Source organism: Zalophus californianus, chromosome 12, assembly GCF_009762305.2.
Source record: "Zalophus californianus isolate mZalCal1 chromosome 12, mZalCal1.pri.v2, whole genome shotgun sequence".
Classification (NCBI taxonomy): domain Eukaryota; kingdom Metazoa; phylum Chordata; class Mammalia; order Carnivora; family Otariidae; genus Zalophus; species Zalophus californianus.
In genome coordinates, this window is record NC_045606.1 from 31,087,922 (window position 1) to 31,351,410 (window position 263,489).

Sequence of the window (263,489 nt, forward strand, 5' to 3'; positions counted from 1 at the left end):
ACCTCAGAAAAAACTGTATCATGCTACATAAGTGTTAATTATGGTGATAATTAATAATAATTGTACTACTGTCTTATCCTCGAGTTTCTAACATTTGGAATTGCAGAAAAATGGAATTAGCAGCCTGAGAAGGTCGAGTTCTTCACGTCTGGTTTTCAGAAACAGGTTTGAGACAGGCAGAGATCAGAGAAAGGACAAAACATCCTGGACACTTAGGCTAAATCCAAGACATCCTTCCAGTGTCTGCGTTGACCTTCTTGAGGTTCCTTCCCGACTCGCCTGGCTGAGTTAATGATCCTCCTCTAAGCATTACCAGGGTACTTTCACACTGTAATGTAAAAAGTTTTTCCTCTACTCCGAGAGCGCGTGCCTCTTACACTCGTGTCGTTCACGGTTGTGTCCCCCTGCTTAGCCACCGGGCACACAGTAGGTCCTCAGTCAGTATTTGATGCATGATTAACTTACCACGTACTCTTGAGGGTGTGATTCCCTGACAATAATTTAAGTAACTACTGAATCTGTGGAAAACATTATTACGGTTCTCTGAGGACGTACAGAGTGAAGGAATACTGGCTGTCGCCGCGCCACAGTTGGGCTATTTCGGTGCCCAGGAGGCCTACCAGCGATGACCTCTCTTCTGCCCTTTTCCCCCTTCCTGTCTTCCGTCGTCACGAGGTCGCGGCAGTCCGCACCTTCGTGGAGACGAGCGGGATGCGGAGCGAGAACTACATTTCCCAGCTGACTCTCCGGCGCGCGCGCCTCTCCGCGCGCGGGGGGCGAGTGCACCAGGCGCTCGCTCCCTGCCGAGCGCTCGTCGCCCGCCGGAGCCTTTGCCATGGGATGAGGTGGGAGGCGCTAGAAACCACTTAGCTACAGCCAACCGCCCAATGCAGCACTCACTCGCTCGCTCCCCCCGCCAGCGGAAGCGCCCGCGGAGCACAATGCAGCACTGAGGCAGCGCCGCGGTGGAGGCTGCAGCGCCACGGCCGCCGCAGCACCGGCCGGGGCTGGGAGGGGGCGGACGAGACGAGCCCGGGGGCGCGGGCCGAAGGAAGCGGACCCGGCGGCCCGGGCATGAGGAGCTGAGCGTCTCGAACGAGGCGGGCTGACGGCAGCACCATGCAGGCGGCGGCGGCTGCGTCGGTGCCCTTCTTGCTGCTCTGCGCCCTGGGGACCTGCCCCCCGGCGCGCTGCGGCCGGGCAGGTAAGTTCGCCACCCTCTGTGGCTTCGGGACGTACCATTTTCCGGGAGTCTTTGCAGCCTCAAGCGCACTGGAAACGGGCATCCCCGTTTCCCGAGTGCGCGGGGAGATTTTTTATTTAGAAGGGTGGTGAGAAGTGAAGCAAAAATACATGTGTGGGGGCGCGCGGATGCATTAGAAGCCTTCGGTCAAATGCCTGTTTTTCCTCTTCTGAAGAGGAGGAATGCGGAGGATCGGAAAGGGGTGCTGTGCTTCTGGGCCCCGATCCTGGATGATCTCAGAGGAGCTGGTCCAGGGCTCTCCGGCTGGTGTCTCTGCGTCCTTCTCAGATAGGGGCCGGGAGGGAGGGAGGGGGCGGCAGGATTTTCACAGAGGAGACGTCGGACCGCAGAAGGCACGAGTATGGGTCAGGGTCATTATTTTCTCCTTTTCTCCCCACTCCCTCCTTACCCTTTTCCTGCCTGGAGGAGACGCCTCGTTGACGGAGCTGGAGAGGAGGAACGAAAACCGCTTCCTGGAGCGCCAGAGCATCGTGCCACTCCGGCTCCTCTACAGCTCGGGCGGCGAAGACGAAACTGGACACGACGCGCTCGACACGCGGGTGCGGGGCCACCCGGGCGGCCGGCAGGTGAGAGGCGGGGCCCGGGGGGTGGGCCTGGGCGCGGCCTGGCCCACCCTACCCCGCGTTTGCTCTCCGTCGCCCTGGAGATGCAGTGTCTTTGGTGAAATGAGCGCAGTCCTAATGCGAGTCATGCATGGCGCTCTCTGTGCAAAAAAGAAGGGAGCGGGGCGGTGGGTGGAGGGACACAACCCACCCCCCCCAAAGAAGCACAGGCTGGAGCTTTGCTAGAGAGGAGTTTGTGCGGGATGTCTTCGGCAGTGCGGCATCCTGAGCGAAGGGCCGGAGCCCTTCTCACCTCTGTCAGGTGCCTTGCATAGAAAGAAGGGATTTAATATTGGCAGGATTTGCATCAAAATCGTTGTGGTGCTTGTTTTAATCCTCCAAAAGACTTTATACGTGATTTAAACCAAGATTGGTACTTTAGAAAAAATGAAAAGACGAGCCTAGACATCCCTAACTAAACTCAGACTGTAAAAAGAAGCTCAACTGCAGTGTTCTCAGCTCACTCAATTTGTGGACACCAAAGATATATCCATTCACCTCCACCTTTCAGAAAAGGCGTCTCCTCCCCCATTTCTTCGTTGGTAGCAGTCCTTTAGTGTAATTTGAGCCGTATTGCTTATTGGGCATTTATAAACTATGTTTAACAAAAAAACCTAAGTTTGCCTTTTACCCATATTTAGATCAATAACACACATCCACAGCTAATGACTGAAAAGTATTTTGAACTTATTAATTTAGGTAATTATTTTGGGGCTCTGTAAACAGTTTTTGTCTTTATATACATCAGCCTGGTAAAACAGTTCATTCATCTGTAAGTACATATTAAGGTAGAACTTGTTCATGTGGTTGAAATTGTTGTAAAGTTCACTGACCTAAAGGCAGGCTGAACATTTTCACATGTGCAAATATATTTATTAATACTTTAAGATGTACGTTGATGCTGTGAAAGTCATAGTATTTGATCTATATGTGTAAAATATGTAAAAATAGAAAAATGCCATTTAAATCTGTGTTTGTAGCCAAAGGCTTAGCTCTGTTGAAGTTTTTGTGTAAGAAATTAATTTAAAGGGCTACAGTAATATCCATCAACGTTTGATTATTGTAGTAGAAAATCTGATATGCCAAGCTTTAATATGAAGGATCCCATTATTTGAATTAACTTTTGATAAATACCTATTTTCCTCTTTCATTCTGACTTGTTTTCATAGTAAAACTGAAGAAGTAGAAGTAGGGGACACTCTTCTTTTTTAGTATATGAAAGTTATTTCTGTGGAGGAATATTCTCACACACATTTACAACTTATGGTTATGAAAAATTTCAAACACACACAAAATAGAATATTATAATGAACCTCCAGCTTCAACAATTAGCAACTCAGAGCCAATTTTGTTTCATCTATCTCCTACCTATTTTCTTCCCTCCTCATATTATTTTGAAGCAAGTATATGATTTCATTCATAAAAAATTCACTCTGCACTTCTAAAAGGAGTCTTTTAAAAATGTAACCATGATATTATACCTAACATATAAATATAAATTAAGTATATAAATATGTTAAATATATGTAAGTATATTTGATAAATATATATAAATGTAATACATATATATTTAAATCTGTTTGATCCAGGATCCAAATAGTGTCTATAGACTGCAAATACTTTATTTTTTTGAGTCTCTCTTTTTTTTTTTTTAAGATTTTATTTATTTATTTGAGAGAGAGAGAGAGAATGAGAGATAGAAAGCACAAGAGGGAAGAGGGTCAGAGGGAGAAGCAGACTCCCTGCTCAGCAGGAAGCCTGATGTGGGACTCGATCCTGGGACTCCAGGATCATGACCTGAGCCCCTTAACCAGCTGAGCCACCCAGGCGCCCATTTTTTGAGTCTCTTTAATGCATAGTTTCCTCCTCTCCATTTCCTTAATTTTTTCTTTGCAATTCATTCATCAAAGACAGGGGGTCTTTCATCCTATAGTTTACAGTCTGAATTTTTGCTGATAGAGCCAGTGCTTTAAAACAAATCACGAAGACTTTCTCAGAGAGGAAGGGCAACAGAAGGAAATAGAAATGCGGAAAAAGAAAACTGCAGAATTGAACCTGGAAGCTCCAAGTCTCTGCCTTATGCTGGTTGTGTCTTCAGGTACCCCCTGCCCGTCACTGTGTTGGTGAAAGACCACCACCTTTGGAAAACAGGCCAGTCTTCCTTCTTTTCTCTCCATTTATGGAGCAGGACTTCGGCAGTTTTTGGATCATAGGACTTTCCACTTGGGGCAGAAGATACCTTGGACCTCTGCATTCCTACTTCTCACAATAATAAACCTCACAGTTGAGAAGAATGACTGGCTTTTGGTGGGGTATGGATGAACTGGTAGGATTTAGGTTGAACAGCATGAATAGATTATTTATTCACATCAGGATTGAAAGTGAAATGCTGTCTTACCATCAAAGTAATTATTTTTAAATATCTTTTTTTTTTTTTTTTTTTTTTTTTAGAGAGAGCGCACTTGCATGCTGCAAGTGGTGGGGAGGTGCACAGGGAGAGGGAGACAGACTCTTTTTTTAAATTTGTTTTTATTTTTTATTGTTATGTTAATCACAGGAGACAGACTCTTAAGCAGGCTCCATGCCCCAGTGCAGAGCCCTATCTATGCAGGCTCCATCTCACAACTCTGAGATCATGACCTGAACTGAAATCCAGACTTGGTTGCTTGTTTGAACGGTTTTCAGAGTAAACAAATGGATCTAGTTGATTCAGGAAAGCTCTTCTTCACTAAGGAGTGGCAGCTGATAAACGTAGGAGAAATGATAACATTAGAAAAATCATCATTTTGTGATTTCTAACAAATGTTAATTCAGGCAAGCACTGTCAAATGGAACTGGCCATGCAGTGAATGGCTGAGGGGAAACTGCACATCTGCGTGGTATTAAAGGAACTCCATACCCAATACTTTCTGGTCACAGGGGGATCACATCACTGTCTTGCAGCCAGTTCGGGCAACCATTACAAGACCCAGAGGACAGTCCGAGTTTCAGTGATGGTAAAACCACATGGCATGTGCCTGCTGAAGAAAAGCCATGTGAAACATACAGTGGCACCCAAAATGTATTCTGGACAAAGTTTATCAATATAAATTGATCAAGCTCTTAGATGTACCTTCTGATTTATAGGAAATACAGGGGACAGAGGAGCAGGCTAAGTGACAGCATGAGGAAGTGATCAGACAAACATCGAGCAGGAAAATTAACAGATGAAGAAAAGGACTGTTTTAGATTGAAAACACCTAAGGGATATACACAAGCTGGATAAAATGCAGCCTCCAGACCTAAAACGTGATTTGGATAAACTAGCTTTGGGAAAATCGTTGTGGGACATTTAGGGTAATTTCAGTATGATTGAGGTATTAGAGGCTATGGAAATTTATTGACGGGGAAAGAGAAAGATTATGAAAAGAAAGCAAACTATTTACAACATTATGATCTTGTTTTAGTGAAAAGATACGTATATGTATATGAAAATATGGAAATACATGTAATAAGACACTAACACAGAACAGTCGAAAAAAAAAATAGACGGATGCTTAACCGACTGAGCCACTCAGGCACTCCTCATCAAAATAATTATTATGAGCAGTTATCTCAGTGCCTGGCACGTAGTGAGGTACACCACAGTACATCTGGTTGGATGTCTGGATCACCTGGGAGGCTGCTGAAGTTTACCGTGCTCTTTAAACTACATGCTCTTTAAACTAGAAATTGCTGACTACTAGGTCTTGAATCTGCCAATTACAGTTGTAAAGACTTAGTTGCCATATGCCAAATTTTCCTGCAATTAGGAAACTAAGGAGTTTTGCTGCATTTTTGCATTTTTGGTTTCATTGAGAGTTGGCATTGGACCTAAAAACTCACGTTGATTATATATGGCCCTTATCATTTCTTTGGTAATTAAATAGATAAAATTATGGCATCTTAGCTACTCATAGATACTTTTAGCAATTTCCTTTCTTCTTCAGAAATAAAATTGGGATGCCTTTCTATATTCATTTGTTCATTTGTGTATTTAAAAGGCATTTATTTACTTGGGCTCACCAATTTTTGTACAAGGCTCTGGGGATTTAGAGATAAAAGACACAGTTCAAGCCTTTAAGGAATTTACAGACAAGTGGGAAAATGTATGAATGGATAAGCAGTTATACTCTGCCCTTCTGTGTGGTTTTTAGGAGGTGATCACAGAAAGCTGTTGAAGCAGAGAAAACAGAGTATTTAAGCCAGGTGAGCAGTCAGGGGGCCTCTCATGGGGAGGTGCTGTCTTAGCTGTGTTTTGAGGGTGAGTGGGAATTGGCCAGATTAAAGGAAGGTGATGGGCATATCAAACCGAAGGGGCAGCAATTACATGGGCAGGTGGGAATCAGGACATATTTTTGTTAAGTGCAAATAGTTAGGATTTAAGGTACATATGAGCCAAAACAGGAAAGCAGTGTAGATGCCGCAGTACCTTCATGATTGGTGGAGGAATTTGGACTTTGTCCTGAAGGCAATTGAAGGACTTTAGTAAGGAGAGTTAACTGACTAGATTCATAATATTGCAGGATCATCCTAATTGTTAGAAATGAATTAATTTTAATTTCAAAGGGTAAGTGAAAGTGGTTGTTCACTTTAATTTATTGGTGAATGCTAATTCACGTACTCATTAAGCTTCATAAGAATTTAGTTACGAAGTATACTGAAAATACTGTATAAATGAGTTTATAAAGCACTTAGAACAATGCCGGGGATATTGTAAGCACTATATGAGTTTTTGTTAAATAACATTTACTCCTGGGTGCCTGGGTGGCTCAGTCGTTAAGCGTCTGCCTTCAGCTCAGGTCATGATCCCAGGGTCCTGGGATGGAGTCTCACATCGGGCTCCCTGCTAGCAGGAAGCCTGCTTCTCCCTCTCCCACTCCCCCTGCTTGTGTTCCTTTTCTCGCGTGTCTCTCTCTGTCAAATAAATAAATAAAATCTTAAAAAAAAACCCCAAACATTTACTCCCTCAGGCTGCTTGAGTACTATTTAGAAATTTTATGACATCACTTTAATGCAGTATGTTGCTCTAATTACCTGAATTTAACACATTCCCAGAAGTAAGTTACAAATTGCTAAAATTTACACAACTAAGTGGAAGCTAACAGTCCTAGAGATGGAAGAGACCTTGTAGGTCATCTAATGTAATTCAGGAATTACTTCTCACCTGGTAAGATAAAGCCATTGGCCCAGAGTAAGGAAACCAGCAGTGTATTACTTAATGTTTCAGAAAGCTCACAAGAACTGTGACGATATAAAACACCTTAATTTTACTCTTAATGTGTCCTTGTTTCAGTTTTCAATCACTAAATGGGAAAGAATACTCATACTTTTGGAAGAAATTTTTCTTATGATTCTGGGGAAATACATTTGGGGTGAAATAATAATTCTGTTGATAATAGTCCATATTATAAAAGATTTCTTTACTACGTGGCCAGTTACTTGAATGCATACTTTATTTTTATCCTAAGTGGGATGATCAGCCCCTAATGAAAAGTTATTTTGCCATAAAGTTCTAGAAATGGTAGTCAAAGAAATCATATTTGATTGTGGGTAACCTTGCTATCCTCAAGGTTGTCTACCTATTCTGAAGTAATTTCAGTCTTGTAAAATAGCACTCAGAACTAGAGTATTTAAATTATCCAGAGTCTTTCTTTCTTCTGACTTGAAGTTATTTGTGCTGAAGGAATTGTGTGTTTGCAGATCAATGGATAAAACATTTTTAACTGGGCATCCATATGAGCAATATAGTACCTACTGAGCCTTATTGATAGTTTGATACTGATAGTCACTTAATTGCTATTTTTAAGAAAAAGCACCTTAATGGCTACTTTTTTTTTTTTTTTTTTTTTGCTAACCAAGCATGACAGATTTACTGTAGCATCAGAGATAGGTTATTTGGTGGTTTATTTTGTTGTGTGTTCACTTCATAGATTTTCGATTACTTGTTTTTCACCCATTGATTATATTTCTCTGCAAATAGCAGAATCTCTTTTTGTCAGAAGTCTTTGCTGTCAGTGAATAGATGGGCTACTTATTTCTCTGTCTCTTTCCCTGGATGGTGTTGTAGCTTCTCAAGTGGTCAGGTACCAAAAACAGATCTATAATTTATCATAATTTTGATAATCAGTAATACAAGCTGGTAGCAAGATGGCAAGTGGTAATGTGCTCCATTTTTGTGACTATATTTATACATATGCCTAAGCCTGGATGAGCTGTACTTAAAATTGTGCTGTTTCACTTGGGAGCACTGAGTCAGCTTCATGGTAAATTGTCTGCAGTACTGCTTTGCTTCTCTGGTGAAAGAGGGCTCCTAGGAATTATAGCTTTAGAAGTATTTTGCAAGGATAGCACAATTTTTTTTCTTAATGTGCATTTGTTAAACCTAAGTAACTCAATATTGATAAAGTTTTGCCACCCATCAAAACTTTGTTCTGCTATAAATAGGAAGGAGACATTTTCCAGCATATTTTTATTCTCCTATCAACATGCTTCTCTTACAATTAAATAGCTAAAAGAAGATGATATTCAGGATTGTGGAAATTTTCTTTAGGTCTTGGTTTTACTCTGTGAGATCCCAATTTGTATATATATATATATTTTTGGGCATCTTTGGAGTTCTGCTTAATGATCTCACTGTGTATGAAAAGAACCCATCTTTTATCACTTCTTCACAGCTATTCCTGGAAAACTATGAATGACTCTAAGAGCTTATGGGTTGATAAAAATCATTCTTACTTTTATTTGCTTTCTCAAATTTCAAAGAATGCCAGTGTTCTATCATTTTTAATGACAGGACCCTTCCTAAAAGTACATGGAGGGAAGCCTGCTTTCTTGTCATGGCTCTTTTTTTTTTTTTTGAGAAGCATTTTTGTTTTATTGTTCTTAGTTATTTAATATCTGTCTACCACAGTTTCCAAGTTCATTGAATTGAATTATTTTAGAGTACAGAAAGTGTATAAATTTGGAAATAGAAAATCTATTTTAGCTTCTTGTAAATAACTGCCCTTGGTGATGACACACTTCATTTATGTGCTATGATAACTCAGAAGAAAAGACTTCAAAAAGTTGTCTTGTCATGGCTCATTGAGAGCAGGAATCTGTAAGGTCACTAGTAAGTACTCAGTCGCTCCAGTGGGGCTCAGATCAGGCCACATTTATCATTAAGTTTCATGAATAAGCTTCAAAGGGAAAAAGAATGCTAATTAAAGGAAGGGGGGAGAGCAGAAGAAGAAGGGACATAAGAAGTGTGTGACGAGAAGGAGGAAGGAAACAGAAAACAGGAAAGAGAGAAGTGCTTATAGTAGTGTTACCATATATGTGATAGTATACACTAAAATACTTAATGTACAGTAACTTCTGTGGTTACTTTTTATGTGCCCTACAGTTTTCTTGGTACTTGGTACACATTAACTCACTGCAGTCCCACAAGAATTATATGACAGGAAATACCAGCTGTAAAACCACAAAGCTGGTAGGTAGTTGAGAAAGGATTGGAATCCTGGCACTTTAACTCCACGGCACTGCCTGGGCTTAAACTCTGTGCTCAACTGGCCTTATGGTAGGAGGCCAGGAACATTTCTCTAGATGTCATTCAATGGCAGTGAGGTCAAAGATTTCTTCCATTTGTCCCACTGGAACTATATATTTCTTGCAGCTTGCAGAACACAGGAGGAATGCATCATATCTACTAACTTGAGAATGAGAATGGACTACATAAAGATATTTAACATTTAAAATGTGAAAAACACGTATTGAAGGGCCTGGGTTCTGTTTTTGGGAACTGGATGTGTATACTTATTGTTATAATCTTTCTTTGTAAATTGAAGATTTTAATATTCAACAGCCAATACCAAAATTATATATACTCAAAGTTTCATAAACCAGAAACATTAAATGCTAAATGGGGATCCATACATCTTTCTTCAAAAGAAAACGATACAGAATATCTTTTGTGGCTTCCTAGAGCAAGTAGCTCTGGAGTCCCAAATGTCAAAGCCCTAGGATGAAAGAGATACATAATCAGTAATCACCAAAATGATAGCTTCTGTGAACATCTAGTTGGATGTGTTTACTTTTGGTAATAAAACCCTAGAAAGCAAATATTGAGAGAAAGAATTGAAAAATAAGAATTAGTATTTGTTGAATAGTTACCATGTACCTGGTGCTGTCCTGAGTGATTTACATGTATAATCTCTCATTTTGAGGTAGCTGCTATATCCATTTTATAATTGAGGCTACTGAGGCGTAAGGAAGCTAATTAACCTGCCCAAGGTCATACAACCGATAAGCAGTAGAGTTGGGAAAAGAATTCTCAAAGAGAATGTTAGAGATCCACATAAAATAATCCTTTTGTAATAAATGCTACTTATTTAACATTTAACCCATTCATCTCTGTTGGAATCAACCTAACATTTCTTTGAGAAACTCTTGGTCCTGCTCAGGTTGCAAACTTCATTCAGGAGTGAATTGATAATCATGTTTAGCACTTGTTTTATGTTTTCATTTCTAGAGATGGTTATCATTTCTATTTCTACCTCAGTTATTCTTTTAACTACATAGAAATATTTGAATCTACATCTAAATGGCAGCAGAGAGTATCTGTACTCTGAGTGCTTGTTGGAGTTTTATCTGCCAGAAACTCACAAGAAACTATTTGTGGGGGAAAAAAGAGAAACAATTTATGGGGAATTATCATCTATTCCTCCATAGAGTGCCTGCCTTACCTACTGAGATTCTGGGGTGGGGGTATTTTTTAAAAATCTCCCCAGTGGATTTCCAATTTGTATGTAGGGTTGGGGAGCTCTGTGTAGCCTTATGATTTAAGAGATTTTTTATTTTAATGTCTTACATCTTTCTGGATTTAAGTTAGTCACAGAGTTTTATATCTGAATTGATACCAGTTTTCTCATTTGCATCCCTGACCTCTTCAATAATTCACCAGACTTTTTCTAAAGAATATTGTGAAGGACATTGTAAGAAATATTCCTGAGAAACCAGTTACAGTATTAATTGAAGTCTTGGAGAACATTATGGGTGGTGCCTTATCAGGACCAAGAGGAGAGATTTGTCATGTAATTTTTTTCCTTCCTTGAGTTGGATGCCAGAAGTTTAGAGGCAAATTGTGCCCACCTCCAAAGCGAAAGTCACAACATGAGTTTTCCTAGCAGCTTCATCCTAGCTCATCAGCGTATTCCTCATCATCCCCATTTCAGCTCAAGGGTCATCTGAAATATCTCTTGACTTGTGTTAATTTATCAGTATGAAAAGTCATACCTGTACACATTTTCATTATGCATGCTATCCTTGGATTAAAATAAATACTCAGGCATGGGAGAAGTAATCTCAGGTTTCTTCCATCTACTTTTCTGAAGTATTCCCACCCCCCACCCCCATCACAGCATATTATGCTGTTCTTCCTAGCACTTGCCATCCTTTTTTTTTTTTAAGATTTTATTTATTTATTTGAGAGAGGTGGGGGGTACAAGTGAGTGTGAGCAGGAAGGGGCAAAAGGGGAGGGAGAAAGAATCTGAAGCAGACTCAGCACTGAGCGAGGAGCCCCGCACTGGCCGATCCCATGACCATGAGATCATGATCTGAGCTGAAATCTAGAGTCGGACAGTCACTTAACTGACTGAACCCCCTTGATGACATTCTCTTTAACGTTTGACTTATTGTCTTTCTTCCAATGTGTCATCACTAGAATATAAAACTACCAGACTAGTATATGAGAAAAGTGATCTCTACCCTGGCACAGAGTATGTACTTAATAAATATTTCTTGAAGTGATAAATTTTCCTTTCTCCCCAGTTTCCTTATCTGCTTAAAATTTATATTTTATCTTGTAAGTGTCCATATAAACATCCCAAAGTCCTCTTTGGAACTGGGTTAAAAGGATGAATACATGCATAAATTTTAGTCTTCAAATATTGAGTTTATAGTGCCTTTTGATAATTATAATTATTTTACACATAAAATAGAGTTCAGTGTGCTGTATTTTTATTTTTTACTTATTTTTTAATATGCTGTATTTTAAAAAATATAAATACTTCATATATGAAACAATGATTTTAGACTTCTAGTGGTCCTCTATTTCTGATTTCATCATTTGATTTGCTTTTAAGATCAAAATCTGTTTTGTTTTTCCTAGAACAGACTATTATATGTAATTTGATTTAGAAAATAAAAAAGTGCCATACCACGACCCAGAAATGTCAGCAGTTATCACTGGGAAGGGAAGAAATAAACAACTTAATCCACCCCCTGACCCCCACCCTCGGCAGTCTGTCTGTTTATATTGAAGAAATTTTTCAGAATCACATGCGTGTATCAACAGGGGTAAATCAACATTTTTCTCCTTTTTAAAAATCAATTTTGTACCAGGGGATTTTAGCACTAAGCAGTAGTTGCCCTTTTGCTGCCCTTTTTTTTTTTTTTTTTTTTGGTCCCAACTCAAGAACATTAGATAACTGTTTGAAGATGAGAAATCAATGAGGCTTTCCTGAAGATGGGCCTCAAGAGCTACCATTTTGCAAGTGGCTTTAAAATTTTCTACCTGAGGCAGGAGAACTCCTGGTTGACAATCTTCTTAGACCACTTACTCTACTTGGCTCTGACTCACGTCTGTAGCCTTTACCTCTAGTTGGTCAATTGCTGTTCTTATTTTTATTTTTTTCAGGTTGCCTTTTAAATAGATTGGGTTGGGAGAAGTTGCCTTCATTTCCCACTAGTGAGGTCAGGAGGCTGGAGTCAGGCTGGTCCACGCGGTTTGGTACTCCTGGTCGCAGCTTAAGCTTTTCTTTAAGTGGTTTCTCTTTCTTTGAACTAGATGGCAAGATGCCGCACATGCAGCTGGCACTTCACAAAACCAGGTTCTGTAGGTTTTTGTGAATTCACTAGTGGATTTTTAATGCCTTTAGAACATAGAGAGAGAGAATGAGAGGAGAGCACGAGAGGGGGGAGGGTCAGAGGGAGAAGCAGACTCCCTGCTCAGCAGGGAGCCCGATGCGGGACTCGATCCCGGGACTCCAGGATCATGACCTGAGCCGAAGGCAGTCGCTCAACCAACTGAGCCACCCAGGCGCCCCATCCTCCCATGAGTTTTAAGTGTTTGTTTCAGAGGGAAGAACCGTATCTCTTCTTCTTCTCCCCCCTACTCCTCCTCTTCTTCCTATTCTTATTCTTCTTTATTCCTTATTTTTCCTTCCTTCTTCTTCCTCCGTCTTCCTCTTTCTTGGTCATTTTTAAATGTCTGCAGGCTGGTGGTAGAGGACTTCACAGGGCCCACTCTTTGCCCCATTATGTAGTTCGGACTGTAGACTCTGCCTTTCCTGGGTCAGAAGACGAGATTGGTTGCTTTTCATGCTCTGAAAAATCACACTTTGTACAAAATGAGCAGCAGGCTCACTTTGAATGCCATGTTGTGTTCATTAAATAAAGGTATGTTAATGGTTGAAGAGTCCTTTTAAGTAGGAATTTGGAAAATTTGTTTTATTTAGATGGGTAATTTTGGTATTGTAGTTGAACTAACATGAGTTCACCCCTTGGTGAGTTATAGATAGGAGCCATACCGGGTAGAGTTGTTACACAAAGGAAAGTTGACTTGCAGAAATAAGGAGGTCACAGGGAATAACTCTCAAAGCCATGACCCCCGAGCAAGGGTGAATGGGTTCCTTTTGTTTAGGGTTAGGATAAATACCAGAAAGGGGAGTTTTGTCCTCATTTGTAGAGGCAGGCATACGGTCGCACATGCACCTTAAGGAAACATGCCTATACATATGTTGTGTGTTACGTTAGTGAGGTTTGTGCTCCTTTTTGGACAGAGGTTTTAGCAGTGTAATGAGATAGAGGTAACTATCACTCACTCCATGGTCTGTGTGCACAGGTGTGAGCCAGTGGTTGAGCTCAAACTGATCTGGATGGTCTGGGCCAGCTGGAGGTCTTCGGGCAGTTGCTGCTGCTTGAGAGAATAGTTTCAGTTGCCTGTTGGGTCTTTTGCCTAAGTTAAAAGATAAACTGGAAAAAACTTAAGGAAAATGTGGGACAAAGGTTGGTGGGTCCATGCAGTAGAGGTCAGGTCTTGAGGTCAATCATGTAGGGTCTTGCTGGTGACAGTATCAGTCTTTGTTTCCCATAAATAGCGGGTTATTTTCATGGTGAGTTTAGGATTATATGTAGTTAGTAGTACTTTCAAGTGCTTCCCGAGAAAACTTTAGGTAAATATTTAATAAGAAGTATGGGAATTTGTTTTTTACAGATGCATTTATAAGTTTACCTTAATATTAAATAATTGAGTCATCATTTCTTAGGAAGATTTTTATTGACTTTGATAGAAACTTCAACATCCTGAAGGTGATGGAATTTATTCAGGACCCCAAAACTGTTCTCCCACTTTATGACTTAGCATGATGTTCTTATAGTTCTTAATGATCTTGCCTAGACAAGGGTCTCATGATTAATGAAGGGAGAGTGAATGCTATTAATTTGTAGCTTAACCATTTCATGTGAAATCTACTTGAGGTTATTGATCAATGAGTTGTTTAGGACATTTCCTGAATGTTCTGGCTATGAAATCATGAAGTTTGCAGTTTTCCTAGGATGATGGGGTAAAAATTAATTTATTTTACTTGTATGGAAAAACAAGGAGTGAAGGCATGCATCCTCATCTTCATTTTCATTTCTTCCCAGCATTGACCCAGAGCTTTGTACATAGCAAGTGCTCAACAAGTAAATGTTAACTCGGTGAAGTCATTGATGCCCTGACTTTTACAGAGCCCTTTTCTATTCTCATGTCCCCAGACCCCTGTTGCAAGGTCAGGTTTTCCCTGGTCAATTCTTTTCTCTTCATCTCTCAGTACAGGTTCTATCCCTTTCCTGTTACCTCTTTCCATTTGTTGTTTTCCCATGAGCATCGTCTTGCTCTGTTCACTTTCCCTATGACCCTTGGTTTATTTTGTCATATTTTTCCCCCACTCTATTTCTGTCAAGTTCCTCTTTTTCTCTCAGCAGCTAAAGAATAAAACAAGTCTCTGAAAGGTTATTTTATGTTCAGTGTTGGAAACCATCCTCTGTGCACATTGCTGGACTTAATTATTTTGCCATTTGGAAAATGTGTTCGAGTTCAACAAGCTTTCCCATTTTACTACTTACCTTTAAACCTGTTTCTTTTTTTGTTCTTGTTGTTTTGTTTTTTTGGTGTGGTTTTTCTTTTTTCTGTTTGTTTCTTTTGTTTCCCTTCAGTTGTCCCTCATTCCTTCTCTTTTTTGGATGTGGAGTGAGGCATCCCTTCCATTCTTTACTGCTAGACTAATTGCCTTCCTAAAATCATTCTTTTTGTTCTCATTGCTTGTCATTCCCTGGATTTAAACTTTGAGTTATGTGCTCAGTCCACCCTCTGCACTTGCTGAGCATCTCCCTTCTCACACTCTTCTTGAGTGATCCAGAACTATATTGCCAGAATTCAGACCCAGTCTTAAGAAATGATGGGGCACTTTTACAGGTATAATAAGAGTAAAACTTGCCTCAGAGGCTTGCCATAAAATTATTCCTGGGTACATGTGTGTTGGAGCGGGAGGGATTAGAGCAACTGACAATTGGGTGTGTTAATAGAAGGTATCCCCATGAGAGAGACTCTGTAACCTTGGGCTGCGACTTTGTTGTTCAAATTCATTGTTGTTTGTTCACTGCTTAGTGCTGTGCCTGATGCATACTTGATGCTCAGCAAATATTTATGGTCTGCCTTTGTTTTAATTTTCTGTCTCAAAGATGAAAAAAAGTTCTGTGGGTTACTGATTTTATGTACTTGAAAAAATTTTTTTAATTTTAATTTTTATCTTTTTTTAAAGATTTATTATTTTTAAAATACATTTTTATTTATTTACTTGACAGAGCGAGAGAGCACAAGCCGGGGGAGCAGCAGAGGGAGAGGGAGAAGCAGGCTCTCCGTTGAGCAGGGAGCCTGATGCGGGGCTCGATCCCAGGACCCCAGAACCATGACCTGAGCCAAAGGCAGACACTTAACTGACTGAGCCACCTAGGCACCCCTGTACTTTTTTTTTTTTTTTAAGATTTTATTTATTTATCTATTTCAGAAAGAGAGCAGGGTGGAGGGGAGGAGCAGAGGGAGAGGGACAAGCAAACTCTGTGCTGAGTGCAGAGCCCAACACGGGGCTCAGTCCCACCAACCCAAGATCATGACCTGAGCCAAAATCAAGAGTCAGACTCTCAACTGACTGAGCCACCCAGGTGCTCCTAATTTTATGTACTTTCGATGTATTTCCAACAATTACAGTATTTCTTTCTTTCAGATTATTAAAATGTTTTGTTGGGACAGCATGGACTTCCCTCCACATCTTTGCCTTCTCTGTGACGTCTTCTTCCCCCATTTCTTCTTGTTAACCCATCAGAGACACCTGTATATAGTATGCCCACCTTCTGTGAGGATCCCATCACTGTGAGCATCTGAACTAAAATAGCTGTCCCTCTTGCTTTAGGTTTGAGGCAGGGTTTATTAGGAAAGGCAGGGCCATGATGGTGAGGAGGCAGAACACCAGAGATAGCAGTGGGAACTCGGACGCTGGTTGGCATACAGACATTCCACCACCTAAGGCCGCCTTGCAGTCCCTCTGCCATTTTAATCACTGTGACAAAATCACTCATGTCAGTTTATAGCCTCATCTCTCGCAATAAAAATAAATCCAAGCTATTTAACCCTTGTGTGTGACTTTATTCACCAGAGTTTGCCATTTGGTGCCTGGAGCTGCATTTTCTTTAAGACAATGATGCTTGTCTTCTGGGAGAGTGACATGTAGTAGTTTTGATGGATATGAACTCAGATGACAAATTCAAACAAGGGGTTCCCTTGATATTTGTTCTTGGAATTTTGATTTTTTTTTTTAAACTGGGGTTTTAAACTAAGTACAATATTTTTCTTTTTGCTTAAGTCCCAGATACTTTCTTGTCTATTTTTTCATTTTTTCTCCAGTTTTTGCCACCATTTTATGGCCTAACAAGTCAATATAAAATATTTACTTTATTTCTTAGGAAGTAGATATTACCTACATAGGACTCTTACTCCATGAAATCTCCATGGTGCTAAAAGACCCCCACATCTGATTTAAATCAGCAAAAACACCGCTAGCGAATAGTTTCTTTAGTATAAGTAGAGACCCCAGGGAGGGATGGCACTCTGAGCTGTTTTGAAGCACATACATGTTAGTGTGAATGAAGGATCTGAAAGGGTTAAGACCAGAAAGGAAAGTGAAGGCATAGGATGGTGAAGAAGGGGCGCCTGGGTGGCTCAGTTGGTTAAGCGACTGCCTTCGGCTCAGGTCATGATCCTGGAGTCCCTGGATCGAGTCCCGCATCGGGCTCCCCGCTCAGCGGGGAGTCTGCTTCTCCCTCTGACCCTCCCCCCTCTCATGTGCTCTCTCTCTCTCATTCTCTCTGTCCCAAATAAATAAATAAAATCTTTAAAAAAAAAAAAAAGGATGGTGAAGAAGTCCCACATCAAAATCTTAGGATCAAGTAGCTGGCCTGTAGAAATGAACTCTAGCAGTTCTCATGACTTCAGCTGACCCATTGTAATCTCAGGAACAAAATTGTGTATATTTTAATTGTATATATATTTTTAATAAGAGCTTTATTGGGTTATAATTTGCATACCACAGAATTCACCCATTTAGCAATGGTTTACAAATCACAATATTATTAGTATATTCACACAGTCATGCAGCCACCCGCACTGTCAATGTTAAAACATTTTCTTTTTTTATTTTATTTTATTTATTTATTTGACAGAGAGAGACACAGCAAGACAGGGAACACAAGCAGAGGGAGTGGGAGAGGGAGAAGCCGGCTTTCCACGGAGCAGGGAGCCTGATGCGGAGCTCGATCCCAGGACCCTGGGATCATGACCTGAGCTGAAGGCAGACGCTTAACGACTGAGCCACCCAGGCGCCCCAGTGTTAAAACATTTTTATCATCTCGGGGCACCTGAGTGGTGTAGTCGGTTAAGCGTCCCAGCTCTTGGTTTCAGCTCATGTCGTGATCTCAGGGTCATGAGATTGAGCCTGCTTTGGGCTCTGTGCTCAGCTGAGTCTGCTTAAGAATCTCCCTCTCTCTTTGCCCCTCCTCTCTGGACTCTTCATTTGGACAGCTCTGGTTTAAAAGGTTTTAAATAATTTATTATTTATTTTAGAGAGAGATTAAGAGAAAGTGTGTGAGGAGCATGGGGCGAGGGGCAAAGGGAGTGGGAGAGAGAATCTCAAGCAGACTCTGTGCTGAGCATGGAGCCCCATCTCACAACACTGAGATCATGAATGAGCCAAAATCAAGAATCCAGCGCTAACCCACTGAGCCACCCAGAAACCCCTTTACAAGGTTTTAGAAAGTTGAGTCAATATGAACCTCCCTGCAGCTTTCAGCCATTAATTTTTATTTCTTGTAGTTTTTCTGGCCACAGTAGTAGAGACATTTCCACATGTGTGTTATTCATCCCTTAGCTGTTAATGTGGCGTCTACAAAATTGATCATGTGAAGGTGCTTGTGAAAATTTCTTTAGGACATGGGCGCATGGGTGGCTCAGTCGTTGGGCATCTGCCTTCGGCCCAGGTCACAATCCTAGAGTCCTGGAATCGAGTCCCACGTTGGGCTCCCTGCTCGGCGGGAAGCCTGCTCCTCCCTCTTCCACTCCCCCTGCTTGTGTTCCCTCTCTTGCTGTGTCTCTTTCTGTCAAACAAATAAATAAATAAAATCTTTAAAAAAAATTTCTTTAGGACAACTTTTGTTATTTTTTTAATTTAAAAAAGCTCCTGTTGGGTGCCTGGGTGGCTCAGTTGGTTAAGCGACTGCCTTTGGCTCAGGTCATGATCCTGGAGTCCCGGGATCGAGTCCCACATCGGGCTCCCTGCTCAATGGGGAGTCTGCTTCTCCCTCTGACCCTCCCCCCTCTCATGTGCTCTCTCTCTCTCAAATAAAGTCTTAAAAAAAAAAAAGCTCCTGTTTTGAAATAGTTCAAACATACAAAAAATGTAGATAGAATAATGTGATAGACACTCTTGTACTCACTGTACAGAATCAACACAAATTTAATAGTTTTTTTTTAAAGAAATAAACATTATAGATTCAGTTGATACTCTCCTGCCTTCAATTTCCTCATTCTTCTCAGGGGAAATCATTATCTTGCAATTAGTGTGCATCTTTCCTGGCTTTTTTATACTTTAACTACATAAATATTTATCCATAAACAATATATATTACTATTTTGTGTATTTTGTACATGCACATATTTGGTATCATATATATTCTTTTGCTACTTCTCAACATTGGTTTTTCAATTTCTTGTGCTGGTACAGGTAAAATAATTGAATTTTTCCTTTTTATTCTTGTCTGCCTTTCTGTGTTATAAACTTACCATCATTTATTTCTTTTTATGTTAATAGTATTTACTGATTGTTTTCAAGTTTTTGCTCTTATAAGCAGTGTTTGCCATTGATAGAGTTTCTGTGGGTCATATATTTTGACGTGAAATTGTTGATTCTTAGGGTTTGTGCATTCTCAACATTATGTAGAGACATAATGCCAGATTATATAGTGATACACCAGTTTATACTCCACCAGCAGTGCATGAGAATTTCTCCATCTTCGTAATCATTTGGAACCCTAAGACTTAAAAACTTATAAACATGGATGTGAATGGTGTCTAATTATTTTACTTTCCATTTCCCTGATGACTAATGAGATTGAGTGCCTTTGGTGATCATATTTCTTCCTCTAAATAGTCTATTTATATACTTCCCCCATTTTTCTCTTGGGGTATTTGTCTTTTTCTTACTAATGTATGGCATTTTAAATATATTCTGGGTTCTTTTCTATCATTGGTTATTGCAAATACTTTTAAAAATTATTATGGCTTAGCCATTCTCATGGTATCTTGTTGCAAAATTAAGAATTTTTTTGTTATGCATATCAGTTCATTATGGTTCTTTGTGTATTACTTTACTACTGTAAAATTCACGATTTTCTAAGAACATGTCTTAATTTTTAGTGAAATAAGCCCCTATATAGTTTTATTTAATTTAATTTATTTATTTGTCAGAGATTGAGAGAGAGAGAGAGAGAGCACAAGCAGGGGGAGCAGCAGAAGGAGAAGCAGGCCCCCTACTCAGCAAGGAGCCCAATGCCGGACCTGATCCCAGGACCCTGGGATCATGACCTGAGCCGAAGGCAGACGCTTAACCGACTAAGCCATCCAGGTGTCCCGTTCCCTATATAGTTTTTAAAATATTATAGGATAGTGATTAAGAGTTGGAGGGCCTGAATTAGGCTGCATGCTTTCAAAACCTGCCTTTGCCACCAGCTCACTGTGTGAACTTGGCACACATTTAACTTTTTACACCAATTAAGAATAGTACTTAGCTCATATGTTGTTGTGAGGATTAAAGGAGATAATACACATAAAGCTTGTGGCTGAACATTTGGCATATAGGAAGAGCTCAGTAAAGGTTAGCTCCTTTTTTTTTTTTTTTTTTTAGCTTCCATAATGATTATTTCTTGGTATGAAATCAGTGCCCACTTTCTTGTGTACAGAAATCACTGGGTTTCTTGGATTGTTTCACGAGAGCTGTGGTTCCTTTCAACTGTTCCAGGAGGGTAGGACAGTTTGGACCCTGGTGGTAATGCTGGGTTCCAGTTTTGGCGTCATTGAATTCTTCCAGGGAATTTAACAGAACAAGTTAATCTTGTTTTTTTTTTTTAAACTGAATTAAAGTTGACATAATGTTACCTTAGTTTTAGGTGTTCAACATAGTGATTTCACAAGTCTATACACTATGCTGTGCTTACCCCAAGGGTAGCTAACATCTTGCAAGGGTAACTAACATCTGTCACCATACAAGGCTATTACAATATCATTGACTATATTCTCTGTGCTGTGTGATTTTGTTTCCATAATATTAGTTCAGACATCAGGTGGGATTTGTTTTCTTAAAATTGAATGAGTAACAGTGCAGCCTCCTTACTTTGGGATGGGAGGCCTGAAGGGAAAGCAGGACACGAAGAGGCTAACAGGCAGTGGGATTAAAGGTCGGACTCTGGGTTCCTAAACCAGGCTGAGTGTTGGAATCTGTATATAGAACTGGATGAGAGGATAAGATGCTCTATTTTAATAGCTTGTTTTATTTTCTTTTTTAAAAAACATGTTTTACGCTGTGAATTGTGCAAGACTGTTGAATCACAGATCTGTACCTCTGAAACAAATAATGCAACATATGTTAAGAAAAAAGAAAAAGAAGAAGATAGCAGGAGGGGAAGAATGAAGGGGGAGTAAGTCGGAGGGGGAGACGAACCATGAGAGACGATGGACTCTGAGAAACAAACAGGGTTCTAGAGGGGAGGGGGACGGGGGGATGGGTTAGCCTGGTGATGGGTAATAAAGAGGGCACGTTCTCCGTGGAGCACTGGGTGTTATGCACAAACAACGAATCATGGAACACTACATCAAAAACTAACGATGTAATTTATGGTGACTAACATAACAATAAAAAAATTAAAAAAAAAAACAAAAAAAAACCCAAGAAGAGCCTGAGAAGGCAAAAATCTAAAGGAACAGACCATTGAGGAAGAAATGGCTCCCAAAATTTTATACAAAATAGCAGTTTTTATAACAAAGTCCATTTTTCTTCTGTGAAAACTTTGCATTTGCAATGCGTTTATGACAAGAATCCTAATTTTTAATATAGTTTTTATACTTTATTTTTAAAAATGTTTTGAAGATTTTATTTGAGAGCGAGAGACAGAATGCAAGCAGGGGGAGGAGCAGAGGGGGAAGGATGAGCAGGCTCCATGCCGAGCACCGAGCCTGACGTGGGGCTCGATCTCACGACCCTGGATCATGAACTGAGCTGAAACCAAGAGTCGGACGCTGAACCAACAAAGCCACCCAGGCTATAAAATTCATGTACCTTTTAGCAGTGGCTTTTAATGCAACTTTTAGTCATTCTCAGTTCTCTTTTTTTCTTATATTCTGGCTCTTACCTTTTTATCATTCTGTTGTTTTGGGTCCCATTGTACATAAGCTGTGATCATAAGCCCCTTTGCTGAGCTTCTTGTTGAAATGATTCTGCCCAGCCTTGGACATAACCTTCAGCGCAATGGAAGAACTTCCATTTTCTTGCAGTGGATTTCCACATTTAATAAATATTTTAACACTTAATCAGTCAACCATGTGTTTCTCAATTTCCAACAGTTTTCAACAAACAGTCTTTCCAGAATCTGTTATTTCAAAGATGATTGTGTTATTTCTCTTTCTCAGGAAATAATTAGGTTAGAAGAAGTCCGTATGCTTCTATTTTAGCATCATATGCTCAGTGCAGAAAGTGTTCAGGGGGAGAAGAACTCCAAGTGCAGATATTGTTGCCGGGGGTAGTAGCACGGTGTGTGTGTGTGTGTGTGTGTGTCTGTCTGTCTGTCTGTCTGTCTGTGTCTGTGTGGAGAGTCTTTGCAGACCATCCCGTCTCCATGGGGCCGGTGGGTCAGTTTTCATTCTCACATTCTACTTGATGAGAGAAACAGCTACGCTTGTCTCTGCACCTTCTAGCCCTGGTGCACTTGGGTATTTTAGTTATGTTTGAGCTATTAATCATGACTTTTTATAGCTCCTGTTCTCTGCAGCGTGTTTTCACTAGAACTAGAGATTCTTGATTTCTCCTTTTGTCATCCTATCTTTGAATAATGAGGGAACAGAGAAGATTGTAAATATTTAATAGTCTTTGATTCTTGTTCCTTTTCTTATGAAGTTTAAACTTGCCAGCTTTGCAATTAAAATTTTTCCATTGTTGTTGTTTTTTTCAGATTAAGGCTTAATAACGGGTTTGTGTGTGTGTTTAGACGAGAGAGAGAGAAAGAGAGAGAGAGAGGAAAAGAGAGATGGAATTATTTCGTGTGATTATATTTGTGAACTGACATTTTAAAAATTCACTCCAAAAATATTGAGGGCCTACTACATGGCAAGCACTGTTCTGGGCCCTTGGGATACATCAGTTAATTAAAAAAAAAAAAAACCCAAAAAACCTGATTTGCTTTTTCATGGGACTTATATTCTAGCAGGTAAACATATAATAAATGATAAATTATATGGTGTAGTACAAGGTGGTGAGTACTATGGAAAAGGAGGAAAATACAGCATGGTAATGGGGATTGGGAGTACAGGGGTGTGTGGGTATCATAGGTTATAATTTTTAATAGGGTAGTCCACTATGTCTCACAGAGAAGTGACATTGGGAAAAAACTGGAAGGAAGTGGAGAGTAAGCCAGGGATCTATATCAGGAAGAGCATTCCAGGATGAAAGAACAGCCAGTACAATGACCCCAAGACTAGTGTGTCTGTAAATTATGAGTAACAGGGCTGTTACTCCAAAGATTTGTGTTGGAAGGTCTCATTGAAAACTGTACTGGGGTAAATATTTGGAATTATCCATGTGTCTGGCAGTATTTTCAGTTGTATCCTGTGTTCTCAAAGGATTGCATTTTCTCAACAGAGAAGAACATAACGATTACAGATATACCCCCTCCGCCTCCCCACAATATTACGCATTTGGATTCTTCTTTGCAAGACAATATTACTTCCGTGCAGTTAAATGTACTTCTCTCTTATGTTTAAGTACATGCATGGCTATGGTTTTCTTTCTTTGCAGGATGTTTTATTCTGTGTGGTTGGTAGATATTTTTGGTGCTAGCCTGCCGTAACACTTACAAAGTAGTACATAATTTCTGCTGTGCCTAAGAGATGAGAGGCATACTTCCAACCGATCTTTGAACATATCCTGTTTCACAAATGGAGGCAATAGGCCTAAATTGCATTAAGAGAGTTTTGTTAGCTATGTAAGAGGGAAAATAAGATGAGTCAGCATTGGAACAGACCACAAATAGGGCTGAGTCACTGTCTCAAGAACTTATAGAATAGGGCGCCTGGGTGGCTCAGTTGGTTCAGCGACTGCCTTCGGCTCAGGTCATAGTCCTGGAGTCCCGGGATCGAGTCCCACATCGGGCTCCCTGCTGAGCGGGGAGTCTGCTTCTCCCTCTGACCCTCTTCCCTCTCGTGCTTTCTCGCTCTCTCTTAAATAAATAAATAAAATCTTTTTAAAAAAAAGAACTTATAGAATAGGCTCAACAATCATTTTTTCAAAATAGTTTTTTTTTCCTTTAAAGATTTATTTATTTACTTACTTATTTGAGAGAGAGAGAGAGAGAGAGAGAGAGCATGACCAGGAGAAGCAGAGGGAGAGGGAAAGAATCTCAAGCAGACTCTGTGCTGCGTGCAGAGCCCAAGCCCAATGAGGGGCTCAGTCTCACAACTCTGAGATCACGACTGAGCTGAAACCAAGAGTTGGTTGCTTAACAGACTACGCCACCCAGGGGCACCTCAAAATAGTTTTGAATAGATAGTTTTTTCCTAACAGGTGGGAAACGAATCAGTTAAGTCACTGAGTTTCCCTAAAACTCTTAAGTCCCATCTTTCTCCCTCTGTCCTGTAGGTAATGTGTATTTCAAGTCATGTAGACAAATGACTACCACACTCACTAACAAATATCGGTTGAATAAATTGGGCATGGAATACGGGTCAGAAATTTTCAAGGACCATCAGTGGAATGCACGTGCTAAGAATGGTTATACCCTCTTTAACAACGATAGTGTTTGTAACCACTAGAGAACTAAAAGAAGCCAATAAAATAGTTTAAACTAAATGAAAGCAACCTTTATTATGGTTATATTCCTGAGAGCTCCTTCCTGTTTTCAGCTAATTCCAACTTGCAAAATAACTTTTATTTATATTATTGTCAGAGAACAGTTATCGTGTTTATTTTAAACTCGTAAGTGAGCACATACTTTGTGCCAAGCAAAGTGCTAAGTGTTGGGAATACATGGGCAGTTGGTACAGAGAGTGAAGGGTGATGTAGCCGTAAGGCATGGACCTCAGAGAGGGATGGAGGAATTGTCATCTGGAAGTGACAACGGGAAGCTCGAGAACAATTCTGAGTCCTGGATGTAAAACAAAATTCGATTTACATGTGCTCAGACTTGTGCTACCCATGTGATAACAATGATAGACAGCACTGATGGAGCGAGACTGTTCTGTGCACCTTACACATACTCAGTCTTCCCAGCAGTCCTGAGGTTGGGACTGTTGTTCCCATTTACGCAATGGAAGAACTGAGGCACAGGGAGTTTAAATAACTTGTGCAAGATCATTAACTTGGGGAAGGGGTGGAGGTAGAATTTGAGACAGGAAATTTGGCTGTAGAATCTAGGGTCTTAGCTAGTACCCTCTGCAGCTTTTCATAAGAAACTACGCACAGTTTTAAAACAGAGGGAAACTCTTGGGGCACCTGGGTGACTCAGTCATTAAACGTCTGCCTTCGGCTCAGGCCATGATCCTGGTGTCCTGGGATTGAGCCCCGCATCGGGCTCCTTGCTCGGCTGGAAGCCTGCTTCTCCCTCTCCCACTCCCCCTGCTTGTGTTCCTGTTCTATCTCTCTCTCTCTCTCTGTCAAATAAAAAAATAAAATCTTAAAAAAAAACACAACAAAACAGAGGGAAACTCTTTAGGATAAAACACGTTAGTGCTGGATTATTCCCTTATATAATAGTAAAGTATCCTTGCAGACAATTAAAATCTGTGGACAGAGACTGTATTTCCTCTGAGTCTTCTGTGGTTCTCCTGGAGTCCCCTGCCCATGGAAGGGGTTTGGGAGGTGGTGGCGGTATGGAGATGGTAGACCCTTGCAGGGAAGGCCAGAGACGGAGAAAGGGGATGGCTCCGTGGCAGTTCTCTGAGGATGCTGACAATGGGGAACATTTGCTTCATTTGTTTCCGAGCAACAACCATTAAAAAACCTATCATAAAATGGACAGAAAGGCTGTGCCCAGGTTGTTTCCTTTGTAAAAGAGAATCAAGATGTCTTGCAGGAATCCTTTCTTTAACCCAGCATGTCAAATGTACGAAGCCCTCATTAAGCTCTAATTTGTGCTCCGTAGAGGCAACGGCTAGAGAGTTTGTTCAGCTTCGTATCAAAACACATCCGCAGCACAGAGACCCAGGGCATTTATGGAACATCAAAAACCATCCAGGGCCCCTGCATGTGTGCTCCTTTGTTAAGGCCAAGAGTTTAAACAGAGGGAAGAAAAAATGGCTCTGCTCTAGCTGGTGGCTCCCCAGCTCCACCAGCCCACCCTAAGGAGGCCATGGCTGCTTGTAACTCTGCTTCCTTAATCCTTTCTGTTCTTACAGAGAGAGAGTCACATTCTACCATGCCTTTTTTTTTTTAAGATTTTATTTATTTATTTGACAGATTGAGAGCACAAGCAGGTGGAATAGCAGGCAGAGGGAGAGGGAGAAGCAGGCTCCCTGCCGAGCAGGGAGCCTGATGCGGGGCTCGATCCCAGGACTCTGGCATCATGACCCGAGCCGAAGGCAGTTGCTTAACCAACTGAGCCACTCATGCCTTTGATATGAAGTTGTTTCTAGCAAGGGCCGAATGTATGCCAGTGAAGAAAAGAGTGGTGGGACTAAGAATTTTATTTCTTTTTATATTTAGACACAAAGTCATAAAAATAATATCTCCAATATTATGTTGTGTTTTTTTTTTTCTTGCATGAATTTATGTTTCAGGGCCAAAGAATACTCTGTGCTTGATTCTGACTTTATATCATCAGACACCGTGTGCTTGTCCTAGTCTCAAAGACCCTTTAGTGATGATCTGTGTCTTATCTCCCTCTTGTAGGGCAGCAGGTATTCCTTTTATTCAGGCTTTTTGGAGTCAGACTCACCAACTTATAGACTTTGCTTGTATCTAGTAGTAATTACTTTCTAGGTTACAGTTGGCTACAAACTTTCCTTGCCATGACGTGTATACACACATGCACAGAAATGCACATGCAAACCTTATTGGATGTACAGCAGATAATAGGACTTGCTTTGTTGAGCTTTTCTGTCTCTCCTAATAACAGTATCTTTTAGAATTTCTTGCTTTCAGAGATTATTTACAGTCAACATATTTATAGAAGGCATTTCACTTTTCTAGGGAAAGTGTTTAGTGCTAAAGATTAGGTGACAAGAATGATCTATTTATTGCTAGGGCTAATAGTGACTGGCTCCAATAAATGAAAAAAGTGCAAGTAAAATTTCTGGAGTTTCTTTCATTACCCTTCTTCAACAGAATAATTTCATTATTTTGTTACCTCTTTGATTTTTCCTAGTAACATGTTTGAAAAATTGTACTTACTTAATCTCTTTAGATTTTGATGCTTTTGACTATAGACTAGATACATGTAAGTCAGCACACATAACAAAAATTTTCTTATGGGGTGTTTGTGTTTTCTCTCAAACATGCATCATGGATGGATTCTGAAAGTTTTCCTGTAATGTAAGGGCAAGGAGTTATTCTTCAAAGCACCTTGGAGATGTCAGCTGGTAGTATATGGAAAGCCCTTCGGTTTAAGAACCTGGGGGCAGACTCATGTCATACTGAATCTTTGAAACAGCTTCTTGCTGTGTTCTGACCTATGAGTGCCTGGGAAAATTCCATGGTTTTGAGACATGGTTTCCTCCGAGATGGCTGGTAATGTTTTCTTTTTCTCTCTTTCATACAAATTTGCATTTCTTCCTTTCATTCCTAGTTGTCTTCAGATAGCTAGTGTGTTCTTCATATCAATCTTCATTCTAGCTACTTGAGAAACAAACAAACAAAAAAGAAATGTTTTTGCAGGGGTTCTTGTCTCTCAAATTTTCTCATTTGGTGTCCTAATGAAGAAAGCCCTTAGTGGGTGACTGTCAAGTTATAGATGAAAAACATCTTCTGAATATCTTTGCCATTAGAAACTTACTGCCTTTTTTTTTTCTTCTTTTAAGTGGGAGCTTTGTTCTTGCAATATTTTACTGGATTATTTCTTCACTATGTTCTTGGACATAGTGAATTTGTGGACAGTTGAGATATGTTAGGAAGTTAGGAATCTGGTCCTCTTGAAGTTTAGTGTATGTATGTATAAGTTTATGTTTATGTGTAAGCAGAAAGCCCTCCAGAGTTACGTAGTTTTAGTCTTTAGTTCTAGGAGAGAAAAATCCTTTTTATCCCATGTGAATTTGCTTCCCAAGGAAAATGCTATGGAATTCCTATGTGCCAGCTATTCATCATGGGATTTTGTTCAGTGTTATTTCTGATTTTTCTTTCCTTGAATGCTTGGAGCTGGCCCTTTAGTGGAAATGAGTCATAGCTCTCGACGTCTCTAATATCTTTGTAAAAGAGATGAAATTAAGCAAGCAAGCAAACAAAAGTCCATTGACATGCCAGCACTGAGTGAAGTGAATCTTGATGTGAAGAACTCACCATTCTTAATTTTATTCTTTGGACTTGGCCTGTTTCCGATGTTGCCTCCAGGAGAGACTGTGACCCAGCTGGCAAGAGACAACCCTTATTTCGAGGCCTGCTTTTAAAATGATCTGACTTAGAGCCGAACTGACTAGTTACTCTTTTGATAATGTAATAGCTTAACAGTTTACTGATTTTCCCTCCTCTGCTCTTTTTTACTTTTTACTTAGCTTTCAGTAGTTACATTATTCTTTGTAACAAGCTTTTATAGACTTTCACCATAAACAACAATTTTAAAGTGTTTTTCTCATAGCATTCTATAATTAATACTCTTTTCAGTTCACATGTGGGGGAAAGCAAGATAAAGTATAGGAAGGTTTCATAACTCACTCTTAAATATCGAGTCGCTAGTGGGGCCAGGAAGACCTGTCATCTTTCTCCCCAACTTTTTTGCAGTAAGGAAGAGCATCCTTTGTCCAGGGCTGATTCATCTTTCGTCTGCTGATTTTGTCGCAACCAAACGTTGGGGTTCCGTGCACTCAGATTTAATTACAGCTCAATAGCACTACATATTATATTGTTCTCAGGCTACTAAAGATCTTAAAGGCCTGCTACGAGTAAGCATTTCTTGTTCAGGCTTTAAATGAAGGCCTAGTAATGGGCAGTTAATGGCCAAGATGATGGAGAGACAGATTTTTCAGAAGATAGCTGGAGCATAAATAGGTAATGAGGCTGCCTGACTTCCTGAATGAAGATGAGACCATCAGAGCTGGTGCCTGTGTCAGCACAGTCTCTCTGCCTCTAGCTGTGGGAGCAGGGGCCACTGGAGATAAGGACCCTTGGCCACCAGGGAATCACAGCCTTTAGGGCTTCCAGTGCCACCAGAACTGGAAGCGTCAGCCAGGCGAATTCAGAGAGTGCTTGTCAAGAACTCATTAAAGTAAGTCTTTTTTCTTTTTTTTTTTCTTTTTGTGATGTATATGGCTTCACCTAGAGGTTCCTAGGTGCAGAGATTTATATGGCATAATATCTCCCCTTGGGTCATCCATCCCAAAACAAGGGTGTGTCCCATCAGTTGAACATATTTTCCTCAATTGTAAAATTTTTCACATCAAATAAAGTCAGTGCAAGAACTGGCATTTGAGTTGGAGAGCAAATTCAACTAGAGGGGAAAACCATGGGAACTGGTTACGCATTAGGCTCACACATGTTAGCTCTGCACAGAATTCCACTTCATGGAATTATTTTCCTATCTTAACCCCTTAGCCAGGGAAACACTATCCTGCTGATGTGGCCCCAACAAATTGTAGAATGAGGAATCTTAGTGTTAATAGATGTGTCTCTTTGAGCTCCTTTGTCAGAAGTTCACATAAGGCCGTGGAGTAATTACAGTGAAATTATGGTGATTTTTCAATTGGTCTTTTCTGTTGTAGAAAAAAAAGGGATAATATATGCAAGTGATCATTGGTATTTTGTTTTTTACTGAGCTCAGATGTACACTTGTATTTTTTTTTTTTTAACTAACTTGAAGCAATCAAAGAGCAAAGAAGTATTTAGGATGCGGAAAAGCTAAAGATTCTGTTACATGCATTAAAGACTTCTTTCTAGGACACCTGGGTGGGTCAGTTGGTTAAGCGACTGCCTTCGGCTCAGGTCATGATCCTGGAGTCCTGGGATCGAGTTCCACATCTGGCTTCCTGCTCAGCAGGGAGTCTGCTTCTCCCTCTGACCCTCTTCCCTCTAGTGCTTTCTATCTCTCATTTTCTCTCTCTCTCTCAAATAAATAAATAAAATCTTAAAAAAAAAAGACTTCTTTCTAATAATGTTAATTACTTTCACAGTTACTGGGTTACACAATGCTATTTGACTGGTAATACTCCCACCCATTGGTATTCATTGATTCATTATTCAAGCTGGGCTTAACTAAAAACCCAAACTTCCTTGTCTTTCTCTCTGTGTCAAAGTTCTGATTCTCCCATGAAAGTTTTAGTGTCAACTTAGCTTTAAAAAAATGGTTGTGAATAATGCAGTCTTGAAAAGTTCATTGTACTTATTTGATCTTTGGGATATGTAGGTTGGCCCTGGTTCATGGGCCCTAGGAGATGCAAGGAGAAAAAGGCTGCCAGGAGGCAAAATGCACAGGAGCATGGAGTTATGTGAGCTTCACATTTAAATTTCAGCTGTTACCATGAATAATAAATAGGCCTCAATCTGGGAATTTATAGCAGGTTCTTCTGGTCCTAAAATTCTGTGACTCATTTTTGAAATTTGAAATTAAAATTATCCTTACATAATTTTATTCATTTATTAAGTTTTCTTGCCATCTGGATAGTTATTTTATATCTTCCCATGTTTTTCCCTCAATCTTTTGTTTCACAGCTCCTTTCGATGTCAGCCTCAGTCCTTAAAACACACGTATACACTCACACACTTTACCATGTCTGTGTAACTTTTTTTCATTAAAAGATGGATTTCCATGTCTACTTTTAAACTAATTCTTAATTTCGTAGGTTTTAATCAAATTGGCCTCAGAACATATGCTCTGTGTCAGATGTGGTAACGCTATTGACTTTTCTGGTGAAAACAGAGTTCTAAACATTGTTTTTCATCATTTAATTTCATTTCATATGCTTTAAAAATGCTCTTTAGAGCATTTTAATGACTCTAAAAATGTTCCTATTATAATATTACTCCTAAGAACTCAGTAAAACCTGCAAGCACCTCCAAGTTGCAGAATGAAAGCTGGGATGAAGCGCGCTGTGAACAGCCTCTTCTACCAAGAAGTGTGACTTTGCAAATGACATTTGCCCACAATGGCCTCTTTCCTTATTTGTAAGATAAAGATGTTGTATTATATGAGCTTTAAGAGTTTTCTCCATATTATTGTATGATACTGAAGCGTTTGATTAATAGTTTTCAAAATTGCAAGTCTTTTTTTTTTTTTTTAAGATTTTATCTATTTGAGAGAAAGAGAGTGAGAGAGAGAGAACACGAGCTGGGTAAGGGGCAGAGGGAGAAGCAGACTCCTTGCTGAGCAGGGATCCCAATGCGGGGCTCGATTCCCAGACTGCAGGATCATGACCTGAGCTGAAGGCAGATGCTTAACCGACTGAGCCACCCAGATGCCCCCAAAATCGCAAATCATTCTTATGTAGTAATTTGAAAGAATGCATTTCTGCAAAATTATGCTTTTTACATATCTCTGAGAGCCATTACTACCTTTTAACATTCAAATGAAAGTTAATAAGTATTAGAATTTTTGTTTGGCAATATATGTTAGCATACCTCCTCCCCCAAAAGAGGAAAATCCTGATATATATTAGTTCTCTCTTCTCAAACATTTCCTTTTCCTTTGAACTAAAAAGGCAGGATCTAGGATTAACTTTCTGAGAACCATCCTGGCTCCCATTGATGGTGTTGGCTAAGAAGCTAGATTGTTAATATAGCATGAAGTCAGTTAAATTCTACTTAATTGTTCCTCCAGGATAACCTAAAGACATAAACATGTTTGTTCTCTTTGGCCTGCTTTTTAAGTCAAACATGGGGAAGGCAGATTCTGGAAAGAGAGAAGGCCACACAGAATGCAAGGATGCCATGCTAACATTTATTTTAGCAGTCACCACTGCAAGTTTGGTTTGGCTGGGCAGCCTTGTGTTTGGAGTTTGATCCTTGTGCCTTCGTGGATGTCTGAGCTACAGCTGTGAGCGCCTTGGTTTTAACCAATCCATGTAGGAGAATGACATTGAACCACTGGTGAAATCAGCTCTTTATGGGAACTGCTTTTCTAAATGTTGAGGAACATTGCCAGTGATGCTGTATTGGTTTCCCATTGCTGCTGTAATAATTACCACAAACTTAAATTATAAAACAACAAAAATTAATTTTCTTACAGTTCTGGAGATTAGAAGCCTGGAATGGGTTTTACAAAGCTAAGATGCAGGTGTTGGCAATACTGTGTTCCTCTAGGGGAGAGTTGTTCCTTGCCTTTTCCAGTATCTAGAGGCTCCCAGTATTCATTGACATATGGCTTTTGCCTCACCTTATTCTAATTTCTATTTCCATTATCACATCTCCTTCTCTGACCCTTCTAAGACTCTGGTCTTATAAATTGGGCCCCCCTTGATAACCCAGGATAATCTCTCCATTTCAAGATCCTTAAATTCATCACATATGCAAATTCCCTTTTGCTATGTAAGGTAACATGTTCATAGGTCCTGGGGATTACAGTGTGGGCATCCGTAGGGTCATTATTCTGTCTACTACAGATTCCTTTTAGTCATTCATGTGTCACCTAGATGCCAGTTCCTTCCAAAGCCTTCCAGGACCACCTAGAATCCCATCCACCCTGGTCTCCTGTTTACCTTGTTTTTTTAAATCTGGGAATACTGTATTTATTTTCTCAGTTTATTTTTTATTGTTCATCTTCTGTCATTTTGTTTGTCACTTTCTGTCTCTTGCCCCTAGAAAATGAGCTCCACTAACAGAGAAACATGGTCTATTTTCTTCACCAAATCAGAATAGTTCCCAGCACTTGCTAGACTCTCAGAAGATATTTGTTGAGTGAATCACTCTGTATACAGACTAAGGAAGCTTGCTTTAGATTAAAACAATATTAATATACTGTTGTTCCTATTACTATCAATAATGCGAACTTTTTTTACTAAACAGCAGTTAAACATTGCTGTCAGTAGATTTGAATTTAAGTAATGCGTTTCTCTTTGGGACACATGCGAGATCAATAAAACAAGATATTAGATGTTTTAAAACTGAAGCTGCAGGAAAAACAAAATGTAAGAATTAGATGAAATTAATATAAACAGTAAGTATCTTGCTGAAAAAGAATGGTAATGTTATCTTGATCCCTACACTGAATCAGGATACCATGATGAGTAACATGGGGCCTCTGCCCGGTTCAACCCCATTAAGTACCAAGAAAGAATGGAGAGAAGAGAGGTTTTCATGGAGACATCAGTGGTGGGAAGCAGCGCTTTCCTCAGGCTGTTCCAAAACATGGTTGTTAGCACTTCTGGAAACTCAGAAAGCTTTTAGACAAAAGTAAAGACATTATCCACTGACGTGGCGTTAAGAACAACCTTGACGGAAGGAGTGCATTTCTGTAAGCAGGTAATTTATAGCTGTTCCATTGTTGTTTGTTTATGTATCCAGGTGACTGATAAAATAAACCCTCAAATGAGTCAATCAGGAAATACTTACTGAGTACCTGATGCTGGTCAGTCCTGAGGCCCTCATATCATAGTGAACAGTATTGAGGAGGAGGAGAGAAGGAGATTGGAAAATACTGGGAAGACTTCAAGGAAAAGGAGTGTTTAGACTGAACTGTGTCTCCTCCAAAATTCCTGTGTTGAAGCGTTAACCCCTGCTGTGACTCTGGAGATAAGGCCTTTACAGCCATAACTGAGGTTAAATGAGGTCATTAGGGTGGGCCAGGTGTAGGGAAGAGGCCACGTGAGGACAGTGAAAAGCCAAGGAGAGAGGTCCCAGGAGAGTCCAAATCTGCCTACCCCTTGATCTTGTAGTTCCAGCCTCTAGCCTTACTATGAGAAAGTAAATTTCAGTTGTTGAGGCCTCCTAGTCTGTGGTACTTTGTTAGGACAGCCCTAAGAGGTTGATACAAAGAGGAGCTTGAGCTACATCTTGAAGGATGGATAGGGGCCATTTCTGGGAAGTGGCCTTAGTGAAGATCATTATCCAAGGATCTGGTTCAGAAAGGCACTCCACAGAAGTGATGAATGAAAGCCACAAAAAAAGTTGGAATGCACCCAGCTTGATGAATTAAAGAGAAGGGAGAACTGACCATGGATAGGGTACGGGTGGGTCCTTGGGGACTTGTGTGCCATTCTGTCTGGGGTGGGGAGAGGTGTCTGTGGAGGATCTTGATATCCAGGGAGAGAAAGTTTGTATTTGGTACAGTAGAAAATCTGGGGCTTACATTTGGGTTTTGGTAAAGAGTCAATTTTAGATCAGGAAGAATATGATCTGTGGCAGATATGGGAATAAAGAGTAAGATGTGGCTTCAAAAATTATAAAAAGGAAAAAAAGCCAGAGTTTGGTGATAGCCTGGGTGTTACCTGGGAAGAACCAAGAGTTAAAGTTGAATGGTTAATGAAATAATGAGGCTGAGAGGTATCCAAAATAGTTCTTCATTCTTGGGATTCAGTTGGAATGTATTAGCAACTGAGGTATGACATTCTCTTACCCCTACTTCTTTCAAATACTTTAAAGATAAGAATTGTTTTTTCTTTCCAGAAAGCTTTATTATTATTAATTAAGCTCTCTCTCTCTCTCCTTTCACCTAATACCATAAACTTACTATGTGTGAAAATCCCAGGGATGATTGAGGTGCCCTTAATGGCCCTCAGAATCCTAGGATGTTTCTTTTTTTAAGATGTGCTGGTTCTCTGGGAACAGTAACACCATCTACCTCACATACTACTTAAATACGGTTGCTCAGATGGTTTTTATCTATAAAATAGATAATAGATAAATAGATTCTTTTATTCTCATGTTGGAAGTGTACATGTTTATTTTAGAAATTTTGGATACTAGAGAAACATAAACAAAAAACTTAATTCATAATCCTACTGCTTAGCTGTAGCTACAGTTAATATTTGGAGAATCAAGCAGAATAAATGGTTTTGTTCCCTTCTCTTCAGTTAATGCACATGATTATTCAATATGTTAATATTAGTGTTATTGGTAACATTACTTTTTTTTTTAGAGTCCCTTGTGATTTTTCTCTGGGAGTTCCTAGACTAGCATAAGAAATAGTGATTTTTTTTCCAAACAAATTTTCATAGGCGATATTTTTAGTAGATAGCAGAGATTCAGTTTTGCTCTAGGAAGATGTGGAAACCTCTATAAAATTATGTTTGGCAAATTAGAACTGAAATATTAAAGTATGTATTTCAGGTAGGATGAAAAATTTTTTTTGGAGATTTAGATATCTTCCTTGTTATTATTTTACTCTTGAATTGAACATATTTTTCCCTCCTTTTTAATGTACAAAGTTTAAATTTAAAGGGAGCCAGTCATTTAATATAGAGTAAAATGAATGTAGTCTTCTTGGAAATGAACTGTTTAGCCATTTGAGATAAACCAGAAAGGTAGGGTACTTAACCTCTGGGATGAGGTGGTGCTTTACTTCAGATTGGTGAATGCTTGGCATATAAGAAGGTGTGGATTTTACTTTTTCTTCATTTAATCACCATGTTGAATCGGTTTTCTAATTTATAATATTATAAACCTTTCTGAATCATCATAAGAAATGCTTATTGTCTGATTGCTATGGCTGAATAATAAGTACCTTTTATCTTTTTGATATTGCAGTTGACTCATGTTGACCAGGCAAGCTTCCAGGTTGATGCCTTTGGAACATCCTTTATTCTTGATGTCGTGCTAAACCAGTAAGTCTTGGTTCAGCTGTACTTCATTTTGTCAGATACACATTCAATCCACTTTTATAACCTTTTGTAAGGTTTTGTTTTCTTACTATATGTTACGTCATCTTCCCCTATCCGTTAAATGACTACATTTAAAACTTTTGTATCTATTGATTGTAAGTTATAAAGTCTGGCAAATAACAGGAAATGGATATCCATTTGAAATTGAACAGCTGTAACAGATTTAAGAAGCTAATGTGGAGGGCAAGACTTACTCTAATGTTTTGCATAAGAATATATCTGACCTAAGTTCCTATGAATGCAGTAAATTGGGAATATAATATTTTGGGTATTAAAATGTCTTTCTTAAGAACGGCAGAAAAGAGTTACCCTTTTTGCTCAATGATTCAGAGGATTGGCTGCATGATGTGCGACCCCTAAAAATGGCATTAGATGCATTGATTTGGGAGTCATTTTTTTTGAGATTTAGGGTACTGTGATTATTCTGTAAATATGATGTAATTTTGGAAATTATGTTTTTCAGTTTCGTTAGCCACCCTTTAAGTGTTCATTAGCCATGTGTGGCTAGTGGTTACCTTATGGGACAAGGCAGAACATTTCCATCACTGCAAAAGGTTCTGTTGAGCAGTATTGGTTTATATTTCTTTTGGGGAATGGGCACATATGAATAGATTATTGAGCTGGGTCAGTCAGTATTTGGAAGGAGAATTCACATCTTCCTTTTAGATTCCAGGTCATGTCCAATGGATTAATTTAATAATTAGTCTTACTAGTATCCTAGTTTTTATGGAATTTATTTACAAAGTGTTATAATTCCATTTGTGTTATGTTAATGTTTAAGCCATGTATTAGTTCATTTTTTCTTTATTTTTTACATTTTATGTATTTATTTGAGAGAGAGTGGGGGAGGGGCAGACAGAGAGGGAGAGGCAGAGAATCTCAAGCAGGAGATGCTCTGAGCATAGAGCGCAAAGCCCACACGGGATTCGATCTCACAGCCCAGATATCATGACCTGAGCCAAAACCAAGAGTCAGTCGCTTAACTGACTGAGCCAACCCAGGCACTCCTAGTTTATTTTTTAATTAAGCTGTCTCATAGATACCTTTTGTATTTCTCCCCTCTCCTCACATTTTTGTAGTTCACCATTTAAATGCTGAAATGCATTGTTTTAGGTGGAAACTATTTGGGTGATCCATTAATAGGAGTTGTTTGTTCTTTGTGTGTATTTTAAAAATGTAACATAAATTTTAAAAAATGTAACATAGGGGCACCTGGATGGCTAAATTCTTTGGGTGGCCTACTCTTGATTTCGGCTCTGGTCATGATCTCGGAGTCATGGGATTGAGTCCCGCATCGGCCTCCATGCTTGGTGGGGAGTAAGCTTGGAGTTCTTTCTCCCCTTCTCCCTCTGCCCCTCCCCCGGCTCATGCATGCATGCACATACTCTCTGCCTCTCTCTAAAATAGATAAATCTTTAAAAAAAGAAAAAGTAAACTGTATTTCTACTATGCTCATTAAAATACAATTTGTTGCTTGTTTTTAAAATTAATGGCTTAAAAACATATATAATTAGATGCTTTGTACCACACAGTATTTAATGTAATTTCATAGATCGTAAGACTGTGTTAATATGATTTGTATCTTATATTCCTACTTGATGTAAGTGCCCTAAAATTTACATGTTTAAGTGACTCATTGCGGTTTTTCAGCAAGCTTGATATTATAAAGTTTTAAAAAGCTCATTATAAAGGAATGCATGCTCCTTAGAAAAATAATGATAAAGTAGCAAAAACAGTCTCACATAATTGTGCCCCATAGGAATGGATTGCCCTATTTTATTTTTTTATTTTTATGTTTTTTAGAGAGAAAGAGTGGGAACTCATGAGCAGGAGGGCAGAGAGGGGCAGAGGGAGGGGGGAGAGAGAATCTTAAACAGGTTCCATGCCGAGTGCAGAGCAGCTGTGGGGCTTGATCTCTGGACCCTGAGATCATGACCTGAGCTGAAATCAGGAGTCAGACTCTTAACCTACTGAGCCACCGAGGGACCCTGGATTGCTCTATTTTAAATTGTAACCCTCTCTGCCCTCATCCTTCATCAACCCTACTACTTATTCTCCCCTACTTCATTTTTAAAATAATATTCATCGCCATTTAATATAGAGGTTGACTCATATGAAATCGCCATTTTTGCAGGTCAAAAAGTTCAAATATACCAGTGTTGTCATATGGTCAATTAATATTCTATATTTTAATTACTTATTTTGTTTATTATCTTTTTCCTCCCACTAGAATATAAGCACCTTGAGGGCAGAGATTTTCTTTCCTTCCTTGCTGTGCAGAATAGATACTAAATTCCAGCCTGGGAAGCCATATAAACTTAGAAACCAGAGGCCGGAATCCACCAGGACACAGAGAAGACCAGATAAAGATGGAGGCTGTCAATTGGGGAGAAGGCAAACAGCAAAAAAGAAACAGGATAAGTGTTTGGGACTAGCTTCCAAAAGCTGAGCATCTGTATATAGGTGTGATTTGGAAAGTTCAGATTCCTAAGTTTCTAGTTCATTGACTCTTTCCTATCCCTCCTTTATTTTTTAAATTTTATTTAATTTTTTTAACAGGAGAAAATCAAATTTAATAGCATAAATAGGGGAAGTCCGCACTTGGAAATTCCCTCCCATCCCTCCTTTAAATCACTATTCCTGTGGATAGCCCAGCCTTGCTTTCTGGTTCCTGACATTTGTAAAGCCTTGATTTTCAGTTCTCAAACAAAGAAAGGATATTTATTCATGTCCATTCTACTCTAAACCACCTCATTCCTTTGGAGAAATCTCAGCCCCAAAACATTCTGTTCCTAAGGAGAAACACATATGGGCTTACTTATCAGAGCATGGATACTCTGGAATACTAAGGGTAGAGCAGAATTTCTTTTGAAATACTGGCAAAAACCTCCATTGGGCATTTTTCCTCTTATTGCAGTGAAAATTTGAAATTGCAAGAAGTACAGAACATATATATATATAAAAAGAAGCAGAGTATAAAATAATAACATAAATGGAGGTTGTTGGGCTGAGGAATATACAAAGTACTTTTTTTTTTTTTTTTTGCCTGGGATCTTTGTTACACATAGGTGGCAGGTAGCTGGTTTCTTTAAGCTTTAAGAGCCAGGATGATTTGATACAAAGATTTTTTTTTTTTTTAATTTTTGTGAAGAATGTTTTTATTTCATGGTTTCAGTTTATAGTCTTGGGGTTGTGTTAGTTAAGGAGCAGGAAGGTGAAAAATTGAATGTACTCTTTATTTTTTTATTTTTTATTTTTTTTAAGATTTTATTTATTTAATTAGAGAGAGAGAGCGAGAAAGAGAGAGCACAAGCAGAGGGAGCGGCAGGCAGAGCGAGAAGGAGAAGCAGGCTCCCTGCTGAGTAGGGAGCCCCAAGTGGTGCTTAATCCCAGGACCCTGAGACCATGACCTGAGCTGAAGGCAGACGTTTAAACGACTGAGCCACCCAGGCGCCCCTGAATATATTCTTTAAAAGCTATTTTTCTTATGAAGCAATTCTAGGGCTCTGGAACTGGTAGAGTTTTTTTATTGTTTTAAACCAGAGGCAAATTAAGTAAGTCTATGTGTAGCTGGATTCCAGTTGCAGAATGGACTCAGTAATATATATTTTTAGATTGAAATGGAAGGAAAAGTATCATTACATAATATTCCTTCTGAGTGTTCAGTACACAAAATTATCTATAACCAAATTATATAAGTTCAACCTTTGGGTTGTAATTTCTACAGAAGGTAGATAAAGAATATGGAATGTTTACACATGAAAAGCACAGCCAATTCCTGTTTTGTCAAGCGATTTTTAGTTCTTTCATGGGGTCACAGAGTTGTGGAATTTCACTCTTTAGGAGAGAGATATTTAAAAAATCCAAACATATGGCCTGGCCTTGTCAAACTAGTCCCAAGGCCACGTTGGACCTTTTCAGAGATCAGTGACTGGTATTATACTTTATTGTGAAACATTCCTGAGAAAGAGAAAGACTCAATGAAGATGTTTTTATTGTGTGTATATATATATATATATATATATGTGTGTGTGTGTGTGTGTGTGTGTGTGTAATTATACACATACTACATATATAATAATATATATATTATGTATATATTATTGGAGCAGTTCTTTTCCTGTAAATCTCTCTCCCATTCTTCAACAAGTGGATAATTAAACTGCCCAGAGTGATGCACAGATATTGAAAAAGTTTCCTTTCAATATCTCCTTGATCCTTTTACAACATGTGACCTGACAAACCACACAACATGTGGGCATACCCATACCCCCACATACCCATCCCCACACACCCCACAAAGAAGCAGATACTCCACATGGATGTGGTTAGTTATTTTAGGATGTGAAACATATAATCAGCAAGAAAGAGCCCATCTTTCATAGCCTGTTTTTGGTAAGGGAGCCTGTGGTACAGTCAAGAGATCTTAGATGATCCTCCTAAATTTTGATTATATTTTACACATTCTCTCCCTCTTCTTATTCCAATAAGAACAAAAATAGTTTCTCTAACTTAGGATCCTTATGTCAGTGTCTTTTTTCCCTATTTCACAGGGAGGGATGGGGAAGGCAGCTAGGGATCAAACACGACAGCTGTCAGCAGATGGGGTTGCCCGTGCCGAATGGGAGGTGGTGTAGAGGTAGGGTTGGGGTGGGGGGAGAGGCCGAAGCAGGAACAAGATCAGACGAGAAGCATCCAAATTCTGTTCAACTGGGTGAGTCCAGTTTTGTCTTCTCTCATTTAGCAGAATCATTTGCCAGTTAGTCACCTCTTGATTGCTTTGTACTATCACTCTTGAATTTGCAGGAAAAGTAGAAATCACAGTGGGCAAAAGATAGGGGGTGACTCCAATTGGAATTGGAATTTAGGTCTGGAAGTCTCATTTCCTTAACTCTGCTCTGTTTATAGTGTGGATAAAAATAAGTGATGGGGATTAGATTATAATTAAATGATGATGTTATGTGATGATACTAAATAACATAATATGTCTTTCACTATTATTAATAAATCTGTAATTTAATATCTTACTCTTTCAACTAAACTCATTATGGCAAATATTTGTTTATATGTACATTTAAAGCAAAATTATTCTGTAGAAGATAAATCTGTATTGAATGGTCCCTGCCAATAAGGGTCCTTATCTTCATCTTATAAACGTACCATATATGTATTTAAACATGTGTGCGCACACGTTATATGTATGTACACAATGTAGACACACACATACCTGTATACACGCATCCATATGTACGCACATATATGTAAATTTCTAAGCCTCTAGTAAGTGCTAAGAGTTTTTCTAGACTGTGAGGACTTGGTTGGTAGAAACAAGGAAGGAATCACCCTACTCTTAGGGAGCTTGTATTCTAGTCAGAAAGACAGTGTTAACAAACAAATTTTACAGGGTGACCACACCATTAATAGTAAGTGCCTGGTTTAGAGGTGAGGGTGCTATTTGAGCAGTGGTTGTCAGAGACAGGCTATCTCTGAAGGGATGACGTTTGAACTGAAGGGGCCCCCAGGCAGAGAGAATAGCAAGTGTCAAGGCTGTGAGGCAGGAATGAGCTTAGTATGTTTAAAAGATAGGAAGGTGGCATAAGAGGTTGGAACACGGTAAGTCAAGGTAGTTATTAAATGAGGTTGGAAAGGTAGCAGGACCCAGATCATGTAGGACCTCATAGGCCACAGAAAAGACTTTGGATGATAGTCCAAGCAGAGGCTGCTGGTTTCCCTTACACCGTATTTTGTAGTGTTTACTCCTTTCCCCACTGACCTGTCATCCTGCATTCATCATATTTAGTTACTATATATTTTAGTGTCTTCCCAAAGCAATCTCTTCTGAAGATCTATTCATTAATTATTTGGCCTGGTACCACCATACTATTTATTGTAGCTTTATAAGTGTTTCAATATCTAGCATGGAAAACTCTTTCTTTATTAGTTTTCGTTTGTAAAATTTCTTATATATTTTTGCCTTTTCTAATATGGAAATTTAGAATAAGTTCGTCATTCTCCTTTTGGAGTTTTAACTGGACTCTCACTAAACCTATATTTTAATTTGGGAAAAGTACATGTTTTTATAGGTACTGAGTCTTTCCATCCAATACCATCGTGTATTTTTTTCTTTTAAATTTTAGCATCTATGGGATGCCTGGGTGGCTTAGTCAGATAAACATCTGCTTTTGGCTTGGGTCGTGATCCCAGGGTCCTGGGATCGAGTCCCACATTGGGATCCTTACTCAGCGGGAAGCCTGCTTCTCCCTCTGCCTGCCGCTCCCCATGCTTGCGCTCTTTCTCTCTCTGACAAATAGATAAATAAAATCTTTAAAAAAAATAAATTTTAGCATCGATTTTGTCTTTCAGTAAAATTAAGTAGTACTTTGGTTTTTATATGAACATTTCATGTGGAACCTTTTCATGGGAATTGTAATTTTTGTTGCTACTGTGGATATTTTTCTATATTTTATAATTTAGTTACTGATGACATAAGGAAAGTCAATGATTTGTGTTGAACTTTATTAATTTCCTTAATAATGCTAGTGGTTTTTCTTTATTTCTGTTGAGTTTTCTAGTTTGACAGTAACATGACTAGAAAATCATGAAAGCTTTCTTTTTTTCTTTCCAAAATGATACTTCGTATTACTGTTGTCCACCTTGATGCTTTTTCTAGAAGTTCCTGAACTCTATTACTTGGTGATAATAGCACTTTTGTCTTGGTTCTTTTGGTAATAGGTGTATCTCTAGTAGTCACTGTTAAGTAGAATGTTGATTATTAATTTTTAAGAGCTAGTGTTTATCATGATAAAGCAATCCCAAATCTTGTTTAATAATTTTTTTAAGGGAATGAGTATTAGATTTTATTGAATCCCTTTCTAGCCATTTTGAGTGAACATATTGATTTTCTTATTTGATAACTGTGTCATGTTGCATAATTCATTGTTGTAGCCCATATGTTGCTGGCCTTTCTAGTTGTGACTACAGAATGGAATCACACCTCCTGTTTTTATCTGAACTATTACAGCACAAGCCTTTGCTGGCTTTTTTGCTCTAAGTTACCTCCATCTCCAAGTGTGTCTCTCAGCTATTTATGAGATTTGTTGTCTGTTACCTTGCCACTTTATTTCTACCTCTGATAGATCCCCTGCAGTGAGCCTCATGAGGGCTGCTTTGCTGGGCACACGAGCGATGGCTGCTCACATTGGCCAGAAGCGGTCACTCCAAGAACCCACAACCCCAACCCCATCCACAGGCCCTTCTTGTGGAGGGTTGGTGCCACCAGTGGGAGGGCACAGACATAGCCTCTGCTCAGGCACAGGCAGAGAAAAGGGCACATTATTTCTTTCTCTGGTCCAAGGCACTTGACGTTCTATTTCAGCATGAAAAGCAGGCCGGGACGTCCATTCTCAGAAAGTGAAATTGGACCCCCTACTCTCAGAGTTATGATCTGACCTGACTGCCATGGCTTGATAGTGTCTTTGCCAAAGTATGGCTTATTCAACTTTAAACAGTATTCTGTGCGTGATGACTATAGCCCAGAACACCAAGTACATTTCCTTGTCACAGTCTTCCCTCCTGCACAAGGTGAAGAATAAATTAGTATTGTACAGCCCTCCTGCATTAGCTCTGGTTCCTAATTTTCCCTGATCCAGTGCTTAGACAAGGATAGACAGTTTTCAGGAATGGGGCCGGCTGAAAAATAGCAAACATGTTGTGGCACAGCTCTGCAATTAACACCTTGAGGAGAGTGTAGTTGCTTTTCTCTGTTGGTTCAAACCTTCCGAAGAGTTCACAGAATGGCAAGGATTTACTGGGGGGGCTCTGCTCCCCCAAAAAGGGAGGATTGCCCAATTACAAATTCTGGTTTTTATTTTAGAATGTGACAGCTGATTTTAAGACAGTTTCTAGTTTCAAATTTTAAGATCCAGTCTCTTTAGATACCCCATTACTAGCTACTAAAATAGATATGCCGTTATGTTATTAGAATTTTTATATCGGCAATAATGAATGAGATTGTATCAGAGTTAAAAAGAGCTGTATAAAATGAATTTTTTTTTTTTTTTTACTTACAGCAAAATTCCTTGAAACATTATATTCTGGACTGTACGACTCACATCTATATTTTTTAGTGTTTAAAAGTCCTTATTTTGATGAGTCCAGCAAACTTTTAAAAGATAGGTCTTTGATAAACAATAATTTCTGATGGATATTGATGTATTCATTTACTTGTTTTTAAGCCAACTTTGGAAGATTATATTTTACCAAAGAATTGTGCACATCATGGAGTGTTTTGAGTTTAATGGGTGTATATTTGTGTGTGCCTTTTAGAAAATAACTTTTAAAATTTCTATTGTACCTATTATATCCTCTTTCACAGTGCTACTTTTATTTGTGCTTATCAGGTATAACCTCAAGTATACAAACTTTTTGGAACATATTTACCACATAAATTAAACAACATTTTTTTTTTAAAGATTTTATTTATTTATCTGACAGAGAGAGACACAGCGAGGGAGGGAACACAAGCAGGGGGAGTGGGAGAGGGAGAAGCAAGCTTCCCGCCGAGCAGGGAGCCCGATGCGGGGCTCGATCCCAGGACCCTGGGATCATGACCTGAGCCAAAGGCAGACGCTTTACGACTGAGCCACCCAGGCGCCCCAAACAACATGATTTTTTAAAAAAAAGATTTATCCATTTATTTTAGAGAGGAGAGAGAGAGAGAGAGCAGGTGCCCGTGAGTGGGGGGAGGGGCAGAGGGGAAAGGGTGAGAATCCAAGCAGACTCCCCACTAAGCGTGGAGCCCAATGCAGGGATCTGTCTCACTCTGAGATATGACCTGAGCCAAAACCAAGAGTTGGACCCTCAACTGACTGAGCCACCCAGGCGCCCCTAAATGACATGATTTTTAAAAACAATTTTATTGAGGCATTTTTACATGTAATAAAATTCACTCCTTTCAAGTGTACAATTTAAGGATCTTTTTTTTTTTTTTTAGTAACTTTACTGAGTGGTGCAACCATCACCATAAATCAGTTTTTTAAAACACTTTTCAATTCTCCATCAAGATCCCTCATTCTGATGTGAACTTAATCCCCATTCCTGTCTCCAGTGATTGGCGAGGCACAAAAAATTACTTTTTTGTAATTATAAATCTGCCTTTTCTGGACATTTCATATAAAGGGAATCACACAATATGCATTCTTCATTCTGGCTTCTTTTACTTGATATGTTTTCAAGTACATCTGTGATGTCGCGTGTGTCCACAGTTCATTCCTTTTTAGTGCTGAGTATTATTTAATTTATAGATATATCACATTGTGTCTATCCATTCACGTGATGATGGGCACGCAGGTTGTTTTTGGCAATTATGAATAATGTTGCTATGAACATTCACATAGAAGTCGTGGAAGTCGTTTGTGGATTTAAATTTTCATTTAGTTTTATGTTTAATTGTTTTGAGAAATGCTGAACTGTTTTTCAAAGTGGACTTTTGGTTTTTTAATGGTACAGTAGCAGCTGTTTTTCTATAAGTTCTATTTTGCAAGAGGGGTGGTGTCAGTATAAATAGTTGCTAAGCTTTCTGGTTTTCAGTTCCATATCCATTGCAAGTCTGGAAAGAGATACACTTCTTATGGTTATGATCTTATGCTCTTTGATTCATAATAGAACGCTACCTTTGAAATACATATTGAACTTTTGACACTTTTTAAGGGATAAGATTCTACCATTAGTACTTTATATAGGAACTTTATATAGACCACATATTTATTATACCACAGCTGAATCGTATTTCATTTCTGCTCTTTTGTTCTAAGTTGAAAAATGGTAGTTTTAAACTGTGACTTCTAACACTAGACTTTATAACTTTCTTTCATAGGTGGAAAGTCTCCTGGGCTTAGCCCAGAATCGTTTTGATTGTTAGTTGGACAGACCTTGGCTGCAGAGCCCACAGCAAAGGAGAATGGTTGGGTGGGTGGAGTAAAGGGGGCATTAGATATGCCTGGCCAAGAGCTAGAAAGTGATCCAGTACTAAAGCTGAGACCTCGGAAATTGTTTTGGAGGGAGCATCTGGAAGGAATTCTAGAGACCACAGGAGACAGGACCCCAAGGGCTGGAGCCTTTTAAAGGGTTCAGAAGGCCAAACTCATGGGTGGGGAGAAGGCTGTGCAAGGCTCAAGTTAGTCCTTTTACAAGAATGGATCAGAGCTGAGCAGATGGGGGTCAGATCCCTATACACCTACATATTACTGGTCTATTTAAGCTTTCCGTGTTCTGGTTTGTTTTTAAAAGTACAGCCTTAGTGCAGACTTGTTGTCTTTCATCTGATTGTTTAATATGACCTTGAGATGTTTTTAGCATTACCTGCTCTTTTTAATAGGGGGATCTTGAGATTTCAACACATTTATGAGTATATTATTTAAATTGTAGATAGAATAATCACAGAATTATTCAATATAACCAAGACTATGGCCCTTAGTTTTTCAAGGGAAATAACCATATAAGTACTATTTTTATAGTTAAAATGGTTACTGTATATTTCTCTGTTATAGATTTATGTAATTTGTTTGATATAGTAAATACTTTTAAAGTGCAGTAGTGAAACTTGTAATAGATATTTTTGCATAATTGCGTAAAAACTCTTTGGAGTTTTTACAGTGATTTGGAGAGACGTTGAAGATTAAATTTAATCACAGCTCACTGCTATTTTTCTCCCAGTTGCCAAATTATTGAACTCTGCTAAATTATCTAGCAGTGATAGTGGTATATAGTCCAACAACAGAGAACTTTGCAGGCACAACAAATTGGGTTCCCTAGGCATATTTAATATAAATTTAAATTTATGATACAGGTATTAACATGTTGGGTGGACAAAATCTTTGCAAGGTGAAAGACTCAATTTGAGTAAGCAGACACTTGCTCTGTAAGAGCAATATTTATTTTATGTAAAGCCTGTATTTTAGGTTGAGGTATAAGGTACGCTTACCCCAGGTGATGCCATCTGCTTAGAACTGGCTTATTGCTCTTGGTCTCTGAAATAGCTTTCTCACAGGTGCAAAAAGTATATATCAATCTGTTATCACTCACTGTGAATATGCATGTATTTTCTCATGCTTCAGCTGTTGGCCTGAGTTTTCAGCCAATGAGATCTGATGTGGAAGGTTGTACTGTACACTTGTGTCCTATGAGATTGACTATAACCATTCTCAGGGAGTGTGGCCATGTAATTCTTTGGCGATTCCTTTATTTAGTCTAAAACTGAATAGTTTTGACCTCCAATAGTGTAGAAGTGATAGTGGTAGGCATGCTATCCTAAGAAACAAAGAAATGTTAATAGCCTGGCTACTGAAAGTTTTACAGAGGCTAAGGCTTTCCTTAGAAACTGGTCGAAGATAAAGATCAGCTTGAACTTACTTCCAGGAAATGGCCCAGAATCGTAGGATAAGTATGCACAGGGAGCAAGGGATGGCCTCATGGTGTGATGATAGGAAGGGGTCATGAATACTTTTGTAGTGTGGTGGCTGGTTGCGGTCATATGATCAGTAGCTGGAAGGAACTATGGGTGCCTGTTATAAAGCTAGGGGATTTGGAGAGAAAGGCCTTGGTGTTAGAAGGTGGAGGAGGGTCCGTACTGTATCCTCCAAAGTGAGAAGGCACTTTGAGACTGAAAAATGAAGGAAGCCACTCCATACCATTTACATAGTTTTATTCAGGGTAACTTACTGATGGGGGAAATCGGGTGGATGGATGATCCAGGCAGTATACAGCTATTCTCCACCCCTGTTCTCCTCCACGTCCAGACCTTAATCCTGCAGAGGCATGAACAAGACGGAGGGCCAAAGATGGAGTCAGTGTTGTCAGCGCTCCCGCAACTGGAGTGCACCTCTGTATGTCCCATGCTGGAATAACCCTGTGCAGGACCTTTGGCTGGGCCGTGTCCCTTGCTCTCAGGGAAGAAGATTAGAAACATGTAGTAGGATACGTATTAGGTTAGTGTGTATGGCAAAGTGTTTACATAGGCATTCCATATTTAAATTCAGGTAATCTTTACATCTTTTGTTTTAAGAAAACCTTATGATGACATACGGTGATCATTAGCTCACATTAACTTCAATTTTATCCAATTCAGGCATATTGGAGAGGTGAGACCAATAGAAGCACAGGACATAGGCAGTCTCTCTGGAGGTTATTCTCGGTGCTGCCTTGCTCTTCTCCTCTGCTTCTCAGAGTGTCAACAGTTCTTTTTAGCCATGGTTGAAACAGCAGATGGGCCTCTTCAATTCACAAATATACATATCGCTCTCCAGGAGACTTAATAAAATAGGTGTTACAGATAACTTCTTTTTAGTCCTAGCCTAGAGAATTTAGCTTCCCTGATTCTTTTAAAAGAGAAACTGTGGTGCAAAAACAAAAATGGAAGATTCCCCTAAAATAAATCCATTTATTGTATTCTCTCTGCTTATGTTCCGAGGGAAGAAGAATTAGCAAATGAATGATTTTTTTTAAAGATTTTATTTATTTATTTGACAGAGAGAGAGAGAGCACAAGTAGGCAGAGAGGCAGGCAGAGGGAGAGGGAGAAGCAGACTCCCCGCTGAGCAGGGAGCCTGACGCGGGGCTCGATCCCAGGACCCTGGGATCATGACCTGAGCCGAAGGCAGCCGCTTAACCAACTGAGCCACCCAGGTGCCCCAGCAAATGAATGATTAATCCTGCTCTTTGCTTATGCTTTATTACCAGAGTCAAAAGTTAAAAACAGTCAAGCTGTTACACCTTAATCAGATGCATTTCCACATGAGATTTTAAGTTTGGTTCTTTAAGGAGAAGTGTATGATGTAGGATATTTCAGTGAACTTTTATACAATCAGGCTATCACTTATGAGTGGGCTCTTTATTTTTTTTTATTTTTTTTAAAGATTTTATTTATTTATTTGAGAGAGAGAGAATGAGAGATAGAGAGCATGAGAGGGAAGAAGGTCAGAGGGAGAAGCAGACTCCCTGCAGAGCAGGGAGCCGGATGCGGGACTCGATCCCGGGACTCCAGGATCATGACCTGAGCTGAAGGCAGTCGCTTAACCAACTGAGCCACCCAGGCGCCCCTATGAGTGGGCTCTTTAATCAAAACATCTTTTGGATAAAAAACAACAGTTATGGGAAGTTTGCATGTCTTATTAAACAGAAACAGATGGAAAGCTTAAGTAACTCATTTTTTTCAGTGCATATATAAGAACACCTAAAGTTGTGGGCACCTGGGTTGTTCAGTCCGTTAAGTGTCTGCCTTTGTCTCAGGTCATGATCCCAGGGTCCTGGGATCGAGTCCTGCATTGGGCTCCCTGCTCAGTGGGGAGTCTCCTTCTCCCTCTGCCACTGCCCCTGCTTGTGCGTGCCCTCTCTCTGACAAATGAATAAATAAAATCTTAAAAAAAAAACAAAAAATAGGGGCACCTGGGTGGCTCAGTCATTAAGCGTCTGCCTTTGTCTCAGGTCATGATCCCAGGGCTCTGGGATCGAGCCCCGCATCAGGCTCCCTGCTCCGCGGGAAGCCTGCTTCTCCCTTTCCCACTCCCCCCTGCTTGTGTTCCCTCTCTTGCTGCGTATCTCTCTGTCAAATAAATAAATACAATCTTAAAATGAACTTTATTTAAATCATCATTGTGTTTCATAATCACTCACACATACATGTCATCTTTTCCATATTTGATTTACCCATGTGTGAAGTAGGTATTTCCACAAGATCTAGAGCTGAGATTATTCCTATCATGTGTAAAACAATTATTCCATTCAATTTTGTGTTTTATGAGCCATTTATTTTATGAAACATGAACAAGGAATCAATATGGTATGCCTCATAATTTATTATTTATTTATTTATATTTTAAAAATTTTTTAAAAATAGGTTCTGTGCTCAACATGGGGCTTGAACTTATGACCCTGAGATCAAGAGTCACATGCTCTACTGACTGAGACCAGCTCCCCCTCACAATTTTAATTAATTAACTAATTAATTAATTTTGGTTAAAACTTATTTTTTAGGATTTAAAAAAATTTTTTTAAGTAATCTCTACACCCAACGTAGGTCTTGAACTCATAACCCCGAGATCAAGAATTGCATGCTCTAGTGACTCAGCCAGTCAGGCGCCCCTAAGTTTTTATTTAAATTCCAGTTAGTTAACATACAGTGTAATATTAGTTTTAGCTGTACAATATAGTGATTCAACACTTCCATACATCACTCGGTGTTCTTAACTAATTTTTAATCCTGGCTCGTTTCTGCCAAATGATTAGTTAAAAAAGAAAAAAGAGGAAAGGAAAGAAAGGACAGTTGACATAAAGAATTTAAATTTAACTAAAGTAACATCTATTCTATATCTAGAGGGCCAGTATGGATTGGGCACAATCTTTTAATTAATTTATTTTTTTTAAGATTTATTTATTTATTTTAGAGAGAGAGAGAGAGAGCATGCGTGGGATCGAGGGAGGGGCAGAGGGAGCAAGAATCTCAAGCAGACTCTGCACTGAGCTCAGAGCCTGATGCGGGGCTCCATCTCACCGTCCTGAGATCATGACCTGAGCTGAAACCATGAGTCGGACACTTAACCGACTGAGCCACCTAGGCGCCCCTGGGCACAATCTTTTAAACAGTTTATATTTATAACATTGTGTGGTGATAATTTTTAATCGTATGTTTGGCCTGGAGCACTCTAAGATCCTGAAATCTCTTCAGAAACAGAACCCAAGTGGCACCTGGGTGCCTCAGTCAGTTAAGCTTTTGGCTTGGACTCAGGTCAAGATGCCAGAGACCCAGCGTCAAGCCCTGAAGTGGGCTCCCTGTTGCTCAGCAGGGAGTCTGCTTCTCACTCTACCCTTCATCCAGCTCATGCTCTCTCTCTCTCAAATAAATAAATAAAATCTTGAAAAAAAAAAGAAACAGAACCCAAAAAATCAGACTGTTCTATGTTTAAGTATCAGTGTATTTAAATATAGTATTACTCCTCTTTACATGCTATTCCCTGGTTAATAGAAAACTAATTACATTTATTTTTCTTTGCTGCTATTAATATCATTATCAGAGATAATACATCATTTAAAAAAATGAACTTTCTATTCCAGTGTATCAGTGTTGATTGTTACTTGTATGTGTGACTTGAAGCTTGAAAGTATCAGAAGAGAATTTGTTTTATACTGTTTGCTCATTTATTCACTTACTTATTCATTCACTCATGTGTCCATCCAGCATTTCACTCACTGCGTGCTGGACACTTAGATTTTAGGGATAGAGAAATGAGAAGGTTAAGGACCCTGGCCTCAAGAACCTGATAGACGAGGCTGGGTGCAGATGCAGACAGTGATGGACGGTGTATGAAAGGGCATGACACAGGTATGGACAGTGACAATGGTAGTGTGACAGAACTTTATTGAACAGAAGGATATTGTTTGCTGGAGATATTTATTGGTAATTTTTCTACAGACACCAACCCTTGTTGGCTAGTTTCATGTTTTTACATTGTGACTGATTAAAACTTTTACTTACTTTAAGTGCTTTTAAAATATTGAAATGTAACACACATACTAGAATAGTCCAAATAACATATATCAAGCAATTTAAAAATATTATAAAGAGAATAGCAGTTTAACCACTACCCAGTTATGGAATGTTACCAGTGCTCCCCAAACCTATAGCATACTTTCTCCTTCCCCACCAGTGGAAACAACCACCTTGACTTTTCTGATAATCATTTCAGTGATTTTCTTTATAGTTTTATCACCACTTTATGCATCCCTAAACACAAAGGTACATCTCTCTTTTTAAAAAAATTTGAAAGTAGGATGGACTTGTGGATTTTTATTTATGCAATGTTTACATTCAGTTATAGTTACTGTTCTTTGTGATGCTCAAATTGTCCCAAAGTTGGCTAGTGGGAGCCCTTTCATTTTGGCTCCAATATCCTTTTGATATGACCATAATTTTTAAGGACTCCTTTGCCCCCTGGGACAAGAAGAAAGCTTTCTTGCCTATGGTACAACCAGGTTCATTTTAACTTTAGAACAGATTTCTGTTTGTTTTTTTTTTTTTATGGTGACTGGTTTATGGACTGACACTTACCTTCATTTTGCTATTTTGATTGTATGTTATCATCATCTTATTACACAGAAAAGCCAAAGAGTGACAGCTATCACTTATTCTTATTTTTAATCAAATATTGAACCAACACCTGAATCAATGACAAAAGCATTTCAATGGCATGTCTTTGGGGAGGACTGCCTTACACCTAATAATTAAATTAAGCAACAGAAAGGATCTCAGATATAACTTTTATTTCATAATGTCATGGTAGTTAATCATATGGGGGGGTTGAAGTGATAGGATTTTGAAGAAACATTGCAGTTCTAAGGGACTAAGTTCTTAGTATCCCCAAGGTTGAAATAGTCAATTAAAAAGGAACTACATTCGTTTCCCGACCCAGAGTGAAATTCTTAATGTCTTTTTCTCTTCCAACCAAAAGAGATTTAATTAGAAATCTGTACACCCTAATCAGTTTTAACTCAGATCAGAGAAATGATTTTATTGTTCAGGGTACCTTTGACCATGTGGAGGAAGCAGAGACCTATCCAGTGATGGACAGTGCAAGATGATCAAAGCCGTTTCTAGTGCTGTCAACCCAGGGAGAGAATGGACAATCTTGCCCAGAAAGGGTTTCTGCGAAAACTTCACAGAAAAAAAGGAAATTTTTTTCATGAGTTTTAAGCTGTGCAATATTTTGGGAGGACAGGGATTATGTAAAGGAGAGAAAAGGTGGACAATGATATGTGGATGTCAGAGTCCTCTGGGCAGAGTTGCATCCAGCTCAGGGAACTGAGGAGGGCTAGGAGGCCAAACTGCTTTGTTAGATGGGGCTTCACTAAGTGAGATCAGAATTGCTACCCTAGGGACTTGATCTGATTGGTAATGGAGGACTGTCAGGTTTTTACATGATCGAGTCTGAAAGTCAGTACTATGAAAGAAAACATTGATGGTAGTATGGAAATTTCATTAATCATAAAAACAAAAACCCAGTATGTTTTGAGCTAACTCAGTAAGTTTTCTTGTAGTAGTGGTTTTGATTTTTAGAATAATTCCTGACTCCCATAGGTCATATTAGTTTTTAGGTACACCATAGGTGGTGATTTTACTTATTGTGCTATGAAACTGTTTTCCTTTGGCACATTTTGATAATGGATTAGTTAGGATGCTTTGGGCTAAAAGTGAAAGAAAAAAACAGTCAAAGATTTGCATAGTAGAAGATTATCTCACATAACCATAAACCCAAAGGCTGGGCAGCCCCACCCTTGTGGTTCGAGCTTCGCTGCTTTGGAAAAGACAAAAAGACTACCTCACCCTCTTTTTCACTGTAGGGAACCAGGAAACCTTTTACTGAAACTTCCAAAGTCTTCTTGGCCAGAATTGCGTCAAACCTTTTGCTAACTGGTCTTTGGCAAAGGTAAAGGTATCTCTGTGATTAGTTGATACTAATCAGGATCCCCCTGGAGATAGGGTGAGTTCATCTTCCCCCTGCCATGTGGGAGAAGGTAGGATATCTGACCCATTCTGGGTTCTGTTAGCTAGTGGCATACGGGGTAGGTTTTGGAGAGATAGCCAACAGGGTCTGCCGAAGAATTCTTTGTTGAAGGTGACCTTCAAATAATAGATTGCAGTGCTATTGTAATACTTCTGCTGAGTTCATTCCACAGGCTTGCTGAAATGAGAACCCTCCAATCTAAATGCACACCCTTTTATACTTGATCCAAGAGGAGCTCCCTAAAAAAAAAAAAAAAACAAATAAATATCTTATCAAATGGAAAAAAAAAGTAATACGTCACATGACAGTAAAACCTAGGAATCCTTACTGAATTTTATTCATTGGTTTTGGTAATCCCATGTATATCTTATTATTCAGACCTGAGACCTTGTAATAAATTGCTTTAATTTTTTTCTCATTTTAGTAATTTTTGCCTAAGTAGCTGAATAATCAGATTAGAGGTATTGAATGTCAAGTTGCCCAAGAATAGTTCTAGGCATGCTGTGAAATTTAGCCCTCTGGCTTCCAGGCTGGGCACCCTGCCTGAGCCAGTAGCTTCCCTCTATAGGAAAGTTACGATGCCTTGGGCCTTTACAGCCTTGCTTTACAGCCCCTTCCACTACCTTACTGGTCACATGCAATATGTCCTGCCCCTGTTGGGTGGTCATCCAGCTACCTTGGTCCTGTTAATCACCTGTTCGCCAACAAATTAGTCCATGATTGTGCGTTGGCTGGTTCTAGTTCCATTCTTGGTCCATGCATGTGACTTTTTAGAGGTGTTCCTGCCTCTGTGGGGTTACTCAAAGGATTGACTCTAAATGTTGGTGTTTCAGGCCAGCTAGGAAGACAGGGAACAATTTTGAGCACTGTGATATCTCTTAAATTTTACTGCACAAAAAGCATGATATGCACAGAAATAGCCCAATTCAAAGGATGGTTAGAGCCCATGAACCCTGATTTACACCACACCTCACTGAGAGATTCCGAACACTCACACGATAATCATTTAGAGGAAGAACAGAAAACCATTTTAATAATGGAAGTTTCTAAGTTTTCTGATATACAATAACATATTAAGAAAACTCTTTTTACAAAAATTATTTGAGTAGTTTTTTATTAACTAAAGTGAATTTCACAGTGAAAATGGTTGTCATTCTTTAGCCAGACTTTGTGGAGATCAAGTATCTCTTGTCACTTGGGTAATCTTTTGGCCCCATTTCTTTCTGCCTCTCGGTATGTGGATCTAACTCATAGCTCTTAAAAAAATATCTTTTTTCTGACTCTGATCCTATTCTGGTTCCTCTTCTAAAGCTTGTGGCTCAGATTGTAGCAGAAAACAAAGCTCAGTAGACGTCACAGAAAATGCCAGTTCTCACTTTGCTATGTACCCTGCGTTTAAAGTGCATAATCACACAAACTTGCTAATTAAAAATTACCATGTGCATAGATAAGTCTTCAGAGCCTAAGTGGGGACATGGTTCTGAAGCAGAAGCAGCCCTTTGGCAGTAGGTTTTTAAAGGCCTTTTAGTTAACTAGTAACACATGGCTATGGAGATGAATACCAGAGGATTTTAGAGAAATAACAGATGTGCATTTATTCCTTCCTCTGCGGAAATGATCTTGGGAATCACAGGGCCTGGATGGAGAGGCTTAGGGTTTTCCCTCACGTACACTGTTGATTGCTACTGGGCAGTATCCAGAAGAGCTCTCCTTTTGATGTCCGAAAGGGCACTTCTCACACAGGTCATAAACTAGCCTGCAAACCCCCCTCCCAAGGACATCTTACCTCCAAGGTTATCCCAGCTACTCGAAATCAGTTTCTGAATTACTGTCTTCCTCATTAACAGTTTTCCGAAGCTCAGTGATCTCAGCTCTCGCTGCATATGACAATTACCTGGGGAGTTTGAAAGGCTACCAGTACCTGGGTTCAGTATTCAGTGGCTTCTCAGTGTGGTCCCTGGACCAACAGCATCCACATCATCTAGGAAGTTGTTAGAAAGGAACATTCAGGGTCCTTACCCAGACCTACCGAATCAGAACTTCTGGTGGGTGGGATCCAGGAAACTGTTATTTTAACAAGCCCTCTGGGTGATTTGGATGTACATTCAAGTTTGAGAACCACTGATCCAGTGTTTTTTCCCTCTGACATTCACCTCATGCCATTAATTTTTTCTCATGATCTTGATATAGTCCAGACCCCAGTCCAACCCTGTATTTATGTGCTTCTTACCCCCTTACATATATCCCAAGAGGAACTTTTTTGGTGAAGTTTCTCAGTAATTAAAAACTGTTTCCACTCATATTTTAAAAAAAGGTAATGTCTTCTGGATAAATTCTATTGAAAACTATGACCAGTTTTGTTGTTGCTCTTACTTTTTTTTTTTTTTTTTAACAAGCTTGGCTATTACAAATTAGTTTGAAGAAGACTCCCTACTGGGCTCTGTGTAGCTTGTTCTGACTGAGGGAATATATTGAGCTGGAAAATGGTGATTTGACCACTCAGTCAGTCAATAAACACAATAAACAATGTGTTTATTTTGCAGTAATAGGGACATGACCATGAGACTAAGTTTTTGGGATTTTAGATCTAGGAGTAGACAGGACATTCCAGAAGTCCATGATGTAATAGGAGAGAAAAGGTAGCACAGTGGGAAACCCTGGGTAGCAGATGGGGCTGGTTGGCTGGCTAATAATGTGCTGTGTTTCCTGAAGGACTTGAGGGATCAGTGCACAAGTTTGTATAGAAAACGATTTAACCTATAAATTCTGGAGTAGCAGGTACTCTATATTTATTGTGCCTATTGTGGGTGTTTGATTAAATGGTATGTGTACCAACAAAGAAGCAATATGGTCAAGTGGTTAGCAGCATAGACTTTGTAGCTAGACTGCCTGGGTTTAAAGTCTATGCCATTTACTAGCTGTGTGGTGTTGGCAAGTCAGTTAACTGCTCAGTGCCTGGGTTTCTCCATCTGTAAAACAGGGATGATAATAGTATTTTCTCTTGGGTGATTGGCAGATTACATGGGTTAATGCATACCAAGATCCCAGAACAATGACTGGCACATAGAGGTGCTCTGTCAATGTTTAACTATTCTTAGCTAACAGGCACTTTTCTTTTAAAGACTTGCTATGAAGTCAGCTGTCTTGAAAGGACTGGCTAACTTTTATTTAAACTTCAGGATAAAAGGGAGTTAGGAGCTGAGGTTACTGTTGAAGGTTTGTTTGTTTGTTTGTTGTTGTTTTAAAGATTAAATAACAATGGGGTGGCTGAATGGTGCAGTCCATTAAGCATCTGCCTCTTGGTTTCAGCTCAGGGTCCTGAGACTGAGTCGCGTGTCGGCCTCAGTGCTCAGCGCGGAATTTGCTTGAGACTTTTTCTCCCTCTCCCTCTGCCCTTCCCGCCACTGTCTAACTAATTAATGAACCAGATTTTAATGAAAGTTCCAAAGCCTTATTAGTATTCATTGACTTGGTTAGCTCACTGAACATATTTAAATAACAGAAAGAGTTCTGAATCCTCATGTACTGTTCTGAAACTCCACAACTCTGAACACAGAAAGGTTTTGTAAATTTGCAGTAACTCATTTGGCATTTAAAACCTCAGTTGAACATACACATATTAGTTTTGTATTGCTGCCTTAACAAATTACCCTAAATGCAGTGGCTTAAAACAGTACAACTTGATTATCTCACAGTTTCCGTGAGTCAGATGTGCAGGTACTGCTCAGCCCACCTGGATCCCCCTGCTCAGCCCCACAGGCCTCAGTCAGCATGACATCTGGGCTGTGGTCCTTCCTCAGTGCTCTGGGGAAGCATGTACTTCCAAGTACTTCAGGTTGTTGGCGAAATTCAGTGTTTTGAGATTGTAGAACTAACGTCCCACTTCCTTGCTGGCCAGGAGCCATGGATTGTTCTTCTGGAGGCTGCCCATGTTCCTTGGCTAGTGGCCCCTTCCTCCAGCCGCAGAAGCAGCAATACCAGCCAGGTGCCTCTCAGCCTTTGAATCACGCAGACCTCCTCTTTCTGCCTTAACTTTTCTCTGCCATTGTCTTCTATCACATATCTCTGACCAACTCTTCTGCCTTCCTCTTCTGCCCCTAAGAGCTCCCTCCTGTGATTACACTGTGGCAACCCAGATAATATAGGATAATCTCTCTGTTTTAAAGTCAGCTGATTAGAAACCTTAGTTCCATCTGCAAAGTCTCTTCATGACCTAGATTAGCATTTGATTGTCCAACCGGAGAATGGGAATCTTGGGGGGACATCATGAGAACGGTGCCTGCCCAATGCATTAAATTATTGAATAGTCTTTATTTATCCTTCTTATAGGGTGACTATCATTTGGTGCAGAAATATCAATATGTTTGACTATAGCTTGCTGTCCTTGATCCTGTTGGGAGAATTAGGCAATATATGCACATTGTTACCTTTCTAAAATTAAAAAAATTTCTCAACTGTAAAACACAGCTGGCCTCAGGGTTGTTGAAGAGATTATGGAGTTATAATAAAAAGTTACTAGTGAAAGATATTTTGAAAAGCGTTTATATTTATATTTTAAAATGTGATGGGATGGTACATATGTAACACTTGGTACTTGAGAACAGGGAAATGAATGTGTTTTTAAGATTCATACTTAAAGGGATTTTCAAGATAAAATCATTATTTTAAAGTTTCAGAAGGAGGCATGAATATTATAGATAAGAAGGAAAAGGGTGGGAGATAATAATGTTTATCATACATTATACTATTAACTTTACATAGCCACACAACATACACACATACATACATACACACACACGTAATTTAATTTGCTCAGGGTCACATGGCTAGTCAAGTGTGGAACTGGAATTTGAACTTGGTTCTGACTTCAAATCTGCTTTCTCCATTCATCAAAGAAGCATCTATTTGGAAGGAGATCTGGGATTTGAACACTAGCCTTCTGTCCTACCCTGTTAAAATAGTTGTTTTTAATTCATAATTATAGATTTACAAGTGCTTTTTAGAAATGTTTAAAAAAATTTGAAACTTCAGGGCAATTTAGAATGTTTGTCTTATTACCAAAATTAATTTGTATTTAGGGTACCAGTTATATAGGATTACAAATTTCCAGTATTTTAGGATCATTTTATTATTTGTTAAACCTTAAGAGTAGAGTCTCTTGAGTATTTTATTCTTAGATGAATTCTTTATTAAAAATTATTTGCCATAAATTGCCATCTCTCAAAATGATGCTGTTTATCAATTTAACAGTCATTATTGAGTGCTAGAAATAATAATATACTTTTCCAATACTGGAACATTTCATAACATTTGATGTTGTTAAGTTTAGATATCCAGCTTGTTGTACTTTTTCTATAAAATATTCTCTTTTGAAAAGTAAACAGCTCCCCTACTGATTCTCTTTAAACTTCTCCTCGCTGTTTTGGTCTCTGTTTTCTCTATGTAGTAAAGTGTTGACAGAAAGCAACTGTACAGAGAGATAAAAATATGCATCAATTAGAACAGCAAATCACAGGGTAGTTTTCAAGTGAAGTATTTTAGCTAAGACACAAGAAACACAGCTGTAATAAGTGTCTGAGTAGGAATTTGTTTCAAATTGTTACTAAAATAATCTTATTTTCCATTTTATGATTGTCCCAGGGGATTAAAAAAACTGGAATAGGCATGCATATTCACGATTGTGCATTACTTTGAAAAATAAGTATCAAACAGACTAAAGATTTTCGTAATGTTTTCATTCTGTTCCTGTTATTTTGTTTTTATATCCACAAAGAAAATATTTTAGTAGCATGATTTATTATGATAAAATTTTTAAAATCTTGGCTAAGGACCAACTTTATGATTCAACAAAATAAATTTTATGTTACATAACATGGATTATTTAACAAAAATATTACCTTACAAATGAAGCTTTGAGATAGATGCCTATACCGAGTATGATTATTTGAATATCCATTTAGACTAAAGCTTAGGAAATATTTCTTTCATATTTCAGTAGGGATAAATACAGTTTTAATTGTGATATTTTGGGAAGTTAAGAAGTGGAATGAGAAGAGAACTAGGTTTTTTTTTTAACCTTGGTCTTGAGGAAGGTTACTCACCATCTCTTTTGTTTGCCATTTGTTATTTGTCTTTGTTTTATAGACAAAATTCCAGGTCAGGTGGTACAATTGTATTATCTTGGAATTGCTTCTGTCATTTTTGGGCTCAGAAAAATTGATGGTTAGATTTTATGTGGTATAATCCAAAGAAGATACTTTATTTTTATTTTTTTAAATTTTATTTTATTTAAATTCAGTTAGTTAACACATAGTGTATTATTAGTTTCAGGTAGAGTTCAGTGATTCATCAGATGCTAAAGAAGACACTTTATATTCTGGGTCCTATCTTTCAGCCAGAAGGTATAGAAACGTATGCATGAAAGACATTGAAAACTCAAAGGCTAAGATGTTTGGGAATAAATAATTCTCTCTTGTTTAGAGATCCAGTATTTCCCTGTGCCTTTAGACAGGGGACCAAGGCCCTCTGATTTCCTGATTTTATAGGCTTGTGTTTATACCTGGGGAGTCTGCTGCTCAGTCCAAAGCCAGGGGCGGGGGTTGAGGAGGTAGCATTTTGAGTTTTAATGGTAGAATTGACATGTGGTACACTATGTGCTGCCGCTTAGTAACCTTGTGTTTTCAAGGCCAGGCTTTTGGTATAGAAGACAGTGATCAATTCCCCATTGGTTCCCCTGTGTGGCCTAACAATGTCTGTGTTTCTCTTAATTACCAACAGGTGAGTCTTCTAGGCTCTAACACTTAGGTGAAGATCTAGCAAGGTAAAACAAGCAGCAGCAAATGCATTGGAAGTGTCTGTAGTTATATTTGTAGAAAAGTAAAAATTACGGCAGAGCAGGGACTCAGAAGATCCAGGTTTGAGCTGTAGCTCTGTAATGTACTAGTTAGGTCACTTCGGCTATGCTGTATAATCTCTCTGGAGGTCAGTTTCCTTAAAGTGATGAGTGTTCTTGTTCTGCTTGATCTGGGAGCGTTTTTGTGAAGAGCTTATGCTACAAACTTTGCCACCTTATCAAATATGATGTGTATCAGTTGGGAATCTTTCATTTGCAAATGACAAAAATTTAAGTCAACTCTGCAAAGGAAAAAGGGATTTACTGAAGACCAAGGGCAGGCCTGGATTTGTCTCAGGGCTCGCTTGCTGGACATCTCAGCCCTGCTCCTCTCCATGTTGAGTTTCTAACCCAGCGTTATTTCTCTGGCCATGGTAGATGATGTGCCTTCAAGTTCAGTCCAGTAGGGAGGACTGCCTGCCTCTATCCCAGTGAGTCTCACTGTCTTTCACCAGCTTTAATTGAGTCACATGCCCATCTCTGAACGAGGGCACCATAACCAGGAAATAGGACGTATCCAGTAGCTGAGGCCAGTCTGGACCTACCCCTGGAACGGGGAGTGGAATTGATCTCTCTCAAAGCACATGGCCCCAATGTAGGGAGGGTGGAGGATTCCAGGGCACGCTTACCATATTCAGGGTATACTGTGTCAGGAGAACAACTTGCCACTGAACAAGATACTGTTATTTTCTTCTCTATGAGAAGAATATTTAATGGCTTGAAAATTAAGAAAGAATTGATGAGTGTTCATAAAAGTCAAGAACAAACCAGATTTCAAAGGGAACTTTTCTGTAATGAACCAGAGAGGAAAAAAGACCAGAAATGTATTGAGGACAGAGAAGTACAATGATATGGGTGAGGGAGAACCCCCTCCTTTAATGCAACTTGGATGAGAAGCATCATAACCTAGTGAGAATGGCCCTCCATCCTATTGGATGGCCATTTTATGAGACTGTTTTTACTTCCTTCTTGATCCTAACCCAAGAAACAATTCAGTTTTAAAGAGGTTGGGCTCAGCCCAAAGGAATAGGGTTAGGAGAAGCTCATCCTTGGCTGAAATAAGAGGAGGATGTAATTTGTCAAGTGTTGGAACCTTTAGTTAGAACAACCAATCCTTTGTCAGAAGTGTACACGTTATTGCCAGAAAAGTAGCTGCACAAATTGTAAAATTGATGCTGATTTTCAGTGACTCAGCGGGGTCAAAATGAAAAGAGGTGAAACAGGAAAAATTATGAAAACTCAAACAAAATTTTGTTGGGGAAAGGCAGAGAGCTGCAGGAGGCATGTTGTGGAGAACGGGGAGTCTTCAACAATCTGGAATAAACAAATTCAAGGAGACTTCAAGAGACAGAAAGTTCAACAACTATTAACTCAGGAAGGAAATCGACCATTTAAAATGGCCTTCTTTTTTCCAGAAACTTTATATTCATTATCTCATTTAAACCTCATGATAATTCTTTTTTACATATGGAGAAACTCAAGCTCAGAAAAGTTAAATAACTTGCCCAAGGATCTACAGTTGCTTAGTATTAGAGGTGGGGCAATTAGATAGATGGGTGGTGGTCCTGCTGAGACTCAAGTATTATGTATAGCTTGTTAGGAGTTAGAACGGACTGTATTCATTTGCGTTCCCTCAGATTAGATATATCCTGAGAGTCACTTTAAAAATCTTTCCAAAAAGACAGAGTGGCATGCCCAGTTAACTAAGGTATTATAAAATATTTGGCTATTTCAAATTTGGGAAGTGAATAGAGGACAGAATATAGTCTCCGCACGTAGAGAAATCTTGTTCTTTAAGAAAAGGGAACTCTGGGGCGCCTGGGTGGCTCAATTGGTTAAGTGACTGCCTTCGGCTCAGGTCATGATCCTGGAGTCCCGGGATCGAATCCCGCATCGGCTCCCTGCTCAGCGGGGAGTCTGCTTCTCCCTCTGATCCTCTCCCCTCTCATGCTCTCTATCTCATTCTCTCTCTCAAATAAATAAATAAAAAATCTTAAAAAAAAAAAAAAGAAAAGGGAACTCTGAGCCAAAAGATAACTATTGTTTCTGGAGATGATTTTCAGCGTTCCTAAGAAAAGTTACTATGATCAGAGAAGTTTGGGAAATGCTCTGCCTTATGTCCACCTGTTGAATTCATATGTAGATTAAGCGTGTAGCACCTGGGAAGTCACTCTTGCTCTGGGGAGTCTCAAGGGAGCACTGAGGAACAAAATGGACTTGTTACTGGTTGCTTGCTCCTAGCACACAGGCAGACACAAGGTCTGAGTTAGAACAGTTAAGAGTCTAGAAAGAAATTTATTAAAAAAAGACTTGAAAACCTGAATGAATCTTTATTTAAGGGGGAATTCCAGCAGCTGGGGCTTTTTAGCGGATTTGAAGGCCTGGGAGGCGGACTTCTCTTCCTGAGAATGCTGCTGTGTAGCCTGCCCTGAGAAGCCTCTTTACACGTGGAGACCCGGAGTCTTTTTCCTATACTTTTCTGATTGTCTGTCAGCTCGGTGACAAATAGCCACATGGTACAGGCTCTGAGAAGCCCGGAGGTAAAGAAACTTGCTTAACTCAGCTTTTCTCAAACTTCCTTGATCATGTATGTGTGTGTGTGTGTGTGTGTGTGTGTGTGTGAAAACACCTATTAATATTTTCTTGATCACAGTTAAGGGACTAAAGACCCAAGGTATGACTAGGGTCAAATTATGAGCTTTGTTGCCTGAAGCACTGAAGGATAGTGGCCTTGTGAAATGTAATTTAAAATAAAAACACTGAGGGGTGCTTAGGGTGGCTCAGTGGGTTAAGCATCCAACTCTTGATTGCAGCTCAGGTCTCAATCTCTGGATTGTGAGTTTAAGCCCCATGTTGGGCTCCACGGTGGGTGTGGAGCCTACTTAAAATTAAAAAAGAAAAAAAGAAAAAAAGACAAACTCAAAATAAAAACACCAAGCTATAAAATAAGTTAAGGAAATCCCACACAATTCTAGTTTTCTAAATGATGAAAGCATTTACCACTTACTGCATGCCAAGTGAGCACTTCACATACATAAATGTGTTCAAAACTCACCACAGTCCTCTGAGGCACAGAGAGATTAAGTAAATTGCATAATGCCACCTATGGAGTTTGTGATAGAACTGAGATTCAAAATGAGGCAGTTTGGTGCCAGCATTTGTGCTCTTAAACAATGAAATTCTGCCTCTTGGATTAATGACTTGGATGCTTTTTAGTTAAAAAATCTTTTTTTATCATTTTTTTTTGTTGGGGAAGGTCTTGATTTTTTAGAGCCCTAAGCACCAGTGTAGTTTGACTTTTGGATACCCCAACACTGAATGTGAGAATTTTATGCTATATTACTATAAAACAATAATTGTATCCTCTGTTCACCTACTCACTTCCTATTAAATTTATATATTATAAGGATAGGAGACTGCCTGAGCCAGTGGCCAGGTTGGTGAAGTAAGGGAAGGGAATCAGCATGTTCTAAGGAAATGTCAGTGCAGAAAATCACTCTGGTGAGAAAGCCAAATCTATATTTGGGTAGGTCATTCCCATCTTCAATGAAAGTCCTTAACCAGGAGGGTACAGTTCAAGGCTTTGGGGATTGTGATAGTGGGCTCAGATTGAATGAGAATTTGATGTTAGCCAGGAAGTTGTTGATGACCATGTGTCAAGGAGACTGGGCATGGAGGAAGGAGATGGGAAGAGAGCAGCTCTTTAACCTACAGGAATACGCTGTGCCCATCTTCTTGATATCAGAGCCTGGGGAGGTGGGGGGCATTTGGGGCCTTGCAGGGGTGGTAGAAGTCTGCAGGTGTCTGAATAAGCAGACAGTTCCTGTTGAGAAGGCAGATTTGGAGGCTGCGGGCCCAGTGCTGTTACCATCACTATGGGATCAAGTGCTTTCAAACAAGTGCAGCTTTAAGACACTAGAATAGAACTCTTTTCAGACCCAGCCTGTTCTTATGGAGGTTTGTATCAGTATACTGGTTGACAGGCTCAGATCTTGGTTCTAGGACTAGATGGACATGACCTCATAGTTGCCAGTGAATTCCTATTATATGCAGATGTGTGTGGGTGTGTGGGTGAAGGGATCAGGCAGAGAGGGATGCTAAAGCTGCCATGTTAGCCATATATTTTTAAGGATTTTTATTTATTTGAGAGAGAGAGCGCATGAGCAGTGGGGAGGGGCGGAGGGAGAGGAAGAAGCAGACTCCTTGCTGAGCAGGGAGCCCGACGTGGGTTCTGTCCCAGGACCCTGAGATCCTGACCTGAGCTGAAGGCAGACACTTAACAAACCGAGACACTGAGGTGCCCCATGTTAACTATATTTGACTAATGTTGACTTCATGTGGAAGTCTTTTTATTAATATGACATAGGGCCAAGTCATCCATGGTTGGTTCTGCAAGTCATCCATGGTTGGTTCTGCAAGTCCTGGGAAGGTAGGTATAATTTTGTGGGCCCTTTTAAAGAAAAAAATACAAAATCATAAATACAGAATTAGGTATGGATATGAATATTTATATAGGATGAGAAAAGAAAAATATACATTTTTAAAAAGCTAACAAATTTCATAAAATCCAGGAAAATAACATTTAAAAAATGAATTCTCCAGCAGGCCACTTTAATACTGTATTTTAGTCACCATATTTTGGCTGTGTACTTTCTAATTACCTCTCTTAATATGATAATCATTTTGAAATATAATTTTCTGTAGAGAGAAATGGAGATAATTCAGTCTTTCCTGTAGTATAGTTGATTGGAATTTAGTTTCAATTATGGATTGTTTAGAAAAATTACTTACAGCATTTCATTTTGTTGTTAATAATGCCTTGTGAATTTGGGGGATTTTTGGCAAAATTTGGGAAAATCTCTATTATAATGTGCTGTAAGATTTTATGGCATTTCAAGCTTTGGAGGGACGGTGACTCATCTTAAATACTCTGCATTAATAACTCTTGTTAAATGTGTTGCCATCGGTGTCCTCATTCAGTGGCACACTGTGAGCTTTGCGTTACCTTTACTGATACCACTATTTCATGTCAAATTAGTAAGAAATTTAAATCTTCTTCTAGTATGATCATATGATTAAGTCCTCTTTGTAATTAGATTTTTAAGCAGCCCAAGAGCCTATTCATTATTTTTATTTCTTTTTGATGGATTGCTGCTTTTGGTACAATCTGAAAAAAATGGTAACATTTGTTTCTCAATGTCAAAACAATTCAAATTGGTTACATGACTGTTCTTTGTCTCTTTTGCTGCAGATTCATAAATTTTTTTTAATCTGAGTTTCCTTTTAGTTGTTTAACGAATTTAAAAATGACAAAAGAAGGTATTCTTTATATATATCCAAATCAGGCATCATAACTTTTCACTTGTTTTATTGAAATGTCTTTTTAAATTGCAGTTTGTGAACATACTACAAGGGTCTCCTGTAGTACTTGAAAGGGAATTGTGCTTGGAAGGGATTCTTAGGTTCAGGGTAAACCTGCCTCTGTCTGCGCTTCACTTGGGACAGATCACGTAGGGGAGCAGTGAGGAGACACATCATGGGACCCTGGCTAGAGGATGCCAGAAACTGGCCTAATTTCAAATGTGTTTCAAGTGAAATTACAGGAGATTTCTAGTCTGAATTGTACATTTTTGAATTTGGTTCAAGACTCTTTTGGTTGCAGGTGACAGACACCCCAATTTTAATTGGTCATGCTTTAGTAGAAAAAATTTGTTGGCTCAGGTAACAAACTATTGAAGGTGAGCAGGTTGGAACTAGCCTGAGGGTCACCTGGATTAGGGATTTGAACAGCTTCATATCTGTTCCTTGATTTCTTTCTTTTTCCGTCTCTATTTCTCTATGTCAGTTTCATTCTCTGTTCCTGAACATAGCCTCTTTCTGAAAAATGATTGCAGGCAGTATAAGGTTCTGGGGCCCAGGAGGCCAAGGACTTCTTGAACCAGTGACTTTTTTATGCCTCTCCATGGACTAGCAAGGTGTGGGGCATTGTGATTGCCATGTGATTGTGGGAGGGAGGAGCAGGTTCCCCCGGAGAAGCAGAGTGTCATTTTGGAAAGACAAAATGATCATTGTCCACTGCAGTGGGTGAGGCTAAGGCATGGTGTAGACTTTAGGCGAAATGCTTCCCAGTCCAAGTCCTACCCGCAGGGATTCCACGTCAGCACATCTGGTGTGGAAGACCTGGGAGTCTAGACTTGTAGAGTTCCCCAGGTGATTCTGATATAGAGCTATGACTATGTATGTTCTGGTTTGTGCAGTGATCATTGGAACGGGGTAGAGATTTCGTCCAGTAGTTCAACATACACTGTGACACTCTTTTCCTCTCCTTTTAAATAAAGTAAGTACCAAGGATTTAATTAAAAAGAAAAAGAAATGGATTGTGGGTACTGAATATACCATTCTTCTGAAGGTCAAAAGAACTTTAAAAACTATCTCAGAAGGAGTTAGGGGTTAAAGTTGTTTGAGTTGATTTGCACCCTAATAAATGTTTTCTGGGTATGATGATATAGACTGAATGCTTGTGTCTCCCCAAATTCATTTGTTGAAGCCTTAACCTTCAATGTGATAGTAATAGGACGTTGGGCCTTTGGAGGGTAATAAGGTTTAGATGAGGTCATGAGGGTGGGGCCCCCATGATGGCATTGGTGCCCTCATAACAGGAGGAAAAAACCAGAGCTTGCTCTCTCTGCCACATGAGGATACGGCAAGAAAGTGGCCATCTGCCAGCCAGGAAAAATTGTTTTCAACTTTCATCCTTGATCTTGAACTTCTCAGTCTCCCAGACTGAAAAATAGATGTCTTTGTTGAAGCCACCCAGTCTGTGGTATTTTGTTGAGCAGACTAAGGAAGCTTGAGCAGACTAAGGAAGACATTGGGAAGTACTTCAACATTGATTAACTATGAAGTAGGTTAAGTCTTGTTCTGTTTTTAAAGAGGTAGAAAGAGAGTAATAAAATGCCTAAATAATTTCCATATTATGTGATATCAAGCAGAGTAAAGCAACTGTAGATTCTGGCTCTGTCCGTGTAATTAGGCTGTCTCCACCATCCCTGACACCCTTCATTGTACATGTGGAATTGGTCATCACAGGCATGCATAACTGCAAGCATTTGGTTTCAGAAAAGAGGTTCAGAGAAGCTAAGTGGTAAAAGGAATATAGTTGGATCAAATAAAACAGCTGCATGATGAAACTGGAGGAGGAAATGGAACCAGACCTCCAACCATCACATTTCATCTCAGTACATTAAATGTCTTCCTACCAAAGCCAAGCAAAGCCCAGGAAATATTAAAGGCTTGACTTCTGAAGCCAGGCAGGTTGGATTTTTCTGCAAGCACCATGTCTCAGGAAATGCTAAAGTTTAGTATTCTCATGTATTATTTTTTTCATTAATAATCTAAAAATCGGTGCTTCATTTTGCACTAGTGAAATTTGTGTGGTTGGAGCAGAGGTATTTGATTTTCCCTTTGAGTTTTAATTTTTTAAAATAATTTTTATTTTTTAAAGATTTATTTATTTGATAGAGATAGCAAGAGATAACTTGAGTGGGAGGTGGAGAGAGGGAAAGGTAGAAACAGACACCCTTTTGAGCAGGGAGCCTAACCTGGGGCTTGATTCCAGGATCCCAGGATCATGACCTGAGCTGAAGGCAGACGCTTAACTGACTAAGCCACCCAGGTACCCTTGAGTTTTTATTTTTGATCAAAGTTATGTAAAATATATATATATTTAAATGAATTTGGTAGTTGTACACTTTCCTTTCCCATGAGGTAACTACTTGTTTTTTAAAGATTTTATTTATTTATTTATTTGAGAGAGAGAGAGTGAGAGAGCATGTGGATGGAGGGGCAGAGGGGGAGGGAGAGGGAGAAGCAGACTCTGCACTGAGTAGGGAACCTGACTTGGGCTTGATCTCATGACACTGAGATCATGACCTGAGCCGAAATCAAGAGCTGGATGCTTAACCAATTGAGTCACCCAGGTTTCCCAAGGCAACCCCTGTCAACTCTTTCTTACTTTTCCACATATGTAATAACTATAGAAGGAATGGTATAACTGGAGAATGTCTATTATGCTTTTCCCTAAAGCTGTGTTTTTCCAAATGTGTTCTCTGATCACTGTCATCAGAATTGGCTGGCATGATTGATAAAAATGAGGAGTGGTGGGTCCCATTCCAGGCCTAATAAGTCTGCTTTACTGGGGTGTGTAGCCTAGGCATCTGTATTTTAAACTGCCTTTTAAGTGATCCTGATGCAAATTAGAGTTTGAAAGTCGCTTTCCTAAAACTTCTTGATTTTTGCCAGGGAATATAACATTTTCTTTCTTTTCTTTCTTTCTCTTTCTTTTAAAGATTTTATTTATTTCACAGGGAGGGAGAGCGAGTGTGAGCACTAGCAGGGAGGAGAAGCAGAGGGAGAGGGAGAAGCAGGCTTCCCATTGAGCAGGGAGCCGGGTGCGGGACTCGATCCCAGGACCCCGGGATCATGACTTCAGCAGAAGGCAGATGCTTAACCAACTGAGCCACCCAGTGCCCTGGGACTATAACATTTTCTGATTATATTTCTGTCTTCCTACTTGTTGTCAGGTGGTTAGCATCCTGCCTAACAAAGATTATAACTTAAATGATATTAATACAAACAGGACAAAATAGCAAGTTCACTCCTACAACAGTGGGGAATGGCTCTCAAGACTGAAATCTGTGTCCTAGAAGTGTTATTGCTATTGGGGTCTTGCTTCAAGGCCCTTTTAGTGGGCAGACTTAAAAATTGTGAGTTATTTTTAAATTAGAAATAGCAATAGGTTTACTACCGTGTGTTATATATATGTATTTTTTTCTTAAGCTAAAATTCATAGTTCCTAAAAATAGTAACACAGTTACTTCCTGCTAGTCATAAAACTGCTTAATGATGTTTAAGGTATCTTTATATATCTTCTTTATATCTTTATATCTTCTTTGGGTCCTAGAATATTTTTATGAAGGAAGTACAAAGTACTATACTCTGAATTCGCTTTTCTTATTTTCTCTGTTTAGTTATGTTACCAGTTTGGTATATCTGTAGGTTAGTTGTTTCAGTTTGTTTTTAAATAAGGCCAGCATATTTTCTTTTTTATTTAATTTTTGAAACATGTAAGGCATATATGTGTTCAAAGCTATATAAAATATATAAAGTGTATACTCAGAGCTAAGTTGCAGTTACATCTCTGTTCCTTCTGCCAGTTTCCAACTCCTCTCCTCATATACCGTAATCATTTTTATTAATTTTTGGCTTTTTTTCCTTTTCTTTTTCCTCTCATTGTTTGTTTTTATAAAATCAAGTGTAGAGTGTATATATTCTTGTTTCTTCTGATTTTTTTTCACAAAAAAATAAAAAATACATTTGCTCTGCATCTCTTTCCCACACTTTCCCCCTCCCTGTATACTGAATATCATGGAGAAGCCTCGTATACTTCTACTTTCTCCCATCTACCCAAAGACTCTGAGCTGGTTCCATGGAGCTTATAGCTTATTTTGTTCTCTTGTTTCAGGTATCTAGACTGGACTCTTTAATAAAGAATTGTTGTCCAGGGCTGGTATTTGCTACTCTGTGTTATAGGAAAGTACTTAAGAAATAACACCATGTATTATGTTTGTTTGATAACTCATACGTAGATTATCCAAACGGTATTGATGCCAGGTGCCCAAAAAAGAATTTTGCCTTCCTCTTGTCTTCTGAAAGTATAGGACCTAGATTACCACCCACACACCACCATTTTACCTGTTTTTTCAGATTGTTCTAAATGCCACAGGCTTTTTGTATCATTTTTTCCCCCTTAAAACATGGTCGAAAATCATTACAGAGCAGTGTCATTAATAAACTCCTCTATAAGGGACCTTCTATTTTATAAGTAAATTCTATTAGGTATTTTAGATTTTTTCCCATGAGACTATTCTATCGAATTAGCATAATTACACTAACAGAAAAACACTGGTATGTGTGTATATAAAAAAGAAACCAAATCTATTAGAATAAAGTGATGTTAATGGGATTTGGGTAGAAATACAAAGCATTGCTTTTTTTCCTTATTCGCAAACGTGCATTGACAATAAGCCTCGTTGTAAAGAAAGAAAAAAAATCCGAAAAGATTTTCCAACTGAACTCACTTTTTAAGACTCCCAGTGGTGTGTTCACTTCCTGTTTTCCTGTTACAGGCACACAAACTTGGAACATGAAAACCCCTGGAGGTCAAATGTTATTTAAATGGTTCCTTAGCAGTGAATAATGCCTTCTTAGCAATAACTATCTCTGATTCTTAACATAGTAATCTTAGAAAGCGAACTGCATAATTACTTTGCAAGGAATGATAGAATATAATAGTGCTTACATAAAGCTTTGGACAAAGGTAGTATCAGTGCACATGCCTTTTGGTAGCTAGGATATGAGCCCTGTTGCCTTTTTTGATGTAAAAAAGATTGAGCTTAGTTATAATATCAAAATATGTATCATGGTGTACTATAGAACATGATATGTCATACCTAATGGATTTTTGTTCTGAACTCTATTAAAAATGTGTAAACTACTAAACTAGAAATGATTAACTTCAATAGCATTCCATTTTTATATGATGGGAAAAAATGTAGCTCTTCAGGCAATATAGTACTGAGCTAGGGACAAGACACATTAGTTCTACTATCTATTCATATTGAAGTTCACTTGACGTACAACATTATATTAGTTTCAGGTGTACAACATAGTAATGCAACAGAACGTTAGCAAATGTTTACCATGTTAAGTGTATTTACCATTTGTTCTCATACAAAGTTTTTAAAATATTATGTATTGAGTTTATTATCTGTGCTATACTTTTCATCCCCATGACTTATTTATTTTATAACTGGAAGTTTGTACTTCTTAATCCATTTCATCTATTTCACCCATCTCCCTATCTTCCTCCACTTTGGCAACTATGGGTTCTCTATATTTATGAGTTTGATTCTGTTTTTTTTTTTTTCTCATTCGCTTTGTTTTTTTAATTTCCACATATAAGTGAAATAATACGGTATTTGTCTTTTTCTGTGACTTACTTAGCATAATAGTTTCTAGGCCCATCTGTGTAGTAAATGGCAAGATTTCATGCTTTTTTAAGGCTGAGTAATACTCCATTACACACACACACACACACACACACACACACACACACACACACACACGCACACACCATCCCATATTTTCTTTATCCATTCATCTATTGGTGGACACTTAGATTGCATCCATGCTGTAGTAAACATAGGGGTGCATATATCTTTTCAAATTAGTGTTTTTGGTTTTGGGTTTTTTTTTTTAGGTAAATGCTCAAGTGGAATTACTGGGTCAAATGCTATTTCTATTTTTAATTTTTTTAAAAGATTTTATTTATTTATTTGTCAGAGAGAGAAAGGGGGAGGGAGGGAAGAGAGCACAAGCAGGGGGAGCAGCAGGCAGAGGGAGAAGCGGGCTCCCCGCTGAGCAGGGAGCCCGATGCAGGGCTCCATCCCAGGACTCTGGGATCATGACCTGAGCCAAAGGCAGATGCTTAACTGATTGAGCCACCTAGGCATCCCATCTATTTTTAGTTTTTTGAGGAGCCTCCATACAGTTTTCCATAGTGACACTAAACCTTTTTAAAGTTTAACTTACTGATTTTGAAATTTTTAAGGGAGCAAACTCACTTTTAAATATATTTTGTTCTTTGAACGATTAAACCATGAAAAACTAGTGGTATCATCTTCCATAATACTGATGAAAATGAAATAAATGTTAAGTTCCTGGAACTGTATAAGAGTTCACAAAGAATAATGAAAGCTGTCTCTTTATATGGATAGTAAATTTTTTTTCTGGGGAACACTAATGATAATCAGAAAAGGCTCTGCTCTTATACCTGTGACTTACCGCGTTCTCTTGAGTACTGGTGTGGTGTTAATGAGCAGACATTAAGTATTACCCAAGGTGTTCTAACTGCCAGTGTGAAAGAACTTGACAATGAAGGTGACAGACTTCTTAGTATCTTTTCTCCTGGGGCCTCTTTTATGTCAGAGTAGTCTCCTTCAGTTGAAAGTTGGTAATGGCTGCCTAACCCTGATACGGTGGGTTTTAAATGGCTCTACCCATGGTGTGCCAAAAAGGGAGAGGCTAGTGCCATAACCACATGTAGCAACACTCCTCCTGGGGCGCTGTCCCTCACCATGCATCCGCCCTTTATTAAAGGAGTACTCCTGCCTGCCAAGTGCATGAGTTAGTGATTCCTACTTCCTGTCATTGGGCTGCCCTTAGGAGAGTAGAGGTAACACCGTTGTCCTGGTTTGTTTCCTCCATTTTGTGTCGATGTTGGTCTCACTTCCTCCATCACTAACCCAGCCTACCGTAGCAGTATTGCTGAAATTTACTGCTTTCTGAAAGCAGGTGAATTCTCTTTAAATCTTTGACTCCTTCCATAGCCTCCCAATGCAGTAGGCTCAGGTAGCCACCAAGTCCTGCAGATAGATATTTACTACGAGGTAACATATATTTTTAAAAATTTAAAATTTATTTATTTTGTATTCATATAGTATGTAATTCAGAATATGAAAGAGAGTGAATCAGTCAGGGGCTTGGAAGGGAACAGATGGCATTAAAAATAGGATTATTCCAGGAGGGTTTATTTACAGTGACACCATTTACAAAAGCATGGGGGTAGGGGAGACTCCAAGGGCTAATGCAGGAACCTGGCTGTTAGTACCAGCCCAGTTAGGGTTGAGGGGAGGGAGTGGGTACTAGAAGTAAGGGGGCAAGTCCTACTGTAGAGTTGCCCTTGAGAGAAGCCATAACCTCCTGCAGAGAGACAGCCAGCTCCAAGGGACCTTGGATTGAGATAAATACTCTGTCCTCATTCTTCCCCCTCCCACTGATCTTCTGTTCTGCTTTTCATTGTCCAACTCAGCCAGAGGGCAGGAGACCCTTGATGCCAAGCACATAGGTCAGCCTCCCCGCAGCACGGGCAGGGTGACACATGCAAGAGACTCTCTCTTGCCCCAGCACTCAGTTCCCCAGTTGCAAAAGCAACCATTTACCGGGGCTCCTCTTCCAGAGATCTTAAGTCTTGTTATTCTGTAAGTAATCTGAGGGTACGGATTATTTTCACAGATTTCAAAATTTGCCTAAAGCAAATCTTGTTACTGGGAAGGCTCCCCAGATGTGTACCAAAGGTTTGCTGAGGGTCATGTACAATAATATGACACATATCCTGTTCCTGGGTTCTGGGTGCTTCGTATGGTCCATTTTGGCTTAGGTTAAGTTTTTGTATTGTTGCCTTGTGTTTCTTATTAGTGATCTGGCTAGAAATAAAACATGTAAAAGTATATTGGCTCCTTTCAGACAAGTGATTATAGCATTTTGCCTTAAATAGCCTCTTTCAGTGGATCCAAAACACAGTTTCCTAACCTGCTGTTCATGGATGGATCCTAAATTTTAGGAACCCCTGAAATTACATATAGCATGAATTTTTTAGGAGAGCAGAGCCATGGTTTTCATCAAATTTTCATAGATGACTAAAAACATTGGTCTAAAAGGACATTTGATTCATTTGGAATTCCTTCTTCCTCCCATTACATATTTTTAATGTGACCTTTGCATTTTTAGGGTTCAGTAGCCTGGACAAAATGAATGATACCGGATGTTCATGACACTGAGATTCAAATGCTCTCACTAGGGGCGCCTGGGTGGCTCAGTCGTTAAGCATCTGCCTTTGGCTCAGGTCATGATCCTGGGGTCCTGGGATCGAGCCCTGTATCGGGCTCCCTGCTCAGCAGGAAGCCTGCTTCTCCCTCTCCCACTCCCCCTGCTTGTGTTCCCTCTTTCGCTGTCTCTCTCTCTGTCAAATAAATAAATAAAATCTTTTAAAAAAAATGCTCTCAGTAACTTTCAAGTGAAAATTCTCCAGTGTGACGGATTAATATGTGCTAATGATCCTGGAAATACAAAACAGTGTGATCCTGGTCAAGAAATCCCTTTATGGCCAGCTAATAAGATGATTTATGTTCAATGAGAATATTTCATTGGGATTTAAGCAGGAGAAAAAATGTTTTGGTTAAGTAATAGGAGAGAAGATTTGGATCAATGAAAAAGTTGTATACTGTTTTTCTTTCTACATAAAATTGTCCAGTAATTTTATGGTATGTTCTGTGTGTGAAAATTGTCATTGATTTTTATCATACCCATAATTAGACTTGAGAAATTAAGCTAAGTGCACTCATTATTAAGATTTTTATCATTAAATTATTGTTCTTTTATGTGAATGATTTCAAAGGTTTACCAAATTTTGCATTCCTGGTTCATGTACTCTGTCCTCTAGCCAAATATTTTTCTAAGAAAAAAATTTTAATTTAATATTAAAAATCACTGAGTGAGTTCAAGATAACATTTTCTGACAGCGTTTAAAGGAATTTTTTTCTCTCGTAAGGCATACACAAAGTCCTGAACCAGTTATTGGAGCAAAATAATTCCTGTTGCGTTGTGTTAAAGCATTGTTAGGCTAGATTCGATGAGTCAATCCTTTACTTATACTCATTTCACTTTTCTTTTCCTTATGACCCTGGTTACAAATGTGTGAAGCCCAGCTAATGTAAACAAAACAGGGAATTTATTTATTTTTATTTATATGAATTATATATATAACAGTGGAGGTGGACTGGCCTGAGGCATGGCTTGATCCAGGATCTCAGTTACATCAGGTGTCTTCATTTTTATTTCTTGGCTCTTCTCTCTGTGTCGGCTTCATTCTCTTTTAATTCAGTTTTTATTCATGCTGAGAAGACACTATGGTTATAGGAAGATCCAGATTTATAACATTCCCGCCAGCAAACAAGTGGGAAGAAAACATCTTTTTCCTCACTTAAAAATGTATAAAAATCCAGGGGAAATCAACTTGATTGGGTTTGCTTAGGTCATATGTCCAATTGTTGGCTCATGGGGTAACATCAGCTGCCTATCCCGTGATTACCGGTGGATTCATTAAGTGGTGGGGCCATTTCCCAAAGGAAGGGGAAGCATATTCTTACCTGAGTAAGAGGGCAAGGTTGCTGGGCTGGCGTATCCAGCACAATCAATTAGTGTATACATGTGTCAGAAAATCCTGGGGCTGAATTAGTAACTAGAATACCATCCTCTGTACTCTATAAGCTAAGAATTAAACTGCTTGTTCTGTTTTAACTATAAAGGCACAGACAAAGCCTGGAAAAATATGGATGTGTTTGATCTCCACATGGTCTTGGTCTTTCCAGAGAAGAATGTCAAGTAGATAATACTTAAATATAATCACCATATAATCTTTATTGTTGCAGAAGGCTTTTAAGATGCTCACTGGCTGGTAAAATTAAATATGAATACAGATGAAAAATAAGTAGCACATTATGTTTTATGCTTCTGACACGTTTGGAAATAATTTTTGCATGGGTATTTTGAATACAAAAGGCACTGCTCATTTCTCCATATAATCCCTTTTTTTTTTCTTTTGGAAATTGCTAAAAAAAAATCACTGAAGAATGAAGACTCAAGAGTTATAATTGTTGCAAGGTTTGGTGCCCCTGCCAAAATTCAGAAATCCTCTAGGGTGAATGTCTTCATTCTTAAACTCTTTTGGTGGGAAAAAATAATAATACCTTCTCTGCAGCATTCTAATTAGGGCTGGGTACAGATGCTAGAAGGAATAAAGATCCATAGTATTTTTTACAATCCCAGTTTTAATATAGCAATTTATTTTATTACCACATTATTGTAATTTATTATACTTGTGGCACATTAACAACAACAGGGGGAGGTGGGTGGGTGAATGGGGTAATTGGGTGATGGGCATTAAGGAGGGCACGTGATGTGATGAGCACTGGTAAATTATTGAACACTCTCTGAGACTAATGATGTACTATATGTTGGTTAATTGAATTTAAATTTAAAAAAAGGGGGGGGACACCTGGGTGGCTCAGTTAGTTAAGCATCTGCCTTAGGCTGAGGTTATGATCTTAGGGTCCTGGAATCGAGCCCCACATCTGGCTCCCAGCTCATCGGAAAGTCTGCTTCTCCCTCTCCTGGCTTGTGCTCCCTTTCTCTCTCAAATAAATAAAATCTTTAAAAATATATATATAAAAAACCAAACAAAAACTAAAAAACCCCAAAAAACCCCACAATACATTAACAGTACAATCAGCCATATTCACAACCAACGCAGGCTTAAGGTATGAGAAAGTGTCCTTACCATGACTTTAGCAGTTCATTAGAATAGCTGTTTCCTCTCCTTTGATGTAAAAATCTTCGGATAAATTGAACACATCCTTAGTTTCTTTTGATTTTAGTAACCATTCTTCCTCATCTCTCCTCTCCCCCTAAAGGATGAGAAGTAAATTAGGATAAAATGAAAAATCCTCTTGATTTAGTCACCTATATTTTGAAGGATTATTTTATAAAAAGTATCCACAATTTATGGCAACAATAACAGAAATAAAAAAAAAAATCCTTCTACATAGTCTTACCATCCAAAGAAAACAACTGATTTTTCCCTTTTCGTTTCTTTCTTGTGCTTTCCTATTGGGGATGTACGTATTTTATGTCATTGTCATCATACTTAGTTAGCATTTGTATTCTACCCATTTCATTTAACATTTGTCATAAACATCTCCATGTATTGCACATCTCGTTTGGCTACATAAAATCTAATTTATGTAACTTATTTGACGACGTTCCATAACTTGCAAAAGAATTAACATTTTATTGGACATTTATGTTAATTTTGGTCTTGAACTTGGATGTTGCTATTAAGCCCATATATATTTATTAGAATTTTTCTTTCTTGACATTATTGAAAAAAACCTAAGTAATGGGGTTAGTGGATCAAAGAGTGGAATAATTTTTTATAATCTTACAGTGAATTTGAGATATTTTCAAAATTTGGAAATATGTAGTTACAATGTTATAGTAGTATATTTTAAAATCGAAGTTTATATGAATGTAGTTTTCATTATTCATTGGCTCCATCCCATATGTTCTACCAAATTTCCTTTTTTTACTCTTGTTATGTGGGGAAAAAAATGAAAACCTAAAGCATAGATTCATATTTGAAAGAAAGAAAGGAGAGAGAAAGGTGAGGGGACTTGTACTGATGTTCTTTTCAACCTGCTTTCTAATTTCCATTGCCTACCTGCTGCCTAATTTCCATTAGGTCTACTTTGATTTCTTTTATAAGCTTTTTTTTTTTTTTTTTACCTATTGATAAGAGCTTATTTCATGACTGTAGGTGTTAACCTTTAAACTCAGTCATGGTTAGTGAAGAATGATGGTTTGATATTTCCCTACCATCTTTCCCTTTACAAGAAGCTTTTGGATGATTACCCGACTCCCACGCCTTCCACATACACACTCTGTTCTGGAATTTTTTGTAAAACTAGATCTCTTTAATTTTCTATGATGGGTATAATCGTACATACCATCTCTTTAACACTTTCAGTGGTAAGCTTTGTGTCAGTATTCAGAGAAGTCCTAAAGGCCTGTTGGACAACTTGGAAAACCAAAAGTAATGGCTTAATTCTGAACATTGTACTGCATTAGTAGTTTTTTTCACCCTGTGGCCATTGGACATTGTGATATATGTCAGCTGTCATGGAATTTTTCAGGAGTTGTGAGCCACTTGATTTTCAGTTTTGGGAAATCAGGTAACCTTTTATATTTTTGTGTGTTCGTGTGTGTCCTGGAGACCTAGCTCAGTCGCTGGCAAGTGTGACTTAGCATTCTCCACATCTCATGGAGAGATGAGTAAATTCCATTGCATTCTATGGGACAGAATATAGACCATAAGGGGACAAGGTCCGTGAACAATTGGCTTATTTTCACTTAGGATAAAATATTACCAAAAAAATTAGTTCATTCTGCCAAAAATTTTAACATACAGTATAAATTTCAGAAAATACTGGCTTATGATTGCCAGACATAGTCATTGACCGTGAACTATAAAATCGCTGCATGAAAACCTAGACTAGAACTTCCATTCTTAAGCTAGCTCCAAAAACGTCACTTAAACGGAAAGATGCATCTTTGTTTTTCTACCCAGTAATTGTGTTAACACATTTCCTAATCCAGCTGGACAGTTCCAAATTTTTTCCCAGGACTGTGGATTTGCAAAGGATGGTAGCCACAGGTCAAGTTTATGAGAAGGAATTCTAAATTAGAAGACAAATGATTTCCCACAGGGTAGCTATAATCTGAACCTGATTTTGTTTCCAAATGAAGAATTTAAGAATGTGAATAGATAACGGATTATACTTGAAAGGTTTTTTTTTCTCTTTGTGTGTCTGTGTATTTTCTGTTTTTAGAATGGTCACTGGTGATTATCATCCAGTATTTATTACCTGTCTAAAAAAAAGACAAGAGAATGAACTATTTTTTTACTTTCTTACTATCTGGTTTTTGCCAGTGTTATTTTACTGAATCTGCTTTTACCCACATTACCAGTTACTTACTTACCTTCAACTTTAATGACCTTTTTAGTCCTTGGTTGCTCTGCCAGTACTCAAAAAAGTTGATTATCTCATCCTCAAAACTCTTGTCTTAATACTGATTCATCCTTCGGTTTGTTTACTATATACCTCTTTCTCAGGGCGCCTGCATGTCTGAGTCAGCTGAGTGTCTGATTCTTGATGTCAGTTTAGGTCATGATCTCAGGGTTGTGAGATTGAGCCCTGACTTGGGCTCCGTGCTCAGCGGGGAGTCTGCTGGAGAGTCCCTCTCTCCCTCTCCCTGTGTCACCCCTACTCTGTCCTCTTTCTCTCTTTAAAAAATGAATAAATGGATCTTTAAAAAAATTATGTAACTTCTTTCTCTGAATGTGGGCATATCCAAGCCTGAGTCCATGCCCTTTTTATTCTCCCATGTACCATCAGAGCTCAACTCTGTTTCTGTGGATATTTCCTAAACCTGACCTCTTTCATGAGTCTTCTCCCCACACCTCCAGTTTCTCTTGCATCCCTCTCAACGGACACGTGTTCTGCAGTCACTTCAAGATCAACACATCTGTTGCTAAACTCATCAGCTTTTCCCCTGCACAGGTCTTTTCAAGATTTTCACGTATCTCTACATGGCTCTACTGCTTACACAGACATCCTGGCTTATTATGTATCTGTTGCAGATGATGTGGTGAAGAGAAAGTTAGAATTTTGATTAGGGTTAGTTTTGTATTGATGTCTAACAAATTACCTTAAATGTAGTGGCTTAAAACAACACAGATTTATTATCTCATTGTTTCTGTAGGTCAGGGGACCATTTTCAGATTAGCAGCGTCCTCTCCTAGGGTGCTGGGTGGGAAGTCGATTGCATCCGAGGTTCAGGATTCTCTTCCAAGCTCATTCAGGTTGTTGGCAGAATTCAGAATTCCTTGTGATGATATGACTGAGGTCCCTGTTTTCTTGCTAGCTGTTATTTTCTCTCCTCTTGACTCCTAGAGGTCACTCCCAAGTACTGGCTACCTAATCCCTCCCACGGGCAGTTCTTAACATGTTTTTTCTAGGCCTGCAGGAGAGCTTCTGCTGATGCTTTCTGACCTGAATAAAGGCTCATCTGAGTATGTCAGACCCACTTGCTCGATAGAATCTTCCTTTTCCTAGCTGATGAGGGATCTTAATTACATCTGCAAAATTCTTTTTTTCCATACAAGGTAGCATAATCATGAGAGTGATATCCCATTATATTTACAGTCCCACCCACACCCAGGGTGAAGGAACTGTGTGGGGTGTATACACCATGGGGTGGGAATCCTGGGGACTTAGCTTACTACAAGATAGGTGGAAGCAAGGAACATAAGAGTGCCATCTTTATTTAAGTGATGACATTAAGGGAGTTATGCTAACATAGGTAGTACTAATAGAATACCAGTTTAAAATTTCATTAGCATATGTATGGGGTGCCCAGGTGGCTCAGTCAGTTAAGCAGCTGCCTTGGGCTCAGGTCATGATCTCTGGGTCCTGGGATGGAGCCCTCTTGACAGGCTCCCTCCTCAGTGGGGAGTCTCCCTCTCCCTCTGCCCGCTCCCCCCCACTTGCACTCTCTCTCTTTCAAATAAATAAATGAAATAAAATAAATTTCATTAGTATATGTGTATGTGTGCTTATGAAAAATTATAGTGATCATATACCTATACTGGTAGATATTTTAAAGAACATACCTAGAAACTGTTTTAGTAGTTACTCATCTACATTACACTAATTGTATCTTAAATCTGTCTTTGATGCTTTTTAGTAAATATATCCCACAACTCAACCATATTTGAATGTGAAATTTAAGATTATTTTTGGAACTATGTTTTTATTGAGATATATGTGAGTACTTTTTGCCCTTATTCTTTGTTATAAAATTCTGCGCAATTATACATGCTTTTTCCCCCTAGCTAGCCCAGGTAAGGTGTAATATGAGGTGACTGTATTTATCAATCCTCCTATATAAGGATAATTGCTCCTGGTGAATAATCAAATTATGGCTTTCATCCTTTTTGCCCTCTGACCTTTGGAGGAACAGCATTCCTCTTATTTTTAGTTGCTTTTGTGTGTGTGTGAGAGCCAAACTGCATCTGGAATGTTGCTTTTCTTAGGAACAAATCTGTTAAAAGAAATAAAAATGTAGATTTCTTATTTGAATAAAGAGAATAGTGTTTCTGTTCTGGTTTCCTAAAATATATTTATAAATAGCATCTGTTGCTACATAAATATAGAGATTTGTTGTTAATTATTTTCTGCTTGTGTTGCTAAAATTGATAGAGCTTTTCTTTGAGTCATATCTATTTTGTATTATATGCTCTAATGCCTAAGCCATTTCCCTAGTCTAAAAAGAAAGTGTCTATTTAGGGGAGCCACTGTTTTTCATTCATTTTGCATAAATTGGAGCCTATTCCCAATTTTTGCTTATTTATTCAGTCGGCTGTAGGAAGGAGAAATAATCAATCTTCTATTTACAGAGGCTGGGATTCAAAACTTTTCATGATTTCTTACAAATATGGTATATTAGCTAGAGGATTTTATAGGAAACAAAAGGAAGAAGTAAACTTTGGTTTGTTTTCAAATCGGTGGGTTATGTTGCTATGGTATTTAGTTGATATAACATTAAATACTGACACTTGAAGACTTAACTGTTTTTTGTTTAATTTGGAGCTGCTTATAGCTATCAAGACCATTGTGTGGAATAGTCTTTTACATATATATTCATAGATGATCTGTTGTAGACCCCTAGCACTGTGCTTGATCTGAAGGAGTTTAACATGAAATTGGAAATTTAATATGCTTATCTCTGCCTACCTATGCATTCAGTCCTCATTTCTCTTATTGACTTAGTGTATCTCTTGTCTTAGGGGAAAAAAAAAAAAGATTCATGGCTCAGTCAGTATTTGTATTCATCTTTCAAGTCAAATCTTTCTTGAAACTTGTTCTGGTCAGGTTGACCTTTTGCCTCAATTAAGGGAGCCTTGATAGATGAATTCACAAGATAATGTCTTGTTCTTGAGTATCGTTAAAATGTGCTTCTAACCTAATCTTAAGGTGTTTGATGTGTCTTAGACCATAGTTACCTTGTTCATCCATCAATGTTTCTTCTTACTTGCTGGGTATACCAGATCTAATTTTGACAATATTCATAGCCTTCTAAGGAAAGGAATATATATACCACAGTTGTAGAAGTATAAATTTGTTGCTGTCAGTAGCAGAAAGGTGAATAAAACACCTTTCTCTGCACAGTGGTCACTTTTCAAGTAGCTTACCTTTTTTTTTTTCTTTTCATGAATGTTTTGATGCTAGTTGCATACTTCCAATCTTTAGTTTCAAATGGTATTGCCTTTTCTTATCTGAAACATAGATATCAGGGAAGTAATCACTGGAAAAGTAATGAGTGATTCAGGTCATTATTTTATTAAATATGTACATTAGCACAGAAATTTGAACATATGGATAAGGAATGTTCTACTCTTCCTGGTAAAGTTTATAGCATTCTGTATTATTAAAAAAGTACACTTAGATATTTACATTCATTTCCTATTTGAATAAATAAAAACACTGAATAAAGGTATAGGCAAAATACCAAAAAGTAGAACATTTACATGATGACAAGTACATCCATGCCCATCTACACATGTTGATATGGTGGGTGAAAATTGTGGAGAGATTTTCATCAGTATGCATACTATTTAAAAGTACAAGAGATTTCAGGAAAAATAATTTCATTCTTAGCATCAAAGGTATTTCTTTTCATCTACTTAATGTATGTGCATTATATAAATCAAATACACCATTCTTTTCATCACTACAATATGGCTTATATTAAATCCAAAGAGAAGTACTTCTTTTTGAAATTAAAATAGGGAAGCAAAGCAATATGCAATCTATTAAAAAGTAGATATTTTAAATGTTTGTCAAAACTGTAGTTCTATTATTTGCCCTTTACAACTCTCAGATATTACACTGGAACTTTGTTATTAAGCAATTAGTGAGTTATTTGAAGAAAGTGATTTAAAATTAACTTAGAAGTTATTCTTCCCTTTTGTATTATGGATATTTCATTTACATATCATCTGTGATTATGAGGATGATGGCTTTTTTAGAATGCTCATAACTGTCATGTTACCTACTCTGTTAGATGTTCTCATATTAGTATACAGATGAATGTATTTGTAGAATTGTCCACTAATCTACTCTGAATTGGAGAAATTCATTCTACATTCATGTAATGGAGACATTTTTATCATGAATCTTCTTGCTAATCCTTTCTACCTACTGTAGTTTGGTTATTTTTAGTAGGGCTTTCGTCTTGAATTGTCCTTCTGTGTTATATTGGCCATATTGTTGTTATAGATTACAATCCTCAGCAGTCTGTTTTTACCCTTTTCTAGTAATCGAGGGATGTGGTTGTTGTTCAGCGCAGGGACTCAGGATCTACCTGGGAATGAATCCGGTGCTGTCATTGACCAGCTGGGGAACTTGGAACTTGCCACTCTCTTTGACCAGTTGGGTAACTTCAGGCTTGTCAGTTGACCTCTCTAGGCTTCTCTTGTCTGCCTAATGGGATCATGTTGATGCCTACTTAGTGGTGGGTTGTGTATTTCAGTAAGCTACTAATGCATTTAAAGTACCTAACACAGTGCCTGGCACACAGTGAACCCTCCACAAATGCTGGCTGTTGGTATTATTCCCTCACATTGAACCCTCAGCCCTAGGCACGTTTATCTTCTCATTACCTCTGCAGTCACTTATAATTTTTTCCCTGCTACAGCTATGTTTTTGTTATTCTTATCATTTGAAGAATGCCTTCTCTGCCTCTCTCCAACCTGGGGATGTTCTATCTGTCTTCTAAGAGTGAGGTCTTACACCTTCATGAACCTGACTTGATTATTCTCATTCACAGAGTCTTTTCTTTTTGTGGATTCTGTGTGCGTACTGTCATTTCCTTTCATTGTGGTTCTCAGTCATACACTGTGTTGAGCTCTGTCCTTTCTATCTTCTTGTTTCCAAAACAAGACTCAGAGTTCCATCAGATCACGTGCCCTTTAAGTTCTCACATCTTCCTAAGAATTGAACATGAAAGCGTGAGTTGAACTTTTTTCTTTATTAATGATTTTGTGTTATTTATCATTAACTGCATGTATTTGCAAATGAAAACTATTCTACTAAATATTTTAGTTGTTAACACTTTTATTAGAATATATGTTTGTAATATATTTAGATAGAAATGTTTTCTTGTCATTTCTTTTGACAGAGTCTTTTGCAAAGATTTCTTTAAATGTAAAATTTTAGGGGCGCCTGGGTGGCTCAGTTGGTTAAGCATCTGCCTTCAGCTCAGGTCATGATCCTGGGTCCTGGGATTGAGCCCCACATAGGACTCCCTGCTCAGCGGGCAGTCTACTTCTTCTTTCTCTGCCTCTCCCACTCCCCCTGGTTGTGTTCTCTCTCTCTCTCTCTCAAATAAATAAATAAAATCTTTAAAAAAGTAAAATATTTTATTATCCATATTTAGGGCACTGTGTATTTATAAGTAAATAAATAAATAGGTCAAATATGTAAATGTATCAACTGTATGCACTTAAAATTATTTATGTGTACATATGCATAAGAAAAAATTAAATGCATTTTTAAAAGGATGAAAAGATAAAAATGGGAAGAAAAGAACTTGTTTTTTTTTTTTTTTTTTTTTTATTACACATTGAAGTGAGACCATGCAGTCTTTGTCTTTGTCTGTCTGACTTCTCTTAGCATAATGCCCTCATGGACTTTCTATGTGGTTGCAAATGGCAGGATTTCATTTTTATTTTATGGACAAATAATATTTCATTGTGTGTATATACCACATGTTCATTCATCCATCAATGGACCTTTAGGTTATTTACATGTCTTGACTATTGTACATAATGCCGCAGTGAACATGGGAGTACAGATATTTTTCATATTTATTTTAACAGAAGTAAAAATGGAAGTCCCTTGAACATCTCTGTCTCCTGGAATTTTTCTCTGGCCATGTTTCCTCCTCATGCCCTGCCCTGTTTCTGGTCTGCTACCAACTATAGAAAACATAATTGTGTTCCCTTTTACACATAAAAAACGAGATAGTATTTGTTCTGATCTGCGGCCTGTTTTTTTTTTTTCACTAATTTTATAAATATTTTCATGTTAATAAGTATATCCATATTATCATTTTTAATGTATGTAGTATGTCAGTATATAGTTGCTCTATAATTTATTTAATTGCCTCTTAGTGAATATTTAGATTTTTTCTAATATGACTACCCTTGTTTATATATATTAGTGTTCTTGGGCACTTATTTTTTTTGTACCTCTTCTTAGGAGGGGCACTTGGACGATTGATAATACAACCTTGGTTTATGATGCATTTTGTCAGACTGCCTTCTGTAACGTTTATACCAGCTTACTCTTTCAAGATTAGTCTGTTTTTATACCTTCATTAATCTTTTAAAATCCTTGCCTATGAAGGGCACCTGGGTGGCTTATTCAGTTAAGTGGCTGCCTTCAGCTCAGGTCATGATCCTGGGGTCCTGGGATTGAGTCCCATTTTGCGCTCCCTGCTCAGTGGGGAGGCGTCTGTTTCTCCCTCACCCTCTGCTGCTCCCCATGCTTGTGCTCTCTCGCTTTCTCTGTCAAATAAACAAATAAAATCTTTAAAAATCCTTGCCTATGATAAATTAAAAGTTTTTAATTTTAATATTCTTTATTCTTTGATTCTGGAAAGGTTGAATATATCTTTTGAAATGTTTATTGGCCATTTGTGGGCATTTTTTATGAATTCTTCACGTACTCTAACCGTTTTCTATTGAGATGTTTGCCTTTTTCATGCCATTTAGCTATCTGATATACAGGTCATTATCAAGTCTGGAAACAGAGGAGAATATATAATAAATGACTTATAGGTATTATAATTAATGATCAAATTATATTATCTATGTTTCCATATTTATGGCCACCCTATCTATTCTGCAAGTAATTCTCCCTTCACTCTTTAACCCTTGTGTGTCACTTATTGTTAACTAAGTTTAATGTTATTTGTCAAAGGGACAATTGGAAATTTTTATGTCAACAAATCTGTTAAATGTTTTGTTTTCACTTTTGGTTTTGGTTTTATAAAGGTCCTATTATTGAGGAAGCAGTGATCCAAATATTCTACTACTACTTTTATTTTATTTCTAATAATTGATGATTTAACCCACTTAGAATTTACATAAGTATTAGTGTGAAGTAAGGTTCCAGTTTAATTCTTCCAAAAAGCCTGTCAGTTGTTCTGGGTATAGGACTCTACCTAAAGTTTTAGTGGCTACTAGCGGGATACATTTCCCTTAGCTTCTCTGAGTCTCAGTTTTCTTATTTATGAAATAGGGAGTTAAATTATTTCTCATCTCAAATTGAAGTTATTCAACCCATGGAGATTAAATAACTTGTCCAGGGTTTGACATCTTATTAGATCTGTAATAGAACTTCTCTGTGTATAGTCTTCCATGTGCCATTGGGATACTTCTTTGGGGTGAATGTGATTTGTTTATTGTAACATTGATCATAAATTGTGAAATCTAAGGTTAGAGTTGGTGAGTGCTATATAACTTTTATTTTTGGCCAGCAGATGTTATTTTAAACTGATGAAATATGGTATTTTACATAAAATGGTTTTTATAATAGAAACTTTGAAATATGAAGTGCTATCTGAAGAGGACATAGTAATGTGTACTTTACAAAAAAAATACAAGGAAAGATCATCTCAGAAATAAAATAGATCAAGTACAGATATAGAACAGTTTTAATTTTGAGTTTCTATTTAAAAATCTCTTGTTTCCAGGGCGCCTGGGTGGCTCATATGGTTAAGTGTCTGCCTTCGGCTCAGGTCATGATCCCAGGGTCCTGGGATCCAGTCCCGCATCGGGCTCCCTGCTTGGCGGGGAGCCTGCTTCCCCTCTCCCTGCTCGTGCTTTCTCTCTCTGTCAAATAAATACTTAAAATCTTTTAAAAAAATTAAAAATCTCTTGTTTTCAAATGATTTTTATTTATTAAATATAATTTAAATATTTGAGAAAATTATAAAGCATTAAACAGAAGAGAAAATGACCAGAGTCTGTCCTAGAGATCATAATAAAATGACAGCAAAAAGGAATTGGGCAAAGAAGATGATTAAATGGTTTGATATGGTCATTGAAGTCAGAGCTGGAGAAAACCTTACCTGATTTTTATATAAAAAGAATGTGGCTAGATCTCCAATAGTTTGTTTTCTTTTTTTTATTTGTTAACAAGATTGACTCAATCTTGGCTTTGAATTTCCTGTTGACTAATGACAGGAACTGACCAGACATATTGTGCCTAGTGGGTGGGAGTCATGGGGTAAGGTTCTTTTTATTTTGATATAGATGCTCAGTTTTTAGATTTTTACCATTGCCTTTCAAAAAGAGATTGGCAAATATCCACCGAAACTCAGAATATTAGTTTGGGCTAGGTTTAACCTGCTAGCTGTGAAACTGCTTGAGGCTCTCTCTTAATTGAGCTTATTCCAAATATATCATTTATTGCAACTTTGATGTGTTTCATTTCACTCATCATTCATTTGGGCCGTTTACTGCCCATCGTTTGAAGTGTCCTCATTGCTCACTTCACTCTGTGAACATTGGAAGGTAGCTGAGTATCCATGAAGAAAACAAAGATCCTGGGTCTTTGCTACTAAAAAAACAAAACAAAAAAGAAACAACAACAAAAAAGCAACCCCTAAATGCTGCCATTTGACCAGATTATCCAATATTGCACAATTTCAGAATCTTTAGCACTATACCTAAAATTTCAGTACGAGTTTCATGCTATGAAGATGTTGCGTGTTTTTTCTAAACCGATTGAGGCCCTCTGTGATAGTTTCTTTGTCTACTCTCTCTTTCATGCACTCATGTGTAATTTCTTTTCCTTGTGGTTAACTGAGGAAAAAAGTTAACTTTCGCATTTCCTTCCTCCATCTTAAACTCTGCTTTTAAACTCTGTTGCTCTTTGCTTGGGTTGGCTCTTTTAGATCTCTCCTCACTGAACACTTTTTTTCTCCTCAGACTCCTCCTCAGCTGCCATCATTCATGGAAAAGCTCCTTTTTTATTGAGAGCTTCTTTTTTATTTATTAGGTTGTTTCGTTTTTTTAAATTTTTAAATTTATATTTATTTATTTGTCTGTTTGAGAGAGCACAAGCAGGGGGCAGAGGTAGAGAAGCAGGCTCCCCGCTGAGCAAGGAGCCTGATGCCGGGCTCAATCCCAGGACCCTGGGATCATGACCCCAGCTGAAGGCAAACGCTTAACTGACTGAGTCACCCATGTGCCCTCTCCAGTTTTTTATTGATAGAAATGGTTTTGTGATAAATCACGTACACATGTTCTTTTGAATATGTGGGATTATTTAAAAAATTTTTTTAAATCATACTTGGATTTTAATTTTATAGTTTATTGTTAAATTATTTTATGAATTAAAATATATTTATTTTTAAATAGATGATACAGACATACGGTGCAGAATTTAAAAGAAAGTCCCTGTTCTCCAGCTGGCTGGTTAACCATCTCTGCAGCATTCATTATTACATTTATTGTGTGTCCTTCCCAAGGTAGCCTATTCATACCTGCATATACTAACACACATCCACACATACAGGTCTCTACCTAGACCTCAGAAATATTGCGGGTTTGGTTCCAGACCACTGCAATAAAGTCAGGATCTCAATAAAGTGAATCAGATGAATTTTTTGGATTCCCAGTATATATAAAATTATATTTACAGCATATCGTGGTCTCACAAGTGTGCAATAGTATTATGTCTTTTAAAAAAAGGTATATAACTTAACTAAAAATTACTTTAGGGGCACCTGGATGACTCAGTCGGTTAAGCGTCAGACTCTTGATTTCAGCTCAGGTCATGATCTCAGGGTTGTGGGATTGAGCTCTGGGTCCCACACCCCGCTCAGTGGAGAATCTGCTTGAGATTCTCTCTCTCCATCTTCCTGTGCCCCTCCCCTACGGTCTCCCTCTCTCAAATAAATAAATAAAATCTATAAAAAAATACTTTATTGCTAGAATATGCTAACCATCATCTGAGCTTTTCAGTGAGACATAATCATTGATCACAGATCACCATAACAAATAATAATGATGATAAAAGTTAGAAATATTGTAAGGATTACCAAAATGTGACACAGACACACAAAGTTAGAAAATGGTGTTGGAAAATGTAGCGGGTAGACTAGCTCAATGCAGAGTAGCCACAAACTTTAAATTTGTAAAAAATGCAGTATCTCTAAAGCATATGAAAAGGAGATATGCCTACATATATAATTGCATATTTTCTACATAGTTGTTGGCATATTAAATGTATCCTGACTTTTCCTTCCTCACTTAGCAATATGTTTGGAGATGCTTCCGGATGAATATATATATATATAGACAGAGCTACCTCATTCTTTTGAAGGGCTGTATAGTTTGCCATTTGATGGATTTACTGTAATTTTTTTAAATGATTTATTTATTTTAGAGAGAGTGTATGTGTGTGAGCAGAGGGAGGGGCAGAGAGGGAGAGAATCTCAAGAACACTCCCCACTGAGTGCAGAGCCCGACAGGGGGCTCAGTCTCATGACCCTGAGATCATACATGACCTGAGCTGAAATCAAGAGTCAGATGCTTAGCTGACTAAACCACCCAGGTGCCCCTACTGTAATTTCTTAAATAGTTCTCTGTTGAGGGCCATTTAGGTTGTTTCCAGTTTTTTATTATTACAGATGTTACTGTGATAAGTCATGTAAACATATTCTTTTGAACGTGTGGGATTATTTCAATAGGATAAATTCTGGGTGTAAAATTTCTGAGTCAAAGGGAATATACAATATTCTCACCAGAAACATGTGAGAGTCCCTGTTTCCTCACACCAGTATCCATCACATGCAGCTTTACTCAAGCTGTTTTTGAGTTTCCTGGAGGACCCTGAGAGGGTCATGTCCTCTCATGCTTTTCTTTTCAGTTTGCCCTTTCTTAAGCCATTGGGAAGCTACCCCTGCCCCACCATAGCCTCCTCCCTTCCTATAGTCTGTCTTTCCCTTTCAGACTCAGCTCTACCATAAATTTCTCTTGGAAACATCCTTGCTTCATTACCACTGTTCTGCTCTCTTCCCCTAGAACTTTCTGGACCCATTTTGGTGCCCTTTTCTTTGTGTGTGTAAGATTGCTTTGTAAACATAACACACTTCTGTTACAGTGCTCGTCACCCAGAATTGTCCTTAGTGGTTCTTTGCTCGTACTTCCATTTAGCTGATCTCTACTCTGCCATTTTCATCTCTTTGTCCAAACCACCTTGCTATGCCAACATGTAGTTGAAGCTCAGTAAATGTGTTTTTGGACGAATTAAAATAAATCAATGTCAGAAGTTTAGGTTGGATGAGACTTTAGTGATCATTTCATCCAACATTTTCACTTTATTAGTGAGAAATACCGTTCTTAATTTTAATGTTCTAAATTAGAAATTAGGCAATTCATGGGGTGCCCGGGTGGCTTAGTCTGTTAAGTATCTGACTCTTGTTCTCAGCTCAGGTCTTGATCCTAGGGTCATGAGTTTGAGCCCCGCATTGGGCTCCATGCCCCATTAAAAAAAAATAGGCAATTCATTGTTTTTTAAGGAAAATTAAAAAAAAATTAAAACCAGTTGTTTTTTCACTTACAGCTCCTTCTCTGGGCTCAAATCAGTCCTCCAGTCCTCCAGTCCATGATTTGTAGGGTTTCCCGTGACCTGCCGAAGTATGGAAACACTGAGAGATAGACAGAAATTTGGAGAGCAAAGGATTACTGTTTTACTGATAAGACAGTTGAAAAACATCATGCCTTTGTGAGAAGGCCAAATGATCCTATTTGTGCTTCCTGTCTCCATTTCCCCCTGTAAAGTCTAGACTTTGGTATTTAGGGAACACTGGGTGTGTAGCGCAGATACAGTTTCTCGTAATCTCTATATTCACATTCGTCTGGAGCAGGGAGGAAAAGAGAGACAGTCCTCAGTGTTTACAAACTTTTAAAAGATTAACTGTACCCCTTTCAGGAACGTGGGCCAGTTATTGCTCCTGACCAGGTCAGCTCATTCCTTCAGACAGGGAGAAGGGTAAGAATCCAAGAAAGAATCCAGTGCCAATCCTCCAACATGAAAACAAGGTGTATTATATGGAAAGAGGCTCCCTCTTGCATTTTTCATAAGCTTTCCCATGTTCCGTTGTATGCTCTGTCTCTTGCACATACCTTTTTTAGGTGTTCTGTGTTCTTCCCCACATCCTTTGGTTCTGTCTTCTTGAACTGTAATAACCCAGGCTTCTTAGTCTCCAACCTCCTGCCATGACCATGACAAGTGTTTCACTTGCTGATTGGATTGCCAATCATTTTAGGCTTTCCCAGCCCTGGTTTCAATCATCACAGCCCAGAAATCTGCACATTAGAACAACCATCTATGACTGACAGCATTTGGGGAAATATTACTTTAGTCCTGTACAATCCCTAGTCCCCACTTCAATTTCATTTCATTTCATTGAGGTTTTTTAATATTTATGGAGTCCCTGTTAACTCTCATGGTTTTATCCTTCTTGGTACATCTACATAGAATATTCATAGATTCTTTCTTCTCCATCCTCCTTATTTAGTAGGCAAGAGAAATGCTTAGATTTTATTAAAACATTTCCCCTGAATGCCTAATTCATTTGATACCAAAACCTAAAGTTAGAGCAAAACCCAGAGAGAGCCATGGAAATGTAGGGGAGGAAATCATTTCCTTTCTTCCCTTCTAGGTTCTTTGGCCGCTCTAATAATTAAAGTGACACAAGACAGATTAACAGAAAAAAAAAGTTTTAATTTTGTACATACAGGAGCTCATAGAAATATGAGACTCAAACAAGTGACCAAAGCAGGCAGTTTTTATACCTTTTAGACAAAGAAACAATAAATTTGTGAGGAATTGACAAGACAAAGAAGTTTGGGCTTGGAGTAGTAAATTAACCCAGAAGTAACCGGGTTTGTTTATAGAGCCTTTTCATTCCTAAATTCCCTGCATCTGGTGATGAGGATGTCTCTTTACCTTCTGGTACAGCAGAGGTACCTTTCACATGGAAGATTTATTTCCTACTTTTAGGGAGACAGAGGAGGGTCAGAGTGACCTTCTTGCACTGGCTGTTTCTTAAGTAGCTTTAATTCAAAATAATCAGTATGCAGCCTGACATATTTTTGGGTAGCATCAGGAGGAATATCAAGTCATGTAGATATATCTTGAGTCCCTAGATATTTGTAATAATAGAGATTATTTTGTTTCAGGATCTCTGCTGATTTCCCAGTAGCTAAACATGAAGCCTTACATTATGCATTCTTTCTCTTTTTGTAAAAACATAATTTGTAATTTATGACTGAAAAGCAGCAGTGAAAACACTGCTTTCCCTTTTCCTGGGTTGGTGGCTGAATTTAGATTGAGAGGAATACAATGGTTCATCAGATAATTATAGAAAGAGGTGCCACACACAGAGGCCTTAGATAATCAATCCTCTGTGTCTGGAGTGTAGATACCACTAATATATAGGATGCTTTCTTTTTTTTTCCTTTTGGCTGCTTTTGCAGATTTTTCAGATGCAAAAATGTCAGTAATTTTCCACAAGAAAGGTTTTCCTAGAGCTAATTTTGTAAAATCTAAGAGGCTATGAGAGCAAAGCCTATTTAACTTTTATGTTTGCAGTTTTATGTTTTGATTATTAGCTTTTAGAATGTAGAAACTAACTCGGGGTCAGGTCAGAGTGTCAGGATCTTAATTAGTTTTCTTTCTTTTTATTACTCATTTAAGCTAGTTTGAGTAGCAGTGATGAGGTAATGAAACTCGCTTTAAACAAACTTTTTATTTTTTTATTTTTTTAAAGATTTTATTTATTTATTTGACAGAGAGATAGTGAGAGCAGGAACACAAGCAGGGGGAGTGGGAGAGGGAGAAGCAGGCTTCCCGCCGAGCAGGGAGCCCGATGTGGGACTCGATCCCAGGACCCTGGGATCATGACCTGAGCTGAAGGCAGACGCTTAACGACTGAGCCACCCAGCCACCCTAAACAAACTTTTTAAAACTTGTACAACCGAGTGAGTTGTACCCTTCAAAGTTGTCACTGTAGGAGGGCGTTGCATTTTTACAGTAACAGCTCTATTGCTCAAGGTAATCTTAGATCTTTTCAGGAGGATTTCTATCAAAGTCTATAGCACATTTTTGGAACCTTTTTAATACTGGCATAACATCAGTATGTATTTGAGTTTTGGACGTGGCCAACAGCCATTCACCATCATCTTTTTACTAGTATGGGTAATGAGCCTACTTATTATTTAGAAGATATGGTTAAGAAATAATGAGATTGGTTTTCTTATGTATCACATAAATTGTCTCTGAAGGAAATTCCAAAGGAAACATTTTAACAGAGTTTTGAGCAATTGCAGTATCACTGTCATAGGCGAAAATGACCTCAATATGATGGTTTTGAAAGTGACAAAATTCAGCCGGCTATTTAGTTCTGTTATAATTTTTAAAAACCACTCGTTATTGTAGCATTCTGGCATTGTGACGAAACAAAGACATTTTAGTGCGAACAAGATAGTTTGACTTGGTGCAATTACCATTTTCTCCTAACAAAATCATTGTAAGTGGCTGACACTAGCTGGAAATGGCCCTTGGAATTGAACGATAGATGGAGGTGACAGCTAATGGGGTAGAAGGGAAGGTGTGAGAGCAGAAAGGGCACCCATTATGGCAGTATTGCTAGTTTTGAAACAAATGGTGAGATGTAATTATCTACTCTCCAGTGTCTATTTCATGCCCATATTCCTTAGATTTCCTTGACTCAGGTTTAATCTAATAACTTTCCATCATAAAAATTACATGATCATGATTGGAAAATAAACATTTTAAATGACCTCCATATTTCCGGTTAGATATGGTAGATTGAATCCTCACATGCATCTTTCCTCCATTAAAATGACAGTGAGGGCATAATAAACTCACAAGAACAAAGTAGATGAGTGACATCAATAAAAATTTGGAAGCTGTCACAAAAATGGACAAAGCGCAACTGACATAACTGCGTGAAGAAACCTGCCTTCTAATTGCAGTAAGAAGCAGAACCTGGGAAGGGCTCTGGAAAAGGAAGCACCAGATATGTTGGGAAACTGGACTATGGTGTGGTGCCTAGAGAAAAGGTAGATTTTATTAACTTAAGAATATATTAAACTCTAAAACTGTTTTATAATGGGAAATCAGACAGTCACAGTTTTACTTTGTTTTACATCTCTAACGTGGGAGAAAGTACAAGTGCAAACAACAAAATACTCTTTTGGCTTAACAATTATTTATGCTTTACAAAAAAACAGTCTGTTTAAATATTATTAATAGAATAACATTTATTAAGTAAGGAAACCAAATAGAATTGCAGACTTCTGAGAGGTTGCAATTATTTTCATAGGACATACAACACTTCTTCATGTCTGGATTCTGGATAAGAATCTATTATTGGAAATAATGTTTCCAAGAACTGTTCTATAACATAGATTAGTATTTGCTTTCCTGCTACTATAGAAGAGGGAATGTTTCTTTTTATCTTGACAGAATTTTTTTCACCAATACTGTTGGCCTTTGAATAACATGGGAATTAGGGTTGTTAACCCCCCACGCAGTCAAAAATCTGCTTATAACTTTTGACTTCCGCAAAACTTAACTGCTAATAGCCCACTGTTGACTGGAAGCCTTACTGAGAAAATAAACAATCGATTAACACAGATTTTGTATGTTGCATGTATTATATACTGGATTCTTATAATAAAATTGGCTAGAGAAAAGAAAGTGTTAAGAAAATCATAACAAAAAGAAAATACATTTACAGTATTGCCCTGCATGTATTGAAAAAAAAAATCCACAAATTTAGTGGACCCATGCAGTTCAAACCTGTGTTGTTGAAGGGTCAGCTGTTGTTGGATGGGCCCATGTTGTCAAAACTAGGTATTGGAATTCCAATAGTTAGGGAAAAAAGCAGGTTTGGAAAAGCATGAAGCTTATAATATGGATTACCAGATATTTGAGGAGAACTACTAACAGAAAAAGAAAGATCAGAACAAACAAATGTAAAGAATTCAGCTGAAACAAAAATTTGTAGGGAATAGAAGAAAATCTTTTTAAATTTATTAATTTTATTAATCTTTAAAATTTAAAGTTAATCTTTAAAATTAAAATTTATTAAGTTTATTAATCTTTAAAATCTATTAAGAGAGATAAATACTGCATCTAGGAAACAAGAAAATGCTATTAAAAATCCAGAGAAAAGTAGCTAGAAAAAATATGAGAAACAATAAAAAAATGATAGAAGGGTTGACTGATAAAATTGGGGGGAAAATGTCTGCGAGAAAACAGGACAAAAGATAAATGGAAGGTAGGGAAGAAAAGATAAAAACTGTAAGAGGGTCAATCCGGGAGATTAAACAGCTGAGTAACAGGAATTCCATAAAGGGGTAGAGAGAAAACAGAGAACGGAAATTAGCAAGGATTATTCTTCATAGCTGAGGGGCATGATTGAAAGGGAGAGAATATGGAGTGCCCAGGTCAGTGAATGAAAGAAGACCCACATAAAGACATACAATTTTGAAGTTTTAGAATAGAATCAGAAGGTCCAAAAAGCTTCTCAAGGGAAGAACCAGGTCACATTGGAAGGATCAGAATCAGAATAACATCAGATTTTTCATTAGCAATGCTAGGCCCTAGAGACTATATAAATTCTGAAGGATTTCTGTACTTGCAAATCCAAACCATCAATCAAAGGCGAGTTCTCAAAAAATGTACAGGCAAGGTCTAAAATAAATGAACATCATATGACGCATTCTTTGTTTGGAAGGTACAGGAGACTGAATCCTACCACAATAAATGAGAGAACATCAAGAAAGATGAAGATGTGAGAAATAGGAAACAGGTTTACAATAAGGAGAGAATCAAAGGGAATTCTCAGGATTGTGGTGAAGAGAAAGTCCAGGATTACATCTGGGCCACAGGCCTGGAGTGCAGTTAGTCCAGGTAGGAGCAGGGGACAGAAGGCCACAGGAAGGATATAGCAAAGAAAAAAGTGAAATTGATAGAGTACCTGATGTGTTTGACCATATTGAAGGCTCTGTAGTTCTGTGGGGGACATTTGGGGCTAATTCAGTGACATGTATAGAAAACTAATTAAGAAGAGAAGAAAATGATGGGAGAAGGGACAGTACACGTTGGGTTGGGTTTCGTTGGTCAAGGGCCTGAGCGCTGAAGTCAGGCTGAGTTTGAATCTTGGCTCTATCGCTTATTACTACGTTTGTACCCTTGACTAAGTTACTTTCCTGTGTGTGCTTCAGTTTCCTCACCTGTGTGGAGATAATAATAATACCTACTTAACAAAATTGTTATAAAGATTATATTAATGCGTGTGCAGACCCAAAATTATTAACTGCTATTTTTATTATTACTATTAATACTAAGAGCAATAGAGAAATATAAGTTTGAGCATACTCCTATTTTTTATTTTTAAAGATTTATATACTTATTTGAGAGAGAGCGAGAACGCACACAGGAGTAGGGGGAGGAGCAGAGGGAGAGAGAGATCTCAAGCAGAATCCATGCTGAGTGGGCAGCCTGAAGCTGGGCTCGGTCTCATGACTCTGAGATCATGACCTGAGCCTAAATCAAGAGGCAGAGGCTCAATCGACTGAACCACCCAGGTGCCCCTGGAGCTTTTCTTAAGTAGGTATGTTATGAACATCTTTTTTTTTTTTTTTAATTTTATTTATTTGACAGAGAGAGACAGCGAGAGAGGGAACACAAGCAGGGGGAGAGGGAGGGGCAGAAGCAGGCTTCCCACTGAGCAGGGAGCCCGATGTGGGGCTCGATCCCAGGACCCTGGGATCACGACCTGAGCCGAAGGCAGACGCTTAACCAACTAAGCCACCCAGGTGCCCCTGAAAATCTTTTAATATGAACGCTATGAACATTTTTTATCATCTTCAGTAACATGTTAGTGTTAGCAGTGTTCGGTGGTAAGTTTTTGTACCCTATGGTATTTAATTACTTCTCTTGTTATTTCTGTTTCTCTATGATGATACTGTATTGGCATTCTTTATGGCTAAACATCTGTGCACAGTAACAAATTATTTCCTTAGGTTAAATTTTTAGAGACAAAATTGCAGGTTCAAAAAGATACACATTCAGTATGTACTGTCTGACTGCCTTCCTTGAAAGTTTTTTAAAAAAACTGCATTCACGGTGTTTGTGTTAGTGGTTCCCTAATAGCCTTGTGAACACTAAGTTTTTAGGTAATAACTATTTTTTAAATGGCACAAAATACCTTTTATATTTATAGTTATTTTCCTTCATTAGATTCTTGTGTGCCAAGAGTATCAGAATTTTAAGACTTTTATTAAATTTTGGAAGATTGCTTTCTCAGAAGAGGGCAGTGATTAAAGATATGGAAGCAAACTAAGTATCCATCAATAGATGAATGGATAAAGAAGAAATAGCGCAGGGGCGCCTGGGTGGCTCAGTCGGTGAGCGTCTGCCTTTGGCTCAGGTCATGATCCTGGGGTCCTGGGATTGAGCCCCACATCGGGCTCCCTGCTCGGCGGGGAGCCTGCTTCTCCCTCTCCCACTCCCCCTGCTTGTGTTCCCTCTCTCACTGTGTCTCTATCTGTCAAATAAATAAATAAAATCTTAAAAAAAAAAAAAAAAGGAAGTAGCAGCACATACATACAGTGGAATACTACTCAGCCATAAAAAGAAGTGAAATCTTGCCATTCATGACAACATGGATGGACCCTAGAGGGTATTATGTTAAGGGAAATAAATCAGAGAACGAAAGACAAAGAATATATAATTTCACTCATATGTGGAATATAAAAAACAAAACAAACAAGTAAAATCCCAAACTCTTAAAAACCGAACAAACTGGTGGTTGCCAGAGGAGAGATGCGTGGGAGGATGGGTGAAATAGGTAAAGGGGATTAAGAGGTACAAAACCGCAATTATAAAATAAGTCATGGAACTGATACGTATAGCAGAGGGAAAATAGTGAATAATATTATAACACTGTTATATAATGACAGGTGGTGACTACACTTATCGTGGTGAATACTGAGTAACACATCAAGTTATCAAATCAATATGTTGTATACTTGAAACTAATATGCCACTGTATGTTAATTATACTTCAATTAAAAAGGAGGGCAGTAATTGACCATCCTTACCAGGGGATATTAAAGCCTATTAATCTGTGTTCTCTCTAAAGAAGGGACTGTGATATTCTTCACACAAATGATTAGGAAAATATTGACAGGTTGACAGGTAGATCTTAAGTATTACAGTAATCTAGGCAAGATATCATGGTGATTCAGACCAGGGTGGTGGCAATGGAAGTGGTCATATTCTGGATATATTTTGAAAACAGAGTTGACGTAATCACTTGGATACGGGATACAAGAGAAATTGAGGAGTCAGTGATCACACTCGGTTTTTGGCCAGGGTAACTGGAAAGATGAAGTAGCTATTATGAAAATGGGAAGACTATAGGAAAATCACATTTGTCAAGCATGATCAGGAACTGAAATCTGGATATAGTTAAGTGTGATATGCTTATTTGTTAAGGAAGAGATGTTGACCGTGTGGTTAGAAATATGATTCTGAAGTTCAGAGGAGAATTCTAAACTGGAGACATAAATCTGAGGGTCATCAACATATACTTGTTATTTAACAGAGGTCATTAGATAAGCTCACCAAGGGAGTGAGTATAAAAAGAAAAATGGACCAAGGACTGAGCCCTGGAGCCACTACATTATTTAAAGATTGTGGAAATGGGAAGAAACTAGCAAAGAAGATTGAGAAGAAGCAGCAAGAGAAGTAGGAGAAAAACCAGGCAAGTGTGGTGCCTGGTAGGAAATCTAAGGAAGTATTTCCAAGAGGAAGGGTGATCAGCTGTGTCAAATGCTACTTACAGGTCAAGTAAGATGAAGACTGAATCAACCATTAGATTTAACAAGACGGGGGTAGGTAATGAGTGACTTTGATAAGAGCAGTTTTGGTGAAGTGGGGGGGGTAAAAATCTGATTAGATGGGTTCATGAGGTAAGGGGGGGAGAAAGGAAGATATTAACTATGGGTAATTCTCTTGAGTGGTTTGGCTTAATTGACAGAAATGTAGCAGCAGTTGGACAGGGAAATGATGTTAAGAATTCTTTCATTTGTTTGTTTTTGTAAATGGGAGAACTAACAAAGTTTATATGGTGATGGAAAAGATCTAATAGAGAGGGAGAATTTGATGATGTAGGAGGGAATAATATCTGGTGCCGTGTCCCTGGGTAGGCAAGAAGGGATGGATTGTGGTGCGTGAATAGGGGGATTGACTTTGGATAATTACCTGGCCAGCTAATCCTTAGAACAGGAGGGAAGGCTGAGCATGAGTACGGATGGTAGTAGGTGCAGAGATGTGGTGGGAATCTTTGGAACTTATCTTTTGATAGGCAGCAAAGTCATCTTCTCAAAATAGACTTTGAAGGTTTGAAAGAGAAAGAGAGAAGGTATGAAAAGGTATTGTGGCACAGTTGGGAGAGAAAATGTCCTAGGAAAATAAAATATGATTGCCAGAGTGTTTTAGGGGACCCATTGAGGTTAGTGTTCATCACTGTAACGTGAACACAATCTACATGATGAAAGACTGTTCTTCAGCTTCATTCAGTTGCACTGAGTAGGCCTGGTGCCTCTAGAGCTTGTTTAAACCGGCACTGGTTTAGCCCAGAAAGAATCACGTGTTAGGAGATGGGTGGGGAAATTTACAAAGCAGTAAATATTAAGATTGAATTGAAGCTGAGCAAGGAAAGGTATGAGACATGAGGGAGGTGAGGGACAGTGAAATGGTAGCAAGTTCAGTGGATTGGGTCTCGTTGGGGTCAAAGAACTGAAATGGGGTATTGAAGGAGAAAGCTAGAATGGATAGAAGTTGGTCAGAGAGTGAGAGGCTTGGAATTGAGAATATGGTAGGCAAAAGAACGGAGAAGCTCATTAGTGGAGATGAGGTCAAGGAGCTGAGAATTATAAGGGTCACCTAGGTAAATATCAAAATCACCAATAATTGCAACAGGAGTAGTGTTTGAGTATGTGATCATAAACTAGATGCTTAAATCTTCAGGGAGTGAGGGAAAGTGACCAGGAATCAATAAATTGCTGTAAGGATCGGTGACAGAGATGGTAAAAATGCTGATTAGGCAGATAGCAATAGAGAATTTGAGGCAAGCTCTACCTTGTTGAGTATGATTTTCAAGTAATATTATAAAAATGGAAATCTTTAATTAATATACTTTATTTGAACAACATCTAAGAACTACAACTTTTTAAAAATACAAAAACCTTTTGTTTCTAGGATGCTCGTAGGAAATCTAAGTAAATTTTGGACTAATTCTGTCAATTTTCTTTTTAAAAAATTAGTTCTTGATTTGGCTTTCATGGAGAGGAACATGTCTCCCTCTGTTGATAATGTGCCATAAGATTCACCAGAGATTGCTTTTTATTGCTTTGCTGCAATGTGTTCCCTAGTATCTTTGACTTCCAGTGTGGTAATGAGTCACAATGATCAGAATATACCAACATACTGTTATATTAATAGAATTTTACTAGACTATTTGTAGACTTAATTTGATTATACTTCTATGCCCTGGTAACATTTTTTGTATGTCAGGAGATACCTAGGAGACTTTGACTTGGTAGGTGGGTTGGGGGTGGTTCCCAGGCAATTTAAAACAAAAATTCTGTGATTCTGGGGCAAAGCCAGGCTTTGCCTGGAAACCTTTGCCTTAGTAGGAATAAGGAGTCTATAAAAAGAGGAATATTAATAATAGTGCCCAACTCAACTGTCACCTAATCACATTTAGTCTAAATGCCTTTTTCCTGATATACACAGAAAGCTGCTTGAAAATTTTCATCAGATTATGACTTCCTCAGTAGAGCCTAACTAAAATAGCCTCACTGTTAGGTACAGGGTAGAAAGAAAATCCCTTGTATGTTCATAAGCAAGAAGGAATTGTCATATTTATAATTTGGAAAGGAGCAAAATGAATCTTTCATCCAAAAGGCAGATCTTAAGTAAGCTTTTATTTTTGTTGTTTCCCTTTAGTTTAGTTTAAACAAAATAAGAATTTTAAATACTAATTATTACATATTGAGGATATAGACAACAGTTCTGGCACAAACTGGGGCTGAAGAATGGATGATTAATTCTCACTGATAATGAAGAGCCAGGACATTTATCCATTTTCTGTAGTGAGGATTCTCAGCAAAGACATTAGTTTTCAAAGAGGATCTGGAGGCTAATTTTTGGCTACATGAGTAAGAAAACAAAAGAGAAGATGAAATGGGAGGAGGAATGCATAAAGTGAAGAGAATTGGAAGAGCATTTTTTTTCTAAGCTTGTAATTTCTTATACCTCTTATATAAGATAATGGAATTTGAATTCTTTTTTTAAAGATTTTATTTATTTATTTGACAGAGAGAGACACAGCAAGAGAGGGAACACAAGCAGGGGGAGTGGGAGAGGGAGAAGCAGGCTTCCCGCTGAGCAGGAGCCCGATGTGGGGCTCGATCCCAGGACCCTGGGATCATGACCTGAACTGAAGGTAGACGCTTAACTGACTGAGCCACCTAGGCGCCCCTGAAATTTGAATTCTTAAATCTTCCATTTTCCCAATTCTGTTCTTCTGAAAAGTTTTGAAATGAAACAAAATCTCTAATTTTCCATCGTGACTCGATGGAGCTTTTCCCTATTTTACTGGATGGATTATACTCATATTTGAAACTTTTATGATACTTTTGTATTTATATTATCCAAAGTAAGTTACCGTGGGCTCATTTGGAGCCTGTTCCAAGGAAAACATGATGTTAGTTTTGTACACCATTAACAATTACTGAATGGTTAGAATAAGCAGACATGACCAGCCTATGGCCTTAGTGTATCATTTTGTATAATTCTTTCGGTTGACTGGGAAGCTCTGCTTCCTGTAGTAATAGCTGGGGCCGCTGTTAAATCTGGAGAATCCAGAACGGCCTCAATCCCATGGTTGGAAATTGGTGCCAGTGTTGGCTGGGAATTCAGCTGGGGCAGGGACTCTGGTTCTTCTCTACAAGCATATCATTATGTGCTTGCTTAGGCTTCTTCAGAGCGTGACGGCTGGATTCAGAGATTCAAAAATGGAGAATTGTACATGCATGGAAGTAGAAGCTGGGAATCTCACATGTTACACAGTATCACTTCTGCCTCATTATATTTGCTACAGGGCCGGCTCAGATTCAAGGGGAGGAGAAACGGTCTCCCCTTGGCTATAAGAGGAGTGACAAAGAATTTGTCACCATCTTTAAATAACCACAGTCCATCCTTGGACCACAAATTATTTATAATTCTCACAAATGCAAATGCGGTAAATTCCTCCAAACACTCCTGAAAAATCTCATTCCATTATAGTATCAGGCTCAAACTCGGGACTCAGGTTCTCATCCTCTGAATCAGGTCCTGGGGTTCAGGCCACTTCTTAGATGACGTGAGTCAGGTACAGACTCTTGCACTAGGAAGACAAGTTACGTCCTACACACACTCGAGTTACAAAGAGATAAGGACAGGAGGACCGCAGTTGTTTCAAAGGGGAGGAAGTAGGAGGAACCTAGCTTTCACCGGTCCATTGAAATTCTGATATTCAGCCAGGTGTATGTCACCAGCTTCCCCTGTTTTGGGGAAAGGGAGTATGTGGTTAAGGCTCTGTTCTGCTTCCTGGGAGTGGTTGCCTGTGGTTCTTGGCTGTAGTCTTTGAGTCACCGTTGCTTTTCCCTAAGACATGGGGCTAGGCCTTAATGTAAGTATCTTTCTAGGTCTGCTTCCTGACTGTAAAAAATTTGAGTTGACTGTCCATTTTGACTCAAGCTGGTGGCTGTTCCATTGGTGGGTTCTCTTGTGAATTCATTGGGATTTACCCCATTTGAACAAAGCCACAGCCACACATCTTTTTGGGATAGGCCCCTTCTTATTTTGGACTTTGAGGTAAGATGCTATGGGACAGTGCCTTTAAGATTCTTAGAAACTCTTTTGTGTAGCTGAGGACCTGGTAGGCAGGCCTTTGAGAATCTTAGAAACTCTTTTGTATAGATGATACAGTCCAGGCAAAACAGCCTTATGTCTTTCTGAGGTCTTAACAAAGGGTCTTAGAGCCACATCCTTTGATTCGATCTTGACCCCAAGGTCACATTTTACTGGCAGTACCTTCAATTAGATCTTTGCTGTGAGACTATTTTTTGAAAATCTAATGTTGGTTCAGGTTTCTTCATTCATTTGTTTCTTCCTTTGGTGTTTTTCGTGGGGATACTGTAAATGATGTGTCCTTCTCAGTGTATCACTTCAGGAGCACAAGATTTTGGTTTCTTCCATTATTGATGATGTTCACTGATCCCTTGATTAAGGTGCCCCAGTTTTCTTTACTGTAAATGTATTACTATTTTGAAGGCAGAATTGAATATTGGGATTGGGCTGAGAGAGTTATGCACTAGCCCTGTTGAGTTTAAGATGCCTCTTTCACATCCTTGGAGAGACTAGTTCAGAAACAGGGGTGCAAGTTGCTGTGTCAGTTGGAAAGATAAAGTGGTCTTTTTCTGTTTCTATTTTCTCAATGAGTACAGAATTGGGATCATCAACATCAGTGACCGTGAAGGAATACTTTGAGGGGAAAAGTTTGGAAAGGTCTTCTTAGAGTAAATTGACTAGGAACATTTAGTGGATTTATGGGCAGTGTTGTGCTAAGAGGGACCACTTGATACTTGTCATAAGTTCATCGTGTCACCATTTAGAATGTTCTGCTTTTTGAGGACAGACTGATTATGAGAAGAGTTAACTTTTCTCATAGTTGAGGTTTGGCCAAGTGAGCATAGTGGAGAGAGGAGTAAGGAAGTTTAGAGTATATGCAAGGGAGTGATTATCATGACAGGGCATGGAAGATAAACTCAATTGGGTAGACAGGAGGGAGGGAAAGACAGTGAAAAAGTGGTAGGTAGTATTCGTGGTTTAAAAGTCTTCAAATAGTTATAGTGAAAGTTCTAGGGAAAGATGGATAGGAGATGGTGAATGGGGGTTGGAGTGATTGAAATCAGGATGTGGGAGGGATTTCATCTACGTTCTGGTTTAATACCTACCAACTCCATATTATCTCCATTGTAGACATGGGCAAATTATGTCATAGAGATTAAATAACTTGACCAAGGTCACACAGCAAGTAAATGGCAGAATTTGGATAGGAAATCAAAATAATTAGTTTTGTTTTTAAGCTCCAGCATCTTTGTACTAAACCAGCTGCCTCTGATTCATGACAGTTGTCCGCTAGACAAAGAGTAATCATTATTATGACTGAGAATGTTTACATTGTGTTTGTTTTGCTTACACCAGGCTTATTGTGGCATATGAATGAAAAAAAGGCCTCAGAATACATTTCTAATTTTAAAAACATCTCCTTACTTTCTTCATAAAACAAATGGCCTTTAGAATTTGATTGAAAATGATTTTCACTTTCATCTTTGAAAATTCACAAGTTAGGATTCACACATCAGTTTTGAGTAAGCTGTTAGTTAACATGGAGTAAATTCTACCTTATCAATTTACAGTAAAATAAAAATTCTCAATGTTAAGGAGATCATCCTCCATTTTCCTACACTTGAAATTATTTAAGTAGATCCCTACTTAAACAGTAAACAATGACAATCTAAGGAAAAGAACGTAAGGTAATTTTGATTATCTCTGCCTTAGGAGGCTTCAAGAAAATTTGCTTAGGTTCTAAGTAGATGGTAGTAAAGATTTTATGCTTCAGTAGAGGAAAAGTGACATTTTAAATGGAATGTTGTTCAGCCTAATAATTAAAACAACAATACTTAGCAGACTTCCACAATACTGCAAACAAACAAAAAACCCAATTGGCTGGGCTGTTTTTAGTTTAAATTACATGGAGCCCTTTCCAACACTACTTATAGGTAGAGAGGCTTGATTAAAATAGCTGCATAATTCCTGAGCAGAGGGTTTTCTTTGCTGTAATTATATTCGTGTGGTGACTCATACTCTCTTAATTCCTAGATTTTATAATTCAAAGGAAAATATTCCCTTGAACTTTGCCAACCTGGAAGACTCAAAAGTTGTTTTTTAAAAATTATTGTTGTTATTTCTACTACCACTATGACTTCTCTAAATATTATACCTATTTGCTTTTAATCTCACTCAAACTAGCTCCAGTGATGGGGATTTACTCATGTGACTGATAGAGAAAGGATCCCACAGATACTCAGCATCAGGGATGGGCTGTTCTGGATCCCAGGACCTGAGCAGCAGAGATTTGGGGGCTTTCCCTCTGGTGTTCCCCACTGGCACACCTCCATTTCTTTCAAGTGTCTGCTCATTTTTTACTTTCTGCCTCTCTTTTCTTGAATGATTTTTTTTGTGAATTTACTTGTTCAGATTCCCAAGACAGGGAATAATAGTTGGTTCTGCCAATAAACACTGACTGTGTATGGCACATTTCCTCCCCCACTTCTGGGAAATTGAGACCCATACAAGGTTGGGGGCCAGTGCTTCGCAAACATTTGGCTGATACCTCTCCTGTGTAGGGTATGGCTGCAGGTAACTGGGCGAGATGTGGATGCTGGAACTGTGACATGTTTTGCTCAAGGCAGATTTCTGTCATGCAGCTTCACTTTTGTTAGAAGACCTTTGAAATTTGTGAAATACTATCTCATATCCTCATGAGAAGAAAAGGAAAAAAGAAAGAAATAAAGAAGGAAGGAAGGAAGGAAAGAAAGAAAGAAAGAAAAGGGAGGAAGGGAGGAAGGAAGGAGGGAAGGAAGGAAGGAAAGAAGGAAAGAAGGGAAGGAAGGAAGGAAGGAAGGAAGGAAGGAAGGAAGGAAGGAAGAAAAGAAAGAAAAGAAAGAAAGAAAAGAAAGAAAGAAAAAGAAAAAAATACTGTTGGTTGGCTGCACAATAGCTCTTCTCTCCACCACCCTCCTTCCCCCAAACATTGTTCAGCTCTGTCTGAGTACTCATGATGTTCATGCAAGGCTCTGGAGAAGGAAAACTTGATTGTTCAAAGGCAAACGTCCCAGTCGAAGGATTTGTTTTGGTGAGGCCCAGTAAGGTAATTCTGGCAAAACGTACTTGAGAAGATGGATGCTAGGGGCATTTTGTGAAGAGTTTACAGATTCTTTTAAAGAAATTCAGGGCTTTTCTACCTTGGGATATTTTTTATCTATGTAAGATACTTAGAATTGCAGTAGCCATGCTAGGGTCATGACAGGAGCCAGTGAAGAGGACAGGTGACTCACCATGTTAGTGAAGGAGCAGAAAGATGAACTTATGCCTGGTCACATCCATGTGCTGAGCCAGCACACTGACTAACTCTGGAACTGCCCGATGTCTGGTGGGAAATTACTTTGATGTAATAGGTAGTAGCTCACAAGTATACTACCGGGCAAGCTAGCCCCTGCCACAGACCAAATTAAAATCCTCAAGTCACATCGTTTGCTAAATTAATTTGAAAGACATGGTGAGAAGCAAGAAGAAAGAAACGGGTGGGTTAGCAACCTTAGTATAGGGTACAAGTTGGCTGGAAGGACCCCTCCAGCTAAACCTGGGGTACGTGGTGTTCGTAAGTTCTGCCTCTCTCTCTGCTGCATCTGCCTTCCCTGCTGTGATGATGTGCTTTCAAGGACCAGAGTGGAGGTTTGGGCAAGCTCCATAGGTGGAAGGTAGTTCAAGCTAATGACACCCATTTGCTGGTTCTGAGTTACATAGAAATAAGTAGGCTTGGTCGGGAGCTGTAAATTGCTGGTTAGCTTGATGAACAGTCATGAATTCTATTTGTGTTTTTTGGGTAAAGAAAACATGGGGCAGAAATGGGTGTCAGCAGAGTTTATTAACCAAAGCAGTTTTACCCCCGAGTCTACATTGGCAGTGTCTGGAGACATTGTTGATAGTCATGGCTGGTGTGTCTGTGGGATGCAATTGGCACCTGGTGGGTAGAGGCCAGGGATGCTGCTAAACATGCTACAGTGTGTAAGATACTCCCCAAGACAAAGAATTATCTGGCCCAAAGTGTCAGTACTGTGGAAGTTGAGAAGCCCTCTGTGTCACCAATAGGTGATTGAATTAAAAAGTCATAAATATTATTTATGTGTAGTGTATCCTGGATAATTAGTATCTTTTGTATATTATATCATGAACATTTATTACCCAGGTGCTTCATGAATATTAGATATCATTTGGTCACCCATCCCTTTCTATTAAGGTGTAATGCATACATGATCTTCTGAGTTATACTTACCCATCCTATGCATTCTGCCACATCTAAAAAAATTTTGTTTACTAGTTACTTATCTATATTTAAAACATCTTAGAAGTGTTTGCCTATATTTTGTAAACTTCAAATTTATTCATCTAACAGACTTGGAGATTTGCAGAAGCAAATTCACATTACACCTGTCCTGGAATTTCTAACAAGAAATAAGATAAAAATGTCCTATAAACAAACTATGAATTATTTAAGCCACTTTTAGTTGTGTTTTCTGCATCTTGCAGCTTTGAGCATCCTAGCTGGCTCCCCCATAACATCATTAGGAAAATGTATTCCAAAGATACATTTATCTTTGATGAATGAAACAAGGAGTTAGACTATAATTATAGGTTTCCTAAATAGTAATGTAGGGATCAGATACTGTAGGAAATTGATTATGGTGCCTGTGTTAATATAACACATGCTCGATCATTCTGTTTAGCTTTCAAGCAACGGTAGGCATGGTGCTTATCACGGCAGGCCTATGCACTCAGATTAAGAGAAAAAGAGAGAGCGTGTGGACATGCAAGAGCAGGGTGCGGGTATGGGGAGGGACAGAGGGAGAAGAAAGAAATAATCTTAAGCAGGCTCCACACCCAGCATGGAGGCCGATACAGGGTTCAATCTCATAACATTGGGTCCTGACTGGAGCTGAAATCAAGAGTTGGTTGCTTAACCCACTGAGCCACCCAGGTGCCCCAGAAATTCACATTTTTTAAATGATTGGGATACTTTTGGCATGGTGAACTTCAGAGCACTGTGAAAAAGATTTTTTAGTTGGCTGAACATCTATTGACAGAGTAAATTTAGAAATTTAAGTTTTGTGGCTCAGTTGGTTAAGAGTCTGCTTCGGCTCAAGTCATGATCCCAGGGCCCTGGGATTGAGCCCCATGTCGGGCTCCCTGCGCAGTGGGGAGCCTGCTTCTTCCTCTCCCTCTGTCCTTACCCCCTGCTCATGCTGGTTTCTCTCTCACTCTGCACTCTCTCTCTTTCAAATAAATAAATAAAATCTTAAAAAAAGAAACGTGTAAGCTTCATTAATTATTTTTATTTAATGATGTTTATATTTTAATGCTTTAAAAATCTTAAGACTTTAAGACTTTTATGGAAGTTGTGTCTCGAGGCACCACCATTAAAAGGGGAATTTTTTCACATCTATGGAATTAAAGGGAAGCATATTTAAGAAAATGTAAACATTTTTAAATGATACAAGAAGGTTATTTAGGAGAGATTTCAAAAAGGATTATTTAAAAATGCTCAAAGCATATTCCTTCTCATTTCTTTGCCCCCTTTTAATGTTTTCATGATGGAGAGGAATATTTTGTTAGATTAAAATATCACACATTAAAAATGGTAAAGTGTGATATCAAATCAGAACTATTTGATAAAAGCTAAAGTAAAAATGGGAAGAATGAGATGTCTTGCAAATAATGGTGAGCTTATGATAGTTTCCAAGAACTGAACTAGGTCAGAGGAATAAGGCAATGGGGTGACAGGTGACTTAACCTCATACTTTTTTGGAAGTACTAGGATGTGTGTGTGTGTGTGTGAGAGAGAGAGAGAGAGAAAAAGAGACAGAGCGAGAGGGAGAAGGAGACCTATAAAGTTTTATTTTTGTTTTGAAGTATGAACTAAAGAACCATAAAGCTGGTATGTGTAAACTTGTCAATTTTCAGATGATTTACATTTTCAAGGTCCTCTTTAATCATCATTTCTGTTTGTTACAGCTATTTGCTGTCCTCTGAATACGTAGAGAGACACGTTGAACATGGAGGGAAGACGGTGGAAGTTAAAGTAAGTAAAACTGAATCATAGACCTGTACCTCTGAAACAAATAATACATTATAAGTTAAAAAAAATAAAAAGAAGAAGATAGAAGGAAGGAAAGAATGAAGGGGGGAAATCGGAGGGGGAGACGAACCACGAGAGACTATGGACTCTGAGAAACAAACTGAGGGTTCTAGAGGGGAGGGGGGTGGGGGGATGGATTAGCCTGGTGATGGGTATTAAGGGGGGCATGTTCTGCATGGAGCACTGGGTGTTATATGCAAACAATAATTCATGGAACACTACATCAAAAACTAATGATGTATGGTGACTAACATAACATAATAAAAAAAAGTAAAATTGTTGCCCTCTGGGGGAAATTTTTTGAGAATTTTTAAAATACTGATTCTGATTTTAATTTTCATCAATACTTCTAATGTACAGTCTTGGGGTTTTTATATTTCAGAATTCTTCAAGAAAGTGTATCACCCACTTGTGAATAAAAACCTTCAGTTATCAGAGAAAGAATTCTTAGTGTACTGTAGGAATTGTTGGAGTTAGGTTTTATGGGATTAATGTAGTGCAAGGGGTTCTTTTTTAGAATATGTCACAGAAAATAATTTCTGAATTTGCCTTTAAGGCTAGCCTTGAGAAACAAGAGGTAAAATCTTGGGTCCAGGGTAGATACATGACTTTGCATTCAGTTGAAAAAGACATTTCCCTGGAAGAGTGGTATTTATTAGGTCTACAGGGAAAGCCCTGGGGTTTTTTAAATCCCTGGTGAGAGAAATCGCAGGACACTGGTTCTTCTCAAGTAAGCTCTGAAAAGGTGACTTGTAAATAAAAGCCTCTTCCAATTATAGGCATAGGAATGTATATTTTTGTCCAGTCTACTGATGATGTCATCTGAGGACATGTGAGACTGAATCCCACCCAGGGGTTTCTTTAGGCCCGTTGTATAGTATGATGTTTTAACCATGTGTTTATTTTCTTCTAAACAGTGTTCAGACTACCTGTTTTACTTTATAAGAATTATAATGCCACTTATATATATTTACTTTCTTTTTCTGAATATAAATTTGACACAGACTCATTTTAGTAAACTTACAAGTAGAGAAAAGTGGGGGAAAAAATGAAAAATCATCCTTAAATTCATCACTGAGGTAAACTTTGTTTTCATTTTGTTGCATGTCCTTTTAGTATTATTTTGTCTTATGCACCTATTTATATTTTAATTTTTTTATATAGTTGCTATCATACATACCTGCACTATAGTAAGCAAGATTTCTATATCATGTATAGACATCACTGATAAAGACTTAAAACAAAATCTGTTAATTTTTATAAGTGAACTAATTATAATAATTATACCAGTACTTCCAGAAAGTTACTCTAAATTTATTAAGACTGGCTGATTGAATGGTTGGTTGATTTATTGCACTGCCTTACTGCAGAAAGGATGTCAGGATTTTCCCAGGTATGACATAGGAGAATGGTGCCATTTTGTTTGGAGTTGGAAAAAATTACCGAGATTTAGAATCTCTGGGCTTCTGTTCTCTTCCCTGTTTATTTGGCTTCATTTCCTTATTTTGTAGGATGCTTTTCTGAATGCAGAGTGTATCTTATTCTTTTGTTAAATTAAAGAGGAAAAGAAATAGTCATTTCACTATCAATTTCCATTTATGCCTGTCAGTGGAATAATGAAACGTATATATGAGCGTGGAGGGCAGATCTAGCAAAAAGCTATCTTCTGTTGCTACAGCAATATCCCTTTTCAGGAAACTTGAACTTCATCAACAAAGCTTACTCCACTCTGAGATCATTAGACAAACGGGTATATATAACACCTAGAGCTCTGATGTTCTGCACAGTCTTTGCTGATTTTCTAGTCTGAGAATTTCGTTTTCTTGGTTGATGGTTTGCCTAACCCCCCAAGCCTATTAAACAAGGGAAATAATAAATCCAATCTTCATTCAAACCCTTGGGCCAGAAGACGTTTCTCCCTTCAAGAAAACCACTTGGATCTCACCCATCACCTCCATTTGTTTCTAGTCCATTTAAAAATCTAACTCAAAATTCTCCTCTGGGTTTTTTTCAGGAACCACATTGAAAGCTCTGAATCCCGCCCCATCAATTCAGTTAGTAGCCAGTTATTTTCCTGCTGGTTCTCTTGTGTCTTGCCCTTTGTGCTTCACTCTTTGGGGTGTTTCTTTTTACATGGAATCTGTTAGTTCTCTTTTCTTTACCAATGACTCAGACTTTTCTTAAGCTTTTCTTTTCACTATACATTAGGAGCTAAAATTGTAGCATTTCATATTTTTTTCTCTTCTTTCTACTACTTTTTCAAAACAAATTTTTTTACCTTCTCTATTAGTTTGCTAAGGCCTCCATCACAAAGTACCACAGAATGGCTTAAACAACAGAGATGTATTTTCTTAAAATTTTGGAGGCTAGAAGGCCAAGACCGAGGTGTCAGCTGGGTTGGTCTCCTCTGAGGCTTATAGATGGTGCCTTCTCCTTATACCTTTACAAGGTTTTCCCTCTGTGTGTGTTTGTGTTCTCATTTCTTCTTCTTCTTCTTTTTTATTTATTTGAGAGAGAGAGAGAGAGAGCACATGAGCAGGGGAGGGGGAGAGGGAGAGGGAGAAGCAGGCTCCCCGCTGAGCAGGAAGCCCGATGCAGGACTCAATCCCAGGACCCTGAAATCATGACCAAAGGCAGATGCCCAACTGACTGAGCCACCCAGGAGCCCTCTAATTTATTCTTCTTAAACAGACCGTTCTTCATGTTGGACTAGGGCCTACTCTAACAACCTCATTTAACTTAATTACTTCTTTAAAGACTGTGTCTTCAAGTACAGTTACAATTGGAGATACAGGGGGGTTAGGACTTCAACATAAGAATTTCAGAGGAATAAAATTAAATCCATAATGCCTTTCCTAAGAGTGCTTTTTTTTTTTTTTTTAAGATTTTATTTATTCATTTGAGACACAGAGATACAGAGAGAAAGCACGAGCAGGGGGAGTGGGAGAGGGAGAAGCAGGCTCCTCACCGAGCCAGGAGCCCGATGTGGGGCTCGATCCCAGGACCCTGGGATCACGACCTGAGCCGAAGGCAGACGCTTAACCATCTGAGCCACCCAGGCGCCCCAGAGTGCTTTTTTTTTTTTTAAGATTTATTTATTTTAGAGGGACCGAGGGCGAAAGAGCCCATGTGGGAGGGGCAGAGAGAAAGGGGAGGAGAATCTCAAGCGGACTCCATGCTGAGTGCACTGAGCATGGAGCCCCACCCGGGGCTCCCTCTCACGACCCTGAGATCGTGGCCCTGAGCTGAAACCAAGAGTCCCACACTGAATGGACTGCACCATCTAGGTGCCCTTGTGCTTTTCTTTTGGAAGTAAAATAAATGAAGGGTATATGAAATCAAGACAAAACTCTTATTTCTTTTGATGATATAAAATCAAAATCAAAATCATTATGCCAGATCGGGGTGCCTGGGTGGCACAGTCTGTTAAGCGTCTGACTTATGATTTCAGCTTAGGTCGTGACCTTGGGGTTATGGGATTGAGCCCTGCATGGTGCTCCCTGTTGGGCGAGGAGTCTTCTTGAGATTTCCTCTGCCCCTCACCCCGCTTGTGGTCTCTCTCTCTGTTTCTCTCTTAAATAAATAAATAAATAAAATCTTAAAAAAAAAATCATTAAGGCCAGATTTAAACAATGACTAGATACCAATCTAGTAAATGACTCTGCTCAGGTGTCATGGAACCTTTATTTGTGAAACTCGGGTGCAATGCATTTATTTAAGGGTGTGAGTATGAATGTGGGAAAAGGAATACATTTGCATAAAAATATGAAATAACTACTTTTAGATGGTGATTTTTTTCAAAACTTTTTATTTATTATTTTTAAATTTAAAAAAATTTTAAAGATTTTATTTATTTGAGAGGGAGAGCATGCAAAGGAGCATGACGGGGGTGGGGGGCTGGGGGCGGGCAGAGGGAGAAGCAGACTCCCCGCTGAGCAGGGATCCCGATGCAGGGCTGGATCCCAGGACCCTTGGATCATGACCTGAGCTGAAGGCAGAGGATTAACTGACTGAGCCACCCAGGAGCCCCTAAAACCTTTTTAAGTTGTAAAATATAACACTGGCACAGGAACTGCTAAGGTGAATACCCTATAACCACTATCCAATTCAAGAAATAGAGCTTGACCAGCTCTTCTGTGTGCTGCTTCCCAAACCCGAGCCCCTCCCTCCTCCTCTTACAGACTTGTAAGTAGTATTGTGACCTTTATGGTTATAATTTCCTCACTTTTGTTTATTGTCTTATCACCTGAAATTGTACCCCTGCAGTTTAATTTGCCTATTTGAAGTTTTTTTAATGAGTTTTAAAAAGTCTCTTTTAATCTGTTGGTTTCCTCATGTCTTTCTTTTTTTATTCTCCTTTGCAATTTATTTATTATTTTTTTAGAATTTTTTAAATTTAAATTTTATATTTTATTTATTTATTTGAGAGAGTGCATGAGCTGGGGGGCAGGGCAGAGGGAGAGGGAGAAGCAGGCTTCCTGCAGAGCAGGGAGCCCGATGATGCAGGGCTCCGTCCCAGGACCCTGGGATCATGACCTGAGCTGAAGGCAGACGCTTAACTGAGCCACCCAGGCGCCCCCCTCTCCCTTGCAATTTATATGTTGTTTCTTCAACAAATAAATTGTTTACCCTATGTGGACTCTCACAGTGGGGATTTTGCTGTCAACTGCAATTTTATATTTAGAGTAAAATGAAATCTTATGTCTGTGATCATTCCTTAAGATAGTGATTTGTATTATCTGCAAGGACATTCTATGCCCTGTTGAAGGTAGTTTTATTCCAGTCAGATAGATACATAATCCTGATTTTAAAGTTCTATTAAAACCTTTTCTTCAAAGGTTACAAAGATAAAAGCTTTAAGCGGAAAAAAAAAAGATATTTTTGTTCCCTCTTTCACTTACATTTATTTCCAGTTCATTTAAAAATTAAATTCTAAATTTGCTCCTTAGTTTAGGAAGAACTTTTTTGTGTTTGATACGAACTTTTAAAAGAATTGTAACATTAAGCTTCAACTGATCAGAATATCTTGGGAACAAAATCTTTTCATTTTGACTGTGACAAACTGTGGATCTAGATTCTTCAGACAAAGTGACCTGGGATTGATGAGTAGCAGCAAATAAGTATAAACCATGCAGTTCACTCTTTTACTGTTAGCTAGCTTTTTTTTGGTCTTGAGCTGAAGGCTGCCAGTTTTCAGCTTAATTGTTTGCCAGTAATATAGGCTCTCAATCGGTATTATAATAATAATAGTAACCACTGATATTTATTGCTCATGATGGGACAGGCACATGAATTTATATGTATTCAGTGCTCAAAACGACCTGTGATTATAAATATAATTATTATGAGACTTGACAGGAAACTGAGGTATAGAGAGGTTATATAATTGGCTGAAGATAACACAGTAAGGAATAATAGAGCCACGGTTAAAATCTAGGTTACTTAACTCTTGAGCTGACTCTCACACCATATTATCTACCATATATTCTGTATTATATATGATAGGATAGCCAGAGAAACTGGAATGTATTTTATTTAGACTTATTTTATGCATACCTAATTCGTTTTTGATGTATGTAGCAATTACTCTTTTATAGTCTTATCCTTAAGCTGAAGTAGTGGTCTACCCAAAGACCCTTTATGTATTTCTCTCAAATTTGGTTATGTGTTTGGGTAGTTTTTCAGTAATGTCAGTTGCTTTGGGCAAAATATGGTAGAGACACATCCAGTACAAAGCCTGTTTTACTTTTTACATCTCAGAAAAATAGCCGCAGTAAGAGTTTTAGAATATTAGGAAAGGAATGGCTAAATTCTTTATATATACCAAGAATATGTATAGATGTGGGATGAGGCAGATTTCTTTTGGATGAAAAAGTAAAAATAGATATCTTGGTAGAGATATGGTTTATTATATTTATTACCAATGAAAGACCATGACCAATCACCAGTACCATTTGTTCTAACAGTATTTTCTTTGGTCTAATTTTTTGATGTCTTAGGATAATAATCAAAAGTAATAGCTGCCAAGTTGCCAAGCTCAAATTATTTCTAATCTACTGTATGTGAGCACTCCTAGCTTGTCTTTGCATCAAAATCATAATCCTTGAGGATGGGTGTGTACAGAGATGCCCGTTATACAGCATTGACTTTGGCGATCAACTGGTTACTGCCCATCGTTTAAGTGAATTGAGTGCACTCAAGGATCATTGTCTCAAATTATGTCCACAGGGGCAGTAAAAAGATGGTGAGAAAGCAAAGGAGTATGGATCAAAGTTGCAATCTAGAAATAGGTAAAGGAATTGGAGAGAGTGCTGTGTGTTGGGGTACAGGTGCCAGAGGAGATGGTGCCTCCTTGAAGGTGGGAGAAGTTATTGTGACTCAGGGAACCTTTTTCTCTAGTGGAATGGTGGTGTAATTTTCATTAAAAGTGTTTTCTAAGCAAATTGAAATAGCCACTGTTACTTCTGGAAATAGAATGTTGGTGAAGTTGATATAGAAGCAAGGAGAAAGCCTGAGTTTTTTTTTTTTTACCAAATAGGTTTTCTCCTGCTCTTCACATCCATCTTCTCTTCCTGGGGTTGAAGCTCCAGGAAGGATTCCCAGCTTAACCAGCAGGTGCATGTGCTACAGGCAGAATCTCTGGATTCCTTTTGCACTCATTTTTCTAAGACAGATTTCTAGCTCATTCATCTTTCTTGAAAAAGAGATACTTTTTTTTTTCTTCTTATCCTGCCTTAATCTTTTTGTTTTCTACAATGACTGTGTCAAAGACAGGAAAAAAATTCTAGTAGAGAACAGCTTTAAGAGATCACTTACAAAATATTAAATGTGATGACTGTCAGGACAACAGAGACCTTCCTGGCTTATGCTAACTTTGTAGCTCCTATAAGCCTGAACAGTATCCATAGATAATTGCTTGTTATCTTGAATTGTATTCAAGCTTTCTCATGTCTCATTTTCTGATTTCTCCATGATGAACATAATGCTCAACACTTGAATGGTTTAAAAGTTATATAACATATTGAACAAATAATGTTTCTTTTTTTTTAAAGATTTTATGTATTTATTTGACAGAGAGAGACATCGAAAGAGGGAACACAAGCAGGGGGAGTGAGAGAGGGAGAAGCAGGCTTTCCCACTGAGCAGGGAGCCCGATGCAGGGCTCGATCCCAGGACCCTGGGATCAGGACCTGAGCCGAAGGCAGACGCTTAACCAACTGAGCCACTCAGGCGCCCCACAAATAATGTTTCTTAAGATATCATTTAACTTACTTTGTTTGTAAAAAATACCCCTCAAATAATTTTATATGGTGGTATAAAATATTGTGGATTTTTTTCTTAAGTAAAAAATGTTCTCAGTTTGTCATTAGTGATTTTATTTATTTTATTTAAAATATAGGTTATAGTTTAGTGACTGCATTCTGCATCCTCTACTTTTTATAATGACAAGACCTTGACATATCCTTTTATGACAGAGATTTTTCTTGAATTCGTTCCATACAACTGAAGAGTACATAAATGCTTGAACTATTTTTTTTTTTTTTTTTGGCCATCGGAGCACAAGAATAGCTATGAAACTGCCAAAGTGTCATTATATATATTTATTAATAGCAGCAGAGAAGATGCACAAAGGGGTTAATCTGCTTTTGCTTATCCTGGATATCAGGTTTCCTTATTGATTCTCAGAACGGCATTATCATCCAGAATCTTGGTTCTTTCTCTAGAAGCAAGAAGAGTAAGCGATTAAGAAGAAAAGGAAAACCAGGCGTGGGTGTGCAGTAAATTTTGCTGCATGCATTAGTACAGGGCCATCCATGCCATTCCATCGGTGACGAGTCTTCTGAAATGGAGACTAGTGTTTTTGTTTTCAAATAGCTTTTAGGTAATCTCTTTATTTTGAGGTTGTCTTTGACATGAAATGCAAGCAACAGCCACTGTTGCCAAGTAATCTGTACAGAAGCTTTTTAAAATCTAGTTTTCCTTTTTTTTGTTTTAGGAGGACTCACCAACAGCATTTCTCATCCATAATGCGCTTCTTATTAACAACTTTCCCTTACATTTGAGGAACATGTTCTCTATCTTGAATTCTCACTACAGTAGCTTTTTCAGAGCCTCTTGGATAAGGGAATAATACTTAGTTACCTAGACAGTAATCAGGTCACATGGTCTGAGAAGATGCTTTTAGAGAGGATTTCTTTTTAAATGGATCTATTTGTAGAAGTTGTCATGTAAGCTCTTAGCTGTATCGCCTTTAATTTCAAATCCAAGGTTCAGGCATTTCCCTTGGCTCTGGGGAAATGGGGAAGGCCTTTATCTAGTAAAGTAAACTCAGTGATGTGCATTTTAAGGATGGCTGAGGGGCAGACTATCAATCAAAGACCCTTAGTTGGTCCTTTTGCGGGGGATGGTCCTGCTGCCATGGTAATAGGGATTTTTTTTTTAAACAGCTTTATTGAGATACAGTGCATTTGCCATAAACCGAAGTGGATTTTGGTCTCTATTTTGTCTATTAGGGAGATTTTTAAATTCGTTGTGTATAAATAGAGTTGATTAAAATTATGACAATTTAATGAAGCAATGGTAGTATGTTTGGCAGATGCCATTACCCATATGTCAGAATGTGTATTTATGTTCTTCTTGCTAGACTGCCTGGGAGGTTTAGGTTTAGGACTCTCACCACTGCACCTGCGTTCTGGAGCAGAACCTCAGGTGCAGAATGAAGGACAGTTTCAGGTACAGGTGTTACATGTTGTGGGATGGGCATGCAGTTACTTCACACTGGTTCTCTTTACCAGAGGGAACATTTTCAGATGTCATATTTACAGACATGATAACTTTTTACACTAATAAAAACAAAGTTCACCACAAATACACAATTTTTAAAATTAGATGACTTCTAGAAATTTCTTCTGAATTCTCTGAGACAGTTTAGTTGAATTATGAGTTAACATCAATCTGACTAGTAGTAAAACCAGAATGGCTTTTAAAAATTTTTTGTTCTATGTATTTTCCTTATCCATGAATATTTGGTAACTAACTGTGGCTAAACTAGTTTTAAATTTTATTATATTTAATGACTTCATTAGCCTCTAACTGCTGACATAAATAATTTTTTGAAAAAACCTCAGGATGTAAGGATTCTACAAGAATGAGTTCTAGACTTATGTGTGTGTGTGTGTGTGTGTGTGTGTGTGTGTGTGTGTGTGTGTAGGGTTAATCTTCCAGTAATTTCATAGAAATTATTGAAGTGAATAATGGGGGATGGTAGTGGGATTTAATTCTAGGATCTCCTGGTATAGAGATGATTCTATAGTTGCAAAGAGATCCAGCCCAGGAAACCTTGTTTTTCTGGTTCAGTGGGTTTGAGCTGCTGCTCATTTTTAAATACTTCCATTTTTAAATAGTGGATTATATCAGAATGAGGACTCATTAATTTTCTCTGTTACTGCCAGAGCCATGATATCTGCACGTAAGTATTTTAAAGTATTTTAAATCATGAGCAAAAGTGTAGCTGGAAGAGCCATACATTTGATGGGGAGTGTATGGGAATCCTAGTCAGCTGACTTGGTTGATTGGCAATTACCATGAGTTGCTGTCCTGTATGATGTCTGTTTTCATTGCTGTCTGTAGGGCTAAATCTTCGTGGCGCGTAACTGCTGCTGGTGGTTGAATATTCGCTCCTTGGAAGAGTTAACCAATTCTCCTGTTAAAGCTATCGGTGGCATATTCTCTCCAGCTAATTGCGCTCACCTTAACGGAATTAAAAAAAAAAAAAAATGACTCACTGTGCTTCTGTTATATATCATTCTCAAAATTTGGCATTTTTGCCAATTCATTATTATGAGCCCCTAAGTGCTCATTTCACCATCAGGGATCTCTTGTTTCATACATGCTATACCTTTTTGAATCCTAGTGATATCCTGATGGGATCAGTACTGGTAACTGGACTGAGGAATAAAAGAGTAGAAGTACGTGTGGCAGTTGGAGAAGCAGCAGATGCTGGGATGGTACTTACTATGTGCTGGGTACTCATCTCGTATGCTAAATTACTTGGTCCTCCTATAGTACCATTGCTGTCCTCATTTTGCAGCGAGGAAACTAAGGCACAGAAAGTTTAGCTAACTTGCCCAAGAACTTGTGTGCAACTAACTCGCCCAAGAACTTGAAGCCAGGCATTCTGGTGCCAGAATTCCTGCTTTAATCCACTATCGTCTGCCTTCTCTATGGAAACAATCACAATACCAGAGGAGTCAGAATGCACATATTTAAGTCATAACACCCCAATTTACCATTTGCAGTTACATCTCCATTAGCAGTTTGTTTTAGTAAGATATACATTGGAAAGATACCATCGTTTGGTTGAGATGAGTTTCGATTATTCTAAATAGAAAATTTCTGTTATTCTAAAGAAAACCAAATGCCTTCTCAGGAAGCCTTGATTTTTCAGCCATTTTCTCTTGGGGTTTATTTTTAGTCCTTCTTTGTTCTTCGTAAAGGCTGGACTGAGTATTGTTCAGCATGGGGAATTTCCATGACTCCTCAGCTATAACTGTTTGAAACATGTAGCTGTTTTGCACATGGTAGACACATGCTTCAGTTCTTATGCCCATCTTATGCCTATGTGTATTTTTATTTGCATCTGGAAGAAATGTGAAGTTTTATGGTCAAGAGTAACTAAGCTAAAACACATCATCATCCTGCCAACAGACTAGAAGATATTTGGTTGTATTTCTGCCAAGGTGCTTCAAAGTACCCATCCCTCTGTCTTCCCCAACGTGCAAGTATGTGTACACACACACACACACACACACACACACACACACACACCACACACGAAGAATAAAAGAGCTAAACACGTCTCACATAAAAATTGGTAAAGTGTTTGTTTCTTCCTCACATGTAATAGTTCTTCTGGGTATGTCTCCTGGCATTATTTTTTAGCCATGGCTAGTCATCTATTTGGCATCTCTTCAACAAGCTGGACAGTGTGTGCGTTTTCCCCTTGGCAGGCTTATGCAAATATATGCTCCTCTGCGATCTTGTAATCAGTGTGGTTTCAGGAAGGTCTCAGATCTCATGACTTGATTCTCTTTGCATTACAGGAGAAAATTCGGTGGGGATTAAGTAAATTTTGCTTTCCCTTGGGACTGAAGCAAGGTTGCTCTAGGTCCATCATCATGTATAATGCATCAGTTACCTTAATGGCATTGTTAAGATTCCAAGTAGTCTTAACTCTGTAGGCTGAAGAAAATATATTGGCCCATTACCAGTTTATACAGGTCAGGTATCTTAGTGCTGGGAGCAGGGAAAAATGAAAAGTGACAGCTGATGTCAGCATGAGTTCTGTTTCAAAGCTCTGTAGCCAATCTGAGTAGAAAGTCCTATTTATTTTCTTTCTAGTGTAAGATTTTTTTCCAAGTAAGTATCAAAATAATTATTTCATCTGTTAATATTCAGGGTATTATCCATAAACTTAAAAAGACACGTTCAGCCATAAATTAAAACAAAATTAAAAGTGGCACTAACTAATGATATTCTATGTTTGGAACCAATGAACTATTTTGTAATAGAATATCGTCCCTACTTTAATTCTAATTATAGAATTATTTTTTCATTATACCGTGTCATATAATTGACTGTTGCAAATTTTTTTTGAAATTAGAGTGAACTATTAGAGTAACGATGATTGTACAAGAAGTTGTGGAAGTGTTTTTGACAAGTTTGAAACTCATTTGAAGCAAAAAAAAATCATAGATTATTCTTTGGTATTGTATTAGTGCTATTTTCTTATTCATTTATTAAAAAAAACTCTTATTTTCCAGTGAATAAGTGGCCACTATAAAAAGAAGAACAGGTAGGGGCGCCTGGGTGGGTCAGTCAGTTAAGCATTGGACTCTTGATTTCGGCTCAGGTCCTGATCTCAGGGTTCTGAGATCGAGCCCCGAGTTGGGCTCTGCATTGGGCGTGGAGTCTGCTTAAGATTCTCTCTCACTCTCCCTCTGCCTCTCCTTTCCCTCCCTCCCTACCCCCCCCAGAAAAAACAAAACAAAAAAACAGGTAATAAAGACCAGAGTATAAAGTACCTCAGCATTGAATGCTTTGAGTGTTTATAGCCATTTTGGGGGGTAATGTTCAGGCCTCCACTGATGTTTTATCATAGCATCCTTTCTGTTACATGTAAGAGGTAGAAAAAGAGGTAGAGGTAGATGCAAGTAGACTTGATTATCCCTATAGAAAACTTTTAAAAATTTAAGCAACTGGGGTTTAAATGACTAGGAAAGCTGATATTAGAGATTTATGACAGAGTAGAAAAAAGCCTAAATTCTCAGATACCCGACTTGTGTTCTCAGTCATCCTTCATTCAGTAGCTGTGTATTGAATGCTTGCCATTAGCTTAGGGAGGTAGCTATGAATAGTATGATGCAATTCTCACTCTCATAAAACTTGTAGTTTAATAGGGATGATAGGCATAATGAAAATAGCTACCAAAAGAGCTTTTTAAATGACAGTCATGAAAGTGCTGTACAGGGAATTAAGTCCACATTGTCCTGAATGCATTTGGTGGGAGACATGACCTAGTCCGCTTGGTCAGGGAAGACTTCCGTAGGGAAATGATATTAATTCTGAAGTTTGCATGGTATGTGGGAGGGGAACAGCTTTTCAGGCAGTGAAATGAGTATGTGTAAGGGTCCAGAGGCCTTGCTGCAGGATCTTGGTGCGTGAGAGAAATAGAGATCAGAGAGAGTGGACAGAATAAGAAGTGGAGATAGGATCAAAGCAGGAGTGTGGTATTTGAGCAGAGCCTCAACTCAAAGAAATCAGGTATGACCTACAGGAATCAGGCCAATCCCACCTTTGGACTTCACACATTGATTTCTTCTTTTCTTGTTCTCAGAAATCTGGAAGAGTACTTCTAACTGTCTCTGGAAGGCAGAATAGTTGCTTTGGTAATTCTGAGTGGGGTCAATAGGTATTCCACATAAGCAATTAGATTTTTGTGCAGAGTTAAGTGCTGTGTCTCTGAGCTTCTTCATACTACTTTTCTGATTAAGAAAAAAAATTTTTTTTTAATTTTTCTTGAGTAGTGTTAACAGATGTCACTGAGCACTTGTTTTGTTTTCAAGTCCAGGACAGGTCTGTAGTTTGGATGCAGGAAAACATAAAGACTGACAATACTGCTAGGGTTAGACAGACCTGAATTCATATCCTGACACTGCCAATTTGTGTTTGTATGGCCTTGGACAGTACTTACTCCTTCTGTGTTTCATTGACCTCATCTATTAAGTGTACCCAGAGCTTTGGGTATGGGAAGTGCTCCATAAATGTTAGTTTTTATATTATTATTAAGGGCAAGTGGCAGTTTATAAAAAATTTCTGGCTAAGCCTTTGGTGCCTTCTGCCCATTCTTCCTGCTAGTTTCTGATCCTACTGAAGACACAGGAGGCACAGCAGGATCAACAAAAGCTGTCTTTCACGATCTGCTTCCTAATAAAATAATCATCTTTGCCTCTAGACTATAAATTCCATGAGAAGTTACTCCAAGAGTAAGCTCTCTTGGAAATTTGTACTGTGTGCATAGCATTCAGCATTATGTGTACTTAGAAGACAATAAATATCTGCTGAACAACAACAAAAAATGAATGAATTAAGCCTATCATCAGGAAATTGAGTAGTTTCTCCCGTTCATCCAACACTGTGTGGTGAGAAGTCCAGTTTGGACAGGTCTGAGAAAGCATAGTATTCCCCCTGCCATAGAAAGATGCAGTAAATATAAACAGGAAATCTAAAAACCATACAGTGAGCCTCACATCTGCTCACCTAATACTAAGTTCATCATCTGTGCTGAGGCTCATATTCACATTTGTTTCTTCTCTCTAAGGTATATTAGAGCCACATCTAAGTTAATTTTAAATTTCAAGGCATAAAATACCAGCAAATGACCTGTGAATAGAAATTTCTATAGTTTTGAAATATTTAAAACATTCAAAATTGTATATAACATTATATCCGTTTGTACACTTAACATGTTACTCTTTTGCTATATTTGCTTCAAATCTTCTCAAGGTTTTTAAAGTCTAATTCTGTATCAGTGTCTCCTATTTCATTTCTGTTTACTTTATTTATGCCTTTACTCTTTTACTTGGTCAGTCCTGTAACTTTTTTTAAATACTTTTTTTTTTCCAAAGAATCAGCTTACCTTTGTTACTAACGTTTACTTCCTTTTACTTTAAAAGCATTTTGCTTGTGTTCTTTTCATAACTCATTGAGTTAAATGTTTAACTTATTCATTATCAATTCTATTTTCTGTAAGCATCTAGAAATGTAAAATTTACTCTTGGTAGTATTTTAGCAGCATCCATGAAGTTCTGATACTTAGATTTTTTATTGTTGTTGTCCATATATATTTCCTCTGTAATTTATACATGATTTTTATATGACTCATAAATTTAGATTTTAGAAATAACTTATAACTTGTTTAAAATTTTTATATTAAACATTTAAAAATTCCCAAACATATGAGCATCTTTGTTGTTGGTTTTCAATTTTGTTGCTTTATGCTAAGTGCTGTGTATAAGATACTGATTTTTTGGAAGTTGGCCTGGTATTTGAAAGAAAAAAGTTGGTAACCCTTGATTTTTTAAAATAAATAAATAAAGGAAGAAAGAAGGAAAGAAAGTAAAAATAGATTGCAAAAAACAAACAACAAATAGATTGCAAATCATAGATACCACTTAATTTAACTCCCTCCTTCATTTTTTAAGAAAATAAGTAACAAAAAATGGCAAATGACCAACCTGTGTCCATTGTAACAGTTGCTGGAAAAAACAAACAAAAAAAACCCCAGTTTTTATCAGATACAGCCTTAAATGCAAGTTTGTCTTTCTGAAGGGCATTGCTTGAGAAGTTCCTCCTTAGAAAGTCAACCCTTTGTTTGTACATTTAAATCAGTCCTGGGCTAATTCAGAATCATCTAGGGAAGAACACTGAATACTGGTGTTGAGTTCTTGGGCACAGTGCGTGAGGCTCAGGGTATAAGGGAGGGAGATGTTGCAGTGCAGTCTTCTTTCAGCAGCTAGGAGTGTTCCCTATTTATCTTCACTTCTTCAGAAAAGGAGTGGATGGGAGAATGATAGAAATATCATTCTTTTTGTATAACTCTCTTTCTTTTTGTATAACTATCTTCTGATATGCTTTCTTTTTGTATAACTATCTTCTGATCAATTATAGTTCTCCCTGTTAATGTTCAGACATCAACTAGAGAATAAGGTTTTAGATGATATACATCTCTTACGCTAAAAAATTCATATAGAGCAATACATTTAAACTTCCGTTATTTGTAAAAAGATACAATGATGTAATAATTTCCTGGAAAGAGTAATAATTTCGTGAGTTTGGAATTATATAGTCACTGTATGCGGGCCACATTGATTTTCCAGTCTCCCAGTTTAGAACTGCATCTCAGAGCACCTGATAAGTACCCTTCCTTTGTAGGAACCTAAAATTTGTTAGTAGTCTAATAAGACATTGTTATATTGATGGGTTTGTCATAATTACCTGACAGCTGAAAAATAGTTTCTCTTGCCTCTTTTCTGGTTAGAAATAAGCAATTTGGGAAGCTCTCAACCGAAGGTCAGATTTATCATATTATTTGTGGAAAAATAATGATGAGTATTTTTAAATGAAGCTAAGGGAAACTACAATGAATGGCTGGCTAGAGGTAATTAAGATAGACCTTAATCTTATTAGATGAATGAAGCTAGACACCTCCAGTTTATTCCACTGAGCCAATCTTCTTAGAAGAAAATCCCTGGATTTAGAAATCTAAACATTCACTTGATGAGAAGTTGTACTGTGTTGAATAGTGTCCCCTCAAAATTTATGTCCCCTCTTGCCTGTGAAAGTGACTTTTTGTGAATAGGATCTTTTCAGATGCGATCAAATTACAAAGAGGGCTCTAATCCAATGGCTGGTGTCCTTATGAGAGGGAAGTTTAGACACAGACACAAACACACAAAGGGAAAGCAATGTGCAGACAAGGCAGAGATTGGAGGGGGTGTGAACCACTGGAAATGAGGGAGAATCGAGGAGGGATTCTTCCCTAGAGTCTTCAGAGGGGGTATGGCTCTACCAACACCTTGATTTCAGACACCTGGCCTCCAGCACTGTGAGAGTATCAATTTCTGTTGTTTTAAGCCACCCAGGTAATTTGGTAATTTGTCACAGCCATCCTAGGAAACTAATACAGAAGGCATTTTGATTATAACCAATGTAAAAACATTTAGAATATGTGCTGGAGGTGCCTGGGCTGACAGACAAGAGAAGGGAGTAAGTCTATACATTTTGAAAATGCATTGCATTTCAAAAGACTAACAATTGTTCACTTAGGGTGCTGGTGAGCTGGAACTCCTGGGAACTTATCATAGTTTTCATGCTTTGTTTTCCTTAGCTGACATCACCCAGGGGAAATCAGTATAAGGAAAGACTCCTGCACAACAATAAAAATAGATTTTAAGCTCACTAGGTCCCTGGTGGGATTTTTTTTTAAACCTGAGAGCTCATAAGAAAGTGATAGCCCTCATTTTCTGTGGTGTTCACCATCTTCATTAGGACTAACTCCTTCCTTATCACCTTTATTTATATCCAGTGACTTTCTAGTTCTGTCTCTTTGTTCCTTTCTTGTAGAAACTTTTGCTACAATAATATTCTTATCCATGTTTTTCTCTTTAACAGGAACCATGCAATTTTTAAATGAAATCATTCTTTTTTTTTATCAACTAGATTTGTCTGTTTTTAAAATATTTTTTGATGACTATGCTACAAGATCCTAGCACTTATCAGTTAGTATTGAAATAGTACAGAGATTTTGAATGATGCTTTAGTTGTACATCTTGGAGTAAGCTGATAATTTGGTTGCTGCTTAAAAAACTATACTGTTGAATAGGGTAGCAAACACAAATATCCAAAGTTATCAACCAGTAGTATAAATGAAAGATTGGCTAGTTGTGATAAAATGGGACTTATTCATCGTCAGCTGATTTTTGTCCTATAGGAAGATGGAAATGTGGGAATAGAGGCTCACTTTTAGCAAATCTCTTAATTTTCAGGGGAAGATGGAAATCCAAGTTTCCAGAACTGTTGAAGGTCTGAGATTTTATCTTATTTGCAAGTTAACAAGTTAGCCTGCTGGAATTTCATCTTTGCAGGCAGAAGACAGGAGACTTCTGGGTTAGAAACAAAGGACTTTAATACTCATAGCCATAGCAGTAGCCAGAACATCAGCATTTTCTTATACTTGTCTCTCGGGCCTTGATTCTAGTCGCAAACAGAGGGAAGGGCTAGGTGACACCTGCATACACAGTGTATTGTGTTCCTAGAGAGAAATTCTGAATTTAGGAAACCTAAATCTTTTATAATAGGCAGTAAACGTGCTTTGGTTTTTGCTTTAGAGGGAGATATCTCTATTTTTCAAGGCTGTCTACTATACACACATCTTTGAAAGGCTAGTCCAGAGCAATCTCAGAAAACAAGGAGTCCTAGATTTCTGTTATAGCGAAGTGTTATTGACTAATCTTTTAGAATTTATTTCTAATCACTTAAATAAAGCTTTTTACATTAGGGTGTTTTTAAAAATTCTTTTGAAAATTTATAGTGTGAAATTAAAATTTAGGAAGTATTCACTTATACTCTTTTTTTTTTTTAAAGATTTTATTTATTTATTTGACAGAGACACAGCGAGAGAGGGAACACAAGCAGGGGGAGTGGGAGAGGGAGAAGCAGGCTTCCCGCTGAGCAGGGAGCCCGATGCGGGGCTCGATCCCAGGACCCTGGGATCATGACCTGAGCCGAAGGCAGACGCTTAACGACTGAGCCACCCAGACGCCCCCACTTATACTCTTGAATAGAGTTATATTTCATAGCCCAGTATACTAACAAAACAAATTTTAGGGATTAATACAGAGTTGCCAGTCTTTTCATTTTCACCATATAGGGAAACAACCCTTTTGAAATACCTAAATTCTAATTACCATTGTTACCATACAGAAAATGAATGTGACAACTAATGCCTTATGGTATCCCGGATTGGGTCTTGGAACAGAAAGAGGAAATTAATGGAAACACTGCTAAAATCTAAATGCTCAGAGTCAGCAAATAGTAATGTACTGAGGTCAATTTCTTAGTTTTTAGAAATGTACTCAGGTAATGTAAGGTGTTAACAGAGGAAAAACTGGGTGATTAGTTATGCTAGAACTCTGTGTGCCATCTTTGCAACTTTTTTGTGACTCTAACGTTGCTCCAAAATAACCATTCTGTTAAAAATTTAAAAATGGATAACTTTAATAATGAAAGAGAAGAAAAGAACTAATCTCAAAAACAAAGGGCAGTTGTATAAAAATGAAATACATTTAGCTTTATGAAAGACTGACTACACTGTATTTATTTTTCTCATTTTGACATGAACTCGTAAAGATTTTGACATACATTAGTATAAACCTATAGATTATTGGCATTTGGGAACCACCATGTGATAGCTTTATTTAATTTTAATTTACTGTAAAATGAGGTGAGATGGTCTTTCTCTCCACTTTTCTTAGAGAGCTCATAGAATCAGATAACTCTTATACTTTTACCTGAACCGATGTTTAGCCTATGTCCCTTCTGTGAATCCAGTCTGATTCTTTGTAATCTCAAGTTACGAGTTTTAATCAGGGTGGGTTGGTGGATCCTCTCCAACATAAGATTTTGCTTTTCTAGGAATTTCCTTGATGCAAGTGGCCCTAGGGAGACTTGGTTTATTCCTGACTCAGTAATGCCTGAAAATGCCATTTGTCACCATTGGGAGGGAGGGAGGGGAAAGGTTAGAAAAAGGCAGGTTTCTCATGTCAGTGTCAATCAAGGGGACATTGGGAAGAGGTTATTACAGGCAAGCGCCTGGTGGAATGGACTCTAGCCATGTGGCCACAAAAGGAAGTCTGGGCAGTGCATATGCCTGGAAGGAATCTAGTATACAGTAGAGGTCAAGGGCAGCGCTTTAGTTCTTGCAAAGGGGTATCGGCTAAAGCATACCTTCCCAACCATGGGAGCATATTAGGATCATCTGGACAGATGTTAAAAATGCCAGGTCCCACCCCTAGAGATTCTAATATAACTGATAGGGAATAAAGTTTGGTATTCCAGGGCTCAGAACTACTGTGCTAGAATGACCAGGGATGTCACCCATGGAGGAGAATAACTGGTGTAAACCCCAATCTGCATGGCAGAAGGCTGGTCCTGGGACTGGTGCCCATGGAGCAGGAGAGGGCTATGACCCAGTGAGCAGAGAAGGGACACATGGGTTACCGGGTTGAGGATATCATCTGTAAGTGTCACACCGGCCCTGTCCTTTTTATGGTGACCACATCATCTTGATTGGCCTGTGGCTTTCATGGATGTAGCACTGAATAACCTGCATCCTGTGAAACCCCTTGGTCCGAGGCTAACCGGGTGGTTGACCACGCTGGTCCCTTTCATGCAGACTAAGGCGTCCCGCACGCCAGCACCTACAAGTAGCACCGCTCTTCGTGGCTCTGTCCATGCTAGAATTCTCACATAGTCTTGCCTCACCTTTCGCCTTCCATATTGTTTCTGATAAAGCCGGCTGGCCTGGGTCCAACAAGAAAAGGTGTGGAGAAGAGCTATGACGGTTTATGTCCTTTCTGCTTTGTTAAGAATCCGCTGAGGAACCAGTGTAGGATTTCAGGGAGCTCAGCAGTGAGGAGCTCTAGAATGCAGGGACAGGGGTGGTGTAAAGCAGTTGCTCTCAAACTTTAGAGTGCATTGAAGTCGGCTGGAGGGTTGGCTAAAACACAAGTGGCTGAACCACGTCCCAGCGTGAGGCTTGAGAATTTGAATTTTTTTTTAAGATTTTATTTATTTATCTGACAGAGAGAGACGCAGCAAGAGAGGGAACACAAGCAGGGGCAGTGGGAGAGGGAGAAGCAGACTCCCTGCTGAGCAGGGAGCCCGATGCGGGGCTCGATCCCAGGACCCTGGGATCATGACCTGAGCCAAAGGCAGACGCTTAACGACCGAGCCACCCAGGCGCCCTGCAAATTTGAATTTCTAACAAGCGCATGTTATTGTGCTGGAAACTGCTCTTTGATTACCACCAGTGTAAAGAGACTTGACTGGGCATCTGGCCTACCCAAGTTTAAGTAAATAGGAAGGTTCTCTCTTAATCCATGTTTTCTCATTTGTGAAGTATTTGTCTCAGCAGTCATTATGAATTCTCTCATAAGTCACTAAGATCACCAAACAGAATGCCTAGGTTATGGTAGATACTTTCATTCCCTGAAAGATCCCAGTCTTTCTGGTATCCTCTACATGGAGATGATTTGGTATTGGACTGAGTGTTTTTTAGGTTAGTAATTCCAAATACAGTATTCAGAATCACTGGGGGAATTTTTGCAACTCTAAAAACCCTGAAGCCCTACCTCCTTGGAGATTCTGATTCCATAGATCTGAGGAAAGGCCTGGGAATCATTTGGTTTACAAAGCCCACCAGGATGAGGCTCTAGCTTGGGGAGCAGTTTTGGGAATCCCTGCTATGAGCAACCATTCTCTAGTGCAGGCATTCTCAATCTCTGCAGTTCCATTGAATGATCTCGAGCATTTATAAAGATGCTGATGCCCGTGTCCCATCTCCAGAGATAATGATTTAGTTGATTTGAGGGTTGGCCTGGGCATTGGGATTTTAAAAGCTCCCCAGGTGATTCTGATATGCAACCAAGGTTGAGAACCACCGTTCTGGTGTATTCCTAGAGTAAGAAAAACATGAAGTATTTGTAAAAATGCAGATTCTCCGTCTCACTTCTGAGCTGCCTAAACAAACTTTCAGGGCTAGAAACATAGTAATCTGCATTATTAATCAATAGCCCTGAATTGTTACTCTTAGCAAATAAATTAAGAGAATCCTAGCTCAAGAGACATGATAGAATCCCTCATTGAGAAAATATTCCCTGACTGCACCCCTCTCCTGTTTATATAGTAGTTTACAGTCGACTTGACTTTGTTATCTCATGGGATTCCTTGAGTACTCTTGTTAGCAGCGTGAGTAGATATTAATCCCATTTTATTGATGAGGAAACTGAGATTGACAGTTTTCTAACAGCACGCTTGGAGATACAAACAAAGATTAGGTACATGTGCTTCCCTGAAAAGACACCATAGGCTAGGGGAGGATGTAAGACAGAAACAGGAATGCAAGTGTAAAGAAGTACAGTACAGACCTGATAGTATATGAACATTCAGAGAAAGAGAGGTTAATGAGAAGTAATTTGTGAGGAGGAGGGAATCAGAGCAGGCTCTTTGGAGGCTGTGGCCCTGGCTCATCTTGGAACTGATAAATTTCCTTTGAGGGTCTGAATGGAGGGCAGATGACTGTGGCCTTGCTGCTGTGCTCCCATTGGTTCCCTTTACTGGATTTTTCTAGTTTTATAACCCAGTCTGTGTAGCTTCCTTTGTGCTTTCAGTGTATCATATTTGTAATAAATTCTGTTTTTCTTTTGAGATCTTTCTGGCTCTTTAATAAAAATGCGGTTTGTCTTTGAATTTTGCAAATAAATGATTATTTTAACTTTCCTAGAATAAAAATTGCAATAAGACTTTTGTCCACCAGGGAAATAAACCAGTAGACACTGGAACTATCATACAGTTCATTTTTAGAGAGGTGGGTAATTTTTTTTTAACTCTATCTAATTAGCTAAAAATAAACATCTGTACTATGGTGATTGTATTATTAAATCAAGGAGTATGAAGAAGGTTTCAATGACAGCAGGTTTATTTCTGGAACAAAAGAGACTTTAAGGAATGAAGCTATGACTGGCAGTCAGATAAAGAGCTGAACTCCATTAGGATGTGCTGCTGGCTTTTCTCTTTCCCTACATCTGTCTTAGGTTATTATATATTAATACCTACTTTCAGAAAGCATCTGGTTCCTCAAGAAAGTTGTATGAAGATATGGAGAACTTTTATAAGTTGATAAGACTCAACAAAGTTGGCTTAAGTAGTGATCTTTTTTTGCAGTATACTTTTTTTAGTAAAATGCAGTTTCTTATTTTCAAACGCAGTGCATCTTTTAAAACAGATATAAGGGTCAAGAAATAATTTTCTTTGTCTCTTAGAATAGGTATTAAATTTAAAAGGCACATATTTTTTGACCTGCCAGATTCACATCTAGTAATGTGTTCTACATACGTATCGACAGAATTGCACAAAAATATGTGAAAGGATGTTCGAAGTATTCTTTATGATGACCAAAAAAATGGAGATAATCTAAATGTCTGTTGGCACAGGGATGCTTAAATGAATTATGGTTCGCCCCTATAACAGAATATTATGCTATCATGGAAAGAAGGAGATATTGATATGCAAAGATGTCAAGGTTACCTTAAGAAAAAAAATCAAGTGGCAGAACAGTGTGTACAGTGTAAACCCATTTGTGGACTGAAACAGATACCTGTGTATTTATGTATTTCCTTAAATATACCATATAGACTCTTCCTGACATGGTACACAGAATCTGTCAAAAATGCTTGCTTTTCAGGAGTCAGCTGCAGGCTGTACAATGTGTATGAAGGGAGTATTTTTTACTCTTCACCATGTGCATCCTGAATTCTTAGAAATGTTTCCATAAGCATTTATTATTTTTAAAATACTGGATAAAAAGTTATATAAACTCACAATCCATTAAATTTTATTTATTTTAATAATTAATAAATCAATAAGTTCAATGTAATAACTTCATTACTTTAATTCATGGTTTAAATAATTATTGCCATACGGTGAATCCTTTAAAAAAGTCACAACACAGAAATTAATTCCCATCATTTAGAAGAATTACATATACCACCAGTTGAGAGCCTCAAAATTGGAATTCTAACAGCCCAACTGAAGAGATTTTTATCCCCCTGTTGTTTATGCTTCTCTTGAAGTGTCATGGAAACATTTGATAATGAGTGAACCATTTTGAACTCCTCACTTCATTTGCAGTGTTAGGCTTTTGTGCAGATGGGTCTTGATCATATGCTGTTTTTGGATCCACTCCTATTTTTCAGAATCAGAAATTAGTGAAAGATTGTTTTTCATTATTTAATCATCTATTTAGTCCTGGTATATTGGACAATTGTTTTAAAACATGAATTCTTTGTTCTTTTTATGATTTAATATAACATGTTTCCAAAGTTGGTATTTTAAGAAAATTTGAGTAATTTATAAAACATTTCTTATATACCTTTGCCTCTGACATATTTTCCCCACTTACAGTGACTTGTCAACTTCCGTTGTTCCATAATCTGGTACCATAATTCTTGCTATTATCTTTTTTGTTGCTACTATGTTTATATCTGCTGTCCACTGTGAGTCTGAGAGTTCAGAAAGAGATCTGATGCGGTTGGTTAGTCAGTAGAGGGAAGTATTTTCACACTGAAATCTTACTCTATCCAAGTTACCTCATTGACTGTTGGCCCCTCATGTCTCTCTAATAGAAAGCTGGAGTGTTGATTTCTGGTCCAATTAGATGTTTCCAGGAAGGTCTTTTGAAACATAATGACCTCTAATTTAGAATCTAATCTTATGGACAATTCACCAGTCCAACACCCCAACAGAGGATATTTTAAATTCTGTTAAATTTACTCCCAGCCCTTCTCAAAAAATAAAACAAAACCCCCAAAGAATCAGCCTGGGGGAAAGTTTAGATTTGCACTAAATCCCCATAGGTTCTAGGCCCAACTCATAAGTAGTGTAGGAGAAATGACACAGGCCTTGCATTTACATATTCACAAAAAGTTTGCTTGGCAACTTCCCAGGTGGGCAAGCTTGGCTCTTGGAGATTGTGACCTCCTATGTAGAAGAGAGACAGCAATCTTTCTTTATAGGATTGATGTAAGGATTTAAGGCGATTGTGTATGTAAATCGAATAGAACGGTAATTAACACATAGTAATTTTTTGTTTTTTTTTAGAGGGCCAGAGAGAGAGTGCACAAGAGAGTGCATGAGTGAGTGTGTGAGCTGGTTGGGGAGGCGAGGAGGGGAAGGGCAGAGGGAGAGGGAGAATCTTATGCAGGCTCCACCTCAGCACAGAGCCCAAGGAGGGGGGAAGGGGGCGGGGGGAGGGTCTCGATCTCACGACCTTGAGATCATGGCCTGAGCCCCTGAGCTGAAATCAAGAGTAGGATGCTTAACTCACGGAGCCACCCAGGTGCCCTATACATAGTGAAATAGTAGCCAACATTTATTGAGTGCTTACTAAGTGCCAAGCATTATTCTAAACTCTTTATGCATTTTACCTCTTTTAATCGTCTGAATAACCTTGTGAAGTTGTTACTTCCATTTGACAGATGACACAGGCAGGTTCTGTAACTTGCTTCAGATTGCACAGCAAGTAAAGGAAGGAGCTGATAGCTCATGCTTTTAACACCTTCACCAAACCAGCCCCACCCAGAAAGTCAGTGCCTGGCTTTATTTCTGTGCTGAAGTCTGTGGTTTACTGGGTTACACCCCGTCAGGCTTACAGGTGGAGTACCACCCAGTTCTTTCTTACCCTCCATCACATCCACCTGCAGTCCTCAGTTCATGATGCTCAAGTGACTCCCTTGGGGATTTGGAGGTGTCACAGGATCAGAGCCCTTTTCACTGTTCTCTGCCACCTCCTCAGAACTGGGGTCCGCCCGATCCTGTAGGTTTATCTCATGAGAAACAGTAGTCACAGACCAGGCTGCTTTCTTGGAATTCCAGTGAAAAAACCGTCTTCAGCCTTGTTACATCCTGTTTGCTCCTGTTCTCTCCCCTCTCGTCAAGCACTGAATATTTGGGGTAGGATTAATCCGTAAGGCAGACTGGAAAATTGGCCGCGTTTGCCCCTTTAAACCACCCATTCTATTAGTCCTTCCTATTTCACTCTTTCCTATCTCAGTGTCAGTTGAATTACCAGCTTTTAGCTTCTGAAGAAATAGGAGATCAGTGGGGGGAATGGAAAAGGCCATTTAGAACAATGCTTCTCAAACTTTAATGTGCATATGAATCACCAGGGACCTTGTTAAGATGCCGATTATGGTAAGTGGATAGGTGGGGCCTGCATTTCTGACCAGCTCCTGAGTCTCAGTATCCGCTGGTTTCTAGACCACACTCTGAGTGGCAGGTGTTTAAAGACTGAGGCACCACCCTGAGATGGCAGAGGACTTACCCTATTACCTCTTACAAGAACATTTAATTCAAAGAAATGAGTCTCATGGGAATTAATGTAACCAGCTGCCAGAAGAAACTTTGGAATTTCAAGTCCCACCTGGACTGCTTACTGGTAAAACCGTTCATGGTTGGAGAACAGAATAGTATAACCTTGTCAAGTTTTGATATAAATACTATAAAAATAAGCATTTTCCTCCCTCAGTTTAATTTAGTGACTCTCAAATGATTTACATACATTTTTACTTAGCTCATATGAAAGAGCATCATCTTGGTGCTGCCCAAGGTTGAGTTTCTCAGGATGCGGGGTTGGGGTGGGGTGGAATAGAGGATTCAGTTGATCGTCATGCAGGGGCCACATGGGTTTTTCAGTGTCTGTTTCTTTGTTCTTTCTCTTGTCACCTACATAAAAGCCAAGTTTAGTCAACTTTTATTTCCCCGGCTTTTGATTTGGAGTTGGCTCACCAGGAGTGTTTATGAATAATTCTGTTAGAACAGGTTTGATAACACTAATCTGAATAAGGAAATATTCTGCAGACCTTTATACGTAGAGTTGTGCTGTGGGCAGGAACGTGTGAAATGACGCTGGGATTCTCCTGGTGATGTCTGAGGCTCATGCTCTCTGTTTCTGTTTCCAGGGAGGAGAACACTGCTACTACCAGGGCCACATCCGAGGAAGTCCTGCTTCATTTGTTGCATTGTCCACATGCCACGGACTCCAGTAAGTGTCCCCAGTTTTTTGTACCATCCCATTCTTTCAATCCCTTATTTCCGTTAGTTTTAATGCACTGTAATCAAAATCTTTATGTCAAGAAATAATTTTTTTTAGAAGATTTTATTTATTTATTTTTTTGACACAGAGAGACAGCGAGAGAGGGAACACAAGCAGGGGGAGTGGGAGAGGGAGAAGCAGGCTCCCCGCGGAGCAGGGAGCCCGATGTGGGGCTCGATCCCAGGACCCTGGGATCATGACCTGAGCCGAAGGCAGACGCTTAACGACTGAGCCACCCGGGCGCCCCAAGAAATAATTTTAAATCAGTGATGGGTCTGATCTTTCTCTCTTTTGAGGTTTATAAGCTGAGCAGATTTTGAAATTAGAGTCGCAGAAACAGACCAGGGTCTTTGGAATTATGATATGATACCCTAGAGTGGTGTCTGAAGCTTTTTTGTAGTTTCATCCAAGTTGTGACAAGAGTGGTTTGGGTAGTGTTGGTTCTCATCTATGGCCGTACCACCCTGAACGCGCCCGATCTTGTCTGATCTTGGAAGCTAAGCAGGGTCGGGCCTGGTTAGTACTTGGATGGGTAATGTGGGTTCTCTGGATGCTTAGCCCCTTGGTACCAGCTCTGCTCCTACTCCTTCCTGATGTTAGTTTTTATGTTTTTATGGAATAACAGAAATTTCAGTAGGTGGAAACTCTTGACTCCTTGCACAAAGACAACAGACTGTAAGTCACCTCAAGAGCTCATGTGTTCTAGCCGAATCCCACCTAAAACCCACGGCAAGCTTGTGGGAGGGTCCGTCTGTTCTCAGAAATCTCCAAGGAGCGGAGTTCATCCTTTCTCGGGGCCTTGCTTCCTTTCTCATAACTTTCATTATCAAAGAATGTTTGCTGATGTTTAACTTGGGAATACACCTACTTCTTCCATTCTGTCGCTAATGGTGATACACAGGTGGCTGTCTCTTATTTATTTTGTGAACACCTTATAAAGCTGCCATGTCATTCCTCTGCATTCTACTTAGGTGAAATCATCTCAGTTGTTTCTTGTTTGTTTTACTTTTTGGGGCACAGAACAAGTCAACATTTTAGTTTTGTTAAATTTTTGTTTGGAAACTTGGAAATGCATCCTGTCAGCTCCTAAGTTCGAGATCTGGCTTTTCCATGGAGCTAGCCATTACTGAGTGTCTGCTGTGTGCCAGTCACTAGGAAAATCAAGGCCATGACACCTGACTCCTGTCCCTGGCAGAGTCCAGGGGGGCAGGTAAAGCTAGCTCAGCTTCCTACTAGGGAATGTGATAGGTGTATTTGTTTTCTTTGAGAGAGTAAGTAACAGGAAAATGCAGGAAGAGAGTGGGCACTGAGAAAGGAGGTAGTGCTTGAGGTCTCCAGAGCAATGTCACCTGAAGAAGCTAGAGTGGGCCCTAGAACAGGCTTTGATAAGAGTCTTCCGAGAGAGGGCTAGGCAGAGAGGTCTTCAAGAAAGCTAGGAAATAGAAATAATGGAACAGCCTGGAAAATCAAGCTAGTCTGCCTAAGTGGTGCCTCCAGTCAAGCTCGGGCAGTAAGTATGTCAGAGGCAGAAGGGAGAAAGTGTGGGAACTCTGAAACTTACATAGCCAGAGGAAGGAGGCCAGGTGCCAGAGAGCGTGAAAGGCCTCCATCCGCTTATTGTTGGTTCTAAAAGACTTTTACTTATTTTAAATAAATTCTTTGACTAAGGAGACATTTTTACAAACAGGAATCCATGCCTCATATCTGAGGGCCTTGGTTTTCTTATCTGGAGAAGGAAACATTGACGTGTCCTTCAGTAATAAAACTGTTCTATCTGATCTCAAGATGATTGCAGCTTTCAGCTAAGAAGAGTACCCTGGGCCCATCGACATTTGTGACAGCAAATGTGTGATAGTGACAGAAAAAAGAAGAGACGTTTTTCCCTCTCTCTTCCTCTTAAAATCTCAACCCAAAGTTACCATGTAAGCATCTTGCCCAGGACGTAGTCCACTTTGCTTTCCAGTTTTCCAAACGGACACCATATTTGTGAGAAGGCATCCCTGCCCTCCAAGGGCTCTGGCAGACCTGAGAACCTGAGACCAAGAGCTTGCTACTCATCCTGCATAGGCATTTGAGGGAGGATGGAAAAGTAACTATAAGGAAACTTTAGTGACTAGATCAGGAGTAGAACCCAGAGCCAGCTTCAGTTGTTTTAACAAAGTAAAATTTACCTCTGCCTCGAGACACCTTTTCATTTAAAACTAAACAAAAGGAAACAAATAGAAAAATGCGCCGTGTGTCTAGGAATACTGTCAGGATTGTATATAAGCATATTTGGGTGTTCTTAGACTTTAATGAGTATGTTGGATAAATTTACTCTTGTTCTTCTTGTTATTTATTAAATTATTACTTCTTATGTTGATTTTACCTTCTGAACAAAAATTGCTGACAGAAATATTTTAGAGGATATTACTAAATATTAATTTATGTTGTCTCAATTACAGTGATTTGGATATGAAATAGATTATTTCATCCATGACTCATCTTTTATAAATTACCAAGTACATATGGAGATTTTTCATTTTTCTTGATTTACTGAATTCAGTTAAAGAACATAAAGGGAAAAAATCAGATTTCTATGTCTTTTCCATAAAGAACCTGCAAATGCACATTTTGTTTTTCAAATTCAAAGGACTAACATGCAATATTTTGGTCCTGGTACCTTTGATGTTATGACAAAAATCCTGTAACTATGGAAACCTAAAAGAATGGAATCAAATGTAAGATTATTGCCCTCTTGTGGCAATTTGTAAGAATGGCTATTTCTTTTCAAAATCTTGTTTTGATCATCCTTTTAAAATTTCAGCTCAATTGGCCTATAATAAGTAGGTCCTAGCTACAGGTTTTTATCAAATATATGCCCTGTGTGGACTCACTGCACTTACTGGAATTTATATAAATATAACAGAAAGGTGTCAATCCTCAAAGTAAATAAAACATATACTTTTTAATAGTTAAAGAATTACTAATGGCACATTGTCATATAGGCAGCCAGAATCTTCTAGATACATATGGTGTCAGATTTTGCTTTCTTTACACTGTGTAATCATGATGTTTAAACCCAATAAAAGTGGGCACCTGGGTGGCTCAGTTGGTTGAGCGACTGGCTTCGAACCAGGTCATGATCCTGGAGTCCTAGGATCGAGTCCTGCATCGGGCTCCCTGCTCAGCAGGGAGTCTGCTTCTCCCTCTGACCCTCCCCCCTCTCATGTGCTCGCTCTCTCTCTCAAATAAATAAATAAAATCTTTAAAAAAAAACCAATAAAAGTCACTGATTTTCACATTCGACACTGACCTAATGCAAGAGGAAATAATACCCTGTATTATTTAAACAAAATAATCTGCTTGCCGCTTAATCAGCATAGCCATGTGAACTTTGGCAAAAGGTGATGGTTCTGTACAATTTTCTAGATGAGTCTGGCCAGTTCTTAGCAGGGCAGAGAGAACGTCTACTGTTGTATTTGGTCTACTGTTTTCAAAAGGCTCCCCCCAACTCTGATTCCTTAGGCATGTATTGTCAGTAATATCTTACAGAGTGCATCTGTTTATCTTTAAATTCCGAATGCAGTGTTGTCCAAATTCAAAAAGTGTACTTTGGTTGAAAATCTTACAGATGTGAGAGTAGCCGTTCTAAGGGTATACGAAAGTTGAGGACATGTGGAAGATGTTACAGCAGGAATGAAAGAATTTGGAGAGAGGCAGAGCTGGAGGCCATTATAATTATAGCTCAGGGAAACCAACTGATTTCACTAAGCCGTCAGTGAAAGATAAATACTATTTTATGCCTAACAGTTTGGGTCTCAGGCAGTCATTTCCATAGAACACTGAAAAATGACTCCCGAAGATCCCACCTTGTCCCCGCTCAAATGCCTGAATGATAAGACACGTTTCTTTTGCATTACAAGGGGTTTTGATCTCAGTAGAAGAACCGTGCTCTCAAAGGAGTGGCTCGGGGCGCCTGGGTGCCTCAGTCATTAAGTGTCTGCCTTTGGCTCAGGTCATGATCCCAGGGTCCTGGGATCGAGCCCCACATCGGGCTCCCTGCTCGGAAGCCTGCTTCTCCCTCTGCCACTCCCCCTGCTTGTGTTCCCTCTCTCGCTGTATCTCTCTCTGTCAAATAAATAAATAAAATCTTTAAAAAATAAAAAAAAAATAAAAGGAGTGGTTCATTGGGATCTCTCTGGGTGGAGCTGAAGCCATATGTAGATTAAAATGCCCTCCAGAGGATTCCTCAATTGGCTGATAGTCATCTCCAGCCTAAGAGATCAAAACCCAACTCCAGATTGATGCCCCCTCCCTGCATCCTGCTTGCATGTGCCTAGCCCGTTCTGTCCTTCCTGTGGCTTTTCCCATTTTATTAACTGGGAATTCTCTCTCACCAGTTGCTCAGGTCAAAACCTTGGAGTCTTCACTGACATGACTCTTTCTTGCATACTCCATTTCAAATCTGCCAATAATTCCTCTTGGTTAGTTCTACTCCTGAAAAGTATCCAGAATTCAACCAGTTCTCATCATCTCCACCAATACCACGATGATCTAGGCGGCTACCCTCTTTTTTCACCTGGATTACCGAGATAACTTCTCCATTTCTATCCTTGCCATCCAAAAGACTATTGTAACATAGCAGTTGGAGCAATTATTTTAAAATTTAAGAGTGATTGTGTTTTCCTCTCCTTAAACCCCTGCAGTGGCTCCACATGTCTCTCAGAGTAAAAGCCGCCGCCCTTAGAAGGCCTGCCTCGTGTGGTCCCCACTCTTCCTCTGATCTCATTTTATGGCCCTCCCCTCATCCCTTTCCTCCAGCCACTCTGCATCCTTGATGTTCCTGGAGCACACTTAGGGCTCGAGTCTGACATGGTCTTTGCACAGATATCCTTATGGCTCATCCCTTCACTTCTTTCAGATCTTTTGTTCAAGTGCCATCTTCTTTAGAAAGCCTTTCTCTAAGACTATATAAATCAACAGTCTTCTTTCCTTGGTCTCTACACCCAGTCCTCTGGTACCATTTATTGCCCTTAACCCTTTATTTTCCTGCCTAGAATTTTTCACCACCTCATATATATTTAGTTGTTGATGATTTTTTTTTTTTTTTTGGTCCGTCCACCCTAGAATGTACATCAGCACCATGAGGGCAGAGAATTGGTCTCTTTTGTCCACTGCTGTATCCCTAGCACCTAGAGCAGTGCATCGTAGGTGCTTAAATGTGTGCTGAATGAGTGAATGGGTGAAGAGGTAGCCAATTGCAGATGGGCAATTCAGGAACCAATCTGCCTGGCCTCTCTCTCTCCCTGCCTCTGTTCCTCCTGGTTATGTAATTTGGGCAAGTTACTTCATCTCTTTGGGCTTTGGTTTCCTTCCCTGTAAAATGAGTATAGGCAAATGTATGAGTGTAACTCCTTCACACATTTGTGGAAAAGATGAAACGAGTGTAAAGTTTTCAGCTCCTGGTAAGCTGTTGAAATGTGTCACCTCTTGTTACGAGAGCATCTTCTAGGTGTGTGGTAGGAAGGCAATTCTCAATAGAGCCCTCACAATCTGCATCAGAAGCGCCTGGGATTTGTTCAAAATGCAGCTTCCTGGGCCCTCGCCAAGAAATCTGAGGAAGGCCCTGAAAGTTTTACGTTTTTGCAAGCTCTCCAGATGACTATTTGCATATTAAAGTTTTGGAATTATGTGTTGGAGGGAAGATAACAGACCACAATTATAGAATGATAATCCTGAACTTGGGGAAGGGTCAGAATTATGCGGAGTCAGAGGGAGGGGCCTTTCCCTCTTAGTGGTGTGTGTGTGTATGCACACGCATGTGTGGTATGGTACAGTGTGTATGCATATGTGCGGTATAGTTTTGGGGATGTGTGTGGTATGTAATCTGTATGCAGTGTGTGTGTGTGTGTGTGTGTGTGTGTGTGTGTGTGTGTGTGTGTGTGTGTGTGTGTGTGTGGTATGTGGTGTGTATCTGGTGGTGATGGGTAGGACTGGGAGGTAAGTGTTGAGAAGTAAATTAGTTCTCTGGCAGCTGCTGATTTTAAAATGATCCTGTTCTGAGGCAAGAGTCAATAGCCATGCATAATTATTTTCTTGTCCTTGGCAGTGGGATGTTCTACGATGGGAACCACACCTATCTCATTGAACCAGAAGAAAATGACACCTCCCAAGTAAGTGCTCCTTCTGTTTTCTGTGGCAAATGTAAAAATTGAGATTGGGAGCTTTTCCCCTTCTTTTTTCCTCCTCTTTTTGTCTCTATTTTATTTTCTTATTTTTAGAGTCAGGATAATAAATATAAATATATCCATATATATAAAATTAAATACTAAGTCAAAATCACAAGTGGGTTTTTTTAAGTCTGTGTTTTACTCTGTATATTGGAAATACTTTCTGAGGTGTTCTGAAGCCTCCATTTTTGTTCTTTCTCCACCATAATGTGCTATGATTTGTCTTAGTTTGCTCAGGCAGTCATAACAACATAGTGGGGGGCTTAAACAACAGAAATTTATTTTCGCACATATTTCGCACACTGGTGACTGGAAGTCCAAGATCCAGGTGCTGGCAGGGTCTGTGTCTGTTGAAGGCTCTGTCCTTAGCTTGTGATGGCCTCCTCCCTGCTGTGTGTCCACATAGCAGAGAGACAGAGCTGTGGTGTCTCTTCTTATAAGGGCACCTGCCCCACCCCACCCTGAAGACCTATTTTAACCTTTATTGCTTTTTCATAGGTCCTGTCCAAATACAGTCACATTGGGAATGAGGGCCTAAACATATGAGTTTTGTGGGGGGACACAAACATTCAGTCTCTAACAGACCAACTCAATAGAAATGTTATTTTCCACCTCTCTTTTCTAGATTTCAGATTTTTCTCTGTTGCCTGTTGTCTGTAGGGCCTTGTGCTGATGAAATGTAGGGAAATCTAAGTTTTCTTAATTCTCTCCTTCCTTTTAGTTGCAACATGCATTTTCCACAAATTAGAAAAGCATTGAGTTTATATTGTAGACTGCAGAGAGAAACATAATACACTTCCATTCTTGCTCTGTGCACACAGATATTCTTCCTTGTATTCAACATTGTTCACTTAGGCAAGTAATTTCTAAAAATATACACTGTTTTGCCTCCCATAAAGGGAAGTGAATTATTTTTAACTTTTTTGTTGTTGTTGTTTTTATTTTTTTTTTAAAGATTTTATTTATTTGACAGAGAGAGACTAGCAAGAGAGGGAACACAAACAGAGGGAGTGGGAGAGGGAGAAGCAGGCTTCCCGCTGGGAAGGAGCCTGATGAGGGGCTCAATCCCAGGACCCCAGGATCATGACCTGAGCCAAAGGCAGACGCTTAACTGACTGAGCCACCCACGTGCCCAGGGGAAGCTATTTGTATTGTATTGTATTTTCTAGATGCCTGTTGTTGACTTTTATATCACTTTGCCTGGACAGGTGAAATTTTTTACAACAATATCATGAAACTTGACTGTTTATGACATTCTATTTTTTTTAATTGAAAGGAGCCAGAAATAATTATTTGAATGTTCATTAATTTTTCTTAGATGAAACATGGCTTTTTGTCTATTGGTTTGTCACAGAACTTGTATGACATTTGAATTTTGGAGCAAGGTCCATTTGGCCATCTACTTACGCCAGTCATCTTAACTCCCTGATATGAGACGAGTGTGAGCTCTGCAGTCTTTGCCTGGCAAAACTGTCTGGCTCTAAAAGTGGGTCAGGGATCCATGGAAAGGGACCAGTTATAAAAAGTATTAGCCCATTTTCCCAGATGTCTTACTTCTCCTTGGGGAAATAGGTTCATTCATTTATTTTCCATTACTACAGGCTTTGGCTTCTCTGTCTGCAGAGGCATTTTGTTTCTAATACGTGCTGGGGGAATCTGGGAGCAGGAGAGGGTTGTGAGGTGGCCCATTGCCTTTTCAAATCCAGGAGAGTGCGTAGTCAGGCTGTGGTTATTTTAGGAGTCTCAGCTTCTTCAGCTCTCATTGCCTGAGACTGGAGATAACTGGTTGCCTGTGCTTAATCTTGGTTATTTGTGTTCTTTCAGGAGGATTTCCATTTTCATTCAGTTTACAAGTCCAGACTGTTTGAATTTCCTTTGGATGATCTTCCATCTGGTATGATATTCATATTATGACTTTGAAAAAAAGTCAACTTTAATAATTCATTTGAGTGCTTTAGAGCTAATCTATATGTGGAATACCCTTAGCTCATGACTGCTCATAACAATTTTAGAGAGAAAGGGACGTCAAGTCAAGGACATCAAGAGGGAGAATAAAATGCAAACTGACTTCATGTTTGTAGTGGATGAGTTTGGAAAGATACAGTTTGAGCACATTGAAGAAGACTTTTTAAAATTAGAAAAAGAGCAAGGTATTTCTGAGTGGAGAAATAATGTTAGGGCAAAAATTGGTCTGCATACACAAAATATAGAAAACTTCACTTTCAATGAGATACTGATTCTGTTAACACAGGGATGAACTTGTAATCATTTTCCTATTTGTTTTCCTCATCTCTTTTTGCCTCACCATTTTAAGAAAGAACGATTATAGATTAACACTTTTTATTATTTTTTAAAAAAGATCTATTTATTTATTTTAGAGAGGGGGGAGGGGCAGAAGGGGAGGGAGAGACAGAATCTCAAGCGGACTCCCCAATTAACACAGAGCCTGACACAGGGCTCGATCTCACAACCCTGAGATTTTGACCTGAGCTGACGCCAAGAGTCAAACCGTTAACCGGCTGCACCACCCAGGTGCCCCTAATGCTTTTTATTTTTATGTGCTTTTTTTTGTGAAATTGGTCTTTGCTTCTCATGTGTGTTTGTTTACATTTATTTATAGATCTTAGTTTGAGTTGCTTCCAAATCTTCACATCACAAGTAGGGCAGAGTACTTATACTTTGCTCGTTAGTGGAGCAGTGATTGTATGGAGTGCATTTGTCTTTGGCTCTACAGGACTTAACCGGTTTTCTCCTACTGAAGGTAGAACACACTCAGAATGTCTAATGTGGAGAAGCTTCCTTTCCTCCTTAGTGAGCCCTGACCACGGCTATAGTACATTCTAATTTTTTTTTTTTTTAAAGATTTTATTTATTTATTCATGAGAGACAGAGAGAGAGAGAGAGAGAGAGAGGCAGAGGGAGAAGCAGGCTCCCAAGGAGCAGGGAGCCTGATGCGGGACTCGATCCCAGGACCCTGGGATCATGACCTGAGCCGAAGGCAGACGCTTAACCATCTGAGCCACCCAGGCGCCCGTACATTCTAATTTTTAATCTCATTTTTATCTTCGCTATAGCTCTGTGAGATAGATAGAATTATTCACATTTTGTAGATGAAGAAACAGGCTCAGCCAGCCTGTCTTTTCCAGGGTCCGACAGCTAGTTTGGGACTGAGCAGGGTGTGGATCGTGCCAGTGTGAGAATGTGTGCTTGGAGAGAGGCGCAGGGGAAGTGGTAGAATCATCCGACTAACAGCACATCCTTATAAACTACTGCTTAGGAAAACCACTCAAACGTTTACATTGTTGGGGTGCCTGGCTGGCTCAGTTGGAAGAGCATGTGACTCTTAATCTCGGGGTCATGAGTTCAAGCCCCACATTGGGTGTAGAGATTACCTAAGTAAAAACTTAAAAAAGAAAAATTTACATTGTTTCCTCATTGGAAAATGAAATGAGTGTTTGCTAAGGTCCCTTCTCTAAAGTAGCTTTCTAACTCCTTGATCTTCTGCCCAGTTCTTCTCTCCAGCTGCAGAAGGGATAGAGGATCCTGTTTTACGGAACTCACTATTTTGAAAAATCTGCAAATAAGCATATAGATGCTCTTACTTTACACAGACACTTTAGGCTGTTCCTTCAGACAGTATGAAACTTTTTACAGTCCCTATTGTGGGAGGAAAGTAAATCATGACTAGGTTCCTGAGAATAAAGCTACAATCTAATAGGTCTTATTGGAAGCAATGAACATTAATTAATATTTAAAGTAATAAATAAGGATCCCCATAAGGACTTTAATGTAATCCAATTGTACAATTTGTTTTTTAGAATGAAATGTTTTCCATCATAGTGGATTCTTTTTTTTTTTTTAAGATTTTATTTTAAAGTAATCTCTATACTCAACGTGGGGCTTGAACCTACAGCACTGAGATCAAGAGTTGCACGCTCTACCGACTGAGCCAGCCAGGCGCCCCTAATCATACAATTTTTAAAAAAACTTTGTTCAGGGTTACTTTCCCACAGAAACTTTAAAGATGACTTGGCAGTTTTGCTGTAATTAAAATTAACTTTCAACGTCTTCTTCCAAAACTCAGGTCTGTCTCAATTAGTTTCTGGTTTTCTTTTCTTGTCAGAAGTTGGCACTGTCAATTTTAAGAGTGTTATTTGTCTTTCTAGATGCTTGGATTTATGATAAATTAGAAAAAAATTCTTGTGAAATAAGCTCAAGAGTAAGCTTTTTTTATTTTAGATTTAATAAAGTTTTCCTGGGTCCTGGATTATCAATACCTTTGTCTTGCTATGCATTTTGTATTTCCTAGAGATAGAATATGATCAGATGTTCCCCAAACTTGTTTAACTTGTGGAACCTTTTGTTTTATATGACATATCTCTTAGGATTACTGTCCCTAAGAAAACATTTGAGAAAAGTTTATTTATTTCCTACAGACCCCTTAGCACAGTCTGTTTTTAAAATTCCTACCAGGAAATATATAAATCTTGTATACCATTAGATGATTTGGCACACGTGCATTCACTTGGTGAGATTTGGCACATTCCCATCATCCTGGTACCTTCCTTTGTGCCTCTTCCCAGTCAGCACCACACACTTCTGCAATCCCTTTTCTGACTTTTAGGTTAGCCTGTTTTAGGTCTTCATGCAAATGGAATCACACACTGTGTTCAGCTTCTTTTGCTTAGCATGTGCCCAGGAGATTAATGTGAGAGGTGAGCAACAGTTCATTCTTTGTAATTACTGAGTATGTTCTGCTGTTTATTTATTTATTTATTTTTAAGATTTTATTTATTTGACAGAGAGAGACACAGCGAGAGAGGGAACACAAGCAGGGGGAGTGGGAGAGGGAGAAGCAGGCTTCCCGCTGAGCAGGGAGCCCGATGCAGGGCTCGATCCCAGGACCCTGGGATCATGACCTGAGCTGAAGGCAGACGCTTAACGACTGAGCCACCCAGGTGCCCCTGTTCTGCTGTTTAAAGTTACCACAGTCTTTTATCCATTCTGTTGATGGACATTTGGGTTGTTTCCAGTTTTTGGCTATTACGAATAAAAGGACTCTAAACCTTCTAATAAAAATCTGTTTTGTGGACACATGTTTATATTTCTTCTGTCAAATACCTGGCAGTGGAAATACCGGGTCTTAAGGTAGGTGTGTATTTGACTGTATAATAGTGTTTCTCAAACTGCAGAATGTATCAGAGAATCACAGGCTGCTGGCTCCATGTCTAGAAGGCTTTTTCAAGCCCCTTAATTGAGATACGGTTGACATTAGAGAAAAGCTGTACGTAATTAATGCATACAACTTGACGAGTTTGGATATAAATGTACATCCATGAAGTCATCACCATAATCTATGCCATAAGCGTACCCATAACTCCAAAAGTTTCTTTCCACTGTCTTTATTATTGTTATTGTAGTATTAGTAGTAGTAGTGAAAAGAATACAATGTAAGATCTACACTGTTAACAAAATTTATATATGCAATATAGTATTATTAATTCTGGCCACTCTGCTGTACAGGAGATCTTTAGGACTTATTCATCTTGTACAACTGAAACTTTGTGCCCTTCAACTAATACCTCCCTGCTTCCCACTTTTCTCAGCTCCTGGCAACTATCATTCCACTTTCTGCTCCTAGGAGTTTGACTATTTCAGATTCCTCATATAAGTGGTATCATGTAGTATTTGTCCTTTTGTGTCTGGCTAGTTTCACTTAGTGTAATGTCCTCCAGGTTCATCCGTGTTGTCACAAATGGAAAGATTTCTTTTTTTTTTTTTTAAGGCCAAATGATACTTTATTGCATATTCATACCATATTTTCTTTATCCATTCATCCACTGATGAATATTGAGGTTGTTTCTATATCTTGGCTATTGTGAATCATGCTACAATGAACATGGGAGGACAGGTATGTCTTTGAGATCCTGATTTCAATTCCTTTGACTATATACCCAGAAGTGGGATTGCAGGATCAAATGGTATTTCTATTTTAATTTTTTGAGAGGAACTTCCTCTCAAACTGGCTGTACCAGTTTCTAGAGTTTTTGATTCAGTACATCATGGATGGGTTATGAGAGTTTGCATTTCCCACAAGTCCCCAGGTAACGTTGATGTCTTTAGTTTTTGAACTGCACTCTGAGAACTCCGGTTGTATGAGAATTGCTGAACCTTTTTCTTAAAGTGGTTATACCATTTGACACTCTCATCAGCACTATCTGAGAGATCTAGTTGTTTCACATCTTCACCAGCACTTGGTGTGTCATTCTTTAATGAAGGTCAGTCTTGGAAGGCTAGGCTGGCTATTCAGAAGATTCTTGATAAAGAATGTGGTAGTATTTATAGGAAAAATATGAGAAAAATTTGGAGATAAATTTTTTAAATTGTATTCATTCATGATATATTTTATTTAGTATTCATATGAACACAATTTTTTTGATTAATGTTCTATATTATCTTTAAGTGTAACATACATTATAAAATTTATAACCATATAGTTATAATTATATAATTTGTAAGTTATGATTTATATTAATTATTATTTACTATAACAATTGCTAATAGTTAATAACTAAATTGAATATAATTATATAATTTATATGACGAAGGGATAGTAAAACTTTGCCCTGTCTGAAAGAAACCTGGCAAATGCACTAAATTCATTTATTTTTATTTCCTTTTAGAATTTCAGCAAGTACACATCACTCCACCAAAATTTATTTTGAAGGCAAGACCAAAAAGAAGTAAACGGCAGGTATGTATTCACAGGTATATTCCATGACGTTTTAAAAACACTTGGCAACTGCCAGTTTAACTCTACATTAAGTCTCTATAAGAGGTTAAGTCTTAGTTCAGGCATTTGTCAGGGTGTGGTAAACAGTAAGATGACAGATCTGTAGGAGCTGTGGAGGGAGGTCATGTTGTTTTATAGACTCAAAAAGGACTCATGATAGTGTTGATAATATGGTTATTCATCATAAAGGCAGATTATGGCCCTACCTATGGCATCTCTGGTTCTTTCTATCATAGGCCTCTTTTCTTGCCTGGGTTGTTTCACGTCATGGAGTCTACTTATAAAGATACCCCCTTGAGAGGGAATCCATCAGGTTTTAAAGCCACAGAATGCTCTTGTCACCCTTGAGCTACGTTGGAGTCTGGGATATAAACTCAGGATGTCCACTTTATGAATGTTCAGTGGATCTTGGACTTAGCAAAAATAATAAGTCCTTGTATCCTGCTTTACACCACATGAAGTGTAGGTACTGTTAATCCCCTTTCACAGGAAAAGAAAATGATGTCTTTGAAATGTGAAAATGACCAGAAACATAGAGCTGGGAAATGGTTGAGATAGAATAAGAACTCTAGTCATCAAAATTCCATATGATTTCTCTCATTTGTGGAGTCTAAGATGTATAAAATGAATAAACAAACAAAAAGCAAAATCAGATCTGTAAATATAGAGAACAAACTGGTGGTTGCCAGAGGGAAGTGAGTGGAGAGATGGGCAACATGGGTGAAGGACAGTGGGAGACACAGGCTTCCAGGTAGGAAATGAGTAAGTCGTGGGGGTTAAGGGCACAGCACAGGGAATAGTCAGTGATATTTTAAGAGTGTTGTCTGGTGACAGATGGCAGCCACCCTTGCAGTGAGCACAGAATAACGTATGAAGTTGAATCACTAGGTTGTACACCTGAAACTAATGTAACATCGTGTGTCCAGTATACTCAAAAAAGAAAAGGAAACAACAGAACCCTGGTTATTAGAATTAAGATATCATGTATTATGTATGTGTGTTTGGCATAAAAAACACAGGGTGAGAGAAATGGATCTCTAGTAAGATTTCTAGTAAGAAACCAGTTATCTTCTGTTTAAAATATGTTCAATAAGTATGAAATAAAATAACTTTATAGGCACATTTCTAATGTGAATAATAATTGGTTTTTGTTTGTTTTATTGAGGCACAGGTATCTGTGCCTGGCTGTCTTCTAAAAATTTTAATTGTATTAACTCATTTAATCCTCATAACACTCTTATGAACAAGGTATTATTATTATCCCCATTTTACTGCTAAGGACATTGAAGCGTAAGAAGCTTAAGAACCTTGCCCAGGGTAATAATGAGTTACCCAGTGGTGGAGTTCAGATTCTGACTTAGAATAAGTCTAGTCTCAGAGAAATGCTTATAACCATATATGCTTTATACATGCCTCTCAGAAGGCTTTGGGTTCCATGAATTGCTACCAGGAGCTTTATGTATTTTGTGAATATACGTATATATTGAGGCCCAGTTAAATAAATGAAGATTGCCAACAAGATTTAATTTGAAATAGTGTTTATTTTCATGAATTATGAGATCAGAGAATAGGATAATTTTATTTTTTCCTCAAATTTTTTATTTTTTTAATTAAGTTCAATTAATTAACATATGTATTATTGGTTTCAGAGGTAGAGGTCAGTGATTCATCAGTCTTATATAATACCCAGTGCTCATTACATCACATGCCCTCCCCAATGTCCATCACCCAGTCACCCCACCCTCCAACTCCCTCCCCTCCAGCAACCCTGTCTGTTACCTATGATAAGAGTCTCTTATGGTTTGTCTCGCTCTCTGATTTCCTCTTGTTTAATTTTTTCCTCCCTTCCCCTGTGATCCTCTGTTTTGTTTCTTAAATTCCACATACAAGTGAGATCATATGATAAGTGTGGCATAATGGAAAAAGTTAATTTTACAACTCTTGTTAAAGACTGTGTTATAGATGAACTGCAGGGAACCAAGGCATATGGCTGCCTTAGTTTCTCCTACCAGTAGCATCCACTAATCATGATTTTGAAGATGGAGAAAATTCGTTGTTGAACAGACAGATATAACATAGCTGTAATAGATAAAACAAAACTGCCTGGAAGCTCTCGAAACTATCTTAATAAAACTCTTATATCATTTGGGGGATCCCATGAACCGTATCAGAGGAAGAAATGGCATTCTCAATCCCAAATTTGGAGATTAGAGAATAAAAGTGTCCACTAGACACCCCCTGTATTCTCTGAGATCCTCAGAAGCTTAAATTAAACCAGAAAGAATGCACTTCATGTGTTACAATCTCCAAGATAAACTGGTAAATGAAAATAACCTGATTTTGCCTGATGCAAAAGCTAGTGAAATAAATAGAAGTACTAAATAAAATATATGTTATGTTCGATTTTATATCCATAAATATTTCTGGAAGAAACCAGTAACTGTGCTATACCCGTTGTGGGGAGAAAGGTTAGCAACTAGGTAGATGAACAGAAGTGAGAGGAAGAATTTGATCTTGAACCTCTTTATAGTTCTTTATTTAATCTTTGAATCATATGAATTTATTACCTGTTCAAAAATTGAGTAAAATCGACAAAAATGAAAAAAATTCTGAAGGAGTAAAAGTGGAAATGTTTATTTCTCTCATGTTTTAGTTTTTTAAATTAAAAACACTTTTTTCAGCCTTATTGTAGTATAATTAATTGACAAAATTGTTAAGATACTTGAAGTATACAATGGGATGATTATATGTATATCATCTATCTATCTATCTATATAGAAAGGAAACCCCCCCATTGAGTTAATTAGTACATCCATCACCTCACATATTTACCTTTTTTTTTCCCCCTTGGTGAAAACATTTAAGTTATGTCAGCAAATTTCAGTTATATAATATAGTGTTATCAGTGTTGGTGTCCATCAACAAATGACTGGATCAAGAAAATGTGGTGTGTATATATATAGTGGAGTTTCATCCAGCCTTGGAAAAGAAGAAAATCCTATCATTTGTGACAACATGGATGAACCTGGAAGGCATTATGCTAAATGAAATAAACCAGACAGAAAAAGATAAATACTGCAGGGTATCACTTATATGTGGAACAAAAAAAAAAAAAAAAAAAAAAATCAAACTCACAAAACAGTAGAAAAGTGGCTGCCAGGGGCTGTGAGTGTTGGAAATCACAAGTGTTTGGAAAAAGGGTACAGTATAATATGTAACATAATATGTAACATATTTTTTAGTTTTCCGCAGCCAAGTTCAGGGGGCTTATGTAGGTGCTATTTCCTTTACCATATTGCAGCTTCGTCGACATCCTCGTAACATAGAGGAGGAGACCAAATATATTGAGCTGATGATTGTCAACGATCATCTAATGGTAGGATGTGCTAAATTTTTTGTCGTTTGAACCTGTGTGTGCCAAGGGGTAAAACTGGTGGATGCAGAAATATGTTTAGAAGAAACAAGAAACCCAGAAAATTGTAACTTGGAAAAGACATTTGTGTATGTAGCCAAATGTATTTTGTTAGGCAGTAACAACCTTTAAATTGGAAACATTGTTAGGTAGAAGTAACTAGCAGTATTTTGTGACATTCCAGAAATATTTCTTTGATTTAGAGTTAGTCAGCCCTTTGGATTTGCTTAATGAATATTTGTATTTTGATGAAATCAGTGAGGCACCAGTAATGGGACACTTTAGTTTGCAGCATACAAATTATGCTGATAAAAGAAAAGCAGTTTTTCAATTTCTGGCCTGCTATGCAACAAACCATATGGAAATGTTTATATATAGGCAAGCAGTGAAGATTTTAGGATAGGAATCTGGCAAAACTTCCTTCTTGCTGAGTCATTTATTTTGACCCAGAGTGTGTATATTCAGTGCACGGGCATGTTGCAGGAAGTAGCTTACATTTACAGCACAGCAGTGAGTTATAATGTTAATTGCTCTATGTAACCAGAGTTTTAAACTAAACATGTTCCGTGATGCACATTGCTGAATTTTACTTAATTTCAGGGATAAGTGCGTTTTAATTTACTTTGAGTGATTTATTTGGGGGAAAATGTGTCATTTGTTTGCATATGATTAAACAAACATCAATCACCTATTGTTGCCAATAATAATAATAATAATAATAATAAAATCCAGATTGAGTTCTTCTTTGTTCAGGCTAGAACTAAGTTTTATCTTTCTAACCTCTTGGAAGTCAGTGAATGTTACTGTTTCCTGAGATTTTTACATGATCAGAATAAGTTGTAAGAACATATTATTTTGACTTTTTAAGATAGCGCACATTCAGATACCTGCAGAGATCTTTTAGGCAGGTAACACAAATGAAGTAAGCCAGATGTAAAACAATAGGGAGGGGGTGAGGCCTGTGGCAAAAGAAAAGATACATGGCCTGTCTAATGGGAGTGGCTGCCTCTCAGTACTTGCTAGTTATCACCATCAGGGATGCTAATTTTAAGGGAAGCCAGAAATCAGGTTTTACATGCTATTTCGTGATGATATTTCATACTATTCACATACACTTTTTCTGGCTATCCACCTTACTTATATTTGTATGTCTTGCAATTCGTAGACAACTTTCATATGTTTTTATCATTTTGAATAACAATTCTGTGTTAAAAATAAACTTGTGAAATGGATGGAATAGGTATTTTTTACTTCCTCTGGCAGTTAAGTAAACTGAGGCCTCAGATTCTTAAGAACCTTTCCTCAGACTACACAGCATGTAAAGAACTAGTTCTCAGCTCTTATAATTTTTTTACAGAAAGCCATAGAGATATTTCAGGTACACTATGTTTTCTCTGCTGAGGTGATTATTTGGAAGCCCTTCACTTGTTTTGTTTTGTTTTGCTTTCAGTTTAAAAAACATCGGCTTTCAGTTGTACATACCAATACATATGCGAAATCTGTGGTGAACATGGCGGATTTAGTAAGTATCAATCGATTCAATATTGCCATAGAGGAATTTCATCTCCTGATTGCTAACAGAATGGTTAATATGGTTCTTATATTTTCGGTGCTCTGAATTGCACTTTAGGCAAGGTGTCCCATATGTAAGTCCCTAGTAACCTTGCAGTGGACTTTATTGTTTTTGATCTCTGGCTGGGAAGATGATAAAAGGAGGTGGTCAAAGTTACCCATGGATTGATGCTTGAAATTTCTCCTTATATTTTTCACACTGAAAAATAAAAAGTTGAGTCCCAGTCCTTAACGAAGATATTCATTGTGTACTTCCAACATTGGAGAAGCAGGTGGTTGAGCTATTTTCAAGAGAGTGCCTGGTTGTGTGTGAATGATGCACTAGTAATCCTACTATATTTACTTTCTGCCTGACAAGGCAATGTGGGTACCTTCTCCATGAGTTTAATTGGGACCCGTCGGGTTATGTAGAAATTATATCCTAGGGGAGTCTTCGCTGTTCCATTCTTCTCTTGGGAAACCCAAGAATACGTGAATTCTTTCTCCAGGGTGCCAGAAAAGAGACTCAGGGAGATCCTTGAAAAAGGGTGCAAAAAAGTGATCTTTTATTTCTAATTAGTCCTCTGTTCTTTGGGTATTAGTTGTGAACAGTTTGACTCTCTGTTACTCAAGGAAAATGCATGTGAATTAGAAAAATAATTATCTCCCTTAAGGACAATAGAGTTTTTTACATTTAACTAGAACTCAAAGAGTTTTCATAAGAGGAGCTTTATAATCCTGGTCATAAATCATTTGATTTTACCACAATAGCTAGTGTATTCCTTTTGTTAATATACCAGATATATAAAGACCAACTGAAGACAAGGATAGTATTGGTTGCTATGGAAACCTGGGCAGCTGACAACAAGTTCGCCATATCTGAAAATCCATTGATCACTCTACGTGAGTTTATGAAATACAGGAGGGATTTTATCAAAGAGAAGAGTGATGCAGTTCACCTTTTTTCGTATGTAACTTACAATTTATTACTTTTTTTGGTTCCCTGTTGAATGCTGTATTACTTGTAACTGAGATGTAGCCTTTCTCCAGTATAATGCAATTAGGATTTGACATGGCAGACACATTTGGAAGAAGTTTTAAAGTATAGATTGTCTGAAGTTGTCATTAAAGTATAAGAGGTTTAGTTTTGAATTTGAATATATATTTGAGTTTGAATATATAGCAAACTATATATTATAGCATTTAAAAAACCTATTATGTAAAGGAAGATCTGTTGAAGGAAATTATAAATGGAAGTAAAAGAGTATATTTTTGGGTAACTTTTACATTTTACACAATTTCAAATTTATAGGAACTTTGCAGGAATACTACAAGGAAATATATGCTCTTTACCCAGATTCATTAATTATTTACATTTTGCCCCATTTGTTTATGATTTTCTTCCTTCTTTCCTTCTTCCCTTTTTCCCTCCCTCCCTTCCTTTTTCCTTTCATCCATTTATCTGTCTATCAATTTTTTTTTTCCTGAACCATTTGAGAGCAAGTTGGAGATACTCACTTACTGGGCATTCACTACTAAATACATGTATATTCCCTAAAGATAAAAAGACATTGTCTTATATCACCGTAGTAAATTATTGAATTTTTATTAATTAAAATTTTGTTGAATTTATTAAATTTTATTAAAATTTTTATTAAATTAAATTATTAAAACTAGAAAATTTAACAGTGATACAATACTTTTAAGTAACCTATATTCAGGCTTCTCCAGTTGTCTGAACAATGTCTTTGATAGCTAATTCCCTTCCCCCATTGAGGACCCAACACAAGGTCATGCATCACATTTAATTGTCCTGTCTCTTTAGTCTCCTTTAATTTGGGAGATTTCCTCAGCCTTTCATTGTTTATTTTGGGTTTAACATTTTTGAAGAGTGTAGGTCAGTTATTTTATAGAATGTTCCACATTGTGGGGATGTCTGATGTTTTCCCATTGAGAGATTCAAGTTAGACATTTTGGTCAGAAATACCACAGAAGTGATTTTGTATCCTCCTCAGAGTACACCATATTAGTGATTTTTTCAAAACAGGTATAGTTCTGTTGAAGGTATTATTGCTCATGTGGGGAAACATCCCTCAGAAACTCTTCTCTTTGGTTATGTGTGTAAATAACATTCACATTCCTCCCTTCCCTCAGAAGTATACAGTATGGGAATGTATTTGCATTGAGAACGTAAGTGTGGTAAATTAATAATGAAAGGTGCAGTGATACTTGGAACTTTGAACAGTAAGCATTTTTCGTTTCCTTTTCTAAAAGGGGAAGTCAATTTGAGAGTAGCCGGAGCGGGGCAGCTTATATTGGTGGGATTTGCTCGTTGCTGAAAGGAGGAGGCGTGAATGAAGTAGGTGTGAACATCTGTACAATACAAAGTGGTATGATGGCTGAAAATGTTTTCCTAATATTTAAGAGATAATTTCTCATACTCCTTATTCTCTAGATGTTAGGTTGTTTTATTCACAACCAATATGGTTGCTATAAATGACCGGAGGACAGAGAATAGGAAAATAATGGAAGATAGTATTTGATAATTCTTTTCATGTTCTACTTAGAATAATCTCCAAATTTAGCTATTTACAAATTATATAGATAAAATCTTTACTTTTATCCTTATTGAAAATAAGGCCCTATCTATGCTTTGGCTGATTTCCTGGAGAACTGAGTAATTCTTGAAGCATTGGCTGACTACCTAACAACCCAATTGGAAATATTCTTCCTTCTTCAATATTTGGCAAAGTTTGGGAGAAAAAAATAGACTAAGTTTTCCAAAGAGTTTCTTTTACCCCTAAGGCACTAAGTCTGTTGGAAGTGATCTAAAAGAAAAATACTTGAATCAACATATTGAAAAAAGTATCTTTAGGTCTCAAGTTTCTTTTGCCCACAGATCATTACCACTTCCTGTTACTCATACCATTTGTTTTCTGAAGCCACATTCTATTTAATTTGGGGAAATTTTGGGCATGCAAATGGACACACAAAAATGAACAAGTTCCAAATAATTTACACATTTACTTTTATTATTTTCTAAAAGACTGACTTATGTATATTACAAGTATTAAGTTTTTCAGAAATGTCACTAATGAAATTTGGACTCAGACTTAATTTTCTAAACCCGAAAAGTGGTGATTCCCTGGCTTCTAGTTTTCCCTATAAGATTGAATCAAACATAGGTTTATTTCTTACAACTTTTTTCTCAAATGCTCCATCGTTCAGCTTTAGCTACTGTATGTTTAACCTCTACTAAATAAGAGGCTTAGAAATTACGTATTTCCAACTATGTTGTGTCATTTTTCTCTGGCCCATCTTAAATAAAAAATAATTCCCATTTACACGTATTTTGTTTTTGCTCTTGTTTTTCAGTTTGGGAAAACTGATTTAATGGCAGTTACACTCGCCCAGTCATTAGCCCATAATATTGGTATTATCTCAGACAAAAGAAAGTTAGCAAGTGGTAAGTTCACCTTTGTGGTTTAGTTGTATTTAAAATAGACTCTCTATAAATATTTTGGAGAATGAGATTTTAAATTCAGTTGCTTAATCAAACGAGTTTGGGTGATGGTATAAGTTAAACAGCTGGGGTATATAATATTTTCTTCAAAAGTTATACAAGATAATGTTTGCCCTGTAGGTGAAAATGTCTCCATGTGTAATTAACATTTAAAGCTATGTGATGATAAATTCATTGTTGAATTTAAAAAAGGACAAAATAAGCTCTGTTTGGTAATTTTAAATGGTCTCGTAGAGAATCCTAGGCGTGTAGGTTCAAGGCATACTGTTTTATTATGGTTTATTTAAAACATCTCTTAGTATGGCCACAGAGGAGAGTTTGCCTGCTAAAGGGCTCAGTAAAATATGGACCTGGTAAACTATGCTGGGACTAGCATCTAGGAAGAATATATTTTCCCAAGTAGGTAAAGTTAATTCACCAGGAATAGTCAAAAGTAATGTATTTGGAGTAAGTTGATTAGAATCATATTTATCTTATTATTTTAATAACATATAAATGATTGTTTATATTAATAATAACTATTACCATTTATGAAGTGCCCATTAAAAGACAGATAATTGAATGCCAGTATTATCTACTTCTAGATACTCATTTAATCCTCAAGATAATCCTGCAAGATACCCGTTATTAGCCCCATTTTACAGAATAAGGTGACTGGATGTTAAAAGGGTAATGCCTCCAAGATTACTCATATATTAAGTGGCAAGCCCAGGTTTTGAACCCAGGTAGTTTAAGCCTTTCTGCTTAAACAATATACTGTACTGCCTTCTATCAGCAGCTTTGGTGCAGAGGTTTTAAAACTGGACAAGAAATTGTAAGAATTCCCATAAGGGACTGTGAAACCAGAATCCTATAGTGATGCTATTTCACTGGTATTAGATTGTTAAGCCATTTTAAAGCATTTTAATGAATGCTTTAAAAATAAGGCCACTTGTTAAAATATCAAGGTTTTAATTTAGTAAAAATTATAAAATCTTGATATGGTCCAAGTAGATTTTTGTTATTATGAATTGCATGCAAAACTTCAAATGTAAGGAAACTTAGAAAGCAGGTATTACTTCTTAAAGGTATTTAAGGAATAAAGTGAAGATATACTTTTAAAAACTACTCTAATGCACCTGTTTTCACTTTATAAAAAGGCATTTGTATTCATTTTATCTTAGGTGAGTGTAAATGTGAGGACACATGGTCTGGATGCATAATGGGAGACACTGGGTAAGCCACTTCTATTTGAAAATAACTCACTTCCTTTCTCTGCTGTGCTGTGGGCTCCTTAGGAATATGACACCAACAGCTTAGTGCGTGGAACCTCACCATTGACATTAAAAAGAAAATTGGATGTAGAGCTTCTCAATGGCTCTCTATTATAAGATATTTTCATAAAATAGTCTCTTACTTATGAAAACAGTTGTTGTCAGTTAAGATAGAAGAGCAAAGACTTTGTTAGCCTTTCATCTAGCCTTACATCTAGAAATGTAAGTGAGGAACAGCTTTGTTCTTCATGGCTTACCTACTAATTTTCTTTTCTTTTGTCTTCAATTCCAATTAAATGGGTTGTAAACAGTAGTGTGCTGGTAAGCTGATTCTCAGAATAAAAAACAAGAAAAGAACCTGGATTTGTAGCTTTCTCTGATTTTTGTAGTGTAAGTATTCCTAAAATGGCTGATTTCAAGCTGCCAGAGTGTGGAAGAGATGTGTATACTCTGCTCTCCTGAGACAGGTTTTCATTTCTATACCCTTCGACACACTGTCAGGCACCAATCTTGTATTTATTTTTTCTTAGTAAATTGTACAACCATTCCTTTCATGCCAAGATCATCACTACTCCTTACTTTCAACTTTTATCATCTTGAGCTTTTATTATCTTAATAACATTCCAGATACCCAGGCAAATTTCAGCCTCCCTCTCTCCCCTCCTGAATTCCATTTCCGTCCTCACTGAAAAGGCATAAAGAGAAGAGTGAACCCTTGTATTCCATCACCCGGCCTAAAAAAATACTTCCTACATAGTTAAATCCCCCTTCTGTTCTCTCTTGTTGCTCCCCAACCCCAGCCAAAGTCACTACTGTCTTCAATTTGGTTCATATTATTCACAAGCCCCTTTTAATACTTTTATTGTTTATATGTGTATGTTGAAGTAATACATAGCATTGCTTTGCATGTTTTTAGTTTATATGAAAGGAGTCATACTATATGTACTCTTCTGTGATTTGCTCTTTTTGATCTTTATGTTTTTAAGATTTATCCATGCTGATAATATACAGTTCTAGTTCATTGAATGTATAAGGCACAAATTCCTCCATTCTCCTCTTCCTGCACATGAATCATAGCCTTTTCCTGCTCAGAACTTTTGTTGAGTCTCTGTTGTCTGAAGAATAAGGTTTAGAGTTCTTCCTCCCATACTTGGATATACATAATCTTTCTTCATCCTCATTTATAACCTCATTTTCCCCTGCTATTCATGGTTGGTTTGCTTATTATGATAGTTATACAGGGGTTTCCAGCTTTTTTGATCTTCTAACCATAATCCTACATGGATTTTTTTTTAAAGATTATTTATTTATTTATTTATTTATTTATTTATTTATTTGAGACAGAGAGAGGCAGAGGCAGAGGGAGAAGCAGGCTCCCTGCAGAGCAGGGAGCCCGATGTGGGACTCGATCCCAGGACCCTGGGATTATGACCTGAGCCGAAGGCAGCCGCTTAATTGACTGAGCCACCCAGGTGTCCCTCCTACATGGATTTTAAGCTTCTTAAAAATTTGCTCACCATAAATGTACATTAATTTCCAGCCTCTTTTGATTCCTTTGATATATTCTTTTCATTTGGAATTCTTTCTCTCTAACCACATTTCTAGCCATTTGAGATTTATTATAATTTTAACTCCTGCATTGTAATTTAATTCCGTATGTCCTTATGCTTTGCCTCACCAATTAGTTGTGAATCTTTGAGGATTACATCTACACTAATAGGTATTTCTGTTTGACCTCACACCATAATCTCTTGACACACTTGATTTTCAATAAATATTTATTGATATTTTCATTTTGAGCTCCCAAGAAATGTTTGAAAAGGAAGATAAATGATAGAGGGAATGTATATGCAAACATGTATTAAAATATTTTTCAAAATATCTTTGGACTTTCTGTTTAGTAATAAAAGGGAATGATAAAAGTCCTTATCCATAATTGTAATTTTATAACACTTACTAAATTCCACGCTAGAGGTTCTCGTCTTTTAAAAGCTATTTAGTATGGTTGATTATTCCGCTTAATTACTAAAAACAAAATTTTATAGGCAGTCTGCCTAGACTAAGCATAATGTGTAGCAAAATCAAATGGCAACACTCAGAAACGTACATAGCTCTTTGCATTAGAACTCCTCTTACATCAAATGGATGTGTGCAAGAGAAAATCTTTTTAAAGAAAACGTCTGGCGTGATGCTCTATATGATTTGAGCTGTGTCAGACATCACGCAACAGTACTAATTATGGACCTGTATTTCCTGTGGGCACCTCCCCTCTCGTTTCTACTTTCTGAAGTCTCTGCGCACTGCTGTGTGTTGGAAAGCATGTTGAAATGAAAATCAGTCCTACTTAAAGGTATAAAAATTAAAATTTTGAGAAAGCATTGAATATAATAGATATGTTATTGATAATTCCATGGTATTCTATTTTATTAATGTATCAACAGTTAACAGTTTTCTTACTTCTAAACATTTACATGATTTTCATGGCATTTGCTATTACAAATTGTGCTACTCTAAGTTCCTTTGTTCATTCATCTTTGTATACATAGCTAGTTATTTCCTCAAGAAAAATTTCTTAAAGTAGAATTACTAGATTTAAGGATATTTCTCATTTTGAAGGTTCTTCATACATATTGCCAAATTGTTCTCTAGCCACATTTCTTTTTCTCTTTCTTTTTTTAAAAGATTTTATTTATTTGAGAGAGAGAATGAGAGAGAGCACAAGAGGGAAGAGGGTCAGAGAGAGAGGCAGACTCCCTGCTGAGCAGGGAGCCCGATGTGGGACTCGATCCAGGGACTCCAGGATCATGACCTGAGCCGAAGGCAGTCACTTAACCAACTGAGCCACCCAGGCGCCCACCACATTTCTTTTTCTTCTGATCCTTTTATACTTTTTTTTTTTGGTATACCTTTTTTTTTTTTTTTTGTATTTTGACATAATCTTATAAGAAAAGTTGCAGGAATAGTAACAAAGAACCTTTTTGTCCTCTGAATCATAAGTCACTAGCATCGTACCTCATCACCCCCAAACACCTCAGTGTGCATTGCCTACAAACAAGTGCATTCTCCTACAGAACCACAATGCAACCAATAAAATTATCTAATTTTTAGCCCTCACTCAAAATTAGCCCTGTATTTCAAAAAATGCCACTTTAACAGATGGTTCAGAATCAATCTTATCTTCCTTCAGTCTGAAACAGTTCCTCAGTTTTCTTTGACTTTCATGACTTTGGCACATTCATAGATTATAAGTCAGTAATTTTGTAAAATCTTCTGCAGTTTGGGATCCAGTTTTTATATTTAAGAAAGACTCATTATTCCTGTTCTTTGATTGAAAGTATAGGTATGTGTGTGTTTCTTTTGAATGCATATGCTAATAATGAACAGCCCATAGTCACTATTAATCACCAAATGGAGAATTTAGAAATATGCTGGTAGAATCAAAGTCTTAGGGATTTAACACAAATGCTGTACATATGTGGAATTTATTCTTTCATTTTTAAGAATAATGTTACAATTTTAACAATGTTCAAGTTTAAGACTAACATACAGACAAGGGGGACTAAAATTATATCCAGTTACTGCTTTTCTTCTGCCTTACAGGTATTATCTTCCTAAAAAGTTCACCCAGTGTAATATTGAAGAGTATCATGACTTTCTGAATAGTGGAGGTGGTGCCTGTCTTTTCAACAAACCTTCTAAGGTACTAAGTGTGATCAGAGTTATTAGTTATTAATCTTTCTAGGGTATTATTAAGTGTAAATTTCTAGCCATTGGATCTTACAAAAAGAAAGTTTTCCAACTTGGCTTTTATGTCCATATGTTAGATATGCAAAATATCTGCATTCTGAAGTCAGCTTTAATCTTTGGTATTTTGGGCTATTGTTTTTTTTTTTTTTAAGATTTATTTATTTGAGAGAGAGAGAGCTTGTGTGTGAGTTGGGGGAGGGGCAGAGAGGGAGGGAGAGAGAATCTCAAGCAGACTCAAGCACAGAGCTCAACAGGGGAATTGACACAGGGCTCTATCCCGAGTCACCCAAGCACCCTGACGTTTTGGGCTATTGTGATGGAAATAGAAAGCAGGTAGAAATAAGACTGTGTGCTTTCTGAAAAATGATTAGTTTGCAAAGATGGTTTCATTTGCCTTTCTTTTTCTTTTTTTTTTTTTTTTAAAGATTTTCTTTATTTATTTGACAGAGAGAGACACAGCAAGAGCAGGAACACAAGCAGGGGGAGTGGGAGAGGGAGAAGCAGGCTTCCTGCTGGGCAGGGAGCCCGATGTGGGACTCGATCCCAGGACCCTGGGATCATGACCTGAGCCGAAGGCAGACGCTTAACGACTGAGCCACCCAGGCACCCTCATTTGCCTTTCTTTTTCATTTTCTTGGTTCTTTTTTTGTTTGTTTGTATATGTAATCACAGCTCATACTGATAGAAAGGGGGCATTTCTCCCCCTCATAACTCCCTGTCAGTGCTGCCTTTCAGAATGAGTAGTATGATTAAAATTGCTATTACTTCTCAGTATGAAAGCCAAGGCTGCAAAGGAGAAAGTCTTTGTGTACTTAGACTTTGTCAGAGGCCTTTCCAACTTGCAGAACAAACTCTGGTTACTGACTTGAAAGCTGGTCTTCCTCATGCATTTGGAAGTCGGCATGTTAAAGCAGAATTCTTGGTTCTTGTTAATTATGTGAACTGTTATGTTCTTCTCCTCACCACAGTGATGTCTGGTGTTGCCTTTATCATCATTTACCTGACTTCATTCCCTGTCTATTCCAGTGAAATTTAGAAAGTGTATCATATTGCTTTGAAAAGCAAAGTGACCATTTTAAAGACTCTTTGCAAAAGTTTCAGAAGGGACATTTGAACTAACTCCCTGCTGCTATAAATGAAAAACAATTCAAGTCTTTTTACAAAAATAACTGATTTTTCTGAGCTCAGAGTAAAATGATAAGTGGATTTTTCATCTGGATAAGTTTTAGTTTTGGCTTTCAAAGCTGTCTCATTTGTTATGATCCCTTTCAGCTGAAAATAGAATCTAGAGATGTGTTGATTATTTTGTAGGAGAGGAGAGAATATTTGGAATCAGGTGGGGATTTTGTTGTTGTCATTGCTGCTGCTTTTTTTATTGGTTTTTCCCCCCCTCTAGTTAGTTAAGAAAGTGTGTGTGTGGGCGTGTGTCTGTTGATAGGTGTGTGTTCCATCCCATTCTATAATATGTAAACTTTGACGAACTTCTAATTGAATATTACATAACTGGGACATAACAGCTACTTGGTAATTTTACCTATCACCGTAAGATAAGTTATGCTCAAAAGATAATGAAATTGATGGAGAGTTGAAAAATAAAATAGTCTTAAAATGTACTCTTGTACATGCTAAAAGTTACTTCCATCTCTGGGGCCAGTTATTATTACTGCGTTCTGCAAAGCTATGTTAATTGGAGAGGCTATATTTTATATTAAATAAATCAGTGGATTTATTAAGTTTTGTGATGTTTTCCTAATTGTCTATAAAATAACTTCCTATTTCACAAGGATATATAGTTAGTAAATGGCTCTCACAGATGATTGAACTTGATCCTCCCAACAATTTTTGATGTAGATGGGCAGATAATATTATTATTATTCCTGCTTTAAATATTAAAGCACTTGTGCTCTGAGATGACAAGCCGTATGCCCAAGATAAAGTAGCTGAGCCAAGATTTGAACCCATACTTTCTGTCTCCAAATCCCTTGCTTCCTGCTTGAAATGAAATTTCAGGAATCAGTCTGGCTTGGGTTCAGTCAATGGCTAGGTCTTTTATTTCGGTGGCATTTACTGGAATCCATATGCATATTACATATGTAAATTTGAATTTCCAATCTGAAATGGAAACGGAAGTAGATACTTCTGTTCTCAAGTTTCCAGTTCTAAAGTTCTAGAGTTACGCTTTCAAGTTTAGGAAAATAAAAATATACTTGGAAATGACCGAAAGGTATACCAGATGTACGGTTGTGGTACTTATGGTCTCTCATAAGGTCTTTGATCTTGATTTATCCATATTTTATCCTTTTGGTTTCATCCCACAGCTTCTTGATCCTCCTGAGTGTGGAAATGGCTTCATCGAAACTGGAGAGGAGTGTGACTGTGGGACCCCGGCAGTAAGTCTCTGGGTGTTTTGATGATTTTTTTTTTTTTTTTTTTTTTAGGTTATCCAGGGTCATTCCAGGTCCACTCACTGAGACAAACAGAGCTGGTGTTATGTTTGGAAATTTCATGGGATATATGGAAGAAAGATTATTATTGTGGGGTTATACATTCATTTAAAAAAAATATCCTGGTACTTTTAGAAAATGACACCATTTTCTGATGTTTTAAAAATCTTTGTATTCCTTAGGAGTGTGTCCTTGAAGGAGCAGAATGTTGTAAGAAATGCACCTTGACTCAAGATTCTCAGTGCAGTGATGGTCTTTGTTGTAAAAAGTGCAAGGTAAATAAATGTTGAGTAATGACTAATTGACAGAGACGAGGACATATTTGATTAAATCATTAAGGTTAGGCAAATATGATGTAATAACAAAAGTAGTGCCTATCATATATTAAGTGACTATGTTGCCAGGTGCTCTATAGGATCCTCATAAAATCTTGTGAAGTTTTGTTACTATTTTTATTCCTATTGAACAGTTGAGAACACTAAGGCATACAGTGGGTAAGTGGTTGCCCAGGGTCTTGTACCAAGTAAGTCAGAGAGCTGGGTCCTGGACCTTGTTAAATTCCCCAGTTTGTCTTCTCATTACTGCTTACCTGAGGGACGTGCACATTAACTGAAGCCAGGTGTTCCTAACCTTCAAATGAGGTTTTCCCTTTCTTTGTAAAGCCAAGTGGATATTCAAGAGATTCTTCTTTTCTTGCTGCTCTGCTTGGTGTATTTCTTGCATAAGTATAGGAGAAGCTATACTTTTATTTTATTTTATTTTATTTTATTTTATTTTATTTTATTTTAAAGATTTTATTTATTTGACAGAGAGAGACACAGCCGGAGAGGGAACACAAGCAGGGGGAGTGGGAGAGGGAGAAGCAGGCTTCCTGCCAAGCAGGGAGCCCGATGCGGGGCTCGATCCCAGGACCCTGGGATCATGACCTGAGCCGAAGGCAGATGCCCAACGACTGAGCCACCCAGGCGCCCCAGAAGCTATACTTTTAGACATGATAACATCTCACGTGTATTACCATGCGTGAGACTTTAGAATGCATCTTTAGGCACATTGTTTTCATCCTCCCGATAGCATCCCATACCTGTCCCCAAATATTTAAGCCTTAACATCATGACTAAAAGTTATTTGAGGCTTACATTTTTCAAAGAAATCTATTTCTTTTTCTCTTCTCATAAAATCTGGTACAATATTCTACATTAGTTGCTGTGAGGTTTAGTATTCACCTTAGTATGTACATTTTATGGAGTCAGTGTCTGGGACTTACCCAGTAATTGGTACAGGTCCTTAGTAAATATTTGTTAAGTGGATAAATAAATATGCACAACACTCTTTTATTGATTATTTGCTGATCGACTAACTTGAGTCTAATGAGCTAAGGGAGAGTGGGACATGAATCTATCATAGTAAATATCTACTGAGTGCCAAGAGATTGTGCTAAGCACTTTTAATTTATATCATCATGTATCTGGGTTTCTCCGTCCTGGCACTGTTGACATTTTTGGCTGGATGATTGTTTTGTTTTGAGGGTACGTCTTGTGTATTTTAAGTTATTTAGCAAATCCTTGACTTCTACCCACTTGATACAAGTACAACTCCTCCCACTTGTGACAACCAAAAATATTTCCAGACATTGCCCAGTGTCCCCTCAGGGGCAAAATCACTGCTGGTTGAGACCACTGTCATAGATAAAGCTCACAACCACACTTTTGGTTTTGAAAATGTGTTATTTTGGGATAGGCGTTATTACCCTTATTTTTCCATTTGAGCAATCCTGGTCTCAAGGAAGTGATACAACCTGCATATGCTCGTCCAGCTATTAAGGAATAGATGTGAAATTACATCCCAGATCTGCTGGCAGCAATTTCTGTTGTTTCTACTTTACCACTATGTCTCTGGCAGCTTTTTAAGTCAAGCAAGGCACTGGCAGAGACCTCTGAAAGCACTCTCTAAAAAAAGGAGGAGGGGCGCCTGGGTGGCTCAGTTGGTTAAGCGACTGCCTTCAGCTCAGGTCATGATCCTGGAGTCCCGGGATCGAGTCCCACATCGGGCTCCCTGCTTAGCAGGGAGTCTGCTTCTCCCTCTGACCCTCTTCCCTCTCGTGCTCTCTATCTCTCATTCTCTCTCTCTCAAATAAATAAATAAAATCTTTTAAAAAAAATAAAAAAATAAAAAAAGGAGGATTAAATCAAATACAAAACAGACATTTTAAGATTTGGGTTGCATCATATATTTATTTATTTATTTATTTTTAAAGATTTTCTTTGTTTGACAGAGAGGGAACACAAGCAGGGGGAGTGGGAGAGGGAGAAGCAGCCTTCCCGCTGAGCAGGGAGCCCGATACGGGGCTCGATCCCAGGACCCTGGGATCATGACCTGAGCCGAAGGCAGACACTTAATGACTGAGCCACCCAGGTGCCCCTGCATCATCTATTTAGTCTGTCAGCTTCTCCACCTGCATAAAAAGGGTCCCTTTGTGATATGAACATGAACATTTCAAAGAACAAATACAAAATAATAGAATTACAGTATATACAGGAAAATGTCATGATTTTAACTATCTCACAAAATAAGCTGCAGCTCTACCAGTCAAGTAAGAGCTTTTTGCCACTTTCTCTGTCTCTCGCCCCCAGTTCTTACGCCCATCCTAGACCCCTGGAGGAACCAGAGGCAGGAGAGTGAATGAATGGAGGGGCAATAGAAAAACAGGATGAGAAATCCTACGTATCTCTGTTTTTTCCTATGTGTATTTATGATTAAAGCATCTGTGAGTCAGAGTTGGCAAACATTTTGGGTAAAGGATCAGGTAGTACATAGTTTAGGCTTTGTGGGTCATGAGGTCTCTGTCTCAGTTACCGAACTCTGCCTTTGAAAGCAGCCATCAAAAATACAGAAACAAATGAGCATGCTTGTGTTCCAGTAAAACTTTATTTATAAAAACAGATGGCCAGCCACTTTTTGCCCTCAAGCCATAATTTGCCAACCCTTGCTGTAAAACATTGCTCATTGACTTGTTTATTATTTTTGTTCACGCTTTAGTATCTAAGTTCCAAGAGGGCAGGGATTTGGGTCAGTTTATCTACTGCTGTATCCCAGCACTGAGAGCAAGTCGTCCTTCACTATGCTTTCTTTCAGAAGTTTCTTGGCACTTCTTGAACATTTATACTCTCATATAAACTCCATCTTAAATCTGCTTATATTTCTACCTCAGACTTTCTAAAATTGTAGTTTACCCCAATTCCAAGAAATTGGAAGGAAGAGAACCAGAGTATATGAATTTAAATTATCTTGCTTATTTCCTTATTTTCATGGTCTATTTACCCCACTAAAATGTGAGTTCCTTGCAAACAGGGTTCTTGTGTTTTATTCTCCACTGAGTCCCCAGTGGCCAGAAAGTGCCCGGCACATTTTAAGTGCCTAATAAATACTTGATGAATGAATGAACACAAATTTTTTTCAGATCTCTTAAAAATATCTGTTGAAATCCCGATTGGAGTTGGCAGTGTGCTGTTCATGTTCTCAGAACAGTAGGAAACTCAGGTGCCTGGAGGGTTATGAGCAAGAGAGAGAAGATGAAAGGTGGTCTGGGAGAGGGGTCCTGAATAATGGGTCTGTTTGTGTGAGCAGACATAAAAACATGGAAGGATCCAGACCCTGATAATAGTATTTTGGGGAATGAAAGAGAATGGGATTGAAGAAGAGAGGGAAAGGATTATGACTTTGTGTATCTCTGTTTGTTTGTTTATAATGAATACCCTGGCAATTTATAAATTCAGTGAGCTTAAAATTTTATTTGTAACTCCCTACACTTACAAGAAATATTTGAGGTGGTTGAAAATAGGCAAGAGAAAAAAGAAAAGAGAAAAACCCCTCCCATACACAGGTACAAATAATAGAAACATTAGACAAGAATAAAAGACCATGCCATAGATCTATATATAAAAATGAGACAGGAGATAAAGGACAGTATGGGAGGAAATCGCTTTGCCAGAAAATCTAACTTTTGCAATTCAGCCTACGATGTAACAACATTCAGAATCTTGGCAGATGAGGCAAAAGAGAGCAAAACGATGAAGATGCCAGTAAGAATGAAGAGTAAAGTGTAAATCCAAAACCTTTTTTGGGAGGAAGAATTACTAGAACTTGGACTGACTTGTCCTTCTGGGGAGATGGATCATCCAGACCTACCCTATTTTAGTAGCTATTGTAAGACTTAATGTGTGATGACTCTGCAGATTCTTTCATATAAGCAAAACTCTTGCTGAAAACTATTAAATGAACATTTCATTCAGTAATGGGGTTTTCAGAGACTGGCATCTTAAAATCGCTTGCAATATTCCTATCCAAAAATAGTCATTTTGCCTTTTTTTGAGATGATGCCACAAGAGATTTTTTTTTCCCCCCTTCGGCAGTTTTGCACATTGATTTTTGTTCACTTTAGTTTCAGCCCATGGGGACCGTGTGCCGAGAAGCAGTAAACGATTGCGATATTCGTGAGACGTGCTCAGGAAATTCAAGCCAGGTAATTTACAGAGTCGTTAGTCTGAACCTGACGGGAAGGAGTAGGGGTACCTATAGTGTACTGTCCCCCAGGCAAAACTTAAAGGGACACGATGTCATGTCTTTTTCACATCAGTTCTCATTCTCTCTTTATTTACTTCTCAGGGATTTCGGTTTCAGTAATCGAAGCTTGCAGAGATGTGCAGCATCATTTTATCTCAATGTTGAACTAACCTCAGACTGCATGCATGCCTTAACTATTTTGTTTCTGTTTTAAGTAGAGAATGGAAGGCATTGCTTTTTGTCCTGTTTTCTCTCCAGCTGATGGAAACAGGAGCCAGCCAAGGCAGAGAGACCCACAGAGCACTGAGTTCTGAGGAGGGGTCTATTCTTTTGCCTTGACTCTTGCTTTTCTGAGACCACCTGCGTCACCTCACCCATTAATAACTGCTCTTGAATTTAATGTCATATGGTTGTGAATGGAGAAGATGAGGAAGCTGATAAACTTTGGTGAGGGTTCACAGATTTCCCATGGTTATTGTATATACAGGCCATCCTCAGTTTGCAGTGTAGTGCAGGACCCTAACAATGACTGTGCAAGTTAAAATCGTGTAATTCATCTTAATAATCAGTGCAAAAATTACAGTTGTTCCGTGATCTTTAAAAAATATTGTCAGCCTTGGATTTAAGTGAATAGGGAAATGAAAAAATAAACATTTTTTTAGCACACTAAAAACAGAAACATTGAAAATTACAAGTTTTATTTGTTTGTAAAATCCTCATCAGGAGCAGTTTGGGCTGTGCATGCCCTCTGGCCACAAACCTTAGGATCCATAGTAAGCATCTTCTCTATGCCTTGTTGAATTGACTCCCTTCTAAGTTTGGATCAGCTTTCAACATTTTATCCTTTGCATTTTCAGTGTCATGAAATAGCTCCAGGAGATGTGAAGGTGTGAATGTGAGGTTTTTTGCCAAATAGCAGTATCAACATGCCCAGTCAGTGACTTTTTGCTGTGACTCAATTTATATTTGATTTGAATTTCACTTCTAGGGTCATCCTTTTTCATTTCTTTTCTGCATTTTCATTTTGCTGACCAGTTCCCTCTTAACAGTTATCCAGTTTTGCAAAATGTCGCATGCTATTACCCAGAGACAGAGAGAGTCAACACACGCTATTACCCAGAGACAGAGAGAGTCAACACACCTTCTGTTGTCTGTTCATGAACTGAATGAACATGGGCAGTGACCAGTCACTGGCGGACTTTGTAAGAAGTGACAAGTGCCCATGATGGGGAGCTGTTAGATACCTAGTGATCATGGAACTGAAAGGCTAGTAGCAAATGTGTGCCTTATGCAGTTGCTCATAGTTAATACACTGTGGGAGCTGAAATTGGAACTGTGTTGTTGGGGTACTGATGTCATTTCACAAAACCATGGTATCTGAAATCCATGTATATGGGAGCTATGCAGAGCAAGGACAGCCTACATGTTTTTCCTCTAGAGAAGAGGGATTCAGTAGTGGTATACCTGCATTAATCATAAAAATGTTTTGTTTTAAAGGTAGTCCTCCTAAGAGACTAGAGATCTTTCATGTAAAAGTATTTTCTTTCCTTACTATCTAATTAGCATTGTTTCTATAAGCTAAAACTTAGTGATGATGAGGATACAGTGAATGACTGCCTTGTGTTCCTGGAGGGAAAGGATATTAGAGTGACTTCTTTGGAATGTGACTATACCATAAGCAGGAGTTTTAAAAAAAAATCCAGAATCCAAAGATCATGTAGAAAGATGCTTTTGTTGAATTAGTTGTAACAGCATAAACTGGAGGTAGTTAGAAGTGAGTATTATAGTACATTGGTTATATGGTTTGTTAGCTCAATGCAGTATATTATAGCTATTAAGGATGATACCTACAAAAAAGCTTATTATGACCTGAGAAAATTCACGTGATGAAAAAGTAAAGAGAAGCAGGATATAAAATATTGTCCATAACATGATTATATACCCATATTTTAAAAAATCAAATTTTGTAGAAAAAGGTAGAGAAAAAAATATACCAAAATATAAAAAATTGTTGTCTTTGGGTGGTGGGAACATGAGAGACTTTGTCTTTTGTTTTTTGTTTGTTTGTTTTACTTTTTTAACATTCCCTAAGTTTTCTGAAGTGAGTATATAATTATTATAAAGATACAAAAAATGTATAATAAATTTAAAAATACTTTTTATTAAGAATGCTTTGCAATTTTCTGCAATTGCTACAAGGGAAAAATGGGGCTATAAGGCATGTTTTTTTTCTAATGTGCCCAAGGTGGACTTCTGCTCAAGAGACATTGTAAGAGTAAGGGCTGTGGTGCTTCTCATGGTAAAAAAGAGGAAACTAGTTTTGGCTCCATTTATGTTGGCATCCTCCTTGCTTTTGTTTTGTGCTCTTGTTTTTCTTGCTCTGAGGAACAGTGTATCTGTGTAAAGCAAGATGCTCTGAAATGTTAGGGTTGGCTGAGTCATAGCTGTAGGTTCTTTTTATTTGCTACAGTGTAATCAACTGTTTTTGCCTCTAGTAGATCCATATTTTTAGGGGAAAGTGCACCAATTGTTGTATTTCCTTTTGCTTCCTCCTGATCTTTTTTGTTTTTATTTTCAGATGTTTTAAGAGACTTAGCCATATTATCAGACTTTTATTTTCAAAAAGAAAAAGAAAACATTACAGGGATTAGCTCAGCTGGATATTTTGCTGTGCACTTGGTTCATAGTTCTGTTTTCATTTCCTAGTGTGCCCCAAATATTCATAAAATGGATGGATATTCATGTGATGGTATTCAGGTAGGTTACTTCATCTTTACCTAAATCTTTCATGTGTACCAGCATGAAAGAAATACTGAAATCTTACCAAATAGGAAAATCAGTTTAAATGTTTTGTAATCAATTCTGAAGATAAAAGGTTTTATAATACTCATCTACTAGTTTTCCCAGTCATATTTTCTTTTTTCAGTGATCCAACATAAGCAGACATTGCATCGTTAATAGGTATATGCTTTTCCATTTTAGGGGATTTGCTTTGGAGGAAGATGTAAAACCAGGGATAGGCAATGCAAATACATCTGGGGGCAAAGTAAGTAAATAGTGTGGCTTGATCCTTTTCAAAGTATGATATCAGGTCAAAGCACATGCTGTGAGCTGGAAGTAAATTTTCAACCACTTTATGATTGAGGGATTCTCAAAGACACTGCAGGTCTTAGTAGGGGCACTTTTGTAGACATTAGAGAAAGGCACGGCCTTTGAGAAGACACTTGGCTAGTTGGTTGTGCCATTGGACAAGAAAGAAGGTGCCTTTGCTGCCAGGCAGATGAAGTCCACTCCAGCCTGTGCAGCCTGGAGAATAGAGCAAACCTGGATTTCAGTTCCACTTACACTTCCCTCAGCTGAATGTCCTTAACCAAACCTGTACAACCATATGGGATGGGCGTGGACCCTGGATAGGATGCCCTTGGCTTAGCACTGTAGCAAGTTAGCTAGAGTTGCTTTTTCTTCCTCAACTATCTCTCTTAAAGTCTAGCTCGCTTTCCTAATTACAGGTGACCCTCTGCTGAGGTAGCTATGCCACATCAGAAAAAATTTTAATGTTATTGCTTTCAAAGTTTGTCAGATTTTTGGAGGGAAGTATATAATATTTATATCTAAAACATATTTAAATTATATCTCTGCTTAAATGTGTATTTAAATATTGTGCCATATATTTTTTGAAGGCAATTTTTGCTTTAAACTCTTTCAGAAGACAGTTTGTATTAGGAAATAAGCTATAAAGATAAAGATAATCTTTAATTGTCACACATAGTGGCTACATTCTTTCTGAGAGGGCAAGTGTACACCCTCTTCTGAGTGACTGGAGAAGGGGGGAGAATATGGAAATGCAGACTGTACTCTGAGCAAAGAGTTACAGTTTTTGTTTCCCCCACTTGAGAAAAACTGTTGCTTACAGCAAGAAGTAGGAAAAAAAATGATTATTTTTTTAACGTGATTATTTTTTAAAAATATACACAAACAGTTATCTTTTGATTAGTTTGCAGAGGTCATTTTGATCTAACTTCTGGACAGTTCCATCAACCAGCCTTGGCTTTAGCCAAAACAAAGTCCTGAAAAAGATGCTGACATGGTTTAAAATGTTATTTCACTCTCTTAGATTTAGCGTGAATTCAAGCTTGTCTAAAAACAGAATAAAATTAAATTGTTTTTTAATAGTTGTTAAGAATTAGTAAACAAGGTAGAAATTATACTACTGCTTCTTGAATCTTTAATTATAGTGCATAGTTATTTTAATAAACTTGTCATTATGATTAATAAAAGTTGCCAAGTGAGAAATTTGTACTTTACATTTGGCACTGAGATTAAAGTGTGGAGTATTTATTCCAGGAACAATTTGGTAGCATCTTCCCCTAATTATTGGCCACATTCTGAGGAGTGTTGTTCTTAGAACCTATAGCCTCAATCCCATCAAAGATCTCCATAGATTTGTTTTCCAAATTTCCAATGAGCAGTCATGAAGAATGTAGCTGAGTCCTGGATGTCTGTGGTAAAGGACAACTCTTGAGAACCATGGGTACAGTCTTTGGAATTGGCACCATTGTCATGAAGAAGAGTCCTTAAATGGCTACTTTCCCTTACTGCAAACACTTTGAGCAGCTCATGTGTTAAATCTCTCACCGATAGAAAATTCTTTTCTGCTTCAGAGGTGATGGCATCAGACAAATACTGCTATGAGAAACTGAATATCGAAGGGACGGAGAAGGGGAACTGTGGGAAAGACAAAGACACGTGGATACAGTGCAACAAACGGTGAGATGGAGAAGTTTGCGCAGAGTTTATCCCTTAATTAATTGTAGGTGTTACTTTCAGAGCCACCAGGACGTTCCTGTTCTCTGCATCCTGCAGAGCCTCAGCTGCCTGCTCTCATCTTTTCCCAGCATTCCAGCTCCACCCTGCAGAAGGCTCCTGAGTCTTGACCTCTCCCCTCAGGCCCAGGCCACCCTTGCAGCTGCCTCAGGACTTTCTCACCTAGAAGGCGCTGGCTAGCATTTCAAAGCAACAAAAATTAAAGCCACCAGAATATATACTCTATTAACTGGTTCTGACTTTTCTGAATCACCATTTTTGTGAAAGATCTTAATATTTCACTGTCCTTCAGTTTAGAAGCCTTTCAATGGTCCTTGACTCCACTGTCCCTCTGACACATTGTCCAGACACCAAATCATGGCCATTTGTCTTAATTGATCTCTTCATTTCCTTTCCTATGGCACTGCTGCAACTAAGACCTACATTAATTCTTCAACTGTTACAAAGGCCTCTTAAGAGTGTCTTAAGCCAGGATTCTCTAGCATGCTGCCATCAGAATATTCATCTGCTGAATCCTTTTGACTGTCAGTTCTTTGTTCAAATTTCACTGGTCCCACATACCTAATTAATAGTAAGAATAATGCCCAACATTTACTGTGCACACTATCTTGCAGTTTACATAAGCTATGTTATTTAGTCTTTATGGCAGTTCTCCTCATTTTACGGAGGAAAAACTGAGGCACAGTTAATTCATTTGACCAAGGTCATGTAGCTAGGATGCGGTAGAAGCAGAATTAGAATGTGGCAGTCTGATTTCAGAACTCTCCCTTAACCACTTTGTGGCACATCCTACTGTCTTGTTTAATGAACAAAATGGAACTTTAGCTTGACCCTTTACATCCTCCTCAATTTGCCCTCAACCTTCATGTTTTTGTTTTGTTTTGTTTTTTTCTTCTCTACTCTTCCAAATTCTAGCAAACCTTGTCATTCTTAGTCCACGCATTTTATTCTCCTCACTCCGTACCTCTGCTTGTGCGCTCATTCCTCCAAAAGCACCCTTTATCCTCACTCCATTACCAGTCACAGTCCCACTTTGGACAATGCTGTATAAATTGTTTCTGGATTTACTCCAGAAATAAATCGTTTCCCTCTTCTCTGAATTCCCACAGCCTTTTGTACTATTACTGTGGCCCTTGTTCCCCCCACCCATGTTTTATAGTTGTTTATGTGTGCGATTTCTCTTCTCATCCAAGTCTATTTCCTTGACCGTGTCTTTTTTTCTTTATATATCCTAAAGTACTTAGTAAGCTCCATGCACATAAATGACGCTTATAAAAATGTTGAATATCGCTTCTGTGTTAAGAAAGCATTTTTGTTTGTGATGGCTATGATAAAATGATATAACCTTTAAAAATTATTTTTTAAGGATGAGTTAATACATTTTTCTATGTTGATGATAGATATAAGTTCTAATTTTTCTCTATCTGATGAAGCTTAATATTTTCATATATAATCTTGCTAGTCTACTAATCATTCTTGACAAGATATTTATTAGTGTATGTGTTTATTATTATGTATATTAGTAATTAAAATGTGCTAAATATAGAAAATATGTCAGATAATATTAATACCACTGGAAATATTTCATATGTTAAATTAGAATTATATGCAGTGGTTGGGGGATTAGTGGAATATATTGAAAAAGGGATCGTGAATCTATGTGGCTGAGAATCTACTATATATGTATATTAAATTCTACTATATATAAAATATGAATCTACTGTATATATATATAAAGTAAAAATCTACTATATATAAAATATACATAAAATTCTTTAATTCTGGGGCAAAAGGTTGAAGAAAGCTTACTTCCAAAAGAGTACTCATCCAAAGTTCATTTATTCACTTGTCAAATATTAAAAAAAAAATGTTTTAGCATATCCAGTGTTGTGTTCTAGGGAAGGAGATTCTGATCTAAAAGAAGTCTTTTTGGTGGATAATTTCCTTTAGAGAAATACTTGAACTAATGGACAGTAAAGGAAAATCTAGAAAACAGTTTGGGATTTTGGTACATGGATAACAATTTCAGAGAAGACACTTTTTAAAGCAGGAGGCAAACTAACTTGGGCTTATTTGGCTTATTATAATTTGAGTAAATAAAATAGAGTGGATGAAAAAGAAATGCTAAAATGAGATAAGATTACTGTTTTAACTGTACATGGTTTTTATTTGGGGAAAGAAGTAAATAATTGGTATCTTTTAACACAGGGATGTGCTTTGTGGTTACCTTTTGTGCACCAATATTGGTAATATCCCCAGGCTTGGAGAACTTGATGGTGAAATCACATCTACTTTGGTTGTGCAGCAGGGAAGGACATTAAACTGCAGGTAATCATCTTCCCCATTCTATGAGAACATTGGTCATCTTACTTCTGAGGAATGCCTCGTAGAGTTACTTTGGTTTTTTCAGTTCCCATGTGTGTTAGCAAGCTGAAACAGAATCTAGCCTGTAGCGGTGACCAAGTAAATCCTGACACAAAAAGGTTGAAAAGAAGCTAAGAATAAGTTGACTATGGTTGCTGGAGTTATGTTTCATGGGTCGAGAATATCTTGTAGGGTTTAGTTTGCATTTCATTCCTATTAAGGAAAATGAGTCAGAACTCCTGGGTAAAGTCAGTAGATTAAATATGTGCATCTTCCTTTACTCCCTTCTGAACCCCCACCAAAATGACAGTAACTGGATCTTCTTTGGAATTCATGTATCCACAGGGCAGTAGAGAAAGGGAGAGGAGACAACAGCAACAAAATTTGGGAGTGTGGAGAGCATATGGATGTGTGGCAAATGATTGTCAAAACTAAGAAAGCTGAATTCCTAAGTCAGTAATGGGGAAAATGGAGAACTAACCTGGTATATAAAGTCATTTCCCCAAAGGCTCAAAAACTGGCAGCATCATCTACTTCTGGAAGACAGAGTAAAAGGATTCAGGGACAGGGAAGGGCTAAAATAGAGAAGATAGTTGAAAAGTCTGCCAACAGATTACTTCCTGACTCACCTAAACTGGGGATTGCTCACCCTCTCATGGAAGATTTTGAACTTTACATTCTACACATAATCAAACAGTTTTCCGAACTGAAGGACAACCGGCAATATTGATACCAGGGTGTGTGCAAGTGGACCAGCCTCATTGATGTTCAGCCAGAAAGCCCTAAAATTTCCTATCACTTATCTGATAACTCAAATATGAGCAGTTTTTTTTTTTTAAAGATTTTTTAATTTATTTTTTAACAGAGAGACAGAGACAGCGAGAGAGGGAACACAAGCAGGGAGAGTGGGAGAGGGAGAAGCAGGCTTCCCGCCGAACAGGGAGCCTGATGTGGGACTCTATCCCAGGACCCTGGGATCATGACCTGAGCCGAAGGCAGACGCTTAACGACTGAGCCACCCAGGCACCCACAAATATGAGCAGTTTATCAGACATGTGAAGAAAGGCTCAAACACACATACACAAAGAGATAAAAACAACCAGAAAAAAGGGCACCTGTCAATATTTATGAGAGATAAGATACTTCTATCATGAAAAAGAATAGAGTGCTATTTTTTTAAACAAATGAAGAACATTCATAGAAACAAATGCTGTTGGAAATTAAAAATATGGAGGTAGAGATTAAACCCAGTAGTTGAAATTATCTCCCAGAAAGTAGGGCAAAAGCAGGAAAAGAGTGGAACATAGAGAAAACCTCACCAAGTTGGAATAGGAATGATGAACAGGGAAAATAGCAGGGAAGAAATCGTCAATGAGTGACTTAGATTGTCTACAGAGGATGGACTTGAGCGTCCACATTGACAGGCTCACCAAGTGCAGGTGGAGTGAGTGAACTCCGAGGCACATCTAAACATATCATTATACAACTTCAGAACCTTAGGACAAAGAAAAGAATCCCAAATGTTTTCAGAGAGGTGAAAAAAAAGATCAAACTTAGGATCTATCAGCAGGAGCCCTGGGAGCCAGAATACAATGGAAAACATGATTTCTGAACTAAGTTCTGTACCCAGGCAAAATATCAATCAAATATGAAGGGAGAAAATGGACACACTTTTAGATATGCAGGTTCCCCCGCAAATGTACTCCCCCATACCCTTTCTCAGGAAGCTATTAGAAATTGTGTTCCACTCAAATGAAAGCATAAGGTAAGAAAGGGAAAGGCTGGTCATATAAGAAACAAGAGACCCACCACGTAGAGTGAAGAGTCAGGGCAATCCTCCCTTGAACGGTGAGGGGAAATCCCAGATACTACAGTTCTGTACAAGGTACAGCGGACAGCCAGATCAGACAGGAGCAGGGTACATTCCAGATAGAAACTCCGGGAGAGATTTCTGCAGGAAGAAGAACTGATGCTCAGACAACACATCTTGGGGATTTGGGGATCAACAGAGTTTGATTAGTTTTGTATTAGTGACAAATTCTTAGAAAAGTAGGCAAAAAGACAACAAACAAGAGACTTGCTAATCTGAGGGAAAATGAAAAGTTGTACAGGAAAAGAAAAGGCTTAATTATGGCATACTGTATCACTCAACTGAGTAACATTTACATAGTCCTAATAGTGTGCATTTTAACATTTACATAGTCCTAATAGTGTGCATTTTTATTATTGATTTGAGTAGTGATTAAACAAAATTTACTACGGGAGGATAGGAGAAAGATACAGATTTTCAAATTCCATAGAGTTGGAGTCAGTATCTGAAATGGAAAAATAAAAAAAATAGTAACACAAACTCTTAATTAAAGATATGTACATAAATAACAAAAGAATCAAAGTAGAAAGTGGTTTCCTCCAAAGAGGGATATATGGTGGAGGAGAGGGCCCTGAACCACTTTATTGCATTAAAAAAAAACAATTTGTCTCTTTGACTCTTTAAACTATATGCATGTGTCATTTTGATAAAAATAAATAAATAAAAAGAATGGAGATTTATGTGCTGACATTGACGTGACACCATATGACTAAATTAAGGATTTACATTTTAACCGTGTTCTGTTTTATTTATTCCTATATAATATTTAGGCATGCTATATTGAATAGTGAAGTTAATAATATAGCCATTCTCAATTATCATTTTTAAATTAGCAATCTTCTTGGGAAATGTAAACCCAAACCAATTCTCATCCTTGTTTGAAACATGTTTGAAATCTTGAGACCTACCCACTTATCAAACCAAATACTAGTAATAATGACTCACTTGACTTGTACATGATAGCCAAGGCAAAATGATAAAGCTATTTCAGTTCAGTCCCTTGTTATAATAATTATGTTTAAATCCTAAAATATATCCATATCTCTGAAAGAATCAGATCAAAAGATTCAATTGCTTTCTCCATTTAGAGGTTGAAAATGGTTGTGCTATTGGTTTTTATTAGGTGATAAATAGAAAAACAGAGAAAGTATTATTGCCCACTTTTTAGTTTAGCTTAGTGTTTTTTAGTGAGAGAGAGAGAGAGTGTGTGTGTGTGCATTCTAGCAGTGGGGGAGGAGCAGAGGGAGAGGAAGAGAGAGAATCCCAAGCAGGCTCCACACTTAGCCCAGAGCCCAATGCAGGGCTCGAACTCACAACCCTGAGGTCACTACCTGAGCTGAACTCAAGAGTCAGACACTTAACCCACTTTTTAGTTTTTAAGCAGATTCTCAAAATGAATGTGAATTAATGGAATCCTATTTTCTTTCTGCTCTCTGTTTTTAGTGGTGGGCATGTGAAGCTTGAAGAAGATGTCGATCTTGGCTATGTGGAAGATGGGACACCTTGTGGTCCCCAAATGATGTGCTTAGAACACAGGTGTCTTCCTGTGGCTTCCTTCAACTTTAGTACTTGCTTAAGCAATAAAGAAGGCACTGTTTGTTCAGGAAATGGAGTAAGTATTCAGTACTTTGCCATAGGGAAACTCCTCTATTCTTTTATATCGCAGAAATAGATATGACCCTAACCTGCTTATTTTGTAAAAATCGAAAATGTGCTTATCCATGTTTCTAGCTGGCTTGTAAACAGGTCTTTGGTCATAGTCATTGGAATATTTCTGTTGTGTAATCTGTGCAAGCCTGGGAATAAGAAAAAGTATAATCTTCCTAATCAAATTCTTCCATTTTTCTTTCTCATTATGTTAATGTGATCTCATATAATATAATGCCAGTTTTCTACAAGTGATCTGGGAGAGAAGTTTTTTTTGTATTTTTGTTTTTGTCTTTTTTTATTTGACAGAGAGAGAGACGCCGAGAGAGAGAGAACACGGCAGGGGGAGTGGGAGAGGGAGAAGCAGGCTTCCCACCAAGCAGGGAGCCCGTTGCAGGACTTGATCCCAGGACCCTGAGATCATGACCTGAGCTGGAGGCAGACTCTTAATGGCTGAGCCACCCAGGAGCCCCTGGGAGAGAAGTTTTAATAAACTCTAATGGGGCTTTAAAAAGGGTGTAAAAAGGGGCATTGGCCACAATATTTAACAACTGATATGGTCCAGTCACTGAGCAATTAGAACAGATCATAAATAGCTGCTGTAGCCACACCAAGCACGTATCAGCTAAGGATAACTCCTAGAAATAAAAACTGAATAAGTCAGAGAAATGTTTATCACAGGTGAATAGAAAGAATAGCATTGTTTAAAAGACAAAATTCTATTTTTTCAGTCACATATCTGATAATGTAGGTCCTATATAAATAAGTTTATAAGTTAAATAAACATGCCCCAATAGTGATCACAGTTTGGTCATTTTCTTCTTTTTTTTTTTTTTTTTTTGACAGAGAGAGACACAGGGAGAGAGGGAACACAAGCAAGGGGAGTGGGAGAGGGAGAAGCAGGCCCCCCGCTGAGCAGGGAGCCTGATGCGGGGCTAGATCCCAGGACCCTGGGACCATGACCTGAGCCAAAGGCAGACGCTTAACGACTGAGCCACCCAGGCGCCCCTTGTCATTTTCTGTTAGGAATTCCTATACTAATAAAATAGTTTTTGCTTCTTTTTCTTTTGGCATGCACTATGATTTTTTTTTTTTTTAACCCTACCTATATTCTTGGCTTGAACTGGTCATATTATCCAGTTGAGGTAAAGGATCCCTGTCCTAAAATTGTAAGCCTTCAATCGTGGTCATTCCATTAGATCCTCCAGGGATATGCCAAGCATTTTCTTAGGGAGGTCTTACCAACTGTAACTCTTTGCCAAAAGATAGGAGTTCTTATGGCAAGTGAAAATAGAGAAGGCACATAGTAAGTAGTTCTGCTCCTACAAAGGGGTCTGCTAAGTCTTCTTTCTTGAATAAGTGAGAAGATGTTAAGGGGAAATGCTTTTTGGGGGGATAGGGCAAAAACAATGGAATTACTTCTTGATCATTCATGGTAATGATAACAATGTTTTCTTCATCTAGAATATATAACATGGAGACCAAACAGTTTTGTTAATAAAATATTTGTTTAACGAATGAATAAATTGATAGACACAAGTAATTCAGGTGGCAAATATCCAAATCATTTGCAGTAATTATGCATAATACAGAGACATTATATCCTATGTATTTTTAATTCATAGTAACTCTATATATACAACAAAAATTAAAATGAGAATACAGTAGATACTGTCTATGTACTGTACATTGTATAGTTAAGAGTATGGGCTTGGAATCAGACTGTCTGAGTTTGAATCCCATCTCTATTTCTTTCTAACTGAGTGAGATTTGACAACTCATTTAGCCTCTGTGCGATTCGATTTATTCCCCTGTAAAACCAGAAGAAGAAGAATATTGTGTGCTTTACAGGATTGTTGTGAAGAATTAGTGAGTTAATACTTGTAATTTATATGTAATACTTAAAACAATGCCTGAGGCATAGTGAGCGTTGGGTAGATGTTTTCTAGGACTCTCTTGTGATTCCTGTACACTGGTGTCACCGTCCTTGTCACTGTGTCACTGTTGTGTGATGTGGAAACTGAGCGTTGGACCTGCTTAAAACCCATTGATAAGACAGCGGTGAAATGGGCACGCACACCCAGGCCCTTTGACTTTAAACTTCAACCTTTTTCTTCCTGCATATTTGTCAGTCTGCAGAGATTTGTTAATCTGAAATCTGCATTTTCTTAATCATATTTTATAGTTACTTTTTTTTTAAAGATTTTATTTATTTATTTGACAGAGAGATAGCGAAAGCAGGAACACAAGCAGGGGGAGTGGGAGAGGGAGAAGCAGGCTTCCCACTGAGCAGGGAGCCCGACGCAAGGGCTCGATCCCAGGACCCTGGGATCATGACCTGAGCCGAAGGCAGATGCTTAACGACTGAGCCACCCAGGCGCCCCTATGGTTATATTTAGATGTGGATGTGTGTCATAGATTAGACAGAAGACAGAAAGCTATCCACTGACAGCCTGGCCCCAGAAAAACTCTGATCTTAAACCTAGCTGAATTCTCCCCTATTTCCCACTCCATTGAAAGTTGAAGTATAAGATCTAGGTGTAGATTCCATTTCCTGGACGTATAAGTGAAGATAGATTATTGTCTTATAATTTTTAAAAGTTTGGTGCCATTTTATGTGAATTTTTTTCCTTACATTTTGTTTGAGGGGTTCGCAGTTTCCATGACGTGGAGGTCGTTCATCTCTGTCACTTGGGTTGAGGTGCCAGGGCTATAGCTTTGTAGCTTTGTGAAACTTTCGTCTTAGACCAATCAGGCCTTCCCTCTTCCTCATTGGATTGCGCTTTATCTTATATGCTTCCTAAAAGATGAATAAAACTTTGGTATAAAGATCGTTTCTTTGGAAGAAATTTTATCAAATGATTGTATTTCTGCTCAGTTTTAAAACTCTCCCTCCTATAAAATTTAAGTTAATGAAATTCAAAACAATAATTTCATTGATTTCTTTTTAGACTGTAAATTCATTTCCCCTGCTAAAATTCATGATTCCCTTTGGGTCTAACTGCTGATCTCTAGAAAATATTATTTTAGGTACTTGAAAAAGAAATAAGGAAATTAGTCTTTAGAAGAAAGTACTGATCATTTTTCAGTACCATCAAATTCTAGGCATATAACAGAAATTAGTGCTTATTTTTCATGCTTCTGTATCAGTGAGTTGACCTGTACTCTTGACTGATTTTGGATTTCAGGTTTGCAGTAATGAGCTGAAGTGTGTCTGTAACAGACACTGGATTGGTGCAGACTGCAGCACGTACTTCCCTCACAATGATGATGCAAAGACTGGCATAACTCTGTCTGGCAATGGTAGGTACTTGATTACTGCCATTACATAGTTTTTATACACAAGGAGAGAAAACTGCTCTTCAGAGAGTTTCATTTGGATTATTGTTATAGCTCAAATATAATATACAACTGGGATCCACAGTATGAAATTGATATTTTCCATTAAATTATAATCATGTGTAATATTGAATATAACTTAGTCTACTGATTTAACCTTATCTTGTCCTACATCAGACTGAGATTTTTCAAATATTCTGTTTTGCGGATGGTGACAACAAACCCTAGCATTTCTTTTAAATGAAGAAAGTAGTCCTATTTCTTAACTGTCTGAATTTAAGGAGAGAATTTTATATTTTGGGATTGAATACATAGAAAAAAATAATTTGAAGAACTGGTTTATTTTTTAAAGATTTTATTTATTTATGCAAGAGAGAGCATGAGCAGGGAGTGGGAAGGGCAGAGGGAGAGGGAGAAGCAGGCTCCCCACTGAGCAGGGAGCCTGACTTGGGGCTGGACCCTGGGATCATGACCTGAGCTAAATGAAGGCAGACACTTAACCGACTGAGCCACCCAGGTGCCCCTGAAGAATTGACTTTTAAATATCTTGTTGGCTTTAATATTTTTTTATTATAGAATCCCATCTCTATTCAACCCCAGTTCTCTAGCCTGAACTGTAGGTAATTTTAGAAGTAGTAACCTTGGCAGAGGTGTCTAGAAGGGGGTTAAGGACATAGATAATAAACAATGGGTGCAGATCTAAAAGGTACAGTGGCCCAAATGGAGAGGTAGAAATTAAATGCAGATAGTTGTAAGAACACATGCCTTGGAGGTAGATGTCCCCTTTTAAACTATTTTATCATTTTTCATGATTGAGTATTAATTAATGCTCAAATCCTGGAGTCCATTCATATCCCTGTTCATTGTAATCATCCAGACAGGTTAAAAATACTAGCCACGATGATTTTAGCAAGGAAAGTCAGTGAATGATGAAGATTCTGGTGTCCTCAGTCTTAACAAGGGTAGTATGGAGCTTTTTTCAGCAGTGAATGCAGAAATGAGGCTCTTCAGGTCCCTGGATTTAAGTGACTTGTCAGAAGTCATATCATTACTTAGAAATAACCAGGCTAAGCCTCCAAGTTTATTGATCCCTGTAAAAATCGCTGGAGGAAAAAGAAGAAAAGGCAGATATGCTAGGCCCTAGAGTAAGAAAACCCCAGTGCCCCAGTGGGTCCTCTGGCATCTGCATCCCCCCCATCCCACAGAGGGCATGCGCAGGGTGGGCTCTGCCGGTTTACTCAGATGCCCTGCCGTAGGACACGACTTACTGAGGCCTCCCATACAGGGAGGTGGCCGCTTCTGTCATGGGGATTTGCGATCTGCCCTAGTTGCCCGTGATTACAAACTGTTGACATCTAGAAAGATGCTTCGGGAGTGCCGCAGACCAAGAGAGACCTGAGCTGCTCTGAGTGAAACAGATCTGGGTTATTTAAGCATCTGGTATAAATCATTATCAGCAAAGCAGCCAGGCCTCTGATCTGCCTTTTCTGCTCCTGGGCCCTCCCTTGAGTCTCTTGCCCGAGCCTTTGACTTATGGGGTCACTCACACTGCTATGATCCCCCTAAGGATTCCATCTCTGCCTTCCTGACAGCAGATGCTGACACAGTGCCATTACCGAGTCCTGAGCGCCAGCCTCGCCTTGGCCCTCTGCCGGTCTGCTGCTGCCTGGCTCTTGTGCCTGGCCAGCACCAATCTCTGCCTCGCCACACACTCTCTTTTCCTTTGGTTTCTTTCCTTCTCTAGGATGTCACAGCCACCATTACCAACTGGGAACTATGAGCCCAGTGCTTGGATCACCTGAGCACTCATTATATAAATCCGTAGACACATTTTCTCTCTCAAGGAGCTTATATTTGAGAAACAAAATATCACACATACAACCGAGGGCGATAAGGACCTTGCGTTAGTGGTCAGGATGAAGGATATGGACAGTCACATTTCTGGAATTCCTGAGCAAGAGGTCAGGGTCAAAAGGAACATGGATTTCTTCACGCCCCTATGCAGAGAGTGCTATGGCAGTGTAGTAGGGTCGGCTCTCCCTTTGCTTTTTATTTTCTACTCTTCCTTCTAGTAGTTCAGTGACCTCATCTTATTTTCCAGAAAATTACACGGGAAATAAAACTGTGCAAAATATACTGGGACAAGAATGAAAAGGGGATGTAGACAAAGAATTATGTAAACAAACAGTTGATGCGGATTTGCTAAGTAATGCTTGATTTTTCATCCCTTTAAAAAAACACCCGCTTTTTTACTTCACAGTGTGTATGGATATCAAATCATTATGTTGTACGCCTGAAACGAATACAACCTTATGTCAAGTGTAGCTCAAGAAAATTAAATTAAAAACGTGTTCTCTAAGATTGAGATTTAAAGGAAAGAAATACCCACTCTGTAAAACAAATAATTTTGTTAGTGTGGCGATTACAACTATGGGAAATAATGTTCCTGAAAGAATTTTATATCAAACTTTCAATTATATTCACTGATCTTCATTGTTTTCTTTCTCCCCTCATAGGTGTCGCTGGTACCAATATCATAATAGGCATAATCGCTGGCACCATCTTAGTGCTGGCCCTCATATTAGGAATAACTGCATGGGGTTATAAGTAAGTGAAATGTCTCAGTATTGTTACTATCGAAATAGACTTTAAAACATTTTGTTTAAATTAATTAAGCACCTAGAAAGTTGTGTATCATTGGATAAATATACCTGCAATGAAAATCAGTCTGGTTCCACAGGCAATCAGTGAATAGTCTTGGCATGATTAGAGGTAATAATAATTTACTATGTTTTTAGATTTTGAGGTAACTCCCTTCTATTCTAAAAGTAAAGAATATTGTTTTAAAACCGTTACGTGAAGTAAAACCAATCTAAATCGTGTCTTACGCGAAGGCTGTGTTCGTTTGCTCTTGAGTGACACGGGCTCTCTTGACTTAAACCCATGCCCAGAGATCTAGGCAAGATGGTCCCGTAGGGAGCCTAATGCTTCAGTACCAACAGCAGTGACACCATCAGTTCTCAGCAGGAACAGCAGCGGCGGATCTGTGACCGAGTACTTGCTGTGGCCCTGCATCATGCCAGAGGCAGAACCTCTTTCTCTTCACACCCAGTACGAAAGGGGCACTATCATTTGTTAACTATTGGGTGTTTGTGTGTGAAGAAAATACTGTTCAGACTTCATTTGTTCACATTCAGAGTCAACTTTTACTACTTTTAATATGTAATTCTTAAGCTTCAAGTTCAGCTTAGAAGTTTTGGGTTCTTATTTATAAATTTTTAAAAAGTTACAAATTACATAACTTTTGAATACTGAAACCCCTTGAGCATTTAGCTAAGAAGATGACTTCAGACTTTCCAAACTTACTTATTTATTGAATATGTTCAGTTTCCTTTTGAAGTACTTCAGTATTAATGATGTAAAAAATTTCCTTAGTATTCAAGTAACTTATTTAAGTTTAATAAATTGAAACTTAAATGTGGTGAACCTTGAGTTCTGTTTAATATTTCAACTTAAAATCATTGTTCTGCTGATCTCTCATGATGATGTTTCAGTACCCCGGCCCTAGGGTTTTTCTCCATTTGAAGGGCCTACAATATTTTCTAGGCATTCTGGCCATTACCCCATTTTATAGTATTCCCCCCCTCCCCAATACACCTGACTTACTTCACTGACAGACTTGGGAATTAGGATATTTTAGGCTTCAAAATTACCACAAACTGTTCAATAGACTAGGCACTATGTAATTATGTGCTATTATTATTATTATTATTATTATTACCTGATGTGGTCTTAAACCAACTCATTTGATGAAAATCTCTTTAAAAGTATATATGGCTGTTGTTTGTTGTGAAGTCAGAACCCTGAAAGAGTTTCTTTGGCGGAAAAGAGAGCAGTTAGCTTACTGCCAAGATAAACTTTGTATGCTAAAAGCATTAAAATACATGAGGGCATCTGTGGAAGGCTATTTATTAACAAGTAACATGGACAGCCTAGACAGTAAAGTTTAGCATAACATGGTAACTATGGCATCGAGCAGCAAAAGAGGGCACAGCAGTCAGAAAGCTTTGCCCTGATTGAATGAGTACCTAAGCCCTGTACCAGCTCATAGATGATCAGTACCTATGAGCCTCTTTGATGTGCAGGCCATTAGCTCTCTTGCATACTTCCATTTGCACGGGCTGATTTCATCATAACGTTTGCAGTTACAAAATTACATGTCTGAAAGGAAGGCTTTTCTGAATATTTATCATTTGACCTCGCCTCACACCTCAGGTGAATTAGCCCCATCTTGGAGTTACGCTATTTCCTCGACTTTCCTGATTTAAGACCTGTGTGGTAATTGCCATCACAAGCTTTGATCTTTTTGAAGTAGCTCAGTGGTTTCATTGGTCATGTGAAAAGGGGAAGGCAAAATTATTAGTTCTGTTGTGTGTGATTTTCTGCCACCTACTGATGCAAATTGGTATTTCTTGTTTTTGCAATCTTGGAAAAAAATTACCTTTCAGAAAATATGAAATCTAAACTTCTACTTCTCTTGCTAAGGAAATTACCTGTGTCCATTTGTTTTAATGATTAGAATTAAAGTACTTCTTTCTGTTTATCATTTCTTATTTTCATGAAATTCTTTTGAGATTTCACCATTTTTTTTTCATTTCTGAATATATGTACTTTGCATATTCACTAAGGAAAAAGACAAATCTTATTTATACCACAGAATCCTCTTCATAAATTTGAACCTGAGTGATGAAAGTTTTAGTGCTACTAAACTTAATTCAGAGTATGTTTAAGAATAGAACGAAAGTGTAGAAGTTTTAATACAGGAATTAAATTCATGAAATTCACCTGAGAACTCGCTTCCTTGTTAATGCTTCCAATTAAACTTTTTACCATTCTCCAAGCCTTGGAGTGAGGGAATGGCAGAATAGGCAAAGAGGAATACTTATTTGGAACTGATGGACCACTAGGTAATCAGATGGAGGGAATAAAAAGTAAAACATACTGAATAGAAAGAGTCTGGGACTTATTCTCCCCCTTCCCCAATCTGATGGTTTCAACTATGAAAAATATAAATAACGAATTGGCACTTTTACTCTCATGAGCTCATTATTAAACCAAGATACTTATAGGGTGTATGAAATAGATAGGCAGATGAAGGTGCTACAAATAAAATTGATATGGAAACTTTATCCTTGATGTGGGAAGGAAGGAGGCCCGTACTCAGTTGCTTGACCTTTCTAACATGTCTTCAGAATATTCACACTTAATTAGGTCACGATAGAAAGTTAAAAATTAAGTCTTTTGAGTTGTAAATTAAAAGTCACTGGTGCCTTACTATTACACCCTCTAGAACACATTTTTAATATCGGTTTGTTTTAAAAACTCATGTAATTTTGTTTTAGTGTATGGCCAAATGAAAAACAGAGACTAAAGTTTGAACAAAGTATTTCCAATGTAAAGTTTCAGTAAGTAGTGATCACTTAGAAGGTCCCTAACAGCTGTGAATTAACTCACTCTGATATATCCTACCTGATGAAATAAGATGGTCCCATGTCCAATCATGTTTTCCCATTTGAAATTCTTAGGAAGAGCTTTAGTTTGGGATGTATATTCCAAAAGGAATGAATTATGATTTTTATTTCTATGAAAGTGGTTAATTTATAGAAGTAACTTGAATAGGATTGACTTTAGAACATTACTAACTAAATGTTTCATATGGTACAACTGATATTGGGAAAACAGGTGTTCTTTCATAACTGAAGCTTATTTATGCTGTTAAAATATTTATTTGAAAATTTTGTCACTAACCCTTTGATGTCACTTCTAAAGATGAAGTAGAGAGAGAGAGAGTGTGTGTGTGTGTATTGTGTGAGAGAGAGACTGTGTTTGTATCCCCCATTTTACTTTACTTTTTTAAAGATTTTATTTATTTATTTGAGAGAGAAAGAGAAAGTGAGAGAGAACATGAGAGGGGAGAGGGTCAGAGGGAGAGGCAGACTCCCTGCCAAGCGGGGTGCCTGATGTGGGACTCCATACTGGGACTCCAGGATCATGACCTGAGCTGAAGGCAGTTGCTTAACCACTGAGCCACCCAGGCACCATGTATTCCCCATTTAGTTTTGCAATTCAGAAATCCTCTAGTGGAGACCTTTCAATGAATGCTAGACCTTTCATGTTTATTGCTCTCTCTGAATATACTTCCATAGGTAACTAATTCTTCTTTTTTTTCCTTTTCTTCTTGTCCATGAAAAGAAATTATCGAGAACAGAGGTATGTGATGAGAATAATCTGAACACATAACTGAAAGGTTTAAATCCTATTAACATCCTTGGAATTCATACATGCAGTTATAAAAGTTATAAATGTTGACTTTGTTTCTGTGATCATAGAGCAATCTTGTTTTTCATGACCTTGAAACGATAATTTTAATAATGGTGCTGTGGAATGTATTATTTATTTAAAAATAGATCTATCATTATTTAATTTTAGTGGTTCTTTCATCCAACAGTACCATAATAATAGAAGTTACTTGTGCTACTATTATAGTAATGTATAGTAATGTATATGGAAATGAACTTTTTTCCATCTAAAACAAACTTCCTCTATGTTAAGGAATCACCTGTGTTTACATTAGTTAATTGGCTTTTCTTCATCTTTTTAGCAATCTTATTGCCTAGTGCTTTCTGAAGGAATTTATTTTTTATTTGTTACTATTGTTATATTAATAACTTCCATACAAAAATGATAAAATTTATTTGGGCACAGTGCTGGGATCAGGAGAATGTCCTGGTACTTGATGGGCCTGTTTACCTCTGCATAAGAGAATATTTTTGTACTGATTAGGTAATTGGGTAGGTAAATAATTTGCATTATTGGAATCTCACATTGTCTAGTGTAAAGGCCGTAAAGTCAGACACCCTGTTCATCATAACCTTAAAATCTATGTTTAACCATCAGCATAAAAAGAGGTACAGAGCACTCATGTAGTTTTATAAAAATGTCTATTTTTTTATAAATCTAAATTAACCCATTTTGAGATATCCCCTTCACTTTTCACATTTAAAAAATTATTAATGCTCTTAGCTATTATACAAAAAATGTAAAATATCCTGGAAGACCGGGTCTTATGCATCATATAATACTAGTTTTGTACTCAAGATAACTGTGCAGATTCATACTTAACTTTACCCACTGTTGCATCAAATGTCAGACAGATTGAGAATAAGATGTAATAAACATGATAACACTTTTTCAGGCCCTAACCAGCTTTCATTTTTTTCACAAATTAAAATTTTGAACTTTACTTTTCTGTTTCGTTCCATGTTGCAATTTAAAATTCCTGTAAGAAGACTTTAGCCATAAGTGTCTACAGTCTCTATAAATGTGCTCATATTGAACCAACTAAGATCCTGGTCCCTTAGCATAGATATAAGAAAATATTCATCCAGTCCTGGGGTAACTAACTAACTCGTCATTAGTGGCAAAAGTAAACCCGAGACAAAATGACTTAAGTCTTAAAAACAACTACATTTCTTTTTGACATGTTTAAAACTCTTGTGTCTAGAATCACTGGAGAAGAGCTGGAATCATTTAAGCTTTCTCTTGGATAGAATTTGATCAGTCATATCAGAAATCTAAGTTTGGTGGCTTTCTCCAATGAAAAACAAAATTAGGCTAGTAAGACCAAATATTGATGACTCAGCCTCATTTCCGTAGTAGCTAAGGCTATAAGGTAATTTAATATTGCTTACATATAAAAAGGAAAGTAAAATGTCACAAATATAAGCCACATAAGCAAACCTAAAGCAGTGCTCTAAGACACATTCTCACCTGGAGTACTATCCAGAATAAGGGAATTGCCCACACTACAAAAAATTATTAATATGCAAAACTGTGTACCAACTTCTTATTCTAACTCAATATCTACATAGGTACAGTTGAGAACATTTTTTGCATTAAGAATTTCCTTTATGTGTCTGATATAATTTCATGCCTCCTGGCATTACTGAGTCATCATTTTATCAATCTGGTTACTATTTTGGAATCTAGTTCATATTTTGAGAGTGGTCACATCTTCGACAGGTATTTATGTATTTTGCTATATTTCATTACAATATTTATTTATTTTTGCCCTTGTCTATAGCTAATGAGTCTTAGACTTGTAGAATAATTCTCAAAATGAAGAAGTAGCAAATAATGGACTTTAATAAATATCTTCTGAAGGATTTTCCTTTTTGAGAATATTTGTCAGTGGTGATAGAGCAGGTAGGGAAAGGCCAGTGGACCAAAGCATGCATTAAGAAATGTATCGTCTTATAAAAATATTTTCAGATGTTCAGAAAGATGTGTTCAGTTCCGAAGGATGCTAGGAAATAGAAATAAGAATTTTGAGTTGTCTTTGTCTTCAAATTTAAAGGTTTTCCTTTGAGGTTCCATGGTGGGAGGACTAAGTGACAAGGAATCAGAAATTCACTTGCTAGGATGTGATTTCTTGAGAAATCACTTAAATTTCCCACGACTTTTAAATCAGATAAGGTTCTATGTAATCTGTGAAGCATCATAGTGAGGGAAGTTCTTAGTATGTGGTCTCTGAAGACTTTGTGTTTCTCTGATCTTCAGATGAAGGAGGTGAATGTGGTTGTTCTCACAGAGAAAGGCAGCATTCATCCACATGAATGAGGCCGACATACTGGTTGACCTGGTGCAAGTATGGATGAACGTAAAGGTTTGCTCTGACACGAAATGCAAGACCATATTAAACATATAGCCAGTTATCAGATTCTTATTAATGATATAATGGCTTCAAAATGCCATTAGGCATAACTTTCAAATTATTAGAGGAGTCAGGCAAGTAATTCTGTGAAGGAGCTTGATAACCTGGCATGATAGGTTTAATTGCAAGTCTGACAACCCCTTGTTTTCTTTTTGTTTACAAACTGCTTAATAAAAACAGAAGCCCTGTTCTGGACACAGTAGAGGCAGAACCCCATGCATGAACAGTATCACTTTAAACCTGCCAGTGTTACCTTATGAAGGGGAGAACCATGTAACTTAGGAACCATGGAGAGTTCTTTATACATTATGTAGTTGGAAGGATGGTTGATCTTTTTCTTTAAAATTTTCAGGGACGAAGTCTTCCATATTATTTTCAGCTGATGCTATCATAATTGCTTTAGGATTTAGTGGCTGTATACTCTGTTTGTTTTTTTTTAAGACTTTATTTTTAAGCAATCTGTACACCCAGTATGGGGCTCTAACTAACAACCCCAGGATCGAGAGTCTCACACTCCACCAACTGAGCCTGCCAGGCACCCCAGCAACTGTATACTTTGATACAAGAATTATAAGTTTGAGCTTTAGTTTTCAGATCGGTTTGTAAGTAGCAATAGAATAAGAAAACATTAATTTGAACTTGAATTTATATAACATCCATATTCAGCTGAAATATTCTCTTCCTTTGTCTGAAATGAACACACATCATTATGATTAATGTGAAATAGAATAAATAATTAGATCATATCATCCTGATTTGTACCTTAAGCAGAAACCCCCTTCCCCATTTCATTTCTCTCTCACCTGTTTTAGCCAGTTTATTTTCTGCTTGTGAACCTCCCTCCCTCCTTTTTTTCAAACCTATCTTAGTTTGTTTTTATATTATTATTATTATAGTGATATTCATGCATCTGTCAGTGTGACTTGGTACACATTATATATTTCTTAAAACAGTAGAGTAACAATTCTAATATCAGACAGCCCAGACACCAACAAAGCATTGGAGAAATGCCTCCTTCAGCATTAAGGTTAAGACTTAATTAAGTTTTTTTCATTGTATTCTCATTTTGAGTCTGTGTAAGGATTAAAGTTAAATATTATGGTTCATTGGACCCTTTAAGGAAAGACCAGACTACCCTCATAACAGGGTTCCTTTCTGAGGAAAAAGAATTTAGTTTAAAAAGCTTTTATTTTAGTCATTATTTATAAAAATTCATGTGTGTATCTACAATATTTGCATATAACGTGGGAAATATGAGGTAATGATCCCATGACAAAACTTGGCGCTGGTCAGGCCACCTAATGTAGTAATCACTTCGTGAGTCAAAATTCCATGAGATGATAAAAATTTAAGAAGAAAGCCATAAAGACTAGAAAAATACATTTAATTAAAAAATTTAAAGAATCATTTAGTCATATAAGAAATGATGAAATGTTATTTTATTGATCATGGGGACCTGATATTCTCTATCTTCACTAAAGTTTAAACAAGAAGAAATAAGTTTGTTGTAATCTGCAATGGATACATGATTCTTCACTGGACAGTGAAGAATGTTAAATATTATTCTTAAGAGATCTTTAACAAAATTCTTAATCTGTCATTAACATTGTTATTCATTTACTATGTGAAGAAAGTTACATGCATTTCTTATGTGATTTTAAGGGGAATACAGAGTAGTTTCTGTATTTTGGAGTCTTCTTAATAGGGATAGCTAAGAATCTAATCTGCTCATCACAATAAAAATAAGGCCACACCCCAGAAGTTCATTAAGCTTAAACTCCCTTCCAACCCCTTGACTGAAGCCCGTGGTTTATGATATGTTTGGTGTTTAGAATTTTTGTGCATTGTGTGAAAGATGACCATGCCCTGCAGAGAAATTACACTGAAGGAGTGGTAAAATGTGCAAAGTTAAAAAAAACAAAAACAAAACAAAACCAGCAACAAAACAAGGCCCATCTCTTGTGAGAGGTAGTCCATTTAAACCTGCAGCCTCAGCCAAGGAAGCCCTTGGTAAATGCCTGAATGCCAGAACCACGTAATGGTTTGGGGGGGGATAGATTAATGGGAAAGGCCAGATGTAGTTGGAATTTGTCTTCATTTAACTTGAATTCAGTGAGACACATCTTATCAGCTTATACAGATTATTATTAAAGGTGATGATGAGAAAAAGGATTTGTTAACCATAAAGATTTTTGTTGGAAATGATGTTGAAGGCATTCTTTTATAAATATTAATATGATCCAAAAGGAAAGTTTCCACCCTGAGGTGACATACAGAACTCTGAGTTTCTTGAGATCATTTTTTTTTTCAAGCATGACAGAATGTTTTACTCATAGGAGGCAAGGCAGAAAATGTGATTCCAGAGATTAAAGATCTCTTGCATAACAATATGTATCATCTGTCCTGTATTATTAACACTGTGAATATGGGGAAATTGTACTATTTTTTGTATAAAATTAATGTTTCATAATATACTGGGAAAAAGAAAAAAGTTACAATGATGAGCTGAAGCCACTTAAGGGGTTAAAAATATTTCAAAAGAATATGTATCACAGAGTTCTAAAATTAGTCTTACAAATCTAATGAGAAATTTGACTTTCTTCAAAGGAGAGGATCACACAAATTAATCTATGTGCTTCCTATGGGTTGAAAAATTTTTTAGATTTGTGGAAATGTGTGAGTATATAGGATTGAAATAATATGAGGGAGGTATTCAAGTAATTCAAAAGAACAAATGACCAAGTGTTGTCAACGTTTCAAATAGAATAGGAATTGGTACAAGCAAGCAAACATCTGAAAGTGGCATTTTTTAAGATAGAATTTAGCATCAGCAAGTAACCAAGGTAAGCATCCTTACTAAGGAAAAACCAAGTAGAAAAAGGAGTTAGCAAATTTGGCCTTTGTTGGAGACCTATTGAAGCGTAACTCTCTTTAAAATTCTCAATCCAGTGCCTCCCACAAGGGTACCGAATGGAACTGAATCAAGTTTTGGATGCAGGTGGCTTTTTGGGGGGCCAGGCATTGGCAGGTGATCAGATTAGCTATTGAGGTTGACTAGGTGGTCCATTCTAGAGTTTTCTACCCTCCTCCCTTAGGAAAAGCAATAAAAATCTGTTCCAACCTTAGTTAATTCAAAATCAGAGCAAGTGGGGTCAATAATAGTACAGATTAAATGGATCTTCCTTTGTTGTGTTCCTTCTACAGTAGAGATAGAGAACCGAGGTCACCCACCAACTACCTATAAATATCTTCCTATAGTCTCAGCAAGAATTCATTTATTTTTCAACCCTTTCTTCCTCTTGCGGAATTATCTCCCTTTACATATTCTACTGTGTAGTTATAGAATTACATTTTTGATTGGTGTTGGAATCTCTTTCAGTTTCTTCCTATTTCTCCTAAATGAACAGTGAAGCTCCAGATTGAACAGATTAATAAGAATTTATTTGGATTAAATTATAGAAAATGGCTTAGAAATCCCTCCGTTATTTTAAGACTTAATTGGTCTTGAGGTTACATTATATAATGTTTGGAAAACATGAATAGTTTATTGACCACAGTGAAAAAAACTGTGCCTTATCTGGGGCAAGGATGGTCTGTCCCAATATGTTTCCTTCAGCACCATTTTTTTTTTTTTAAGACAAAACTTCAGTCAACATCTCCAAGTATAATAAAGTTACAATGAAAAACTTCATCTTTCCATATTTTTCTCCTGAAGCAAGGCTTTATTCATCCAGGCTGTATAGACTTCACTGATTGCATTTCTGACCTCTACAGTTAGAATGACTTAACTTGTCACATTTATTAAATATAATCTTACATGTTGTTATAGATTTGATTCATGTAGATCATTATCCCTACCTCTTTTTTCCTAAAAGAATATTTGTATATGTCTGTGTTCATGTGTGTGTCTTGTTTTCTGACTCTGAAATGTTTATTATGCCTTAGACAGTTACCCCAGGGAGATTATGTAAAAAAGCCTGGAGATGGCGACTCTTTTTATAGCGACATTCCTCCTGGAGTCAGCACAAACTCAGCATCTAGTTCTAAGAAGAGGTCTGCTTTTCTGTCGCATTTTCAGATTTCTACCTGTTCCATCACACATTATTCCATTAGTCAGAACATTTCATTATTTTGCAGCAGGTTTGATTACTTCTTCCTTCTTTCTTGAATGTTAAAAAATAGTATCCTTTGTTCTTTGATTACTGCGCTTCCAAATGCCATATGCTCAGAACCACTTGTTAAGCAAATCAGGCCAGAAATTGAACCAAAACTAAACCAAACCAATAACAATCCTAAATCTACATAGAAATCCTAGGGTTTTTCAATCTTGCTCTTATATGGCTTAAGAAACTATACATAGTAACTTATAACATTTTAAATGGTGAGCTTTATGTCATGTTGGGTAGTCAAAGAAAAAGGTTACTGTCATGCTTCAGTAAAGCAGTTGTTAAATTGGTACTATAAATGCTGCGTTGAATATTTTTAAATTTTAAATATACCAAAGCTAAGCTTGCTGTGAAAAAAAGATCGCTTCTCTGTGAATCATATATTTGAATATTATGATTTTGCCTTTTCCTGGAATGATTATTTCTAGACTTTCTAATTTAGAATTTGGTTGCCAAATTAAATATATTTAATATTTGCCTGAATTTTATAATAGGACAAGTGGGGTTAATATATTATTTATATGTCTTAAACTTTGATGTTATATTCTTGCTCCAGGATCTTAGGGTGTATAAGACCATTTAAAATTCTGCATGCTTTATAATTGCTTAATAAAATAAACTGGTAGAAGAAATAAATAGTTGGAATGTTTTAGGAAATGAGACCTACATTCACATTGAAGAAAGCTAAAATGTTCCTGTGGAAAAGTTTCTTTAAAATTGGTGATAGGGGTGTAATGTACAGAAAAAAAAAGATTTGATAGCCCAGTACATTGCTTTGGGCACAGTGGGCACTTTGGAGACTGAAGGGGAATTTCTAGTTTATTTAGAAGAAACGTGATCTCTTCTGGAATTCTATACAGAGTGAATCACCTGTAAAAATTCTGCAATGGATCTCACTCTGTAAATAATCACAAAGGAGAAAAGAAAGAATCAGTATATCTGGGAACTCTTCTTTATGTGGAACTGTCTTAAGTATGAGGGATTGTTTTTACTCAGATAACATAGCTTAGAGAAAAATAAAAATATTAGTTTTTGCACAAGGAGTACAGATCTATAGACGGATGTTCAAAATTTTTTTTCTTTTTATTGGGGTATTTTTGGCTAAGATAATAAGGTTTATCTAAATTCTGTATATAAATATTTTCTTGGTCAAATATTTAATTTTAAATTAAATAACATGGTAAATAGATAGAGAAATCAATGGATTCCAGCAGAATTTCTGTTGTCCTTCTGGACAAAATAGGATTCATTCTATAATTAGCAAATTATGTTGTAAAACTCCTAATCTGGGGAATTAATGTGTAATAGTTGTGCTGAGTTCCATTTATTTTCATTCATCAATAGAAGCCTCCTTTTAAAATAGACATTATTAGTGATTAACTGGAATGATGTGTGGAAAAGATTTTAAATATAGTGCTCTTGTCTAAAGTACCTCAAGAAGAGCTTAAAATACTGATTTGAATAATTCCCAGATATTAGAAGAGTGGGTTATGACTTTTAAGTAGTTAAAAATGGTATCAAATTATGTGACTCCTCCTAGATACATGTAGTTTGTCAAAACACTTTTCTTATGTGGTACAGGTAGGTGTGTAAGTTTTGCTTCTTGTAGACTATTTAAGATGGCCAGACACAGGACAAGGGCTTAATGGTACATGGGCTTTGTGAGAGACACTTCCATGATACACATTTGATTCAGTTTGGTTACTGGGCAATTAACTAACAGTACTACATTTTTTGGGGGGGCATATTTGTGGAGAAAATGCCAATTCTCAGAAAATAGTTTTATTGTTTAAGAAAACCTAAATATTACTTTGATAAAGGTTGACCGGTTCAATTGAACAGATCTTAATGAAATCTCTTGGAAGTCCATGTTCTCATAATATCTGAATGAAAACCATTGCTTTACAATTAAGAAACATCTATAGTGGGACCCCATTATAACTCTTCTGCTCGGGTTATATAACTGAACTATGAAGTGAATTTGCTGTATGTGGTTGTTGGGAATGTAATTGGCTTGCACGGTATGCTGATACTTTTCCATTGTGCACTATTGTAATGGGGTTCCATTGTATTTGACTTTTCTTAAATTGAATGTTGTGTAATTCTGCCTTCTTCATGAAGACTTTCATGGTCTCTTCATTCTTTCATTTCAGATTTTTTTCTTTCTTGATTTATTTAATGCACAGTAATGCTTACAAATTTTGCTTACTGATTTTAAAACTAAGTTCACTTGATTGTAGTTTTGAACAGTATACACACCTTTTCAATTTCAGGTCGAATGGGCTTTCTCATTCTTGGAGTGAAAGGATCCCGGACACAAAACACATTTCAGACATCTGTGAAAACGGACGACCTCGAAGCAACTCTTGGCAAGGTATACAGCAGACTTCTGAACAGCTAGTGCATCTGTTTGCAGAACCCCAATTCTATTTTGTGGTTCTTGGTTGTAAAGATTTGTTCCTTCATGTATGCTCTTTAGTTCTTCTCCCAACAGAGAAGAGGGCATTTATTATTTCTTTCTTTATTTCTTGGATGGGGAAAGATGGGATTCGGTAGCACCAATGTGAGAGAAGGCTATACGGAGTACCCTACTTGTAGCCCTAGGTTCTGGGAGGGGCTGGCTGTGAATTACACCACTTGAAATACCCTGTAATTACCCATGTGACAGTTGTTTGTTTACATTCAAATCTAGCCATAAACTGTCTTTTTCAGGTAACCTGGGAGGCAACAGAAAGAAAATCAGAGGCAAACGATTTAGACCTCGGTCTAATTCAACTGAGTAAGTCTAAACCTCTAATGGAAAAAGGCATTTCAAAGTCCTGTGCAGTTAGTGTGCAGGGTTAAGTAACGAGAGATCATCAAAGAACTGTAAACCATGCCTCTGGTCTTGGTTTTGTCTTTTTAATTCCTTTTTGCCGTTTTAAAATTAACCATGGCTTTTCTCTTTTACATAGGCATCTCCGCAACTGTGCCCAAACCAATATTCACTGATAGTGGGGGGTCCCACCCTCGCTGCAGGCTTTTTCCTCCAGTAACCTGCCATTGTGGTGTCTTGGTTCCTTTCGAAGGGAATTTTGATAACATTCCTTTCTTCTCATCACCCGGGGTCCAGCCATTTCAGAGGGGTCACCCTTCCTCTTCCCAGTATTCACACAGCCTAGAAGCATCAGGCAAAAATTCCCGCCGTCCTAGAGCATGAGACTGCTCACAGTGTGAAACCACTGCCCGGAGGGCTTCATGGCTGCAATCTAAGCATTCTCTCAGACTAATGGAATACGTATTCCCTTTTAAATCTTCCTTCTGAGGACATTTAAAAGGGCACTTACCAAAACTTGCTCTTTAACGGAATCATTGTCACTAATTGCAACACTATCTGTTTTAAATGATAGCCACACTTTTTTTTTTAAGGGGGGGGTGTAGGATCAGAAATTACATTTAAAGTTATTTCTAATGAGGTAAACACCATGCATTTTTTTTTTTATTGTTTCTTCACTCAAGAAAGTACAGCAAAACCAAGCTTCCTCAAACCTTTATCCCACGTCGAGGAATCAAACACACCCTCAGTATCCTTCTGGACCTTGCTACCAGGTTTTAATTAACCATACTTTTTGGACCTACCTAAACTTTTTTTTTAACTTTTTTCTCACTACATTGCTAGCTGTTGTTTTCAGGATCACCTTTGCCTCTTCATGCCTTAATACTTAAAAAAAAAAAAAAGAATCTGAATAGCAGGTGTTTGTTAACTGCTTGTCCGAAACTTATGTTAGCTTTTCCATCGTATACCCTGCCTTTTTCAGTCCAGGAATAAAAACAGTGCCCTGAAATTTGGACCTTCCTGCTGATGGTATTGTCTTGTAAGTGGCTTGTCAAAAGTTTGCTAGAGGATACTTTATTTTAGAAACAATAGATAGGTTTCAGTGATAACCATTGCATGGTCCAGAATGACATCATAGAACTCCATCATAAATAACTAATCTGTTTGAGTTTATCTTCTACATTCCCAAAGCGCTTGGATGCTTTAGGGCTCATTGTGGATAAACTCTTGGAATGTTGTTTGATTTGTTTTGCATGAGGTCACCTGGTAAAGAGCGCCTTAGGTCATCTCAGTTGCTCACAAGAATACAGATAAAACTGCGAAATGTTCTTCAGAACTTCCTTGGTGTACTGGTTAGCATTTTAACAGCATTTCCTATATAATAGGGCTTTGAAAACTCCTGAGTGAAAATAAACCAGTGTTATATTAAAGCTATGTATTTAGGACCCAAACAACACTTGGTGTTTAGCAAGATTCATACAGTATTTTCTAGCACGGTCACTTACTTTTTAAAACTCTTCTATAAAATTCCCACTCATATCATATGATAAAAATTATAATACTAGATAGCCCTTAAGGAATTTCTTGCCTATGAGATAACACTATAGTATTTAATAAGATGTCATGGTGGAATCGTCTTTGTGAGGAAGAAGTATTAAGGACTCCCTCAGATTTTTCAGACTTTTCAGATTTGGGTTACATGACTCATGTTAATTAAATGGAACCAAGTCTGTGAGGTTGACCACTATTGTCACGTACCTTATTGTATGGGCACTATATACCTATCTATATATTTTTGTTTTTCCTTGAAAAGAATCCTAATATATAGCATATCAGGAGTTATGTTGACAGTCTTTTCTTATACTTTCCATATTTGCTAAATAATCCCTTTTGCTTCAGATATGGACATTATAATTTGCGGGACTATAAGAGAAGCAGAATGACCCTTTTTTTATTTTTTAGATTAAAAGATATCATCGAGTCCATTATTTCAACATCCCCTTTAGTACCCATCATCCCAAAGGATGATGAAACATCAGGACATGAATTAAAACGTTCACCACAAATGCATACTCTGCTAATTAACAACCTACAGTGTCCTTGTTTATTGTATTGTTTTTTCCACTCAAAGTTTTTGCATCTTCCTCACTGTTGTACATGATGTAAAAAAAGGTTTTGGCTTAGACTTTGTGTTATATATTGTGTTTTTACAGGAGGGAGCCCCAAGCACCTGAGCCTGGGCACTCCCTCGCCCAGACAGTCCCATCCCAAGGCATAAGCCCAGGGGGCTCTGACAGCCCCCAGACAGGGAGTCTGGATCACAGGTCAGTCTCCACCTGCCCCTTCATTCTGGGCTGCCACTTAATCTCCCTCCTAGTCCCTTCCTTGGCTGAGAACAGGGTCATTTGATCTTTGACTGACCCCCAACGTCTGCTTGGACATGGTCCTGGTCCAGCCAGCACCAGCTAATTTTCCTCTGCCTTATCCATTCTGGAGAACAGAAAGAGCTCTCCTCCCCTGTCTAACGCATTTTTTTTTTGCATGTTGCGCTACCAGCCAACTCAAGCCACGTAGGCAGGTTTAGAGCGGTTCGATAAAAATCCTATCACTTCTGCCCTCACCACCTAGAGATGCTAGGAAGCCCACCGTGAAGACACTTTTAGGGGCAGATCCCCAGAAGGAACCACCATTGAGAGCTCTCTTCAGTGACCTCTAGTGAAGTGATCACAGCATTCTGAGATGCTCCCCGAAACAGAAGGAAAGGTCCAACACATGCAAGCCAAGCCATGCAGCTGTAGGTTTCATGGAACAGCCATGGCGTCCGTGCTTTGAGCTTCTAAGATTGTCAGTGAAAGGAACACACGTCTCCTCCTGGAAGCTGCCTGTGGGTGACTCAGTTTGCTGTGTGGCTATGTTTCACCTGATAACAGCTGCATGGGCTTTTTCTTGGGTTTTCCCCAGGCCGGAGCATTCACTGGCCTTCATCTCTGGCTGCACTTGCGTTTTGACTTTTTCTTTTTGTTCAAAGTCTCAGTGGGGATTTTTACGCAAGTTTTAATTGGCTATCTCTGTGAAAAGTGCAAGTTGGCAATGATTGTGGCTAAAGGCAAAACTAGCTCGAGTTGTTCCCGAGGCAGGGGACACTGTCTTAGCAAAAATGGTCTCACAGACATAAAAAGCATCTAAACCCTTCTCTTAGGAGGGAGCTGCATTGGTTATAGCTAAAAATGAGGGAAAGGGCTATGGAAAAAGTAGTCTAATTTTGTTTATATAACCAGAAATGTGGTCATGATTTAAATGTATTTATAAACTAAAACCAAATATGGTGGAAAGAAGTAAAGTTTAACCCCAAACGAATAGTGTATTTTATCTTTCCCCTGGTTTCTTTCCAAATAACTTGCAAAGTTTGATAGAGCTTGCATCTTCGTTATCTGTAGTGTTTCTAGAAGTTACTTTTTTTAAATGAGAAAATTCAGTACAACCTACAAATTGTTCCACCATTGGATTTGTTGAATCTGTATTTATTTTACAAGAGCACATTCTGAAAGGGGATGTGTTTTTGCTTGGCTCCCTGGGTTCAAATCAAAGGGGAAAAACAACAATAACAACAACAACTTGCACTCCCAATTTACCGTCTTTTAAATTTTCCTTTGCGCAGTAATTCCGATGGAGACTTTGCCAGATCCATTAGGGAAATGCTGAGGAAGGTCATTTGTATCTTCTGGCAGTCACTCACACAATTCATGATCAGACATTCAGAAGGCAACTTCTGAGGCCCATTTCCTAATGGAAACACAAACACGTTAGTCTGGAGTGCATAAAAGGAAGAAGGAATATTGCAGCTACACTAAATTGCTGAACCCAACCTAAAGATCCTGGAGACCTATTTGGCTCACACTTAATGTGTCTGGGGGCTCCGGGATCAGAAGAGCGGGAGCCTTTCTGCTCTCTCTATAGCCAACCGGAGCACCTTTCTTGTTAACTCCAGCCTAGGGTCTGCTATCTGGAGTGAGACGGAAGCCATGTAAAGTCTTTTTTTTTTTTTTTTTTTTCATATTGGAAAGAGAACATTGCTCCTTTTAATTGTTCTTGGGGTGTTATATACCCAAACACCAGGTTGGAATTGCAGCCATCTGAATATTCTCAAAAAGCATCGTTATCATTTGAAAACCAAGGAGCCAAATGAGAGGTGGCCTGGAAAAAGCCACTTTGGAGGTGGGTGAATGGGACCTCTGACAGTGCTATGATTGGAAGACAGCTTCTGATTCCCTTGGGGAAACCCCTGCCAAGGCTTTCCCTGAAATGTTGAATACATTCTAGAATGCCTCGAGCCTCGTTGTAGCTGAGTTTATTCTCATGTCATCGTACAGACTGCCTCATAACCCCCAGCATCCATCCTGGTTTATTTGCCATAGTCACTTGCATTTGGAGGGTGAAGAACATCCTTGCTAAGCTTGTGCTGTGTATTTTCAGATTTTCTATCTTGTTCTGCTTTCTTTGTTCCTTCCATTGCTTTCTGCAGGTATTTAAACCCATGGTTCAAAAGAGACTATAATGTAGCTAAGTGGGTAGAAGATGTGAATAAAAACACTGAAGGACCATACTTTAGGTATTTTATACATTAATTTTATATCCTTTTCAAACTCTCCCAGCACATACAAATACTGTAGTGTGACTGGCTCTCTAGCTTGTATCTCCCAAATACAAGTTCCCATAAGTGGAAAGGGTCCTTGTTTATTTGCTGCCTTTTGATCTCTGTTTCTGGCTTCATGAGCAAGTCTAGTTCTTTTCTGAATGTTTCAAATGAAGCCATTTGAAAGGGTTACCATTTAGTGCATGCCCCCATCACCATCTTGAGCTTTTTAGTAGCTTTCTCTTCATTTTATGCTATGTAGTGTTCTATGGGCATGAAACATACTTTCCACTAATAAAGAAGCATTATTAACCTGAACAATTTAATTTCTAGAATTTAGCAGTTTTATAGTGCATTTTTCCTACTTCCTGCCTTAAGAGTGCATAGTGAATACAAAAAAAACTTAAGGGAAAACATGAAAAGAAACCAAATGAAATGTAGCAGGATTTCACTTCGAGTAAAAACAGTGATTTAATGGAACTTAAAATTACTGAAAGAATCTTGACCACAAGAGAGTGGGATCAAATGAGTTTAGGTTTTATTTATTCAGTACAAGCATGCGCCACCAGACAAGGGCTATGCTGAGAAGTGTTTTACAGATTCTCAACAAAACATCTGAGGAACTTTTTGTGCCAGGAAGATGGTTGTTGTCTCACATTTGACACAGAGCAGGAAGCAGAGAGAAAACATGTTCTCGATTCACAAAAGAGCAGACCGAGTATCCCTATATTTTAGAAACTCTAGAATTTACTCAATCCACTGTAGCTCAGTCTAACTTCAGAGGTCAGAGAGCATTCCCAAGAGCTCTTACGGCATTTTTTCACTCTCTGTAATACCAGTGATTTCCTAGAGGCAAATGTCCAGTTTATATATGACTAGTTTGTGGACAACTAATGTAAAGAAGAAATATGGACTCAGTTGCTACCTCTTCTGAACAGAATAAGCTTTCAGATTACTTTTTGCCATGACTTGGGTCAGGATTCAACAGATATCAAAATATGTATGTGTACTTAACTCTCAGCACCCATTTAAGGTGGACTTTCTCTTCCAGTGTACCATTTAGTTTAGACATGTATAGTTTGAGAAAATGATTAGACCTATTTGCATTTTAATTTGATCCATACATTTGCATATATCCCAAGGAAAGCATAACCCTGCCTGCTCACAACAGTATATCCTGCTTTTATACCCCATCTTTCCCTCCTGCCCTGTTCCCCTGCTTCTGTCACTTCCCCACGCGGAACCTCACACACATACACTCACATGCAAACATCCCACCCTCACCTGTAGCTCTCAAGATGGCCAGCGTCAGGAAGACAGGTAAGATTATTTTGAATGTTACTTGGAACCTTGGCTCACCTGCCGCCCTGTTTCTCCTGTCTATCTTCCTCAGGCTTGTGGGCAGATTGTAATTTGTATCAGCCATGGCACCAAAACAGAATGACTTTGGCCCCATAGGGGCTAGGGCTTTTATACCTCAATGGACTTAGCATTTTTTTTGCACCAGTAATTTGTGAAATGGTACCCCGGAAGAGTTGTTTCACGTCCCCTGGGTCAGCTGAGTAGTTTATGTGGCTCCCAGAGAAGAGTTCACATTTCTTAAAATCAGCACCCAGGTCTGCCCAGAAGCTGCATGACTAAACGCAATTTGGATGGGGAAATGCTTTAGCCCCCCTGGTTGCACGTGCAAGGCTGCAAGGGCAGTTTTAGAGGGTTCCTTTATCTCCTCTTTTAATATGAGATGTCAGTTCCCACAGTGGATAGTCACATTAAGAATTAATTATTAAAATCCATATTTGTATTTGAAGGCTAGATAGAATTTGCTGGAGGTTTGTAAGGGCACTGTCATTTTAGGATTAATCAGGGTTATGTTGGTAAGACTTGAAAACCAACACACAATTTCTGTGAAAGTCGTGAATCATTAAGATACCCCAGAGCTTTTAACAGTGATTCTCACACAACAGAATTTCATCCACCCTTCATCCAAGCCAGTCCTTACATAGGGAGGCCCGAAGTGTATCCGCACCTTGGCTTATGCTTTGCCAACCCTCTGCTTAAGCTCAGATCTGCTTCATCAGCCACGAGGTTGTTCAGGATTACCTCCCCTGCCAAAACCACCAATGAGGGCAAAGGCCATTTTATTAATCGTCCCTATTGTGTGGGGTTTGTGGCCTCCTTATCAGAATGCAGTGGCGACATAGTGACTGCAGTAAACTGGTCCAATGTACAGCCCAGCATTTAAAATATTATATCCACATGAAGAGCAAAGCAAATGCCGAAAGGTTTTGAGTGATCATAGTGCCTCAGCTTCGCTCCCTTGCCTAGTTCTGTATCAGACAGCGGTTGCTCAAAGGACTGCCAGCATATATTCGCATCAAGCTAGGCAAGAGCATTATCTCCCCACACCTAGATCTTGGGAGCAGTTGGTGACAGTGCTTTACCAGCTCAGTACTCAACTTTCTCTTGAGTATTATGCATTTGATTACTCTCTTCATCAAGTTGTTGAGTCCCACTTCCATGATCTTATGGAAAATGCAGTAACTCTGAAAAGAAACTAATAATTATTATCCCGTACTGAGTGCCTACTACGTACCTTTATTTCTCACCACCTCATGAGATGTAGGCATTCTTACTCCCTGTCTATGGATGGAGGAAACCGAGGCACACAGAGTAACTCAGGGTAGCACAGCTAGTAAGTGTCAGAACCAGAATTAACAGCTTGGCTCTGACTCCAAAATCTATTCCCTTTCCGCTTCGCTGTAATACTTAAGAATAGCGGGGTGGATATGGACTACTTAAATCCTATCCTGGGACACTTTATAAATCCTTCTGCATTAGGCTACTGTAAAATTTGCACCTGAACCCAGACAAGTGAGGAAGGGGGACCTGTGCCTCTCACGTGTGACGGGCCTGGTTTCAGCCACGTCTGGGGGACAGAAGGGAGCTGAGCTTGGCCTTCCAGGCATGTCTGCAAAAGGCCGGCCCAGCAAGGCTGTTGTAGCCCCAGGACAGGCCACAATCCTTTGGCACACAGGCACACCTTCATTGTGTAACCTTAAATGGCACCCACTATGCTTATTATGGTTTTTTTAAAAGTGGTGTAATGACAATGGTTAACATTTGTTCAAAGATTACTCTGTGAGTGAATGAGCTGGGCCTTTGCCTGGTTTTCAGTGAAAGCCAGATTGGAACTAGCAGGCAAGTAGGCAGGGCCAGAAGAGAGCCTGGAGGCAGTTTTCAAGAAATGACTGTCTTAGACATTTGGGACCAAATTTTAGTTTGTTTGTATCTCCCTCAACTGATTTACTCTATTTTCTTCTCTGCTCTGACTCTCATTCTGAGGCTGAACATTCCCTCAAGATAACCCCTGTTATGCTGTCACACACCACCCAACCTCCAGGACACAATGCCTCTCACCCCTACCAAAACCATCCTGCTTGCCTTCTCTTCCTCTCAGGCTCAGTCCAAAGTGTCAGCTAACCGGTGTATTCATGTGAGAGGTAGTATATGTGCAAATTTCTTGGGGAGGTCTGGAGAATATCTCCTGCTTTTGTTTTCACTCATTATTGGATTTGGCCATGCAAAAAATATTTGGAGGAAAGACCAAACTCGGCACCTCTCATTGGAATGGCCTGGTATGTGTGCAAAGCTGGTCATTTGGACTCATGGCCAAGTGAATGGCTGGCGTGTCTGGGAAGCTATAAGCCAACTACGGCCTGTGCTAGGGACACATACACACTGTAGCAAATTAAAAAGAAGACCCATTTTGCATGATCCCCTAAAGTAAACAAGATTTAGTTCTTTGTTGGTGTACCCGACGAGCTTTCCTGAACTTGGACATCTTAACCAGTAGTGATGAGGCTAAAAATCTGAAGCCAGGTTACTACCCCTTGTTTTAGAAAGATGTATTTAACTATCTAAGTACAAAAGTTTATCCTCATTCTACACATACTGAATTTGTTTCCTAAAGGTCACAGTCATATTGGAAATGTTTTCTTAAAATTAAAAACATCCTTAATTTCTGAATTAGGAAAATCTGCAGTAGTACACTGCTTTAATAGCCCTTTGGAGGACCTGAAGCACTGAGATTCTTAGTTTCACCCCTCGGCTCTGTGCTGGAGAGCACTATCACAAGAGAAGTCAAATATCTGTAATATTCTAACAGTCCATGCGAAGAAGTCATCCTAGACATTTTCCAAAATCAGAGGAAATGTTAGGAGTTACAGATTAAAAGCCAGTTAAGCCACTATTGATTTTTAAAATTGAGCAAGAACGTTCACTTGGATCTCAGGGCTTGTAGGAAAAAATATTTTTAAACCTTAGCTTGAATTTGATGTCCATAAGGTGGGAACTGATTTGAAAACTACAGAACTAGAGCAAAGCATAACATATGGTTGGGAACCAAAATTTAAAATAAGGGGGAACAAGAAGAGACCTCTTGATGCTGTTGCATGCAGCGCGGTAGCTCTGCCCCTGCCCAGCGCACCCCCCGCCTAAACTCCCAGCGGATGAGCTGCATCCCCCTGCAATAAGGACCACTTTAGGAAGTAACCACTTCCTTGATTTGGCTCACAGCCACCTTGCTGCAGAATGGAGCAGTCATGGATGTGTAGTGGTAACATTTGTGAATGGGTAGGTACTGCCAAAACCAGCTCATCTATTTCCCATTGATACGATGCGAGTGAAAAACTCCCGGCTGTTTTTTTTTTTTTTTTCTTTTTCCACCTCGAGGACAAGGTAACAGATGTGGGCTCTTCCTGTGAGCTCAGCCTAGTCACAAATATTGCCGCTACATGTGCAGAATCAAACAAGAACAGCATAATACAGCATAGCTTGCACATATCTTTCATATGTGATATCTTCACGACGGAGATGTTATCTAAATAGGGAGGGTTTTTGTTGTGTTTTGTTTTAGTTTCAGTAACATTCCAGTCAATAAGGTGTAGCTACCTTATTGACAGGACAAACGAGCATACCCTCCATGCATTATTAAGATCTACTTTGATGGCACAGAATCCTCCCCTGTACAGAAATGGTGGTTGTAGGGACTAATCAGACCATTTTTGTATGTTTTCATCAGACTCTTTGTTTGGCTGGAACTCTGCACTCCTTACTGCTTGCATGTTTACTAATTTATTATTAAAACCCCCATATTTGCCTTTGTTCTTTCACAACTAACACACTGGCCTCTGAATGCATGAGTTTTGTGTGAACTGGTGTGTGACTTAGCAACTAATAAATATATCAGTTGTATTATATTTTCAGATCTTAAAAATATAACTGGAATTACTGTACTAAAACATTCTTTACATTAAGTGATAAAAATAAGGCAGAATATGAATATGTTGTACACTTAATTTACCATTATGAGCTCTTAGAATCATTTTATCCCTTCTCCATTTTAGCTTTTTATCTATTTGTATAGGAAACTTCATTATTGGCTTTCTAGTTGAAGAGTCTGATTCTGTGTGCTAACATGTGAACAATCCATTGCAGTTATGACATTAGGAAGGTAAAATTCCAGCATTCCTGTGTTGTGAAGGGCAGAGAATCTCCCCGTAGCTAAACCTTTGCACTAGTAGCCTGTGGAAATAGGAATCAGAGAGTTTGTTCTGAACCCACTTTTCAGATATATGAAAAAGATGTTAGGCAATCACATAATATTTATGTCATGTGTTCTCAACGTCTCAGGACTCTGTCTCCTGCCAAGTCTCCCTCTTCATCAACTGGGTCTATTGCCTCCAGCAGAAAATACCCATACCCAATGCCTCCACTTCCTGATGAAGAGAAGAAAGTGAACCGACAAAGTGCCAGGGTATGTGGAAACTGCTGTATGCTAACAGCCTCGATCATTATTGTTCATTTTTGAGTTCATAGTTTAAAAGAGCCATTTTTCCTTTTTTGTTTATAAAAAAATGAAAAAAAAAGGAAGATTTGCAAGATTCCATTGAAAAATGGAAGATTTGGGGGGCTCAGATTTATTTTTGCAAATGAGCTTAATTACTGCATTGAGAAATGCTAGAGATATTTGGTATGTTTTAATCATTCATTGCTATATATATTTTATTATACATTGTAGCTAATATATTACAGTCTGAAATAAATAAAGCAGAGAATGTATTTTGCTTTATCAGTTTTTTAATATACCTGGAAATGCCAGAAATTAAATAAACTAGCCTCATTTCCATGTCTGATTTGTTTCCTCTCACTGGCTAATAACACCCAATAGGACTTTAGAAACCAGAACCTATGATAGAAATTTAGACTAGTGTCTTGGAGATGGGATGGAATTTGGATACAATGAATTTGGATACATATGAAAATCTATAATATTGAAAAAAATATGGTAAAGTGTATGGTAAAATTTAGCAACCTTTTATATTTTAAAAAGCCAGATTTATAAACACGTAAAAGTTTGTTATTTATATAAAAATATGGTTCATCAGAAATTTATTTACTTACTTTTTTTAGTTTGTCATTGGGCCTTCACATAGAAGAACCAATTCCTTTTTATTTTATTTTCTTTTTGAGGAATTATATTAGTATAATATAGTAATATAATTTAGGATATGTTATACACAGTGTTGTATTAGTTTCAGGTGTGCCAGAAGTTTCTTTAAATACTGAGTCCTCTTTTATACTTTAATTATGGATCTCCTTGGCCTCACAGTGTCCCCGGAACACATCCATTATGTGAAATTTGAGATACAGTTGAGTTTAGAGAGGCAGACCAGCCCTCAGAGGCTTAAGTGAAAGATATAACTAAAGAATAATTACTTTTGTTGATATCCAGACTCTGTTGTGGTCAGTTACAGTGTAATGTGGTTCTTCTTGGAAATAATTTTGCAATAAGATAAAATAAAGCTTTAAAAGCCTGGGCAGATTTATCTGCTAGTGGGTCTTGGGTTCCTAGGATTTTTGGTTTTGAAAGATATTTCAGTGACTCTTTGATCCTGAACTTAAATAATGGGGTTCAAGGTAAACATATATCATTCAAATTTTACCTCGATCAACTCCTAGTCAGTAAGAAAACACAACTTGTTAAAAGCAGACTAGATTACTATAATCAAAAAGACTTGAAAACCAGTCAGTGGTGTTTTGTTAATTATATGAAGAAACACCTTCCTGTGTTAACACGGGTAATGGTAAAAGACGGAAAGGAAGAAGAAAATTCGGATTCCCAGCACTCAGCTTTCTGGTTTTAAAAAACACAATTGTTAATTGGCATCCAGTTGTCTGTGACGTGAGTATGTTGTAATGAAATCCAAGGCTGATGGCATTCCTCAGGGAACGGTCAGAGTGTAACAGCCCAGTTTTGACCTCTGATAAATTGTCTACATTGCTGTATTGCTCTATCTAATGGGGGATGTTCTCTCAGCCGATGTCATGCCAGACTGCAGGTTATTAATGTTCCCACGTGAAAGCCCATGAAAATGTAAGCTCCCAGACGTAGTGGCTGGCCCATGGCCTCTTCCCTGGGACAGTGGTGAGAAAGGTCAGGTGGATCCATCCACCATGGAACATCCCCAGGAGCATGTAGCAGAATCCTGCCGAGTAGGCAGCCCCTGTCTCTGGGCTGTCTTTGTGGGCTGTGGAGAAGCAAACAAGCAGATCTTTGAATGAGCAACCCCTCCATCTAGAAATGGCCAGGCATGTCCGTTTCTGAAAGTGATGGCTGGGCAGTTCTTTGCTCCTTCTTCCGCCCTGGGATAAGGGTGGTCTTCTGGTTCCCCGGGTGCTATTCTTTTCTTCTCCTTTCTGCAAGCTGTCACTGATTTTTATAATCATTTGTAAGAACACTGGGCTCACTGAACCTGAAGTCTGAACCCTTTACTACTCCGCACCATCGTCTGAGCATCGATCCAGGTGCTCTTTCCCTGAGGTACCTTGCAGACGCCCTGTTTAACCATTCGTCTTCACTAGTCTCCACCAACAGGGGTCACTCACACACAAACATCCTTACCGTTGAGGGGTTCGGTCTCCAAAGGGTGAGAACGCAGGCGGCTTTCCCACAGTCTTTGTGGGGTAGCCAACATGGGTACGCAGAACAGGATTTCCATGAAGGTTCAAGAGAACCTATTAAGGGAACCTCTACAGAAACATCCACAGAGTCACTTAGCTCTTTCTGCTTTTTCTTTCCCAGAAACTCAGATATACAATGACATGCCCCAGATTTTCAGTAAAAATGGAATTTGGATGTAATTTAAGTCACACCCGTCGTAGACTTTCTTTGTTCATGTTTATAAAAGTATACCCAAACCATATTGCCTGGAAACACAATTTTATCAGCTCAATCTCCCCCACCCCCCCTTTTTTTTTAAATTGGCCGTCCTCTGGTGAACGCAGTTGCATTCATATTTGACCATGCCAAAGTCGTTTACCGTGCATTAAAGCGATAACTGAACCTTGTAGAAATTAGATATGAACAGGACCAGGGTACAGACCTGGTGGCAGAGGCAAGAGGTGAGGGAATTAAAGAATGGACTCCCTGCCTTGGGTGCATCATTCTACTCTCATGGGTCTCCCGAGAGAGGAGAGTCTTCTAGGAGGTAGTGATGGATTTGGAGAGCGGATGGCCTGGCCGTAGGCACACAGCAGAGATTTCTCTAAGTGGTTGGGGGTGGAATTGACAGAATCACACTTCCCCAAGGTCCGTACTTCTCAGTGTTGGCTGCACATGGGAATTGTCCGAAGGGCTTTTAAACTATGCTAATGCCGGAGTCCCACCCAAAGAGATTTTGATTTAGCTGGTCTGGTGTGCTGTCTGGACTGTAGGATTTTTTAAAAAGCTCCCCAGATCATTGAAATGTGCAGCGGGGTTGAGACCCACTGCGCTAGTGAGCTTTATCAGGATCCTGGGGAAGAGAAGAACATGTGTGGTTTTAAAAAATAATATTTTAAATTATTTCATTGGTGATGTAATATTTAATTTATTCAAATTCTTGAGTAACATTAAATGAAGATGTGAGGGGTTTTATATTAAAAGGTGGCAGTTGCTAAAAAGGTTGAGACACAGGTTTAGAGGAAAGAGAAAGCTAAAGCTTTAATGAGTGTTTATTGTATCCACTTACTCGACTTGACAAGAGTGTGCTTCCATAACCATGTAAGTATGGATGGAATCACCAACTCTTTTTCATCTTCATAGCTCAGAATATACCTGTTTCCTGCTTTCACGGTGTGCAATTTTGCTTTTCTCTGTTGTGCAGCTATGGGAGACCTCCATTTAAGATCCACTGTTTACATGTGATACATCAAAACTGTTTACTTCAACTTTTATAGAAACCCAGCCTCACGGAATCACTGCAAATCTATCTGCTCTTCAGACAATACAGAGACCCTCTGAGATGCCCCAGAGGAGAGGAAGCCGAGTCTCACATCTGGATACCATTTTCTTTTTGTCATTGGCTTAGGATCTAAGTGAACCCTGAAAAGAACTACTGAAATGTTACACTATAACATGGGAACAATAAGGTACTGGTATGCTCCTGGATAATCCGCATGACAGATATATGTAGAAATATCACTAAAGTTAACTCACATGACCCAAATGTAGCAAGTTTCCTAAGGGACAATAGTGGATTCAGAACTGACATTCTGAAGCACATCCTCATTGTAGACAGTAATGCTATGTGCATGAAGCTTCTGTTTATTGCAATTTCCACATTTAAGGAAACAACATCCCGTAATAGAAACTAGCATGCAGGGCTAAGGCATCTAGGATTTGTCTGCAGGACTTTAAAGCTTTGAGAGGCCAATATCCCATATGCTAACTCTGAACATGTATCTTTATTATTATTTTTTTTTACTTCTCATATTTATATCAGCATACAAGGAGAATTGTACATATGTAAACATTTTTAAATAAAAGAAAGCAGCTGTTACACACAAGTATATTTTGCCAAATGCCTAAAAATAGTCACAGCCACATCATCATCATCCACCAAATGGTCTCTAAAAATGATAAGCAGATGATGTTGTAAATATAGTGGTCAGTGCTGTAAATGTGTCTCTCCATCATTGGTATGCGTCCAAACCATGTGATATCCCTTTAAACTGTGCACGGTCTGGAGGCAGTGTTATTGAGTAATTAATTGAACCAGAGAACAAAATGCCCAGCCTGCACAGCTGGCTGGGGCAGGGGTTGAGGGGTGAGGCTCCTCTCCTGCCCGCCTCCAGGCACTCCGATGCTGATGGCCTCTCCCCGGGACTCCTGCAGTCTGCCCCCGTTCTCCTTCTGGGAGCTACAGTGCCTGCCTCAGCAGCTGTTAGCTTACAGCACCAGAGCCCTGCTAGTTTCACCCTGGAGGCCTGTGAGCCCCTCGGCAGCACATCCTGCTGAGATGAAGCAAGTGCACCAAAGACACATGAGACCATGGGCCGCTGATACCTTGGTAGCTTCCAACTTGCCAATACTCCAACCCTTTGTGGCCTAAATTTTTGTTCTTTGACAAAACTTTTTAGCCACCCTTACCTGTAAAATGAATGACTTGTTTTAATACAACCAACTTTTACACTGTTTATTAAGGAGACTTTTCATCAGTAGGGTGGGAGTCTGGCAGGTCATTCCACCCTGATGGGGAAGCAAGATGGTGGAGAGTTCTACCGGCTGGGCTGGGAAGCCTCTCCGGGCCACTGAGGGTTTGAAGAAACCTAACACATAAGTGTGCGGCAACTGTGAAGTTACCCCGACAGTTGGCAGGGAAAAGAATCCGAGGTTTTGAACTCTTATTTTTTTTTAATTCCTAGAAAAGTAAGAAATCTAAGTTCAAGTCCCTTCTTTAAAGCCAAAGTTCGATAAGCTGTTATAATGCAGCTCTGTCATTTTAAAAGAAAACTTCCCTGGGGAGGCTACTCTAGTGAACTCAGAAATTGCTGGGAATCAATCCGACGCTTTGATGTGAAGAGTACTTCTGAATTTCCTCATTTTCTCTCCTTTTTCCTTGAGAGGAATGGAATCTGCAGACAAGATTTCAGAAATATCCTCTAAATTGGATCTCTCCCAGTCGTGTCCACAGTCAAAATCCACTTCATCTCCATGTGTAGTCATCTTAGATGCCCGAACTGAAGGGCCATGTTAGAGGCAGCGTTTGATCCTTTATTTATGTCTTCTGTAATGGACCTCTCTTCTGAAAGTCTTTAAAAACGTTTGACAAGCAATTTAATCATTCGAAACTGTAAAGTATAAACAGTATTTTTCATGGCAGGAGGGGATGTGATCGTCAATTCTACAATAAGATGATCCATCAGATTAAGATTTGGGTGAGTGTTGGGTGACCATGCCACATAGCTCAAGTGAAGGACAGGAGGGCAGACAGATTTGAAAATGTAGCAAATAAAGTGGCTTTTGACCAAGATCACTTTCATGTGCACTGAATGTTTTCTGGTATTGAGTGTATAAAATGCTAATGTTATAAGGTTTATTTTGACTATAAAAGAGTTTATAGATTTGAATGTAAGGTACTTTGTGTAAATATGCTTCTTAGTTATGGTTACACAAACCCTCATTTGACAGAATTCACAAATGGTGAGCCACTTGTGCACAGATCCCCTCACCTCCCCCCCTTCCTCGCTTTCTCAGTTATTTTTACATGAAAATTATTGTTCCGAGTGAAAATTATTGTTACATGCCTTTTGAGAGACATGGGTGTTTATAGTCATCCTCCTTGATAATAACATTCCTATGGAACTGAATGAAAAGCATTTGTTTTACTTGCAGGGAGAGTATGGTTTTAGAGTAGCTTTAATGTTCTGGGTATCTGTCGAAGAATGTTTGAACATTCTTACAGCCATCTGCAGAATTCTTTGACAAGTTCATAATCTCAGTGGGTAGTTTTGAGAAATACTTCCAAGTGTAGTCATGGTTGGCATTTAGATGTATTAAATCTAAATAGTTGTGACTTTACATCCATGGAGGCAGGGAAAATGGACCTAAGGCACCAAACAGAAGCACAGCATATTATTTTTTTATTATCTCTTTTGGAGAGGAACTTTGCGGTCACCATAGCAGTTTGTATTATGCAACTAATATTTATAGCCCCCAGACAACTATAGGACCATTCTACTAAACAGAGGAGAGCAGTTATTTGGCCTTTCTGTCCCATTGTATGCCTTTTTCTTCTCTTTCTAAAGTTGTGTGCGTAGAGAAAAACTTCAGATTAACAACCTGCTGCCTGAGATGTTCCATTTGTCCATAGACATTGCAGAAGAGCAAACTCAGATTTAAAGCAACATTGAAATCCCTTTATTAAGAATGCCAACAAGGGGGATGCGGGGGAAGAGGGAGCCCCTGAAGGAACAGATGGGTCCAACTGACTGGTCTGTGTCCAGCCAACTCTTTCTTTAGTCAGGAAGTGGCATCCTCCTCTGGAGTCTCCCAACTGGAAAGTGATCCCCTGGTCACCTGCAAATCTGTGGAAAGGAGTAAACTCAGTGCAGCATAGTGAGAGTTTTCAATTTAGTGTCGTTGCTCTATAAGAAACCCAGTGATGTTCCTTAAAAAAAAAAAAAAAAAAAAATTGACTAATAAAGTAAATGTAGGGTTAAATTGTCAAACATACTTTTTAGTTTGAGATAGGTGCTTTATGAAGTGGTACTACAGTTTCTTTCATTTTCCCCTTGCTTTAAAAAGGCTTTTAGAATTGTCTTTATATATAAGGTCAGTCTGGTATAGATTTCTGAACATAAGATTGAGAGGGTTTCTAAAAGAAGTTGCTGATAAAATTAGATCTTTTGTGCACTTCCAAAAAGGGACTATTTATATTTGAATTTCATAACAGCCTTACATTCCTTCTTTTTTTCCTTCCGTTGATTGCCATGCAGATTTGCATAATTTATTCCCGCCCATTGTCCCAGATCTCTTGTGGCTACTTTACCTTTTGCTTTTTTAGATTTTGTTCTTTACTTCTTATAGTTACCTGTGGACCAGAGGAAATACGGTATTTTTACTCACTTTAAGTGTTTTGAAATCAAGCTTGTTTATTTATTTCATCCATCCTTCATTTCCTGTTGTCATGTAGTTCTGTTTTAACCTATATATTTAGTGTTTTTAAATATTCCCTTGTGTTGTTCAACATGATAATAAATCCTTACCTGAAGAGAAGGCTCCTTTACTTTATTCTCCCTCTACGTGAAGGAAGGGTAGTTCATTGGGAGGATGCCAAGTGGCCCGGGGGCACAGAGATGTGTCACCGCATGATGGGAGTGAAGGGACGAAGAATGGCCAGCCCATTGCAGCCACAGCCTGACCAGGACACCCCTGCTAGCCACTGCCAAGGGTGCCCCCATGTGCAGTGTATTAGAAATGCCACCCTACCAGTGAGTAAGTTCCCATGTTTTCCAGGAAATGCTCTGACTTGCATTGGCAGGTGTACCGTCTACGTTTCAGGGTCCTAATGGTCTTTTTCCTTTCACTTCTTAGGTGATCCCCTAAAACCGTCACCCACGTTTTTGTTGTTCAGTGAAGTCAAGGTGAATTTCTCATTCTGCTAGCTTAAATATATATAAGAAGCAAACATCTGTATGGAATAGAGCTTAATTTGAGGTTCAGTTTTTTTGCTTTTCCCCTCAGGTGTTTTCTGAATGGATAAAACTACTCTGATTTTGGATGCAGACTTTAGAAATCAGGGCATAATATTTCTGTTCACATTTTATTCATGGCTTTGTCAGAGTCCCCAAAATGGAGTGCCATCTGGTTCAGTTTATAAGTAGAAAAACAAAACATTGAAAAACAAGAACCTGCCTAGTATTTTTGTCCTTTATATCCAGGGCCTGACGAACAGTAAGCATCCTCCCTATGGAATTTGAGAGATGCTTCCAGACCCTTCCTACTTCCCAAGTTGCTCCCCACCAGTAGCTTGTTAGCCCTTTTCTTCTGACTAGGAACTGTCACTGTCATGGAGGTACGTCCCCTTTTTTCCCAGCTAAACTGACACTGGGGAGAACCACAGGGGTGCAGAATAGCGGGGAGAGAGGCACCTTTAGTCTCCTCCCTTTGGCAACTGGGCATGGATTATGCAACTTCAGAAGTCACAGAGAGATTGGTCCTCAGGTGTGTTTCAGGATGGGGAGGGGATAGGAAGCAAGCCTTGGGAGGTCACGGGGCATTTAGTCCTGGCATAGCAGCAGAATGGAGACGTGCATGAACTCGGAAGTCAGGTGTGCAGAAGGTGGTCACTGGGGGTGCGGTGGGGACAGAGGGGCTACTCGAGTGCCTGCAATAGACCCGTGAGCTTTGCAGTTTTCCTGAGTGGTTGGCTCTATAAATACTTAACGGGCCGGTCCAAGATGCGCCAGTCATTCTTGCCTGGTGCGTCCCTGCTGCATTATTCATAAAACCTGTATTGTACTGAGAGGTGCTTCAAGCAAGGCTGGCAGAGTTTTGCTCCACGGCATCATTATTTCATGTTTTCAGAGATCAAAACCAGGGAAAATGTAGGGTGTTTTTGTTTTTTACAAAAAGGCATACAATGAGACGAGCGATCTTAAGGTAAGGCACTTACAAAATAATCAATAAAGTTTTCAAAGAGTTTATGAAGGACATTTTCCTCTCCAGTTAAAAAGTTTCAGAGGTGGATTTTTGTGTTCTAATGTTCAAGTTCTAAAATAATGTGACTTCCCCCAAATCTTTAAACACAGCGGTGCTAAGTTATACCAGATAACACATTATGGAAAGTGCTGATATGAATTAATAATTTATTCAGTAATAATACAAGAGTTCCTGCTAAATTATACATGTATGTCACTGCCTGATTAGAAACCCCACTTTTCTTTTCTAATGCAGCACAATATCCAACTGTGATTCTATAGCTGGTCTTTTTAATGGGCAAAAACGACCCAACACCTTTGTTTTATATGGAAAACTTTTTTTTTTTTTAACACTAACTTCAAAAGTGCTTAACAAAAGGCTTATTCAGGATAACTAAGCATGTATGTCCTTTTTTAACCTGCTGGAAGAGATGTGCCCCTCCAATCTAGCATCCCCAAAAAGACAACTTCTTTTAGAAACTGGGCATTCTACCTAAACATAGCAGTTTATAGGTTAGCCAAGGTAGGTCTGCGCTAGTGTTGCCCACAACCGTCATCTCTAAGGGGTGATAGCCATTTCCAGAGTGGAAGCCACTTCGTGGGCAAGTGTTAATAGCAGCCTGATTTCACTTTTGGTAACCAGGTGATCCTGTGCATATATACTTAAGATTGGCTTCATTTTAATATATTCTCTCTGCTCCTCTGCACTTCAGGTTCTTAAGCTATTTTAAAAGTAACTGGGTTTTGGCAATCACCAACTGAAATGTATATGGCAACTGCTTTCCTGAGCAGGCGTGATATGTTTTATGGCTGTTCAAGTTATCAAGTTGTTCTTATATTGTAGGTAAACAAAATCTTACTGTTTTTAAAGGTCGCTGTAACTTGTTCAGATTTCTGGCACCATTTTATTAGCAACTCACTTCTGAAGCTGAAAAGATACCAGTTTTCTATGTTACTGTCATTGTAACACCAATAAAGTGACTTTCAATAAAAGATTTTATGTTATTTTGATGCCAGGCTCCCTTCAATCCTGTTGTTCTCCCTGTCACTGTTTGTCTTTAGGAAGCCTGTCAGGTACTGTGAGGGGGTTGTTTCTTCTTTTTCTTGTCCATACTGCCCTCAGGGGCCCATCAGCACGATGAGAAACAAGAGACCCTTTAGCAAAGGCTGGCCGCTCACTCCGTTGGACAATTTCCTCAGCTGGGTGGCAGGCGGAGTCTCCCATTAGCCACCTGCCTTGCCTCATAGGCACTTCCTCCCGGGCCCCCGATGGATCCGTTTCCTGACCGAGAGCTCCGGCGGCGGCTCAACCCGTGTCAGACTCTAAAGCATCGGGCCTTGGGCGGACTCTGCCTAGCTTCATGAGTCCACTGCCTAAAAAACTGGTCCACCTAGCTGTCTGCCTCTCACACAGCCGTTTCATCCTCTGGTCTTTATCTTGGCCCTTAGTTTCCTTGTCTTCAGCTCACAGCCTGCTGAGGACAAAAGTAGTTATAGGTCATCAAAGTACTGTTTGTTTTAACGTGAGAAAAAGAAGTCATTGACTAAGGGTTTATGTTTGAGATTAAAAAAATTTATGATTACATATAGCTGCATTTCTTATAAGATTTTAGGCATAGAATAATGCAGGTAAACACTGAAACAGTAAGACACTCAGCTAAGAAAAGCAAAGTCTAGATGGGATAGAAGTTTTAGCTCACGTTGCCTCTCTTGGACCAAAGGCACTACCTGGAACATGCTGAAAAGGGAGTCCCCCTCCACTTTGGCTAAGTGGGAGTGCAGGCTGTGATGAATCCTATAGGACTGCTGTGGTGCAAATCTATGCCAGTTGTCCTCAAGGAAGCACCTGGCTTCCTGTAGCCACATCCCTATGGAGTGCTTGAAAAGGGTTACATATAGGTTCTTTATCTCTTGCAACACAGGACTAAAAGCACACATTTCCAAAATTAAAGCTTTGAGTTGGCAATTTTTGAGGAACTCAAAACTCCAAATAACCGAAGTAGTCCAGCTTGGGCTCACAGCTTGACCATGCTTCAGCTAGATGCTTTAAGAATAGACCAAGAAACAGTTTTAAGAATTGGGTGAGCCTGCACTGAAAGTATATAATGAATGAAACACAGAGCCCAACATAAAATAGAAATGGGGCAACCCGAGATTCGCTTGTAATGAAGACTTTGGCCGTAATTAAAAAAGGGGATGGGTATGTCAAGTTTGTCAAGGGGGAAACTTTCTAAGGGCAGGGACATACTGAAAACTAGGCTCTATGCTTTGAGAAAGAAACCGTGAAAGCAGAAGTGGAGGAGATAAGGAGCCTTGCTATGAGGTATCAGTAATTAAAATGGAATTAATTGAATATTTCCAGGGACACGGTTTTGTTGATACTTCAGCATTTATCCAAAAGCCAATTCAGAACCGAGACTGATGCAGCAGCGTACCTTGGGACTTACCAAAGCGGTAGGGTATTTCAAATATGGTCCATAACATTGGGCTAGCAAGGGCCTTCTTCCTTACCACCTGAGTCACCCAGGAGATTACCATTTCCTTAAACTGTCACTTCCACATGGGATTCTGGTGAGTCAGAAGCCAACAGCAGGTGCTGGGACTCTGAGGGTGAGTTCCCTCCCTCCTTGTCCCGAGTCCTCTCTGGACCTTTGTGGGACAGCTCTCAGGCTCAAGCAAGTTTTGTGGCCTCACAAACAGTGTATCTGGAATGAAACCTAGAGTCATCACTAATAGAAAGCAGGCTGCCTCATGGTCTGATAATGCAGCCCAGGTGTGAATACTTGAAACAGATACATACGCTAAAGTTGAATACTTACGAAATTAATATATTTTAGCAATATTTGAAAAAAAGTAACCAAGTGAAACGAGGCAGAAGATGTTCAGAAATGTTTTATTTTTTCACTGGTTGACAACGAAATGATCATCTGAACGGTAACGCTCACACTGTGTCCTGAAGTAAGACACACAATCTGCTGGCAGGGAGAAAGGAGGCGAATTTCATGGTTTCATCTGTTACGCTCTTGCAAAAAAGAGCAAATCAGGCCAGTTTTAAATTTAACAAACAGAAACATTACTGGTGCTTATTATACCAACACATTTTTTCATATTGAGAACTACCCCATGAAGCAAGCATTAACCTCCTCGAAGATGGGGAAGCCGAGGCTCTGAGAATATCTGAGATCATTAAATCACATTATTCAGGAAGAGGCACAGCCAGGATGAGAATCCAGATCTTAAAAGCACATGGCTTATAAATTGAAAGAAAAAAGAAAAAGTCTTCCACTACAAGTGTAATACGTTTATCAGAGAGTATTTGGAAGAGTAGGAGGAAGGAAGAAAATCAATCCCTGACCCTGACTCCCAGTGGTGGCGGCACCAACATCGTGGTCCTCTCAGTCTGGTCCTTTTGCTGTGTAGTATTTTTTAATGTGAGTGTGAACACATGGCATATCGAAATGGACAGATCAGTATTTTAAACATTATCTTCTGATTTTAACAGGAAAGCACAAACAGCATAGAAAACTTGGAGACTACTGAAAACCATAAAGGAAATTACAGTCACCTGGAATCTCATAAGCTAAAAATGACCATAGTTAATATTTTCCTATATTCCCTTAGGTTTTTTTTTTTTAAATCAGTTTTCTTTACATAGCGAAGCTCATAATTTATAAGATTTTTAAGTAGAGTTAACAAAGGTCTAGGTGGATGATGACAAAGAAGAACTTGGTGACAGATCGTATTTGCCACACAACTGATTCAGTGGGTTTTTAGAAGATAATCACTTATGCTCCCTGTACAATGACGTGGCCATCAAAAATGTGTAAGCCTGAAAATGCCGGTGCTAAGTTTCTGCTAAAGCGAACCCCGATGTGGATTACCATGGGTTTTTGTTTCTGTCTACATCCAAGTGAGTATAAATCATTTACATGATAAGAACACTCCATGCATAAAGCTTTTAATACCATATAAAAGCTCTTCTAGGTAGACAGGAGCTGTAGTCTGATGAAAAGATTTTTACGAATCTTACAGTGAAAAATATACCACGTGACTTAAACATTTTGCACACTGAAATTTACATAAAAGAGGCTTAGCCAGAAGATAAGGCATCACCGACAAAGGCTCAAGGAAGTTCCAAATGGTGTTAAGAGACCTGATCTTCTATTCGTAAAAATCCCAAAGAATTTATTATCAATACTAAAAACTTCCATTGTACATCAAGGAGTAAACCTTTATGACAGCTATGAAGGAAAAACAGCGCTGCAAGTTTACACATGTTACTGAAGGCAAAGGGTAAGAGCAGAGGAGAACTCCAGTCGGAATGTTGGTTATGTTTATACAGCTTCCTCTTGATTTAAACACTCATGACACACTGAATGAACTGAAAGAAAGAAAGGTCCACGTTATCCGGCAAACATTGCAACAAACTGTAGCTTCTTTTTAGGCTGTTTACGTTTTGCTTCTCTAATTTGAATTTCGGATCACGAGAGATCCCTTTCTAAAATCCAGAGTACATGATGGGCGGAAAGGTTCATTTTGTAGGGGAAGCCGTCTAATATAAAACCCAGTGGATTCCTCTTCTTACAGGAAGCAGATCTTACTTCAGTGGATAAAGAATTATTTAAATTCCAAATATCTCAGACTCGAGAAATGGCCACGGTGAAAGGTTCCTACTCAGAACTAACAGTTCCATCACACGGGGGCCTCCAGACGACACAGTATTATCCCACCACTCACAGAGCACCCTCAACAGTTTATTCCCTTAAAATCTGCTTTATTAAAATAAATCCTAAGCATGCAACTCTATGTATGCACAGAAACAGAATATATGACCTTTTCTTGGCAATTCAGAAACCCAGGTTTAGACGCATCAGTATTCTGTGAACTGTCTGCTTCACTCTAAGCCCCAATAGGCTCTGCTTTTCTATCAATTTTCTTTGTCATTCTTCTGACCCGAGGGAGGCACTGTGTGCTAATGCCCACAGCACTCCTACAAAGCCAAGCTGATCATCCCTTTCAGGTAGAGGGGAATTGAGGATCAAGACATTTAAAATTTCTTACGGGACCCCGTGGGAGGCCAAAGCCCGGGCACTTTCCACTCCACAGGCCGCCTCTCCATCTTTGGAAACAGTGCCAGGACTGTCACCAGAGATGCTAACGCACACTAATGAAAACACACCTTTAAGCAGAAGAAATAAACATATTTACACACACGCCCTTTTAAAATTACCAGAACTGTGGCAGCTGCCAAAATGAAAATATGTTCACCCTTGCAGTTTGTAATAGAGAAACCTTTTAGTGCATTCAGTTACCGCAGTGCTTTCCATTCTGAACGTGTTTTTTTTTTTAAATCCATGGCTGAGCAAAGAACAGAAAAACAACTAAACCTCTCCCCAGCTTTCTTGTGTATATCCAACTAAGGCTATCCAAGATGGCACCTGGCTACATTCACATTGGTCATGTGGCCTTGTCCAATCTCATGTAGTGTGACGGTTTAGTAAATACATTGTTTTAAACTGTGGCTGAAGTCTCTGCCTTACATCCTCAATGAAGAACATGGGTGTGTCAAGTACAGCTTTGAGCTTTTCAACTGACTTCTAAGTGACAGGGGTATTTGTTCAACGAAGGCAAAAACAGACACAACATCTGCATGGTGTTTTCCAAGGACATTTCTGACTGACATCTCCCAAGAGCCCAGGGAAGAAGGCATTACTACTTCCTCTCCTCAAACAGTCTTGGAGCAATGAAGAAACTTGCCTCTGTGACCCAGCCAGGAAATGGGACCAGCTGGGCTTTGAACCAAGTCTTTCAATGCAAATCAAACAGTGGTTTATGAATAAGACTAGTAATAAATGAAATTAATAAATTCTGAATGGTAACTCCTGATCATTTAATTCTTCATTATAGCATCCTTAAGAATGCTCTTAATGGCTAACTTCAAAAGGGAATCCCCAGTTGGCACACATCTTATTCATCTACTCAGTTCTGAATTTACAGAGACTTACATCATCATATGGGAAATTCACAACACCTTGCTGAGCAGTATCCCGTCTTCGAAAGCTATCTGTAAAACACCACAGTAAAATTTATGGTTATTTTTTAACACCTGAATTCACAACAGGTAATTATTTTGGCATTGGGTTCAAACCACATTAACATCTGAGTTGTAAAACTTGTAAAACCAGCCAACATAAACAAAAGCCCACAGCAAAGAAGCCAACTAGATGAATGTGAATAGATTTAATATACAACAAAGTAATACACCAATGCAAAAGACAGACAGCTGTCTTTTTCAATGTACAACTGGAAGAAAGCACCTGATCCCAAAGTCAGTAAAAGCCATGTGACTTCTGAGGCCATTACTTAGTTGAAATGAAGAATTCAAACTTCTTTATAACATAGTGTTTAATTAGGAAATGGATGAACGGAGTCCCTAATATGGCAAATGGGCTGTAATCAAATATTCCACCTGTCTGAGCTCTGTGCTACTGAAAAGGATTTACTTAAATAAAAACAACAAAAAATCTGCCCTCATATTTTTGTTAGAATGCAAAAAAATTACAAACCCAGGTATTAAAAAAAGTAAAAGATTGGGGCGCCTGGGTGGCTCAGTCGGTTAAGCATCTGACTCTTCATCTCAGCTCAGGTCTTGATCTCAGGGTCATGAATTCAAGCCTCGCTCCACACATAGCATGGAGCCTACTTTAAAAAACAAAGAGACAGAAAAAGACTAAAGAGAGGGATGGAACAAGAAAAATATACAAAAGAAAGAAAAAGAAAAGAGGGCATAGAAAAATAGAGATTACTCATATACCCTCATCTAAGAAGTCCATACCTCTGAAACAGATGACCATTTTAAATTACTTTCCAACAGGAGGACTTAGGAGAGCGAGCTACAAATGAGTAATTTCGCTTTCTTCAAATAGTTTACATTCTAGGGAGAAATCACAGAACCGCTCATGCTCTGACCAAAAGTGCACAAATTAGGTGATCACGTTTTGGAACGTTCTTGTGAAATTAAGATTTTTTTTTTTGAAGATTTTATTTATTTATTTGACGAGACACAGCAAGAGAGTGAGAAAGAGAGAGAGAGCACAAGCAGGGGGAGTGGGAGAGGGAGAAGCAGGCCTCCCGCGGAGCAGGGAGCCCGATGCGGGGATCAATCCCAGGACCCTGGGATCATGACCTGAGCCCAAGGCAGACACTTAACGACTGAGCCACCCAGGCGCCCCTAGTTAAGATTATTTTAAAAGCAACTTACCACTAATCTGAAAGGATTTCTGGGAAAAAACACAATTATTCTGCTAGATACGTTTAATAGAAGTGTTTAGAAAGCCCCTGAAGTTAGGGGAAACAAGAGAAATTGCGGACAACAGAAGTTCAGAAACACTGAAAATGAAACGTCACACGAACTGTGTGTTCCTGGCCCTGACGACACCACCTCGAAGAACACACCTGTCAGGGCTCGAAGTTTGACACAGCAGGCGATGTAGTCATCGAAGGTGATCTTGCCATTGGTGCTGTAGCGTTTTGCAATTGAATTCACAGCCTGGGGACTCAATCGAAAGCCTGAGAAAAGAAACAGTTAAAGGATAACAAAAAGACCATTAAAAATAATCACAATTCTTTCAGCCTGGGAGTACTCATTTTAATTGTGACTATGCACTAGGCATTATATATTATGTGTTTAGTTAGGAATATACACTGCTTCTAGACAACAGAAACTGCCTTCACGTAACAGTTTCAGAAATGAAAAAAGGACCAGCTCGGCCAGGTGGCTGGAGTCGGCCGTACCCACCCATCGTGGTGAGGGCCTTCTGCAGCTCCTGAGGGTCCACCGTGCCGCTCCTGTCGCTGTCGAAACTGATGAAGTGCTGTCTCCAGCCATTCAGCACAGCCCACAGTTCTTTAAATTCACTGAAACCCATTGTGCCTGACATATCTCTCTGAACTGTCATCAAGGATTAGAACTTCTTTATTTTGCAACATTTTCTAACGAATAAATCAAAGATGAAGGATAAAGGAATTTAATGTTCTTTTGGCTAAAAACGTTAAAAATGTTGTATGTTCTTCTTAGTGTGATGTAATGAAAAGGGCCCATGGAGAAAAAGCTCTGGGGACGTATTTTCGCTGTGGGAAGAGAATCGATGTGACGTGTTTACAAGGAAGGAAGGTGGCCGCGGGTGAGCCACCCGTGAAAAGCAATCTTGTTTCTGGAACTGGGCTGTACTTTCTGGGGGCCCCGGGCTATGCTGCTGGGGGCTGGGGGGGTCTTCACCCCAACACTCCCTTTTGGTAGGCCCTTCCAGACCCAGGGTTTTCACTTTTGGAAAAGAGATGGGATGGGAGGCAGTGCAGGGTCAGCACCAGCTAAACCAAGTCTAAGAACTGTGATGTGAAAAATTCCATTGCTTGAAGGTCACAACAACAAGGCAAAAAAACTTTCCTGACCACCCTGATTTCTATACTTGTCCTCCTTCGATGCTTCCATGAATTCTTGAATAACCAATGCTCTATTTACTAAGCTCCCTTCCTTTTTCACACCAAGTTACATCTTAAAAGCTAATGATTTCAGAAAACTTTTTTTGTGGTCATTTGTCACCTTGTGTTTACTGGGTATTAATTCTTAGACGGATTCTTTTAGGAATTTTTTTTTTTTTTTTTTTTTTGATCAGGAAAATACCCTCCAGTCAGCAATCAAGGTAAAGGATACATCCAGCATTGAAACCATAAGCCGACAAGTCTCCAGGTTAAAAGCTGTTAAGAAAAGTACATGCATATCAATACAAGTTTCAAAAATTCACATTACATTGCATATATTCAAATTAATTAGAAAAGTAACTATACACTCCTACTTTTATATGCTATTCAATTTATGTGGAACTAAATTACATGGAGCTTTGAAAATTTTTTCCAGATAGAGAGAATTCCTTGTAGAACCCAAATTTGATTTTAACAGCTTTAATAGAAATCTTTTTAAAAAGTACTACATTGTATTGTTAATATTTTTAGGTAGATAATGGTTTTGAAGTTGGCGGGGGTGGGGGGTATCTAGAGTTTGCTCCAAAAGAAAACGGACAGGATTACAGATAACTAAGAATGGCAACACACTGCTAACTGGTGAAGCTGGGTGATAGGTGCATCGAAGTTCACCGCATCATTATCTCTGTTCCTGGATATGCATAACATTTTCTATAATATAATCTTTATTTAAAGTTTTATATACTTTCTTGCCGTTGAAACTGTAATATACTGAGTTCAATTCACCATGGTGAGTCAGAAGATAGGGCTACTTTGTTCCTACTCCTAACAGGCTATAAATAGCTGGTTTTGCTAATTCTATTACATTAGTTCATGTATCTTTCTTTCCCCTTTAATGTCACACACTGAATGGTAACCTCCTACCTTGAAGAGCCTATGACCTGTTTTCACATACAGTAAGTTTATATATGAAACCAGACAGATATGCTTGCCAGAACTGTGCTAAATAAGAGCACTCTGGAGGAAGATACGATGACCAATTCAGGGGTGGCCACTGTCCAGAAGCCTTTTGAGTTTATGTACAGCTCGAGCATATTCCAAAGGAATTTCTATAGCTCACTTAGAAAACTAAAGTAGAATATACTTATTGGTTAATAGGCCTACTGGTGATCTACCTAAGCATTAGCAAATTCCAAATAAAGAATTCCTTGCAGCTTACATTGTGTTCATGGGAACTGATGACTGGGGAAATATTTAGGCACAAAGAAGATGTAAGGCTAGAAGGCAGAAGTGACCAGAGTCACGTGGGCGAAGCTGGCATAAATTCTGCAGGTGTGTGAAAAGGCACACAGAACAATTTTATAGCTCTTACTAGCTTCCTATATATCTCCAACCAAACTGAATTTAAGACACACCTGAGCTCTTCTTACTGTAATGTCTCCAGACTGTACAAACTATAGGTTTTCCACTTTTAACAGGTTCCTGTGTTTCACATATCCTGGAACCTGAAATAAAAGGTGGGGAACTATTTCTATTTTGGCCCTTCAGACTCCATCTAACCCACAGATACAGTTCTCTGAAGTGACAGGAGCCAACACTTTTCCACACTTTTGAGAAAGAGCTGGTTGATTCTTCATTCTGACTTTTAAGTTGTGTGGAGGTATGAAGTCTCTTTAATCCAGACCAATGGTTCTCAGCCCTGAAATACTTATCAGAATCACCCAGAAGCTTTAAAAGATTCTGATAACCGTGGCTGCACCTCGGAACAATTTTTTTTTTTCCAACTTTACTGAGACATAATTGACAAATAACATTGTGTAAGTTTAAGGTATACAATGTAATGATTTCATATAAATATATACTGCAAAATGATAACCACAATTAGGTTGGTTAACACATCCATCACCCCACACAGTTAACTTTTTCACGTGTGTGATAACTTTTAAGATCAACTCTCGTAGACATTTTCAAGTACACAACACAGTATTCCATATAGTCATCATCATCACAGAACAATTAAATCAAAATATCTGAGCATGGAACCCAGGTGTGACTATTTTTTTAAAGCTTCTCAAAAGTTTTAAAGCTCTCAAGATTCCAGTGAGCAGCCAAGGATGCTTCCGAAAGTGTGATTCCTGGACCAGCCATGTTAATATCATCTAGGAGCTTTTAGAGCTGCATAATCTTAGCCCTTAACCAGCAAAATCAGAATCTGCATTTTAATACGATCCCCAGGTGATTTATATTCACATACAAACAAGCTAGTCAATCGGGACCACCATCATCTGGAAGCTTGTCAGAGATGCTAATTCTCAGGTCTTCCCTCACACCTTCTGAATAAAAAATTCTAGGACAGGGGTCAGCAATCCAGTGATGCTGATGCCACTAAAGTTTAGGAACTAGTGCTTGAGAGGGCCTGAGAGCCACTAGGCAGACCCACCTGTGTTTGACTTTAAATCATCGGTTCTGAGGGGCCATGAAGCAAACACCTTCCCTGTGTCCCAGGGCTATGCACGGCACCACACCCAGTGGTGCCAGGAAGCCCAGGAATCTGGTCATCTTTTGTGAGAAGGATTTAAGAGAGGGAATGAGATGCACAGTGAACAAAAGTGAATGAACAGAAAATTCACTATTCCAGACAGTTCTGATGAACTAGAACACTGATGTCTAATAAGTTTGGATAGGGAAAACTCCTGCTCAATTTTAGCTGAATTTTTCCCCCAGAAATAGCTTTTATTAATGCTAATTCTATTTTAAATAATTTTAGAAGAATCTTTGCTATAATTTTACTTTTACTCTCTCCCTTCTCCTGTTCATTCTACTAGAATGCTCATACATCTTTTTTTTTTTTAAACGATTTTATTTATTTGACAGAGAGAGACACAGCGAGAGCAGGAACACAAGCAGGGGGAGTGGGAGAGGGAGAAGCAGGCTTCCTGCGGAGCAGGGAGCCCGATGCGGGGCTCGATCCCAGGACTCTGGGAGCATGACCTGAGCCGAAGGCAGACGCTCAACGATTGAGCCACCCAGGCGCCCCGATACATCTTTTCTTCTAGTAGAAATCCACAGTGTAATGGACCCAGCAGGAAAACCCTACCTTCAGTTTTTCTCTCAACCTTACCAGAGTAACAACTACACTCAAGGGGAAAAAAAGAAGCTGAATGACTTTCTTACAGACTAGAGCAACTTCTCTTATCAACTCCACCTCTGGGTACGACTGCTTCCTTTCAACCTGGAGAAGCTGCCTGTAGGTACTAGGTTGGAATATCCCTCCGCCCCTCACCTCACCTCCATCTGTGCTTTTTAGTTTGGAAGCTGGGTTTAAAAAACACCAATGGTTGTGTAACTTCTGTATCATAAAACTCACCATGACTCCTCACAAGCAGGATGGTTTTGTGATTCATTACCGCCTCCACAACCAGATAACAATAAGCAAATAAATTTAATCCCATGGTTCTGATGACTCAGGAAATGTCTTCCCTAGAACTCAGTGATCTAAGACCATCACTAACCATGATTTCCTCATATGAAATGTTTAAAAGGACTATTCTCCAAGGATATACAACCCATTTGTTAGTCAGATTTTAAAACCTGCCACACCTCTTCTACCAAAAGGGTACAAAATAATAGTTTATGTTGGGACGTAGCTCATTTTCATAAACGCTATTAAACCAGAATTCTTTGTTCACTAGCCCCAACTGCTTGAGGTTAACAATGAACAATTTAGATCTATTTCCTACAACACGAAAAAAAAAAAATCCCCTATCTAGAAAGGGCTTCTTTTTTAAAGGACCAAATTAAATGAGAAATGATAAAGTTCCTCTTTCATATTAATTTCTCCAGCTAGGAAATATTAATAGGATACTGAAGTCACATAAAAGAAAGGATGATTGAAATAGAAATGCAAACAGTTTAAAAAGAGAGCCATCGGGGCACCTGAGTGGCTCAGTCAGTTAAGTGTCTGCCTTCGGCTCAGGTCATGATCCCAGGTCCTGGGATTGAGCCCCACATCGGGCTCCCTGCTCGGCGGGGAGCCTGCCTCTCTCTCCCCCATCACCCTGCTTGTGTTCCCTCTCTCTCGCTGTGTCTCTGTCAAATAAAAAAAAAAAAAAAAATCTTAAAAAGAGAGCCATCTAGTAAGTATGCCGTGTCACACAGGTAAAAAATTCCACTATAAATCTTCAGGTGTGACTTCTGGTCTGAGCATTTTAATCCACAGTTTACCAACAGCTAAGGCTTTGATTTGATGTTCTGTCTCAATTAACCAATGGCTAAGCTGGCAAGTCAAAACACTATTCTCTACCTTGCGTGTTTGTCATGGTCAAGATCTGATTTGAAAAGAAGCATGTGGTGGTGTGTGGGACGATGAGAAGCCCCGTCCGGATACAGTGCCTCTGCAACTCAGGGCAAAGAGCTCTTTCAAAAGGCAGGAAGGTGGTGTAAGTGCAGCAGATCCAGGCTGTGAGGAACTGAGGAGGAAAGGAGAAGGAAGACTAGTGCGAAGAGTTTGGAAATTAGGAAGGGTACTTCCGACTTAGCCCACACACGTTCTCTGAAGTGGAAAGAGAAATGAAGCAAGTCCTGGGGGGGGGGGGGGCGGTGTCATGACAAGCATTCACGTTGCCAGCAGAATACTCAGAGAGCAGGAGTGCAAAGTGGCTCCCTGAGGACCAGGGGTGGGGACCAGCCACTGCGGGGAAGGGGGTCAGGACCAAACACTCAGAACTAGGCGTGCAGGGCAGATCACTCAGGGACCAGCTGCACAGGACCAGCCACCCAAAACCCTAAGTGCCAGGAGGCTCAGGACAGAGTCAACTTTTGGCAAATAGCCGTAAATGACAGCTCCTGTCATTGATGACACCTGACCTGGCGGATTTCATTTCAGCGCCTTACCTCGTCCTCTGTGAGGGAGGCCACAGAGACCATCTCATGGCTTCCACGCGTCCCCAATCCAAGAGACCCACTCAACTGGCGGGCAGGTAGTGTGGCACGACTTACTAACAACTGTTTTCAAATTAACATTTTATAATAATAAACAACTGAAATTAGCTTTGGAAATTCTAATTTTTGCTAGATCAGAAAAGCCCAGTGTCCTTGAAGGCTATCATCCTAAGTAACAGTTAAAATATGAAACACAAGAGTACTTCTAGAGAAACTTTGGGACTGTCAACTCACGTTTGTATCCTCCAGCAATGCCTGACTGGGTCAGGCATCTCTGCAATTCATCAGCATCTATTTGCCCATCCTTTTGCGGGGGCGGAGGGGGGGGTGGACAAAAAAGAGAAGAATCATTAATAGTGCTTTGTGCCTTCTAGTTGTTTGTTTACTTTCAGTATATTATTTCAGCAATAATGACAAAGAAAATGAGCATTTTCATGCATGAGTCTTTTTTTTTTAAAAAGGAATGCCTTCCAAAAACAGGTATTCCTTTCCCAGTTCTACTTTCAAAAATAATTTAATGAAAGAAAAACAAATCGTTAAGTCCTCTTCCACAAATGCATAATTAGGGCCATAAACAAAAAATACATTTCTCGATACCTAAGTAAAGTCGGCAATTTCAGACTCTATTTTAAATAATTATTACATAAGAATTCACAAGGTCGGAAAGCCACTTACACCATACTTTAGTATTACCAATTATCTTGTCATCATTTCCTCTAAATTCCTCAATTAGATTTGGCATTAAATGTTCGAGTACAAGGTTCCTCTTTTCAATAAAACACAGGTGAATTCAGTTTCTTTCAGTAATACATATTTTTTAATGTATGAATAAAACTAGTTTCTGTCTTTTTTTTTTTTAAAGGTTTTTTTATTTATTCATCTGACAGAAACAGAGACAGCGAGAGCAGGAACACAAGCAGGAGTGGCAGAGGGAGAAGCAGGCTTCCCCCCAGGAGGGAGCCCGATGTGGGACTCGATCCCAGGACCCTGGCATCATGACCTGAGCTGAAGGCAGACGCTTAACGACTGAGCCACCCAGGCGCCCCTAGTTTCTGTCTTGAACTTACTCTTCTTTTAGTCTGAGCTAGGAAACTGCCCGTTAAGCACTTAAAATTATTTATATAGTTGCTTAAAAGTCTTATTCCTCTTTCTAGCTTTTGGTTGTGGGGGGGGTGGGAGGGAGGGCAGAACAGGGTACAGAGCTGACATTCGTAAATAATACGCTTGGATGAAACAAAGAGAGGCCTTCGTGATCACCTGTGGTGAATGGTTTTTCCAGAACCACTTATATCTGGAAGATACAGGTTCCCAGGGTCTACTCATTGGCTGACCAAGTTCAGAACCAGATAGACGTTATTTTTAGGGACTTAAAAATAAAACACCCAAATCCTCAATTCTAAGTGAGGAGCAGGATCAATAATTTGAAAGACAATGGATATGTTGATGTAGGCCGGGACCGCTGCAAGCCAAGCAGGTGGGGTCACTTACAGGGCGGGAGGCAAAGAAATCTAAGAACTCAAGTCTTGAGCTTTGCCCTGTCTTGTGGTTTCAAAGATACAGATCATTCGCAGATGAAGCAGATACTTAAAAGGGAAGCTCTTTCAGTTTTAGCCTCAATTTTCCACTCAATTTCTTTTTTTTTTTAAAGATTTTATTTATTTATTTGAGAGAGAGAGAGCACGAGAGGGAAGAGGGTCAGAGGGAGAAGCAGACTCCCCGCCTAGCAGGGAGCCCGATGCGGGAGTGGAGCCCAACGCGGGACTCGATCCCGGGACTCCAGGATCCTGACCTGAGCCGGAGGCAGTCGCCCAACCAACTGAGCCACCCAGGCACCCTTCCACTCAATTTCTTGAACTACATTTCTTAGAATGCTATTCTGAAAGGCGGTCTTGGGTTTTTATCCCGTAATAGTGGACAACATCTTCACTTGAAGACTGTGTTATTTCTTGCTTTTGTTCAACACAAAGCTAACTCGAATTCATAAGGGCAAACATCGCTTCTGGACAGCTCTGGGTCATACCAGCAGTGGATTTACCATACACAGTGGCCTGGGGAGCTAGGGAAGTGTACAGCAATGCACACCACCACCTACCTGTCGGACAACTCAAGGTGGAGACCTGAAAGGTCTCGAGAGGGAGGGAACTTTCATTCTCTCTCGGACAGCAGGCCACCACACCTTGTAAGGACACGAAGAGCTGACCCAGAACAGCATCAGCATCAAAGAGAACTAAACTGTTCACAAGATTAACTTCCTGATACTAAAGGAGCAGTAACTTCCTTATTATGAAGCTGGTAAGTTTTTAACTTAAGTACCTATTTCCTAGGGGGTAAGTGATTAACAATCAGATTCAACCCAAAGAAAGTGTCCATTAGAATTTGACTACATAATTACCGGTAGGTGTCTTTAAGTTGCACAAACAACAGCTGAGGTGTTCACCAGATCTGGAATTTCTTCTCTGGAAACCACCACGGACCCTGACAATTCATAGTTCTAAAAACATCTTTCTACTTTACAGATCTTTACAGTATATTTAAAGCCCCCTATTCCTATTTAACCAGACCCTAATTCAATCACAAATTTAGTTTTGAAGTGAACCTACATAAATACAGGTAACAGTCCTAATTTGTTCTGAATATTCAGAAATAAATAACTGACTATACATTTCCTTCTCTCCTTTTTCTTTTACAGGAGCAAAGGCATTTTTTTTCCAGAGGAAAAGTTCTTTTTTCCATCCCACTCTAACAGTAGCTAATACAAACGTAGACTCTGACAATTCTTTAATATTAAGGGGAAAAGCACACCTGTCCAGCTACAGCAGCAAAGTAACCATAGAGCGGATCCTGAGTCTGTCCGGGAAACGTAGGTCCTCCGGGGGCCCCTCCATACTGTAAAACAAACACAAAAGCATCATTTCGCTGAATCCAGTTTTATTCTTTCACCACTGCATGCTTTTGTGCAAAGCCAGGCAACTGCCCGTCCTTCACACGGATGGTTCACCTCCCCACCACCGGGCACGCTTTAACTGCAATCATTCCTCCCCTTCTCTTCCATTCCCACCCCAGCAGAATTTAACTGGCAGCTTGGACCAAAATGAGTTGTCCTGAAAGTGACATCTACATAAGTGAAGCAACTTTAAAAATCCTTATTAGCCTGCAGGTTACTGATTAAATGAAACCTAGGCAAGCAACTTAAGCGCAGGGCTCGGAATTGTTTTCCTTTTACTTTCACAGCACTTATGGTATTTTTCAAAGCGTTCTGAGACAGGTGTAGCCCAGGCCGGGCTTAGGTGTCTCGGTTGGACTATGCGGCGGCGAGCACTTGGGTGGGGAGGCGCGCAGAAGGACCATTCCGTCTCGGAAACAGTTCCCACGACGACGCGTACCCCAGGCTCCTGGAGAGGTGGACTTCCTCCCGGAGGGCTTCGCCCCCTCCCTACCCCGCGGTCTTTCCCCGACTTTTTTTTGTTTTTTCCTCTCACTTGCTTTTAAAGAGGGGAGGTGGATCTCCGGACCATTCGAGATTAAAATGGCTGTTGCTCTCAGGGGAAACCGGGAGGGGGAGGAAGCCAATCCCCAATTCGCACAATTTCACGCCGCACATCCCAGGCACAGGGTGGGCTTCTCGGGTCAAAACCCACCCGCGCCTTGGCCCCACGCAGCCACCCGCAGGGCGAAAGGACTAAGAAGAGGGAGCCCGAGGATGAGGCCGAAGGGCAGGGGCCAGGGGCGAGGCAGCTGGCAGGGAGAAGCCGGGGGCGGGAGGCGCCCGGGGAGCCGCCCCGGCGGGGCGGCCCAGTGTGGCCTCTCGGCATCCTCGGTGTCCCAGGGTCGCGCCCGGGCCGCGAGCCCGCGCGGGCTGCACTTACCCCGCCTGGGTAGTACCCGCCGCCGGCGCCAGGGTGCCCCGGGTACGCCATGGTGCAGACTGCGCCGCCGCCGCTGCCGCCGCCGCCCTCCCGCCGGGGCCGCCCCGGAGCGCACCACGCGGGCGGCGGGGGACGAGCGCCCGAGCCGCCCCCCGCACCGCGCTGCGCTCGGACCCCGGCCCCCTGCGTGCGCTCGGCGTGCCTCTGCGCCTTCTGGGCTCAGGTGGTGCGCAAGCCCGGCTGCCGCAAGCGCCTGGGACCAGCGACGCAGTGCTCACCGGTGACTTTCCTCCCCGCGACACGAATGGCACATTCCAACACCGGTACGGTGCCCCGGGGATTCTTTATCGCTTCCTACTCCGCTCTATTCTGATACTTTTAAACATTTTAAACAACTTTATTAGTCAGGGCCGCCCGGCTCTAAGTTGGGTGCGGTTTTGTGAGGAAGGGGGCCGAATGTAGTAGGGCCGTTTTTAGATGCCTTTGAGGAAAGGAGACGTTGAAAAATCAAAATATGAAAACGCCCTTGGAAAACAGGAATATACTTCAGGAACTGTGTGCAGAAGAGCGTTTGGCTTGCGGTTGCACATTTCACTGAACGGCACCGGGGTGTTTCCTCGCTAGGCGACACGGTCAGCTCCTGGTTAAGCTGGGCGTGATGTGGCCTGGGGAAGACAGAGGGCATTTCCTGGCAGGGCATCCCCGTCCAGATTCTTAGAAAATGAGCTGTTTGAATTATCTCGATGATTCAGGCGAAACCATCGCTCTCTCCAAAATTACTCGGCTCCTTTTTATACAAGAAAAGTTTATTGCTAAGAGTGTGCTGCTCAGTATTTATTCAGGAAGGTGAGAGGTTAGAACTATTCCCTTAGATTCAGAAAATGGTTCTCTTCATTTTTCTTTTTCACCTCGTTGAACAGTCTGATGAGAGCAATTCAGGTGTGAGATTTTCGTTTGGTTTTCTCTCATGTCATTTCAGTCATAAAGGATGTTTGTTTCTGAATTTTTTCGTTTTAAGAAATGCACTGAGGAGCAACATTCACAGTTTTTGCTATGGCGGTTGCACAGAAAAATTGAAAGTCATCAACATCTAACAAATATTGGAGCACCTGCAGAGTGTGGTGATGCGCTTGTTCACCATGGGGGACACGGTTCCTCCGTTCCACGTTCCTGGGCTGTGTTCCCACTAAGGGCATTGTAACTCCCTTCCAAGTCCTCATTTTGGATAATCAGACTCCGAAAATGAGAGTCCTGGATTGTGAGAACAATTTTAATAGTTCCTGTTGTTACATATCAAAAAGCTATAGATTACCTGTCTTATATTTTATTTAGGAAGTAGATTATTGTTTTCAAATACCAAAGCAATTATCAAGGTAGATTAGACATTTTATGAGCCCTTTGGCCTCTGTGGGTTTTTTTTTTCTTCCTACTTATTATTTTCTTTTTTGTGATAAGAACAACAAACATGAGGTCTACCCTCTTAACAAATTTTTAAGAGTACAATATGGTATTGTTGACTATATGCACAGTGTGGTACAACAGTTCTCTAGGACTTTTTATCTTGAGTGACTGAAATCTATACCCCTTGAACAACTACTCCCCATTTACTCCTCCCTCCAGCCCCTAGCAACCAGTATATGAGAGGGGGTAGGGTCAGAGGGAGAAGCTGATTCCCCGCTCAGCAGGGAGCCCAATGCGGGGCTTGATCCCGGGACTCCAGGGTCCTGACCTGAGCCGAAGGCAGTCGCTTAACCAACTGAGCCACCCAGGCGCCCAAGGTAAGTGTACTCTTAATCACCTTCACCTATTTCAGCCATTCCCCCCGCCCACCTCCCCTCTGGTAACCATCAGTTTGTTCTCTATACTCGAGTCTGTTTTTTGGTTTGTCTCTTTTTTCTTTGTTCATTTGCTTTGTTTCTTAAATTCCACATATGAGTGAATACCATATGGTATTTGTCTTTCTCTGACTGACTTATTTTGCTTGTTATAATACTCTGTAGCTTCATCTATGTCATTGCAAATGGCAAGATTTCATTTTATTTTATGGCTGAGTGATATTCCATTGTATATATATATATACCACTTCTTCTTTATCCATTCATCCTTCTATGGACACTTGGGCTGCTTCCATAATTTGGCTATCGTAAATAATGCAGAGGGTGCAAGTATCTTTTCAAATTAGTGTTTTTGTATTCTTTGGATAAATACCCAGTAGTGGAGTTATTGGATCAGATGGTAATTCTATTTTTAAGTTTTTGAGGAAACTCCATACTGTTTTTCATAGTGGCTGCACCAGTTTACATTCCCACCAGTAGCGCAAGAGGGTTCCTTTTCCTCCACATCCTTACTAACACTTGTTGTTTCTTGTGTTTTTGTTTTGAGAGAGAACACGCGCAAACAGGGGAGGAAGGACAGAGGGAGAGTGAGAATCTTAAGCATGGAGCCTGACACAGAGCTCCATCTCATGACCCTGAGATCATGAGCTGAGCCAAAATCAAGAGCTGGACACTTAACCAGCTGAGCCACTCAGGTGCTCCTGTTTCTTCCATTTTGATTTTAGCCATTCTGACAGCTGTGAGGTGATAACTCATTGTGGTTTTGATTTGCATTTCCCTGATGATCAGTGATGTTGAGTATCTTTTCATGTTTCTGTTGGCTTTTTTAGCCCATTTTTTAAATTGGGTCATTTTTTTGCTATCGAGTTGTCGGAGTTCCTTATATATTTTGCATACTAACTCCTAATCAGGTATATGGTTTGCAATTTTTTTCTCCCATTCCATGTTGTTTCCTTTGCTGTGCGAAGCTATTTAGTATGCTGTAGTCCTACTTGTTTTTGTTTTTTTGGCTATGCCTTTGGTGTCATAGCCATGAAGTCATTGCCAAGACCAATGTCATGAAGATTTTCCCCTGTTTTCTTCTAGGAGTTTTATAGTTTTAGTCTTATATTAAGTCTAATCCATTTTAAGTTGATTTTTATGTATACTGTAAGATAAGAGTCCAAATTTATTCTTTTGTGTGGGGATATCTGGTTTTCCCAACACCATTTGTTGAAGAGACCATCCTTTCTCAGTTGTGTATTTTTGGCATTCTCGTGGGAGAGCAGTTAGTTGTATATGCATTGATTTATTTGGGGGCTCTCTGTTATTTGACCTCTGTTTTGAAAGAATAGATAGGGAGGACTGAACTCAAAGTTGAGTGTAAACTCTCTCAAGACTCAAGTTTGAAAGAGCATATAGCATATAAAATATCTGTAAGTATGCAGGATGAGCTTTATGGTTAAGTAACTATGCTAATTGTCATTTTAGTCATCTTTAGACTTCTTCCTACTACTCTACTGCTAAAGAATTAAATTTAATGGAGTGCTGGAGGTGAAATCCTTAAAATTCTCTAAATTACTGTAACAAATTGATAAGCTGCTCCTGCTTTCATTTATGAAAAAAATTGTGGCAACTAATAATAACAACAGACCCATATAGTGCTTAATATGTGTCAGACCCTCTTCTAACACTTTATATATTTGCTTAATCCTCATGGAATCCCGTGAAATAAATGGTATCATCATCCTTATTATACAGTTGAGGAAACAGAGTAGATGAGACAATTTGCCCAAGTGGAAGGAACACAGAGCTGAGCTAGGCTGCCAGGCCATCTTGGCTCTGGAGTCTGTACCCCACACTAGGGGAGAGCGAACTTTGTCAAGGGCCAGACAGTAAACAGAATAGGCTTTGTGGGCCGTAGAGTTTCCGTAGCAACTGCTCACTGCTGGCATTGTAGCATGTGAGCATCCAGAGACAATACACAAATGAATGGGTGTGTTTCAATGCAATTTTATTTATAGACACTGAAATTTGAATTTCATGTATCATGAAACATTATTCTTCATTTTATTTTTTTTAACTCTTAAAATATGTACATATCATTTTTAGCTTCCTGTTATACAAAAACAGGAAGTGGGCCAGATTTGGCCCTTGGGTAGTAGTTTGCCAACCACTGCTAAGAACCCCTCTAGGATTCTGGCTATTTCTCTGGGAGAATAGCACCTTAGCAAATGATTTGCTGCTTTTAAGATAGAGCTTTGGGTAGCAGTGGCAGAGTCACACTGAGGAATGATGACCTCCCTGGGATAGGATCCGATGTATAAAATGGCTTCTTCAGAGTCTTCCCTGTAGACCAGCAAGAGGACCAAAAGGAACACTGTGAAACCCCAACTTGTCAATCTCACCCTGTGTAGTAGTAGTTAGTGGGTCTGTTCAAGGACAAAACTGGATGGAAAGCCGGCTTTTAAATGTTTCTACATGTAACATGAGTTCCTTTATTCATAGGCTGAGAATTGTCAGATATCCCTAGAAATCAGGAAAAATTATTCAATAGGAACTCTACAAAAATAGAAGTGAATACAGGCAATTTACTTTTATGGTTTTGACACTCAGTCCAAAGGAAGGGGTGAAGGTGGAGGGAGAAATAAGCAACTTTTTGAAGTTCTTGCTAAATGTTGTACTAGATACTTCCTTCTGGTATTGCACTTAAAGAACATCACCTTCAGAAGGAGATGCAATTACTCACATTTTATGGACAAGGAAATTGAGGCATAAGTAGCTTTCCCAAGGTTACATATCACGTCTCTGACCTCTGATCTACCTAACTCAAAATCATGGGCCTTTTAAGATATGAAAAATTACAAAGATATTAAACCAAACACAATTTTTTCCCTCATTGTACTGCTTCCTGAGGAATTAGGGTAGAGGAGGGACTGTAGGAAAAGAATTTTTAGAGGTAGAAAACCCCTCCAAAGGTCATAAGTGTCAGCCTTGGGCACAACCACACAAATCATCGGAGTTATGCTTACTTATTTCCTTCATTTCTAAATATAACCTGGAGAAATCGAGTCTGTTCCTTGTGTCTACTTTGATTTTGAACCCAATAAAAACCTCAGTGGAATAAGAACTCATCCTTATACCTTCATATCACAGAGTCCTAGGTATGGACACTGCAACCCCAAGCTATTTAGAGAAACTCAGCAACAGAACACCCAAGCTATATAGTTAGAAGAGGGGTTCCTGGGGCACCTGGGTGGCTCAGTCCATTGAGCTACCGACTCTTGATTTCAGTTCAGGTCAGGTCATGATCTCTGGAACCCTGAGTTGGGCTCTGCACTCAGTGAAGAGTCTGCTTGGGATTCTCTCTCCCTCTCCCTGTGCCCCACCTGCCCTGCTCATGCTCTCTCTCTCTCTCTCTCTCTCTCTCTCTCTCTCTCTATATATATATATATATATATATGTATTTTTTTTTTTCCTTTAAGGAGAGGGGTTCCTGACTGCTATGGGCAGTGTGGGGAACTAGAATACTGTTATTGGGCTTAATTTACTAAGTGCTAGAAAAAGACTGTGGGAATTAGGCAGCTATACCACAATGGTTGAGGGGAGTGACAGCAACATGGGTTAGGGAGAGAGCTATGTGACGTTTATAGATAATATGGGTCATCGTCATTTTGGCAAGTCACTGCAATCACAGATACCTTTGCCATCATCATCTCCAACCATGCTGTTTCATGAAAAAGATGAAGGGGTAGGAGAAGGTGGGAAAAGGTAAAGGACTGGCCTAAGATGCTTCTTTATTCTGTTTTCAAGACAAAAGGCAGTGTGGACTCTCTCTTTGTTTCTGGAAAAAATTTAATATAAAGTACATGTGTAGATTCCAGTTATGGAATGAATATGTCACAGGGATGAAAGGTACAGCATAGGGAACAGGGTCAGTGGTACTGTAACAGTGTTTAGCTACACTTGTGGTGAGCACAGCATAATGCATAGAGTACTCCAGTTGCTGAGTTGTACACCTGAAACTAATGTAACATTGTGTGTCAACTACTTTAATAAGAAAATAAAGTACTCCATAGAGCATCCAGGGGGTACTTCTTTGCTCAGATAAGGGGTGAAAGAAACACTCCAGCTCAGTAAATGCACTTGTTTCCCCGTTTCCTGCAGTTGGATTAAGCCCACGTCTAACATATCAGGAAGAAATGAGCAATAACATTTGCCGGGTTAAGGTCTCAACTTTCTTTTAACTCTAATCTGGGTGTATTACCTCATGATTTAAAGACCTCTGCCTTAGACAGAACTCAGATCTCAAAAAATGTGGAAATGATTGTTTGATAGCAACATGGGGCGCCAATAAATACTATCTACATTTTCTTAAGATTGTTGGGAAAAAATGTGAAGACTAGGATCTTCACTTGGGAATAAAAGACACCCTTTTTCTCTCACTGCCCAGAATAAGAGCTCAATTAATCATGTAATTATGTAAGTCTTTTTAAGGGATAATAAAGTTTCCATCGTTAATGTTTTAGTCTTGCTTGAAAAGTGTTTAATGCCTTCCTGGCACAGTGTAGGTGATGAGTCATGAACCATACCTGTGCTGTTTTAGGTGTCATATCAAAAAATTCATTACCAAAACCCATGTCAGGAGCTTTATTTCAGTGTTTTCTTCTAAGAGTTTCATGGTCTCAGGTCTCTACATGTAAATCTTTAATCCATTTTGAATTAATTTTTGTGAATAGTGTAAGATCTGGGTCCAGTTTCATTCTGTTACATGTGAATATACAATCATCTCAGCACTATTTATTGAAGAGACCATCTTTTCTCCTTTGAGTATTCTTGGCTCCCTTGTCAAATATTAGTTGACTAGTATATGCCTGGGTTTATTTCTGTTCCATTGGTCGATTTGTGTGTTTTATAGCAGCACCATACTGTTTTGATGATTAAAGCTTCATATATATGTATATATATAGTTCAGATTTGCTGAAATCAGCAAATGTGATGCTTCCTGCTTTGTTCTTCTTTCTCAGGATTTCTTTGGCTATTCAAGGTCTTTTGTGGTTCTGTATAAATTTTAGGAGTGTTTTTTCTACTAAAAAATGCCATTGGAGTCTTGATAGGGATTGCATTGAATCTACACATGGATTTTGATAATATTGACATTTTAACAGCATTAATTCTTCCAATCCATGAACATGGGATTCTTTCCCATTTATTAAGGTCCTAGGTGTTTTATTGTTTTGATGCTATTGCAAATAGTATAGATTTATTTATTTATTTTTTTAGAAAATCTGTTGTTAGTGTACAGAAATGCTACTGACTTTTGTATGTTAATTTTGTATCATGCAACTTTACCGAATTCATTGCTTAGATCTAACAGTTTTTTTTGGTTGAGTCTTTAGGATTTTATATATTTAAAATCATGTCATCTGCAAATAGAGACAATTTTACTTCTCCTTTTCCAATTCTAATACATTGTATTTCTTTTTCTTGCCTGATTGCTCTAGCTAGGACTTCCAGTACCATGTTAATTCAATAGGAATGTTGAGACTGGGCACCCTTGTCTTTTCCCTGTATGCATTTTTTTTTTTAACCACAATTAAAAAATGAGCATATGACCTAATTCTGGCAATAAGATTGAAAGGGAAATTATGTGGGGGGCATCTAGAAAGTGTTTGCTTGCTTTTAAGAAGGTGATATAAGTAGAAATGGTTGTCTGTAATTGTTACATCTATTTTATTATTTTGAAGATAAATCCACCAACAGACTCTCAGGGCACATAAGGAGACCACTGAGTTACTGCATCTATAAAGTTGTCACACTTCAGAGTCAGTATTAAATGTTACTTACAGCATAGAAACATCCTCCATAAGAAACAGAATATTTCTAAACCATAATTTTATTTTTTAGGTATTGGCAAGTTATCTTATATATATCTGTTAAAAAAATAAACCTACATTAGACCTAAGAATTAATCTGTAAATTAGGATTACTTATTTTAAAAATATAGAGAAGACTTCCGTTTTATAAAGTCAGGTTTATTGAGGTTTAATTTACAAACAGTAAAACCCCACTTTTTAAATATATAGTTTTTATTTTGACAAATGTATACTTCTTTATGGATTAGTCTCTATGCCTGTTTACCATGTAAAAAAATCATAAGGACCTTGTTTTGATTTCAGCTTTTATTTGAGAAGAAAATTTTCCTCTAAATGGAGAAAAACTCTTTATATTTGTAGCTACAAATTTACTTTAAAAGAGCTGTGAAGCAATCTGTAGAGATAGAGATGAGTCCAACTTAGATCAGTATCTTGAGTGTCCAAAAGTGTATCTTATTTTGCCTGTCATTTTTATTTGCAATAACCTGGGACTTCCCTGGTTTTTGAGCTGAAAATCCTCAGTTCTGAGAAACTCTACAGTCCTGGGCAGACCAGGATAGTTGGTCACTCTAGGAAGGCTTCTCAACTTTGGAACTACTGACACGGTGGGTCAAAAAATTTGTTATTTTGGGGGACTGTCCTGTTTTGTAGGATGTTTGCAGCATCCATGGCCTCTACCCACTAGATACCAGTTAACACTCCCCACCTTCCAGTAGTCACAATCAAAAATGTCTCCGGACCTTGCCAAATGTACCTTGGGGGCAAAATCACCCAAGATAAGAACCACTGACCCAGACGCAAATGCCCTTACAAGCCCACAAATTTGAAATTCAAAATCTTATTCTTTGTTGCTGTTGTGAAGCAGAAACAAGTTGATTCTGCTATTTTTACCCGGGACTTAAAAAGTCTGAGAGATTGCTTCTAGATTTCTTTCTCTTTGGGAGATTCACCACCACCACCCCTACCACCCCCAGCCCAAACACACACGTTTTTAACATTGCAAATGACCTGACCTAAGCGATTATTCTAGATGCTTCTCCCCTGTAGGTTCTGGGAAGCTGCCTGTGTGGGTTATGTCCATCTAATTCTCTGGACTCAAAGTTCTTTTGTTTCTTTGTTATTTCTAATTCATCCGTGCTTGCATAATCATACATATAATCATATTTGTACACATACTTACAGGATTAAATGTTCATGTGTTTTAGTGGGATCGAATTTTGCACACTTTTCTGCTTTTTGCCTTTCTCATTAACAACACTACCTTGAAAGAAAACCAAAATGAGTACAGCTTTAATTTATACTTTGAGGGGCGCCTGGGTGGCTCAGTCAGTTAGGCGTCTGCCTTGGGCTCAGGTCATGATCCTGGGATCAAGCCCCACATTGGGTTCCCTGCTCAGCAGGGGAGCCTGCTTCTCCCTCTCCCTTTGCCTACCACTCCCCCTGCTTGTGCTCGCTCACTTTCTGTCAAATAAATAAAATCTTTTTAAAAAACAAAAATAAAATAAGTGTATAATATTCCATGGTGTGGATATACTATATTTAATGCACCATTCCTTTATTAACTTTCTTGGCCTTAACATGTGATGTGATGATAAACAATTTGTGTACATATATCCTTACCTTATAATACTCTTCTTTCTACAGAAAGATTCCCACAAGTAGGATTGCAGGATCAAAGGCTATTTCAGATTTTAAGAGATTTGCTGGACAGATTTTGAGAAAAGTTGTAGTTTCTACTCATTCTGTTAGGAAAAAAACCTGCAAAACCAAAAACCTGTTTTCATAGATCCCTGATAGAAATGTGCTATTGTTCTGTTTACATTTTGTGAATCTGATGGGAGTGAATTGATGTTTTGTTGATAGTTTACTTTGTATTTCCCCGACTAGGAGAGTTTAAACACTGTTTAATGTTTGTAGTCTGTTTCCATTTGCTGCTTTGTGAAAATTTCAACTTCTACCCTTTGACATTTTTCCCACTGGAAATTTTTTTTACAAGTTGTAAGAATTTGTGTATGTCTCTGTCTGTATATTTATTTATTTAAAGATTTTATTCATTTATTTGACAGAGAGATGGAGAGTACAAGTAGGCAGAGAGACAGGCAAAGGGAGAGGGAGAAACTGGTTCCCCACTGAGCAGGGAGCCCGACGCGGGACTCGATCCCAGGACCCTGGGATCATGACTTGAGCCGAAGGCAGCCACTTAACCGACTGAGCCACCCAGGTGCCCCGTATGTATATTTATATCTATATTTACATATGAACACATAACCTACCACTGTATCACTTTTAACTTTAATCTTTCCTAATAGTAATATTGACTGCCCTGCCCCTGTTTTACTTAATGTGTATTTTTCTCGTGTCTTTCTGCCTCTTATTTTCAGCCTCTTTTTACCTGTTTTCTAGTTTTTGTCTTATCAACAGCCTGCAGCCAGGTTTTGTTTCAACTGAATCTGGCTGAGTGTCTTTCCTGATAGTATTTGTAGGAGTATTTTTTTTAAGAATGTATTTATTTATTTATTTATTTGAGAAAGAGCGAGAGTGAGAGAGCACAAGCTGGGGCGGAGGAGCAGCAGAGGGGGAGGGAGAAGCAGACTCCCCCCGCCCCCCAGCAGGGAGCCCGATGTGGGGCTTTATCCCAGAACCCTGGGATCATGACCTGAGTGGAAGGCAAATGCTTAATCGACTGAGCCACCAGGTGCCCCAGTATTTGTAGGAGCATTATGTTTTGACCAATATTCTTGATATCCCTTCTATCATTCTTATGATTTATTTTTACTGTTTCTTTTCCCCTGATTAATTTGTAAACGCCACTCCACTTTTCAATTTTCAGCACTTATAATTAGACATCTGTTTCTCTTCTATTATTTGAAACATGATAACCAATCTTTCTCCCACCAGAATGCTCACTTTCCTCACTGTTCTACCCAGTACGATGAGATCTTTGGAATCATTTGTCATCCTTGCTCTGCAACCAGCCTCCTCTGGTCCTATTTATAATGCCTTTACTTCTTTCCTATCCCAACCATCAGGTACGAGGAATTGCTGAGCATGTTTAGTACTTTCTGTTCACGACTGTTGTTAAAATATCTCTGGCATTGTGTCTCTTCTTTTTCAGTGCTCCTTGTTTTTATTTATTTTCTATATCCTCAGTTTATCATTATTGATTTAAATTTAACTGTATTTAAAGATAGTTACTTGGAAGATTTATTGCACATTACTCTTTTCCTCTCTTCTTCATAGGCTCTTATCTTGATTACTCTGTTCACATTCTTTTGTTGTTGGAAATCTTTCCTTAAATCAGATGTATTTTCTAAAATTTTGCATATCCATCAATCTATGGTTATAATGGAATAATTGGAATATAGCTCTTTTTTCTCGCTGGTCTGTGTATGATATCATTCTATCGTCATTTTAAAATTAAAAAAAACTTTTAAAATTTTATTTTTTTAAATTCCAGTATAATGAATGTACAATGTTATATTAGTTTCAGGTGTACAATATAGTGATTCGGCACTTCTGTACATTACTCAGTGCTCATCACGATAACTGTACTGTTCCTCCCCGTCACCTATTTCACCCATCCCCCCACCCACCTCCCCTCAGGTAACCATCAGTTTATTCTCTATAGTTAAGACTCTCTTTTGGTTTGTCTCTTTTTCTTTGTTCGTTTGTTTTGTCTCTTAAATTTCACATATGACTGACTTATTTCACTTAGCATTATACTCTTCAGCTATCTGACAAGATTTCATTCTTTTTTTTTTTAGACTTTATTTATTTATTTGAGAGAGAGAGTGAGTGAGAGAGAGAGAGCACAAGCCAGGGGGAGAGGCAGAAGGAGAGGGAGAAGCAGACTCTCCCCTGAGCAGGGAGCCCAATGCAGGGCTCAATTCCCAGGACCTGGGGATCATGACCTGAGCCAAAGGCAGATGTTTAACCAACTGAGCCACCCAGGTGGCCCATTTTTCTTTTTAAAGATTTTATTTATTTTTTGACAGAGAGAGAGACAGTGAGAGAGGGAACACAAGCAGGGGGAGTAGAGAGGTAGAAGCAGACTCCCCGCTGAGTAGGGAGCCCGACATGGGACTCCATCCCAGGACCCTGGCATCATGACCTGAGCTGAAGGCAGACGCTTAACCAACTCAGCCACCCAGGCGCCCGATTTCATTCTTTTTTATAGCTGAGTAATATACATACATGTATATGTACGTGTGTGTGTGTATCTATCTATTTTTACCCATTCATCAATCAGTGGACACTTGGGCTGCTTCCATATCTTGGCTATCATAAATAATGGTGCAGTAAACATAGGGGTGCAGATATCTTTCCAAATTTGTGTTTTTGTATTCTTTGGGTAAATACCCAGTAGTAGAATTACTGGATCATGTGGTAGTTCTATTTTTAACTTTTTGAGGAACCTCCATACTGTTTTCCACAGTGGCTGCACCAGTTTGCCTTCCTACCAACACTGCAAGAAGCTTCCTTTTTCTCCATATCCTTACCAACACCTGTTATTTCTTGTGGGTTTTTTTCTCCTTGTGCTTTTGATTTCAGCCATCTGACAGGTGTGAGGTGATATCTCATTGTAATTTTGATTTGCATTTCCCTGATGGTGAGTGATGGTTAGTATCTTTTCATGTGTCTGTTGACCATCTGTATGTCTTCTACAGAGAGATGTCTGTTCACACCTTCTGCTCATTTTTTAATTGAATTATTTATTTTTTGGGTGTTGAGTTTTATAAGTTCTCTATATATTTTGGATACTAACCGTTTATCAGATAAGTCATTTGAAAATATCTTCTCCCATTCGGTAAGTTGACTTTTAGTTTTGTTGATTGTTTCCTCTGCTGTGCAGAAGCTTTTTCTCGTGCTCCTAATCTTAGGGGAAAAGCTTTCCACTTTTCACCATTGAGTATAATGTTCACTGTGGATTTTTCATATATGGCCTTTATTATGTTGAGATATTTTCCCTCTAAATCTACTTTGTTGAGGGTTTTTATCATGGATGGGTATTGTCGTTTGTCAAATGCTTTTTCTGCATCTTTTGAAATGATCATATGGTTCTTATCCTTTCTTTTATAAATGTTGTGCATCACGCTGATTGATTTGTGAATATTGAAGTACTCTTGTAACCCGGGAGTAAATCCGACTTGATCATGGTAAATAACTTTTTAATGTATTGCTGGGTTTGGTTATGCTAGTATTTTGTTGAGGAGTTTTACATCTCTACTCATCAGAGATATTGGCCTGTAGTTCTTCTGTTTTTGTGGTGTCTTTATGTGGTTTTGGTATCAGGGTAATACTGGCCTCATAAAATGAATTTGGAAGTTTTCCTTTGTCTTCTATTCTTTGGAGTAGTTTGAGAAGAATAGGCATTAACTCTTCTTTAAATGTTTGGTAGAATTTACCTGTGAAGTCAAGGACTTTTGTTAATTGGGAGTATTTTGATTACTGATTCATTTTCATTGCGATAATCAGTCTGTTCAAATTTTCTATTTCTTCCTGACTTAGTTTTGGGAGGTTATATGTTTCTAGGAATTTATCCATTTCTTCTAGGTTGTTCAGTTTTTTGGAACATAATTTTTCATAATATTCTCTTATAATCCTTTGTATTTCTGTGATGTCGGTTGTTACTTCTCTTTCATTTCTGATTTTGTTTTTGTGAGTCCATTCTCTTTCTTAATCTCTTTTGATAAATTTGGCTAAAAATTTATCAATTTTGTTGATCTTTTCAAAGAACCAGCACCTGATTTCACTGTCCTATTGTTTTTTCATTTTCTATTTTGTTTATTTCTGCTCTAATGTTTTTATTTCCTCCCTTCTACTGGATTGGGGTTTTGTTTGTGAGAGAGAGAGACTCCTGAGCAGACTCTGCGCTAAGCACAGAGCCCAGCCCAGGGCTCGATCCTAATCATTTACATTCAAAGTAATTATTGATGGGTGTGTACTTATTGCCATTCTGATACTTGCTGTTTGGTTGTTCTGTAGTTCTTCTGAGTTGCTTCTTCTCTTGCTCTCTTTCATGGTTTGCTGGCTTGCTTCAGTGATATACTTGGATTCCTTTCTCTTTATTTTTGACACATCTATTATTGGTTTTTGATTTGTGATGCCATTAGGTTTATATATAACATCTTATACATATAGCCGTCTATATTAAGTTCAGGGTCGCTTAAGTTTGAATCCATTCTAAAAGCACTAAACTTTTGCTCCTCTCCTCCACATGTTTTAGGTATATGGTGTCATACTTTAAATCCCTTTGTTTTGTGAATCCCTTGACTATATAAATCCCTTTGTTGTTATAGCTATATTTAATTTTACTGCATTATTGCTTTTGTGCTTACTCCTGCTTATGGTCTTTCCTTTCCACTCAAAGAATCCCCTTTAACACTTCTTGTAAGGCTGGTTTCGTGGCACTGAATTCCTTTAACTTTTGTTTGTCTGAGAAACTCTTCATCTCTCCTTCTATTCTGAATGATAGCCTTGCTAGATAGAATATTCTTGGCTACAGATTTTAGTTTTCAGCACTTTGAATATGTCATGTATTCTCTTCTGGCTTGCAAAGTTTCTGCTAAAAAGTCAGCTGATAGCCTTATGGGATTTCCCTTGTATATAACTAGTTTCTTTTGTCTTGCTGTTTTTAAAATCTCTATCACTACTTTTTGCCATTTTAATTACTATGTGTCTTGTTGTGGGCCTCCTTGGGTTGATTTTACTGGGGACTCTGTGCCTCCTGGATCTGAATTTCTGTTTCCTTCCCCAGGTTCAGGAAGTTTTCAACTATTTTATCTTCAAATACATTTTGTGCCCTCTTTTCTCTTCTCTTCTTCTTCTGGGACTCTGTAATGTAAATGTTATTATGCTTGGTAGTATCACTGAGTTCCCTTAGTCTATTCTCATTTTTTATTATTCTTTTTTTTTTCTCCTGTTCAGCTTGGTTTTTTTCCATTACTCTCTCCTCCAGGTTGGTCATCCATCCTTCTTCCTTTAGTCTACTATGTATTCCATCTAGTGTACTTTTGGTTTCAGTTATTGAGTTCTTCATCTCTGATTGGTTCTTTTTTATGTTTCCTATCTCTTTGTTGAACATCTTGCTGAGATCCTCCACTCATTTCTCAAGTCCACTGAGTATCTTTATGACCATTACTTTAAATTCTCTATCTGGCATATTACTTAACTCTTTTTCATTTAGCTCTCTTGCTATGATTTTGTCCTCTTCTTTCATTTGGGACATATTCTTCTGTCTCTTCATTTTGTCTAACTCTTTGTGTCTTTTTCTTTGTGTTAGGAAAGTCAGCTATGTCTCCTGCTCTTGAAAGTAGTGAAGAAGAGGTCCTGTTGTGGCATGTCCCCTGTTCACCAGGACTTGGTACTTTTCCTATTTGTGTTACCTGCACCATGCTGTTGTGGCTGAGCTGCATTTTCCTTCAGTCTAGTTGTCTGCAGTGGCTCTCTTTGCCTGTTGTGGTCAGGGTTTGGTCCAGTTAATAGGCCAGGATGGGGCCAACTTGGGTTTGAATTGTGTCACACCGGGTGTTTGTCAGAGCTGCAGTAGCACCAAACTGCAGAGTGTTCTCCCTGTGTTGTCCCCTGAGAAGCTTTCCTTGATGAGTGAAGCCTGCAGTCAGACCAAATGTCTGCCCCAAGCCCACTGCTGGGGCTGCTGTCAAGCTGGTAGGTGTGGCTATCTTTCCCTGTCCCCAGGGCAGGAGTCACTTTGAAGTGGTGCTGGCACCTGTTGGGGCTGCTTGTATACTACCATGCTTGAGGTGCCCACTTTGGAGTCCCAAAGAGGGTGGGTTGGAGAGGTGGGTCTGCAGGAGAGTAAGGGAACAGGGCTTGGGGTGTAAGCAAGGTTTGCACAGGTCTGTTGTGGGAGGGACCTGGAGCCACTTGGGAAAACTCCTGCTGAGGGTGGGTTGGATTGGGCTGTCCAGAGAAGGGCGTGGGGCCTGGGCATATTGTTAGCAAGCTAGGTGGAGAGTGTCAGGGCTGCACTATTTCCTGTAGGTGTCCATGTGTCTAGGCAGGGGGGTGGGGGAGGTGAATGGTGCCCACCAGCTCTGTTTTTTCTTGGAGAAGTCTCCTAAAGATCTCTGCCCCTTTAGCACATCCTCTGAGATTAGTAAACAAATCTCCCTCCTGTATACCCCAGACAATTTTCAAACTGCTCTTATACTGTATGTTAACAGGGCTGTTTCTTGTGTGGTCTCTTTAAGGGAGAGGACTCTATTTCCTGTCTTCCTCCCTGCTCTCCCAGAGCCAAGCCACTGATATTAAAGTTCCAGATATTAAGCCCCATTGGTTGTAAGAACTGGTGAAGTTAAGCCCCTCTGGTTTTCAAAGCCAAATGTTGTGGGGATTGGTCTTCTGCGTTTGGGTCCCCCATGCCTGGGATGACCGACATGGGATCTGCTCCTCTCCCTCCTCTGTGCTTGTCCTGTCCCTCCCTCTCATGGATGGTCTTATAGATCACCCTGGTTCCCAACAGTGTCCCTGCCCTTTCTACCCTCTTTGATGTGGCCTCTCCTCTACAGTCAGGTGTGGAGAGCCTGTTCTGCCAGTTTTTGGGTCATTTTCTGGGTTATTTACACTGATGTGGGTATTATCTAGGTGTATGCATGGGACAAGGTGAATATATGGTCCTCCCACCCCTCTATCTTCCCTCCATTTTGTCTTCTAATATTGCAGTGAGACATTCATTTCCAGTCTCATTAGGCAACTTTTTCTTCTGTCTGAATGCTTGCAAGGTTTTCAGCTTATCCTTGGAGTTTAGGAATTTCTAGAATTTACCTTTGGCTGTATGTGTGTGTGTGCATGTGTGTGTGCATGTGTGTGCATGTGTGCGCACGCGTGCATGTGTGTGTGCGTGTTTGCATGTGTGTGTGTGCATGTGTGTGCGCGCGCGTGTGTGTGTGCGTGTGTGTATTTATCAGTCCTTCTGGGAACTTAAGGTCTTTCTTCAGCTCTGGGAAAAGTTCTTCTATTATTTCTTTAATTATAACCTGTTCCTTCTGTATCTTTTTTTATTCCTGGAACATTTGGTTTGCATATTAGATTTTTAGATTTATCCTCTAATTCTCCAGTTGTTTCCCTCTTCCCTCTTTTTTTAATTGTTTCCCTCTTGAATCTCTTTGGTGGTTTATCTTTATTTACTTATTTTTTTGCCATTTGTTTGAAAGGTTTCTTACTTGACTTTGTAGGTCACTATTTGGCATCTTCTAGTCTCCCTTATTCTACACAGCTTTCAGTACAGATGCCCAGGAGCACCAGGATTTGCTCCTCTCAGTAACAACCAGCTTCTGGACTCTTAATCTCCCAAGATAAAAAGGCTGAAGGATGTTATTTTATATGGAAAAAAATCCAACAGGCTACCAAGAATGCATAATAGTCATTAACCTTTATGCAGGAGCAGCATGGTGTGAGACTTAATAAAACAAAACTGATAGAAGTATGAAGAAAGATGGTGTAATACAGCCTTCTGGGAGTTTTTACACATCTCTCCAACACTGAAAGATTAGGTAGGTGGAAAATAAGAATAGAGAAAACTAGGATAATTAGCAAGCAGAGTGTAATATACATGTGTAACTCTGCACCCAGCAAAAGGGGATGCATGTTCTTTTCAACATAGAATTTCTTTGAAAATCAGCCACAGAGGAAGTTTTCCACAAATGCCCAAAAAAACCCCAAACATAATATATATATATATCTTTTTCACTGACCTCAATGGAATTAAAAAGGAATCAACAACAAAAGATATATTTTTTAAAGATTTTATTTATTTATTTGACAGAGAGAGAGAGAGAGCGAGCACAAGCAGGGGGGCAGCAGGCAGAGGGAGAAGCAGACTCCCTGCTGAGTGGGAAGACTGACATGGGACTCGATCCCAGGACCCTGAGATTATGACCTGAGCTGAAGGCAGATGCTTAACTGAAGATACTTAACTGACTGAGCCACCCAGGTGCCCCCAATATGAGTTTATAAACAAAATTAAAAGCTAATTCTTTATGGAGTCTGATAATGTAGAAGAATCTTTGGTATGATTTATCAAGAAGAGGAACAGGAGCAGAAAAAATAAAAAAAGCACAGGAAATTTAAAAGTACAGCTTAACACAAAACACAATACGATCTATGGTATTTTGCATAATTGTTGTCACTTTATCCTTCCCTATATCACTGCTCTTTGTCACATAAATTTGCAGTTCCTTCTAGTAAAGGTAGAGTAGACCCACCACCTGATACAGGGCTGGGCCATGTGCCTTACTTTGGCAGAAATAACAATGTGCCAGTTCTGAACCTAGGTCTTAAGAGGTATCACACATTTCTATACATCCCCCCTGTACTTTTGCCATTATTGTGAGAAGAACATGTCTTAGGTAGCCAGTTGGTCCAAGAAAGATGTGAGGTATAACCTCAGATATGGAGCCAAGCTCAGCCAAACCAGAGATCAGCCAATGCCCAACTGTCTTGCAGGCGTGTGAGCTCAATTAAATGTTGCTTTATACCCCTACATTTGGGGTGGTTTATTACCTGGCATTATTGCAGGTATGCTGACTCGCATATTATGTGACTGATAAATTTGAAAAACTAGAAAATACAGACAAATTTTCTTGAAATATATTTGGACAAAATAGGCCTAAGAAGAAATAGAAAATCTGAATAGAGAAATTGTCACAAAAGGAAAGTGGATATTGCAAAGTTTTGCCACTGTCAAATGGCATGCGATACTAAATCTTGAAATAACTGATTATTCCCATTTTATACAAACTTTAGAGAACACGGAAAAAGATGAGACACTAATTCATTTTTAAGAAAGGTAATGTGACATTGGTAACAATGCAGTATTAGAACAGTGAAAGAAATCATTGACCAAGGTTAATTGAACACCCATGCAGAAATCCTAAATTAAACAGGAGCCAAAGTTATAATTAGGAACCAAAACTGTATGTTAAAGAAACATATAGTTAAGAGCCAAAAGTTAATAATAGCATTTATTAACAGTAAATATTGGAGCAGTGCTAAGATAGAAAAAATCAAAGTATTCTTTTGTTCACGACATTTTTTTCCATCATTAAATTTCCTTCTTCATCTATGTTCTACCAAACCCAGCTGAACACATTTTTTGTGATGTCAGCTTAAGAATAGTTAAATCTCTTTCTGTAATTTAGTGTATCAGGTGCACATAAATCCTCAAAAAATTATAAAACTTTAAAGCCAGTCACTGGGTATTATTTGCCTTTATATCTCTCAGATTATCTTTTTTTAAAAAAATTTTTTCTATCTTCCCTTTCAGCAGTTTACTTATGTACAAATAGATACTTTTTAAAAAAAATTATTATGTTAGTCACCCTACAATACATCATTAGTTTTTGATGTAGTGTTCCACGATTCATTGTTTTCATATAACACCCAGTGCTCCATGCAGTACGTGCCCTCCTTAATACCCGTCACCAGGCTAACCCATCCCCCTCCTCCCCTCTAAAACCCTGTTTGTTTCTCAGAGTCCATAGTCTCTTATGGTTCATCTCTCCCTCCGATTCCCCACCCCCATTTCTCCCTTCCTTCTCCTAATGTCCTCCATGCTGTTCCTTATGTTCCACAAATAAGAGAAACTATATGATAATTGACTTTCTCTGCTTGGCTTACTTCACTTAGCATAATCTCCTCCAGTCCCATCCATGTTGATGTAAAACTTGGGTATTCATCATTTCTGATGGCTGAGTAATATTCCATTGTATATATGGACCACATCTTCTTTACCCATTCATCTGTTGAAGGGCATCTCGGCTCTTTCCACACTTTGGCTATTGTGGACATTGCTGCTATGAACTTTGGGGTGCATATGGCCCTTCTTTTCACTACCTCTGTGTCTTTGTGGTAAATACCCAGTAGTGCAATTGCTGGGTCATAGGGTAGCTCTAGTTTTAATTTCTTGAGGCACCCCCACACTGTTTTCCAAAGTGGCTGCACCAACTTGCATTCCCACCAACAGAGTAAGAGGGTTCCCCTTTCTCCACAACCTCTCCAACATTTGTTGTTTCTTGCCTTGTCAGTTTTTGCCATTCTAACTGGTGTAAGGTGGTATCTCAGTGTGGTTTTGATTTGAATTTCCCTGATGGCTAATGATGATGAGCATTTTTTCATGTTTCTGTTAGCCATTTGTATGTCTTCTTTGGAGAAGTGTCTGTTCATGTTTTCTGCCCATTTCTTGACTGGATTATTTGTTTTTTGGGTGTTGAGTTTGAGAAGTTCTTTATAGATCTTGGAAATCGTGCTTTGTCTATAGTGTCATTTGCCAATATCTTCTCCCATTCTGTGGGTTGCCTCTTTGTTTTGTTGACTGTTTCCTTTACTGTGCAGAAGCGTTTTATCTTGATGAAGTCCCAAAAGTTCATTTTTGCTTTTGCTTCACTAGCCTTTGGAGATGTATCTTGAAAGAAGTTGCTGTGGCCGATGTCAAAGAGGTTACTGCCTATGTTCTTCTCTAGGATTTTGATGGATTCCCATCTCACATTGAGGTCTTTCATCCATTTTGAGCTTATCTTTGTGTATGGTGTTAGAGAATGGTTGAGTTTCATTCTTCTCTATATAGCTGTCCAATTGTCCCAGCACCATTTATTGAAGAGACTGTCTTTTTTCCATTGCATATTCTTTCCTGCTTTGTCGAAGATTATCTGACTGTAGAGTTGAGGGTCCATATCTGGGCTCTGTATTCTGTTCCATTGATCTATGTGTCTGTTTTTGTGCCAGTATCATGCTGTCTTGGTGATCACTGCTTTGTAATATAGCTTGAAATCAGGCAATGTGATGCCCCCAGCTTTGTTTTTCTTTTTCAACATTTCCTTGGTGATTCAGGGTCTTTTCTGATTCTGTACAAATTTTAGGATTGTTTATTCCAACACTCTGAAAAATGTCATTGGAATTTTGATTGGGATGGCATTGAAGTTGTAGATTGCTCTGGGTGGCATAGATCTTTTTAAATGTTTATTCTTCTGATCCATGTGCATGGAATGTTTTTCCATCTTTTTTGTCTTCTTCAGTTTCTTTCATGAGTGTTCTGTAGTTCCTAGAGTATAGATCCTTTACCTCTTTGGTTAGGTTTATTCCGAGGCATCTTATGGTTTTTGGTGCTGTTATAAATGCAATTGTTTCTCTAATTTTTCTTTCTACAGTTGCATTGTTAGTGTAAAAGAAAGCAACTGATCTCTGAGCATTGATTTTGTATCCTGCCACATTACTGAATTGCTGTATGAGTCCTAGTAATTTGGGGGTGGAGTCTTTTGGATTTTCCACATAAAGTATCATGTCATATGCGAAGAGAGAGAGTTTGACTTCTTCTTTGCCAATTTGAATACCCTTTATTTCTTTTTGTTGTCTGATTGCTGTTGCTAGGACTTCTAGTACTATGTTGAACAATAGTGGTGAGAGTGGGCATCCTTGATGTGTTCCTGATCTTAAGGGAAAGACTCTCATCTTTTCCCCATTGAGGATGATATTCACTGTGGGTTTTTTATAGATGGATTTTTATGAACTAGAGGAATGTTCTCTCTATCCCTATACTCTGAAGAGTTTTAATCAGGAGATGCTGTATTTTGTCAAATGCTTTTTCTGCATCAACTGAGAGAACCATATGGTTCTTCTCCCTCCTCTTATTAATGTGTTCTATCACATTGATTGATTTGCGAATGTTGAACCACCCTTGCATCCCGGGGGTAAATCACACTTGGTCGTGGTGGATGATCCTTTTAATGTATTGTTGGATCTTATTAGCTAGGATTTTGTTGAGACTTTTGGAACCCATATTCATCAGGGATATCGGTCTGAAATTCTCCTTTTTGATGGGGTCTCTGCCTAGTTTGGGAATTAAGGTAATGCTGGCCTCATAGGATGAGTCTGGAAGCTTACCTTCTGTTTCTGTTTTCTGAAACAGCTTCAGGAGACTAGCTATTATTTCTTCTTTGAATGTTTGTTAGAATTCCCCAGGGAATCCATCAGGCCCTGGACTTTTGTTTTTGGTGAGGTTTTTGATCACTGCTTCAATTTTGTTGCTGGTTATTGGCCTATTCAGGTTGTCAATTTCTTCCTGTTTCAGTCTTGGGAGTTTATAGGTTCCCAGGAAGGCATCCATTTCATTCAGATTGCTCAGTTTATTGGAATATAGTTGTTGATAATAATTTCTAATAATTGTTTCTATTTCCTTCATGTTAGTGGTGATCTCTCCCCTTTCATTCATAATTTTATTAATTTGAGTTCTTTATCTTTTCTTTTGGATAAGTCTGGCCAGTGGTTTATCAATCTTATTAATTCTTTCAGAGAACCAGCTTCTAGTTTCGTTGACCTGATCTACTGTATTTCTCGTTTCTAATTCATTGATCTCTGCTCTAATCTTAATTCTCTTCTAATGCATAGTTTAGGCTTCGTTTGTTGCTTTTTTTCTAGTTCTTTAAGGTGTAGAGTTAGTTAGTGAATGCAGGATTTTTCTATTTTTTTGAGTGAGGCTTGGATGGCTATGTATTTCCCCCTTAGGACTGCCTTTGCAGTATCCCATAGGTTTTGGACTGTTGTGTTTTCGTTCTCATTGGTTTCCATGAATTGTTTAAGTTCTTCTTTAATTTCCTGGTTGACCCAAACATTCTTGAGCAAAGTGGTCTTTAGCTTCCAAGTGTTTGAATTTATTCCAAATTTTTTCTTGTGATTGAGTTCCAGTTTTAAAGCATTATGGTCTGAGAATAGGCAGGGAATAATCTCAATCTTTTGGTATCGGTTGAGACCTGATTTGTGACCCAGTTTGTGGTCTATTCTGGAGAAAGTTCCATGTGTGCTCGAGAAGAATGAGTATCCTTTTGTTTTAGGGTGGAATGTTCTGTATATATCTATGAGGTCCATGTGGTCCAGTGTGCCCTTCAAAGCTCTTGTTTCTTTGTTGATTTTCTGCTTAAGTGATCTGTCTATTGCTGAGAGTGGAGTATTGAGGTCTCCTACAATTAATGTATTGTTATCAATATGACTCTTTATTTTGGTTAACAGTTGGCTTATGTAGATGGCTGTGCCCATGTTGGGGGCATAGATATTTACAATTGTTAGATCTTCTTGTTGGATAGACCCTTTAAGAATGTTATAGTGTCCTTCTGTGTCTCTAACTACAGTCTTTAGCTTAAAATCTAATTTGTCTGATATAAGGATTGCTACCCCAGCTTTCTTTTGAGGTCCGCTGGCATGGAAGGTGGATCTCCATCCCTTCACTTTCAGTCTAGATGTATCTTTAGGTTCCAAAATGAGTCTCTTGTAGATAGCATATGGACAGGTCCTGTCTTTTTATCCAATCTGCAACCCTATGCTGTTTTATGGGAGCATTTAGGCCGTTCATGTTGAGAGTGATTATTGAAAGATATGAATTGATTGTCATCATGTTGCCTGTGAAGACCTTGTTTTTATAGATTGTCCCTGTAAATTTCTTTTCTGTATCTCTCTTGGGGTCTTTCTCCTTTTATAGAACCCCCCCTTAATATTTCTTGCAGGTCCGGCTTAGTGGTCACATATTCTTTCAGTTTCTGCTGGTCTTGGAAGCTCTGCATCTCTTCATCCATTCTAAATGACAGCCTTGCTGGATAAAGTATTCTTGCTGCATGTTCTTGTTTAATACCCTGATATGTCTTGCCAGGCCTTTCTGGCTTGCCAGGTCTCTGTGGATAGGTCTGATGTTATTCTGATGTTCCTCCTTCTGTATGTAAGGAATCTCTTCCCCCTAACTGCCCTTAAGATGGTTTCCTTGGTTCTAAGATTTGCGAGTCTTACTATTACAGGCCGGGGCATTGGCCTGTTTTCCTTGATCTTGGGAGGGGTCCTCTCTGCCTCTAGGACACGAATGTTTGTTACATTCCTCAGATTAGGGAAGTTCTCAGCTACGATATACTCAAATATATCTTCTAGTCCTCTCTCTCTCTCCACCCCCTCAGTGATTCCAATAATTCTGACATTGAAACATTTCATGGTGTCACTTATTTCTCTGATTCTATTTTCATGGATTCTGAGTTGTTTTTCCCTAGCCTCCTCTTTTCCCTTTTTATCTATTAAATAGTCTTCCAGGTCACTAATTCGTTCTTTCTGCCTTGCTTACCCCAGCTGTTAGATTATCTAGATTAGATTGGATCTCATTGATAGCATTTTTAAATTCTGCTGATTCAGCTTTCATTTCTGCCCTTAGAGACTCTATGTTGCCATTATTTATTTCTCTATTCTAGCTATTGTCTTCACAGTTGCTAGCCTGAATTCCGTCTCCGACATCTTGGTTATATCTGAATCCCTTTGTAAATCTGTGGCATAAGTCATAATCTCTTAGCCTTTCCTATTTGGGGTGTTCCTCCTCCTAGTTATTCTGTTGAGGGGTAGTTGAGGGAATGTACAGAGTCCAAATTATTGACCACAACCCAAGGAAGATGCACCTGTTTTCTTGGGACCTTAGGGTTGCTGGCCTCTTGTTCTCCCAGCCTGTCTTCTGGGGGAGGGGCCTGCCGTGCTGTTACTCAGGCAACCCTGTTTGGGCAGAGTTGCCCTGCTCCCTGTGGCAGGGGATGGGCTCGGTGGGAACTGTTTTTGGGGGGCTTTTGTTCTCTGGTGGCTTTCCCTGGCGGCTTTCCACGTCTTTTCCAAGAGTCAGAGCAGAAGAGACTGTTTCCAATCCTCTGCCTCAGAGCAGAGACATCACAGTCTGTTCTTCAGTGAGCTCTCCAGGCCACATTGTCTCTGTTTCTGTCTGTGCTGCTTTAAACTGCAGCATCCTGGGTTGTGCACCCCTCAGCAGTGCTCCCAGTCCTCACCTCCAGATCGGGGCATATCTCTGCCCTTTGTGCTTCTAAAACCGCCAGCTGCCCCCAGTTTGCACACGCAGCCCTGCCACTCTGGTTTCCGTCTAAAGTCCTTTCCCCACCGCTACTAGTCTGCGAGTCTGTGCCCTGGTCCCCAGCGCGGGAGGCTCTCACTCACTGGCAGTGTAGGATCCCCATAGCCAGGTTCCCTCCCCCTGCCGTTTATCCTCCAATATCTGCTCCCAGAATCACAGCTCCCCGCCTGTACCTCGGAACCAACCGCCTGCAATATTCTGTTTGTAGAGATCCAGATCTTCTTACATCTCAGGCTGATTTTGTGCGTTTTCAGAGTGGTCTGGTAGATATCCAGCTCAATTCCGGGAACCAGTTGGAATAGGGTCCCCTACTTCTCCGCCACCTTTTCCCCCTCCCCTCTCTCAGAGTATCTTGCAAAAAATAGACTCTCAGTAATTATGTGGTGATTATTTGCCAGATGCATGTAATGGGCTACTTAAAATTTCTTCCAGACAAAATTTTAAAATAATTAGACTCTTGTGAATAAAAATACTGAGCATAGTGCATATTACCTCAACTACTGGAATCTGCAGAACAGTTTACAATATATAAATATTTTATGTACATTTTCCTATTTAGTAGTGTTAAATTTGTGAGTCATGTTGTAATCCCCATTTTACAAATGATTATACTGAGGCTAATGAAGTTAGGTAACTTGCCCTGGTCTGATTAATAAATGGAAAGGCTAGCCTTGAATTGAGGTCTTCTCAAACCCAGTATCTTGCTTTCTAATATGTAATATGGCCTACTAAACTTCTTTCCATTCTAATTTAATTTTAATACATGAAAGTGATTATATTCTGTTGAAATGATAGCTGGCATACATATCCCAGTAACAGATGGTTTCTTTTTTTTTTTAAGATTTTATTTATTTATTTGACAGAGTGAGAGTTAGCGAGAGCAGGAACACAAGCAGGGGGAGTGGGAGAGGGAGAAGCAGGCTTCCCCCTGAGCAGGGAGCCCGATGGCGGGGCTCGATCCTAGGACCCTGGGATCATGACCTGAGCTGAAGGCAGACTCTTAATGGCTGAGCCACCCAGGCATCCCCAGATGGTTTTAAAAACCAGAAAGTTACTTAAGAAAGGGAAAATTTAGAAAAATTAGAAAAATTCATGGATGAACAATGATTATATTAGGGGTAATATCTTCATCTCACACAAAAACACAGTTTTCTAGAATAGATTTTAAAAAGTTTAGTTTTTCTATTTGACAAGTTGAAAAATTTTCATTAACATATAATGTATTTTTTGTTTCAGGGGTACAGATCTGTGATTCATCAATCCTGCACAATTCACAGCGCTCACCATAGTACATACTCTCCCCAGTGTCCATCACCCAGCCACCCCATCCCTCCCACCCCCCACCACTCCAGCAGCCCTCAGTTTGTTTCCTGAGATTAAGAGTCCCTTATGGTTTGTCTCCCTCTCTGGTTTCGTCTTGTTTCATTTTTCCCTCCCTTCCCCTGTGATCCTCTGTCTTATTTCTTAAATTCCACATATCAGTGAGATCATATGATAATTGTCTTTCTCTGACTTACTTTGCTTAGCATAATACCCTCTAGTTCCATCCACGTCGTTTGTTGCAAATGGCAATATTTCAATTTTTTGATGGCTGCATAATATTCCATTGTGTATATATACCACTTCTTTATCCATTCATCTGCTGATGGACATCTAGGCTCTTTCCATAGTTTGGCTATTGTGGACAAGGTGAAAATTTCAATGAAAAAAGTAGAAATTTGCAGAACACAACTAGAAAAAATATATAATAAATAGGAAAAATTAATTATGAGAAAAGGGTGAGGATCATTGATTTATTTGAAGAAAAAAATTAGATCTTTAAACTTGAGAAATTAAAAATGACAGTAAACTAAACTGAAGCCATCTGGTCTTTTAAAGGAGTGTTGTGCAGCATGAGGAAGAGAAACATGATTTCACAATCTTGTACTTTATATTGTCCTATTTTTGTTTTTCATTTTTCTAGTTTAACTAAAACATGTTTTTTTGTTTGTTTGTTTTTTAAGTTCCAAAATACCTAGTATCTGGGCGCCTGGGTGGCTCAGTAGGTTAAGCGACTGCCTTCAGCTCAGGTCATGACCCTGGAGTCCCGGGATCGAGTCCCACATCGGGCTCCCTGCTCAGCAGGGAGTCTGCTTCTCCCTCTGACCCTCTTCCCTCTCGTGCTCTCTATCTCTCATTCTCTCTCTCTCAAATAAATAAAATCTTTAAAAAAAAACCACAACAAAATACCTAGTATCTTTGTAGATCTAATGCTACTTTTCGGATAAGTCAGTGCTATACTGCCAGTATCCACAAGGTGTCAGTGTAACATCGGATTTATTTTGGAACCTGCCTTTTATTTTCACCCTTACTAATTTTTCCATTTGTATTAAGCTGGGCTTCTCAGAGGGAGTCCCTCTGGATGCTGCTAGAGGGAGACTGCCAAGGCTGGTATTGGGACTTCTGGGAAGAGCCGAGGGCTGGACCAACAAAGTTGCTGATGGGTGATGCCACCCAGAACTGAAAAATTGGAAGGAATGATTTTCTCTTCTCTCCTGATCTTTCGCCTTTCTTTTAACATCCCAGTAGGAAGTCAGCAGGCAAGAAAGTCTGGGAAATACAGTTTGTGGAGTCTCAGCACAGAGCAGAGTAGAAAAGAGTGGCATTGGTGCTGAGACACAGTAAATAAATAAATAGCATGAATAAGTCAAGCAACAAGACCATATAAGTAGAGGGGGATGGTGGTTGGAGTGAAAACATTTTTGGTACTTGTATTATTCAGAAGGAGAGTGAAAACTTTAACTTTTTTAAAAGTTAAATATGGGGGAGCCTGGGTGCCTCATTTGTTAAGCATCTGCCTTCGGCTCAGGTCATGGTCCCAGGGTCCTGCGATCAAGCCCCGCATCAGGTTCTCTGCTTGGCGGGAAGCCTGCTTCTCCCTCTCCCACTCCCCTTGCTTATGTTCCTGCTCTCGCTATATCTCTCTTCTTCAAATAGATAAATAAAATCTTAAAAAAAAAAGTTAAATAAGCATGTTGCCATCTTTTGGGTTCTTACTGTAAGGCTACAATAGACTATAACTTTCAAAGCAGGAAAAATGAAAATATGGAATGAAGGGAAATACTCCATCACTCCGGGGGGAGGCAAGAAAGGGGAGAAAGAATTATTGTAAAACAATATAAATAAAAAGAACAAAAAATATTTGAAATAAATGCAAATATATTATTAGTCACAATCCATTTAAATGGACTGATGTATATGTAATATATAATATGTATAATTGCAATATAATTGCAAGTGTATATGCCCTATGAACATTGTTTCAAGTTATGTAAAGTAAAAACCAAAAAATTATACAAGAAACAAGACAAATCCACCATCATATTTGAAAAATTTAACACACTTCTCTCAGCATTTGATGGATCAAGTGGACAAAACATGATTAAGGAAATAGAAGACTTAAAAGAACAAAATAAAAACAGAATCAACAAGCTTAATTTAACGGACATAAGCAGAACATTGCTGTCAACCACAGGAGAACTCTTTTTAAGCACACATTGAACTTTTATAAAAGTAGAAAATATGTCCATCCATAAAGCAAGTTTCAACAAGTATTTAAGAGCTGGTGTGGAGACCACATTCTCTGACCAATATAATTGAATTACAAGTCTATAACAAAACAGATAACTAATGTATGTTTAGAAGTTAAAAGCATTTTATTTATTTATTTATTTATCTTGTAAAGATTTTATTTATTTATTTGACAGAGAGAGACAAGCGAGAGCAGGAACACAAGCAGGGGGGAGTGGGAGAGGGAGAAGCAGGCTTCCCGCAGAGCAGGGAGCCCGATGTGGGGCTCGATCCCAGGACCCCGGGATCATGACTTGAGCCGAAGGCAGACGCTTAACGACTGAGCCACCCAGGCGCCCAGTTAAAAGCATTTTAAACCGACTTTTTGCTCACAGGAGAGATTATAGAAGAACTTAGAAGATACTTAACACTGTGAAAAACATTACATCTGAAAACTTATAGGATGCAGCTAAGGCATTAAAAGGTTGAATCAGTAGTCAAATATTATCCTTTCATAAATACTCAGTGGGTTTTATTGTCAAGTTCTACAAACACATCAGGAACAGAAAATTCCAATCTTACAACCACTTATAAAAAGGATGAAGGGGGAGACATCGGAGGGGGAGATGAACCATGAGAGACAATGGACTCTGAAAAACAAACTGAGG

The 263,489-nt window shown here is 38.7% G+C and overlaps 2 protein-coding genes across 18 annotated transcripts; one reads left to right on the forward strand and one right to left on the reverse strand.

Moving 5' to 3' along the window:
* The first annotated feature begins 883 nt into the window (after nucleotides 1-883).
* Nucleotides 884-218,376, forward strand: ADAM22 (ADAM metallopeptidase domain 22). 16 transcript variants are annotated; one of them, XM_027574110.2, is made up of 32 exons: nucleotides 884-1,204; nucleotides 1,670-1,830; nucleotides 35,596-35,672; nucleotides 108,838-108,904; nucleotides 134,818-134,900; nucleotides 141,043-141,106; nucleotides 142,988-143,057; nucleotides 147,847-147,917; nucleotides 151,258-151,332; nucleotides 152,819-152,890; nucleotides 153,720-153,886; nucleotides 155,194-155,278; nucleotides 156,295-156,385; nucleotides 157,606-157,657; nucleotides 161,296-161,395; nucleotides 163,761-163,832; nucleotides 164,069-164,161; nucleotides 168,325-168,405; nucleotides 171,153-171,203; nucleotides 171,429-171,492; nucleotides 173,108-173,213; nucleotides 175,479-175,598; nucleotides 178,948-179,116; nucleotides 182,340-182,454; nucleotides 185,007-185,097; nucleotides 188,743-188,760; nucleotides 195,209-195,403; nucleotides 197,703-197,803; nucleotides 198,142-198,208; nucleotides 200,458-200,568; nucleotides 208,569-208,692; nucleotides 212,084-218,376. In XM_027574110.2, the coding sequence occupies exons 1-32, from the start codon at nucleotides 1,120-1,122 to the stop codon at nucleotides 212,102-212,104; spliced, it is 2,919 nt and encodes a 972-aa protein (XP_027429911.1). In that variant the 5' UTR covers nucleotides 884-1,119; the 3' UTR covers nucleotides 212,105-218,376. The 16 variants fall into 16 exon arrangements, with proteins under 16 accessions (XP_027429911.1, XP_027429905.1, XP_027429912.1 ...); XM_027574104.2 differs by having other exon boundaries at nucleotides 212,157-218,376; XM_027574111.2 differs by lacking the exon at nucleotides 200,458-200,568 and adding an exon at nucleotides 202,767-202,853.
* Nucleotides 218,377-220,274: 1,898 nt separating this feature from the next.
* SRI (sorcin) lies at nucleotides 220,275-234,830 on the reverse strand. 2 transcript variants are annotated; one of them, XM_027574512.2, is made up of 9 exons: nucleotides 234,689-234,830; nucleotides 233,625-233,708; nucleotides 231,057-231,126; nucleotides 227,297-227,386; nucleotides 226,114-226,157; nucleotides 225,199-225,346; nucleotides 224,856-224,969; nucleotides 223,406-223,464; nucleotides 220,275-221,781 (listed from the first exon to the last, which is right to left on the reverse strand). In XM_027574512.2, the coding sequence occupies exons 1-9, from the start codon at nucleotides 234,737-234,739 to the stop codon at nucleotides 221,755-221,757; spliced, it is 687 nt and encodes a 228-aa protein (XP_027430313.1). In that variant the 5' UTR covers nucleotides 234,740-234,830; the 3' UTR covers nucleotides 220,275-221,754. The 2 variants fall into 2 exon arrangements, with proteins under 2 accessions (XP_027430313.1, XP_027430314.1); XM_027574513.1 differs by lacking the exon at nucleotides 227,297-227,386 and having other exon boundaries at nucleotides 221,563-221,781; nucleotides 234,689-234,824.
* Nucleotides 234,831-263,489: the final 28,659 nt, after the last annotated feature.

What these genes read in the sequence shown, in the direction of transcription:
- ADAM22 (XM_027574104.2), top strand. Translation starts at nt 1,120, where the DNA reads ATGCAGGCGGCGGCGGCTGCGTCGGTGCCCTTCTTGCTGCTCTGCGCC. An exon ending in GGAAGACGGTGGAAGTTAAA is followed by an intron (nt 108,905 to 134,817) that starts GTAAGTAAAACT and finishes TTCTGTTTCCAG; the next exon opens with GGAGGAGAACACTGCTACTA. An exon ending in ACAGGGAGTCTGGATCACAG is followed by an intron (nt 200,569 to 208,568) that starts GTCAGTCTCCAC and finishes TCAACGTCTCAG; the next exon opens with GACTCTGTCTCCTGCCAAGT.
- SRI (XM_027574512.2), bottom strand. Translation starts at nt 234,739, where the DNA reads ATGGCGTACCCGGGGCACCCTGGCGCCGGCGGCGGGTACTACCCAGGC. An exon ending in TTGCTGCTGTAGCTGGACAG is followed by an intron (nt 231,127 to 233,624) that starts GTGTGCTTTTCC and finishes CCCCCGCAAAAG; the next exon opens with GATGGGCAAATAGATGCTGA. An exon ending in TTACAGTAAGAAGAGCTCAG is followed by an intron (nt 226,158 to 227,296) that starts GTGTGTCTTAAA and finishes TTTTCTTAACAG; the next exon opens with CTTTTAACCTGGAGACTTGT.